Genomic DNA, 239,783 nt, shown 5'->3' with positions numbered 1-239,783 from the left:
GCATAGGGACAGCAAAGAAAAGACACAAAAACACAAAGTTAAAACCAATTATTGCCTCTTCCAGGAGATAACTCTGGATGAGAAGATTTTCCAAGCGTCAACAGTCATGGGTCGAGCTTTATTTAATTTTGCTGTGGTATGTTCAAAACCAATAACACGGATAAGACATCGCCTCCAGAATTATTCCAGACAAATGTCAGGACAGAACCATTGCTTTGTAATAGTCATTCAGGGTGTAATAGTAATAGTTGTTCGCTGTGAATCCAGCGAACAACATTTTGCATTGCATTTGTTTTAAGGAGATTTCAGAGGTATCATTAAGGAGACAAAGACCAGGATTGGGAACATAAAAAACTTCCAGTACCTCAGATAACACAGAGTTCACAAAGACCCAAAAAATGGATACCACAGGACAGTCCCAAAACATGTGCAAAAACGTGCCAGGTGATGAATCATTGCAGATGTGACAGTGATACGTAGCCTGTAGTTTCATCTGGAACCTCCTATAGGGTGTAATGTATGTTCTGTGTATGGTTTTGAAATGAATTAATTGATGCGCCAGGTTCTTAGAAGTCAAACTCAGATTAGACCAAACTGTATCCCAGTCTACATTAACCTGTAGTTCTCCCAGTTCCCTGACCCAAATAGATTCAATGGGCAGGGACTTCATACCATGTTCGGCTAATTTGTTGTAGATTTTGGAAACAGAGGGTCTGCCAGATTTAGGTAGGATCCAGTCCAACATGGGATGAGAGGGAAAGAGGAGAATCCCAGGGGACACCATATGCTTTTAAAGCTGATCTGAGCTGCAGATACACAAAGTAAGAAGATGCAGGAAGAGAAAAACGTGTCCTTAAGTCCTGAAATGAGCAGAGGCCTTGGGCGTTGAATAGATCATCAAAAAGGTTTATCCCGAGTGAGAACCAAGAGGGTTGAACAAATGGTCGGCTGCCACGTAGTAACTTTAAATTATGCCAGAGTGGTGAGCTTTTACAAAATTTAACTGGAGCACCCAGCCGCCTTTCTATTTTCCTCCATACCTGTATAGAGTTGGCAATAATAGGTCCAAATTTGATGTTGTTGTAGAGCGTATTGGCGGGAACATTAGCAAACAGAAGATCTTGCAGTCTATGCGGTGCTGCCTTGGCGGATTCGATCATTTTCCATGCAGTAGTAGCCTCTGGGTTGACCCACGTACTAAGCGCCCTGATTTGGAACGACCAGTAAAAAAACTCGAAGTTTGGCACTGCCAGGCCACCAAACAATTTGGGCCGCTGCAATATTGACAAACGTATCCTAGGCCTTTTGCCATTCCAAATAAATTTAGACACCGCAGAGTGTATGTCTTTAAAATAAGTTAGAGGAGGAGAGAGTGGCAACATAAAAAAAGGAAATTAAGCCGTGGCAGTATGCTCATCTTTACTGTGTTGATTCTACCCTGAAGCGAAGTTTTTAAATTGTCCCATCTTTGAAAGTTGGATTTGATCTTATTTAGCATAGTAGTGAAATTGTCCTTGATTATCTTTGGAATACTATTATGAATTGAAATGCCCAGATAAGTAAAAGTGCTTTTGATCTGAACTCAACCGGGTAAGGAAACTTTCGTAGCTTTAACGTTCAAAGGCATCAGAGCAGATTTCGACCAGTTTATTTTGTAGCCAGATAGAGAGCTGAAATGGTCAAAGTTTTTAATTAATGGATGGATGGACGTCTCATAGTTGTCCAAAAACAGAATAATATCATCCGCATATAGAGATATGATATGATTTTGACCACCAATTCTTATGGGAGAAATTGTGGACTGTCTGATGGCTTGTGCTAGGGGCTCTAGAGAGGGGCAGAATAGGAGAGGAGAGAGAGGGCAACCCTGCCTCGTTCCACGCTGCAGCGTGAAAGGGGGAGAGACCAGGTCCCCTGTTAAGACACTAGCAAGAGGTGAGTGATATAGTGTTTGAATCATAGCAACAAATTTCTGCTTAACACTTTCATCAAGATGAAACACAAAAGGAAGTTCACAGCTTTTAGCAGCTCCCCCACCCCCTCAATCACACACCCCCACTCCCCTCCCTCCAGAATTCCCATGTAACAACCCAATTTACATATGAATGACTAGCCAATTTAGCTTCCACTTGGCTGAAGCTAAAGCTTAGCTAAAAGCCTACCAGCCATTTGGCTGGTGGCGGGTTTTAAAGGTAGAAAGGTAGAAGCCTGGGACTGCCAGTGTTAAACCCAAAGTGTTTCAATACCATCCACATATAGTCCCACTCTAGCCTATCAAAGGCTTTTTCTGCATCAAGTGAAAATACTGCACATGGATTTTGATAGCTGTTAGCGGCATCTATGATGTGCAACAGCCGTCTTATGTTATCAGATGCAAGCCGCCCTCGGATAAATCCTGTCTGGTCTGCATTGACCAAAACATGGATAACTCTTTCCAAGCGCAATGCGAGAGCTTTTGCAAATACTTTGAGATCAGTTGTGAGCAGAGATATCGGCCTGAAACTAGAGCACTCAAGAGGGTCCTTTCCCTTCTTTAAGAGAAGGGTAATAATTGCTGTTTTCTGGTCTCTATGGAAAGACCCGTTCCGGATTGCATAATTAAATGAGCCGAGCATGAGCGGGCCTATTGTATCCCAAAGTTCTAGAAATAGTTCTGGCGGAATGCCATCCAGTCCAGGTGATTTACCTTTGTTAAGGTCTTTCAGCGCTCTATGCAGCTCATCTAGAGTTAATGGGGCCTCTAGCTCATCCTGATCTGCTTGTGGAATATGAGGTAGATCCAGATTTTCGAGGAAGCTATTACAGATAGTATCCTCAAAATTGATATCTGATTTATACAGATTTACAAAAAATGACGAGAAAGTGGTGTTAATGGACTGAGGATTTGTCGTAATTTTACCGTTTGTAGCTGTTATAGCTGGAATGTGTGCTCTTGTTTCACATTCTTTAAGCATAAGTGCCAACAAATGACTAGGACGCTCTGATTCAAAATAGTACTTCTGTCTAGTTCTATGCAAGATGAACTCTGCTTTGGACAAGGTTATTGCATCATATTCTTCTTTTAGTGAAGCTAGGAGTGTAGACTGATCGTCTGACCGACTAAGTTTTTGCAGATTCTGTAAAGAGTCCATCTGATTTTCTAGATTGGACACCTGAGCAAGTTTTGTTTTTGCCAACATGGAGGAGAATGAGATGGAAAAGCCACGAATGAAACATTTTGTAGTCTCTCATAAGACTTGTGGGTCGATATCCTCATTAGCGTTGGTATCTAAAAATTCCTTCAGCTGGAGCTTAAGCAGGCTGAGAAAGGCAGAGTTAGTTAACAGGGACGTATTAAAGCGCCACCTGGGGGCCCTATTCTTTAAATTGGGCAGATCGACAGAGCATAACAAAGCTGAATGATCCGATATCAAGATTGGCCGAATAGAAATAGACGTATCACCTGAAATTAAGGAAGGACTAACAAAAACGTAATCTATCCTAGAGAATGTCTTATGTCTATTAGAAAAGAATGTATAATCCCTAATGTCGAGATTCTGCATCCGCCAAAGGTTGATGAGATTAAGATCTTTTATAAGTGTATTCAACAGAGAAGATGAGAGATTAGCTACTGCATCTGGATGAGATTTATCTAAAACGGGGTTAACGACAGCATTGAAGTCCCCACCCAACACTATGGAATAATCATTGTATTCTAATAGTGTATTGGCAATATAAGTAAAAAAGTCCCTGTCTGGCTCATTTGGACAGTATACAGATACGAATACCAGTTTACGGTTTAAGATACTGCCAGTTACAAGTGCCAGCCGGCCGTTTTCATCACTCGTGCTATACCTGGTAGTAAGGTCGAATTTTCTCTTCAGCAAGATACAGACACCCTTCGTTTTATTTGGGGCAGAGGACGAAGCTATTAGTTTGTAGTGTTTGTTTTGAAAACGTGCCACATCACCTTGTTTCAGATGTGTTTCTTGGATTAAAGCAATGTCAGCCTTTTTACGGTATAGGTACTCAAGGACACGTGTCCGCTTAATAGCGGAGTTAAGACCATTAACGTTAAGTGACAGAATAATCAATGGTAGCATCGGTACGGCAAGTGTCCAAGAATGGTCCCAATGTGAAGATAGCAAGAGAGGAACGTCAATGTGTAGTAAAATATAAGCACTAGTGAAACATTCCAAGTACTGCAATGTTTCACTAGTGCTACTGGAATTTTAACTTTGCATAGAGATATGTCTGCCAGAGAGGGGACAGGGGAGGAAAGAACTATATACAAAAACTGGTGCAGACCGCACAGAGCTTCCTCCATAGGTCTGCTAGAACACAAACTTCTGATTGATTCGTAACCGGTCCTTCCACACCAACACAAAAAACTTGAGGGTCAGATGTGCACACATAGTCAACGAAAATTAAGTGGGTAAGTATATCCCACACTCTCCCGACTGAGTGAAATTATCTTATAAAGCGAAGAAAGAGAAAAAAAAAAAAAAAAGAATATAAAATATAAATATTTGCATAAAAAATAAAATAAAACAAATGTATCTTATATATGTACAGTAACAACAGCCAGGAAATTTTTGACCATGATAAGCTCAAAGAAAAGTAAAATAAATAATTAAAAAAAAAAATAATATACATGTATATGTACATATGCATACACACACATATATACGCACATGCATGCACGTGCATGCATGCACACATTCATCCACACACACATACATACACATACACAAAACAAAATAAGATACAATAAAAAGAAAATAAATAAATAAAAAGTAACCCCGGTAGGGGCGAAGCAAGTCGCTAAATTAAATGTAACCAACCTCAACCCATGAAAGTGATCCTGCCGTCAACCTAGTTGAGGCCTGCTGCAACTAAAACAGGACAACTAACCGGCGTTCAGTCATTCATGTCCACTAAGTTGCCTTCTCCCGCATGCTGATTGCCAGCGTTGTTGGTCGCGCTGTTTAGATCGGGAGGAAAAGCGGGGGCCCCATCAACACACTGCGGCGTTGCAGGATTCAGCTTTCGCGGCAGGGAGTTAATGAAATCTTCTGCCAGTTGAGGGGATTCGAAAGCCATCTTCTTACCACCGTGCTCTATCTTCATCACGGTGGGGTAAATGAGGAATGGTTCCAGGCCCATAGCCGTAGCCTTCTTCATGACAGGAGAGAAACTCTTCCTCTTTGCTGTTGTAGTCGGACTGAAGTCAGGGAAGAAAAGAAGAGTGGTGTTGGCGGCATGCTTCACTGGATATGCTTTGCGTGCCCCTTTGAGAATTGCCGATCTGTCCTGCCACCGTAGCAATCTGAAGATTAGGGTGCGAGGTTTCTTGGAATTAGTATCGCGGCCGTCGTACACCCGATGCGCTCGTTCGATGTCGCGCCCCTCCAACGACGGAATCCACTTGGGGAGATTAGCCTTAATCTAGCCAACTGTATCCGAGCCCTCCAGCATTTCAGGTAAGCCAACAAGCCTGATGTTATTCCTGCGACCCCTGTCCTCCAGATCTGTAAGCTTTGTCGTGAGTAGGTCGAGTTGTTTCTTCAGATCGATAACCAATCGTCTGTCCTCACGCGCGGCGGCTTGCACTGAGTCCACTTGGTCTTGAGTGCGTTTAGCCATTGCAGTTATCCTCTCGATTTCCCCGCTAACATTATTTACCACTTCATTGGTCTTTTGAAGGTCTGTGCGTAGGTCACGCAGAGCAGGAATCAAGATAGAGTCCATAGCTTCCCTGACTGCCGAGGCAACCACTGAATCGAGGGACTTTTGTTGTTCCTGAAGTGCTAGCTTCACACCGTTAGCAATAGCCTCATCGAGGTCTTCCTTAGTGACGGAGGAATCTTTAAACTTCTTCTTTAAGGGAGACTGAGCAATCTCCCTTTTCCGTGAGTCTCTGGTTGAAGCGGTGTCCATAGTGGGATCGGCGGTGAGATAACTAATTTATATGACAGGATAGTGATAAACAGTGACAATGTGTGCAGAGCTAAAAACTATGCTGGCATTCCTGCCGACGGGTCACGTGATCCAATAAACTCATTTCTGATCCATGGGGAGTTTCCCTCCTAGAGGAGGATGTAGACTGGGAAGAATTTTTCAGCTCTGCTCCCTCTGAGCTGGGATTTATTAAGGACAATATCCGCACTTCAACACCCTCGACGACCATTCAATTAAAGAATGTAAATAGTGGTGGCAGGAGGACTAGAATAATCCCAGAGAAACCTTCCAGTATCACACACCCAGTCACCGTTTCCACACCCATCATTCAGCCTTTTCCTACCAGCACAGCGCTCGAGATTCGGCCTTCCTCTTCAGCCGTTTCACCTCCTCAGAGGACTAGGGCCCAGCCTACACCCACACCAGTACCAGCTCCCAGGAGGAGGGCAGCTGCGACCCAGTCTACCTCCACACCCGCTCCTGTTTCACGGGTGGGGGTGACTGGTGTCCAGCCACCTTCCGTGCCTGTCCCAGCACCCAGGCTGAGGGCAGCCAGAACCCAGCTTGACCTCCCTGGAGGCTTGGAAGAGCTATCCGGTCCATCTGCTACTTCACCTCTTCATCCACCTCCTGATCCAGCTTTTCACGCCCTCGCACTATCCCTGGTTAGGCTAGCTGAGGTGTCCCCTGCTCAGGCACCAGCTCTCCTAGCCCAGGCTGTAGCTTTATCTCCCTGTCTAGCCCAGTCTGTAGCTCAGCCATCAGCCACACCAACCTCAGCTCCGTCGTCACCCTCACCTGCTGTTCAGCTTTCCCTCCAGTCAGTTCCCTCACCTGCTGTTCAGCTTTCCCTCCAGTCAGTTCCCTCACCTGCTGTCCAGTCTGCTGCCCTCCAGTCAGTTCACTCACCTGCAGTTCAGTCTCCTCCTGTCCCGTCACCTGTAGCTCAGTCCGCTTCTGTCCAGTCTGTCGCCCAGTGCCCTGTAGTCCAGTCGCCTCCCATTTCCCAGTCGCCTGTCCACCATCCCGTTCAGTTCCCGGACCTGCAGCCACAGCACCCAGAGCCAGGTGTGAGCTCTCCTGCTCCTCAGCCAGGGGTTTCCGCACCCGCTGGCCCGGCCGCTCCTCAGCCAGGGGTTTCCGCACCCGCTGGCCCGGCCGCTCCTCAGCCAGGGGTTTCCGCACCCGCTGGCCCGGCCGCTCCTCAGCCAGGGGCTTCCGCGCCTGCTGGCCCTGCCTGTCTCCAGCCAGAGGCTTCCGCGCCGCCTGGTCCAGCCTTAACCTCAGCTACAGCTTCGCCTGGTCCGGCCTCTGCTTCAGCTTTGCCTGGTCCGGCCTCTGCTTCAGCTTTGCCTGGTCCGGCCTCTGCTTCAGCTTTGCCTGGTCCAGACTTAACCTCAGCTTCAGCTTCGCCTGGTCCAGCCTCAGCTTCGCCTGGTCCAGCCTCAGCTTCGGCTTCGCCTGGTCCAGCTTCTGCTTCGGCTTCGCCTGGTCCAGCTTCTGCTTCGCCTGGTCCTACAGCTGCTCCTCAGTCTCCGCCGGCTCCCGTGCCGCCTCCTGCAGCTGCTCCTCGGCCGCCTTCTCCTCGTCGCTGGCGCGATCGACTACCGGACCGGCTCAGTGGCCGCCATTGCCTTCCACACGGCCGGCCCCCAGACCGCCTTCGCCTGAGTGGCCGCCGTTGCCTTCCGCATGGCCGGCCTCCCGAACTGTGTCCATGTCGTCGCCGTTGCCTTCCGCACGGTTGGCCTCCCGAACTGTGTCTCGTCTCGACCACCGCAGCCGCCCACCGGACCGGCTCAGTGGTCGCTGCTGCCTTCCACGTGGCCGCCCACCTGAACTGTCTCGTCTCGGCCTCGGGCCACGTGGCCACCCACCTGAACTGTCTCTGTGTGGACTCCGTCCCTCCGTCCTGGGCCCCCTCCGCCCGCCCTGTTCTGGTTCTTTTTCGTTTGGCCGTCGGGTGCCGGCCTTTGAAGGGGGGGTACTGTCAGGGTTCCTGGGTCGTTGACCCAGTGATTTCAGTTTGTTCATGTTCAGTTTAGTTCGCCACATTAATGTTCTCACTTCCTGTTTTTTCCCGTGTCAGCTTGTCTCCCATGTCATTAGTCAGATTATGTTCAGCCCTGTACTCACCTGTTTCCAATCATTGTCATCATTCAACCTGTGTATTTAAGTTCCTCGGTTTCACCAGTTCTCTGTCGTGTCATTGATGTTGATGTTCATGTGATGTCCTTCCCGTGTGTTTCCTCAGTTCAGTCAGCCATTCAGTTGTCCAGCCAGTCAGTGTCCATTCACCCTCTGTTCATCCACTCCTTATAATAAATCCTCACCAGTCTTCACCCACCTGTGAGTCCTGCGTTTGGGTTCCTTCTTCCTCGCCTCCACACAACGCCTGACAGATGGAAGCAAACAAACAGGATGTAACACTACATTAAAGCCACAAATGGGAAGAAAACAAAGTCAAAGGAAAATATATTTGATCTCACCAAGTTTAGGTGGAGTTTATTTTCCTTGTGCTGACATTTTACAGTCAGTTACAATAACTCGTACTGCGTACTAGCTAACATGACGGAGTTTCTATACAGCTGGGTGGTGCTATGATGTTACTGATAGTGAACTTTATTTTAGTAGAGTTTCCAACCGTCCTGTAAAAAAACAGAATCGTCTCGTATTCAGAGAAAATATTACGTGTTTCGTGTTGAGCTGAGAAGGAACACAGTTTGTCCCGGACTTCAGCTAGAATGGAAAAGACACAAAGCTGGATTTATTCTGTGTCTTTACACTGTCATTCTCTCCCCTCCCTCTCCTGTTGCTACTTCAATCATGAAACTGATCAATGATCAGCTGATCGGCTTTTCTCTCTTGTTTTTTTTATCATCCACTTTGCGCCGAAAGAGGAAACCAGCGGATGTCGCACTAAACAACAGCAGCACGTTTAAGCTTGATCACCTGTTGTTAGAATTTATTTAATATTAATTTATAGTATCAGCTGATGTTTGCTGGAGCCACAGCTGTAAAGCTGCTGGTCATGATGTCGGTTTGGATATGTGGTGAGAGGGAAACATGAAGATGAAACCAGGAGATGTCCTTACTGAATCATCAGTAACTGTCCTATTGTGTCTGTTGAGTGTTTGGTTTTGTGAACGGCCTCTTTAACCCTTTACAGCCAATCGGAGCGGGCACGCTCTGTTTTGCGTAACTATTTTTAAATCCCGGTAGCTCTGCAACCACGTAAGCTAGCGCAATAATTTTTTTTGCATATGAAACCGGAGGAGTTGTACTTACATCTGATGCCATCAGCTTGTCCTAGGTCACGGTTTCCTTCCACATAAAGCTTTGCAAAAACTGCATAAAAAGCGCTTGCAGGAACAAAAACATAATATTCCAGAAACACGCTGTGCCGATCCAATCAGCTGTTCATAACACTTCCTATGTTGGAATAGACGTCAGCGCGAACTTTTGCATTTCCGCCATTACCTGCCCGAAACCGGAAGTGACGTCATTTTCGCGGAAATGTAGTCTTTTTTATGATCAGGGCCTCAGTGCATATACTGGTCTTTTTAAAAGTTATCTTTGACTTTATGACTTTCTGTGTCGTTTCTGGGATGCTTAGGACTCATATTGCACTGCTGGAAATAGTTTATTTTGATGCATATGCTGCTTTTTTGCAAATTTGCGGTATAATATTTATTTTCGTTTTTCCTGCAGTGTATAAAAATTGGTGTATTTCAAAAATAAAACTATGAAGACACTAAAAATAAATTTCCTGTGGTGGGAAACTATTTTGTGCAACCTTTTTGTATTTACAGTTTTGAGGGATAAGCCTCTTAAATTTCTCTAACTACAAATATATGTTAAAAAAGCAAAAACGATTTTCAATTTTTTTGTAGTTTATTGACCTTTTTTGCAATTTATGTAATTACTATGCACTTAATGAATACATATTATTAAAATCTGGGCTATAATGGTTGTATTGATGTATAGCAACTTGAAATGCTCCCAAAAATGGCTCCACAGCAGGTAAAAATATAATATAAGCTCTGGCGGACTTGGTTCTATGGTAGGTCTTAAAGGGTTAATGCACGAGGGTGTGACCATCCACATCCTTGTATCTGTCCACTGTCAGCCATTCATTTTGTGCAAATCTGGCCAAGTCTTCCAAGTGTGCGTGTTTTTTTTCCTTCTGACCAGATGCGGCTTTCTGCAACATCACTTTAATGTCCTTATACTGATCACCACACTGTGTATGTGCGCTAAAACAGCAATCATTTCACTGCTCCTTTGTAGTGACAGGTTACAAAACGTCATTAGATGCTGCATGGCTGTACAAGATAGACTTTGGTTAGCAACAACTCTCTGAGGCCTTTACTGTGAAACAGAACGCTGTCTTATCCGGCTAACTTCAAGGTTTAATGTGGGATTTTTTTGTAATCCAAGACATAATGCCAGGTCAACTCATGCTTTGAACCTAATCTGCTCCAGAGCAAATCATGTTCCTACGGTGGCCCCTAGAGACAAAGCACGTACAAACTCCAAAACACTTGCAAACTCCGAAGCACATGCAAACTCCAAAGCACATGCAAACTAAAAAACACATGCAAATTCCAAAACGCATGCAAACTAAAAAACACATGCAAACTCCAAAACACATGCAAATTCCAAAACACTTGCAAACTCAAAAACACAACGGAAGTGCTCCTGGATGCTAGGGGCAGTGTTGAGCTTGATTTGCAAAATAAACGGCAAGTTTCTCTGTATGGGACGGTCTAGTCTCCGTCGCGCTTCCCAGGTTGCCTAGCAACCATGATACTAACCGCTGGAAACGTGTCATACAACTTGGTTTGACAGAAATGAGGGAGAATATATTTTGTTCATTTGTTTGTTTGTTTCTACAAGAGCTTTGTGTGATTTGATAAGTATCTGAGGCTGAGACCACAGGACAGTAAAACATGATTTTTGGGCTTCATTTCTGTACTGAACAGTTATTTCAAGATGAGTTAGTAAATAAGAATTAGCTGATGTTGTTCATGAGACTAAAGTCATATCACTTTGGTAATGTAAATATAATATGGCCAATATTATAGTTATTATATTAATCATTATTAGCTATTACAGCAGTGAACATGAACTCTGTGTCAAATACTGAGCTTCAGTACAGATTCAAGTTGCAGTTATTTATATGTCTTATCACCTTAAATCTTCACTCAAAGACAAGTATCTTTGACAGTGTATATGTAGGTGTATCATATATAAGAGACAAATGTTGTTACTTCAGTATGTTGGCATTACTAAATTTGGCTCAGTGCTTACATATATTTATAAAAAGAAAATGTACAAGCTGTGATAACTGTTTCTGATAAAATGAAGAGTAGACTGATATATGAAATATTCCTTTATTGGGTGAGAAAATCAGACCATGTCATAACTGCTTTAAGTGATACAGAATAGATATCAGAGCCTTAAACAGGCTGACTTCTGCTAAATGGGTCAAACTGGGCAGAAAGTATACAAACACATAGCATCCTTTTAGAATATGATGTAACACTATAGATCAACGTACTGTCAAGGTTCGAATTTGAGGAAGAGACAAACGACTGCATGGTCTCTCAGTAGATGTCAGAATAGTGACTTTATTATACATATGTACATATGGGGAAGATGAGCGTCACAAGTCTTCACGAGCAAAATCTCCCTAGAACAACCCTAACACAAGGCTTTTATTGCAATGATGACGTCAAATCACCTGATAAGTATTAGTCAGTTTACCCTTCTATGTCCTTCTATGGCTAAGAACAACATGTTCCAGATGTTTCCACTCCTCTGTATTCTGGGAACATAACCAATAGTGTGTAGAATGTGTAGTTGTGTGAGAGTGTCCGTTTCCGGCCAACAAAAGTTCACCGTGTCCTCATATGACTTTACTGCGGGCTGACTGGAGCCCCCAGCTAAACTGGTGCTCTACTAACTGATAGAGTATTGTATCTAGAATTCTGTTATAGCCGATTCACTAAATGATAAGTGATACATGATAATACTGATGATAAGCTGATGCGGACTAATGAAGTAATAATGAAATAATGACAGTGCTTTATGAATGATATACAGTGACAGTAAAATAAGATGTTTTCTACAATAGTACCTCAGAATATATAAAGCATATAAACAATTACAGTAATGTGATGCAACAAACACAGCAGTGCTACTGATCCAAAATACTCAAAGCTTCATAGAACTGAAACCAACATTTATTTTTAGCTCCATTCTGCTGCTGATACAGACTTTAGGTTTCTGAACATTAAACTTGTTGCTGCCTTTCATAGTGTGTAACTTGAAGGCCCTGAGTACTTTCTCCCACACTGAAAACACTGGGAGGATAAAATTATTTGAACATTATCTAATAAGACTGATTCAGGACAGACAGTTATGTTAAACTTTCCTAGCAGTCCTTCACAAACAGGGAACAGTCTGTCTATTCTCTCCATCTGTCAGCTGCTGCTGGCTCTTCCTCCTCCTCTTCCTCACACACTGCTGAGTTTGTCCTGGTGGATCATCAGGGCTGCAAAGCCTCACAGATGATGTGCAGCAGTTTGTCCCTCAGTCCAGTGCTTTAAGTGGCCCAAAAGAGGTGCCGGTACTCTATTTTTTTTCCGCCTCCCCTGAGGTAACAACAACTATATTGAATGGGTTTTATATACAACAGTCAACAGACAACCTTATACAAAATAATAAATCATTTTATTAGTTTGTGGATTTGCTTGAGCTAGAAAGAGCTACTGAACATAAATAAAATGTGCACAAGGTTATTGAAAAAATACCCTTAGAAAGAGCTACTGAACATAAATAAAATGTGCAAAAAGGTATTAATTTTTTTTAACAAAATGTACATAAAATAAATTATAAACTAATTTGTATTTTGCTCTCTCTTGAGTCACTGCTGCTATCAGCAGCAGCACATGTAAAGTTGTTTTTTTTTTTTTACACAAAATGTATATAAAATAAATTATAAAATAATTTGTATTTTGCTCTCTCTCTTGAGTCCCTGCTGGTATCATCAGCAGCACTTGTAAAGTGTACCTGCAGAGCTTGGTAGTTCTCCCATACTGCTTTCACTGTTCTCTCACTTGAAGCAACCCAACGCACTGATAAAACACGGCCTATCACAAGGAGACATTGTCCAACATTGTGAGCACTCTCAGTTAACTCCCTTTGGTTTTTTGGTGATGCATGGTAGAGGGAGTAAAGCTGATCTAAGAATATTTTAAAGTGGTTGATTCCTCCTACCTCCTTCAAAACATCACAAACTGCCAGTTCCAGTCTGTGATTGGAACAATGCCAGACAAACAGGTAAGGGAATTTGGAACAAAGCTGCGCAGCAACTCCTGCTTTCCTCCCAAGCATCACTGAGGCTCCATCACAAGCAAATGCCAACAAATGTTCCTGTAGGTAGTGAGGGTCAAAGCCATTATTATGAAGACATCCTAACAGTGCTTCAGTGATGTCCTTTGCTGTGGTCCCCTGCAGCTCAATCAGTTCAAAAAATATTGTGTCTGGATTTTCACTGGAAATAGCTGACCGCAGGCACACGACAAGCACAGACTTTCCACTTATTGTAGTGGATTCATCAATGAGCACACACAATTTTCTTTCATTCATCACTATGTCATTGACTACCTTCTTTTTCATTTCAGCTGCAATGTGATCCAGTATATTTGCACATGAGTTATTAGAGTGCAAAACTCTTGACACCATTTAACACTTGCAACTGGACATCTATTGGCATGTCTGTAAAGGGACGCCCATGCTTGCCAATCTTATAAGCTGTTCTAAACACATTGCAAGTTGAAGCGTAGTCAGCCTTTCTCATATCTTCAATGTGTTTTTGCATTGTATTTTATGTTGCCTTCTCTTTTATTTCAACTGCTTTCTTGTGATAAATTGAGTCTCTGTGCTCTTTTATTTTCTTTCATAGTGAGTATTGTTGTGCAGCCTTGTCCCTTCCAAAAGACGAGATTAAGCACCCACTCCACTCCTGCGACACTCTCTGCCCTTGCTGCATGTCCACGCGAGCACAAACTTCACTACACACACTACAACCCAACTTTTGATTTCTGCTGATCAGCCACTTGTAATTTGTGGAGAAATGCCGGACTTGTGCTTGGGACCAACATTCTGGCCACTCATGCTCGCTTACGCGGCTGTTGTCATCGGTAGAAATGGTGTCATTCTCGTCCTCGTCGTCGCCAAAAGTGCCGTCGTCCGTGGCTGCGGCACTAGTGCAGCTTTCATTAGCTTGCGTCTGACCTGCAGCGATATCATTCTGGCTTGGTGGGGTGTCAGCCAGCGAGTCTTCTGATTCTGACCTTGTTCTTTTACTACTCAGAGTCTGAAGCCAGGAGAGCATATTAAGTGTTCATTGTTTTTGTATTTTAACCGAGCAGCTGTTTGCGCGTTTTACACACCCTCTCCGGACCACGTTGAGTTGTTGACATGACAACGGCAAAAGCGATGCATGCGCTTTTCACTTGTAAAACACATTGGTGTATGGGTAATGTAGTCTCTGCTCTCGGTGGGACGAATTAGGAAGCGTGCTTGTGAAGGGCGCTCTGAAAAGCGGTAGCGCAGCCAAACGATTATAACAGATGTGCAAATGAGAGTACCGGTACGCTAAAAGCACGTTCTGGGCGCATGTAGAGGTGGTGGTACTCTCAAGAGCTATATTTAGAAGTGGCGGTACTGAGTACCGGCGCGTACCGGCCCACTTAAAGCACTGCCTCAGTCTGTCCTCACTCTGGACACTTGCAGTTGTCACACATGGAAATCAAATGTGTGATAAGCTGCAGGATTCAAACACAAGTGTAACTTATAAATACATGTTCATACTTTTATTCCACAATCAGAGAGAAAGAAACAGAGAGAGAGTGCAGGACAGACAGACAGGTGACAGTCTCAGGTGTATACACTGCTACAAAACAGCACAAAAGAAGGAGGATTTAGTGTTTGTGTTATTACGAAACAAGAAGAGTTCCAGATGGTGCAGTGGACACATGTGTGACTGCTGTGATTAAAGCATCTTTCTTCCAGCTTAACGAGTGAACCGTCAGCTCGTTCAAACACACGTTAAAGTCCGTTTGGCTCGACACCACCGAACAGAGGCAGCAATATAACACAGCTAACATTAACAGTGCAGTGGATCCTGCTTGTGCCGTGATATTCAGGACTGCAAACCAAGCAGCATCACTGACTTTCAGCTTGTTGTGTTTGTGGATATATGACTGACTTTAATTATCCACAAAATCATCACAATCTCTGTAAGATTAAGGTCGACTATATATATATTTATTAAAGTAAAGGCTTTAAAACCAAGTTAATTCTGAAAGTACAGACATCGCTAATGTCAACTTTCCCGACATGTGGCCAACAATAATGGTTTAATGTTTTTCATTAAAAAAATATTTGCGCATAAATAAGTGACATAATATTCAGTACTTACTTCTGAAAGTTTACTCTTCCTCCGCTCCGCTTCACAAATTTTTTTTCCGGCAAAATTATCCACACCACCACCGCACTATGAAGTCTGGGATATGTTGGGCCATGAAGGCTACACCGACCCATCCTTAAAATTCAGGGAAATTAAGGACGCATTTCAGGGCCGCATTTCGGGCAGCCTTTGAATTGGGAAAGCCTTCTCTTGTCGCTGTGACGTAATCGGCCTTAAAATGAGGCCTTTAAGGCTGAAAACCCCAAATCCGGTCATTGGTACTTCCTGGCTTGTGTAGTTACTAGGTAACAAAAGCTCAACACTGCCCCTAGCGTCCTGGAGCACTTCCGTTGTGTTTTGGAATTTGCAAGTGTTTTTGAGTTTGCAAGTGTTTTGGAGTTTGTACGTGTTTTTTAGTTTGCAAGTGTTTTGGATTTTGCATATATTTTGGAGTTTGCAAGTGTTTTGGATTTTGCAAGTGTTTTTGAGTTTGTACGTGTTTTTGAGTTTGCAAGTGTTTTGGATTTTGCAAGTGTTTTGGAGTTTGTACGTGTTTTTTAGTTTGCAAGTGTTTTGGATTTTGCAAGTGTTTTGGAGTTTGTACGTGCTTTGTCTCTAGGGGCCACCGTATGTTCCAAATGAGAGATCAACAGGTAGAAAATCACAACCTAGTAACCAGTAAGACCGAAAAAGAACAAAATAAATAAAATCCCTGATCCTGGAAGGTCCCTCAGACCGCTGTGTGCAGAGAGTAGGAGTGTAAAATTTTTCAGCAGAGTCTGATGTCTTTGTCTTTCAATGATGAGCAATAATAATGAACATAGATTCTCTACAACAACTTTATTGTTTTGGAAGTATTAATATATGATCCCAAAACTTCTACATCAGACCAGCAAAAATCTAGTATTGAATCTTAGCACAGTCATAAAAAACTATTTGCTAAAAGCATTTTTGCAGCTGAATATTTTAAATTACAGTTAGGATTACTGGTTGGCTGTTTCACCTGTAAGACATTAAAATAACATGCTAAGGTTTAATAGTCTATAAGGAATGCACTCTGAGGCCTGGGCAGTGTTGTGCTAATAAGAGAAGGTTTGTGTGTGCAGTGAAACAGTAATTTTTTTATTTCAAAATTTATTGATATGTTTGATCCTTTCTGAGCTTCGTTAATGAAGCAGTCATTAGAGCACCATGTCCGCTATAATAGTTCTGTAGTTTGATGCTTGAGTCGTTGCAGACTTGTTGAAACTCCCTCACCCGTCAAAGCAGCGTCTTTGTTATTCGAGTCCAGCAGATGGCAGTGTTTCACTGTCTGACGGCTGTCTGAAGCTTCAGCTGGATTATCCGTTTAAATGAGATCGTTTTATAAAACTTACAACAACAGGCCTGAACCTGCTTAGCTCCAAAGAGCTGGCTAAACGATGAAGTTTAACAATTTCCCAAAAAGCTACACAAAGTGAATTTTCATATAAGACAAGAAGGAAAGAACAGGGTGTGACGTGGAAGGGGCACTCTGGCAAACAAATTACTGCTTTTATGAAGTTACAAAACTCGCAGTCTTGTTCACGAGTGATCAGAGAAGGGAACAGGAGATCGACAGATGGATTGGGGCTGCGGCTGCAGACTCTTTACCAGTCCCTCTTTACCAGTCGATTTACGTCCTTACCCTCTGTCACAACGGGACTGAACGGACTCACGCGTAGGCTCTGAGTAGGGAACAATAAAGGTTTTTTATTTACAGAAGCACCAGGTGATCTATTTACACAGTGGGGAAAAGACGGGTTCCAGGAATCCACACACGAACAGGAGGGGGGAAAGACACTTGCAGTCCACACACGCTCCAAAGTCCTCACTCCATCCACGCTCCACGCTCCTCTTCACACTCCACAAGAAACACAAAAGCTCGCTCCAATCCTCACACACTTGATCACTCAGGTAACACAGGGGCAGGTCCAGGGAAATCTATTCACAGAGATGCAAAAGGTTACTGTAAGAAGATCGCTAGGGAAACACGAGAACGAACTGAGCTGGGGTTAACACTGACGAGAGTCGGCAACGGTCCAGCGACGAGAAATACAGGGCTGCCATCTTATAAGGGGACTGGAACACTGTTGGGTGATGAGCCACAGGTGTCACCAGGTGCGTGGGCCAAGGGCAGGAGCCCACAGATGAGCTCCGCCCAGGCAGTAAGAGAAGGAGGGAGGGAGAGAGCGGGGACAAAATCAAAACAATAAAACACATGTAGCCACACTGAGGCGACCGGGTAGACACAGGGACCCTGACACCCTCGCCTTTTTCAGAAATGTCATGTATGAAAATCTATAATAACTCCAGTTATATGGATATCAATATCCTCATAAGTGAGGATATTGATAAAACTGATTTTAACTTTTACTGATTTCTGTTTAGATATAAATTGATTCAAAGTGGTCAGATATGCAGATTCTGACCTTTCCTCTGGCAAATATATAAACTCACTGAAAACAGTTTGACTTTTCAGAGAGTTTCCTATCTATCTGTATTTTTACTTTAATAGTTAAGCACGATTAACATTTAGGAAACAAAAATAAACAAGTTAATAAATGAAATGAAATAATACTGATTTATATATTCACTCTGTTTACTTTTTCGATATAGAAATACAATGAAGACTTCCATTTTCCTGCTGGTGGCGCTCTCTGGCACTGTGCTCTGCATGACTAACGGACGTGTTCAGAAATTCGAAAACCAGCATATCATCAACATGATCCCACAAGGGGGATGTGATGATCTGATAGCAAACAGAGATAATAATGGTAACTGTAAGCGCAAGAATACCTTTATCATTGGTGACTTTAATCAAGTTAGAACAATTTGTGATCCAAGCAATTGTATCAATGCAAATACACAGCAAATTCAAAAGTGTTAAATATATTGGTGTTAGTAGACTTTGTGCAAAAGCAGAGTTAATTTTACTCTAAGTAGAGTCACTTTCTTTTAATGTAACTCTGAGGTGTAAAACATTAGTAGTTAAAATCGAGTGTTAAGAATGAGTGTTTCTATATTAAATCTGGAGGTGTCAAAATGGAAACATTAACTCTTGACCTCTTAACTCTGAACTCCTAAAGGGGCTATGACACTAATGGAGTAAATTCATAGACTCCGCCCCCAGCAACACAGGTTCCGAATGAAGCTGAAGGGAAGCCATTTCAGAACATTTAGCTCTCCATTTTTCTGAGTTGTTTGCCACGCCTGGTAATTCATTTTTTCTGAGATTCTTGTAATTATTATTACTACTACCTTTTACTTCTGTGGCTTTTTTGAGTCGAGACGAAGCTGTGTGAAAAGCATTAGCACGTTGCTCGGTGATAGCATAAAAATCTGTTTTAGCTAGCTGAAATGTATCGTTGGCGGGCAAAAGACTTGCATATGAGTCTTCAGTCATTTTTTTGCTAACTCAAATACACTTAAAACAATGTTTAGGTTGGTATAAAATTATGGTGGCACTTAAAGCCTGAAAACTATCTCCCACATAAACCGATATAGTAAACGGCAGTAGCAGATGTGCTGACTGGCTTCTATGTTAATATTTAGATCTTTTCAGAGTTTTGTGCACTCATTTTAGGTAAAAATTAAAAAGATCAAGGCTTATAATTTATTACGGAATTAACTATTGTCTGTCTTCTTCAGTTGTTATAGAGAGCATCATTTTAACAAATGTGATGTGGGTAGGGCTGCCACAAACAATGATTTTGATAGTAAACTAGTCACCGATTATTTTTGCAATTAGTCCACTAATCAGATCATGCATCAATTGGACGTAAAACGTACAGCTTATTGCACCAGCAGCATCTGCTCTTATATAACTCTCATTAGATTACAGCTTTAAGTGTATAAGGTATGTGCTAACTAAAGATAAAGACAAGATGATAGTTTATTAAATTTTAATTAAAGGTGCAGAGTGTTTCGGTGGAGTTTAATAAAGTCAGCCGTTTTACTCAGGAACAAATAAAATACTGAAAAAAGCCAAACAATAAAATTTTTAAGTTATCTAAGTGACTTATATATCATGTTTAACCTGAGTAAGGCGGTGGGTTTGAAAACGATCTGCCGGGAGTCCGGTGTTCTCACGGCTCTAGTGAGCCCAGCACCCGGCTCGCTATCAAGCTAGTGGGTAACAGACGTCTCCGAAAACGTCGGAGCGCTTTTGAAAATATGTGGTGTCTTGATAAACTGAGCAGATATTTGAGGTTTACACAGCTACATTCTAGCCTGAAAACACGTTAAACGTTTATTTTGTGACCCAGAAAGAATAATAAGAGTAATATTAAAACTAACTAGCTGCCGCCATTGTTGGAAACTGAGCTGGGCTGCGCTATGAATTCTGGGACAGAGCTACTTCTTCTTCTTCGGGGTTTAACGGCAGCTGGCATCCTTGTACATGCAAGTGCTGCCATCTTCTGTTTCAGTCCGTTATTACATCCTACTACTTATTCCTGCGTTTTTTGGGATTTTACAAAGCGACTTTGATAGTCGACGTAATCGTGACTATAATATTGACTTGAAAGATGGACAAATTGTTTAGTATCTAGAATTCTCTTTTGGGAAAATGCTTTGCTTAACACAAGTTATGGATCATGATTCTTTTTTTTTTCAATTGATTACCAGGTTATTTGTCCAATTAATTACTGTACAACTAATTTTTTTTATTGAATCTCCACACAGGATATGCTTGCAAAGGTGGAATATGGGGGAGTGCAGAAGTATGTCAAAGTTCCAGAAAGTGATGAATGCTTTCATTTTCACCAGTTTCTTAAAGATGGTTTGTACTCATGTGCAATTTAAATGAGTATAAAATTATCACCTATAAGTGATCAACAGTAAGACTTGGTGGTTTTAATAGTATAGTGACATTTCGGATTTCTTTGTTTTAGTTATGGACAAGTTCAGCTTGCAGCCTCAATTCTTCACAGAAGGTGTACTCATCCTCACTGATACCTCTGACACTGAAGTTGACGCAGACATTTTTGATGAGCTGGTAAAGTCTGGAGTTCGAGCTTTCAAAGTTGGATATAGAATGCAGACAGCAACAGGTACAGTAGATCCATAATAATTTAGAGGGGTACATTTCTTCATGATCTTCAAAGTTTACATGAATATTAGCCAGATTTAACAACCTTTCAGATTCCAATTTTCTTCTTTGAAAAACTGTAAAATGCTTTTACATGTTGAGAGCATATTACATGCTGTTATCAGATATAATTTATGTGGTTGAACATTATTGCAGTTGTTGTGACTTCTCATATGCATTTTGCACATTTTTTTCAATGCCTTTTATGTCCCTTTTTTTCCCTTTAAGACATTGAGATCAGTGTGGTTGACGATGAATCAGAGTCATCGGTACAGCCAATCCCTCTTGCCCTCCTGACATCGCCAGTTTCATTGTCAGACCATCCATCGTCCCCAGCTTCTACCAGTTCATCAGATTCAACTATGATCCTCAAAAGTACAAAGAACAGGAAGAAGGGCCTACAAGAGCTTGATCGCGATGAAGCGAAGCAGGTCAAAAGCAAAGCCTAAAGCAATTTCCAGTGCTTAACAGCATTTTACAAACACTAACTTTTTTGTATAATTTACTTCAGTTTAATCAGTATGACTTTTTTTTTTAAACAGAAGGTGTGTAGTGTCCTGAGCTCAAACCCAAAGGGTGAAGAAATTTTCAATGAATACGACAAAAGTAAAACACTGTCAGATCCAACTCGTCGACAAATGGTCAACATACTGGTTGCAGATATGATAGAATCACAATCACAAGTATTCTTTGATGATCATAAAAACAATTGTCGAGTGAACAGAAGAGCAATAGAGTTTTTGTTTTTGAAAGGAGGATTCCGCCCATAAGTGTTCGGACTAACTATGCACTGGGGATTGCAACGCTTTTTCCATATCTCCAAGATCCTTACTCAAAAAATGGCTATGTAAGTGTTATCTCTGAAACGCAACATCTCTGTAATTTATACATGTTGTTAAAGTGGTACCAAATATGCATACCTTTGTTGCATTTTTTTGTTGTGTATGTTTTTTGTTTGTTTTTGTGTGTGATTGATATGCATGCATGAGCAGGAACATTACTATGATCCGGAGGCTAATACTGGCTATCTTACTTGGAGACTCAAGACTGTCCAACGCAATACCTATGATGGTGCTAGTGGGTGTCCCAGGCCAAACTTCCAGCACAGTCCAACAACCCGAAGAGAATCTTTGTTTGTTAGTGGACAGCTTTTTGGTGAGGAGTGCAGAGAGGCTCTGTCTGTTATTAGACACTCAACAGATAGGTCTGTGGTTAAAGAGAAGATGAAAGCTACTTTTGAATATAGACAGAAGCTGGTACATGACCCGGATGCAACATCATCAATCTTGGATGTCTTCCCTCGTTTCCTTGATACACCGGGGTTGGTGAGTATATTTTTAGACATTTCATGATCTGAAACTAAAGATAACATTTTGCCAAGAACACTTAAGTAACCAGTATTTGGTTCCTGTTTTGTCTTATTAATAGATTGATCAGGATTTTGCAATGATGCTTGGAGATGAGGCCTCTGGAAGATTTCTTACAAAATGGTCTTCGTATTTCAAGCAAAAAATCATCGCAGAAAGCTAGAGCTGGGCGATATGAGATTTTTTCATATCACGATATGTTTTTTTCATTTCAGACGATAACGATATCTATCACGATATAAGCCAAATAACTATATTTGTGCCGTTGCTCACAAGTAAAATGTGAAATAATCAGCAGCTTGTTTTTATTTAAATATTTATTTCCTATAATAAGTTCAACAGGGTAGATGTACTTAAGGAACATGAGACTTTTTCAGATAAATAAAGGCAAATATTGCAAACTACACAAAAGGCAGCCGCTAAAGCGTTTAAGTTTTAAAATAGAACAAACGAAACAGACTAAATTGTCAATTCCACTTAGAAACAAAATATTAATTCTAAAAATAAATCTTAGTTTGTTTTACAGAAGAACAGACAAAACTGACTAACTTTTGTCAATATCAAATAAACTGAGAACTAAAAGGAAATTCTCAATCTCTCCTTGTTGTATAGCTGAGCTTTTCAAACAGTTTTAACAGTTACTTTAGTCTGACAAAAGCCGAATGACGAATTAGCGCTTCCAGTCAGAGACTGAGGCTACGTCCACACGTACACGGGTATTTTTGAAAACGGAGATTTTCCGTTTTCGTTTTAAAAAAATAATCCCGTCCACACATAAAGGCAGAAATGAAGGAAAACGCTGCTATGAACATGCCAAAGCAGCAGGTGGCGCTAGATTCCTAACCGTGCAGAAATGTTGGCCAATCAGAAGTCTAGAAGCCTCGGTGGGAAAAAGTAAACAAAGCTGCGGCATAGAAGCAGAACCGAGTCGTATGTGTGGACGGACAGTAACTGTGTGTATATGTAAGCATTTAAACACTGCAGAGAGTAGAATTAACAGTAACAGTATTGTAGAAATTCATTTCACCGAAACAATAACGTGGCGCACAGTGTGACGCATGCACCAGTTTATTGTATTTCCAGACTTGCTTTCGGCACAATTTACAGTGCACGCTACTCTGTTTTTGTCAGACTTGAAATAGCCGAAATACCTTCACACTACGGAACTTCTATGGCTCTTCCGTTCGACAATCTCTCCGGCATTGGAACCATCATCTGGTTTTTCTTCGGTCACGCTCGGTTGAATTTTCTAGTCGGCGCACTCATTTCCTCCATTACGCGCTGGCTCCATTACCAGCTGGCTGCTTCCCAAACAAATACACGTGCGGCTTGGCACTTGTGCTGTACGTAACAAGTCACGTGACGTGACGCTGTGGCTGTGATTGGTTCGGCTCTGCGCTACTTAATTTGGATTGGCTGACCTTTTTTTTTTTTTTAAGAGGGCAAGAGCGGCGAGGTCTATCGCGATAGCTTAATTTCTCTATCGAGTAAAAGTTATATCGCGATACATATCGTTATCGTTCTATCGCCCAGCTCTACAGAAAGCCAAAGTCTTCCATCAAGTCCTTGTGTTGAGGAGTTACGATCATCTTTTGATACGGAGGCTTCAAATGACTGGGGTAAATTTGGACAGTGTTTCAGTATATAAAATACTTACATTTCCATTTGTCTGTCCTAAAACAGTTAACTGAGTGTAAATTGACTAGTAAATTAGTAATTTATGCATCCTTGTGGCTGTAAGCATTTCCAGAAATCTCATCATTTAACTGCTTATTTTCCAACTGTTTTCTAGTTCATGTTTAACCTTTTGTCTCAAATGTGCCTTTTGTCTTTAAGGCTGGGATAGTGCCCCCAACATCAAAAGGCCACAAAAAAACAGCAAAAATTAGCTCTGCACAGGCAGCCAATCATCTTGTGAGATTCATCAAGGTATGCTCTATTACTCTACTCTAATTTTTTGTAAAAACTGTTTGTAATTAATGATTTTTGGTCCATGGTGAACCACAAGATAAAAACAGAAAAGACGCAGTAAATTAATTATCTTTTGTGTATTTGGTATGAAATCATGCTGTATCTATAGATATCAGAAGAGATAAAATCTGGTATGGCTTTCCTTTCCAAAAGAAGTTAATCCACAGATTTGGGTTCAGCACACACTCATTGCCCCTGCAAACAGAAGAATGTGAAGTTCAAAAATAAAGCATTACTCTGTTTTATTCTACTTGGATCCATTTGTGTTAAGACGGGTTACTTGCTTGGGCCCACAGACCTCATATGCAAGCCAAACAGTTGAAAAGAAAATTTTACTCATGATTGAAATGTGCTATTCAAATTCCAGGAAGGAGTCAGCCTCACTACTTTCCTGGAGAAAGCTAACACCAGGCAGCCCTTCCTTCTCTGCATTGGTGAACAAAAGAAGAACATTCAGAGGTTCTTCATCGTTGTAGACCAGAAAGCTATCCCATGTGAGGCTCCAACTTCAGTGGCTGCTTTTGATGGGCTTTTCAAAGCACACTTTGTCTTCAGCCTCTCATATGATGAAGCTCTTTCCAGTTTCTACACCTTCATTCAAACCACAATCTACAACATTGATGTTGGAAACACAAAAGAAAGCCCTCGAGTCAAGGAACTGAGAGCACGTCTGCTGCGAGACCGTTAAATGCCCGCAAGGTCCACACGCTTTTAGGAGGAAAAAAACTGTTTGACAATGTTCAAATGCTTTGTTTGTAAAATGCACCACAAAAATTGTTCAGCTCTTTGTCAACATTTAAAGTTTCATCATGGTTTATATCCAAACAAGAATCTGCGTTTAAAATGTGGAGAGCAGGGATGTCTTTCATCTTTTTGTACTTACAATGGCTTTAGAAAACATCTTCATAATGTACATAGTCATTATCACGATAAACATGTAGGGATGGAACAGGAAGTTGCCCAACAAACACATTCTCTAGGAGACTTTTAGTGATCAACCATCTACTTCTGCATCTGTATCACAGGTTCCCACTGTTATTTCACAGGACTCGCTTGTTGGAATGTGTGGATCTATTGTCGCTCACTTACAAGCTTCTGGTCTTACTGAGAGTGCTGTTCAAACAATAATTAGTTCTGTTGAGGAAGTTGTCAGTGATGTTCAGAGTCAAGCAAGAGAAGTAGTACTCCAAACATTTTCCCCTGATAGTAAGGAATCAGACATTTACAAAAAAGTTGAGCACAATTTAAACCAATTAGATAACCCCTTTTCAAAATTTAACACTGAGAAAAAAAAGACAGAAATATTACGATGAAAAATGGGAAATAGTTGAGCCTAAAGAATTTGTACTTGGTGTAAGATTGGATACACGTAGACATAGAACTACAGGGGTTTATAGCGAAACACCTGTCAGAGACAAATACATGTATGTGCCCATTTTAGGTACGATACATTCAATTTTCAAGAATAAAGACATTAGAGAATGCTTCTTGCATGAGAAACAAACACAAGCTGGGTTATACAAAGACATTAATGATGGATTATATTTCCAAAACCATCCTCTGTTTTCACAACAGAAATATGCTCTACAGATTTTACTGTATTACGATGATTTTGAAACTGCTAACCCATTAGGTTCGAAGAAAGGGATCCACAAACTGGGCTGTATTTATTTCACTATAAAAAACCTCCCACCAAAGGTTAACTCTGTGCTGATGAATGTACATCTAGCTGCTCTTTTCTACACAGAAGACTTAAAGAAATATGGTTTTGAAGAAATACTAAAGCCTTTGATTGATGACTTGAAAATTTTAGAAACTAAAGGAATCCTGCTTCCCTTTACTGAAGAGCCAGTGTTTGGTTCTGTTGTTCAAGTTACAGGAGACAATCTTGCTTTAAATGGCTTACTAGGTTTTGTTGAATCATTTAGTGCAACAAACTGGTGTAGGTTTTGTTTAGTAAACAAGGAAGAAATTCAGTCTGTGTTTAATGAAGACAGTTCGGACATTGTTCTGCGCTCCAGAGAACTTCATATTGAACACTGTAATGCATTAAGTGAAGACCCTGCTCTCACTTCCGTTTATGGAGTTAAAAGATCTTGTGTGCTCAATTCATTGGAATATTTTCACAGCACTGACAATTATGCAGTTGATATAATGCACGATTTATTGGAAGGAGTTGTGCAGTATGAGCTCAAACTTTTTTTTCAATACATGATCAAAAATGGCTACATCTCCATTAGCACATTACTTGACAGGATACAGACGTTTAATTATGGTTTTGTAGAGCGTAAAAATAAACCAAGTGGGTTAAAAATAGACGATAACAGCAAACACTTAGGTTTAAATGCCATTCAGTCATTATGTATCCTATGCAATACTCCACTCATTTTTGGAGACATAGTTGAGCGGGACAATAGTCACTGGAATTTTGTTCTCCTGTTGTTGCAAATTGTTGATATTGTGTTATCCCCAGTCCTTACTGATGGCATGATATGTTACTTGAAACATCTGATCTGTGATCACCACAACATGTTTAAAAACTTGTTCCCTGGTAGAAAATTAATTCCTAAACACCACCTAACGATTCACTATCCAAGGTGTATTAAGAAAATTGGCCCTCTTATCCACATATGGTGTATGCGTTTCGAAGCAAAACACATTTTTTTTAAAAGGGCTGTCAAAAATTTTAAAAACCTTACAAAATCTCTAGTAAAGCAGCATCAGCGTCAATTGGCCTTTTACTATGAAAACTATTGTTTTAAAAGATTTCAGTTCGGTCCTTTAAAATTAAAAAGAGTTGATAGCATGGAAGGTGGACATTTGTTGTGCGAGTCATTAAATGTAGATTCATGTGTAAATGTTTCAACTACAAATTGGGTTAGAAATTATGGCACTGAATACCAGGTTGGTTTGTTTTTATGCACTGGAATGTCCAGTGATCTACCAGTGTTTAAGAAAATTTGCTATATCATAATACATGAACAACATGCATTCATAATAGGCTGTACTGTCAACACCTTGTACTTTGATGAACACTTTCATGCATACTGCATTGAAGAAAAAAGTAATGAGCATGCTGTTATTTCAGTTGACCAGCTCACCTATGTTAGACCCTTTGACAAGCAATATTCAAATGAAAATGAGAAGATATACATTATTCCATATTGTTACATGTTTTAAAAAATGTTTTGAAAATGTGGTGCATATAAAAATAAATCTTTTTCAGAAGAACATTGGCTGTTTTTAATATTTTTAACCCTAAGGAATTTCTAAAAGATCAGAACAGTAAAATTTACACTTTTTAGAATTAAATAGACGATAACTCTTTTGTAGTCAAAATAAAATACTCTGTAAGAGTTAATATATAAACTCTTAACACCTAGTTAGTGTTAATGAGTGTTAAATTTTCAACTCCAGGCAGATTTGATATTTAACACTAAATCAGAGTTAATGTACCAACTCTCCAAAAAGAGTTAAATTAACACTCTCTGGTGTGGACCCATATAGACACTTTAATAGTGTTGAAATCAAATCTGATGGTGTTAATTTGGACATGCTGGATTTGCTGTGTAGAAATCTTTATAAAAGCCCCACAGACGTGCACACTCTGTATTGTAAAGTGCTGGGACAAACAACGATACCCATTGTACACACAGATACAGATGAAAAGGCGTATTGTAATTGCATGTGATAAAATCAATCATTTCCTTCAGCCTGTGCACTTTGAATGTTGCTCTTGAGTTGAGAGATGCTGTGAGCTTGCTGCCATCTTTAAACATCACTTCATGATGCTGGTTTAGATGCTTTATAAGACTTTGTTACGTTTCTTAAACAGTGATGAAAATAATAAAGAGGAAATATGAGAGAAGTGATTTTCAGTGAACGTTGAAAAAAATACCACAATAACAAAAATGATGGCAACATTGCTGCACTTTGCTTTCTTAGCTTGCATATTGTACATTTTCACAGTTGTTTCTAATTGGCTCCATCTTCTCTCGCTGTCACAGCTGTTGCTCAACTTTCAGCACTCATTAAATTAAAAAAACAACAAACAAAACAACCAAGCTGCTGCTGGTAAGGTTGGCATTCTTGCAAGACTCAGTAACACAAAACAAATAAAAAAATGCACATCCCATGTTTATCCCATGTTATTCCAGGCTGAGTTTATGCATTTATGCTTATTTGTTTATAAAATATTAGAAGCTGGTCTGAGGTCATTTGTTACTAAAGAAAAACAAACAAACACTGTGTCATTATTTAATCCACTAAAACTAAGACACAATGCAGAAGCAGTGTGTGAAAACTAAGTGCACCTTCACTGGTGTAGCATCTGCCTTAGAAATAATGAACTCAAATGAAACTGTTGAATCATCTCTATGTGCTAAAGGCTCATTTTAATGCAGCATTAATCACGTTGCTTTAACAGTGCTGCATTTTAATAATGTTCATCACGTTCTTTGTAGATTTTAATTATCACCATCGTCGCTGTGATAACATGTCTGGTTGGAGCAGGCGGCACTCAGGGATCATGTTGTGTGGAAGAAGAGTCATGTGATTGTTTTTTTAAAGATTTTTTTATATGAGTGCACAGAGTGTGAAACAGAAAGATAGGATCGACAGAGAAAGCTGATCATGTCTGTTGTGACACCTGCAATCTCTGACTAGAGTTTTAGGTTTTGTCAGGCAGCTAACACAAAGAAAGCCTGGCTTCATTGTACAAATACAACTTACATATACAATACATGACATATTACACAGAGTAATTATTTATTCAACAAAAACTAAGCCAGATGCAGTTTTTGGATTTTATTTCAAAATGTTCTTATTCTGATTGTTTACTTAATATATTTAGACACATTTGGTTTATTTCTATAAAAATGATATTTTACACAAAACTTCAAACAGCTGCCTGCAAACATGGCTCTTTATTGTAAAGCCAGGTATGAACAACAACCTGCAGCTGCATGCTGTTGTGCTCATTGGTGTCACATCAGGTTCTGAACCACAAACAGAGAAGTTTCTTAGAACTGCTGGGCTAGTGATGTAGGTGTTGATGCAAATGATGGCTTAGGGTGGTGCTACGACAGTGTATAAAAACTGAAGCTCCCAGAGCCAAGTGTTATTTGTTCTTCCGTAACTGAGGTGAACTATAACCTGCTCAGGTAGAATTTAATAACAGCGTGTCTGAACTGCTTATCTCCAGGCTTCACGTCTCATTCTGTAAGAACTTGTTGTTTGTTTATTAACTTTTTATAAACAACAGACTTTTGTATACTTCCAAGAAAGAGGGAGAACTTACTCTTCTGCCACACTCACGTTCATCTTTATCTGTCATCAGTTCAGATAAAAGCATCACTGATTATTCTGAACACTGTTTTAAAGCTTCTGCGTCACTCTGATTTCTTCTTAAAGTTGGCAGACAGGATTGTGAAGAAAGACATAGTGGATCCCCCCTTTTAATGAGCATATTATCTGTGAGCCCTCGTTTCCCCTCCTTGAGTTTTATTCCATGTTTTCCCAGCCCGTTATGTCCGTGCTCTCCCCGTGCTGTCTCTCCTCCTCTCTGAACCTCCGTGTATTTCCTGTTTTACTTTGACAGTCTCCCGTCAGTGTTGCGTTCACTCCTGCCGTGTCTTGTTATGATTATCAGTGTCACCTGTGTTCCCCGTGTGCTCCCACTTCCCTCGTTAACCCTCTGTGTATTTATGTCTGCGTCTCCCTCAGTTCTGTGTCGCGTTCTCCCTCATTCATGGCCGTGTGTTTCTCTGTGTATTACGTTATAGTTTCCTCGTTTAGGTTGTATGGTTTTTCTCTCCAGCAATAAAGCTGTGTTTTGAGTTCATTCCTGCCTCCGTGAGCTTGCGTTTGGGTCCTCATCCTGCCTGCGCACAGCCGCAACCATGACAGTCTGCTTTTAAATCAGATGTCACTCTGAACATAAACACAAGCCACAGCAGCCCAGCTGTCTTAGCTGAGTGCAAGGATACATTTACTCTCTTTGTGTAAAATATTGTGATGATTTTACATTATATTAGGCAGGCAGCTGCCCAAATTAAACCGTGACTATTAGCAGTTTGGTTATTTTGAACGCCTCGGCTGGAAAAAATTCAAAATGGTTTGTAAGGTTGGCCACAGCTTTGTATGTAAAGGGGAGTTAGAAGATTGCTTCATATTTTAAGATTGATTAAGATTAATTAATATTTTTAATTGTTTTATTTTACATCTCACCTTTTACACTGCATTGAGTTGCTGCCATGTGATTGGCTGAGTGTACATCGTTCTTTGTTTCAAAATGGACTTAATGCTTGGTTGAACAGTTGTGATGTTTATCTCCTTTAGTTTTATTTTTTATTTTCATAATGAAAAATGGTTTGTTGGTTCATACCTATGAAGTTACAGTGTTTCTGAAAAGCCTAAAAAGATGAATTGTTACCATAGTAAACTTCAAAACAGACTTTATTATATGATATAATTATAAAATTGGATAAAAACTGACTTCAGCATGATATAAAATAATGTGTTGTCACTATGTATGCATTGGTCAACTTTCAGATCTATGAAGTTCAGCTCCCCCAGCTGTGTCTCCCTTCTGTGGCCCATTCCCTCATTACTACCCTGTGTATTTAAGCCCTGTGTTTTCCCATGCTTGGTGTCGCGTCGTACCCTCAGACCCTGCCTGTGTGTTCCTGCTTGGTTTCATGGTTTGGTTTCTGTTTTTGTTTCATGCCAGCAATAAAAGCTGTGGTTTTAGTTACATTTCGTCTCGGAGTCCTGCATTTGGATCCACATTTCCACCTGCCCGCACTCAGAGCCCTGACATCAGCATAATATAAAATAATGTGTTTTCCCGATACCTGATTTTTAGCACTATGTATGCATTGGTCAACTTTCAGATCTATGAAGTTCAGCTCAGTTATCTGTGTTTTCATTTTTAGTTTCCATTTGCATTTAGAAGCACGGCCGATTCTCTGATGTGTGATCTGTTTCTACCTGTGCTGATGCTAGCAGGACTAAAGCTGATCAAGCAGCAGTAAATATGTGAAGCAAGGCTGAAGGATACACTCATAAAATGAACAGAATCATAAGAATATAACAGCACGAGCACTGCAAATGCAACTAAAACATGTTGACATCAAATGGTATGTCATTTGAAATCTATATGAAATAATGACACATCTATGTTTTCCAATTTTTTTTATTTATTAATTTTATTTTTTCCACAGTTGTGTAAATCAGTCTGTCTGTGGACTGCCAGCCAACACATCCACAACACCAACAACTCAGACAGCACAAAGCCTTTTAAGTTGGCGAGGCGTGATAGCAAATGCAGCGCAGGTACATCCATCTCACCTGCAGCAGCATCGCAGACCACGCCCCCCTCCACACCACTCTTTCCTCATAGTTGCTCGCCATCGTTGCGCTCAGAGGGTAGAAGGTCCCGATCGAAGTGCACAGGTAACTTCCCTTCACATTTCACGACAATGATCCTGTTAGTGAGAAGCCTGCCTTCATACTGGCAGCTGGGTTTCCTGGCTCCCTGATGCTTTAGCTTACATTTAATTATGCGAAACGTTGCGATACTATACGTCATGCCGCTATTTTCATCGTACCTCCCATCACCTCTACAAATGGATTTGACCTTTGCTGGAATGCTGAGGATGAATGTGTTGGTTTCCTTACAACTGTTGTCAATTTTGTAGATATTCCTATTTGATATTTCTGTGTTACACAGCTTTTCAGTCATCTTAGCATCTACATGCTGTCTTCTAAACTTTTCATAAGGTGTTTCTTCAGGTCGGTGCTCGCTTGGTTGAAAATTGTTCACTTTGGAAAATCCGGAAGCAAAGAGCAGCACGAGCATCATGCAGACAAACAGTGTCTTCATCGTCTCCTGGAGAAGAAAACACATGGACATTTTTCCACATTAAGAATTTGGCAGATACATCCTTTTGGATCCTGAAGCTCAGTAAGTCGTCTTTGTGAGCTGCAAACACACACGACAAGAGGACTGATAGACCTTTTTCTTTAAATGAAAGAAGTAGTTTTAATTATAGTTTTCTTTTTTATTTATTTATAATCATATATATTACTTTGTTCTCTGTTTATTTTTTATTTTTCAACTGTTAGGACGATTTCTAAATATCCTGAACAAGCCTGATCTGGACAGCTCCTGGAAGCAGATTCAGGCGTGATGATGTCATTTTCAACTGGAAAAAGAAGCTTTGAAAAGCTGAAGTAGTTGTCTTTAAATGTTTAGATATTTAACCTTGTTGTATTACTTTATATTTTATATTCATCGTATTAAGACATCAAGATATTTGTTTTTGCCTTAAAATTTTGTGTTTTCATTTATACTTTTTGTTATTATTTTTTTTAATTTTGTCATTTTGCCTTTTTTACTTGATGTGATTTGGATAAATATATATTTATATCTACAGATATATTGAGAGAGTTTTTCTCTGGGTTTCACAAGCCCATTTTATAGATAAAAGTCCAGGTCATAATAGATCCGGTTCATTAAGAACAAAGTTTAAATCCGATTTAATATAAATGCCTTTCTACACTCAGTTATTCTTTCCTGTCACATGTTTCAGTGTGCTCTGTAGTAACAATGACACACTGCAAAATAAAAATCAAACAGAACTCAAGACACTATGGATTTTCCTCCAATTCGTATCTGTTTGTGTAATTTATAGGATTTTTTATTTCAAGCTTTTCCAAATGAAGACACTCACCTTTTTTTTCCTTTACTAATGATGATGATTAACCTGCAGTGGTTCAGGTATAAGTTGGTTGTCTGGAACAGCAGGTGATGAAGATGTCGTGAAGGGTCTGTGGTTAATGTATATAGTGGGTTCATTACATAACTGGATAGGCAACATCTGACAGTCAGTTTAAATAAGATCTTGTTGTATTTGAACACAAATCAGCAAAAACAGGTCTCTCACCGTGCAAATATACAGCTTACGTAAGTTTAGTATGCTCACCGAATGCAGTGTTTAGTGTAGCAGCAGAATTATGACAGTTTATGGAGATGTTCAACGTGAGCCTGCTGCCCAGCTTTAAAAGGAAAATCATTTTAAATGATACATAATAAGTTCTTACCAAAAGAGGAATGCAGACGGAGATGAGCAGAGATCTCTTCTGCAGTTCAGATGCTGCTGTGAGTTCTAGTTCACTTCTGTCACAGAGGAACAAAGTGTGTTTGGATCTGGACACTTTGATTTTTATACTTCTGATCAGCACCACCTCAAATAATCCTTTGCATCCACACCTACATCACTGGCCCACCACTTCTAGGAAACTTTAACACTTCCCTGCTTGTGACTCAGAAAGATAATGCAAATATGATGACCACTGACCACAAGAACCTGCATGTAGATGCAGCCTGTTTTTCCACATCTGGCTTTAGAAAAAAAATTAATGCACAAACAAATAGATTTAAAATAAAAAGATGTGTTGGTATATTTTGACCTTTCAAATAAACTATTAACACTTCTTTTTTCCCCTTTTTAAGTATAATTTTTGGCAAATAAAGTGAGTGTTTTGACCATTTGCAGTTAAAATGTTGAACAATCTTTTTATTTTTGTTTTACTACCAGTTGGTTGTAATAATTTCATATGAGGATTTAAATGGATGTATAACAAAAGAAAGGATAAAAGTGTATATATAAAAGTATATTTAATGAAGCTGATCGAACAACAGTGCAATATGGCATGATGACAGTGTTTACAATTTTGGCAGGAGAACAAAAGATAAATATTATAAAATACAAGACATGAAAATCTCAGAGGTCAGGGGTCGGGGGCCCAGGAAGTCTGACCCGCAGATTCCAGGTCTGACTTCGAGTACATAAAATATCATCTTTCTTGTGGGGAAGGAGCCTGAGTTAGAGCAGGAAGTTACACCATATTGATATTGTTGGGGTAGCCTCAATGCCAGTGTTGGACTCTCCAGTTTCCTTGAAGGAGGTTTGACTTTGTGCCATCGTTGGCTGGACTCTGTGCTCATTGATATCCCCGTATCAGTGAGTTAAGACACCATGCATTTATTTTCTGTGTGGCACACAACAAGAAAACAAGCCAAGAGAGAACACATCAGCCTCCAATGACAGTTTATTAAAAGGTTTATTGGAGGTTATTTGTTGTGTTATTGAACCTGTGTGCTAATGAAAGAGTGTCCTTAATAAACGTACTCCATAAGGAAGTGTGTTCACAAGTGCACAGAACACATTAGGGCACAGGTCAATGATCGATTTTACAATTGTATTGTCAGATCGATGGACACTTTCGGATACTTGGATATTCAGGTGATTAGAGGAGCAGAGATGATCAGCTGATCAGGATTTGGTGGTGTGTTGGATCAGGTGGTGGAGAGATACAGGACAGGCCTGACATACACAAACGTATAGTGAAGGTGCAGAGGCTCAGATCTGTGACATCGTCCCAGCTCAGTGTCCATATTTAGATGTAACAGTGCTATAGACTTTACCTGACAACTTGTATGAGTAATGTTTTCATCTCAGGCATGTCAATTTCATTTGTGAATATATTTTTAATACTTGTACAACAGATTTTTTTGAGTGTTAAATAGAAATTATATGCTGAAACTGAAGTGATGGGTCGCACTCTTTAGTTCACCCCTGCTCTCGAAACAATGTAGGTGGTCCAGTTAACACATTTACATTTTTTCATTTGCTTTTGCTGTTTCACTTGCAAAATATTTCCAGTGTGACATTTGATCAGGTCTTGTAAACCTTGTCGTTAACCAAGCAGTCACTCCCAGGCTGCTGTGCTGATCACCGGATCTTAACTTAATTGTCACAGTGCACTCAGAACAAAACAGCCATGCAGAGATATGAGTCACAGTGACATTAAAACTGATGAAGACCGTCGTCGTTAGAACCAGCAAACTGAATGAACTAAAAAAGATCATCTAAATTCAACTGGTCTAAACTATCAGGATCTCAGTGTTAAGTCCATATTTTTGAAGTAGAAGCTAGAGCAGGGCGATATGGCCAAAAATATTTATCACGATATATATTTGAAAATTTGCGATAACGATATAACCGACGATATAATTGATGCGAGACAAAATACAACTCCACAACATTACTAGTTCAAAAAGACAACCTTCCATTTATTTTCACTTAAACAAGAAGCTGGTTTTTATGTACATTAAAGTTTTATAAAAATGTAACAGTGCAAATGCAAATTCCTTGCTGAAAGTTTAACCAAAAGGCATTTCCAGTAGAAATGGGCTGACATATCCTGAGCATAACCATGTATAATATCCACTGTAGTTAAAAAGAGGTGCTTTGAAACATTAAACTGCAGTGTGCAGTACGCATTTTTCGGACCATAAGGTGCACGGGATTATAAGGCACATTAAGCGAAACAAAGCAGTCAGATAAATCAAACTTTATTCAAGCTTCCTCCACTTCTGTACCATTGATTCATTAATGTTGAATTCTCTGGCAGCTGCTCTATTCCCATGTTGTTGCAGTATATTAATGACTAACCTCGTATTGTGGATGGATTATCTCAGTTGTTCTCCTGACTGAAGTTTGGTCCGTTTACAGCATCCTGCCATGCGATTGCATTTGTCTCTAACCATTAAGAACCTTTACGTTAACTTTTATAAGTGGAAAAGTGTTAGTGTTCGTCCTCCAGCTTCACTGTTTATGTTATGCTAACATAGCTGTGTCGCTAGCGATCACGTAGCACATCATTATATACCAGCTAGCCCAACTTCAGTAACCCTACAAACGTCACTGCTGTTTAGTTTCCTGTCTTCATTTATGTTGGAAGTGATAGCAGAGCTGTACGTTTGATTTTTTTCAGAAATCTCTCCGTCAGAACATGCTATATCATGCTTGGGTAACTAGCGAAACTAGCGAGCTAACTTCCGCTAGCTTCCTGCTAACTTCTAACTCCGTTAAATGTAATAACTTTTGTTTTCATGGATGCCTGGAAGTTAAACTTTATAGTTACACCTGGTAAAGCAGCAATGCTGATCGTTTTATTAAAGATGAAAGAATTTAGACAGTTTTTAACGCTCAGTGATGCTGCAGTGTTGTTTGACCTGAAGCATACGGAGTTTAGGACCCAGATTACTCCCAGATTTAAGAGCATCTTAGTCCGACAAATACGACAATAACGACGGCCGCTTGCATGTTCTGCAAAAAAATGTGCTTTGTTGTGTATCTGACGGACAAACACCAAACCAGTTCCACATCACTGAAGTTGCACCATTTTTACAAACCAATTCTGGTTCATTTGTTTCACTCAACAATCGGCCATGTGCGTATGAAAACAAAGGCACTGCGCATGCGCGTTTTACTCCCATTCTATCGCGATATTTCATTTTCCTATCGTTGCCTAACATTATACCGGTATTACCGTGAACGGTATAATATGGCCCAGCCCTAGTAGAAGCTTTTACTGGTTTTACTTAAGAAAAAGAAATAATAAGGAATTGTTTTGGAATTTGTCCAGGTTAACAGATGAAATCATGTTCAGTGCTTTGTCCTGTCAGTAAACACAGATTCTTTATTTGCACTGAATGGGACAGCATATAATTTCACTGCTTTTGGCGTAATGACAATAAAAGATAGTTTCAAAGTCTGACCTGCAAAGCCCGTCCACCCAGTGTCCTCCTCAGTCATGCTGGTTGCATGATTGCTGTAGAAGTGCTAAACTACTGTGACCTGATTAATTGAACTGAGCTCACACTGCAATAACTAATCAGTGAGGTGGTAGTTTAAGTACTTCATTACCAAAATGTATAAATGAAGTACATCAGAAGATGTTGGGGAAGAAGGACTTCACCGGGTGGGCCTGGACCCCCGAGGCCTGTCCCTGTGCCGACCTCGTCTGAGTCTAATAGATTTATAAGATAGAGCTCATCAAAAGACTAAGATATGAATATAAACATGATATTTGTCAGTTTAATTTAATGTTAAGTTGAACTGGAGTTAACCAGAATCCTTTACTCTTCCAACTCCTCTACTTTGTCTAACAGTTAGCTTAGCTTAGCCTAGCCAAGTTTTCTTTGCAAAATTGCTAATTGCATGGTTTCAAATTGCAGTTTTGATTTTAAGTGGACTAATTGTTCAGACCTGCTCTGGGGCCTGTCTGAAGGATTAAATTGACATATATTTGTCTCAACACCTACGCAGGAGAACTTTTTTGTAAGTGTGAAATGGAAAATAGAAGAAGAAGTAGAGATGTGGGTGTTCCTATTTACATATTTTTATTTTCTGTTTCTTTAGCCAAACATGTTATTTGATCAGAGCACCTGCCTGTACACCTGCTGTTAACCAAGCAGTTATTTTCAAGCTGCTACACTGATCACAAAGTCATGACATATGAATGACAGGAAGTGTCCAGTGTCACGTAGCGATATTAATGACAACAATGATGGGTCAAAGCAACATATGATGAACATTTATTACGATATCCTGATAAATGTAATGCAGCGGGATAACTTCTACAGTTATTATGTTAGTGATGATGCCTCTTTGCTTTTATTCACAGCTTTGTGGCGTACGATGGAGTGTCAGGGCCACATTAAGATGATAACCTGCCACGGCTGCAGTACCCTCTACAACACGGCTTGTGTCGATGATTTAGTGAAGCAAACTGATCAGCTGTCTCATTGTGTCTTTTGTGTGTTTGGTTTTGTGTTTTCAATGAACTGAAAGCCCTCTTTAATGCACGAGGGTGTGACCGTCCACATTCTCTCATCTGTCCAGTGTCAGCCATTCATTTTGTGCAAATGGTCAAGTCTTCCAAGTGTGCGTGCTTTTCCTTCTGACCAGATGCAGCTTTTTGCACCATAACTTTATTGTCCTGATACTGATCATCACACTGTGTATGTGCACTAAAACAGCAATCATTTCACTGCTCAGGTTACAAAATGTGATAAGATGCTGCATGGCCGTACAAGATAGACTTTGGTTAGCAACAACTCTCTGAGGCCTCAACTGTGAAGCAGAACGCTGTCTTATCCGGCTAACTTCAAGAGCCAAGTTATCCTTTGAACCTAATCTGCTCCAAAGCAATTTATGTTCCAAATGTGAGATCACCAGGTACAAAATCACCACCTACTAACCAGTAAGACCAAAAAAAGAACAAAATAAATAAAATCCCCGATCCTGGAAGGTCCCTCAGACCGCTGTGTGCAGAGAGTAGGAGGGTGTAAAATTTTTCAGCAGAGTCTGACGTCTTTGTCTTTCCATGATTAGCAACGATAATGAACATAGATTCTCTACAACTTTACTGTTTTGGAAGTATTAATTTATGATCCTAAAGCAGGACACCTGCACTGTAATTAATGACCTCACATCACATGTTTAAATTATGCTTTTACATTTAACCTTTTAATCAGACCAACAACAAGCTCATACTCAATTTTAGCAGCAGTCATTGTGACACTGATGATAAAACTTGTGTAAAATTGCAAAACTGTAAAAAGAAATTAAAAAAAAAAGCATTTTTGTAGCTCAATGTTGAAATTACAGTTAACTTCACTGGTTGGCTGTTTCACCTGTAACACTTCAAAATAACATGCTAAGGTTTAATAGGTTATAAGGAATATACTCTGAGCCCTGAGCAGTGTTGTGCTAATAAGAGACGTTTTGTGTGTGCAGTGAACCAGTAAGTTTTGTATTTCATAATTTATTGAGTTTCTATGATCCTTTCTGACCTGCGTTAATGAAGCAGTCATTAGAGCACCATGTCCGCTAGAATAGTTCTGTAGTTTGATGCTTGAGTCGTTGCAGACTTGTTGAAACTCCCTCACCCGTCAAAGCAGCGTCTTTGTTATTCGAGTCCAGCAGATGGCAGTGTTTCACTGTCTGACGGCTGTCTGAAGCTTCAGCTGGATTATCCGTTTGCTATGTTTGCCATGTTACAGTGGGGAGGAAAAACTCCCTTTTAACAGGAATATCTAGACATGAGTGATTACTGCAGTGGGGCACTATCTGTGCTATCTATAAGAAATGTTAGCAACAATAAAACTCTGAGGATCAGGGCTCCATTTCACTCCAGTGTTCAGTGGCATTTTAAAAGAGTGAATACTGACGCTGAATGTCTTTGTAAAGCAAAAGCACTTTGTTAGCCTTTACAGAGCAAAGCTATGGATCAATGTGCAGTGAAGAAAAATCGAGGTGGCCAGTCTGTCCTTTCCTAACCAATCACAGAGCTCCTTACATTGCACCATGTGGCTAATTTGCGTTTTACTGATATTGCTGGGCTGCTGTCAATCATTTTGTCTTTATATTACAACAGAGCATTGACCTTTAACCAGGGGTAACTGGAAATAAGGTGTTGTAGGTTGGCTTCCACAGTGTAAAGAGATGCTTCTCCCTCATGCTCTAACAGCTGGTAAATCAATTTAGAAGCAGAGTCGATAACGGCCTCCTGAAGCTCCCTAGGTGGGGTGACTGCCGCTGGATCCATGTCTGGCTGGTCCGTACTGTCACGGCGGGTGAGGAGAGCCGTGTGAAAATAATAAATGAGGATCCAATCGCAGGCAGTAGTGGAGAAGTGAAGGTGGTTTATTGAACACAAAAATAAATATGGACAAACAGCAAATGGAGCACGAACTAAACTAGACTGGAAACAACTAAACTACAGAGCACAAACCTGGACAAGAACGAGCAGAGGAGCTGGACAGCAGGGAGAACACACGGGTGAGACATGGTGGATACACAGACAGACCAGCAACTACAATGACAGAGGACACGACTTAAATACACAGAGAAACACAGGGGAATTACACACAGGTGGTGGACACAGCTGGGAATAATCACCAAGACGAGACAGAGGTAAAACTGAACACACTCACATGACACGCAGACCTTCACAATAAAACAGGAACAAGAAACCATCACACTAAGACGCAGACTCGACATAGAGAGAGAGACAGAAAATGACACATGGAACTAAACTAAACCTGCAAAAACATGACAACTCAAAATACTGGGTCAAACTGACCCAGAACCGTGACAGATTTTCTATAATGTTTTGCTTGAGCATGTCCTGCTTCGAGGGAAAGAGAAAGATGTAAAAATCTTATATATGTTAAATAACATGTGTAGTGCTCACATGTAATGCAGATGTTAGCTTTGATCGAACCAATAAATCCTGATTGGATGTTGTTAGCGTTAGCACTTGTGTTTGCTTCCCTGCTGTACAACAGCATTACCAAAATACAACTGAAGAAACAAACTCAGTTATGAAAAGTTTGTGTTCAGTTTGCAGTCGCTGAAAATAATTACACCTTTGGGAATGACATGGAAATGCTCCCACACTAAAGATTGGGTTTTGTTTTGGGGATTTTCCATCTTAATTTATCTGTCTTATTTGGCTACATCTACGACACTGCTATGCTCTCTCTTGCCTATGTTTTCGTGGCTGCTGCTATCTGTATTTTAATATATATATATATGCAGTCTGTATACTTTAAGCTGGGGTAGTTTTTACACAGGATACGGGAGGATTACTGAGAAGAACCTAAGCAAACACATGACAAGTTTTCAACAGGAATGAATGACAGTAAAAATGTTACCTCACAGATCGTTTTCATGCCATCAGTAATGAGCTGGTTTCAGCTGGACTGGACACACTCAAATGGCAAAGAAGGTTGTGTAGCCTTTGCAGAGAAGATGAAATGCATTCATGTAAATCAAAATGCATCTTTTAATTGAGGTAGCAGTTCGTCTCGAGGGAAAGAGAAAGAGTTGGAATGTTTCGTTGTATATAATGCTTAAGGACTTTAGTAAGAATATTCATTTAAGTTTGTATTTCCTTTTAGTTCTGACGGCATTGTATCGGCTGTGGTTGGACATCATTACATGTTAAGATGTGGAAGAATCCTCCTGTCCGAAATAAATGTCAGTTTAAACACAAAGAACAAGTTGAGCTTCATTAAGACTCGAGGGGAGTAACAATGATCATTGTTCTGACAGCATTTTGAGTGGGAACAGTTCAAAGTTATTTACTGATTGAAACAAGCTGAATGTTTCTGTGCACGATGAAGAAGATCAGCAGCAGCAGCTCAGCTGATCAATGAACTGACATCTATCAGTCGTTTCATGAGATGAAGTCATCAGCAGACATTTGTTCTAACTGTGTGATGAATGTCAGAACGTCAGGGCTCTGCTTTAGTCACTACTTGATGATCATTGGCTCATTGTTGAATCCAGTGGCCCAGTCTGACCTCTGACCCTTTGCTGCAGGTCTTCTGTGTTATCTCCACTTTCATGTCTGATCTTCTGCTGTATCGTCCAAAATAAACATCTGAATCATTTCCAACACTTCAGCAGATCTTTAGTTTGGGCAGTGCAGCACAGAATAACACATATTGTACTATACTGCCCACTTCCTGATCTTATTGGATCTGTGTGTGAGGTTGGTGAAGGAAACACATGTTTACTGAGTGAATCGCTGCCATTAGGAACTAGTTTTTCATATCACAGCCTAGAAATCACACAGGACCATTTCTGCAAGTGAAAAGTCGTGATTGGAGGAAAATAATTGTATAGTTTGTGCGACTGTTGTTTGTAAATGAAAACTTATCCCAACTACATGTGCTGCTGACCTTTGACCTTTTCTTTAGGTGCACAGAGGCCAGAGGAGTCTGTGAAAACATCCAGAACTGAGGCAGTGCTACAGATGTCTTCAAATAAAGTGGTGTATTATCCATGGATGCGTTCCATTCCTGTTTAGACCTGCTGGCTGTCAATGGGCTTCATTCCCAGTGTTGGGGAGTAACGGAATACATGTACCGCCGTTACGTATTTAAAATACAAGATATGAGTAACTGTATTCCGTTACAGTTACCGTCTAAAAAGGTGGTATTTAGAATACAGTTACTTTGTTGTAATAAATGGATTACACAGCGTTACTTCCCTCTTTCATATTGTGGCTGGTCAGGACTGTTTGGGTTTTGTTTGACAGCTCTGTTCTGTTGTTCCAGGCGGCAGCATTACAGTTGCCATGGTTACAGGGTGAGGCTCTCTCTCTGCGACTGTGTGTTCCCTGGGTGAGAGAGCGCCTTTTTGTTGTTGTTGTTGTGCTAAGCTAACAGGCAGGATGCTACAGGCATAGCCCTAACGAATGTAGCCTCATGGGCAGTGTAGTCCGTGCTGCAGGGAGAATGGACTGCCATATCCGTCTGTGAGCGCGAGGAGGGAGAAAAAGGAGAGTGGAAAACTACGAGTTGTCATCGAGCAGAAACGGGAGCTGGAAGCATGTAAATATAATAATAACCACTGCAGCCAAGAAGAGTGCCTGACGAGCCCAGTTGTAATAAGTTATTAAGACTCGACTGTACGCTGTGTTCGTGTTTTCCTCCGAAACAATAAGCTCCGTTGGAGCAGTCTTTCAACGCCTCTCTCTGTCTCTCGCTAGCAAACTTGACCCAGACAACAAAGTAATTTTTCGGCTATGAGCCCGACACGGAACCCGACGTATTAGCCTTTACTAAGGTTCGGAGCTGCGGACCTTCAGTAATAGTAATAAATCACATTCATGTAGTTGTAAACAGCATGATAATATATTAAGTAATCCAAAGTATTCAGAATACGTTACTGTCATTGAGTAACGGAACGGAATACGTTACAAAATACATTTTGGGGCATGTATTCTGTATTCTGTAATGGAATACATTTTAAAAGTAACCTTCCCAACACTGTTCATTCCATTTCAGACTGCCGGTGGTCGGCTGGAATCTAAACTCAACATGGCTCCTGTGTTAGAAGAGCCTCTGATTTTAAAATATGCACATTGAATAGTTTCTTTCCAGCACTATGGAGCTACCAGCCCAGTATATGTAGCCCACAGTAGATGGAGTTTTCAAGCTGGACTGACAAACATCATGACTCATGTGATCCCTACATGTGGACCTTTCACAGATGGATCCAAGTGCAGATTCAACTCTGCATTACATTTGACTTCAGCTGTTACACACTTTCATTTTCTAGCTGTGTCACTTCCTGCTTTTTGGATCAGATAGTTTATCCATGTCCACAAATGTTTGGCTGCATATTTTTATCATCTATATTTTCCAGTCTTCATGCAGCCGATATTTCATGTGAACTCCAATCTGCCACCTGCCATCACGTTTTCAGGGTTAGTTCAGTGTTGGACATGTAGGACAAACAGCAGCACATGTTCTCTAAATGTTTGCAGTCATTTTTAAATGACGCTGATACTACATGAGACATTTTTCACATTTATTGTCTTTGAACAGAGAATAATAAAGCCATCAAACATATACAGGCTTGTGCAAATACAAACTTCTGTGGTGCATTTGATGACCTGCAGAGGAGAACAAGTCGGGCTTTTCAGCCCTAACACAACCTCTTTGTTCTCAATACTACAAAACCTTAAAAGGCTGATATGCAAGTTTGCATGAATCACCGACACAGTTGTGTTTGTTTCTAGTGTAGTTATAAATAAGGTGATCAAATATCTGCTGACTGATTAGATCCAGTATCTATTACAGATGAACTGGACATCACAGCATGTTGTTAATCCGTCATATCAAACTAAACAGTGTTGCTGGTGTAAATATCCTCCAATAAAGTCAGATGGGCTGAGGGCTGCTGTTGCCAGGTAACGATGATGTCACACTGGATCTTCTGATCTTGAGCATCGTAGCGCTCGGAGTCTGATGTTGGCTCATGTGTTGTCATACACCAACATGACGTTCTACTAGTCAAGGCCTCACCTTCACCCACTGATGCTGATCACACAGACCCACTAATAGAACTGTTTTATCAGGTTTATGCAGCGTCACCATTAATGTCACATTTAATCAGACCACATTTACATTACAAGCCCACTACAACCATTATCAACATGTTAAATTACATTATACATCTGCAGTGGATTAAAGGACCACTATTTTAACCTTCATTTCTTCACCTTAACAGTTCATTCCTCAAATGAAGCAAAAAAATGTACCAACAAATAATTTAATATTTATTTTCCAACTTTTACACGTGAAATCAAACAAGTGTATTTAACAGTGAAACCAGAGTGGAAGCTGCTCATATAGAGTCCAACCCAGGCTAAAAGTAAGTTGAGTAGAGCAGCATCATCAAAGACTCGGCTCTCTGAACACGGTGCAAGATCGCCATCTGCAGGACAAAACTAGTTTTTCTCATCCTCCTCGTCAACGTCAAGATGATGTCATCGTACAACAAAACATGCAGATCAGGTGACATGACTGTCTGAGAGGCGGAGTTAAACTGTGGCAGGTAAGCATGTGGAGGAGGAGCAACAACTGCAGCATGACGCTGGGACATCATCATTGCATTATACAGTTTCCTCTCTAACTGGATGATGCTGTGAACAAGAACAGCTGTGGAACCATTGGCCATTTGCCATAGTGTAGCTGAGTCAAAACAGCCCAAGTGCTGAGAGGGAAAACATGATGATTTATGTAAAGTCATAACTGGGTGCAGCAGCTGAGCTTTGACCTGTGAGCTGCAGCTTAAGCTTCTTTTATGGTTCAGTGTTTAATGTTTAAACTGTTTATGGCTGCACACACGCCCGCAGTCAGGTTGTATACATATTGAAATATTATATACAGTGTGGCAGCTGACCTTTGACCTTTGACCTGCGAGCTTCAGACTCATTGCTGGTGTGAGGTGTTTAATACTATTGAAGCTTGCAGACACACCCACATCCTCTGATTTGTTCTCAGGGTTGTTCAGTGTGTTGGAGTTGGAGCAGAAACCTGCTGCAGGTTAATTATTGATCAAACAATATCACACAAGGTGCAGCAGCTGACCTTTGACCTTTGAGCTTCAGACTCTTTGCTGGTGTGAAGTGTTTAATGTGACTTCAGCCTGCAGACACAGAGGACTGATGAAGCAGAAGATTGTCTCTGTTTCTACACAGACCTGGTCCAGACAGCAGAGCTGCAGAGGGAAGACGTTCATGGGAAGAAGCTGAGTAAGTGCAACATCCTCTTTGAATCCTGGATCAGGAAGTGAAGCCGGTGAATATTTGGTGTTTAAATAAGGTTTCTGTCTTTGACTCAGTCTGCTGTCACTTTGTTTCAGAGAGAAAAAGAGATTTCAGATTAACTGCATTATATGCTGAGTAACTAAATGCTGCTAGTCTGTGGTGTCACTCCCAGCAGCATCACGTCATTTCTTTACTCTGACCTTTAACATCAGTTAACTTAGCTAGCAGAGCAGCTAGAGTTAGAGTATGAACTCTGTGTCAGCAGTCAGCTTGGTCCTGGTGGTCACCTGGTTTCATGTTTGCTGATGATCCAGATGTGTCCACATAATTATTTATTTCTGTAAATGGAAAGACTTTACAGATAAACAACAGCAGCCCTCTGGCTGGACTCTAACCTGTGAGTTTCCTGTGACTGAAACCACAAGCTGACATTTTCCTTCTGAAGCAGCTGAATGGATGTTTGAGTTTACCTGCATACATGGTGCAAATAACCCGCTTTGGATGGTTTGGAGGCGGAGCCCAAAGCAGGACAGGATTCTAATGTGATTGGTCACTTTGATGAGGTGGCTGTAACTCAGGTGGTCAAGCAGGTCACCTGCTAACCAGAAGGTTGGTGGTTTAATGCCAGACTGCATGATGTCCTTGGGCAAGATACTAACCCCATGTTGCTCTCTGATGCATCCATTAGAGTGTGAATGTTAGACAAGAAGCACTTAGAAACACGGAAAAAAGTGCTTGTGTGAATGTACAAGTTGTGTAAAGCTTGTGTTTGAAAAATAAAGTTTATTTCTTATTATTTATTTTATAATAAAGTTTTTTCCTGTGCATCAGTGGAAATACTGACAATATGACAATATAGCTGGATTATTTATTTGAACTATTTTAAACCAGAGGCTTCAGACGCAGGTTCTGCAGCCTCTGCACTGCTGTGCCAACAGTCTGTTGGACAGTATTTGATAGATTTCAGGGAAAAATGAAGGAACATGAACAACTGGTCAGAAACACTTATACTTTATACATAATGCTTTTCTTATGCAACATCCACATGTGAATCATGAAACTTTAACATTTAAAGTATCTGTTGGGTCTAAACTCAGACCCCGTTGCATGCAGGACTTATTCCCGTGAAAGAAAAACAAGGCAACAGCGATTGATCATTTACTTGCAAGGGAGGCCTCATCGGTATCTCAGCTCATTACAAATGACCCTGACGATGGCCTCCTCTCTCTGCCTTTTATTCAAAACATTCACACAATAGTTTACAAACACCTCCCCTCGTAACCCCCCTTGGTTACAAAGACAAGGCACTGTATGCATGTGTGTGTGTGTGTGTGTGTGTGTGTGTGTGTGTGTGTGTGTGTGTGTGTGTGTGTGTGTGTGTGTGTGTGTGATCTCCTGCTCACCAAAAAAGGTGATAAAAAGCAGGAGCAACATCCTTGGTCATAGAGAGGGTAGTTTCCCCCACACCCAATGTATGGTTTCCCATGCATAACAAAGTGAAGCTAAAACAAAGGGCATGAAGTTTTACTAAACATCAAAAAGACCTTCACAAGGATGTGTCTGTGATAAAAACACTACCGCCCCCCACCCAGAACCTCGAGAATCTGGGGGGGGGGGAGAGGACAGAAAAATCCTTTCATCACAGAGTTAAAACAATGTAGAGATGGTAAGCATAAAAAAAAGTTTTTTGTTCCTCTGTCATAATAGAACTTCTGCTTTTCTTTTTGTTGCTCCTTAACCCTTTAAAGCCGGTCGGAGCGGACACGCTCCATTTTGCGTAACTATTTTTAAATCCCAGTAGCACTGCAACCACGTAAGCTAGCACAATAATTTTTTTGCATATGAAACCAGAGGAGTTGTACTTACATCTTATGCCATCAGCTTGTACTTTGTCATAGTTTCCTTCCACATATAGCTTTACAAAAACTGCATAAAAAGCACTTGCAACAACAAAATCATAATATTCCAGAAACACGCTGTGGCGGAGGTGTGGTCCCGGGCGCGGCTGCAGGGGAGGAGTGGTGCGGTGAGCTCAACGGGGCGGTGCTGGAGACGCAGGTGAGAACAGCTGATGGCGTTTTGGACTGATGATGGTTTCCTTCCCTTTTATAGTGAGACGGGAGAGGAGCGGAGGACAGCAGGAAATCAGCTGAGACCGACAGGTGTCAGACTGTGGTCGGTCATAACACAGGAAACTATAAATAAATGTGGCATCTGGAGACAAAGACATGTGCGTGTGTGTACCTGTGTGTAGTGCATTTCACACACGCTTTGCCGATCCGATCAGCTGTTCATAACACTTCCTACGTCCATCAGCGTGAACTATCGCATGTCCGCCATGACCTGCCCGAAACCGGAAGTGACGTCATTTTGCAGAAATGTAGTTTTTTACCATCGTGGCCTTATGAGCCTATCCTTGTGTTTTTAAAAGTTATGTTTGATTTTATGATTTTCTGTGTCGTTTCTGGGATGCTTAGGACTCATATTGCACTGCTGGAAATAGTTTATTTTGATGCATATGCTGTTTGTTTTTTAAATTTTCATTATAATATTTATTTTCTGTGAAGGTTCTCAGTCATCCAGGTCATCTTAGTCAAAGTAGTTTGCAAAGAGCGTCTGGACTTCTTTAAGTTGCTTGAAGACGTTTCACCTCTCATCCGAGAAGCTTCTTCAGTTCTAAGGTCAAATGGCTGAGAGTCCCAGATTTAAACCCAGTGGGAGTAACCCCCCACAGAGGGACAAAGGACCCCCTGATGATCCTCTAATCACATGAGCCAAGGTGTGAAAGCGGGTGTGGGACCTAATCAGCCAGGGTTTCGGGTGAGCTCATTGTGAAACCTGGCCCCACCTTGTCATGTGAATTCCTGAGGTCAGATGGCCCAGGATGTGAGTGGGCGTTAAGGCGTCTGGGGAGGGACATCTTCAAGCAACTTAAAGAAGTCCAGACGCTTTTCTTTGCAAACTCCTTTGACAATATTTATTTTCGTTTTTCCTGCAGTATATGAAAATTGGTGTATTTCAAAAATAAAACTATGAAGACACTTAAAATAAATTTTCTGTGGTGGGAAACTAGTTTGTGCAACTTTTTTGTATTTACAGTTTTGAGAGATAAGCCTCTTAAATTTCTCTAAATAGAAATATATGTTAAAAAAACAAAAACGATTTTCAATTTCTTTGTAGTTTATTGCACTTTTTTGCAATTTATGTAATTACAATGCAATTAATGCATACATATTATTAAAATTTGGGCTATAATGGTTGTATTGATGTATATCAACTTGAAATGCTCCCAAAAATGGCACTACAGCATGTAAAAATATAATATAAGCTCTGGCGGACTTGGTTCTATGGTAGGTCTTAAAGGGTTAAACTTCTTCACGCCGTTTCCCTCTTTTGTTTTAAGCAGATTATCCTGAATGGGCAGGTTTGATCTCAGGCGTCGTCCCATAAGAAGCTGTGCTGGTGACATACCACACTCAAGTGGCATTGTGCGGTATACTAGCAGGCTTTGGTAGAAGTCAGCACCACCGTCTCTCGCCTTACTCATCAGCCTCTTCACTGTTTGGACGGACTTTTCCACTAGTCCATTAGATTGTGGGTAGTGCGGGCTTGATGCTGTGTGAACAAAGTCCCATTCTTTGGCAAACTGTCCAAACCTAATATTGGAGAATTGTGGTCCATTGTCTGTGAAAACTTCACTTGGCACACCATGTCGTGCAAATACGGCTTTCATAGAGGTGATTACAGCCTCTGCTGTTGTTGTTTGCAGTCTACATACTTCCAGATACAAAGATTAGTAGTCTGTAACCACAATATAGTCATTTCCTCCAGACACAAAGAGGTCAGCCCCCACTTTCTGATATGGTCGGTCTGGCACTGGGTGCGGCTTTAGTGGCTCGGCAGGATTGCTTGCTTGATATGTCAGACATGTTGAACAGTTCGACACTTCATTTGTCACATCCTGATTAATCCGTGGCCAGTACATCACCTCACGTGCTCTCCTTTTACATTTTTCCATGCCTAGATGCCCTGCGTGTATCTTTTTGAGCATCTCTCCTCGCAGGCTCTTTGGGATGACAATTTTACTTCCCTTGAACACCACATCATCCACTACAGACAGTTCTGCTCTGCAGTTCCAATACTCTTGAATAACATGTGAGCAGTTTTGCTTACAGCTGGGCCATCCATCTATGATGGTTTTACGCAGTGCTTGTAACGTTCCATCTTTGCTTGTCTCCATTCTGATGAGCTCCATCTTCCCTTCTGCAATAGGAAGTGCACTTGTGACCATGCTCACATATGCTCTTACATCATCATCCATCTTGGTGTTTGCTGGCTCATTCGGATCAACAGCTCTGGATAATGTGTCAGCTGTGTACATCAGCTTGCCAGGTGTGTACATCACGTTAAGCGTGTAACGTTGCAGCCGGATCATCATTTTTTGGATTCTCAGCGGACAGTCATTTAGTGGTTTTTGGAACAATGCTATCAGTGGCTTATGGTCAGTTTCAACACTGATGGCCTGCCCGGACACAAACTGGTGAAAACTCTCACAGGCGTATGTTATGCTGAGCAGTTCTTTTTCAATCTGTGCATATCTTGTCTCTGTGTCTGTCATGGATCGTGATGCATAAACAACAGGCTGCCACTCAGCATACTTCTGCAGAAGAACAGCTCCAAGCGCACTCTGTGATGCATCTGATGAGATCTTAATAGGTCTCATTGGATCATAAAACTTCAGAACTGGTGTAAGCAGATCTTTGAAGTCACGCCATGCTTTCTCATGTTCATGATTCCACTCCCATTCGATTCTCTTTTCAGTTAGCTGTCTCAGTGGCGCCATTTTTTTCTGAGAGATTGGGTATGAATTTTCCCATGTAGTTTATCATGCCATTAAATCTCTGCACATCTTTCTTGCATTGCGGCCTCGGCATGTTTTCAATTGCAGACACCTTTTTGAGGATCTGGTCTGATGCCTTCACTGCTCAGGATATCTCCAACGAATGTCAGTTCCTTCGCCCCAAGCTGACATTTCTCTTTGTTCAGATTCAGATTGGCTTTTCTGGTTGCTTCAAGAACATTTCTCAGTCTCATGTCATGTGCAGCTTTTGTGCTACCCCACACAATGATGTCATCCATTGACGTGTCGTCTCCTTCCAGGTGTTCATAGATCATGTGTATTGTCTTGTGATACACCTCAGGTGCTGAAGCAATGCCAAACGGCAGTCGCCGGAATCTGTACCTGCCAAATGGGCTGTTGAACGTGCACAGTTTTGAACTTGCTTCGTCCAGCTTCAGTTGCCAAAATCCTGATGAAGCATATAGTTTGGTAAAGTACTTCGCTTTTGCAAACTGTGACATTATCGCTTCTCTTGTAGGTAGTTTGAAATGTTCTCTCTTTATTGCTCTATTCAGATCTCTAGGATCCATGCAAACTCTGAGCTTTCCAGTCTTTTTCTCCACAATAACAAGAGAACTCACCCACTCCGTTGGTTCATCGATCTTTTCAATCACTTCCAGGTTTTCCATCCTGTCCAACTTGGCTTTCAGTGGCTTTTGGAGAGCAAAGGGTACTTTGCGGCATGGATGAATGACTGGTTTTACACTTTCATCGATTCTGATTGTGTGTTCTCCAGCAAGGCAAGGCAAGGCAAGGCAAATTTATTTGTATAGCACAATTCAACAACAAGGTGATTCAAAGTGCTTTACAGAGACATTAGAAACAAAAACAAATAAAAAGCATGATTTAAAATTGATTAAAACAAGCAAACAAACAAACTAACTAAACACACACATTTCACACCTGTTCGCGCGATCTGAACCCTTATCATAAGGGGAGCTACCAGTCCTTCTGTGGACGAGCTACTTTCTATTTTAAATTCCCTGAATTTAAAACACTCTCTAGACCCAGTCTAGACCCAGTTGGGGAGCTACCCAGAGCTCTAATCCCACACCTGTTCGCGCGATCTGAACCCTTATCGTAAGGGGAGCTACCAGTCCTTCTGTGGACGAGCTACTTTTTATTTTAAATTCCCTGAATTTAAAATACTCTCTAGACCCAGTCTAGACCCAGCTGGGGAGCTACCCAGAGCTCTAAACCCACTTAACAAACAAACAAACAAACAAAACAATATATAAAATCAAAACAGATAAAATCAGAACAAAACAGTATAGGCAACCAAGTCCCTGAAATAGGTCACCATATTCCTTCATCAACTCATTATAGTCCATGTCATCATCAGTTTCCACAACGAGCACTCTTTTCACTAGGTTCAGACTCTCACAGGCATGTAACCCTAGTATAGGCTGCACATTCTTCAGCATCACAATGAATGTTAGCGTGTGCTCCTTGTCTTTGTGTGTCACTTTAACCATGCATTTTCCTTTCACAGGTATTTCTGCACCTGAGTATCCACTCACTTTCACCTTCGTTGCATGCATTTTAGGTCTAGGTCTGATTTTCTTGAACTCTGCTTCTGATATGACATTCACTTGAGCTCCAGTATCCAGCTTGGCTTTCATTAGTGTGTCATTCACTTTGAGTGTCATTATCCAGTCCTTTTCACCTGTCTTATTGTCTGTCACTGCAGCTACATAGAGTTCCTCTGTGTCTTCTTCATCCACAGTATGGACTGTACTTTGTTTCAGGGTTTAAGCTTTGCAGCACCTAGCATAATGGTTATTTTTGTTACATGTATTGCATCTTTTCCCATATGCTGGACATTTTTTAGGAGGATGTTGCATTCTGCAGCGACCACAAGTCTTTTCTTTTCTGTCCCTGTTTGCTGGCGATTTCAATTGCAGTTTCATTTCAGCGGCAGCACTCTCCTTTTTGACTCTGTGTGTGTTCTTATTCACAGCATCCACTCTGCAGCTGTCACTAAGCAGTTCTTCAGCTTGTGCCCTCACTGTTTCAGCTGCTCTGCACAGTGTTAATGCTTTTTCCAGGTCAAGATTTTCCTCTCTCAGTAGCCTCTCTCTCAGACAGTTGTCTGGAATCCCGCACACAAGCCTGTCTTTTATCAAAGAGTCTGTCAGTCCTCCAAATTCACGTTTTACTCCTGTTCTGCAGCTCTGTGACATACTGATCTATTGTCTCCCCTGTCTTCTGTACACATGTGAAGAATCTGTTCCTCTCAAATGTCACATTTCTCTTAGGTATGCAGTAAGCCTCAAACTTCTCCATTATTTTATTCAGCTTCATTCCGTCACCATCAGTAAACGTGAAGTTATTATAGACTTCCAGTGCCTCATTACCCACTATATGCAAAAACACTGACGCTTGCTTTTTATCACTTGCCTCGTCAAGTCCAATTGCTGATAGGTACAACGTGAAACATTGCTTTAATCTTCTCCAATTTTCAGCCACATTTCCAGTCAACTGAAGAATCGGTGGTGGGTGTAAGCCGTCCATGCTTACATCGCTAGGTCTCTTTTCTTTCCCTCGGCGAGTTAGCTACATTATGTTCACTGCTAAGCTGATCCGTCGGTACCGCTATACTGTAGTCCGTTACCTTTCTTCAAGTCCATCTTCTGACACCACGTCTTATTTCTTTATGTTGTTGTGGGTTCTCAAGAATGACACCATTGCATGTCATGTGCCTGCCTGCTTCAAGTCCTCGACCATAATCCCTGTCCCCAAGAAACCAAGGATCACTGGACTAAATGACTACAGACCTGTGGCTCTGACATCTGTGGTCATGAAGTCATTTGAGCACCTGGTTCTCTCCTACCCTCACGGCGTCACAGGACAGTGTTTACCACAGAAACTCCATGAAATGATCAATGAGAACTTTAGAAACCCGTCAGTGTGATGCTTCCAGTACAACAGCACCTCTGAGTGTGTGTGTTTGCCTCTCAGACTAACTCCACCCTGACATCAAGAAGATGGAGGAAGAGGATGGAGCAGGATCTGCAGCATCCAGCTGTGTGTCTATGAGGAGTGACTGGTCCAAAGGAGAACCTCCAGAGTTCAGTAATGAACCTGCAGCAAGAATGTAAGAGAGCTGCTGACTCATTTATTCAGTGTAAATAATGATTTTTGATGCAATGGGAGAAGAAAAATGACAAAAACAGTTTAAAAAATAAGGATTTACAAAATAAGGATTAAAATATTACAAACTATGTTTTTGAGTTTCCTGATGTAGCACAAAAATATATGAACATAACTGTATATAGGACAGATATTTACGGTTCTTTTAGGCAGCACCAAAAAACAAAAAGACTATTTTTAAGCAGTCTGAGGTAGTGAGTCAACATGTCACACTGGGTCAAAGGTCAGGGAGTAAAAGTGTGTTTTAAAGGAGGTTTAAAAGCAGCGAGTGAAGGAGCCTGTCGAGGTAAATCGTTCCATAACTGATCAAATTCAGTTGGTGGACCTCTGTGTGAAATCAAGCATCTGGTTCACAGAGAGGATAACCCTCACATGGGCTGTACAACATTATATAGGGAGACAAAAACAGAGATTATCGTTGCCATCGCTCTCTCGCATGGACGTGGCAGTCTTGCTGTCTGCTGCGAATCCTCCCCGTACCTCCGTGACCTCGTCTGGTATCTGCTCCCTCCTCTGTAAGAGACAGTGAAGGAAAACACGTCTCTGCCTAGTCTTAAAAAATCTAATCTTATCATCCATTGTTCTTCTAGGGCCTCTTCTTCTTGTGGCCTCAGCTAACTGCTAATATTTAAATGGCTAACATTAACATGTGTGCCAGCCAGGTTAACATTTATGATGAACTATGATTAATTAACTGATGTTGAAACTGGAGCTTTACTGACCTCTGAAATTCCTCCTAAAGTGTTATTCAGTGTTGTGACAGTCAGCTGCTTCAGCTGCTGCTGGGATGGGCTGTGGCAAAGAGAACAGAGAAAATCAAAATCAGAGTTTTTCTCTGAATTAAAAGGAAACAACAATATATTCTACATGGTGAAACTGATGGTTTATGGTGTTTGGGTCTGTTTTTCTGTATTCATGCAGATAAAGTGTAAACTCAGATGAATTATACCATCAAATGTTAATGGAAAATATCAGGATGAGTGTCTGTGAGCTGAGAAGGATGTGAAGCGAGCAGTTTATCCCAGAGCTGAAGCTGCTCTGTGTGCAGAGATGAGCTCAGATTCCTGCTGTGATTGATCAACAGTCACAGAAATGTAGACTTGTAGTTATTACTGCAGTATGGTCACAGCAGATACTGATAAACATGTATTATGAGGATGGATGATCAAGTTTCTCACTCTCTCCTTTAAATCTCAGTTTTTTTCTTCTTCACAGTTTATCTGTTAATTTATTAATGAATAACACTGAAAGAGTTTCTGTTATATTTCCCCTTGAACATCAGCTTATTAGGGCGGCATTAGGAAATAGCCCCCCTCCAAAGAATGAATAAATGAATGATGATAATAATAAAATGATTAAAAAGCAGAGCTCAGAGTGGTAGAATGGTCAAACATGGATCCACGGGTGGTTCAACTGCATTTGGTGACGTGACTAAAGCAAATCTTTCAAATAATCCCACCATCAACGGGATGTTGTCTCCTTTACTACGGTTACTTTACTTGGTCACCGTGTGAATTTCTTTGAAATGAACCAAATTCTTTTATTTTTTGGTTGTTGCATATTTAACCTCTACAGTCAGGAAAGGAGGAGATGAGGCCTCAACAATGTTGGGTTGTAGCTGTGGTTCAGGTTAGAGTGAGTGTCCATGGAATAAATGTAAGTCAGTGAACTGGAAACGTGACTGTGTTCAAACTTTGTTTTCCTTTTTATAATGAGTCTAATCAAAGGTGGACAGAAGTATCTCCACTTTGACTTTTCTGTGTCACCATCAGAGCTTCTGCACAGTGTGGAGAAAGATCCAGAAGCAGAGCTGGACTGCAGACAGCCAGTCAGAGCAGCTGTGTACAAAGTAAGACTGAACATCTGTCTGCTGATGGACTCATTTCTGAAAACTGGACTTCTTGTGTTGTTCAGACATTGAAGAGTTTTCTTTCTCTTTAGTCTCATTGTTTTTCTTTCTTTCAGCAGATGTTGGTCTGCAGGAGGTTTTAGATGAACATAAGATCAGTCTGAGGAGGAGATGTGAACGTGTGACTGAAGGAAGTGATGAAACAGGAAGTAGAACCCTCCTCAACACCATCTACACTGAGCTCTACATCACAGAGGGACAGAGTGAAGAGGTTCATACCCAACATGAGGTGAGGCAGCTGGAGACAGCTTCCAAGATGGACGCCCTCCATGACGCTCCAATCAGGTGCCAGGACATCTTTAAAGCCTTACCTGACCAACAGAGACCCATCAGAGTGGTTCTGACCAACGGCGTGGCTGGTGTTGGAAAAACCTTCTCAGTGCAGAAGTTCACTCTGGACTGGGCAGAGGGCTTGGAGAACCAACATGTCAGTGTGGTGGTTCTGCTTTCATTCAGGGAGCTGAACCTGATCAGAGATGAGCAGTACAGTCTTCTGGAGCTGCTCCATGTTTTCCATCCAACATTACAGAAGGTCACAGCAGAGAAGCTGGCTGTCTCTCAGCTTTTGTTCATCTTTGACGGCCTGGATGAAAGCAGACTTTCATTGGATTTCACCAACAGGAAGCTGCTGTCTGATGTCACACAGAAGTCATCAGTCAGCCAGCTGCTGACAAACCTCATCCAGGGGAATCTGCTTCCCTCGGCTCTCGTCTGGATAACTTCCCGACCTGCAGCAGCCAATCAGATCCCTCCTACATGTGTTGACAGGCTAACAGAAGTACGAGGCTTCACTGACGCCCAGAAGGAGGAGTACTTCAGGAGGAGATTCAGTGATGAAGAGCTGTCCAGCAGAATCATCTCCCAGATGAAGACATCCAGGAGCCTCCACATCATGTGTAGTATCCCAGTCTTCTGCTGGATCACTGCTACAGTTCTGGAGCACATGTTGACTACAGAGCAGAGAGGAGAGCTGCCCAAGACCCTGACTGACATGTACTCACACTTCCTGCTGGTTCAGACAAAGAGGAAGAAGAACAAGTACCACGAGGGACATGAGACGAGTCCACAGGAGCTGACGAAGGCTGACAGAGAAGTTCTTCTGAAGCTGGGGAGGCTGGCGTTTGAACATCTGGAGAAAGGAAACATCATGTTCTACCAAGAAGACCTGGAGCAGTGTGGTCTGGATGTGACAGAGGCCTCGGTGTACTCAGGAGTTTGTACAGAGATCTTCAAAAGAGAGTGTGTGATCTTCCAGAAACCAGTCTAGTGCTTTGTTCATCTGAGCATTCAGGAGTTTCTGGCTGCAGTCTACATGTTCCACTGTTTCACCAACAGAAAGACAAAGGTGGTAGAAGGTTTTCTAGGGAATTTCCGAGAAGAATACAAAAACAGATATTTTTTTAACAACATGTTCGAGTCTTATAACTTCAAATTACTGGATGTCTTTTTAACTAAAGTCATGGAGAAATCCCTCCAGAGTAAAAATGGCCACCTGGACCTGTTTGTTCGCTTCCTTCATGGCCTCTGTCTGGAGTCCAACCAGAGACTCTTAGTAGGTCTGCTGGGTCAGACAGAGATCAGTCAAGGAACCATCCAGAGAGTCATCAACAACCTGAAGAAGATGAACAGTGATGAAATCTCTCATGACAGAAGCATCAACAGCTTCCACTGTCTGATGGAGATGAACCACCTCTCATTATTTCAGGAGATCCAAGAGTTCCTGAAGTCAGAGAACAGATCAGAGAAGAAACTCTTTGAGATCCAATGCTCAGCTCTGGCCTTCATGCTGCAGATGTCAGAGGAGGTTCTGGATGAGTTTGACCTGCAGAAGTACAAAACATCAGAGCGGGGACGACTGAGACTGATTCCAGCTGTGAGGAACTGCAGAAAGGCTGGGTGAGTCCAGATGTGATCATTAACATCATTGATCAGTGTAGGTTAGTAGTTTAATGTTGAAAATAAAATCAGATTGTAACCACAAAGTGTTTGTGTCCATACGCTGCAACCTTCCACACCATTCCTTTATTGTACAGACTCAGCAGCAGCTCCATGGATCCCAAATCCAAGAGTGGAGAACAGATTTGAAGTGTGTCACATCCATGCAGTCACAGCTGTTTCCACCATGTTTCCACTGATATTAATCCTGTTCAATGACACGTTTCATATTAGTGAATATGTTCTTTAGGACGTCCACTGACATGTTTAAGTGTCCTGCTGGAAATCACTCAAATCATCCATGAAATCCATGAAAAATCCTTTTAGTGTTTCTAACTTCACCCTCTGTCCTCTCTCTCTCTCCATCCTCCTCACTGCTTCTTTCACTGATAATCACACAAACATCGTATTCAGCTACAAAATAACACAATAATATCATCTGATGATCATTATTATAAGAGCAGGATCCATATTTGATATCAGAGTAACACACTGCTTGGTTATGTGCAGTCATCATCAGTGACTGTGGGTCAAACAGAAGCTCTCTGATTGGTTGCTGACCTTGGTCACCTGTCCACTCTCACCTGTTTGTGTTTGCTCTCTCTTTGCTGTCTCCATCCTCTCTCTCCTTTCTCTCCCTCTCTGTCTTTGTACGCCACTCAGGTCCAATGGAAACAGTGACATTTACAAACCAATCAAAGACAAACTGATCCATGTCAGGTTATAACAATATTCAAAGTGAATACAGGCTGCTGCTGTACACAGACAGGTAACATCATTTTGACTTGCTGTCACCTGGATCTGGACTCATAAACACTGAAGCCCTGAACAGGAATACAAATCATTTTCTGCCAACTAGCGACACACCAGCAGGTAATGGCTCAGAAAGCTCAAATGAGCCAATCATTTCTGTGTTTAGTTCCCCTGAAATCAGATCTGATATCAGCAGCTCTGAGTTCATTCATCATTATTGTCCAGTGATGAGATTTCTGCTCCGTTTGGTAACAGTCAGCAGGTTTTTCCTGCGTGTGGACGTGAACAATCGTACCTGACAGCAGGTAGCAAACAGAGATCATCTTTCCAGCTGGAACTCTTCACTGAGCTGAACTCATTCAAAATGTTCTGGAGTCAAAACAGGAAACAGTCCAAATGTGTGTCTTCAATCTGACTCTGGATCAGATCTCAGTGACAGACTGTGGACATTATGGAAGCCTAAATGTGACACCATCTTCCTCCTTCATCTGCAGATTAAAGCCAAACAAAGATTCTCATTAAAAGTCTGCAGGTCTGAGAGAGACTCAATCGTTGTGTCATGTCAAACACAGTAAGAGGAGCTGAAGCACAGATGTGAAGAGCAGATTCATCAGATTGTGACCTCACTCTGTTTTGTCTTCATATACATTCAGTCTGTGTTTATAATGCAGATTTTCTGCTTTTATAATAACACATTTATATTTTCTATCATCACAGACTGACTGGGTGTCAACTCTCAGAGTCTCACTGTGAAGTTGTGGCCTCAGCTCTGAAGTCCAACCCCTCCCATCTGACAGAGCTGGACATGAGTAGAAACTACAACCTGCAGGATTCAGGAGTGAAGCTTCTGTGTGCTGGACTGGAGAGTCCAAACTGTCGACTGGAGACTCTGAGGTGAGTTCACTGACTGCGGCTGTTGTTGTTTTTCTATATTTCAGGTCTTTGATTGATGTTTGAAACTTTCTTTAGTTCCTAAATGTTCAGGATGTGTCTGAAGACAAATGTGAAGAAGTTTGAGTGCTTTCAGAAATGTTGTCTTTCCAAACGACTGAACAAGAGTTTTTCCTTTTGGCTCCAAACAGAAGTGACAGACTTGAGCAGGGTTCATTTAAAGGCTGACAGAAGTGGAGTGGTGACGGGGAGATGTTTGACAGGACAGTGTTTCAGCCTCCACAGGTTCATGTTGTGCTCCATCAGTCAGTGAAGATGAAGTCAGTGCTGATGAGGCTGTAGAGTGTGTGAGGGATGTGAATGAGGATGATGAAGATCTGATGATAGCAGATAAAAACAGGCTGCAGAGACTTTGAGCCATACAGGGCACACAGTGTGTGTACAGAACAGCTGAAATCATTATGGAGGCCTCACTGGGATATGGAAGCATCACAGTACAGCTTCAGTGAAGCATTAAAGTCTCTGATATGAGATGAGAAATGAAGCAGCCAGAGCTTTTTCAAGAGTGGAAATCCACTGTGACTGTGAGCTGCTGCTACAGCCTCCAGATTTGCCAGCAGCTCATCCTGCTCAACATTTTCTCACCAACTTTAATGGAAGTGTGATGTTTTCAGCTGGAGTGATGGTCAGGGTGGCCTCCCTCTCCTCTTCTTCTCCTCTTCCTCTTTCATTTGTAAAGCCACTTCTGCTGCTTTCATTCATTTGGAAGTCCTGTAGCTGAGTTTGGGAGAGACTAACAGCCTCGGCAGCAGAGGGGAGAAAGGCTGTAACACCACCACTTTACTCTGTTCTACCTGTCACATCATTTTATCAGGAAACAAATATGCTCATGTTTTTACTATGTTTGTCTTGAAGATGTAAGAAGATCACATGGTGCTTTTTATTATTGTGTTGGTTTGTTTGCTGTCTCTTGGATGGAGCCCAGCTGTGCGTGGCCCCTGGGCCTGTGGTCAGAGTGTGTGCTGGATAATCCGGCCCAGGATGAGGCCAAACTGACATGGGATGAAATGTCTGTCACATAATTGAGCTTAGTGTAGTTTCATTTCTGCACAATTTAAAAACAACCAAAACTTTGTTCTGTCTTTTCTATGTTATACTGTAGACTTTCTTTGATACTGTGTCCAAAAGGAGCAGCTTTTACTTTGAAGGGGAGCCGTCTCTGTTTCCTCTTCAGGTTGGATGATGGAAGCAAATTAGTAGCTGTGTCCCAAAACGTCGGCTGCATCCTCCGGAGGCCGCATTTGAAGGCTGATTACGTCACAGCCAGGCGACGAAGGCTGTCCGTATTCGGCGACTCCTTCAAATGTGGCCGACAAATGCGTCCTTCATTTCCCCGAATTTGAAGGATGGGTCGGGTGTGTCCTTCGTGACCCACCATATCCCAGAATTCAAATTGCGGCCAAGCCAAATTTCAGCTGCCAACAATGGTGGCTGCTACTGAGTTTTAAAATTACTCTTATTAATCTTTCTGGGTCACAAAATAAACTTTTAACATATTTTCAGGCGAGAAAGTAGCTGTGTAAGCTTCAAATATCTGCTTGGTTTATCAAGACATCGCATATTTGCAAAAGTGTGCCGACGTTTTCGGAGACGTCTGTTTCCCGCTTGATAGCAAGCTGGAGGGTTCAATGGTCACTCCAGCCGGTGAGAGCAGCGGATGAACAGATGATGAAAGACTGAATGATTTCAAGCTCACACTTTGTCTAATAAACTTACATCTTTCATTCTTTATACAGATTGGAGCACTGTGGTTTGTCAGAGATCAGCTGTGATTATCTGGCAGCAGATGGATGGAGCCCAGCTGTGTGTGGCCCCTGGGCCTGTGGTCAGAGTGTGTGCTGGATAATCCGGCCCAGGATGAGGCCAAACTGACATGGGATGAAATGTCTGTCACATAATTGAGCTTAGTGTAGTTTCATTTCTGCACATTTTAAAAACAACAAAAACTTTGTTCTGTCTTTTCTATGTTATACTGTAGACTTTCTCTGATACTGTGTCCAAAAGGAGCAGCTTTTACTTTGAAGGGGAGGCGTCTCTGCTTCCTCTTCAGGTTGGATGATGGAAGCAAATGAGTGTGTGATGTTCTTTCAGTGTTGCACTTTGTAGACGCTCCCTGAGCACTGGTCTCACAGCCAGCTGCACATAGAGACCAGTGTTGTTAGTCCAGGTCAGAAGATGACTTGTTGGAATGAAAATGAGCTTGTAGTTTGTCTGCTTTAATAATGTGACTGGAAAAAGGTGTTAGACTTCAAATATGTCCATTTCTTTCACACTTCACCTTTAAAAGTGAAGCCTTGTGGTTCCTGGAAGGAAAAACATGACTTTTTCAAGTCTTTGTCCTGTTTTTATGATAAATGTACGACTTTAATGTGAAACATTCAGTTTTTTCTCTTGTTGTGTTTGTTTGAAGCTGCTTCCTGTTGGCTTCAGCTGTTTGGAGTTTCCATTTTCTAAACTTCTACATTCTGAACCTTCTTCAGCTCTGAACAGATGATGAAACACTGAATGATTTCAAGCTCACACTTTGTCTAATAAACTTACATCTTTCATTCTTTATACAGATTGGAGAGCTGTGGTTTGTCAGAGATCAGCTGTGATTATCTGGCAGCAGCGCTGAAGTCCAACCCCTCCCATCTGAGACAGCTGAACCTGAGCTACAACTACAAGCTGCAGGATTCAGGAGTGAAGCATCTGTGTGGTTTCCTGGAGAGTCCAGGATGTGGACTTGAAACTCTGAGGTCAGTCAGCATGTTTTAGTTGTGCTGAGATGAATATGATGTGAAAGTTGTGCTGACACTAAACTGCAGACATCAGGCTGATATTATACTGATCCACACTGAGGATCTTCATGGTAAAGTCTGTTTTCTTCTTCTCTGGTTTAGTCCATTGACTGCAGCAGAACAATGTTCACATTTCAAACAGTGAGACTCAACGTATGGCCCGCGGCCCACACGCGGCCTGCCCACCTTTCCTGATTCAGAGAGAGGGGACCCTGATTAACTGTGTAGTGTTCTTCCTCACAGTTCTAAGTATCAGACACAACAATGAATAATCCACAGCTGACTGTCTTTAGCAGGTCAAAGGTCACGGCACACAGCAGACAGTGGGAAATATTATAATTCTGATCATTTATCAGCACATATCCATATGTATAAAAACAAAGCTGACACTGTGAGACTTGATCAGAGGTGTGATCATCACAGCAGAGGCCTTTGTGTCAAAGTCACTGAGGATCAAACAGAAACACATGAAGCAGATTTTCCTGTTCTGGCTTTTTATAGCAGATAACCTTCAAAATATTCTGCAGTCCATCAAAAACTGAAGCAAACCATGAATCAACATGTGAACATGAGCTGATGCTGCTGAAGTGAAGCAAAGTTACAGAGGTTTGATTACAGACACAGCTGAGAGTTTGTAATCTGTCATCATTTTAAAAGGTTTAAATTTCTTCAGTATTGAACAGCAGAAATGAGGCTTTGTTTTCGGAGGCCGACAGCAGTGAACACAACAGCAGACTGGTGCGTAATAAGCAGTGAATAATGCAGGAAACAGATTTTTGAAGGTAAACTGTTCTTGAAGTACACTGAGAGAGAGAGAGCTGTGCAGGAAGTAAAGGTCAAAGTCAGAGAGAATTCATGACGATGTTCATCAAACGTAAAGCGTAGTTTGGATCTTCTTCTGCTGCTGGTTCACTCAGTTTTGGTTGGAGACAGATGAAACCTGCAGCTTCAGGATCTGTGAGCTGTCCACTTTCAGCCCCGACGGCGTGTCCGTGTACGTGCCGTCGAGTGAACGATCCACGCTCTGTGTTTCCATCTTTGTGTGTTTAGCTGCTCTCATTTACTGTTTTGTCTGTTTGCTTGTTGTTGAAATACTTTTGGGAGCTTTAACCTGAGATTCTGGCAAAATACATTTATATTAAAAATCGATTCAGGATTGAATGAATCAACATCGTTTTATTCAAATTAAAACCATTTAAATAGGAAAATCCATTTTTTTACACCCGCCTCTAATGCTGGGTAATGTCAGCTGGTCCATGTGCAGCTGGCTGTGAGGCTCAGGGAGCGTCTACAAAGTGCAACACTGAAAGAACATCATCCATAAATATTGAGTAATAACTGGACTCTCATACAGCGAGACTCAAATGCCTTTAAACATCAGCTTATCCTGCTGATCCAAGTCCAACACTGAGTTTGTAAAAACATGTTTGTCAATCATTTTGTTTGGTTTCTGAGGAAAATGATTCAATAACTTGCTGCTAATACACAACATTTCATCATATTTCCTCATAACCCTCTTTTGTCTGACCATTTGATCCCGTTTGAATTTGCACTAAAGGATCCACAGAGTTTGGTGACAATAATGACAGTAGATGTTTGTGTGAAAGTGCTGGAAGCAAATGAGTGTGTGATGTTCTTTCAGTGTTGCACTTTGTAGACGCTCCCTGAGCACTGGTCTCACAGCCAGCTGCACATAGAGACCAGTGTTGTTAGTCCAGGTCAGAAGATGACTTGTTGGAATGAAAATGAGCTTGTAGTTTGTCTGCTTTAATAATGTGACTGGAAAAAGGTGTTGGACTTCAAATATGTCCATTTCTTTCACACTTCACCTTTAAAAGTGAAGCCTTGTGGTTCCTGGAAGGAAAAACATGACTTTTTCAAGTCTTTGTCCTGTTTTTATGATAAATGTACGACTTTAATGTGAAACATTCAGTTTTTTCTCTTGTTGTGTTTGTTTGAAGCTGCTTCCTGTTGGCTTCAGCTGTTTGGAGTTTCCATTTTCTAAACTTCTACATTCTGAACCTTCTTCAGCTCTGAACAGATGATGAAACACTGAATGATTTCAAGCTCACACTTTGTCTAATAAACTTACATCTTTCACTCTTTATACAGATTGAGGGGCTGTGGTTTGTCAGAGATCAGCTGTGATTATCTGGCAGCAGCACTGAAGTCCAACCCCTCCCATCTGAGAGAGCTGGACCTGTGGAGAAACAAGCTGAAGGATCCAGATGTGAAGCAGCTGTCTGATCTTCAGCAGAGTCCAGACTACAGACTGGAGACTCTGCTGTAAGTTGAGTGATGGAGTGAGTGGGTGGTGCTGTCAGCAGTATTGTACTAAACACAGTCAGTATGAAACAAAGATCCAGTGTTTTCTGTAAAGCTGCAGCTTCTCATTGAAGCTGTGAGAGGAGAATGGTGACAGGCTTCAGGATTGGACACAAACACTTCCTGTTTCTGACCTTTATGGTCACCATAGTAACAGCTGACACGCTCTGATCAAACACTGTCAACAGCCAATCAGCTCTCTGAACAAAGCAGCACGCAGACCAATGACTGCATTCATTTCCAAGTTTAAAGCAGTGAAGAACACAGTCTGTAGGTGAGGAAGAATTTAGTGAGAGCAGATGTTTGGATGGAATTCCTCCACTTAACAGCTGGAACCGTCCATCTGGATTGTTGGGCTTGTTGTTGGGGTTCCTACAGAGCTCAGAGTGGACACACCAAGGTTCTTCTAATGAATGAAAGTCCAAACTCAAACTAGGAGGGAAAAACATTTTCATCAACTTCAATAAAAATCCAAAGATTAGAAAAAGTGAAGCAACAATGAGTCCTAGTACAGTCCCAGCACTGAAGTCCCTGCTGCTCTTTATACTGGATGTGCTGCATCACTGACTGACAGCTGATGAAGAGTCTCTGGAAACACTCGTTTATCTCCTCTGCTCTTCCTTCTTCTCTCTGCAGGTGGAGCTGGTGGTAAACAGGACGGTGTGTGTGCTGAGAGAGGAGGAGCTGTGTCCTGATGATCCAGAGAGGTTGAAGCAGCAGCAGCTTGTGTGTAGAGACGCTCTGACTGGGCCATGTTACTGGGAGGTGGAGAGGAGAGCTTCATCCAGCAGTGACTGACAGAGGAATGAGAAGAAGTGCAGATGACTGTCAGTGCTGCAGAGTGAACTGCTCTGAGAACAGCTCCACTGTCAGACACAATGTAGAGTCCAGCATCATCCCTGTGTGTCCCTTTGGATCTGACAGAGGATCATCAGTGTATCTGGACTGCTCTGCTGCTGCTCTGTCCTTCTACAGTCTCTGCACAGTCTCTGTCTGACTCTGGCTTCAGACCCTCCTGGATCAAACTCACCTGGAAAGACTTTCAAACATCACTCAATAGATTTGAATACAGAATATATTTGATATATACTGTAGATGTACTGTAGAGTTGCAGTTTGTCACTTGTAAATACAGTCTGTGAGCAGCTGTGAGCTGAAAGATCTTTCTAGAAACACGAAATGTTTTCACTCTTCTGTTGCTTTTTCATATATTTCCACAACATTAATATTGATCCCACCTGTCTCACGTGTTTCATGCTTTTATACATAATAACAGGACACGTGTGATCTGAGCGCTGCTGTGGTTGCTGTGCTGCACGTCTTCATTTAGATAACAGAGACATCTAGTGGTTCAGAGGGAGAACTGCAGGAGGTGGAGCTGTGTTTTAGCATGGAAAACTTTTTATCTTTTAGGCGCAGATACAAATATGACAAGTATCAGTGTAAGATACAAAAGGTCACATCAGTCAGCAGAGGGAGCAGTGATCACACAGCAATGTAAGAATAGAAACATAACAGTGAATCTGGACATGTATACAGATGGAAGCAAACAAACAGGATGTAACACTACATTAAAGCCACAAATGGGAAGAAAACAAAGCCAAAGGAAAATATATTTGATCTCAGGAATCCAAATCAGATGCTTTAGAGCAGGGGTCGGCAACCCTGGGCACGCGTGTCACAGCTGCCACGTGAAGGGTTAACTGATGGCACGACCATAGCTGGACTGGCCATCGGGCATACTGATGGTGATTTTTCGTTTTTATGGGCCGATGATGTTTTTTTTTGTTACGGTATAAACGATGAAAGGTGGCGGATTGGCCGGATGCTGGTCGATGTGTAAAAATAAGTCAGTTGTTTGGTGGTGGCTATGGCGGAGCTTCCACAGAGGCAGCAGGTGGATGAGGGAAAGGGGAGGCAAGAGGAGCAGAGACCCGAGGCGGCCGCCGGTCCGAGTGTCAGGTGAACTGAACTTCAGGTAAGAAGTTATGACCTGCAGTCTATCTGGGTCAGATATAAACCAAGTTTAGGTGGAGTTTATTTTCCTTGTGCTGACTTTTTACAGTCAGTTACAATAACTCGTACTGCTACTAGTTAGCATGATGGAGTTCCTATACAGCTGGGTGGTGCTATGATGTTACTGATAGTGAACTTTACAGTGGCTTACAAAAGTATTCGGCCCCCTTGAACTTTCCCACATTTTGTCACATTACAGCCACAAACATAATTCAATGTTATTGGAATTCCACGTGAAAGACCAACACAAAGTGGTGAACACGTGAGAAGTGGAACGAAAATCAGACATGATTCCAAACATTTTTTACAAATAAATAACTGCAAAGTGGGGTGTGCGTAATTATTCTGTCATGGAAAAACACACGGCTTTAGCTTCAGAAATCCTCATTTTTATGTCATCAGTTATAGTTGCATGTATTCATTATCTTTCTGTTTATTTTTTTTAATTTATTTTTTATATTTTTTACAAACAGAAACAAAAAACACAAAAAAAGAAAGAAAGAGAAAAAAAAAAAAAACAACCCAATGCTCCCCCCCCCCCCCCAAAACAAAAAACAAAAAGCAAAACAAACAAAAAACACCAATCCAAACAAACAAAAATACTACGCTCTAACAGTAACATAATGGCATAGTGAACCACACAGATCTACTCGGCCTGGGGGAGCTCCCCTCCACCTCTTTACAGGTCCCATGTCGTTAGGTTTTTACTACTGTCCGGTCAGCACTTTACAGTCCATCCCTGATCATATATGGTGGGGCAAACTACCTTTAAAAAAAAGAAAAACAAAAAAAACAAAAAACAAATAAAGAACATATCCTTAACGGACCTTCCTTCTTACAGTAGTTGCGTGAATACCTCATCCCACATTACCACCTTCAACAAATCTCTCCCATTTCCTCCAGTTTTTATGAAAATGGTCCATTTTAAGGTTCAGAAAAAAAGTAAGTTTTTCCATTCTATATATTTCCTCCATTATTCCTATCCAATCTTTCTTTGTTGGGGGCTCTTTCTCCAGCCATCTCCTGGTAAGCGCTTTTTTGCCAGCTCCCAACAGAATGTTTATCAAGTATTTGTCCTTTAAGGAGGCTGCTGATGGGATATCGCCCAAGTACACAGTACAAAAATCCAAATTTAGTTTGAGACCAGTCACCGAGTAAATTGAGTCGACCAATTCACTCCAGTAGGACAGGATTATTGGGCATTTCCAAAAAATATGGAAATGGTCTGCCATGTTTTCCCCACAGTTTCTCCAACATTGTCCATCTGTTAGTTGACCTTTTTGTTTGTATTTTATTTTGGGTGTTATAAAAAACCGAATAAAATTTTTCCATGTGAATTCCCTCCAATAACCCGAGCTAGTAGTTTCCATCTGTGTCCTGCATATATTTAACCAACTGTCCTCTGGTATGTTGATTTTAGCCTCCGTCTCCCATTTAATTTTGATATAATTGGTTGATTGATCCTTAAGTGATTGTAAGTTCTGATAAAGTTTAGCAATCAATTTGTTTTTAATCTGACCTTTATAGGCTTCTTTTATAACGGGGATTAGGCCTTCATTACATTCTTCCATAGTTTTTATATTACTATTGAAATAGGATCTAACTTGGAGATATCTGAAAAAATCTTGGTTTTCCAAACCATAGGTGTCTCTTAATTTTTCAAAGTTTTGTAATCCTTCTTTTCCTAACAATGAACAAAATGGTCCAATCCCCTTTGTTAACCCTTTACAGCCGATCGGAGCGGGCACGCTCTGTTTTGCGTAACTATTTTTAAATCCCAGTAGCACTGCAACCACGTAAGCTAGCGCAAAAAATTTTTTTGCATATGTAACCGGAGGAGTTGTACTTACATCTTATGCCATCAGCTTGTCCTAGGTCACGGTTTCCTTCCACATAAAGCTTTGCAAAAACTGCATAAAAAGCGCTTGCAGGAACAAAAACATAATATTCCAGAAACACGCTTTGCCGGTCCGATCAGCTGTTCATAACACTTCTTACGTTGGAATAGACGTCAGCGCGAACTTTTGCATTTCCGCCATTACCTGCCCGAAACCGGAAGTGACGTCATTTTCGCGGAAATTTTGTCTTTTTTACTATCAGGGCCTCAGGGCCTATACTCGTCTTTTTAAAAGTTATCTTTGACTTTATGACTTTCTGTGTCGTTTCTGGGATGCTTAGGACTCATATTGCACTGCTGGAAATAGTTTATTTTGATGCATATGCTGCTTTTTTGCAAATTTGCAGTATAATATTTATTTTCGTTTTTCCTGCAGTGTATAAAAATTGGTGTATTTCAAAAATAAAACTATGAAGACACTCAAAATAAATTTCCTGTGGTGGGAAACTATTTTGTGCAACTTTTTTGTGTTTACAGTTTTGAGGGATAAGCCTCTTAAATTTCTCTATCTACAAATATATGTTAAAAAAGCAAAAACGATTTTCAATTTTTTTGTAGTTTATTGCACTTTTTTGCAATTTATGTAATTACTATGCACTTAATGAATACATATTATTAAAATCTGGGCTATAATGGTTGTATTGATGTATAGCAACTTGAAATGCTCCCAAAAATGGCTCCACAGCAGGTAAAAATATAATATAAGCTCTGGCGGACTTGGTTCTATGGTAGGTCTTAAAGGGTTAACCAAGTTGTATAACGTCTATCTATCTGTGCAGGGATAAATTCCTTATCATGTGTGACCCATCTGAGTTGTTTAAGACCAGCTCCTAATTTAAAACTTTCACATTCATCAAACCATATCTTTAGAGGAGTTTTAGTCCATTCATTTAGATTATTTTTCTGTTCCAAATATAATTTTTTATCTCCTAATATTGTCTGTAGTGGTAATTTTAATTGTGTCACATCTAAATATTTCCATTTTGCTTCATACGTTGGATCACACCAATAAATTAGATATCTTAATTGTACTGCTTTAAAATAACTTTCTAAGTTTGGGAGGGAGAGTCCACCTCTTTCCTTAGGTAGTTGCAATGTTATATATCTAACTCTTGGTTTGCGGCCTTTCGATATAAATCCCGAAATCATTCTGTTCCATATCGCAAATTGTTTAGCTGGTACATGTATCGGTATAGATTGACAAAGAAAAAGCAGTGGTGGAAGTATATTCATTTTGATCAGGTCAATCCTATTATACAGATCAAGTGGCAGTAGGTTCCACCTTTGAATATTTTCTTTCAATTCCCTTGTAATTGGTAAATAGTTTATTTCATAAAGTTCTGTCAATGTTTTAGGAATCTTAATACCTAGATATTTAATTATTTTATTATTCCAATTAAATTTAGACATACTTTTGATCTTTATTGTGGGAGCGTAATTATAAGTGATCACCTGTGTTTTTTGTATGTTTATTTTATATCCAGAAAGTTCTCCAAACATTTCCATTTTTAACCATAACTTAGGTAAGCTTCTTTCTGGGTCTGTGAGGGTCAGCAAAACATCGTCTGCATATAATCCTATTTTGTATTCCATATTCTGTATCCATATCCCTTTAATTAGTTCATCCTCTCTAATAGCTTGCGCCAGTGGTTCAATAAATAAAGCAAACAGGGGTGGGCTAAGCGGACATCCCTGCCGACATCCCCTCTGCAAGTCCACTACTCCAGTTAAGCTCCCATTTATTTTTATTCTTGATGAAGGTAAATAATATACATTTTTAATCAGTTGAATAAAAGGGTCTCCGAAACCAAACCGCTCCATAACCAAAAATAAATAATCCCACTGGACGGAGTCAAACGCCTTTTCAGCATCAAGGCTTAATGCAATTGATTCCGTTGGGGATTTATTCATATAATCCATTAAATATAAGGCACGCCTTATACTGTCCTGTATCTGTCTGTTTTTGAGAAATCCTGTCTGATCTTCGTCAATAATTTCTGGTATAGTATTTTTAAGCCTTTCTGCTATTATTGAGGTGAATAATCTATAATCCATATTCAGGATTGAAATTGGTCGATATGAACTGCATTCCCTTTGCTCCTTGCCCACCTTTGGAATTACTGAAATTATTGCCTTAATTATTCTTACGTCATTAGTTATAGTTGCATGTATTCATTATCATAATTTAACCTTTAATATTGATGTCTTAAATTTATTTTGTGTAAATTAGCAATTTTATGGTATTTATATGGGCCAGGCCATAACATGAGCTATGCGCAGCATAGCTTTGAGGGTTTGATGGAATCTCTCCAGAGCACCTTGACTTTCTGGGTGGTATGGACTGGATTTTACATGTTATATGTGCAACTCCTCCACAACCTGTGCAAACACTTTTGAGGTGAAATTCGTTCCTTGGTCTGTTTGAACAACCTTTGGAAGCCCGAAAGTAGAGAAAAACTTGAGCTTTTAGCACCGGTTTTGCTTTCAGCGTGCGTAGTGGAATTGCCTCCGGGTACCTTGTGGCTGAACACATTATTGTAAGTATGTATTGGTGTCCGGATTTAGTTTTTGGCAGGGGACCCACACAATCCAATATCACTTTTTCAAACGGCTCACCAACTACTGGAATAGGATGTAACGGAGCAGGTGGAATGGGTCTGTTAGGTTTCCCCGCCATCTGACATGTGCTACAGGTACGGCAATATGCCACCACATCAGCTTTCAACCCTGGCCAAAAGAAGTTTCGCAACACCCGATGATAAGTTTTGTTCACCCCAAGATGTCCAGCCATGCTGGCATCATGCGCTAAGCTAAGCACCTGCCCTCGATGTGGCTTCGGCACCACCACCTGCGTAGCACCAGGCAAACCACACCGGTCAGGGGACCACCTCCTCATAAGAACTCCATCTTGCACAAAATAAGAAGTGGGAGATTCACTTCCTGCACTCTTAGCTGCAGATAGAAAACAGGGAGCCAGTGATGAGTCATTCTGCTGAGCAGTTATCAATGCATCCTTACTCAATTTTCCATCCAGCTCTGGCATCAGTTTTGTCACATCATTGCCGCTTCCTGTTCTGCCACTCTCATGGCTAGGAGACTTTCTTTCCTCTAGCGTCGCCATAAACGTGTCAGCAACATCCATAACATCGTCAAATTTGCGCGACTGCGCACGAGTAACAGCACAAACAGGAAACACACTTGATATAGGGGCGGCAACATCAGTGACAGAAGAAATAGGCGTTTCCATCACTTCAGGCGGTGGGAAAACTGTTCCCCCAGGCAAGTCATTTCCTAGAATAAATGAAACCCCTTTAATAGGCAACTGGGAACTTACGGCAACTTTAACATGCCCCGTTATCACGGGCGAATGCAAATGTACTTTGTGTAACGGCGCCCGAAGAACGCTCATCTTAATTCCCCAAACCAACACATCTGAATCACAGGCGGTTTTATCGGATAATGGCAGTACACTATCCAACATAAACGGCTGATGCGCACCTGTGTCCCGAAGAATAGTAACAGGCACTTTATCCCTATCTTCTCCCGTCACAGAAACAAAGCCTTTCGTGATAAATGGTTCAAAACGTGGCTCTATTTCCACATCCGCATGGTGCAAATCACGGGTGAGAGTGGAATGCGATTTAGGCAAAGGCACAACTTTGATAAGACCTATGCCCGCTGGATTTTTAGAGCCTTTGCACTGCTCTTTCCTCCGGAGCGCAGGACAGACAGCGATCAGGTGTCCGGGTTCGCGACCATAAAAACAGTCGCGATTAACACCATCCTCCTGTCTATCTTTCAGTCCTATCTTTGGTGACTTTATTTTCCTTTCCTGTCCCACCCTGATATTCTGTGAGACAGCGGCTGGAAATATAGTTTTGTGGGTGAGAGTAAACTCATCAGCCATCACCGCTGCTTTAGCAAGTGACGTCACCTTCTGCTCATTCAGATAAATAACTACTTGGTCTGGCAAACGTCTTTTGAATTCCTCCAACAAAAGAAGCTCTTTCAGCCCCCCGAGATCTTTTACTTTACTGGTCTGCAACCAGCGTTCAAACAAGCGACTCTTTTCACGGGCAAACTCCACAAACGTCTGATTGGCAGTTTTTTCACACTTCCTAAACTTTTGACGGTATGCTTCTGGGACGAGCTCATATGCCTGCAACACAGTCTTCTTCATGATGTCATAATCCAGGATATCTTCAATTGATAAACCGGTACACACCTCCTGGGCTTTGCCAACCAGGTTGCATTGCAACAGCAGCGGCCAAAATTCCTTCGGCCAGCTTAACGCGGCCGCTATACGCTCAAAAGTGTCAAAATAGGAGTCCACTTCGGCCTCACGAAACGGAGGAACCAGTTTAACGTGTTTGGTGATGTCAAAACCTGTTGGGACAGTGGTGGACGTACTGGGGTGACTAAAGGCAGATGTGGAGGGCTTTCGCTCCAGCTCCAAAGCTCTGACACGGAGGTGCATTGCTTGTACCTCAAGCTCTTTAGCACGGGCTTCCACCTCCCTTATGCGGAGGGTCAAACGGAGATCTTCCGTAGACCGCCCTGCCAGGGGTTCTCCGGCCGTACAAGACTCAGCTGCTTCAGACTCCGCCTCGGCAGCATCAGAGTCCACCTCAGCCGCATCAGACTCCACCGCAGCCGGTAGCACATCAACAGGCCCTTTGGCATCCGGCTCCGGCTCAGCCACCTCCACGCCCTCGCCGCCAGGCTGCTCTACAGCTGCCTTTGGGGCAGGAAGGACGCCACGCTCCACCAGCCCTACACACAAGGCGCCCTTAACCTCCGCTTTGCGGTCACCATAGGACACTTGAATATCATAACAACTAGCAATAATAAGCAAATCCGCTTTCCTGCAATTCACTATTTTATCCCATGAAGGCGAAGTAACAAAATCATCCAAAGAAAACTCCATAATTCCACACACCTACCACCGCCACACCCAAGAAACCTGCCAACAGACCAAACACACGCGAAAACCCACAGAAAAAGGCAGAGGACGAGCCCCCAATTCATGTTACGACCCGTCTAGGGCCAGGCCATAACATGAGCGAGGCACTCGCTTCCCCCCCAAGACCCAAGCAGTCACACGAAACAAATCCGTTAGATATGAGGTGATTTATTTACAATGTGAATAAAGAGAACCAAAACGGGAGTGTCAACACTTCAGGGTGAGCCAAGGCCAAAACAATAAACAAAACAAACCTACACAAATCCCGCACCCCTGACCTTACCAAAACAAAGTCAAAAATAAAGACACAGTCTGACCTCCTTAACTAACTCAAAACAGGAGAAAACGGGTGATCAAAAGAAACGGCAGCTCACCCCTACCCACTCCACTTCCACAACTTTCAAGCGTATACTGCAGCCAGCGGCTACCACAGGACTACTGCTGGGTGATGAGAAGAAACGCGAGGACCTCTCCCGCTGTAGCACTCCAGCCTCCTTTTAATTGGCGGGTCCTCCAGCTGGATCCAATCACGCCGGGGCAGTATATCCACGCACCAATCGGAACAGGGCCCTGGCACAGCTAAATTAACATAGAAAAAACACAACACCTGCACAAACAAACACATGGACATACAAGTTCGTAACAGTTGTATTAAATAAAGACATCACTAATGAATTAATTATTTCAGTAATTCATTTAAAAATGTACATAATCAATTAAAGAAATATATTAATAATGAATTATCCATTAATTTCATTTAAAATGTTTCATTATTTGTTTATGTACAATTCAAATTAGTTAATTACATATTTAATCAATTATTTGTTTGTTTTCTATTTTAATTATTTTACTGACACATTTAATTAATTATTTAATGATGTATTTATTTAATTCACGTTGCTACTCCTGGCCCTGCATCGCTGTTCATAAATACATTTTATTTGTCAGCTTCACCCATCAAAGTCAGGGGGCGGGGTTAATGCTGATCAAGTCAAAACCATTGCTTTGGTCTGGTGGGCGTTCTTTTAGTGGGCTTTTCTGTCACGGCCTGCGTGGCAGACTATGATGAGGGGAAGGAGGACCCCAATGCTGGACTCTTTGATGAGGTCAGTGCGTTTATTTACAGTGATGCAAAATAATCCAAACAACAATAAATCCCCAGTGCGTTCCCGACTCTGACATGTCCTCTTGCCAGTGTTAGTGTTCTTTGTCTCCACTCCTCAGTGTCTGAGCACCCCGTGCTCGCTGCCCTCTCGTCTCCACACTCCTCCTGGGGAATAACAAAGAGGCAGCCGTCAGCAACACCACAATGCAGCAGACTAACCTTAACTAACTCGCCAAGAAACTAACGTGAAGTTACGCAATGATCCAGCATCGGGGACAGCTCCACCACACTCCTAAGTAGCTCCTCTGACGAGGCTTGATCAGCTGCAGGTGTGAGTAATTCTCCTCCGCAGGTGTGGCCAGGCTCCTGGCTGACACACCCACACACACACCTAGATACACAAACATGGAAACAGGAGACAGCAGCACCAAAAACACACATGTCCATAACTTCTTACAGGCCCTGGGTCACCCAGACCCCGGTCCCATGACAATTCCTCAAAACTACACTCAACAAAAATATAAACGCAACACCTTTGTTACTGCTCCCATTCCCCATGGGATGGACGTAGAGACCTAAAATTCATTCCAGATACACAATATAACCATCCCTCCCAAACAGTGGTCACAAATCAGTCCAAATGTGTGGTAGTGGGCACATCTGCCATATTGAGATAATCCATCCCACCTCACAGGTGTGCCACATCAGGATGCTGATCTGACATCATGAGTAGTGCACAGGTGTACCTCAGACTGCCCACAACAAAAGGCCACCCTGGAATGTGCAGTTTTTTGCGCTATTGGGGGTCTGGGGACCCAGAACCGGTCAGTATCTGGTGTGACCACCATTTGCCTCATGCAGTGCAACACATCGTCGCATGGAGTCTATCAGATTGTCAATTGTGGCCTGTGGAATGTTGGTCCACTCCACTTCAATGGCTGTGCGAGGTTGTTGGATATTCGTGGGAACTGGTACACGCTGTCGTATACGCCGGTCAAGCACATCCCGAACATGCTCAATGGGTGACATGTCCGGTGAGTATGCTGGCCATGCAAGAACTGGGACATTCTCAGCTGCCATCTGCCCTGAACAATGTGAACCATGATTCATCCGTGAAGCGCACACCTCTCCAACGTGCCAGACGCCATCGAATGTGAGCATTTGCCCACACAAGTCTGTTACGGCGACGAGCTGGAGTCAGGTCAAGACCCCGATGAGGACGACGGGCATGCAGTTGAGCGTCCCTGAGACGGTTTCTGACAGTTTGTGCAGAAATTGTTTGGTTGTGCAAACCAATTGTTCCAGCAGCTGTCTGGGTGGCTGGTCTCAGACGATCTTGGAGGTGAACCTGCTGGATGTGGAGGTCCTGGGCTGGTGTGGTTACACGAGGTCTGCGGTTGTGAGGCCGGTTGGATGTGCTGCCATATTCTCTGAAACGCCTGTGGAGACGGCTTATGGTTGAGAAATGAACATTCAATGCACGGGCGACAGATCTGGTTGACATTCCTGCTGTCAGCATGCCAATTGCACGCTCCCTCATTGCTTGTGGCATCTGTGGCATTTTGCTGCGAGACAAAACTGCACATTCCAGGGTGGCCTTTTGTTGTGGGCAGTCTGAAGTACACCTGTGCACTACTCATGATGTCAGATCAGCATCCTGATGTGGCACACCTGTGAGGTGGGATGGATTATCTCAATATGGCAGATGTGCCCACTACCACACATTTGGACTGATTTGTGACCACTGTTTGGGAGGGATGGTTATATTGTGTATCTGGAATGAATTTTAGGTCTCTACGTCCATCCCATGGGGAATGGGAGCAGTAACAAAGGTGTTGCGTTTATATTTTTGTTGAGTGTAAGTAGGCCTACACACCAGGGTTTGGACATGTGTGGACCCAAACTATACTTAAACTTTACCATTTTTTGTGTGTCACCAAATACACTTTAATATCTTCTAGACAAGAATGTAGTGGCATAATCTTTAACCTCCTAAGACCCAAACTCCTCCGTGGCATTCATTTTTAGTTTCTCTTTGATATTTGGGCTGATTGGGACCTGATGAATGTAAAAACAAAGAATTACCAGATTTTTTTTTTTTTTTTTTTTTTTACCAAATTTTAGTTTCTGAGAAAAATGAGAGCCACATATGAGGATATTTGTCTAAAATTTCGATAGCACAGTGGCAGTATAACATCCTTGTGAGTGGATATCAGGCCCTTGTAGAGCAAAATTTTGTATTTTGGTCTAAACAACCCAAAATGCGATGTCCACATATGTGGACGCCAGGTCCTAGGAGGTTAAATATCTGTTCACTTTGTCAAAATGAACCTAATCATCTCTGATGAGTTCAGTGATGTCTGCCAGCTCACCTTGCAAGTGGTCGAGCTTATACCGCCGACAACGCGGCACACAACTTGTAAACCCCCTGCTGACTATCACCTCTTGAGTTATTTGTTTATGTTAGTTTCAACTGTTCCTGCAAAAAGTAAGCACGTGTTACTGATAAAAAGTCCAATAGAAGCAAAGTCTAAACTTTGAAAACAAAAAACAAAAACCTGTCTGATTAAGATCTGATGTTTGGGGAGTTTCAATAAGCAGTGTGACCCGTGTATATGCATCAGGGGTGGGTTTTGATTATCGATTTATCGATTAAAATCGATTCTAGCTTGGATAACGTGATATCGATTCATTAAAATCCTGAATCGATTTTTAATATAAATTTATTTTGGCCAAAACGCCAGAATCTCAGGTTAAACCTCCCAAAATTTCAACAACCACCAAACAGCTAAAACAGTAAATGAGAGCAGGAACACGGATTCTGCACAAAGACGTAAACACAAAGCGCGGAGCCGCCGACGCATCAGAATTAGTGAGATGTGACTTTCTCGCCTGACTGCACGGACACGAGCTGAAAGCCGACAGCTCGCTGATTCTGATGTTTTGGCGGCTCCGCGCTTTGTGTTTACGCCCTTTTTGCGCTGATTCTGAAGCTGCAGGTTTGATCTCTCTCCAAACAATATTGAGTAAACCAGCAGCAAAAGAAGCTCCAAACTACGCTTCACATAAACATCGTCATGAATTCCCTCTGATTGTTTTGCTGCCACCAGGATAAAATCACACTTCATGCACAGCTCTCTCTCTCTCTCTCTCTCTCTCTCTCTCTGTACTTCAAGAACAGCTTCCCGTCTAAAAATCTGTTTTCTGCATTATTCGCTTGTTTGTTACGCACAAGTCTACCGTTCTTACAGCCTGTCGGCCACTGTTTTTTTTTTTCTTTTACTTACTTCTGAAAACAAAGCCTCGTTTCTGCCGTTCAACACTGAACAAATTTAAACTTTTTAAAATGATGCAAAATTGCAAAACTCTCAGCTGTGTCTGTAATCAAACCTCTGTAACTTTGCTCTGCTTCACGTCAGCAGCATCAGGTAATGTTCATATGTTCATTAATGGTTTTCTTTTGTTTTTGATGTACTGCAGAATATTTGTATAAAATCCCAGGCCAGGAAAACCTTCATGTTTTTCTGTTTGATCCTCAGCTACTTTGACACAAAGGCCTCTGCTGTGACGCTCACACCTTTGATAAAGTCTCGCAAGTGTCAGATTTCTTTTTATAGATATAAAAATATAGAAATGTACTGATGCATGACCTGAATTATAATATTTCTGACTGTCTGAGGCAAAATTTCCCCGATTCACATTGAATCAAATTGAATCGAATTGATTCTAGACATGAGTGACGATGCCAGCGCTAATATGCTTTTTTTTTTTTTGTCCCGTTTGGATCTATAGCCATCAGAATTGTTGTCTTAAGGCCAAGAAAGATGCCAAGCGGATTTATTTTACCAAGTGGATCATCATGGCCTTGCCATATTGGTCCATTTGATTGACCTTTATTATAATAATGAATTTATTTTATTTTCAGTTGCTACAAATGGGACAGACATGACTGTGGGATAGGACAGGGAGAAAGAATGAAAGAAAGAGGGGGAGAGAAAGAAAACCAAAGGGGAGAAGAGACGGTGAGAAGGGGGGAAGAAAGAAAAAAAACAAACAAACAAAAAAAACAAAGCACCTGGGTCACCTGTATGGAGAGAAAAAAACAGAAGAGAAAGCAAACAACAAAGAGCAACATAAAAAGAAAAAAAAGCACCATCACAATAAACTAGCTAGCAGTAGATATCAATAGTTACTAAATAATAAACGATATTGTGCAGCACGCAAGATAGACAGCGCACAGTGTGCTTTGAGGCAGCAGCCAAGAAAGCTGTAGTTCGCGTCTGTGAATACCAATGTGTACACCTGTGTGCATACCTGTGTGGATCAGCATGCTTGCATTCCAAAGGTTTCTCCATGTAATGATCTGCTAGGGAGTGTGGGGAGCCACAGCCCCGTCCTCTATGGTATGAAGCAGGTATGGAGGAGATCAAAACTCCAGACATCCAGAGGCCCCCAGAACACAGGAGACCAAGGAAGACCCACAGAGGGGCAGCCGCGCCACTGTCCCAGTAACAGCTGAGGAGAGTCCCAGATGAGGGCTCATTCAGCAGCCGCGGAGCAGAAGCCAGGGGGGGTTGCAGTGACGCGCCCGTGAGCTCCGCCGGCAGCCAGCTGTGCCTGAGTGACCGAGCCCCAGGCCAAGAGGCCGGGGGCACCCCACCTCCGAAGTGGCCCGAGCGAGCCCCAGGCTCCAGGCCCCAATAAGCGGCTGCCAAGGAGTGAGCCGGTGTGTACCCGGACGCCCACCCCAGACACAAAGAACCACCAACGCACCGACACCTGAGGGAGTCCGCCACTGGCAGGGGAAGTGGTGGTGGGTGGAGATAGGCCTCCAAACCTTGGAGGGCCTGAGATGTCCCCAGAGAGGTGGCGTCTGATACCCAACCTGACATATAGACACAGACATACAGGCACACACAGATACAAACATCCATTCCCACCCTCATGCTCTCATATGCACTTACTCCACACTCAACCGACGTGGAGACAGACATAAAGAGACGCTGTACACACGATCACACTCCCCAAGCGTACTCTACGAACCGGGTCTAGGTACCCTTGCCCCTGGAGGGGGGAACTGCACCCAGACCCAGGTGGTGTTACCCTTTTCCCTGCGGTGGGGAGAGGCAGACCGCCCCGACTCCGCAGCAGCAGGGAGGCCCCACACCCCAGACCGCAGCCGGACGGCCAACTCCTCCTAGCCCCCCCGCTCCAGCAGGCCGCAGAGAACGGGGGTGAGAGAAGACTCCAAACCTCCCTCCACCCGCTCATTGTAGTGTTGATGCATGTGTGTTCTAAGGTGCAATTAAAACCCAGGAGGGCATGGAGCTACCTGCCAGAGAGCAGCAGGTAAGCGCATAGTCCCTCCTGCTAGCCCTCAATGTCTACGTGTATTTACAATTGAGAGGTGGGCAATGACGCCAGGGGTGAGGTGTACACCCTGATGGTAACTTGGACTCCGTGTATTGTGCCCACCCCCAAGATCCTATATGTATGTGTAATGAGGGTGTGAGTGATGTGAATGTCTAAGTTGTGGGATAAAATTGAGGCAGAGGCAGCCAGAAGGGGACAGAGGGGGGGGGGGGGGGGGTAGCCTCCTCTGCACCCTGGTGACATACCCCTACTCCAAGGCCCTGCATGTGTGGGTGGTTGTGGTGGAGCGGGAAGAGGGAGGCAGCTGGTGATGGGGAGGGAAGGAAGGGAGGGGCAGGTGACCCCTCCCTGGGGCCAGCTCCCCCGCTGACCCCAGTAGGCACTCCCATACTCCGCGACCCGCCAGGGAAAGGGGGCCCCGGTCTGGATGGGCCGGGGCCCAGCGCAGCAGCGCCTCCCGGCCCCACAGAGCCCGGGACAGTCCACCCAACCCCACCACAGAGAAAACTGCACACACATTATAACTGTGCTGTCATGTGCAGCTATTAAAAATAAAAGTAGAAACTAATCAATATCCTTCACTCTAAATTGTTTTTTAAATCCCAATAAATGGGTTACAGTATCTACATGAACCCCGTTGTCGAGGAAGCCTCTCACTTACGGCCATACCAGCCTGTTCTCATCTGATCTCTGAAGCTAAGCAGGGGCGGTCCTGCATAGTCGCGTCACCTTCACCTTGCTCCATGTTAGAAACTCCATGATATCGTGTTCCCTGCTCAGGGTAGCACACTGATGCGCATTTATTCAGTATTCTTCGGGGCCGCAGTCGGCAGCCAATAAGAGTTAAAACTCGTTGCACAAGAGTGTCAGGTTGACACTGTGCCCGCTGCACACTACAAGGTTAACAAGTTCCTCACTACTGAGCCCAGACAGACTAGCTGTAGACATTCTCTACATTTACAGAATAAATAAGTTCGTGTATTTCCTAAATATTTCGTTCCTGTTGTTCTTTTGTTTTGTTTTGCACAAAAGCGAAATGCAATCAGGAGCGTTGTCATGAAGCTTTTCCTCAAGCTGCCTCCACTGAGTGAGCAGCGGCGCCCTCTGCAGTTTGTGTGTGGAAGTGCAAAAGCTTACAGCACCTGGTATTCCCAGGCGGTCTCCCATCCAAGTACTGACCAGGCCCGACCTTGCTTAGCTTCCGAGATCAAACGAGATCGGGCGTGTTCAGGGTGGTATGGCCGTAAGCAAGTGAGGGCACCTCTGAAACGGCGTTTTTATACATGCTGTAATGACACATACACGCTTACGTTTTTGTTTTCTATATTTACGTTAAAATATCCAAACGACAAAAATGTTGGACTTCCAAATCAACCCAACACACTGTTTTCTCTCTGTCACTTTAACACTGTGCTGTAATCAACGAACATGTCTTCTTATCGTGATGTTACTGCGGGAAAAGCGTTTTTGGAGCTCAATTTGAAGCTGCAGTTAATAACGAAGGTTTGCATGTTGTCGCTGTAACATATGAAGTTTAGCACAATAATATATATCAAACTGTGTGACATTTGCCACCAATAAAAGGTCTTTTTCACAACTCTTCCATTGCTTACGGCCACACCACCCTGAACACGCCCGATCTCGTCTGATCTCGGAAGCTAAGCAGGGTCGGGCCTGGTCATTACTTGGATTGGAGACTGCCTGGGAATACCAGGTGCTGTAAGCTTTTGCACTTCCACACACAAACTGCAGAGGGCACTTCTGCTCCTGCTTGTGCTAGAGGCATGAGAAGTTAACATTTATGGGTGATAAAATCCTTTTTCTGTATTTTTAACATGAGAATATCAGTTTTCCATCTTGTGTTCCAGAGTAATCGGACAAAAGACAAACGTAGAACAAGGAAAAAAGAGGCCAAGTGTCTCACCTATAAAACAAAATTACTGTTTTCTGAATAGTCTCACACAGATAAACATTTGCAGGGAATACCTTTTCCTTCAAAACAAACGTCACAGACTGTGTTTTTCTTTACTGATTGTATTTGAGTAGAAACTCAGATTAAAATGGCATCAGTGCTCATAAAATGATTTAACTGTAAAAGTAGGTGTAGTGGATCACTTTGCATAGATCTAGATAAAAGTGCTGTAAGCAAAGACTACAGTGGTCATTGAGCAGCTGTTCCTATAATGTGAATCTGGGATAAAGGCACAGATTATTTGTTTGCCTTTGTTTCCTGGTTCTTTCTTTCTTATCCAAATGGAAAAAGAGAGCATAAAAGTACTGTTTACAAGCAGCTTATCTATCTCATTGTGCCCACTATCATAAAATCTTGGTTGACTGAGCACTGAGCCATCTACCACTCGAAATTGAACCTGTGTGGGACAACAACAAAGTCCAGTATACTAAGTTTCAGTAATGTGCAGTTTTTTCTGTGGAAGATGTAAATCTAAATAGATGTCCTATTGTATGCATAATATACCACTGAACTTTATAAAACAACTTCTAAAAGCAAATTTTGATTTATTTTAGATTTTCTCAAATCCAAACAGTGCTAAAAGCATACACACAGTCAAATATTTTTCATACGAGGTGCTGAAGGTTCTGCAATGTTCTGTCAGTGCGCCCCAGGGCAGCTGTGGCTACAATGTAGCTGCCATTACCAGTGTGTGAATGTGTGTGTGAATGTGTGAATGACTGAATGTAGTGTAAAGCTCTTTGGGGTCCTTGGGGACTAAGTAAGGCGCTGTACAAATACAGGCCATTTACTGTGCGTGTGTTTATGCTCAAGTGTATGAATAAATTAGTCAGTTTTAAACAGTTGCAATTTAAACAGTAGAAGAGTGGCACTATATTTATATATTTATAAAGAATTTCAAACAACAATTAATTGATGCTCAAAGCAGGTTTATTTAATTAATATCCAGATTTCCAATTAGTTCCCAATTCATTCAGCAGCAAATCACATCACCACTCACTTCAAGGCTGTATGTATTATTGTAAGGTAGACCCTACAATAATACATACAGAGAACCCAACAATCATATGACCCCCTATGAGCAAGCACTTTGGCGACAGTGCACAGCAAAATCTCCCGTGTTAAATTAACACTGGAGAGTGTCTATATGGGTCCACACCTCTGAGTGTTAAATACAACACTGTTGAGTGTTAAATTAACACCTTTGACAGTGTTATATGTTTAAAAGTAACCTAGTCAGTTTTGAAGATTAACAATGGCTAACACTGAGCAGTGCTGATTTTCTAACACTGGAAAATAACTCAAAATGTTAGAAATATTTTTATTTTTATTTTATTCCATGTTTTCCCAGCCCATTATGTCCGTGCTCTCCCCGTGCTGTCTCTCCTCCTCTCTGAACCTCCGTGTACTTCCTGTTTTACTTTGACAGTCTCCCGTCAGTGTTGCGTTTACTTCTGCCGTGTCTTGTTATGATTATCAGTGTCACCTGTGTTCCCCGTGTGCTCCCACTTCCCTCGTTAACCCTCTGTGTATTTATGTCTGCGTCTCCCTCAGTTCTGTGTCGCGTTCTCCCTCATTCATGGCCGTGTGTTTCTCTGTGTATTACGTTATAGTTTCCTCATTTAGGTTGTATGGTTTTTCTCTCCAGCAATAAAGCTGTGTTTTGAGTTCATTCCTGCCTCCGTGAGCTTGCGTTTGGGTCCTCATCCTGCCTGCACACAGCCGCAACCATGACAGTCTGCTTTTAAATCAGATGTCACTCTGAACATAAACACAAGCCACAGCAGCCCAGCTGTCTTAGCTGAGTACAAGGATACATTTACTCTCTTTGTGTAAAATATTGTGATGATTTTACATTATATTAGGCAGGCAGCTGCCCAAATTAAACCGTGACTATTAGCAGTTTGGTTATTTTGAACGCCTCGGCTGGAAAAAATTCAAAATGGTTTGTAAGGTTGGCCACAGCTTTGTATGTAAAGGGGAGTTAGAAGATTGCTTCATATTTTAAGATTGATTAAGATTAATTAATATTTTTAATTGTTTTATTTTACATCTCACCTTTTACACTGCATTGAGTTGCTGCCATGTGATTGGCTGAGTGTACATCGTTCTTTGTTTCAAAATGGACTTAATGCTTGGTTGAACAGTTGTGATGTTTATCTCCTTTAGATTTATTTTTTATTTTCATGATGAAAAATGGTTTGTTGGTTCATACCTATGAAGTTACAGTGTTTCTGAAAAGCCTAAAAAGATGAATTGTTACCATAGTAAACTTCAAAACAGACTTTATTATATGATATAATTATAAAATTGGATAAAAATTGACTTCAGCATAATATAAAATAATGTGTTGTCACTATGTATGCATTGGTCAACTTTCAGATCTATAAAGTTCAGCTCCCCCAGCTGTGTCTCCCTTCTGTGGCCCATTCCCTCATTACTACCCTGTGTATTTAAGCCCTGTGTTTTCCCACGCTTGGTGTCGCGTCGTACCCTCAGACCCTGCCTGTGTGTTCCTGCTTGGTTTCATGGTTTGGTTTCTGTTTTTGTTTCATGCCAGCAATAAAAGCTGTGGTTTTAGTTACATTTCGTCTCGGAGTCCTGCATTTGGATCCACATTTCCACCTGCCCGCACTCAGAGCCCTGACATCAGCATAATATAAAATAATGTGTTTTCCCGATACCTGATTTTTAGCACTATGTATGCATTGGTCAACTTTCAGATCTATGAAGTTCAGCTCAGTTATCTATGTTTTCATTTTTAGTTTCCATTTGCATTTAGATGCACGGCCGATTCTCTGATGTGTGATCTGTTTCTACCTGTGCTGATGCTAGCAGGACTAAAGCTGATCAAGCAGCAGTAAATATGTGAAGCAAGGCTGAAGGATACACTCATAAAATGAACAGAATCATAAGAATATAACAGCACGAGCACTGCAAATGCAACTAAAACATGTTGACATCAAATGGTATGCTATTTGAAATCTATATGAAATAATGACACATCTATGTTTTCCAATTTTTTTTTTTTTTGTATTTATTTAGTTTTTCCACAGTTGTGTAAATCAGTCTGTCTGTGGACTGGTACAGCTGGAAAGCCGACGCAGCCAGTTCCTCTTCTTCTTCTTGGGTTTTTTCTCTGGCACAGTCTTAGCTTCAGTTTCGAGTTCAGCTGGATTGGTAGTTATCGTTTTCTCTCTGTCTTCTGTTTGTTGTAGAGAGTCATGCAGAGACATCTCAGTTGATGTCAGGGAGTCTTCTTCTTCTTCCTTGTCCTGTTCTTTGGTGTCTTTTTCCACCAGAAGCTCAGATTTTCCATTTGCTGTGTTGGAATTTTGTTCATTTTGCTCCTGTGTGATTTTAATGTAGGACGCTTTGACTTCTTTCAACTCTTGATAAAGAGTCTTTACTTTCATGTCATGAAGCTCCTTGTTGGAGCAGAGCTGGGATTTAAGCTCACTGATTTCCATGTTCAGTGTCTCCTGGTCCTGCCTATGTTTGTCTTCCTGTTCCTTGAGTTGGTGTTGAGCTTCTAGGAGCTGTTGTTGGAGTGTTCCTATTTGCTCTTGTTGAGTCTTGTATTGGACTTCAAATTGAGCCTCCTTCAGACCTACACAGTCCGTGTGTGAAGCCTCTGTGGTTTGTGTAGAAGAATCCACACACTGCTCTGTGGTAGGGTCGCTGACGTCTTCGTGCAGGACACGGATCATGTCATCCAGCATGACAACTGCTTGGTTGTCCTTTGCTTGAACCTCTGTTTTGCTCTTATCAGGCTTATTATTATCATTAGCCTCCTCCAGTTGCTCTATGAGCTCTTTAATTGTTTCTTCATGCTGTTTTTTGTCGGCGATCATCTGTGCATGAAGTTTGGTCACCTTAGACTGGTAATAAGAAGCCTTCTTATTAGCAGCTACCAGTTTCCAGTAAAGCTCGTTCTGGTGGTTTTGGGAAGCTTGTAGTTGATGCCTGAGAGCAGCAATCTCACAACATGAATCATACTGGACTCTGCCATGATGGGGTATAAATCTGGGATTTGGCTGATGTTGCCACGTCCCTCCATTTGGCCCAGGGTTTTGTCCACTGGCGTTATTCATGTTTGCCTCTGTCTCCATATTCACGTCGTCCTTTGGTTCTGACATAGGGAGGGATTCAGGGTTTTCCCTTTCAGAGGTTCCTTCAGGGTTTCCTGACACTTCTTCATTTCTCAGGTTGCTTCCATCAGCCACGTTGTTTTGGGCTTCTAGAAGAGCCCGAGCATACGCCCGAGTAATCGGTCGTCTGGGTTCTTCAGCCACTCTTTTCTGTTTTTGCCCCCTTTTTTTCTTGCCTTTCACGACCACTTCTGTTTGAACTTGTGCCAGAGGACGTGTTTCAGGATTTGGTGTTTGGGGTTTTTTGAGGTCATTTTCCGATCTTTGCAAAACTGTTATATTTGGGCTCACGACCACTTCCATCTGTGCTTCTGCCATTTTATATGCGTCTGCTTCAGCGTCTGCTTCTGCGTCTCTGTGTCTTCCTTATCTTGGTTTTAACAAACAGGTTGTTTTGTAGTTCTGCCACCAAAGAGTTGCTACAGTTGACTGAATTTCTCCTTCCAATGACAGAATGTGATGACATCACAAGCTTTGTGCCTTTGATGACATCACAGGCTTTGTGCATTTGATTCTGTGATTGGATAATTTGAAAATAAAATGTCCACAAATGTACTTTAAAAAAAGTCATTTTATTTTGTAGTATATGTTGAATTAACACTATAAAAGCTACTCGACCAGAATTGCAGTTAAAAATAAAACAAAAGCAAAACACAAGTTTTTATAAATGGTTGTTACAAACAAACCAAAGGAGAAGACGACTGTTTAGTGGAAAAATATTAGACATGCTCTCTCATAATAACTGTGTAATAATGTAAACTAAGACATGTCGAAAATATTGATATTTAGTTAAAGGTGTTTATTCAAACGATCCAATGACCAGCATGTTTTAGTGAATGTCTGTAGGCACTGGGAGCTTGGTGGTTGCCTAGGCGACAATATGTCATCTATGTTTTGTTTTTAATTCAGTTTCACTGGTGAAACTAAGAAACAACAGGCTGTAGAGGGACACGTTAACAGAGCTTTACTAACTCTTACTGTCATATCCAGTGTGGACAAATCTGTATAGATTTATATTAATATATTAATCATTCATTTGAATAACCAAGGATGCAAAATAAAAATCACAGGAGAGTTTATGAGACGAGGTCAAGTTCAGAGACACACGTTTAGCAGAGGTGAAGCCTCGAGGACAGCTGGCAGCTACACCCATGTATGACAGCACCCACCTGTCACAAAGAGCAGCCTTTCCATGCCTGACTCTGCATAATTGTCAGCATCCAAGCATTTTAAATGAGTCATCATCCTCAGAAATCATCCTTTGCACAGTTGTTATGAAGAGAAAAATAAACTTTAGAGCTGAAAATCAGATATGAGCCGTGATCTGGGAGGGGAAGGGCACCTGCTGCCAGACAATGTTCACCTTGGAAAAAGTCAAAAGTGGTTTATAAATTTTGCCACAGGTCTGTTTGTCAGAGGGAGTTAGGCCATTGCTTCATAATTAAAGACTGATTAAGATGATTCATATTTTCTTAAAGGTTCTTTTTAGACCTCACCTTTTACACCTGCATTGAGTTGCTGCCATGTGATTGGCTGATCAGATATTTGCATTAATGAGTATTTGAACAGATCTACCTAATGAAGTTTTATATTTATGATGAAAATGCTTTGATGGTTCATACCTATGAAGTTACAGTATATCTGAAGAGCCTTAAAATATTTTTTTTTACCATAGTAAACTTCTAAACAGACTTTATTTTATGATATAGTTTTAAAAAAGGATAACAATTGACTTCAGCATAATATAAAATAATGTGTTTTCCCGATACCTGATTTTTAGCACTATGTATGCATTGGTCAACTTTCAGATCTATGAAGTTCAGCTCAGTTATCTATGTTTTCATTTTTAGTTTCCATTTGCATTTAGATGCACGGCCGATTCTCTGATGTGTGATCTGTTTCTACCTGTGCTGATGCTAGCAGGACTAAAGCTGATCAAGCAGCAGTAAATATGTGAAGCAAGGCTGAAGGATACACTCATAAAATGAACAGAATCATAAGAATATAACAGCACGAGCACTGCAAATGCAACTAAAACATGTTGACATCAAATGGTATGTTATTTGAAATCTATATGAAATAATGAAACATCTATGTTTTCCAATTTATTTTATTTATTAATTTTATTTTTTCCACAGTTGTGTAAATCAGTCTGTCTGTGGACTGCCAGCCAACACATCCACAACACCAACAACTCAGACAGCACAAAGCCTTTTAAGTTGGCGAGGCGTGATAGCAAATGCAGCGCAGTTACATCCATCTCACCTGCAGCAGCATCGCAGACCACGCCCCCCCTCCACACCACTCTTTCCTCATAGTTGCTCGCCATCGTTGCGCTCAGAGGGTAGAAGGTCCCGATCGAAGTGCACAGGTAACTTCCCTTCACATTTCACGACAATGATCCTGTTAGTGAGAAGCCTGCCTTCATACTGGCAGCTGGGTTTCCTGGCTCCCTGATGCTTTAGCTTACATTTAATTATGCGAAACGTTGCGGTACTATACGTCATGCCGCTATTTTCATCGTACCTCCCATCACCTCTACAAATGGATTTGACCTTTGCTGGAATGCTGAGGATGAATATGTTGGTTTCCTTACAACTGTTGTCAATTTTGTAGATATTCCTATTTGATATTTCTGTGTCACACAGCTTTTCAGTCATCTTAGCATCTACATGCTGTCTTCTAAACTTTTCATAAGGTGTTTCTTCAGGTCGGTGCTCGCTTGGTTGAAAATCGTTCACTTTGGAAAATCCGGAAGCAAAGAGCAGCACGAGCATCATGCAGACAAACAGTGTCTTCATCGTCTCCTGGAGAAGAAAACACATGGACATTTTTCCACATTAAGAATTTGGCAGATACATCCTTTTGGATCCTGAAGCTCAGTAAGTCGTCTTTGTGAGCTGCAAACACACACGACAAGAGGACTGATAGACCTTTTTCTTTAAATGAAAGAAGTAGTTTTATTTATAGTTTTCTTTTTTATTTATTTATAATCATATATATGACTTTGTTCTCTGTTTATTTTTTATTTTTCAACTGTTAGGACGATTTCTAAATATCCTGAACAAGCCTGATCTGGACGGCTCCTGGAAGCAGATTCAGGCGTGATGATGTCATTTTCAACTGGAAAAAGAAGCTTTGAAAAGCTGAAGTAGTTTAAATGTTTAGATATTTAACCTTGTTGTATTACTTTATATTTTATATTCATCGTATTAAGACATCAAGATATTTGTTTTTGCCTTAAAATTTTGTGTTTTAATTTATACTTTTTGTTATTATTTTTTTTAATTTTGTCATTTTGCCTTTTTTACTTGATGTGATTTGGATAAATATATATTTATATCTACAGATATATTGAGAGAGTTTTTCTCTGGGTTTCACAAGCCCATTTTATAGATAAAAGTCCAGGTCATAATAGATCCGGTTCATTAAGAACAAAGTTTAAATCCGATTTAATATAAATGCCTTTCTACACTCAGTTATTCTTTCCTGTCACATGTTTCAGTGTGCTCTGTAGTAACAATGACACACTGCAAAATAAAAATCAAACAGAACTCAAGACACTATGGATTTTCCTCCAATTCGTATCTGTTTGTGTAATTTATAGGATTTTTTATTTCAAGCTTTTCCAAATGAAGACACTCACCTTTTTTTTCCTTTACTAATGATGATGATTAACCTGCAGTGGTTCAGGTATAAGTTGGTTGTCTGGAACAGCAGGTGATGAAGATGTCGTGAAGGGTCTGTGGTTAATGTATATAGTGGGTTCATTACATAACTGGATAGGCAACATCTGACAGTCAGTTTAAATAAGATCTTGTTGTATTTGAACACAAATCAGCAAAAACAGGTCTCTCACCGTGCAAATATACAGCTTACGTAAGTTTAGTATGCTCACCGAATGCAGTGTTTAGTGTAGCAGCAGAATTATGACAGTTTATGGAGATGTTCAACGTGAGCCTGCTGCCCAGCTTTAAAAGGAAAATCATTTTAAATGATACATAATAAGTTCTTAGCAAAAGAGGAATGCAGACGGAGATGAGCAGAGATCTCTTCTGCAGTTCAGATGCTGCTGTGAGTTCTAGTTCACTTCTGTCACAGAGGAACAAAGTGTGTTTGGATCTGGACACTTTGATTTTTATACTTCTGATCAGCACCACCTCAAATAATCCTTTGCATCCACACCTACATCACTGGCCCACCACTTCTAGGAAACTTTAACACTTCCCTGCTTGTGACTCAGAAAGATAATGCAAATATGATGACCACTGACCACAAGAACCTGCATGTAGATGCAGCCTGTTTTTCCACATCTGGCTTTAGAAAAAAAATTAATGCACAAACAAATAGATTTAAAATAAAAAGATGTGTTGGTATATTTTGACCTTTCAAATAAACTATTAACACTTCTTTTTTCCCCTTTTTAAGTATAATTTTTGGCAAATAAAGTGAGTGTTTTGACCATTTGCAGTTAAAATGTTGAACAATCTTTTTATTTTTGATTTACTACCAGTTGGTTGTAATAATTTCATATGAGGATTTAAATGGATGTATAACAAAACAAAGGATAAAAGTATATATAAAAGTATATTTAATGAAGCTGATCGAACAACAGTGCAATATGGCATGATGACAGTGTTTACAATTTTGGCAGGAGAACAAAAGATAAATATTATAAAATACAAGACATGAAAATCTCAGAGGTCAGGGGTCGGGGGCCCAGGAAGTCTGACCCGCAGATTCCAGGTCTGACTTCGAGTACATAAAATATCATCTTTCTTGTGGGGAAGGAGCCTGAGTTAGAGCAGGAAGTTACACCATATTGATATTGTTGGGGTAGCCTCAATGCCAGTGTTGGACTCTCCAGTTTCCTTGAAGGAGGTTTGACTTTGTGCCATCGTTGGCTGGACTCTGTGCTCATTGATATCCCCGTATCAGTGAGTTAAGACACCATGCATTTATTTTCTGTGTGGCACACAACAAGAAAACAAGCCAAGAGAGAACACATCAGCCTCCAATGACAGTTTATTAAAAGGTTTATTGGAGGTTATTTGTTGTGTTATTGAACCTGTGTGCTAATGAAAGAGTGTCCTTAATAAACGTACTCCATAAGGAAGTGTGTTCACAAGTGCACAGAACACATTAGGGCACAGGTCAATGATCGATTTTACAATTGTATTGTCAGATCGATGGACACTTTCGGATACTTGGATATTCAGGTGATTAGAGGAGCAGAGATGATCAGCTGATCAGGATTTGGTGGTGTGTTGGATCAGGTGGTGGAGAGATACAGGACAGGCCTGACATACACAAACGTATAGTGAAGGTGCAGAGGCTCAGATCTGTGACATCGTCCCAGCTCAGTGTCCATATTTAGATGTAACAGTGCTATAGACTTTACCTGACAACTTGTATGAGTTATGTTTTCATCTCAGGCATGTACATTTCATTTGTGAATATATTTTTAATACTTGTACAACAGATTTTTTTGAGTGTTAAATAGAAATTATATGCTGAAACTGAAGTGATGGGTCGCACTCTTTAGTTCAGCCCTGCTCTCGAAACAATGTAGGTGGTCCAATTAACATATTTACATTTTTTCATTTGCTTTTGCTGTTTCACTTGCAAAATATTTCCAGTGTGACATTTGATCAGGTCTTGTAAACCTTGTCGTTAACCAAGCAGTCACTCCCAGGCTGCTGTGCTGATCACCGGATCTTAACTTAATTGTCACAGTGCACTCAGAACAAAACAGCCATGCAGAGATATGAGTCACAGTGACATTAAAACTGATGAAGACCGTCGTCGTTAGAACCAGCAAACTGAATGAACTAAAAAAGATCATCTAAATTCAACTGGTCTAAAATATCAGGATCTCAGTGGAAGCTTTTACTGGTTTTACTTAAGAAAAAGAAATAATAAGGAATTGTTTTGGAATTTGTCCAGGTTAACAGATGAAATCATGTTCAGTGCTTTGTCCTGTCAGTAAACACAGATTCTTTATTTGCACTGAATGGGACAGCATATAATTTCACTGCTTTTGGCGTAATGACAATAAAAGATAGTTTCAAAGTCTGACCTGCAAAGCCCATCCACCCAGTGTCCTCCTCAGTCATGCTGGTTGCATGATTGCTGTAGAAGTGCTAAACTACTGTGACCTGATTAATTGAACTGAGCTCACACTGCAATAACTAATCAGTGAGGTGGTAGTTTAAGTACTTCATTACCAAAATGTATAAATGAAGTACATCAGAAGATGTTGGGGAAGAAGGACTTCACCGGGTGGGCCTGGACCCCCGAGGCCTGTCCCTGTGCCGACCTCGTCTGAGTCTAATAGTTTAATAGATTCAGTTTCATTTAATGTTAAGTTGAACTGGAGTAAACCAGAATCCTTTACTCCTCCAACTCCTCTACTTTCTCTAACAGTTAGCTTAGCTTAGCCTAGCCAAGTTTTCTTTGCAAAATTGCTAATTGCATGGTTTCAAATTGCAGTTTTGATTTTAAGTCGACTAATTGTTCAGACCTGCTCTGGGGCCTGTCTGAAGTATTAAATTGACATATATTTGTCTCAACACCTACGCAGGAGAACTTTTTTGTAAGTGTGAAATGGAAAATAGAAGAAGAAGTAGAGATGTGGGTGTTCCTATTTACATATTTTTATTTTCTGTTTCTTTAGCCAAACATGTTATTTGATCAGAGCACCTGCCTGTACACCTGCTGTTAACCAAGCAGTTATTTTCAAGCTGCTACACTGATCACAAAGTCATGACATATGAATGACAGGAAGTGTCCAGTGTCACGTACCGATATTAATGACAACAATGATGGGGCAAAGCAACATATGATGAACATTTATTACGATATCCTGATAAATGTAATGCAGCGGGATAACTTCTACAGTTATTATGTTAGTGATGATGCCTCTTTGCTTTTCATTTATTCACAGCTTTGTGGCGTACGATGGAGTGTCAGGGCCACATTAAGATGATAACCTGCCACGGCTGCAGTACCCTCTACAACACGGCTTGTGTCGATGATTTAGTGAAGCAAACTGATCAGCTGTCTCATTGTGTCTTTTGTGTGTTTGGTTTTGTGTTTTCAATGAACTGAAAGCCCTCTTTAATGCACGAGGGTGTGACAATCCACATTCTCTCATCTGTCCAGTGTCAGCCATTCATTTTGTGCAAATGGTCAAGTCTTCCAAGTGTGCGTGCTTTTCCTTCTGACCAGATGCAGCTTTTTGCACCATAACTTTATTGTCCTGATACTGATCCCCACACTGTGTATGTGCACTAAAACAGCAATCATTTCACTGCTCAGGTTACAAAATGTCATAAGATGCTGCATGGCCGTACAACATAGACTTTGGTTAGCAACAACTCTCTGAGGCCTCAACTGTGAAGCAGAACGCTGTCTTATCCGGCTAACTTCAAGAGCCAAGTTATCCTTTGAACCTAATCTGCTCCAAAGCAATTTATGTTCCAAATGTGAGATCACCAGGTACAAAATCACCACCTACTAACCAGTAAGACCAAAAAAAGAACAAAATAAATAAAATCCCCGATCCTGGAAGGTCCCTCAGACCGCTGTGTGCAGAGAGTAGGAGGGTGTAAAATTTTTCAGCAGAGTCTGACGTCTTTGTCTTTCCATGATTAGCAACGATAATGAACATAGATTCTCTACAACTTTACTGTTTTGGAAGTATTAATTTATGATCCTAAAGCAGGACACCTGCACTGTAATTAATGACCTCACATCACATGTTTAAATTATGCTTTTACATTTAACCTTTTAATCAGACCAACAAAAAGCTCATACTCAATTTTAGCAGCAGTCATTGTGACACTGATGATAAAACTTGTGTAAAATTGCAAAACTGTAAAAAGAAATTTAAAATTAAAAAAAAAAAAAAAAGCATTTTTGTAGCTCAGTGTTGAAATTACAGGTAACTTCACTGGTTGGCTGTTTCACCTGTAACACTTCAAAATAACATGCTAAGGTTTAATAGGTTATAAGGAACATACTCTGAGCCCTGAGCAGTGTTGTGCTAATAAGAGACGTTTTGTGTGTGCAGTGAACCAGTAAGTTTTGTATTTCATAATTTATTGAGTTTCTATTATCCTTTCTGACCTGCGTTAATGAAGCAGTCATTAGAGCACCATGTCCGCTATAATAGTTCTGTAGTTTGATGCTTGAGTCGTTGCAGACTTGTTGAAACTCCCTCACCCGTCAAAGCAGCGTCTTTGTTATTCGAGTCCAGCAGATGGCAGTGTTTCACTGTCTGACGGCTGTCTGAAGCTTCAGCTGGATTATCCGTTTGCTATGTTTGCCATGTTACAGTGGGGAGGAAAAACTCCCTTTTAACAGGAATATCTAGACATGAGTGATTACTGCAGTGGGGCACTATCTGTGCTATCTATAAGAAATGTTAGCAACAATAAAACTCTGAGGATCAGGGCTCCATTTCACTCCAGTGTTCAGTGGCATTTTAAAAGAGTGAATACCGACGCTGAATGTATTTGTAAAGCAAAAGCACTTTGTTAGCCTTTACAGAGCAAAGCTATGGATCAATGTGCAGTGAAGAAAAATCGAGGTGGCCAGTCTGTCCTTTCCTAACCAATCACAGAGCTCCTTACATTGCACCATGTGGCTAATTTGCGTTTTACTGATATTGCTGGGCTGCTGTCAATCATTTTGTCTTTATATTACAACAGAGCATTGACCTTTAACCTGTTTAATTCATACTGAGTATTTAAAAAAAAAAAATGTATTGTCATAATAAATTGTGCCTCACTGAAACACCATTTTGCATTAGCCTCTATCACCTGACTTGTCACTGATGATATCACTGCATGAGCAGGCGAGCGGTAGTGGCGGGGGGGTGTAGGTGAAGCTCGTGAAGAACAAAATCCTGTACGAGCGGACGCAGTGAGTCCAATAACCAGGGGTAACTGGAAATAAGGTGTTGTAGGTTGGCTTCCACAGTGTAAAGAGACACTTCTCCCTCATGCTCTAACAGCTGGTAAATCAATTTAGAAGCAGAGTCGATAACGGCCTCCTGAAGCTCCCTAGGTGGGGTGACTGCCGCTGGATCCATATCTGGCTGGTCCGTACTGTCACGGCGGGTGAGGAGAGCCGTGTGAAAATAATAAATGAGGATCCAATCGCAGGCAGTAGTGGAGAAGTGAAGGTGGTTTATTGAACACAAAAATAAATATGGACAAACAGCAAATGGAGCACGAACTAAACTAGACTGGAAACAACTAAACTACAGAGCACAAACCTGGACAAGAACGAGCAGAGGAGATGGACAGCAGGGAGAACACATGGGTGAGACATGGTGGATACACAGACGGACCAGCAACTACAATGACAGAGGACACGACTTAAATACACAGAGAAACACAGGGGAATTACACACAGGTGGTGGACACAGCTGGGAATAATCACCAAGACGAGACAGAGGTAAAACTGAACACACTCACATGAGACGCAGACCTTCACAATAAAACAGGAACAAGAAACCATCACACTAAGACGCAGACTCGACATAGAGAGAGAGACAGAAAATGACACATGGAACTAAACTAAACCTGCAAAAACATGACAACTCAAAATACTGGGTCAAACTGACCCAGAACCGTGACAGACTTTCTATAATGTTTTGCTTGAGCATGTCCTGCTTTTCTGTAATGTTATTTCTACAGTTTTAGCAGTTCTTCTCGAGGGAAAGAGAAAGATGTAAAAATCTTATACGTTATATATGTTAAATAACATGTGTAGTGCTCACATGTAATGCAGATGTTAGCTTTGATCTAACCAATAAATCCTGATTGGATGTTGTTAGCGTTAGCACTTGTGTTTGCTTCCCTGCTGTACAACAGCATTACCAAAATACAACTGAAGAAACAAACTCAGTTATGAAACGTTTGTGTTCAGTTTGCAGTCGCTGAAAATAATTACACCTTTGGGAATGACATGGAAATGCTCCCACACTAAAGATTGGGTTTTGTTTTGGGGATTTTCCATCTTAATTTATCTGTCTTATTTGGCTACATCTACGACACTGCTATGCTCTCTCTTGCCTATGTTTTCGTGGCTGCTGCTATCTGTATTTTAATATATATATATATGCAATGAAAATTCCCGTCTCGCCCCTCCCGGCAGTCTGTATACTTTAAGCTCGGGTAGTTTTTACACAGGATACGGGAGGATTATTGAGAAGAACCTAAGCAAACACGTGACAAGTTTTCAACAGGAATGAATGACAGTAAAAATGTTACCTCACAGATCGTTTTCATGCCATCAGTAATGAGCTGGTTTCAGCTGAACTGGACACACTCAAATGGCAAAGAAGGTTGTGTAGCCTTTGCAGAGAAGATGAAATGCATTCATGTAAATCAAAATGCATGTTTTAATTGAGGTAGAGGTTTGTCAGAGATATTATTCTCATAATGTACCTTTGTCCCAGCTGATTACCTTCATTAAACAGCAGGTTGCAAAAACCTCTTGTGTACCTCTTTTCAACCACTGGGAGGCGCTACAGCTTCATTCCTTTCACACTAAGGCAGCGGTAGGGAACTCCAGGCCTCGAGGGCCGGTGTCCCTGCAGGTTTTAGACGTTCCCTACTCCTGCACTAAGGCCTTTGAAATCTTCATTAACACTGAGCTTGAAATTTCTATCAGTCGGATGCAAAGGAGTCCTGTGGTTGTAGGACAGAGGTAGGGAACGTTAATCTGCCATCATTTAGATTATATGACAACAACCTTCAAATCTGAAGTCTCAGAAATCTACTTCATGTACAAGTTCCTCCAATAATCAGGGCTAATATCACCAAATTGTACATAAACAGACTTTTACATGTTAAATATTTCTCAAATATGGGGAAAAAAACAATATAAAATACTATATTATTAACAAAATATCTTAAGATACAGCTACAAATTGCTTGAAACATTTGCAATGAAATATATAAAACAGCTTTATTGTCAGTGAGGACAAAGTTATAGTGATGCTGTGCTGGAGTGTTCAAAAGAAGACAGAGACATGAAGTATAAATATTGTATAATATTAAATATAAGAAAGAACAAAGTTATAAAAACATTAATAATTGAAATCTGCAACAATATTCACATAAAGTGTAAAATACAGAGTTAACTGTTTAATAGGTAAAGTTTAGGTCTTGCAGTCGAACAATGATCCCAAACACAGCAGCAAATCTACAGCAGAATAGCTGAAAAGCAAAGTCCAGTCAAAGTCCAGACCTCAACCTGGGACATTCAGAGAGCTGTGCTTAAATAAATGCCCACAAAGCTCAAAGAACTGAAGCAACGTTGTAATGAAGAGTGGGCCAACATTCCTCCACAACAATATGAGAGACTGATAAAGTCAAGCAGAAAACAATTACCTCACATTTGTGCTGCTAGAAGTGTTTCTAGTTATTCACAGGACTGTAGTTTGAATTTAAAGAAATGTGAAAGTGCACTGAAATTAACATAAAGTTATTGCGATTTTAAAAAAAAAATCAAGAAATCTAAGAGGAAGAAACAATGTAAACCACACAATTTTTTCCTTATATTCTCCACACGGCAATGCACATAACAGACATAAAATATTTGCATTTATCAATAGAAAATATACAATTTTTCCATAGTCATAGCCAGGCCCGATTACTGCCAAACCTGTGCTGAATCAATCACTTAAACAGGACCTGTCTGACAAAGTAGAGTAGACCAAAAGATCCTCAAAAACTACACATCATGGCGCAATCCAAGGAAATTCAGAAGCAAATAAGAAACAAAGTAATTGAGATCTCTCAGTCTGGAGATGCAACGTCAAGATGAACAGAATCCAGTTTCTGGGATCCTGAAGGAGAATGTCTGGCCATCTGTTCACGACCACAAGCTGAAGTGCACTTGATCCAAAGCACACCAACAAGTCCACCTCTAAGCAGCTTAAGTAAAACAAAATAAAGACTTTGGAATGGCTTAGCCAAAGTTCATACGTGAATCTGATTGAGGTGCTGTGACCTTGGAAAGGTGGTTCATACTCAAAAACCCTCCAGTGTGGCTGAATTACAACAATTTTGCAAAGATGAGTGGGCAGAAATTCTTCCAGCACCTCGTAAAGGACTCATTGCCAGTTATCCCAAACGCTTTATTGCAGATGTTTCTACTCAGGGTGGCCCAACCAGTTATTAGGTTTAGGGGGCAATCACTTTTTCCACACAGGGCCATAATAATGGCCGCCTTAATAATAAATGCCTTGATTTAGGAACTACTTTTAATGTTTACTTGTGCTATTTTGCAAAAAATAAAATCTCTGCAAAAACATTAAAACTGCTGACCATCTGACCTCAATATGAAATTATTAATCTTTTGACCAAAAACATTTAGATTTGTAAAAATAAAGAAACCATAGAGGAACAAACAATGTTGTTTGCTACGTTCTAACATGGCAATCTAAATAACAGTAATGCAAACATATATATTTATCAATAAAAACAGATCGCCTTTTCACTGTTACAAAAGTCAAGTACATCAATGTTTGTTCAGCTTTCATAAATGTAAGTTTATAAGTACATAGTACATTTTTTGGTCCAACTTCTTTTAATACATGCAACACATTTCAGAACATTTGGGACAGAGACAACAAAAGACTGGAAATACTTCGTAAAAATCTGGTGAAACACTTTAAAGCCAGTGGGATTAAATGGGAAACATAAAATTTAATACTAGACAAAGACCGATTGAATCATGAAGCAAAGAATTAATAACTAAATCACAAGTAGAAAATGTTATGCAGATATTATTGGATAGATTTTGGTGTAGAAAAAAATGACAAGAAATGAAAAATGAAAGTTATCTCGTCTTTTTCTTTAAAGAGTAGCCTACTGCAGAGCAGCAACACTGACAAAGACCATCATCACCAATGCTGCAGCTAATACAATGATCCAGGAGGAAACTTGAAAAAGCAGGAAAAATGTGACACTGATCAAAATGAATACATCAATTATTGATCAAAGAGAAAATGCATACTAGCACAATGCATTGTTATTGCATCTCAGTTTCTCACCATCACTGATAATCTGACGTCTGCTGGACCTCAGGAATCGTCTCCATCACCTCTCTGTGAGGAGCAGAGAGCACTCGTGCTGCACATCCCACCTGTGTGCTGTGTTTACGTGAACCTGAGAGCACAGCTGTAGTGGTGACAGTGAATGTAGCGTTGGTGTTGGACACACTGACAGTGTTGTACTGTGAGAAGCTGAGGTCTTGTTGTGAGAGTGTTACAGTGGGAGCAGGTCGACCAGTGGCTGAACAGGAAACAACCCACTCTTCAGTAGAGTTTGACTCTCTGACATCAACAACAGGTTCATGCAGCTCTGTGAAGGATCAGGAGATATAAAATAAGGAGTATATTGTTAAAGATACATTGACTTCTAACACATGTAACGCATTAAGGTAAAATTACTTACCATAAGGATGTGTTACACGATTTATAAACCCCAGTTTGTTAATTATTTGTTCATTATTCATAACTATATACTTAATTTTTTAAAAATTAAGTGTTTTTGGTCAAATGGAATTTCTTTTTGGGTCATTTTAGCCCCTTTTAGCCCTCTGCCAAAATGTTTTAACCTTTCTGTCTCTAACAGTAAAACATCGTTCCTTTATCTTCTGTGTCTGGTGTGTTGGTCAGGATTAGCTAGCTTGGCAAAAAGTTCACATTAAACAATTAAAGTGTGTTACTGTGAGGTGTGTGTTCGTACTATGAGTCACAGCTGGAGTTTTCTTGCGGGTGAAGGTTTTTCACCTCGCTGTCATTCTTGCATAAAAGTGTTTGACAGCTACAGAAAAAAAAACGAAATTTGGGATTATTTTTTGTTTTGTTCATTGTGTGTATTTGTTTCTACTTTTTACTTTTTCTTTTACTGTGTACAGCACTTTGGTCAACCTGTGTTGTTTTTAGACATGGTTATTGATTGATTGATATGTCTTTGATTAAAATACAGCCTACTCCACATCCTCCAAGTTACAGAGAAGAAGAACCATCTGGGGTGAACTTGTGCACTTGGTATTGGCTGTCATGGTCCCTGTGCCTCTCCGGCTCGCTCATGTTGGCCACAGGTTTGTTTTGTTTTCTCTCCTGCTTCCCTGGGTGGAGCTCATTGTGGGCTCTCACCCTTGGCCCACGTATCTGCGGTGATTTCTACACCTGTTGCTGATCAGGCGGCGTCCCCCTTGCCTATTTAATGCTGCGGCACGGAGTATTCGGCACTGAAATGTTGAACCTCCCATGTTCGTGCTCTCAGCTCTCCTAAGACAAACTCTCTCAGTGTTGTGTGGCGTATCGATCTAATTGGACTCTTTGTGTTTAGATCTCCCCGGAACTGGTGGCGGACCCTGACCTGTGATCCCTGTGTGTGTCAACATAAGTGGAAATTGGAGCGAGAGTGGCTGTGGAGAAGCAAGTGTGTGTAAGAAGAGGAGTGGCGGAGTTTGGGCCGAGTGGAGAGCGAGTGTGGATTCCTTCCCCTGGAGCCCTGAAGCCCTGCCCCATTCACTGTATATACACATCACTGTGGTTTCCCTTCTGTGTTAATAAATTGTCAACCCTTTGCTTGCCAGAACGCTGCCTGCGTCTGAATCCATCTGTTAGCCCTGACATTGGATACCTGGAAATCAGTGAAGGGACCATTAATGCTTAAACTTGTACACAGGTTTGAGAGCAACCACCCAAAAGCTTCTGCTAATAAATACTAGTCTGTGTTTGTGATGCAAATGTTTCTGGCTGTGTTCACAAACATTTAGTAAGGTGAGTGAGGAATATTAATACTTATTATTAGATCATTAGCAGACTGTAGAACTTGACTGCACGCCAAGGTGGCAGTTCAGCCATTTGATTCATGTTGCAGCAGCGCATGAGTGAATGAACATCGTGCAATAAAAGTACTTCTAGAAGTACATTTTTGCAAAAACGTACATTGTGGAGGAATGTAGGGAAGACACAAGGGAGCCCAATATTTTACTCAAACGTTAATCGCTGCATCACACAACTGAACATTCAAAGTGCCAAAACCTAACCCTCTCACTTCCCGTTACACTGGGTACGAGTGGAGCTACCTGGTGGTATGTACTTACATTTATTTAAATTTACTTGAGTAGGGTAGAGTCATGCTAATGACCTAATAATTTTATTCAGGTGTGTTGCAGCAGAGATACATTTAAAAGCTTCAGGACGCTGGCTCTCAAGGCCTGGAGTTTGACACCCCTGCTTTACACAAAGATGGGTTAAATCACAGTGCAAAGAATGAATGAATAAATGAAATATAAAAAATAAATAATTATTAAATAGTCTTACACATCAATGTCATTGGTTGACTTTTGAAGTATTTGAATCCTTATTGGGTTCCCTGAGTGACAGAAGGATTAAAACACTTTAAAATCAGTACTGAAAATATGTGCAGACATTACTAGATAGATTTAGGGTTAGAATCAATAAATCACTATCATGTTAAACACTCTTAGAGTTCAAACCTTCGTAGAAACATAAGTCCAGTATCATGGAATGAAACCTAAAGGTGCATTTGAGGGTGCAAAACGTTTCGTCGGCATTGTTGTGTTTGTTTGGGAGAAAACTTACAAACATACAGTGCAGCACTTCAGAGTTACACTGCTAGTGATCGAAGATTTATGTAAATTCGACAAGCTAAACGCATTCTGTACTGTACAGCAGGAGTCCCCAACCTTTTTGCACCACAGACCACTTTAATGTCAGACAATATTTTCAGGGAACGACCTTTAAGGTGTCGCGGATAAATACAACAAAAGAATAAAAAAAATAAACTGTGGTATTTTGTAAATATAATAATAAACGTGACTTGAGCTGTGCGCCAACAACAATGACAGTGACATCCTCCTCTCTGCTTTTTAATGCTCTCTGGTCGCTATGGTAACGCGTAAATAGTTCTTTCAAAATAAGACACACAACTACAACCATACATTTCACACCGGAGGATCAACTCTCGCGGAACGGTACCAAAAGACTCACGGACCGGTCCGTGGGCCTATTAGGGACCGCTCCTGTACAGGAGACACTGGATTAGATTGATTGACAATGGTCTACAGCAATCAGAACGCACAACACGATGTACTGTAAAAAAAAATAAATAAATCAGCGAAACAGCAAGTGTCACTTTTGGCCACGAACAATTTAGGGGAATTTTTATGAACAAACCCAGAGTGTTAAAAAACCCCACTTAAAACCATTTTTATTTCTCAGCAGCATCAATAGTAACAAAAACGCAATTTAGTTTTCGCTGTCAAAGTCGATTTAACTGAAGTTACGTGTTTCCGGTTACTGTGGAGGTCACGTGATTCCGGTTACTGTGGCGCTCCACATTCCACAGTGGCTGCAGCCAGTGTGGAATGTTGTGGCGCAGTTGATCGTCTCGAAGTTAAGGTAACGTTAGCAGTCTGTACTGTTTTCCTGGCTGACATCAGCTGTGTGCAGCTTAGTTTCAGCATAAATCTGCTTCGTTTTATGTGAGATCAGAGTCTGGGAACGAGACAGAAACAGTTGATGATCAGCAGCTGAACTCGATGTTACTGTGGATCCACTGACTGATGTCTGTAGGCAGCTTCTCCTGCCTCCATCAGTCTGTGGCTGTATGGGCTCAAATTGTCATAAATATTTTGTACTTGTAAATCAGGATTTGTAGGTGGAAAAAGAATTTGTGTGTGGACTTAGCCAAGCAATGCGTGTGAAACTCTGCACTCAAGTTTCAAGTTACAAGTACATCCCTATTTTTCTTCCTTTCATCTGATTGGCCAATGTCATGTCAATCACAAATTTAACAATCCAATCAGAGAACAGGTGGGTTTGGCTATTGGAGGGGTTCTTTATGAAGCTTCAGGTCCTTGAAGGGAATAAATGCCCCTTTGCATGCCAGCCCAGCGTTTTCCTTCATCACTAGGAAGGAAAACAGTCTGTGGTCGTCCGAGTTTGGTGATTTTTGTGTCACAGGTTTACGTGCTTAATACAGGGAACTCCAGAGGACACATAGGACACAGTGTCCCGCTGCACACACACTGCACACACACTGCACACAATGACAGCTGCAGAGTTTGTGTCTGATGTATTAAGTATGAAACACTGTTGGGCTAAAATCTGGTCAGAATGAATCCAGGTGCAGGTGTGTCAGTTTAGGACCACTGGACTAACATCCAAGTGCTCACAATATAAAGTGTATTCTGTAGTAACATCCTGGTGTTGCAGCAACAGTCCCACATGGAAACGTCAACACTCAAACTCAAAATCTCTTTTTGTCAACAATAAAATGACAGCAGACCAATTTGAACAAAGTTGGTAAAAAGCTTCAGAAATGAGTAAAATATTAAAAAGTGTCTTGATGCTCAATCATCCAGTAAATCCCCAAAAAGTTGATTCTGTTCATCTGGATGTTTTCAGCAGCATGGATCAGTGTGAGGACAGAGAGGAGGGAGTCCCTCCCTCTAAAAGCACTCTGTGTGGGGAACATGAGAGCCAGACCAAAGCTCAGAGGTGAGATGACCATCTCTAACTGTCCATGACTCTTCTCCATGTCACAGCTCAGCACTCACATCACTGCTCCATCATTATTCACACTCATACCTCTGTGTGTGTTGTTTTAAAGCCCAGAGCTGTGGGGCGTACCAGGCTCAGCTGGACATAACCCTGAAACTAATCCAGAGCCTGGACCTGAACCCAGCTGTGTTTCCTTAAAGAGCAACGAGTCAAAGGATATTCGTGTAAACTTTAAGAAAAGACTGTTATGTGACAAAGAGTAAGTACATTATTTTTATGAGATTGTTCATCATGTCTTTAATTTAATATTTCCAGTTTTTCCTTCCTGTCTCATGAAGCTGTTACATTTATTGTTTTTCTTTTAGGATCAATAAGAGGCCAGAATCTCCTGGACCTGAACCCAGCTGTGTTTCCATAAAGAGCAACATGTCGAAGGATGTTGGTGAACACTTTAAAGGCTGTTCTTCTGCTGCTGAGAGGTAATGTGTGTCTAGATGTTGTTCCTGACTCTGTATTTTTGAATAAATCCTCATGTTTAATATCAGCTCAGCTCTTTTTCACACATTTCTATGTTGGTATGTGAAGCGGTGTGTGTTGGAGTGTTTCCACAAACACAGCAGTCAGAGTGGAAAGAGTGGATGTTGTAGGAGGTGTTTGTGTAGTGAAGAGGCTGAGTGTCTGTAGGACTCCAGCTGCTCCAGCAGGTGTCTCCTTTGTGCTTTGCTTCAAACACAGTGTAGGGAGGAGCTTCCACTCAGGTGTTTCAGGTGTTGCTGGATGGAGGAGGACAAATAGTTTTTCCCTTCAGTGACACTTCAGCAGCTCAATGTTCTGGGAGATGTTTGTCTTTATGAAGGTTTATGGATTCTTGTTCTTACTTTGGTTAAACTGAGCAATACATTTTCCATCTAACATTTAAAGTAAATTTCCAGGTGAATAAAAGATCTGCAGCTGCAGCCTCTGTGATGTTTCACAGTCTGAAAGTAACAAATTCAACCAGAGTTCAAACAAAGGCTTAATATACGTGTGTGTTTGATATAATGCCAACAAGTACAAATAGGTGTTCTTACAGGTCTTAATCACAGAGGTCTGATAAGTCTGGTGACTTTCACACTCAGCAATTTTGCTGCCTTTTATTTTATATTGGCCTTTTTAAAGCCCTTCAAAGTCTCCCACATTCATACAGAGCTTTTAACACCAAACTCCTTTACAGTCCTTCTCCTCTCACACACAATCACACGACTAATTTGTCTGCAGCAGCTGTGTTACTGCTTGTATTTTATTATGTGTGTAATCTCCTCATATTGTTCCTGTGGTTTAGTTTGACTTCCTTCTGCAAACTCAGCTGCTCTGTTGCTGATACACGTCTCCATGAATATGATTGATCAGATGCTGCCAACACCATGTGTTTCATGTGAGCGCTCAGCTGAAACCCTGGGTTGACTTATCGAGTTAATAACAAGCTTCACGTGACTGTGAATGCTAAAGTGAATCCAGATAAAGGAAAGAGACCCTGCTAATGTTGGACTCACTTCTTAGTGTGGATCCCAGGAGGAAGTTCAACATAGCCATTCTTTGTGCTAGCTCGACCAAACCTGAGACCACAGTGCAGGATAATGATTATCATCTGTCTCTGTCAAGGACATTTAAAATCCACAAATAACAAAAATAATTATATTTGATCATTAAAAATATGTTTTCACTTAAAAAAGCATGAGCACACTGGTGGATTACAGAAACATGAAAACTCGTTAACAGTAAAGTTAATTTAGGCGTAAGATTTTATCATTGAGTTTAAAGTCTCTGCTGCAGAGAGGTGAGCTGTTAGTAACAAGAACTCTCTGATTTAAATGATTTTGATGTTTCCTGGTTTCTAAAATGCATCTCTGTAGCAGAGCAGTGTCTCCAAGGACACACAGGCTCAGCTGTAACTGTCAGTTTATCTGGTTTAAGACACATTTGGACTCAATTGGCTGTTTTTAACTATGTATTTTAATCAGAGGTGTAAATTTAGAGCTCACACATCTGGATCCTAAACTATGATAGAAACAGCTGCTAGCAGTGGGTAGTTTGACTTTGATACGCTGCTCTAGAAAGCAAACAAAGGTTTGTGCAGCTCCTCTTCAGAAAAGTGTTCAGAGAGCAGCTGCTGTATTAGACAAAGGCTCGTCGTGTGAGCCCAGATGTGTGTAACAGCTGGATGAAGGAGAACCATCACAGTCGCGTCTCCATCCCGCCTTTATTAATGAACTTCCTGTTGCTTGCAGATGACAGGAACACAAAGTGTTTGTGCCACGTGATGCTGCAGGATTTGTTAACGTGTCCATGATGGTAACATCTCCTCGTCTAACTGCAAACACATGAGCGCTCCTAACGGCAGCTATCACAGCCACACAGGCAGACTGTGTCTCACTGTTGCATTCAGGGACATTTGTTTTCCTGTAAAAAGCTGAACTCTAATCTAAGAGGACTGTTACTGACAGGAAACAGCTGCATTATCTGCAGTCTGTGTGATCACAGCTGCTTCAATCACTTTATCAGAGAATTGATCATTGAATAAAACATGTTTGTGTCTGCAGAGGTCAGAGGTCACAGTCTGCAGGATCCAGCTGTCTGTCTGTGAGGAGTGACTGGTCCAAACATTACCCTCCAGACTTCAGTGCTGAACCTGGACCAACGAGGTCAGAGACCTGTGATGACTCCTTTACATGTTTGTGTTTTCCTGGATAAATATGACCAAAGATTCATTAAAAAGGTAAAAAATATTAGACTTTGTCCTGTAGCGCTGTGTGGCAGGCAGGATTGGACCCAAACACAACAGGATGAAGTCAAAGAGGCAGCTTTATTTCAGCTGTGAACATGCAAACAGCAGAAATAAGAAAACATAACTGTAGGTTTGCAGTGAATGAAGCCTCAGCTCGACGCTCCACTTTGTCCCTCTTTTCCTTCTCCAAACAGCCACATCAGGAGTCTCTGATGGAGTTTTAAAATATTTAATTACACATGTCCAAAGATGGGTTCAGGATACCTGAATCCACAATTATTAAAGCTAAAATAGTTCACAGGGTTTGGACTTTGTTAGGTGACGAGAGAACATCAAAGTGTTTTTTATCTTCAAACAGTATTTTTATCACTTCAGTTGCTCTCACAGCCCTGTTTGTTATTTTAGTAAGTAAGTAAGTGAAGTTTATTTATTAAGCGCTTTTCATAGACAGGTAGTCTCAAAGTGCTGCACACAGAGATTAAAATAAACAGTACGATAAATAGCAAAATGCACAATATACACAATATAGAGTTTAAATGTAAATGAAAAATATAAAAATGTAAACAGCATTGGTCAACAGAAAGCTTGTTTAAACAGTAAAGTTTTTAACTGTTTTTTAAAGGATTCCACAGAGTCAACCAAACGTAGTTGTAGAGGTAGACTGTTCCACAGCCTTGGTGCCACAGACTGAAAGGCTCCGCCCCCTTTCGTCTTCAGACGTGTTCTGGGAGCAACCAACAAACTCTGAGTCTGTGAGCGGAGACAGCGAGCATCAGTGTATTTAGTGAGAAGCTTGGATAAATAATCTGGGGCCATTTAGTGCTCTGTACGTTAAAACAATCATTTAAAAAGAATTCTAAAATCTATTGGGAGCCAATGTAAAGAACATAAAATAGGAGTGATGTGAGCTCGCTGGGTAGAGCGAGTTAGTAGTCTGGCTGCTGCGTTTTGTACAGCTTGGAGGCGAGAAAGAGATGATTTATCCAAGCTGGTAAACAGGGAATTACAATAATCTAAACGCGATGACACAAATGCATGGACAGTTTTTTCCAGTTCAGCTAAGGAGACCATATGTCGCAGTTTAGAAATATTCCTTAAATGAAAGAAACAGGAACGAGACAGAGACTTTACATGTGAGTCAAGGCCCAAAGAAGAGTCAAATATTATTCCAAGATTTCGAATATTTGGCTTAGCAGAAGAACCGAAAGGGGCAACAACTTGACTGATTTTAGAATATAGATCAGGAGGAGCTATGATCATGGTCTCTGTCTTGTTCTAACAAGGTAATTGTTAGAAAGCCAATCAGAGATTTGAGTTAAAGCCTGGACTAGGGTGGACAGCCATGCAGCTGATGAGGCTTAACCAGAGCTCTTATGTTTCACTCAGTGCTCCCACCAAACACCTTGGAGGACACATTAGTGTGATTTAGATTTCATTGCTGTAAACACCAGTCACACAAGCTAACCCATGGAGGCAGCAGCAGGCTTTGTGTTTGGTAAAGTCTGCTGGCTTAAACTAAGAGAGTTTAGTTTGTTAGCACAAAGAGCTGTCAGCTAAAGCCCCGAATGCACTTTGAATACAGACGAACTGAGAAAAACACTTTAAATACAACAAACAGTCAAACTGACCACATGTTTTTCTGCTGATCATCCACAGCAGTACGTTTAGCATTCATGCTAGCAGCAGGCTATGACTGTTAGGGTTGCCAACCGTCCCTTAAAAAACGGAATCGTCCCGTATTTAGAAACAAAAGCACACGTCCCGTATTGAGCTAATAAGGGACGCACTTTGTCCCGTAATACAGTGAGAATCAAAAGTAGTCTATAAATGTTAATGGAATTAACGCTTTGTTGGAAAACATAATTCCCAGCCCCTCTCCTGCTTTGTGACCAATGAGCTGACAGCACACTTATGACAATTCGAGTATGACAATTCAGATTACCGCTCATCTCATTGGTCGAGGAAAGGTCGCTTGCGGAGAAAATACCGGAAGACAACAGATGACCACAACAAGAAGCATGGCCAACAGGGAAACAAACGCCGACACTGCAAGTCTCGGACGACAGTACACCTAAAGCTGGGCAGACACTGTGCGATTTTTTCAGTCACGTTATTCAGCTCCTGCTCAAATTGCACGATTGACTCGCAGGGGTTAGAAGTTGGTAGGTCACGATGCAGGTCTCACACTATACCGCCCGATGCTCTGATGCGACCTGAGTGCTCACACTGTGCCTCCATAACATGAAGGTTATAACAGAAAATCTGTCGCTCTCTCTGTCTTTCACTCACACAGACACACCACCACCATCAACTTTGCTAACTTGCTAATGAAAAACATTGATCAGGCAGCTGTGAATGAGCAGCAGTGTAAATTCAACTATTTTCACGGTTGTTGTGGTCGTGATAATTTTGTGATGCCACATCGAAAAGGCTCGGATGAGCTTTCCAAAGTTCTACAAGTTGTGCCTCCATCGCTTGTGTCCAGATCACACGCTGCACAGCCGTGCTGCTCCGTCTTTTTCACCGACGTTTACGTGTTTGCGCGTGAGCCGTGTGAGCGGCTCACGAGCGATTGATGATCGGGAGCTGCTCAGGTGTTAATCGCTTCTCGTTACCCCACGTATACTACACGATGCACGATGAAGGCCAAAATTAGGCCGATCACCAAATCGGTCGCACGACTCAAAAATCGTCTCAAAATGGGCCAAAAATCGCACAGTGTGAGCCCAGCATTAGAGCAGCAATGTTTGTTCGCTCAGAGAAAGAAAAAAGGCTGCAAAAGCACAGGGAGGAATGGGAAAAGGGAAACACCTGGCTGGAAAAGGTCACCATAACACCTATAAAGCGCACTGCACTGTGTGCCAGCGCACTTTTTCCATAGGCATGCTTCTAATGGTGGGCACATGAAGAAGGGGCGTGAAAGCTCGAGGAACCCTTAACCAATTTCTTGTCCACCAGGCCACGGCAGAAGCAGATATGGTATGTAAACACTGGGTTGTTTTTTAAACCCTCTGGTTAAGGTTAAAATGGGCATGTGCAGTGAATATCAGCGCTATGTGGCCAGAAGTGTGATAATATAATTTATTTTGTGTAATAAACAACTGCAAGGATAGATGATTACAACAAATAGATGACTAATACATAAAAGTAATACATAGATGAATAATGATGATGAGTTATGATGCGTAATCATGGGAACAAGCGGGTTTACAAACAGGAGCAGCTGATTGGCTTTAGAAAAGCTGAAATAATACCTCAACTGAAGCCAATTGTACTAAATGCACTAAATGTGCACAGTTACAAGAATATTTTTCTTTCTATTGTTTTCTATTAATTTAAGTTAAGCAGGACAGAGTTCTTTTAAAGAAAGATTTACTTATATTCTCAAAAGTTAAGCATGACAGGCTTCTGTTTAAGAAAGAGACCTGTTTTACTGTGTTAATGTTGTCATTTTGAGCTAAAAATAAATGGCTAAATGATCATTTGTTTCCTATATGGTCATATCACAAAGAATATGCATCTGCTTAAATCAAATTCAAGTCAAATGGTTAAAAAATAATTTCACACACACAAAAAAGAGCTACCACACTGGGAAGGGTGAAGACAACTAAGTTGCCCGGCCCTGGCCACGAGGTGTCCCTTATTTATTTTTCAGGGAGTTGGCAACCCTAATGACTGTCCACTGAGCACCAACACAGGTAGGAGTGAGCAGTGATGAAGCAGGACTGTGGGCAAGTTTGAGCTACAATCCTATTGGCTTCTCAGTTTCTCCAAAGAAAAGGGGAAAAATTCTTGGTGTTGTGAAGATGTGAGTTGGTCTTGTTGTCGTGGGGCTGGAAGGATGCTGGCAGTGAGAGGCTTTTCATACAGTGTTCAGTAACAGAATGAGAAGAAAGCCACTGCACATGAAACAAGGTGCTCGTAGTGTTTGTTTACTGTGTTTGTGCCACAATGTCAGATCAGTTGTAGATTCACATGCAGACTTGTCCAGTGAAACCAATGCAAGTACTGCAGTACAGAGCAAAGACTAAGCAAGCCAGGAGAGCTCTCCAACTTTCTGAAAGTATCAGGATATTTGAGTGATAAGAAAAAGTGGATCATGCAACAATGTCGCTCAGCACACAAAACAATCAAAGCAGAATAAATTTAATGTTTTAGATCAAACACTTACAGGGACCTGAAGAGAGAGAACCAACAAAATGTCATGGCTAACAGAGGAACTCAAGCACAGACTGAGTTCTGACAAACAAAAAGATGACAGTTTATTTACCAAAGAGGTGAACCACAGTGCTCTATATATGTACAGTGAGTTGGGGAGGGGGTCCAGGGCTCCAGGGAAAAGAGGGAAGGGAGTCCACACTCACACCTCTTCAGTCACTCTTGTCCTGCTCTGCACTCACACAGCCACACACGGGAGTCACAGGTACAGTGGGGCAAAAAAGTATTTAGTCAGCCACCGATTGTGCAAGTTCCCCCACTTAAAATGATGACAGAGGTCAGTAATTTGCACCAGAGGTACACTTCAACTGTGAGAGACAGAATGTGAAAAAAAAATCCATGAATTCACATGGTAGGATTTGTAAAGAATTTATTCGTAAATTAGGGTGGAAAATAAGTATTTGGTCACCTCAAACATGGAAAATCTCTGGCTCTCACAGACCTGTAACATCTTCTGTAAGACGCTTTTCTGTCCCCCACTCGTTACCTGTATGAATGGCACCTGTTTGAACTCATCATCTGTATAAAAGACACCTGTCCACAGCCTCAATCAGTCAGACTCCAAACTCCGCCATGGCCAAGACCAAAGAGCTCTCGAAGGACACCAGGAAAAGTATTGTAGACCTGCACCAGACTGGGAAGAGTGAATCTACAATAGGCAAGCAGCTTGGTGTGAAAAAATCAACTGTGGGAGCAATCATCAGAAAATGGAAGACATACAAGACCACTGATAATCTCCCACGATCTGTTGCTCCACGCAAGATCTCATCCCGTGGGGTCAAAATGACCATGAGAACGGTGAGCAAAGATCCCAGAACCACACGGGGGGACCTGGTGAATGACCTGCAGAGAGCTGGGACCAAAGTAACAAAGGTCACCATCAGTAACACACTACAACGGCAGGGAATCAAATCCCGCAGTGCCAGACGTGTTCCGCTGCTGAAGCCAGTGCATGTCCAGGCCCGTCTGAAGTCTGCCAGAGAGCACATGGATGATACAGCAGAGGATTGGGAGAATGTCATGTGGTCAGATGAAACCAAAGTAGAACTTTTTGGTATAAACTCAACTCGTCATGTTTGGAGGACGAAGAATACTGAGTTGCATCCCAAGAACACCATACCTACTGTGAAGCATGGGGGTGGAAACATCATGCTATGGGGCTGTTTTTCTGCCAAGGGGACAGGACGACTGATCCGTGTTAAGGACAGAATGAATGGGGCCATGTATTGTGAGATTTTGAGCCAAAACCTCCTTCCATCAGTGAGAACTTTGAAGATGAAACGAGGCTGGGTCTTCCAACATGACAATGATCCAAAACACACCGCCCGGGCAACAAAGGAGTGGCTCCGTAAGAAGCATTTGAAAGTCCTGGAGTGGCCTAGCCAGTCTCCAGACCTCAACCCCATAGAAAATCTGTGGCGGGAGTTGAAAGTCCGTGTTGCTCGGCGACAGCCCCAAAACATCACTGCTCTCGAGAAGATCTGCATGGAGGAATGGGCCAAAATACCAGCTACTGTGTGTGCAAACCTGGTAAAGACCTATAGTAAACGTTTGACCTCTGTTATTGCCAACAAAGGTTATGTTACAAAGTATTGAGTTGTATTTTTGTTATTGACCAAATACTTATTATCCACCCTGATTTACGAATAAATTCTTTACAAATCCTACCATGTGAATTCATGGATTTTTTTTTCACATTCTGTCTCTCACAGTTGAAGTGTACCTCTGGTGCAAATTACTGACCTCTGTCATCATTTTAAGTGGGGGAACTTGCACAATCGGTGGCTGACTAAATACTTTTTTGCCCCACTGTAAGCATCTGTAACCAGGTCCAGGGAAATATTTACTAAAAGTATACACAAAGTTAACCCAACTGGTGAATTTAGAGAGAGATTTCTTAGCAAGGAGCTGAGATCATGAACACAGGAGGGTCAATGTCCCAGCGACAAACTGCTTCATGCCGCAGCGTTAAATGGTTACCGGTAAGCCCAGGTGAGTCAGCAACAGGTGGTGTAATCATCATAGCTGTGTGGACCAAGAGCGAGAGGCCATTACAAGCTCCACCCAGGCAGGCAAAACCATAGCAGGAGAGAGCAAAACATAAAACCTGAAAAGCCATCATGAGCCAGCCAGAGAGACACAGAGTTTATACTAGAAGAGAAACCTGCTCATCTTCATCATGTTTGTTTAAATAGAGAAAATCAGAAGTCTCTGTGTGTCAGACCACGGCTCTACACAGACACTTCTAAGCTGCTTCAGAGTGAACTGACACAGATAAGCTGCACACAGCAGCTGTAAAACAGTGAAAGTCATAACTGTCTCTCTGATGGAAAGCTTTTATTGTGAAGTCAGGAAGTCTGCAGGAAGTGTTGAGTTTGTATTCATCACTCAGTGTTTAATGAGACAGGCAGACAGGAAGAGCAGCTCATTAGTGTTGATGAAATCAAAGGAACTGTGAGGAACTGCAGTTTGGTCAAATCTGGATGTTTTTCACTGACAGTAAATGTTTTTAGTGATAAAGAAATGTGTTCACAGAGAGAGGAGGAGGAAGAGGAGTGGTGTTTGTGAGGAGGAGCAGCTGTCCTCCTGTGCTTTGTGTCAGGACGTCCTGAAGGATCCAGTCTCTACCAGCTGTGGACACTGGTTCTGCAGACAGTGCATCTCCTCATACTGGGACCAGTCTGCTTCATCAGGAGACTCCTCCTGTCCCCAGTGTGGAGAAAGATCCAGAAGCAGAGCTGGACTGCAGACAGCCAGTCAGAGCAGCTGTGTACAAAGTAAGACTGAACATCTGTCTACTGATGGACTCATTTCTGAAAACTGGACTTCTTGTGTTGTTCAGACATTGAAGAGTTTTCTTTCTCTTTAGTCTCATTGTTTTTCTTTCTTTCAGCAGATGTTGGTCTGCAGGAGGTTTTAGATGAACACAAGATCAGTCTGAGGAGGAGATGTGAACGTGTGACTGAAGGAAGTGATGAAACAGGAAGTAGAACCCTCCTCAACACCATCTACACTGAGCTCTACATCACAGAGGGACAGAGTGAAGAGGTTCATACCCAACATGAGGTGAGGCAGCTGGAGACAGCTTCCAAGATGGACGCCCTCCATGACGCTCCAATCAGATGCCAGGACATCTTTAAAGCCTTACCTGACCAACAGAGACCCATCAGAGTGGTTCTGACCAACGGCGTGGCTGGTGTTGGAAAAACCTTCTCAGTGCAGAAGTTCACTCTGGACTGGGCAGAGGGCTTGGAGAACCAACATGTCAGTGTGGTGGTTCTGCTTTCATTCAGGGAGCTGAACCTGATCAGAGATGAGCAGTACAGTCTTCTGGAGCTGCTCCATGTTTTCCATCCAACATTACAGAAGGTCACAGCAGAGAAGCTGGCTGTCTCTCAGCTTTTGTTCATCTTTGACGGCCTGGATGAAAGCAGACTTTCATTGGATTTCACCAACAGGAAGCTGCTGTCTGATGTCACACAGAAGTCATCAGTCAGCCAGCTGCTGACAAACCTCATCCAGGGGAATCTGCTTCCCTCGGCTCTCGTCTGGATAACTTCCCGACCCGCAGCAGCCAATCAGATCCCTCCTACATGTGTTGACAGGCTAACAGAAGTACGAGGCTTCACTGACGCCCAGAAGGAGGAGTACTTCAGGAGGAGATTCAGTGATGAAGAGCTGTCCAGCAGAATCATCTCCCACATGAAGACATCCAGGAGCCTCCACATCATGTGTAGTATCCCAGTCTTCTGCTGGATCACTGCTACAGTTCTGGAGCACATGTTGACTACAGAGCAGAGAGGAGAGCTGCCCAAGACCCTGACTGACATGTACTCACACTTCCTGCTGGTTCAGACAAAGAGGAAGAAGAACAAGTACCATGAGGGACGTGAGACGAGTCCACAGGAGCTGACGGAGGCTGACAGGGAAGTTCTTCTGAAGCTGGGGAGGCTGGCGTTTGAACATCTGGAGAAAGGAAACATCATGTTCTACCAAGAAGACCTGGAGCAGTGTGGTCTGGATGTGACAGAGGCATCTGTGTACTCAGGAGTTTGTACAGAGATCTTCAAAAGAGAGTGTGTGATCTTCCAGAAACCAGTCTACTGCTTTGTTCATCTGAGTGTTCAGGAGTTTCTGGCTGCAGTCTACATGTTCCACTGTCACACCAGCAGGAAGACAAAGGTGCTGAAGAACTTTTTGGGAAAAAAAGTACAACGAGTCCTCTATGGATGATTTCCTTAAACGAGCCATGGAGAAATCCCTCCAGAGTAAAAATGGCCACCTGGACCTGTTTGTTCGCTTCCTTCATGGCCTCTGTCTGGAGTCCAACCAGAGACTCTTAGTAGGTCTGCTGGGTCAGACAGAGATCAGTCCAGGAACCATCCAGAGAGTCATCAACAACCTGAAGGAGATGAACAGTGATGAAGTCTCTCCTGACAGAAGCATCAACATCTTCCACTGTCTGATGGAGATGAACGACCTCTCATTATTTCAGGAGATCCAAGAGTTCCTGAAGTCAGAGAAGGAACTCTCTGAGATCCAGTGCTCAGCTCTGGCCTTCATGCTGCAGATGTCAGAGGAGGTTCTGGATGAGTTGGACCTGCAGAAGTACAAAACATCAGAGCGGGGACGACAGAGACTGATTCCAGCTGTGAGGAACTGCAGAAAGGCTGGGTGAGTCCAGATGTGATCATTAACATCATTGATCAGTGTAGGTTAATAGTTTAATGTTGAAAATAAAATCAGATTGTAAGCACAAAGTGTTTGTGTCCGTACGCTGCAACCTTCCACACCATTCCTTTATTGTACAGACTCAGCAGCAGCTCCATGGATCCCAAATCCAAGAGTGGAGAACAGATTTGAAGTGTGTCACATCCATGCAGTCACAGCTGTTTCCGCCATGTTTCCACTGATATTAATCCTGTTCAATGACATGTTTCATATCAGTGAATATGTTCTTTAGGACGTCCACTGACATGTTTAAGTGTCCTGCTGGAAATCATCAAATCATCCATGAAATCCATGAAAAATCCTTTTAGTGTTTCTAACTTCACCCTCTGTCCTCTCTCTCTCTCCATCCTCCTCACTGCTTCTTTCACTGATAATCACACAAACATCGTATTCAGCTACAAAATAACACAATAATATCATCTGATGATCATTATTATAAGAGCAGGATCCATATTTGATATCAGAGTAACACACTGCTTGGTTATGTGCAGTCATCATCAGTGACTGTGGGTCAAACAGAAGCTCTCTGATTGGTTGCTGACCTTGGTCACCTGTCCACTCTCACCTGTTTGTGTTTGCTCTCTCTTTGCTGTCTCCATCCTCTCTCTCCTTTCTCTCCCTCTCTGTCTTTGTACGTCACTCAGGTCCAATGGAAACAGTGACATTTACAAACCAATCAAAGCCAAACTGATCCATGTCAGGTTATAACAATATTCAAAGTGAATACAGGCTGCTGCTGGACACAGACAGGTAACATCATTTTGACTTGCTGTCACCTGGATCTGGACTCATAAACACTGAAGCCCTGAACAGGAATACAAATCATTTTCTGCCAACTAGCGACACACCAGCAGATAATGGCTCAGAAAGCTCAAATGAGCTAATCATTTCTGTGTTTAGTTCCCCTGAAATCAGATCTGATATCAGCAGCTCTGAGTTCATTCATCATTATTGTCCAGTGATGAGATTTCTGCTCCGTTTGGTAACAGTCAGCAGGTTTTTCCTGCGTGTGGACGTGAACAGTCGTACCTGACAGCAGGTAGCAAACAGAGATCATCTTTCCAGCTGGAACTCTTCACTGAGCTGAACTCATTCAAAATGTTCTGGAGTCAAAACAGGAAACAGTCCAAATGTGTGTCTTCACTCTGACTCTGGATCAGATCTCAGTGACAGACTGTGGACATTATGGAAGCCTAAATGTGACACCATCTTCCTCCTTCATCTGCAGATTAAAGCCAAACAAAGATTCTCATTAAAAGTCTGCAGGTCTGAGAGAGACTCAATCGTTGTGTCATGTCAAACACAGTAAGAGGAGCTGAAGCACAGATGTGAAGAGCAGATTCATCACATTATGACCTCACTCTGTTTTGTCTTCATATACATTCAGTCTGTGTTTATAATGCAGATTTTCTGCTTTTATAATAACACATTTTATATTTTCTATCATCACAGACTGACTCAGTGTGGACTCTCAGAGTCTCACTGTGAAGTTGTGGCCTCAGCTTTGAAGTCCAACCCCTCCCATCTGACGGAGCTGGTCATGAGTAGAAATAATGACCTCCAGGATTCAGCAGTGAAGCTTCTGTGTGCTGGACTGGAGAGTCCAAACTGTCGACTGGAGACTCTGAGGTGAGTTCACTGACTGCAGCTGTTGTAGTTTTTCTATATTTCAGGTCTTTGATTGATGTTTGAAACTTTCTTCAGTTCCTAAATGTTCAGGATGTGTCTGAAGACAAATGTGAAGAAGTTTGAGTGCTTTCAGAAATGTTGTCTTTCCAAACGACTGAACAACAGTTTTTCCTTTTGGCTCCAAACAGAAGTGACAGACTTGAGCAGGGTTCATTTAAAGGCTGACAGAAGTGGAGTGGTGACGGGGAGATGTTTGACAGGACAGTGTTTCAGCCTCCACAGGTTCATGTTGTGCTCCATCAGTCAGTGAAGATGAAGTCAGTGCTGATGAGGCTGTAGAGTGTGTGAGGGATGTGAATGAGGATGATGAAGATCTGATGATAGCAGATAAAAACAGGCTGCAGAGACTTTGAGCCATACAGGGCACACAGTGTGTGTACAGAACAGCTGAAATCATTATGGAGGCCTCACTGGGATATGGAAGCATCACAGTACAGCTTCAGTGAAGCATTAAAGTCTCTGATATGAGATGAGAAATGAAGCAGCCAGAGCTTTTTCATGAGTGGAAATCCACTGTGACTGTGAGCTGCTGCTACAGCCTCCAGATTAGCCAGCAGCTCATCCTGCTCAACATTTCCTCACCAACTTTAATGGAAGTGTGATGTTTTCAGCTGGAGTGATGGTCAGGGTGGCCTCCCTCTCCTCTTCTTCTCCTCTTCCTCTTTCATTTGTAAAGCCACTTCTGCTGCTTTCATTCATTTGGAAGTCCTGTAGCTGAGTTTGGGAGAGACTAACAGCCTCGGCAGCAGAGGGGAGAAAGGCTGTAACACCACCACTTTACTCTGTTCTACCTGTCACATCATTTTATCAGGAAACAAATATGCTCATGTTTTTACTGTTTGTCTTGAAGATGTAAGAAGATCACATGGTGCTTTTTATTATTGTGTTGGTTTGTTTCCTGTCTCTTGGATGGAGCCCAGCTGTGCGTGGCCCCTGGGCCTGTGGTCAGAGTGTGTGCTGGATAATCCGGCCCAGGATGAGGCCAAACTGACATGGGATGAAATGTCTGTCACATAATTGAGCTTAGTGTAGTTTCATTTCTGCACAATTTAAAAACAACCAAAACTTTGTTCTGTCTTTTCTATGTTATACTGTAGACTTTCTTTGATACTGTGTCCAAAAGGAGCAGCTTTTACTTTGAAGGGGAGGCATCTCTGTTTCCTCTTTAGGTTGGATGATGGAAGCAAATGAGTGTGTGATGTTCTTTCAGTGTTGCACTTTGTAGACGCTCCCTGAGCACTGGTCTCACAGCCAGCTGCACATAGAGACCAGTGTTGTTAGTCCAGGTCAGAAGATGACTTGTTGGAATGAAAATGAGCTTGTAGTTTGTCTGCTTTAATAATGTGACTGGAAAAAGGTGTTGGACTTCAAATATGTCCATTTCTTTCACACTTCACCTTTAAAAGTGAAGCCTTGTGGTTCCTGGAAGGAAAAAAAACGACTTTTTCAAGTCTTTGTCCTGTTTTTATGATAAATGTACGACTTTAATGTGAAACATTCAGTTTTTTCTCTTGTTGTGTTTGTTTGAAGCTGCTTCCTGTTGGCTTCAGCTGTTTGGAGTTTCCATTTTCTAAACTTCTACATTCTGAACCTTCTTCAGCTCTGAACAGATGATGAAACACTGAATGATTTCAAGCTCACACTTTGTCTAATAAACTTACATCTTTCATTCTTTATACAGATTGAGGGGCTGTGGTTTGTCAGAGATCAGCTGTGATTATCTGGCAGCAGCACTGAAGTCCAACCCCTCCCATCTGAGACAGCTGGACCTGAGCTACAACAACAAGCTGCAGGATTCAGGAGTGAAGCATCTGTGTGGTTTCCTGGAGAGTCCAGGATGTGGACTTGAAACTCTGAGGTCAGTCAGCATGTTTTAGTTGTGCTGAGATGAATATGATGTGAAAGTTGTGCTGACACTAAACTGCAGACATCAGGCTGATATTATACTGATCCACACTGAGGATCTTCATGGTAAAGTTTGTTTTCTTCTTCTCTGGTTTAGTCCATTGACTGCAGCAGAACAATGTTCACATTTCAAACAGTGAGACTCAGCCTATGGCCCGCGGCCCACACGCGGCCTGCCCACCTTTCCTGATTCAGAGAGAGGGGACCCTGATTAACTGTGTAGTGTTCTTCCTCACAGTCCTAAGTATCAGACACAACAATGAATAATCCACAGCTGACTGTCTTTAGCAGGTCAAAGGTCACGGCACACAGCAGACAGTGGGAAATATTATAATTCTGATCATTTATCAGCACATATCCATATGTATAAAAACAAAGCTGACACTGTGAGACTTGATCAGAGGTGTGATCATCACAGCAGAGGCCTTTGTGTCAAAGTCACTGAGGATCAAACAGAAACACATGAAGCAGATTTTCCTGTTCTGGCTTTTTATAACAGATAACCTTCAAAATATTCTGCAGTCCATCAAAAACTGAAGCAAACCATGAATCAACATGTGAACATGAGCTGATGCTGCTGAAGTGAAGCAAAGTTACAGAGGTTTGATTACAGACACAGCTGAGAGTTTGTAATCTGTCATCATTTTAAAAGGTTTAAATTTCTTCAGTATTGAACAGCAGAAATGAGGCTTTGTTTTCGGAGGCCGACAGCAGTGAACACAACAGCAGACTGGTGCGTAATAAGCAGTGAATAATGCAGGAAACAGATTTTTGAAGGTAAACTGTTCTTGAAGTACACTGAGAGAGAGGGAGCTGTGCAGGAAGTAAACGTCAAAGTCAGAGAGAATTCATGACGATGTTCATCAAACGTAAAGCGTAGTTTGGATCTTCTTCTGCTGCTGGTTCAGTCAGTTTTGGTTGGAGACAGATGAAACCTGCAGCTTCAGGATCTGTGAGCTGTCCACTTTCAGCCCCGACGGCGTGTCCGTGTACGTGCCGTCGAGTGAACGATCCACGCTCTGTGTTTCCATCTTTGTGTGTTTAGCTGCTCTCATTTACTGTTTTATCTGTTTGCTTGTTGTTGAAATACTTTTGGGAGCTTTAACCTGAGATTCTGGCAAAATACATTTATATTAAAAATCGATTCAGGATTGAATGAATCAACATCGCTTTATTCAAATTAAAACCATTTAAATAGGAAAATCCATTTTTTTACACCCGCCTCTAATGCTGGGTAATGTCAGCTGGTCCATGTGCAGCTGGCTGTGAGGCTCAGGGAGCGTCTACAAAGTGCAACACTGAAAGAACATCATCCATAAATACTGAGTAATAACTGGACTCTCATACAGCGAGACTCAAATGCCTTTAAACATCAGCTTATCCTGCTGATCCAAGTCCAACACTGAGTTTGTAAAAACATGTTTGTCAATCATTTTGTTTGGTTTCTGAGGAAAATGATTCAATAACTTGCTGCTAATACACAACATTTCATCATATTTCCTCATAACCCTCTTTTGTCTGACCATTTGATCCCATTTGAATTTGCAATAAAGGATCCACAGAGTTTGGTGACAATAATGACAGTAGATGTTTGTGTGAAAGTGCTGGAAGCAAATTAGTGTGTGATGTTCTTTCAGTGTTGCACTTTGTAGACGCTCCCTGAGCACTGGTCTCACAGCCAGCTGCACATAGAGACCAGTGTTGTTAGTCCAGGTCAGAAGATGACTTGTTGGAATGAAAATGAGCTTGTAGTTTGTCTGCTTTAATAATGTGACTGGAAAAAGGTGTTGGACTTCAAATATGTCCATTTCTTTCACACTTCACCTTTAAAAGTGAAGCCTTGTGGTTCCTGGAAGGAAAAACACGACTTTTTCAAGTCTTTGTCCTCTTTTTATGAGTAATGTACGACTTTAATTTGAAACATTCAGAGTTTTTTCTCTTGTTGTGTTTGTTTGAAGCTGCTTCCTGTTGGCTTCAGCTGTTTGGAGTTTCCATTTTCTAAACTTCTACATTCTGAACCTTCTTCAGCTCTGAACAGATGATGAAACACTGAATGATTTCAAGCTCACACTTTGTCTAATAAACTTACATCTTTCATTCTTTATACAGATTGTGGGGCTGTGGTTTGTCAGAGATCAGCTGTGATTATCTGGCAGCAGCACTGAAGTCCAACCCCTCCCATCTGAGAGAGCTAGACCTGGGCATCAACGACAAGCTGCAGGATTCAGGAGTGAAGCATCTGTGTGGTTTCCTGGAGAGTCCAGGATGTGGACTTGAAACTCTGAGGTCAGTCAGCATGTTTTAGTTGTGCTGAGATGAATATGATGTGAAAGTTGTGCTGACACTAAACTGCAGACATCAGGCTGATATTATACTGATCCACACTGAGGATCTTCATGGTAAAGTCTGTTTTCTTCTTCTCTGGTTTAGTCCATTGACTGCAGCAGAACAATGTTCACATTTCAAACCTTCAAAGAAGAAGAAAAATCCTCCACTGGATAATTCACTATGAAACTCTCAAACTCTTCATTCCACCTTAAAGTCTGTCTGACACTGAAATCCAAAGCAAAATGTGCGTTTGCTTTACAGACAGCAGTCCAACACAAACATACACACATCATCCAAAACACAGTCCAACATCCAAATCTCCTCCACTGCCAGCATGAATGATGGGAAAGAGAAGGAGGAACACTCTGACATTCAGGGTTAGAATGAGTTTCATGAAGCAGACTGTGAAGATCAAAGCTGCATTAGAAAGCTTACATGAATGAATGAGTGGACAGAAGTGGACAGAGATCATCTGAAGCACTTCAAAGGCTTTAAATCAGCACATTTCTCTTTATTCTTTATCAACTCTGTTAGTTTCTTTCAGTTTTCTGTGGAATGAAGCTAACAGCAGGCTAATAAGATGCTGACCAATAGGTTTCTATTAAAGGTTGTAATTTGTATATGAAAAAGTGCTTTGGCTCAGCAGGGATCAGCTTACAGGTAGAATACAGCTGCTGGATGGGATTAGCAGGTCATAGCTATCTACCAAACTGCTAACTGGGGAATTTCAGGCCATCTATGGATCATTTTTGCTAACTGTTTATTCAGCTTAGGCTCACAGGGCTGGAGCCTGTGCTCTAGCTGTCATAGGGCAAGAGGCGTGGTCCACCTGCACAGGTGAGCAGTCCATCACAGGGCCAGCAGAGAGAGACAGAGAAGCACTCTCTCACATCCACACCTACAGCCAATTTAGAAGCACCAATGAACCTAAGCAGCATTTCATTGGACTGTGGGAGAACATCCAACCTCCACAGAAAGGCCAACAAGCTTCAACCTACAACCTTCTTGCTTTAAGGCACTAGTGCGAACCACTTTTCCCCATTTCAGCCCAAATCCTGCATCTTCCTGTTTCTGACTCCAGGCCAGCTCCACTAACACTTTCTCATCAGACACTGCCACCTAGTGGAGGAAGTCTTAGTTCCACTTGAAGCTTCAGATTACAGTTAGTTCCTTTACAAAGAGGTGGAGGTGGTGGGGCCACAGCACCATCATCACTGAGTGCCATAGGACACTTAACCTTTGTTTCCATATGCTGGGAACTTCCTGTTGTTCCAAGGAGGACTGGAAAATGTGTGAAAATCTCCCAGTCAGTTCCTCACAGCACACTTCAATCATTCCCCTCCCACAGCATCAGGACCAGGGCTTTTTCTCTCTTTGGTCCCACTAAGAGATTTCCACACAAACACCTCATCAGTGGGACTCTCAGAGCTACCAGCCCTTTGCTACAATCACAAAGCTCTTCATTGAAATCAATGATATCAAAGCTGGAATCCAATGAGTCCAAGTCTTCTGCTGATTCAGCATCACATTCATCTTTGCTCCTTGTTCTGCATCCCCACCATGGACTTCATTCCTTTCCAAGCCAGCCTTGAGTGTCATTTATTCAGCTCATCCTCTGCTTTACTTTTACACCTGATTTTAGCTGCTTTATCTCTCTTTCAACAAGTTTCTGTGCCTCAATCTTTTTCTTCTCTCCCTCATAACAAGACAGCTTCTTCTGCCTGAGAACATGTTGGAGTGATTTACTAATCCAGGGCTGCTTATTGGGGAAAATACTTCCTGTTTCAAAAGTAATCCCCATTTTTCCCAGAAAGAAATGTAAGTAGAAATCGATGATCTAAGTGAGAACATGAGCCTTTTAAAAAGTCCCAGTGGGTGCAGTCAAAGCAGTCCCTCAGTCCCAGTATAGAGTCTTTGGTCCAGACTGGAACAACTGTGTGCCCAGTTTGAGCTCTCTTCAGTGCTGTGACCTGACGGACCCAGAGGGGCCATCACATCACATTTAGAAGCTCCCCTAATGGAGCCACAACACATGTCCAATACTTAGTCTGTCTTGTTGGACCAACTGGAAGAAATGATTCAAGGACTTAGTCACAGAACAGAGATTCAAATCTCCAAAATTCAACTGGCTGCATCAGGACATATAGTCTGAAACTCTGCACAGTTTCCTGTTTGAAGCTGCTTCCTGTTGGCTTCAGCTGTTCGGCGTTTCCATTTTCTAAACTTCTAAATTCTGAACTTTCTTCAACTCTGAACAGATGATGAAACACTGAATGATTTCAAGCTCACACTTTGTCTAATAAACTTACATCTTTCATTCTTTATACAGATTGATGAGCTGTGGTTTGTCAGAGATCAGCTGTGATTATCTGGCAGCAGCACTGAAGTCCAACCCCTCCCATCTGATAGAGCTGGAGCTGTGGGGAAACAACCTGAAGGATCCAGATGTGTAGCAACTGTCTGATCTTCAGCAGAGTCCAGACTACAGACTGGAGACTCTGGTGTAAGTAGAGTGATGGAGTGAGTGGGTGGTGCTGTCAGCAGTATTGTACTAAACACAGTCAGTATGAAACAAAGATCCAGTGTTTCCTGTAAAGCTGCAACTTCTCAGTGAAGCTGTGAGAGGAGAATGGTGACAGGCTTCAGGATTGGACACAAACACTTCCTGTTTCTGACCTTTATGGTCACCATAGTAACAGCTGACACGCTCTGATCAAACACTGTCAACAGCCAATCAGCTCTCTGAACAATGCAGCACGCAGACCAATGACTGCATTCATTTCCAAGTTTAAAGCAGTGAAGAACACAGTCTGTAGGTGAGGAAGAATTTAGTGAGAGCAGATGTTTGGATGGAGTTCCTCCAGTTAACAGCTGGAACCGTCCATCTGGATTGTTGGGCTTGTTGTTGGGGTTCCTACAGAGCTCAGAGTGGACACACCAAGGTTCTTCTAATGAATGAAAGTCCAAACTCAAACTAGGAGGGAAAAACATTTTCATCAACTTCAATAAAAATCCAAAGATTAGAAAAAGTGAAGCAACAATGAGTCCTAGTACAGTCCCAGCACTGAAGTCCCTGCAGCTCTTTATACTGGACCAAAAAAGTGGACCACATCAGTCCAGCTCTGAGGTCTTTACACTGGCTGCCTGTCCGTCAGAGGATAGACTTTAAAGTTCTAATGCTGGTCTATAAAGCTCTGAATGGTTTAGGACCAAAATACATCAGTGACCTCCTGACCCAGTATGAACCTTCCAGATCCCTCAGGTCATCTGGATCCGGTCTTTTATCAGTTCCCAGAGTCAGAACCAGACACGGAGAAGCTGCATTCAGCTTTAATGCTCCTTATATCTGGAACAAACTCCCAGAAAGCCTCAGATCAGCTGAAACACTCAGTTTATTTAAATCCAGGTTGAAGACTCACCTATTCTCAGCTGCATTTGAATAAAGCACCAAATCCACACTTTTAAGCTTAAATTTCAAAACTTACATTAACTGATTTTATCTGTTTTGATTTTATATACTGTTTTGTTTGTTTGTTTGTTTGTTTGTTAGTTAAGTGGGTTTAGAGCTCTGGGTAGCTCCCCAGCTGGGTCTAGAGAGTATTTTAAATTCAGGCAATTTAAAATAGAAAGTAACTCGTCCACAGAAGGACTGGTAGCTCCCCTTACGATAAGGGTTCAGATCGCGCGAACAGGTGTGAATGTGAATGTGTGTTTAGTTAGTTAGTTTGTTTGCTTGTTTTAATCAATTTTAAATCATGCTTTTTATTTGTTTTTGTTTCTAATGTCTCTGTAAAGCACTTTGAATCACCTTGTTGTTGAATTCTGCTATACAAAAAAATTTGCCTTGCCTTGCCTTGCCTTGGATGTGCTGCATCACTAACTGACAGCTGATGAAGAGTCTCTGGAAACACTCGTTTATCTCCTCTGCTCTTCCTTCTTCTCTCTGCAGGTGTTGGCGATGATGGTAAACAGGACAGTGTGTGTGCTGAGAGAGGAGGAGCTGTGTCCTGATGATCCAGAGAGGTTGAAGCAGCAGCAGCTTGTGTGTAGAGACGCTCTGACTGGGCCATGTTACTGGGAGGTGGAGAGGAGAGCTTCATCCAGCAGTGACTGACAGAGGAATGAGAAGAAGTGCAGATGACTGTCAGTGCTGCAGAGTGAACTGCTCTGAGAACAGCTCCACTGTCAGACACAATGTAGAGTCCAGCATCATCCCTGTGTGTCCCTCTGGATCTGACAGAGGATCATCAGTGTATCTGGACTGCTCTGCTGCTGCTCTGTCCTTCTACAGTCTCTGCACAGTCTCTGTCTGACTCTGGCTTCAGACCCTCCTGGATCAAACTCACCTGGAAAGACTTTCAAACATCACTCAATAGATTTGAATACAGAATATATTTGATATATACTGTAGATGTACTGTAGAGTTGCAGTTTGTCACTTGTAAATACAGTCTGTGAGCAGCTGTGAGCTGAAAGATCTTTCTAGAAACACGAAATGTTTTCACTCTTCTGTTGCTTTTTCATATATTTCCACAACATTAATATTGATCCCACCTGTCTCACCTGTTTCATGCTTTTATACATAATAACAGGACACGTGTGATCTGAGCGCTGCTGTGGTTGCTGTGCTGCACGTCTTCATTTAGATAACAGAGACATCTAGTGGTTCAGAGGGAGAACTGCAGGAGGTGGAGCTGTGTTTTAGCATGGAAAACTTTTTATCTTTTAGGCGCAGATACAAATATGACAAGTATCAGTGTAAGATACAAAAGGTCACATCAGTCAGCAGAGGGAACAGTGATCACACAGCAATGTAAGAATAGAAACATAACAGTGAATCTGGACATGTATACAGATGGAAGCAAACAAACAGGATGTAACACTACATTAAAGCCACAAATGGGAAGAAAACAAAGCCAAAGGAAAATATATTTGATCTCAGGAATCCAAATCAGATGCTTTAGAGCAGGGGTCGGCAACCCTGGGCACGCGTGTCACAGTTGCCACGTGAAGGGTTAACTGATGGCACGACCATAGCTGGACTGGCCATCGGGCATACTGATGGTGATTTTTCATTTTTATGAGCCGATGAGGTTTTTTTACTTTTGTTTTGGTATAAACAATGAAAGGTGGTGGATTGGCCGGATGCTGGTCGATGTGTAAAAATAAGTCAGTTGTTTGGTGGTGGCTATGGCGGAGCTTCCACAGAGGCAACAGGTGAGGCAGGAGGAGCAGAGACCTGAGGTGAACTTAACTTCAGGTAAGTTATGACCTGCAGTCTATCTGGGTCAGATAAACCAAGTTTAGGTGGAGTAATAGTACATTTTTTCCAAATATACTTCAAGGAAAATTTGTCTCCTGAATTTTTTAAATTAGACTTTGAGAAGGGTCTTATCTGAAAGTGTTTGAAGAGCACTATTTGCACTGTGCTGTTTGAAAAGCACTATTTAAAATGGAAGTACACACTCTAACGTGATAAGGACTTTACTGGACTTACCTCGATTTTCAAGTAGGGTGCAAGCTATCTGCATTCGCTCCAGCACAACTGCCTCTGTAGTGGTTGACACCTCACTGACCTCTCCAAAATCAAGGTAGTGTTCTGCAAACTGTGAGATTGATCATAATTAGAATGTAAAGTCTTAATTAGGTAAAGGATAGGATAATTATAATCCACAAAGCTTCAGCGTATTCCGTTTTCAGTTACTGTTACTGTACTTCTATGTAAAATGATAACTTGTGTTGTTGTTGTTGACCGAAATAAATTTCACTTCACTTAAATTCACTTAAAGTCTTAATTATAGCTAACAAGAAATGGAATCATTTGAATAAGGGTTACCTTTAACATTAAAACTCCACAACTGCTGGAATCCTGTTGCTTGTTGTGTTGCATAGTCTGTAACTGCCACTCCATGGTGTCTTCATGCCCTCTCATCCTCAGAAAATTCCTAGTTGAACAAAAATGTTTGTAATGAAACAAGAAATGTTTTATCTAAGAATAATACCTCAGTAATAATGCATACCTCCAGTTGCGCAGAATTTTCCTGTCATAAACACCTTCATTCCCCATGGGGTCTATGAGCAGTATTTTCTGTGCAGAAATGTTGACAATCTGAAGAAAAAGTTAATAAATTAAAAAATTACAATAGTTTGTGCCACTGAAAACGTATTAAAAAAAAAAACACTTTGTGCAAGAAACTGCTTCACAACAAATTACGCAAATTAATAACTATATGAACACATACCACAAGAATCCAGTGTGTACCAAAGTTCACAGGGCACAGCCATGTCTTCAACTGGGAACTTCATCTGTGGGATTGGAAGTGCAGAGTAATTTGGATTTACTTAGGTACCATGCGTCTTAGGGTGTTTTCAAATATAGTCTTCTTTAAAGGAACCGAACTCTTTCCTCAGCAACAGAAAGGAGTCAACTGTTTGGACCACTTTTGAACTTTCAACATACCTTGTTGAGGCATCTGAACTGCCCAGAAAACAACGAGCTTGCAACTACTGAACAGAGCAGGTGTGCAGCATTCTGCACAAGTATACAAAAATGTTAGAGAACAGTAAATAAGTTTTTTTTTATATCAAAATTAGTAGGCAAAGGACATTTCTTACTTTCCTTTCGTCTCTCAATGACAAGGTGCAGGTATGCATCAATGACCTGTTTTGAATAATCTGAGTTTATACAACAACAGCAACAATCTTTGAAGTAACTGCTTGAGTGCTGTACACAAAAACATCTAAAGGAATAGAATTGCTGATAAAGGTTCTTTCTGCATATACTGAAACTGGATATTATGATGTCACAGATGTCACAACATCTGTGTTGTGGTTGATAACATTTTTTCCTGTTGAAGTGAATGGGTGAAACCTTAGAGTTTTGCAATATAAACCCCCCGACCTACCCGCACATTTTAAACTATTAATGGTCTCTGCACTGCAAATGCTTCAGAAGGAGCAGAACCTCGAAATCAGAATCAATAATGATAAGTTCTCTTACCTCATCAGAAACCACCGTGACCCCTGCAGTGTTCGAAAAGAGGAATCAAATAACTTTTATCTTCCAACAACTGACTCCAGGCGCCCAGTATCCTTTGCACGCCATAGCCTCTTTACTAAAAGAAAAATATGATAAGTTAGCTCAGGCATGCATGAGATTTTTAGTGGATAAGCTGGGTAAAGGCCGACGGGCCACAACAGGAAAAAAGTCAATACAATAGGCATGCATTTACACGCAGAGAAATAGGAAAGGTACAGCGGGTGGGCAAAATAGAAAATTACTGACAGGCAGATCCATTTCTAGACTTCTACAAGCTCAGTGCACTTTGCATGTTTCTTTATATCCAATAAGAGTTGAAGACTGCAAAATGCAAACAAAGTCATGCAACAGTCAATCAAGTTGCAACATCAAACTGGCAGCAAATGACCAATGGGTCAAAAAGAGTTGTTCACTATGCCACCTTCCTTTTCTAAGCTTTGTTTCCGGGAGGGAAGTTCTTGTTCATGTGTTTCTGGTCCTGGAACACAATTAAACTCCTTGTGGGAGCAACAACTGTTGTCAGCCGTTTTGGGTGCATAATGAATAACAGAGGGTCTGGTATCCTCTGGACTTTGCTGGCACTGAGGGTTAGCAGTAGGATGGCAGGGGGGCATCTTCAGGTCTGTGCTGCTGTTCACTGTCTGACTGTGAGTTGGGTATTTTTCATTGTCACTGATATTTACATGGTGGCTTCTTCTGTACAGCTTGATATGGTCAATGCTTTAGTGATTTCTTAAAGTTGCTCCTTCCGTGTTTTTTTTTTTAATCTCACACATTTGCCAGCGATGTCTTGAATGGTGTAGGGTCCTGTAAAAATCTGGATCAAGTCTTCCTCCCTTCCTTCCACGTTTCCTCATGTTCAAAAGAAGAACTTCATCTCCAACGCTGTACACAAAGTTTCTGTACTTCTGGACTTGTCTAGCATAGGCTTCCTTTTGTAAGTCTTGGGACTTTGCCATATTTTCCTCTACAGTTTTTTTTTAACTTCTTGTAGAAGATACAAAGTCACCGTAACTCGACTCCTCAGGGAGAATGATGGAGGACAGCTAAAATTTTCACATTTTAAATCACAATTAAAATCATAATGGCAAATAATGCATTTGAAACATGAACTGAAAATCCGAACTATAATAACTCATGTTTAAAAGTAAAAATACTATTATAAAGCTTTGATCACAGAAAGCCACAAAGATAGACTCCTCTCATTTTGTGTATAGTCACTTTTTACTCTTGATACACTTCCATAGGTGAACACATACTGAAAGGTCTCCTCAACATTTATTACTTTACATAAAGATACAAACATAAAGTAGTAACTAGTCACTTACTTTATCTTTAAAATGTGTCTTGCGTATAGAAGTTAAGCAGAGAAGATTAAAGCTGCAGCTAATATCAGTATGCACACTTTCCAATTAAGATTACATTTAATTCATGCATTATCACAGTTTTTGCATAAATAGAATTCCTTAATAACACTTACTGGGACTTCAACAGGAAGAATACGTAGCTCAGGTGGCAGAGCAGGTCAGCCACTAATCAGAAGGTCGGTGGTTTGATCCCAGGCTGCCTCCTGGCTGCATGCCAAATGTCCTTGGGCAAGATACTAACCCCATGTCTGCCTACTGGTGGTGGTCAGAGGGCCCGGTGGCGCCACTGTCCGGCAGCCTCGCCTCTGTCAGTGCGCCCCAGGGTAGCTGTGGCTACAATGTAGCTGCCATCACCAGTGTGTGAATGTGTGTGTGAATGGGTGAATGACTGAATGTAGTGTGAAGCGCTTTGGGGTCCTTAGGGACTGAGTAAAGCACTATACAAATGCAGGCCATTTACCATTTACCAATTCTCTCCCATACATTAAACGGAATGGTGTGTATTTGGTTGTGGTGTGGACCTTGGACCTCAAAGAAAACAGTGTAGCATCCAGATACACATCCCAGTCATTCTGTTGACTGTTGACTAATTTTCTCAGGGCTCTACATGTGGACATTAAAAAAAAAAAAAAACACAATAGTGACAGTGTCTTAAAAGCATCCATCGTAGTGTGAATGTGAGTGAATGTTAGAAGCACTAAAAACCTTAAAGAAAGCACTTGTGTGAATGGGTTCGATTGGGTGAATGCACAAGTTGTACAAAGTGCTTTGAGTGCTCAATGAGAGTAGAAAAGCACCATATAAGAACCAGTCCATTTACCATCTGAGCCTTCGTAGAAAGTAAAGCTGGCTCAGACCCTTTTTGTAGGCAGCGTCCATGTTGGCAGACCACTCCAACTTGTGATCCAGATGAACTCCCAGATACTTAAAGGATGTGACTATTTCAACATCATTCCCACCAGTGCAGACAGAGGAGGGATCTGTTTCTGCCAAAGTCCACCACCAGCACCTTTGTTTTGGCCACATTCAGTTTCAGGTGATTCTCCTCACACCACCTCATGAACCGACCAATCACTCCTCTGTATTCCTCTTCACTTCCCATTCCCTCTTTAATCCAGGATCTCAACCAGTTTGTTATGTTCTCACATTTTTAGGTTCTGGTGCCTTCAGGACTGCTTCAACTTTGTCCTCGGTTTTGTGGAGCCCATGTCTGTCGATCTTGTGTCCACAATACTCAATGGCATCCTTGAAGAACTCACATTTGTTTTTGTTTGCTCTCAATCGATGTTTTTCTAGCCTGGCCAGGACTGCTGTTAGGTTAGCCAGATGAGTCTCCTCATCAACACCAGTGACAATTATGTCATCCAGAAAACACTGTGTTCCTGGAATGCCTTGTAGGACCTGATCCATGGCACGTTGCCATACTGCTGGGACACTGGCGATACCAAATACCAGTCTGTTGTACTGATATAGGCCTTTGTGAGTGTTTATCTCCAGATATTTCCTGGATGTCTCTTCTACTTCCAACTGGAGATAAGCCTGGGCAAGGTCAATTTTTGAAAAGTGTTTGCCACCTGCGACTGCTGTGAATATGACTTCTATCTGTGGAAGTGGGTACTGATCTATGCGGAGAACTGGGTTCACTGAAACCTTAAAATCACCACAGATCTGCACTCTGTCACTTGCTTTCTTGCTTACTGACACTATTGGTGTAGCCCAATCTGACCATTCCACCTTGGTGAGTATTCCTTCCTCTTCCAAGCGTTGGAGCTCTGCTTCGACTTTGGGGCGTAAAGCATAAGGTACAGGACATGACTTGTGTAATCTTGGTTTTGCATTGTCCTCCAGTATGATCTGTGCTTTAATATTTTTCAGGGTGCTGATTCCATCTTTGAACACCTGGGCATGGTTATTAAGTATCTGTTTCAGTCTTTCATCCACAGAATGTGCACTCAGGCCTCGTTCCAGTCTCATTGACTTTATTTCTTTCCAGTTGAGGTGGATGTGTTTCAACCAGTCACGCCCAAATAATGGCACACCTCCATTTTTTCAGAACATAAAGTTCCAGGTTGCGTTTCTTTTTCTCATATTCCACATTCACTTTTAGTTTTCCCAGAGGAGTTATTCTTTCACCTGTGTATGTTTTCAGTTTCACTGAGGTGTGTTTCAGTTTCAGATTGGGGAATTTGTCTCTGTAATCTTCATATAAGATCAGTGAGAGGGCAGACCCAGTGTCCAGTTCCATCTGTAACTCAACCTCTTTTATTTTTGGTGTGAGCCATATTGCATCATTGTCTTTCTCTTGCATTGTGTACAGCTCCAGGCATGCCAAATCCTCCTAAGAATCATTTGAGTCTTTCTCAGTTACTTCATGCAGCTTTCCTTCTCTTTTCCACATTTAGTTTTTCTTTTAGGCTGCGCAACAAGTTGTATGCTTTCACTCCCATCACACTCAGTAACACAGCAACTTTCCTCTCATCCTCTATTTTGTTAGCCAGAAAATATTGTTCAGCTCTCTCCACATATGTTGTTCAATCCTCTGTGCCATTATCAAAAACGTCCATTTGTCCAACGCCACCTGACATTTTCTCAGTATTTTCACAAGTATCCTTAACTTAATAGAACTGATGTTACTCACGTCCTCTCTGCAGCGCACTAGCCAGGCGAGTGAGTTAGTATCCACACGGATGAATAGTTGTTTTTGCCGTAACCTTTTCCGTGTCTTTTGGCCACTTTCACAAGGATTTCTCCCTCCTGTCGTCCAGTGCACATCGGAGATCCGTTTTAATCCTCGTCACCAGTTTGTTATGTTCTCTCTTATAACTTAACTGGTAAAGTAACAACACATGTTTGGTTGTTAGTAACTTACTTTATTAACCATGTTGTGGAAAGGCACAGGCATATCAATGCGCACAAACGCCACACTTTACACAGAAAGTAGTACCACAAAAATATAAACTGATTTTACTAAATACATAACAGTTTATTTTTAAGGAGGTCAAAGTCAACAGCTTTCAGGCCATTTTTAGTGTATTGGATCAAATGTTTCTTTTTCATGTAGTGAGGTTTATTTCTCCAGATAAAATTAAAGTTTATTTGATTAATAGCTCTTGTTCATTTATCTGGAATGACATTAGTGTGCGTTGGATTGATACATCTTGGTAAACTTTCCATTTCTGTTAGATAAATTCTCCCTAAATTGATAAATTGCTCTAAAGCTGTCATGTTGTGATGTGTGCAGGCAGGCAGAAGTGGTGAATCCAAAATGCAGGACTCTTGGAGACGGGATTTAAACTGAAAACGCAGCTTTATTGCTGGACAAACTCTTCATAAAATAAAACTCACAAAAAGCAATGCAAAAACAAGACGCTGAGGACCGGACATAACAAACACACAGCAAGTTGAGGGTACGACGCGACAGAGAGCACAGGAAAACACTGGGCCTATATACACAGGGAAGTAATCAGGGAAAGAAACAGGAGGGAGACACAGCTGGGAGGGTTTGGGCTAACGAGACATGGGGAGCAAAGCAAGACACACTGACATGACACAACCCTTCACAATAAAACAGGAAACAAGAAACAGACGCAGACTTGACACTGAACCTATACTAAACACGAGACACAACCTAAGAAGTAATCCCTCACTAAGAATAACAGAAACATAGAATACCAATAAACCAAGCATAACAAAAGCATCGGGATACAAACCATAATACAATGTGAGCAGGGCAGACGGAACAATTGACGGAAAAAGTGTGGACTTTATACCAGTTTTTAAATTGTGTTGATGGGCCACGTAAAACCACAGTTATGATAAAAATATCTGCAATGTTTGGTTTTCTTCCTGAATACTATCGTTGTTTATATTTACTGCGGGAAACGGCAAAAACGGCATTTTATAGGGAAACACTCGCTCGAAAACACTCTCCGCCTGTGAGCAAAAACAAAACCAAAAGTCTCCACCCTTTCCTATTGGTGGAAAAATGTACCATGTCGACCAATCAAAACATGGCATTAGTTGTTGAGGGAGGGGGTAAGTTTTAGGAGTAAAAAACAATGAGGTGCGTCAGAACAATGAGGCGACTGCTGAATGTTACAGGTGTTACAGCAGTGATACATCTCCTGTTGTCAGGCCTGCAGGTATCAGGCTGTTGTTCTCCTTTATCTCATAGTGGACAGAAATTCTTTTTTTGCAGTGGCACAAATAATTTGTGTGGCATCAAATTTGATACAGAACAGTTGATTGTTAAATTGAGTTAGGGCACTAGAAATCGGGCCACCATCTGGGACGGATACTGGTTAATTGATCGCAAAAAAGTTGGACTTTATCCGCTAGGCAGTTAATATTAAATTTGTCAAAATTGTGTAGGTGCTAAGCTGTCAGGCCTGAGTGTGCTTGTGGTTCCTGGTCCTAAATCTAGTCGTCCAAAAGTTCTAAACGACTTCAACAACAACAACAACAACAACAACAATCTTTATTTATAGAGCACATTTAAAAGCCTTGGGCATACCAAAGTGCTTTACATAAAACAATAAAAAATAAAACAGTTCACACATTAACATCAAATTCATAAAAGTAACGGATTATGTTCACAGATAAAAGCCACCAATAAGAGTAAACTGCAGCACATAGGTTATAGCAAGGTAAGACTGTACCACCATGATAAAAGACACCAATAATGGAAAGATAGCAGAGAATTTAATACAATAGGTCACTGCAAACAAGCCAGCATTTAACTGGTAGAAAAGGCAAGTTTAAAAAGATATGTTTTTAGCCGTGATTTAAAAGAATGAATAGAATCAGACGCCCGGATGCCAATCGGGAGATTGTTCCACAGCTCCGGTGCAACTAGAGCAAACGATCGATCACCTCTAGATTTCAGTCGAGATCTGGGCTGAACCAACAGTAACTGTGAGGATGACCTTAAAGCCCTAGCAGGAGCATATGGGTTTAAAAGTTTCTTAAGATAGCTTGGTGCAGTGTTATTGGTAATTTTAAAAGTAAACAACAAAATTTTAAATTGAATACGATATTTGACAGGCAACCAGTGCAGATCAGCAAGGACAGGAGTAATGTGGGCAAACTTCTTGGTTTTAGTTAGAATGCGTGCTGCAGCATTCTGAACTGTCTGTAATCTATGTAAAAGGGTAGAGTGGAGACCACAATAAAGTGAATTACAGTAATCTAGCCTTGACGTTACAAAGGCGTGGATGAGCTTTTCTAGGTCTTTATACGGGATATAGTGCCTGGCCTTAGAAATAAGGCGAAGCTGGTAAAAACTGGATCTGACAACAGCAGACACTTGTTTATCAAGTGTTTATCAGGCCTGCTGCCCTCACCTCAGTCTTTGAAAAAATCATCAGAAATGTGATTATGGAAGACACTGAACTTCAACTTGATTCAATGCAGATTGCACATAAGCCCAATAGAGGAGTGGAGGATGCGCTTTTGATTCTACTTAACCTGATTGTCAAACACGTAGAGAGTAAAGGACTTCAGTTCATCGATTTCTCTTCTGCTTTCAATAACACAGCCCCAGATTTGAATCAAAAGACTTTTAGAACAGTTTGAAATCCGGACAAACCTGAGCAAGTGCAGTCATATAAATATCTTGGGGTCATTGAGTCTGTTTTATCATGAGAATGATGCAGGACAAAGTCTTATAAAAGCAGCTTTGTCCCTGCTACCATCACTAAACTTAATAACTAATAACTGTTTTCCTGATTTGATTCATCTTGTGTAATTTCCAAATATGTGTCTGTCAGGTTTAAATCGATGTGTGTGTTTGTGAAGGGATGACAAATGCTATTATTTTTCTGTAAAGCAAAATTACCTAAAAGTAAAGTAACCTTGATATGTCAGGATGTAGATGTCCCACCCAAAAATGTCATCCAGCCCTGAAACATCGGTACTGTTCAAGGCACCATTGCTGTCCACACGTCCATCAGAGTGTTAGAGGTGGCTGCCACGGATGCTGCAGTCTGCTCTCTGTTTCCATGAAACAACCACACTTGAAATGATCATTAAAGCTACCTGTACTAAAGGAAGCTGAGAACATGGAAGACGTGGGACTGACTATGGCTGTGTCCCAATTCAGGGTCTGCACGCTTGAAGTACACGCACTACGCGTACTACGTACGGTGCGTACTATAAGTACGAGAAGTGCAGAAGTGAGAGGCTTGTGAAATGGGACGGTATACGCTTCGTCGCGCTGTTCAGGTTGCCTAGCAACCATGATACTAACTGCGAGACACGTTACATACAGCTTTATTTGACAGAAATGAAGGAGAAAAATGTTTTGTTGGTCATTCATTTTTGTCATGACATCACTTTGATTAGTTGAGTATCTGGGGCTGAGACCACGGGACTGTAAAACGTGATTGTTGGGCTTCATTTCTGTGCTGAACAGTCATTTAAGATTAGTTAGTAAATAACAATTAGTTAATGTTGTTCATGAGACTAAAGTCATCTCACTGTGGTAATGTAAATATAATATGGCCAATATTATAGTATTGTCAGATTATTATGATATATATATATATATATATATATATATATATATATATATATATATATATATATATATATCCAGTCCAGTCTGAACGACATTCCAATGTCGTTCGGACTGGAGAAGTGTAGTCGGATGGTAACAAAGAGAGGGAAGGTAGTCAGAACTGAGGGGATTGAACTACCAGAAGGCAACATTGCAGACATAGAGGACAGTTACAAGTACCTGGGGATCCTGCAGGCGAATGGGAACCATGAAGAGGCCGCTAGAAAGGCTGCAACCACCAAGTACCTGCAGAGGGTCAGGCAAGTCCTGAGGAGTCAGCTGAATGGTAAGAACAAGATCCGGGCCATCAACACATACGCCCTGCCCGTGATCAGGTACCCTGCTGGGGTAATAGGCTGGCCAAAGGAGGAGATAGAAGCCACTGACATAAAGACAAGAAAGCTCCTGACCATGCATGGAGGGTTTCACCCCAAGTCCAGCACCCTGAGGCTGTACGCTAAGCGGAAGGAAGGGGGCCGGGGACTGGTGAGTGTCAGCACCACAGTCCAGGATGAGACAAGGAACATCCAAGAATACATTGGGAAGATGGCCCCAACTGACCGAGTGCTCAGTGAATACCTCAGGCAGCAGAAACCCAAGAAAGAGGAGGGAGACGAGGAACCATCATGGAAGGACAGGCCCCTGCACGGTATGTACCACCGGCAGATAGAGGAGGTGGCTGATATCCAGAAATCCTACCAGTGGCTGGACAAAGCTGGACTGAAAGACAGCACAGAGGCACTAATCATGGCAGCACAAGAACAAGCTCTGAGTACAAGATCCATAGAGGCTGGGGTCTATCACACCAGGCAAGACCCCAGGTGCAGGCTGTGTAAAGATGCCCCAGAGACAATCCAGCACATAACAGCAGGGTGCAAGATGCTAGCAGGCAAGGCATACATGGAACGCCATAACCAAGTGGCCGGCATAGTGTACAGGAACATCTGTGCCGAGTATAACCTAGAAGTCCCGAGGTCAAAATGGGAGATGCCCCCAAGGGTGGTGGAGAATGACCGAGCTAAGATCCTGTGGGACTTCCAGATACAGACGGACAAAATGGTGGTGGCTAACCAACCGGACATAGTGGTGGTAGACAAACAGAAGAAGACGGCCGTAGTGATCGATGTAGCGGTTCCGAATGACAGCAATATCAGGAAGAAGGAACACGAGAAGCTGGAGAAATACCAAGGGCTCAGAGAAGAGCTCGAGAGGATGTGGAGGGTGAAGGTAACGGTGGTCCCCGTGGTAATCGGAGCACTAGGTGCGGTGACTCCCAAGCTAGGCGAGTGGCTCCAGCAGATCCCAGGAATAACATCGGAGATCTCTGTCCAGAAGAGCGCAGTCCTGGGAACAGCTAAGATACTGCGCAGGACCCTCAAGCTCCCAGGCCTCTGGTAGAGGACCCGAGCTTGAAGGATAAACCGCCCGCAGGGGCGTGCTGGGTGTTTTTTTTTTTTATAATTGACTTTAATTATTAAACATTTGCATATAAATAAGTGACGTCATATTCAGTACTTTTGACAGTTCACTCTACATTTAATTTGTTTTTGATTGAAATTGAATATTACTTAAACTCTCTTAAATTAACTTCCAATAAAAAAGGTTTATCATTGATTGAAATTCATTCAGAAATGTTTAACGAATGAGCTGTCACAACTTTCAAGTACAAAGTTGTTATGAAGTCTGTCACATTCCCCCCCTTTTTCTTTCTTTTTTCTTTTTTATCCTTTATTTATTTATCCTTCTTATTTCACTGTACTGTATATTGGTACTCTTATTTGCCTTATATGTCTACTGTACAAACTGAACTGGAATGACTGACTGTTCGCTTTATAATTTCAATAAAGTTTGGGAAGAAAAAACAAACCTCTTCGGCCGCTCCCTTCTCATCATGTTTCTAGGATGGAGCCGTTTGGAATAATGCCGCCCTCTGCTGGACAGATATCGTATTGTCCCTGAGTGCTTCTGATCCTCAGCACTTTCTATCAGGAGACAACGCACCCAGGTCCCATTTGACGTTGTTCACTTGGTGTTCTGAAGCCCAGTACGGACCTTAACACGGGCTCCATGTGGACATATTAACTGTTTTTTAAGACCAGTTTCTTGAATTACATGACGGTGTGATTTTTATTTTGTGCTTTTAGTGCAGAGAGAGTCTCTGTGGAGGTTGGATGTTCTCCCCGTGTTTGTGTGGGTCCTCTCAGGGGACTCTGGCTTCCTCCCACAGTTCACAGACATTCAGGTAGTGGGGTTAGGTTAACTGGTGAATAAGTGTGAGCGTGAACGGTCATCTGTCTCCTCACCCTGTGTTAGCTGGGATCCACTCCAGCTCGTACATGCCCGTCAGGCACCATCCTCATACCTGTTCTGGTAAATCCAGTCCTGGAAGACACAGCTCACCTGGAATCTGTGTTCATGTTATAAAATGTTACATTTCATTAGAAGTTGGTTGTATTCCAGTTTTATGTTGCAGTTTTCACTTTTGAAAGGGAAGGTTAGTCCAGCTCAGTCAGATGCTGAATGCTCTCTTTCAGTACGTTGTTGTATTAAACGATGACTCAGCAGACGACACATTGTAGCCATGTTAAAAATCATGCAACAGACCCTTGGTCACGATGTCATTGTGGGGATGTCTAAAGGCTGGGTTCCTTCTAATAACCGTAACAAGTGTTTATGGCGCTCCTTGAGATGCTGGGTAAAAGTTCAGCCTCTGAAGACCTCGACGTGTTTGAAGTTATCGACAGGCTGCAAGGTCCACTTCAAAGGTGTTCTATGTTAGATGTTGGTCAGGTTAATCAAAATGGAAACTGTTGAACGTTTCAGAAGTTTACACATTAACCAACATGGTCCAGCACTAAACATCGTAAAGCCTTTAGTTTATGGAGAGAGGATGCTGCCATCAAATTCAAAATGGGCTAATATTTTTCTTTAAATGTTTCATTTTCTCACTTTGTTTAAAATACTGGTTTATAGGATTTGCAAATGATTGCATTCTGTTCTTAATCATATTTAACACAGCGGATCAAATGTAGGGAAGTGGGTGTTATATTCAGATTGTGGGATACATTTAGGAAATGTAAAACTTTTGATGTTAATGTTGTTTATTTGCAGGGTTTAAAAATAAATGTGTTTATTGTTTGAAACTCATACTTGGCCTTCTACTCTTCATGGCTGCTTAACGAAGCTAACAGGGTGGACAGTCTGAGGAGCTGGGAAAGAAAAGCGTCTGAACTGCTTTAAGTTTCTTGAAGATGTTTTATTCAAGAAGTTTCTTCAGTTTTTGTTTTTTAATAAACACCATATACACATTTAAGTTCAGGTTTTAGCAGATATAACACGTTACAGTTAGCACGTAAGAGATTTGGGAGGAAATTCTTTACAAAAACATAATTCACAAGACACTTATTTGTGACATACGTATCTATTGACATATAAAAGACAATTGAACAAAGGCTAACTAACATCTGGGCAATAAAACAGAATGGAATAGAGAATATTAGTATTTATACATATATAAAACTCTCTGTGACGACCTTTACAATGTTTTTGCAGGTGGAATGAGAGATATGAATAAAGTGCAATATGCAGTAAATGGAACGATGTGCATTGATGTTACAGATCGTGAAAAGTAGTGAAGTGAATTTGTTCATAACAAGCAAAAATCAAATATGTTTGAAACTGACCACTAAATGCTAACCAGAGGTGTCAAAAGTGCACATTCTTACTAAAGTTTAGATACCTCGGGGGTCTGACCGTTGTTGTAGCGCTAACAAAGTGCCAACGTAATCAGTGTAAGCAAACTAGATGATTCCTACAATTATATAATTATTAACAGCAAATTTAGACATGAAAGACTCTGTACCAACCTTTACGATCCACTTGCAAGGTTTCCACAGTCGATGATCCATGCAGGAACGTATTTCCACCTATCATGGAGGTCACGTGTTTCCGGTTACTGTGGAGCTCCCCAGTGGCTGCAGCCAGACCCTTCTAGGTTAGTGTGGAGGTCGCAATATTAGCACCATTAGCAGGGCACTGTGTGTTGCAAATGTTGGTAAATCAGTTTGTGCACATAACTGAAATGTTCCCCTCTCGATGTTTAGCACTTTGACAAAGGAGCAAAGAGAAATTCCCACGTCTTCCACACAGTGTTCTCTGTGTGAACACAGACAGTGTTTCTTGTACCCAGTTTGTAGGAGCTGGGATTGGACTCCACCACAGCAGCCTCTGTGTGGGATAGATGCAGTGCTCTGTAGTATAAAGCACTCTGTCAGGAAGCTGGACTCTCCAAACCAGCAGTCATCGTCTAACATCTGCCTTCTTCAGCTGTAACCGTGTGTTTCTCTTGTAAACTTGGCTCTGATCATATGTGCTGTAATATTCCAGCTTTGCTTCCCGATCGTGCTGCACAGTCTGCACATGCTGGCCGGCTCCCCCAAGCTGAGAGCAGTGGGACTGCGCCTCATGACCGCTCTGTGGAAAAAACAGGTTTGCAATAATAACGCATTTCTATAAATGTCATATTCATGTGTTCAAAGCTTCTGTTTGTCTTTGATTGTGTGCTGCTTTGGTCATGTCTGTAAGGACCGGGTCTACCCAGAGCTGCAGCGTCTAATGAGCCAGCAGGACAGCAGGGTGGTGCTGGGGAGGGACGCCCAGTGGGAGCAGATCCTGGCCAGGGCCGCCTGTGTCAGGGACATCTGCAGAGAGAGGTGGGTCCTCCCATACTTACAGAAACAGTGGGCACTTCCTACATTCACTGGTTCATTCATTCAGTGGACTTTGCATGCACAGTGCAGACAGTGTGAGCTTCCAACACCAGGATTCTTCATCTTCCCTTCTAATGAGTAATAATCACTGACTGGACTCTTCATAGATGTTTCTGCTCAGCAAGCTGATGAAAGTTCAGAAACATAGAAATATTTGTTTTTTCAGTCACATCACATCAACTTTGCTTGTTAAGATAAATGAATGCACTTTGTAGCTTTGCAGTGAATGAAGCCTCAGCTCGACGCTCCACTGAGTCCCTGTTTCTCCAAAAATCAGCAGGAGTCCAGTTTTAAATATTTCCGTACAAATGTCCAGAGCAGCTACACGTGCCTGAATCCAGAAGGATCAAAGTCTTACAAAGTTCAGTTCAAACAGAGAGACTGAGAGGCAGCTAACTTCCTGTCTCTGCCAGACTATCAAAATAAAAGCATACATTTGAAGCAAAAGAAATCCAACTATGTCAGTCTGTAAGCATTGCTTCCCATATAATACAACTCTAAGCAAGTGAGCCATAACTTTATAGTTTTAACCTTTAACCCAAAAACTATGTTGATCATATAAACTCCACAAACTGCATCCAGGCTCCTGCACACGTCCTTTACATGTTAGCTGTTAGCTAATGCTTGTCAGTTTTTGTGAACTGGCCTTTATGTGTGTTGATGAAATAAAACGATGATTTTATTTGATTATTTCCTTTGTTCTAACCAGCTGGTGCACACTGTCCATCCTCCCGGGGCCTGTTACACCTGCTAACATGTACATGCAGCTTTTTTAGCAGCATTAGTGAAAACCTGGGAAACCCTCTGGATGGATGCTACAGTACAAATTTAGCAAATCATTGAGCTGTTTTGTTGTTTTCACAAATGCTTACGTTTGCTTTTATTGTAAAACATTTGCCTCCATAAGAGTTTGCAATGATAAGAAGCTGTGTTTGGCATTTACTTACTTACACGTGTCCTGGCACTTTTAATGCTTTTTTCTTAAATAAAAATGGTAACAAAATTAGAAGAAACACATTTCCCACTTTGTTCACGCTGATGTGTGTGTTAACCAGGCCTTACCAGCATGCAGGGGACATGGTGGCTGCCATTTCACTCACTTTAAAACAGTGCAACAGACCAGACCTGGCAACCCCGGCTGCTCTCGTCCTGCAGGGACTACAGGAGCTGTGTCGAGCAGAGGTACCTCGCCTGTCTCCATTTGTCTCTTTAAATTCAGGAATCATCATTTTTCTGGATCATAACTTTTGAATCTTTTCCAAAGTTCTGGTCTTAAAACAAATCTTTCTTTCTCAGGTGGTGGATATTATCTCAGCATGGAGAACTGTTTGGTCTGAGCTCAGCTGTCACTCACAGCCAGAGGTGGTTCAAGCCATCGCTGAGCTTTTGGCTCTGGTGCCTCAGCTCACAGTTAAATCAGAGCAGTACGAGGTGCGTCGTAACGTTCATGTTGCTCTGTGTTGAGGAGCTAACAGAGCGACACAGGAACTCCACCAGGTTGTGTTTTTCTCTGTGGTTCTGTCTGTAAACAGGACTCTCACCAGCTGTTTGTATATTCTAACCTCACTGTAGAGTCACATCTCTACATCACTGTGTTTGGTAGCTAAAGTTAGCACATCAATGTAAAGTTGGGTAGAAGCACAAAGTACAGACGTGTGAGGGTCCAGTCCTCAGAGTCCTGCTGTGGTCGGACTTCACAGTAACTAATAAATGGATCAGCGAGTGTGAGCATCTTTTTAAAAACAGAAGGTTTGGTCATTTGTTGCTCTGGAGGATTCAACACAGTGCAGCAGTGGCCGTCCCAGCAGATGAATCCGAGACCATGCAGTGCTGCTTGTTGGAAAGCTTTCCTCCTCTCTAACAATGATATGGCAGTACAGCTTAGGTTTGCAAAGTTGCATCTAAACAAACACAAGACCAAAGGCCAAAACCAAACATGGCGTATTAGCACAGGACGCCTGATAGGGATGCTTTTGGGTTGCAGCCACAGGACCTGCGCAGCACCTTGCAGTCACTGAGTCAGACACAAATTTCTCTGTTGTGTGAACTTAAGCTTAGTGAAAATCGGTGAATGTAAATTGAAACCAACGGCTAAACCTCCTTAGGAAACTCAACTTCTTTGGAGTCAGCACACCCATCATGATGACTTTTTACTACGCCTTCCTGGAAAGCATCATGACCTTCTCCATCACCTGCTGGTCCCACTCTCTCAGCCTTCATACAGGAACAGACTGCAGCATCAGTGTGCTCTAAAATCATTGGCCTGCCTGTCAGAACTCTGGCAGGTTTTCATCAACAGGCCCTTAGACAGGCAGCCAAAATCATCAACGACCCCTCTCACATTCTTCACCCTGCATTTCAATGGCTCCCCTCTGGGCGACGCCTCCGCTGCATTTCCTGCAGGACTGAGAGGAGGAGGAGCGCCACCTTTGTCCCCAAAGCAGCTCTGCTTTTTAACTCCAGCTGATAAGAACATTTCCCACACCAGAAACATAAACTACACTCTTATACTACCAACACTTTACTCACTTTTAGTCACTTACAGTTATTTATTCACCTTCAGTCACTTTAATTTTAAAACTGTGTAATTTTAAAACTGTATATTCTGTGTATTTATTATCTCACTTTTATTGTGCTTATCTTCAACGTCATGCTGCTCTGTTGTATGTTAATTGGCCCTTGGGGATAAATAAAGTCTCTCTGATTCTGATCTTGTTTTTTTTTTTATATTGGTAGTTTGATAGGTTTCGTATTTGTTTTCTTTTACATCATATTAAAATGTATAAATATATAGATTTAAATATATTTGTGTATTCATGTCTGGATTGTGTTTGGTTTTCTTTTATTTATTTCTGCAGTGGTTGTTGTGTATTACTATTTAGATTGTCTTTTTCCATTATTGTAATTGTGTAAAGTTTGATTTGAATGAAAGTTACACTCAAATGCTTTCAGTGTTGCTGTGTTGAGTGTTTTCATGTTTAATGTTTGTATGGAAGACACAGAAAGACATTCAGCTAAAGAAATCTGTGCTAGAGTGACTTTAAAAAATAAATAAACAGAATGTAAATAATGATGTTTAGTATTTGAGATGGAAACTGTTTCTACAGGATCCTGATGGACACTCAAAGGTTTATAAAATGTTCTCATTAGTTGTTTGCAGCAGAAAATCAACCGATGTGAACCAAAACAACAAAAGTGTGTGAGACTACAGATTCTAGAATCAGAACTGCTGATTTCATTACTCTGAACTTTTAAAGGCAGGTTTTGTATCTGAGAGCAGGGACACTTGCTGTGTTCAGTGTGACTCGTCTCTGCAGAAGGTCAGGGCTCTGATAGTTGCAGTTAGCGGGTGACTTACTGGGCAGGTGGATCCTGAGTGTCTGTTGGAGTCAGGGTTCATTATGGTCCTGGTTGCTACTGGAAATAAAGAAACAAAAGGAGGGTGTGATGTTCAGGAAGTACAGACTGTAGCTCAGCAGGTAGAATTACTAACTGGAAGGTTGGAGGTTTGATCCCTGGCTGCTCCAGTCTGCACGCCACGGTATCCTTGGGCAAGATGTGGAACCCCGACTTCCTCTCCGATGCATCCATCATAGTGTCATTGTTAGAAAAAGAAGTGCTTGTGTGAATGAAGCACGCTGTATAAAATGCTTTGACTGCTCATACAGAAAAGCAGCTCATAAGAACCGGTTCATTTTCCAGATAATTCCACTATTAAGACAACAGACATTTGGGAGGCTTTCTCTGAGAGTAACACTGAAAGTCTTGCTGCTCCTCCACAAAATGAACTTCAGATTAAAGACACAGCTCAGCTAAACACAACTCAAACTAATCTACACTATTTTTCTTTATTACGCAGCGTTTTTATAACTATTTCCAGATGTTTCTAAAGATGAAAACAGAATTAAACTCCAGCCTGATGCGTTTCTGAGGTTCCTGACTCTGACCGTCCCTCAAACGCCTCTCTGGGCGTTTCCTTCCGTCGCTTTTACTTTCGCTTTCGTGAATGTTGTGGCGCAGTTGATCGTCTCGAAGTTAAGGTAACGTTAGCAGTCTGTACTGTTTTCCTGGCTGACATCAGCTGTGTGCAGCTTAGTTTCAGCATAAATCTGCTTCGTTTTATGTGAGATCAGAGTCTGGGAACGAGACAGAAACAGTTGATGATCAGCAGCTGAACTCGATGTTACTGTGGATCCACTGACTGATGTCTGTAGGCAGCTTCTCCCGCCTCCATCAGTCTGTTGTGGAAGCCCATCATTATCATGGCATTTGATGGCTCACCTGGTCTTGCTCCACAATCGGTGTCCCCCTTATTCTCATGCAAAGCTCTGTAGTGCCTAAGCATGGATGAGGTGTTGTTGTTATATCCCAGCTCCCTGGCACATAGCAAACACTTCACCTTGTACAAAAGTAACGACAGCTCAACATAAATTGTATTGCACCATCAGTATCATGAAAATACATCTTCTGTAGAAATTTACATACCTTGTTGGGAGGAATAAGATCAAAATGTTCCCACACAGGGGAGGACATCCTCCTCTTCTTAGCTGGCTCCATTCTCTCCTGACTTTCTCTCTTCACTCTCATAAACCTCCAAACTGTCTCCAAACTCTCACTAACCGCAACTCTCCATCAAACACCTACATTTTTGAATGAAGTCTGAGGGGTTTATATCGCTGTCATATCTCGCGGCAAAGTTCGAACCACTTCATGAACCAGTCACGTGGTACAGCCGGGCTTCGGACGTCATCATTTTCAGCTCCTCCCATAAATGAAGCAAGCCTCGATACGCGCTTCGCAGAAACGCCCCCTCCATTACTCGACACACGCTCCGAAGCCTCGATACAGAACGTCCCATCACTAGCTGTAGCATTTGTAGCTGAGGGCTTCAGCTTCCGGGTAACAAGGAAATTACGTCATTCACGTAAATGACTGATTGACAGCACTAACTCTTAATTTTGAGTTAGTTTTTTCAAAATTCCAAGTTAATAAATCGAAATTACGAGAAAATAAGTCGAAATTTCGAGTTCTGGATCCTTCTTTTTTTAGTGACGCAAACGGGCTTCCAGTGTGTGGATGTTGTTTAACTGCTGACAGTGAGACAGGGCTGTCCTAAGAGTCGCTGCCAACACTTCATCTATAAAATGCATTTCTCTGCTCGTTCGCTATAGTCTGCTGTCGTATTTGTATGCAGGTTATTTTCAGTTTAACTGGTGATGTTCATTCGTGTATTGTAGGTGAATGCGTTGATGATTGATCATAAATTAATAAACTGGCCGTTTTTGTTCAATAATTCCTGTTTCATGTTCAAACCGTCAGACAGAAACTCTGCGTTTGTTTTTATGTTCTTCAGCCTGTTGTTCTTGAGGTAATCTGTGATGCGTTCAATGACCCTCCACATGCTCTGAGGCTCATTTGAAGAGAAACAGAACTTCATCTTTAGAGCATAAGTGGGTTTTTGCCCTCTTTATGCCCGCGGTCAGGCTCTGTTTATTGTAGTATAACACTCATAGGACACAGTGACCCGCTGCACACACACTGCACACACACTGCACACAATGACAGCTGCAGAGTTTGTGTCTGATGTATTAAGTATGAAACACTGTTGGGTTAAAATCTGGTCAGAATGAATCCAGGTGCAGGTGTGTCAGTTTAGGACCACTGGACTAACATCCAAGTGCTCACAATATAAAGTGTATTCTGTAGTAACATCCTGGTGTTGCAGCAACAGTCCCACATGGAAACGTCAACACTCAAACTCAAAATCTCTTTTTGTCAACAATAAAATGACAGCAGACCAATTTGATCAAAGTTGGTAAAAAGCTTCAGAAATTAGTAAAATATTAAAAAGTGTCTTGATGCTCAATCATCCAGTAAATCCCCAAAGAGTTGATTCTGTTCATCTGGACGTTTTCAGCAGCATGGATCAGTGTGAGGACAGAGAGGAGGGAGTCCCTCCCTCTAAAAGCACTCTGTGTGGGGAACATGAGAGCCAGACCAAAGCTCAGAGGTGAGATGACCATCTCTAACTGTCCATGACTCTTCTCCATGTCACAGCTCAGCACTCACATCACTGCTCCATCATTATTCACACTCATACCTCTGTGTGTGTTGTTTTAAAGCCCAGAGCTGTGGGGCGTACCAGGCTCAGCTGGACATAACCCTGAAACTAATCCAGAGCCTGGACCTGAACCCAGCTGTGTTTCCTTAAAGAGCAACGACTCGAAGTATATTGTTGTAAACTTTAACAAAACTCTTTTATGTGACAAAGAGTAAGTACATTATTTTTATGAGATTGTTCATCATGTCTTTAATTTAATATTTCCAGTTTTTCCTTCATGTCTCATGAAGCTGTTACATTTATTGTTTTTCTTTTAGGATCAATAAGAGGCCAGAATCTCCTGGACCTGAACCCAGCTGTGTTTCCTTAAAGAGCAACGACTCGAAGGGTGCTGTTATAAACTTTAAAGGCTGTTCTTCTGCTGCTGAGAGGTAATGTGTGTCTAGATGTTGTTCCTGACTCTGTATTTCTGAATAAATCCTCATGTTTAATATCAGCTCAGCTCTTTTTCACACATTTCTATGTTGGTATGTGAAGCGGTGTGTGTTGGAGTGTTTCCACAAACACAGCAGTCAGAGTGGAAAGAGTGGATGTTGTAGGAGGTGTTTGTGTAGTGAAGAGGCTGAGTGTCTGTAGGACTCCAGCTGCTCCAGCAGGTGTCTCCTTTGTGCTTTGCTTCAAACACAGTGTAGGGAGGAGCTTCCACTCAGGTGTTTCAGGTGTTGCTGGATGGAGGAGGACAAATAGTTTTTCCCTTCAGTGACACTTCAGCAGCTCAATGTTCTGGGGAGATGTTTGTCTTTATGAAGGTTTATGGATTCTTGTTCTTACTTTGGTTAAACTGAGCAATACATTTTCCATCTAACATTTAAAGTAAATTTCCAGGTGAATAAAAGATCTGCAGCTGCAGCCTCTGTGATGTTTCACAGTCTGAAAGTAACAAATTCAACCAGAGTTCAAACAAAGGCTTAATATACGTGTGTGTTTGATATAATGCCAACAAGTACAAATAGGTGTTCTTACAGGTCTTAATCACAGAGCTCTGATAAGTCTGGTGACTTTCACACTCAGCAATTTTGCTGCCTTTTATTTTATATTGGCCTTTTTAAAGCCCTTCAAAGTCTCCCACATTCATACAGAGCTTTTAACACCAAACTCCTTTACAGTCCTTCTCCTCTCACACACGATCACACGACTGATTTGTCTGCAGCAGCTGTGTTACTGCTAGTATTTTATTATGTGTGTAATCTCCTCATATTGTTCCTGTGGTTTAGTTTGACTTCCTTCTGCAAACTCAGCTGCTCTGTTGCTGATACACGTCTCCATGAATATGATTGATCAGATGCTGCCAACACCATGTGTTTCATGTGAGCGCTCAGCTGAAACCCTGGGTTGACTTATCGAGTTAATAACAAGCTTCACATGACTGTGAATGCTAAAGTGAATCCAGATAAAGGAAAGAGACCCTGCTAATGTTGGACTCACTTCTTAGTGTAGATCCCAGGAGGAAGTTCAACATAGCCATTCTTTGTGCTAGCTCGACCAAACCTGAGACCACAGTGCAGGGTAATGATTATCATCTGTCTCTGTCAAGGACATTTAAAATCCACAAATAACAAACATAATTATATTTGATCATTGAAAATATGTTTTCACTTAAAAAAGCATGAGCACACTGGTGGATTACAGAAACATGAAAACTCGTTAACAGTAAAGTTAATTTAGGCGTAAACAAAGAGGCAAACATACTTAAGTAGAAGGACTGATGTTTGTGTTAAAATACCCTCTTAAAGATGAAATACTGATTCAACTTTCTCCAAAAGTTGATTCTGTTCATCTGGACGTAGCGTTTTGTGGGAGAAACATTTCGTCTCTCATCCAGGTGACTTCTTCAGTCTCAGCTGACTGCAGGTTTCAATCTTATAAACAGGACATTTGCATAATGACTGAAACCAGCCCACTGAAGGAACAAAGGGCTGGGAGGTCAGTTCCTTAATCTTAATTATGCAATTCTCATGACCATTGACCAAAACCCACTGATCAATGGTCATGAGTACCATTCAAAGAGATTTGGGGAATGGCTGCAATCACAGCATTGTAAGATGGTGACAGATGTACCCTTAGGCCCCCTCCTCCATTCAGAGATGGTCTTTCCCTTTTCACCTAAATGGCGTCTGTTAGGTTTGTAGCTTGAACCCATCCGCTGGAACGTTGAAGACAATATAATTACACTGCTAAGCAAGACACAAATAGGCAAAGTTCTTCATGTTACTCGTGCACGGGAGAGACCGGACAGAGCGCCGTTCCTTCGCTTGACCCCAGTAGCTCTCGTCCGTTCTCCCATACACTATCCTTTTATTGAGGTTACATGAATATACATAGGTTCATTAACATACGACGTCTACATACAAACAAAGAGTACCTTGCCTGTGTGTGTGTGTGTGTGTGTGTGTGTGTGTGTGTGTGTGTGTGTGTGTGTGTGTGTGTGTGTGGGGACTGCTGATCAAAGGGTCAAACATTCTTGGTCAGGAAGAGGGTAGCCTCCCCCTCACCCCAGATGGTTCATCCTAGATAACACGGTGAGGAAGTCCTGCAGTTCATCTAAACAAAGAGCACTTAGACTAGAACAGACGCAACTACGTTAATCCTACCATAAAATAATAAGACACGGTATGACCTCTCATGCTCCCAACGTGCTGTCTAATACACACAAAGTTTGCAGACTATCAAGGATCAAAACCTCTACCAATCTACAACTAATTACAAAACTCTAAGCATATATAAGTAAATATTTCTAAGCATAAATGACAATCAACAATACAAATCTAACATTTCCCCCCTTTTTGACCTTTATGCCTGAAAAGTTCCCAGGTATGAATACGTCATGTCTGACAGTTTCAATGCAAACCTTTTTATACTCAGCATATGTCAAATCACCCTAAATTACTGAAAAGGTACACAGTTCAACAAATGTATTAGCAGTTATCCCATTCCTCATTGAGCTCATCTCATGGCAAACTGCATCTTACGAGCAACCAAAGAAATTGTTAATTTAATAGTGAAACTAAAAAAGTAACATTTTGAAAAACATCTCAACTTGGTGGTGCTTCCTCCGGGTGTGCACATCACATGTCTTTCTGCAGAGTGGTTTAAGCTCTGCAGGGCGTCATGAATGTCTCTTCCAGTTGTTTCCATCACTGTCCATAGGACCAGAGTCCAAATGTATGTAGAATAGACATTCAAACATACCAGTTGGTTTTGTGGTTCGTCAACATGGGTCTCAGCTATTTCCAAGCTGCAGACCTCTCAGCACTCTAGTTTTATGGCCTCTTACCAGCCCCCATCACCTGACTTCAGACCTTCGTCTTGTGAGGGGGATATTTATGACTCCTTAATTGTCCACGCTCTGCAGAAAAAGCTCTCTGTGGAAAGGGTGCTGGGTTCCGTCATCTTACTGCTGTTATGATCCCAGCAGCCTTCAGAGTGTCATCGTATGCACAGTATAGTGGCACAGCATTAGGTGATGTTCATAGGAAACTGCTGTCATCACCACCATAGCTTCTGGTTCCTGTGCTTTCACAGAATCATGATGTCATCCTCGAACTCCTTCTGCGCTGTCGATGGAGCTTGGCACGCTCCCCTCATCCCACGAGTTTTCATGTTCCAACGCTGCTGAAGGTTTAAGGCAGAGCACGTCGTACACCTTAGTCGTCTTCCTCAGCGTCAATATTGAATCTTTCATTGTATTTAAAATCTTGCTGTGGGAAGTCTCCTCTTGATTTCCTGGAAGCTTAGTAGCACAGCTCTCTGTGTGATGTCTGCTGTGCTGAAGATGATCTCTGATCCTCCTGAAGCCTCTCTCCCATCTTGTGGACGATCCTCTCCTCTATTTTGCAGGCAGTTTCATGGTCCTTGCTGTGGCTCCAAGGTCTGATTTCATGATGGGCCCCAATCAGCTTGATCTTTGACCTCAACCACTGCCTGGTCCTGTCAGCTATGCGCTTCTCACTGGGCCTCTGAAGATTTCTCAGGAGATTACTGCTGCACCTGTATTTCCTTGCTAGGAAGACAAACTATTTGGAGAGTATGTCAACAATCATCAAACCACATTCTTTAGTTCAGTGAACTTCACTTATAGGCCATCAAAGCCTCATCTGAACATGGGTGCACCACTTGCATAGGTTTAATATTTGTAAATAAAACGGCTAATCACACAAATCACTGCAACAATAATAAAAAACATTGTTTAATGTTAATCCTTGGACCCCTCCTCTTGACGCATGGACACACCCATGCGTCAACTCACCAAACCTGGATTCCAGTCTTAAAGAAAAAGATTAGCTAGATCATATCCCAGGCAACATCAGGGCATCTCCTCCCCTGGAGCAGCACCACCCTGGACCCATAATCCTGCAATGAAAATGTTAGTGTGCTGTGCATATTAAGTTTGCTTAACACCTGGCTCTCCCAGGAGCCTGCATACACACCATCATGGCCTGGAAAACAAAATCTGGAAGTAAAATCAAACTCCATACCTGTAAACAATTGTATCATAAGGACAAGAAGCATTCAACATCAGCAAGACAAGTGTCATGTGCGGGTTTTCTCAAATCAGCAAACTACAATTATTTTCATAAGTCACCTCAGACATGGATCATCCCATGTACTCAGGCAACATTAATGTAATCGGTGACTGCTCTTAAGCAAAGTCACTCCACTTATATATTACTATGGGCTCAAAAGTGGCCAGCTAATGAGCCCATATCAAACTATCCCAGAAACACTGTATCTCTTATTTGTTTTACTCATGTCACTTGTCCGTTTCAGCTGAATCTTCCACAGCATTCTCAAAGAAACTAACATTAGCAATACACATTGACTGTAGTCAGACAGAGGTCAGACACAGGTCAACAGGTTCCAGAGGTGCCATAAAAACACCATAAAGTCAACCCTAGCTGTGGAAGAAGTAACACCAGTTCTCAACACAGGAAATTTCACACATGTTATTCACATTATCAAAGTAACCTTCACATTTTCCCATCAACACAATGCAACAGCATCACCACTCATAACCTGTAAACACAGTTTTCCTCACACATAAACCCAGAAATCCTGTAGTAGGAAAAAACATCAACCAGTTGTCCTGGTATAAATCGCATCATCAATTCACATGAAGAACTGGCATGCTGTAAGAAAAGAAAATGCAAATATTAGCGCTTGCGCAGGCGTATGCATACTTTGTCACAGATATCTCTGTGAGCAACTCAAGCCTATGAATAACACACCTGATAAATGCACAAACACAGAAAATGGCATTTAAAAGGTTAAATCATCATGCAACCTCGAGTGTTGCTGTCATCTTTCTGCTCCTGTAAAAGGAAACACATGGGTTCATCTGCACCTTTGTCAGGTGGGGGTTAGCTTCACACAATCATGTTCAGTCAGTCAGTCAGATATTTTAAAATTCTTACTCATTCACTCAGTGGTTCCTTCTTTTGCTAATTGTGGAAATTATCATCGCATTCGTTTCCACGCTCAGCAAAACGACGTTATTTCAAAAAGAAAAATAATTTAGACTGGATTTCCTCGTTGAATCCTTTTTGGGGGGGACTCTCATTTCCTAATTGTCCCAAATAAGTGGCTTTCTCCTGAACCCATTTTAAATGTGGAGAAACTCACTTGCAACAATTTTCTTGACAACGTGTAACGCTTTTAATTCCCGACTTGCAGATCTGCTCAAAGAAAAGAAATTCACAAGCAAAAATCAGTGCTTGTTCAAAAATGAAAAATAAAAAATAACAGAGATTATCAAACCAAACTCTCAGTGCACTGTGAAAGTATCAAAATAAAAAGGCCTTGTTAAGTCATGACACAAGCTCCTCATCTCAGGAGGGTAAATCATACCATTAGCATGGTTTATCATACCATCATACTAATCGGCAGGCTCAACTTCACAACAAAAGAAAAATCATCAGCTAGATTCACTCCAAATCAACCATCAGCTGCACAACACACAACATAACCCTAATGTCATATTAGCTATGAGTTTAATCACCCGGTCTGTGCTCTTCACTCATTTAAGCCACAGATCTATTTTATTCAATTTTTCCTTTTTCCCTTCATCATAAAACATGTGACATGCTGTCATGCACTTCACAAAACAGTCTGTTCTGACGTATTCAGAGTTGTGTATCTAAATACAGGATTCACTCGCACATCAAAGCAGGAAACTCAGTGTTTTAGAGTCTCTACTCAACACACAACAAACTCCAACACATCTCATTCACTCGTGCTAGAATTCAATCACCTTTCATTAATCTAAAACCGATCAACTAATTTGCATATCAGCTATTAACCCACTAAGTTGACAGGACGACAGAAAAGCATGTTCAAAATAGTATCACAAAAGACAATTTCCCTCATACAGTAAATTACTTATGCTGCCTCAATCAAGCAGGAAGCTTCTCCCAATTTACCATTTTAACACTAAATTTATTGTCTGATCACTGATTTATCAAACCAGGATTTTTTTTTTTTTTCCCACAAAAGTTAAATTGTTGTCCTGCAACTTGTAGAGTCAATTTTTTTCTTTAGGATAAATTCAGTATTTGATAACAAGTGTCTGCTAAATTGACACTATTGTAACACTGATGAAAGATAACAAGCTAATTTTCATTACATGTGTTTGTGTTATTAGGCAGGTCTAATGCATGTCTGTGGAGCTGCATCTCCAGCAGAGCATGTTCTTAAAGCTGCCTTTCCTACACATTTCTCTGCTATTATTTAATCATTTCTTAACTAATGTGCTATGAGTCTTCATGAGTCATTTTGTGTTTGGAATTGTTAGTAGGGTTAATGCATGTTCTGCTTGTGTGTGTGTGATTTTGTATATGTTTCTATTTTCGCAATGTTTCAGACTCCGTCTCAATTTTCCAACTTAAGCAGTCAGTTTTCTTTTCCCCAGGTTTGCTAACCCAAATTTTGATTTCCCACATTAAATAATTCCTATGTGTTCTCACCTAGTCTTCTCACTCTGTTGTCCTCTCACTCTTTTGTCCTCTCCCTCTTCAACAGTCCCGGCAGTTCTCCTTCAGCTTTGTCCTGTCTAGTAGCTGAAGTGCTGCTGCTGCCTTCTTGGGCGACTTCTTAGCAGCTGCTGCCGGTTTCTTGGCTTTGGCTGCGGCGGGCTTCTTGGCTTTGCTCTCAGTAGCCTTGTTCATCTTGAAGGATCCGGAGGTCCTGGTGCCCTTGGTCTGCACCAGAGTGCCCTTCGCCACCAGGCTCTTGATGGCGGTCTTGACACGGGCCTTGTTCTTGTCCACATCGTAGCCTCCGGCAGCCAGAGCCTTCTTGAGAGCGGCCACAGACAGGCCGTTGCGCTCCTTGGAAGCGGCCACGGCTTTCACAATCAGCTCGCCCATGCTGAGGCCGACCTTCTTGGGCTTGGAAGTCATCGTCTTCTTCTTCTTGGCCTGAACCTCGGCGCAGGGCGTGTTTATGATGGAGCCTTTCCCACCACAGCGCTGGCACGTTGAACGCATCATGAAGGGTCCATTTCTTTCATGTCGCTAGCCGCATGTGGCTTGCCCGAGTCACTCAGTCCTTTTTGAGCATTTCAACATGCTGCCGCCGCAGACCCTGGCCTCAGATCCAGCAAGTTTAGCGCGCTGATCTCCAAAAAAAGTCCCGAAGGCCAGAAAGACGTCAAATAAGTGTCTCGTGCTGAGAACTCAAACAAAAACTCCTCTTCACGCTGCCATCTTGCTCGCCCCTCCGTGAAATTCAACCAATCAGACAGGAAGATGGGTTTGCTTTCTTCTTCTGCTGCTGTTTATCCACATTGCTGCTGCTTTGCTGGGACTTTTTGTGCTCAGGACTTGCTGCTGTCTCTTTATCATGGAGCTGCATTCCTTATCTTCAGGGAGGAGTGAGCTCGCTTGTGAGGTTGAGAAACACATGGCACTGTAAATAAGTCAGCCAGAAACTTGGCCTGCATGTTTCCAATGATGTTAAACTATAACTTTCTTCCGACCGCTGCATGTGGAAAATTGATTCAGGTCTGCTTTTCACCTGAAAGTGACAAACTAAGACATTTCATTATTATCATCACTGCTTAATCAACACACATCTCTCTCTGTGTGTGTTTTTGTGAACAGTCTTTTCTTAAAAGCAGAAAATGAAATTGTAGTTGTTTTTGGCTGATCAACACAAAACCTTTTTCCTATGATTTTTCTTTTTCACTCTTTTTTTTTTCGTTACAATAGCTGGTGACCTGCAGAATCACCGCTCTCACTCACAATCAAAGGCAATTACTTTTACACAGCGCACAAAAACACTGTGATGTCAGACACATTCACACTCACTTTTTCATCTGCATAAATAAACCATATGGCTGGAGATATGTGCCATGGTGATCCATAAGCATGATCACCAGTTTATTTAATTATTTTTAATCCAACAAAACAAATAAACAAAAACATGATGCTGATGCTACACACACACACGAGTCAAGGTGCAGAAAAACTGCTCATGGAAACGCTGCACACTCTCTGTTTCCCTCTCTTTGAGTAGTTCTCAGACAGCTCTTGATCTGATAATGTGTAGCTTGCTCATCAGCTCAAAAAACAAAAACAAAACTGCAACGCGACATCACACAGTAGTTGCTCTGCCCACAGTGGCAAAGTCTTACACTTTCATATTCAACACAGCTTCTCCATCATGTATTTTTAGATGTTTCATACAGGGTTCAGCATATTAGTTGTTTTCACAGGTGTGCTCTATATCTCAACAATGGCTCATAACAAGACGACAGTCTTTCACACAGGTCAAGTGCCTCTATGCACTTCATTAGTTTAAATATTTACCTATATCACTTCTCCTCACATGTCATTGTACTGAATTTAAGCAACCACAAGTTTAATGTAGGTTACTTTTAACAACTATCCACCTCAATGGTTTGGCACACAGGCTGTTAACATTTTGTGTCAGGAAGGGGTGGGGGGAAAGCCACCCACCAGAGCACAGCTGCTGATGTGGGCTGGCCTTTTCCACACACTCTTCAAGGCTGGTGTGTTTTCTGAAAACTTCTAACATTTGAATCTCTTCCATTTATAAGCCTGCGATTAACCGCACGGCTCAGGTCCGCGTGAAACCCGCGCGACCGCATTCGCGTGCACCCACGCAGCTGTGGAGCCTTCGCTCTCTCTCTTTTATACATAAATACTTTGTGCTGCCAGGAGCAAAGTCCAGCACAAACGTCTTTCTCCCTCTAACTCACTCTTGGTTGCTTAGAAACCCATGATAACAACAACAGTCGGTGTTACAGACCACGTGTTCTGCTCCGCACACACTCACACAACAACAACAACAACAAAAACGACGACGACGACAACAATGACAACAACACAAAATAGGCCTACTCCGGACTCACACCGGACCGCTCGGGACCCTGACCCAGTTGTGGGACGCTCACCCACTCGCGCGACAAAACCCAATGAAGGGACGCTCGGGACACACACCCAGGGCGATTTCAAAACCGGACACTCACCGGACGCTTGGGACCCTTGGGCGATTTAACCAAAACCTCTTTTTCGGGACACAAACCCAGTTATCGCTCCACAAAGCAGCGAACTTCTCAACGCCTCACACAGTGGCGGAGACTGCACAACGACACGGTTATAGAGTCGGCCTCTTTAAACTTACTTGGCGTTGCTTAGCGTGTAATATCAGCCTGAATCCCGCCGATCGCCATTCATCGAGGAGAAAGACAGACAGCGAATCCACAGGAACTTCCTGGCTGACGTCAGTCTTTCAGCGTGCCTCCCCCCCCTCGGTGAATGCGATCCCAGGGATCCGGCATCGAAGGACCAATTAATGTTAGGTTTGTAGCTTGAACCCATCCGCTGGAACGTTGAAGACAATATAATTACACTGCTAAGCAAGACACAAATAGGCAAAGTTCTTCATGTTACTCGTGCACGGGAGAGACCGGACAGAGCGCCGTTCCTTCGCTTGACCCCAGTAGCTCTCGTCCGTTCTCCCATACACTATCCTTTTATTGAGGTTACATGAATATACATAGGTTCATTAACATACGACGTCTACATACAAACAAAGAGTACAATGCCTGTGTGTGTGTGTGTGTGTGTGTGTGTGTGTGTGTGTGTGTGTGTGTGTGTGTGTGTGTGTGTGTGTGGGGACTGCTGATCAAAGGGTCAAACATTCTTGGTCAGGAAGAGGGTAGCCTCCCCCTCACCCCAGATGGTTCATCCTAGATAACACGGTGAGGAAGTCCTGCAGTTCATCTAAACAAAGAGCACTTAGACTAGAACAGACGCAACTACGTTAATCCTACCATAAAATAATAAGACACGGTATGACCTCTCATGCTCCCAACGTGCTGTCTAATACACACAAAGTTTGCAGACTATCAAGGATCAAAACCTCTACCAATCTACAACTAATTACAAAACTCTAAGCATATATAAGTAAATATTTCTAAGCATAAATGACAATCAACAATACAAATCTAACAGCGTCCTTGACTCCGCACTCAAACCAGCGTTCCTCCCTGTCCAGGATGTTACATCCTCATCATTGAAAGAGTGTCCACTGGCCTGTAGGTGTAAATAGACTGCAGAGTCCTGGCCTGACGAGGTGGCTCTTCTGTGTTGTAGCCAGAGGTTGTTTGTTTTCCTCGATGTATAAATCCTGGCAATCGTCCTGCACTTAACAGCGTACACTATGTTACTCTGTTTGTGTCGGGGGACCCGATCCTTGGGGTGGACCAGTTTTTGGTGCAGCGTGTTTTGGGGTTTAAAAGCCACAGAGACCCGGTGTTTAGAAAAAATGCGTCTCAACTGCTCCGACACTCCTGACACATACGGGATAGCTACAGGTTTTCTCTTAGGCAGCGGTTGTCCTTCTCACCTGGATCGGCTGGAGCTTTCTTTAGGTGCCTTTGCAGCTTTGACAAAAGTCCAGCTGGGATACATTTACGCTACGTTCAGATGAACAGAATCAACTTTTGGAGATTTACTTTCCTGGATGATTGAGAATGCATCAAGACGTTCCTCCTAAAGTGTTATTCAGTGTTGTGACAGTCAGCTGCTTCAGCTGCTGCTGGGATGGGCTGTGGCAAAGAGAACAGAGAAAATCCAAATCAGAGTTTTTCTCTGAATTAAAAGCAAGGAAACAACAATATATTCTACATGGTGAAACTGATGGTTTATGGTGTTTTGGTCTGTTTTTCTGTATTTATGCAGATAAAGTGTAAACTCAGATGAATTATACCATCAAATGTTAAAGGAAAATATCAGGATGAGTGTCTGTGAGCTGAGAAGGACGTGAAGCGAGCAGTTTATCCCAGAGCTGAAGCTGCTCTGTGTGCAGAGATGAGCTCAGATTCCTGCTGTGATTGATCAACAGTCACAGAAATGTAGACTTGTAGTTATTACTGCAGTATGGTCACAGCAGATACTGATAAACATGTATTATGAGGATGGATGATCAAGTTTCTCACTCTCTCCTTTAAATCTCAGTTTTTTCTTCTTCACAGTTTATCTGTTAATTTATTAATGAATAACACTGAAAGAGTTTCTGTTATATTTCCCCTTGAACATCAGCTTCTTAGGGCGGCATTAGGAAATAGCCCCCCTCCAAAGAATGAATAAATGAATGATGATAATAATAAAATGATTAAAAAGCAGAGCTCAGAGTGGTAGAATGGTCAAACATGGATCCACGGGTGGTTCAACTGCATTTGGTGACCTGACTAAAGCAAATCTTTCAAATAATCCCACCATCAACGGGATGTTGTCTCCTTTACTACGGTTACTTTACTTGGTCACAGTGTGAATTTCTTTGAAATGAACCAAATTCTTTCATTTGTTGGTTGTTGCATATTTAACCTCTACAGTCAGGAAAGGAGGAGATGAGGTCTCAACAATGTTGGGTTGTAGCTGTGGTTCAGGTTAGAGTGAGTGTCCATGGAATAAATGTAAGTCAGTGAACTGGAAACATGACTGTGTTCAAACTTTGTTTTCCTTTTTATAATGAGTCTAATCAAAGGTGGACAGAAGTATCTCCACTTTGACTTTTCTGTGTCACCATCAGAGCTTCTGCACAGTGTGGAGAAAGATCCAGAAGCAGAGCTGGACTGCAGACAGCCAGTCAGAGCAGCTGTGTACAAAGTAAGACTGAACATCTGTCTGCTGATGGACTCATTTCTGAAAACTGGACTTCTTGTGTTGTTCAGACATTGAAGAGTTTTCTTTCTCTTTAGTCTCATTGTTTTTCTTTCTTTCAGCAGATGTTGGTCTGCAGGAGGTTTTAGATGAACATAAGATCAGTCTGAGGAGGAGATGTGAACGTGTGACTGAAGGAAGTGATGAAACAGGAAGTAGAACCCTCCTCAACACTATCTACACTGAGCTCTACATCACAGAGGGACAGAGTGAAGAGGTTCATACCCAACATGAGGTGAGGCAGCTGGAGACAGCTTCCAAGATGGACGCCCTCCATGACGCTCCAATCAGGTGCCAGGACATCTTTAAAGCCTTACCTGACCAACAGAGACCCATCAGAGTGGTTCTGACCAACGGCGTGGCTGGTGTTGGAAAAACCTTCTCAGTGCAGAAGTTCACTCTGGACTGGGCAGAGGGCTTGGAGAACCAACATGTCAGTGTGGTGGTTCTGCTTTCATTCAGGGAGCTGAACCTGATCAGAGATGAGCAGTACAGTCTTCTGGAGCTGCTCCATGTTTTCCATCCAACATTACAGAAGGTCACAGCAGAGAAGCTGGCTGTCTCTCAGGTTTTGTTCATCTTTGACGGCCTGGATGAAAGCAGACTTTCATTGGATTTCACCAACAGGAAGCTGCTGTCTGATGTCACACAAAAGTCATCAGTCAGCCAGCTGCTGACAAACCTCATCCAGGGGAATCTGCTTCCCTCGGCTCTCGTCTGGATAACTTCCCGACCTGCAGCAGCCAATCAGATCCCTCCTACATGTGTTGACAGGCTAACAGAAGTACGAGGCTTCACTGACGCCCAGAAGGAGGAGTACTTCAGGAGGAGATTCAGTGATGAAGAGCTGTCCAGCAGAATCATCTCCCACATGAAGACATCCAGGAGCCTCCACATCATGTGTAGTATCCCAGTCTTCTGCTGGGTCACTGCTACAGTTCTGGAGCACATGTTGACTACAGAGCAGAGAGGAGAGCTGCCCAAGACCCTGACTGACATGTACTCACACTTCCTGCTGGTTCAGACAAAGAGGAAGAAGAACAAGTACCATGAGGGACGTGAGACGAGTCCACAGGAGCTGACGGAGGCTGACAGGGAAGTTCTTCTGAAGCTGGGGAGGCTGGCGTTTGAACATCTGGAGAAAGGAAACATCATGTTCTACCAAGAAGACCTGGAGCAGTGTGGTCTGGATGTGACAGAGGCCTCGGTGTACTCAGGAGTTTGTACAGAGATCTTCAAAAGAGAGTGTGAGATCTTCCAGAAACCAGTCTACTGCTTTGTTCATCTGAGCATTCAGGAGTTTCTGGCTGCTGTCTACATGTTCCACTGTCACACCAGCAGGAAGACAGAGGTGCTGAAGATGTTTCTAAAATCAGAATCTTTCACCAAGATGATTTTCAATCTTTTTGATAACAAAGATCTCCAATCACTTGATGTATTTCTGAGGAGAGTCATGGAGAAATCCCTCCAGAGTAAAAATGGCCACCTGGACCTCTTTGTTCGCTTCCTTCATGGCCTCTGTCTGGAGTCCAACCAGAGACTCTTAGTAGGTCTGCTGGGTCAGACAGAGATCAGTCATGGAACCATCCAGAGAGTCATCAACAACCTGAAGAAGATGAACAGTGATGAAATCTCTCCTGACAGAAGCATCAACATCTTCCACTGTCTGATGGAGATGAACGACCTCTCAGTACATCAGGAGATCCAAGAGTTCCTGAAGTCAGAGAACAGATCAAAGAAGGAACTCTCTGAGATCCAGTGCTCAGCTCTGGCCTTCATGCTGCAGATGTCAGAGGAGGTTCTGGATGAGTTGAACCTGCAGAAGTACAACACATCAGAGCAGGGACGACTGAGACTGATTCCAGCTGTGAGGAACTGCAGAAAGGCTGGGTGAGTCCAGATGTGATCATTAACATCATTGATCAGTGTAGGTTAGTAGTTTAATGTTGAAAATAAAATCAGATTGTAACCACAAAGTGTTTGTGTCCGTACGCTGCAACCTTCCACACCATTCCTTTATTGTACAGACTCAGCAGCAGCTCCATGGATCCCAAATCCAAGAGTGGAGAACAGATTTGAAGTGTGTCACATCCATGCAGTCACAGCTGTTTCCACCATGTTTCCACTGATATTAATCCTGTTCAATGACACGTTTCATATCAGTGAATATGTTCTTTAGGACGTCCACTGACATGTTTAAGTGTCCTGCTGGAAATCACTCAAATCATCCATGAAATCCATGAAAAATCATTTTAGTGTTTCTAACTTCACCCTCTGTCCTCTCTCTCTCTCCATCCTCCTCACTGCTTCTTTCACTGATAATCACACAAACATCGTATTCAGCTACAAAATAACACAATAACATCATCTGATGATCATTATTATAAGAGCAGGATCCATATTTGATATCAGAGTAACACACTGCTTGGTTATGTGCAGTCATCATCAGTGACTGTGGGTCAAACAGAAGCTCTCTGATTGGTTGCTGACCTTGGTCACCTGTCCACTCTCACCTGTTTGTGTTTGCTCTCTCTTTGCTGTCTCCATCCTCTCTCTCCTTTCTCTCCCTCTCTGTCTTTGTACGTCACTCAGGTCCAATGGAAACAGTGACATTTACAAACCATTCAAAGACAAACTGATCCATGTCAGGTTATAACAATATTCAAAGTGAATACAGGCTGCTGCTGTACACAGACAGGTAACATCATTTTGACTTGCTGTCACCTGGATCTGGACTCATAAACACTGAAGCCCTGAACAGGAATACAAATCATTTTCTGCCAACTAGCGACACACCAGCAGATAATGGCTCAGAAAGCTAAAATGAGCCAATCATTTCTGTGTTTAGTTCCCCTGAAATCAGATCTGATATCAGCAGCTCTGAGTTCATTCATCATTATTGTCCAGTGATGAGATTTCTGCTCCGTTTGGTAACAGTCAGCAGGTTTTTCCTGCGTGTGGACGTGAACAGTCGTACCTGACAGCAGGTAGCAAACAGCGATCATCTTTCCAGCTGGAACTCTTCACTGAGCTGAACTCATTCAAAATGTTCTGGAGTCAAAACAGGAAACAGTCCAAATGTGTGTCTTCACCCTGACTCTGGATCAGATCTCAGTGACAGACCGTGGACATTATGGAAGCCTAAATGTGACACCATCTTCCTCCGTCCATCTGCAGATTAAAGCCAAACAAAGATTCTCATTAAAAGTCTGCAGGTCTGAGAGAGACTCAATCGTTGTGTCATGTCAAACACAGTAAGAGGAGCTGAAGCACAGATGTGAAGAGCAGATTCATCAGATTATGACCTCACTCTGTTTTGTCTTCATATACATTCAGTCTGTGTTTATAATGCAGATTTTCTGCTTTTATAATAACACATTTTATATTTTCTATCATCACAGACTGACTCACTGTGGACTCTCAGAGTCTCACTGTGAAGTTGTGGCCTCAGCTCTGAAGTCCAACCCCTCCCATCTGACAGAGCTGGACATGAGTAACAACTACAAGCTGCAGGATTCAGCAGTGAAGCTTCTGTGTGCTGGACTGGAGAGTCCAAACTGTCGACTGGAGACTCTGAGGTGAGTTCACTGACTGCGGCTGTTGTTGTTTTTCTATATTTCAGGTCTTTGATTGATGTTTGAAACTTTCTTTAGTTCCTAAATGTTCAGGATGTGTCTGAAGACAAATGTGAAGAAGTTTGAGTGCTTTCAGAAATGTTGTCTTTCCAAACGACTGAACAACAGTTTTTCCTTTTGGCTCCAAACAGAAGTGACAGACTTGAGCAGGGTTCATTTAAAGGCTGACAGAAGTGGAGTGGTGACGGGGAGATGTTTGACAGGACAGTGTTTCAGCCTCCACAGGTTCATGTTGTGCTCCATCAGTCAGTGAAGATGAAGTCAGTTCTGATGAGGCTGTAGAGTGTGTGAGGGATGTGAATGAGGATGATGAAGATCTGATGATAGCAGATAAAAACAGGATGCAGAGACTTTGAGCCATACAGGGCACACAGTGTGTGTACAGAACAGCTGAAATCATTATGGAGGCCTCACTGGAATATGGAAGCATCACAGTACAGCTTCAGTGAAGCATTAAAGTCTCTGATATGAGATGAGAAATGAAGCAGGCAGAGCTTTTTCATGAGTGGAAATCCACGATGACTGTGAGCTGCTGCTACAGCCTTCAGATTAGCCAGCAGCTCATCCTGCTCAACATGGACCTGTGGTCAGAGTGTGTGCTGGATAATCCGGCCCAGGATTAGGCCAAACTGACATGGGATGAAATTTCTGTCACATAATTGAGCTCAGTGTAGTTTCATTTCTGCACAATTTAACAACAACCGAAACTTTGTTCTGTCTTTTCTATGTTATACTGTAGACTTTCTTTGGTACTTTGTCCAAAAGAAGCAGCTTTTACTTTGAAGGGGAGGCGTCTCAGTTTCCTCTTCAGGTTGGATGATGGAAGCAAATTAGTGTGTGATGTTCTTTCAGTGTTGCACTTTGTAGACGCTCCCTGAGCACTGGTCTCACAGCCAGCTGCACATAGAGACCAGTGTTGTTAGTCCAGGTCAGAAGATGACTTGTTGGAATGAAAATGAGCTTGTAGTTTGTCTGCTTTAATAATGTGACTGGAAAAAGGTGTTGGACTTCAAATATGTCCATTTCTTTCACACTTCACCTTTAAAAGTGAAGCCTTGTGGTTCCTGGAAGGAAAAACAGGACTTTTTCAAGTCTTTGTCCTGTTTTTATGAGAAATGTACGACTTTAATGTGAAACGTTCAGAGTTTTTTTCTCTTGTTGTGTTTGTTTGAAGATGCTTCCTGTTGGCTTCAGCTGTTTGGAGTTTCCATTTTCTAAACTTCTACATTCTGAACCTTCTTCAGCTCTGAACAGATGATGAAACACTGAATGATTTCAAGCTCACACTTTGTCTAATAAACTTACATCTTTCATTCTTTATACAGATTGTGGGGCTGTGATTTGTCAAAGATCAGCTGTGATTATCTGGCAGCAGCACTGAAGCCCAACCCCTCCCATCTGAGACGTCTGGACCTGAGTAACAACAACAAGCTGCAGGATTCAGGAGTGAAGCATCTGTGTGGTTTCCTGGAGAGTCCAGGATGTGGACTTGAAACTCTGAGGTCAGTCAGCATGTTTTAGTTGTGCTGAGATGAATATGATGTGAAAGTTGTGCTGACACTAAACTGCAGACATCAGGCTGATATTATACTGATCCACACTGAGGATCTTCATGGTAAAGTCTGTTTTCTTCTTCTCTGGTTTAGTCCATTGACTGCAGCAGAACAATGTTCACATTTCAAACAGTGAGACTCAACGTATGGCCCGCGGCCCACACGCGGCCTGCCCACCTTTCCTTATTCAGAGAGAGGGGACCCTGATTAACTGTGTAGTGTTCTTCCTCACAGTTCTAAGTATCAGACACAACAATGAATAATCCACAGCTGACTGTCTTTAGCAGGTCAAAGGTCACGGCACACAGCAGACAGTGGGAAATATTATAATTCTGATCATTTATCAGCACATATCCATATGTATAAAAACAAAGCTGACACTGTGAGACTTGATCAGAGGTGTGATCATCACAGCAGAGGCCTTTGTGTCAAAGTCACTGAGGATCAAACAGAAACACATGAAGCAGATTTTCCTGTTCTGGCTTTTTATAGCAGATAACCTTCAAAATATTCTGCAGTCCATCAAAAACTGAAGCAAACCATGAATCAACATGTGAACATGAGCTGATGCTGCTGAAGGGAAGCAAAGTTACAGAGGTTTGATTACAGACACAGCTGAGAGTTTGTAATCTGTCATCATTTTAAAAGGTTTACATTTCTTCAGTATTGAACAGCAGAAATGAGGCTTTGTTTTCGGAGGCCGACAGCAGTGAACACAACAGCAGACTGGTGCGTAATAAGCAGTGAATAATGCAGGAAACAGATCTTTGAAGGTAAACTGTTCTTGAAGTACACTGAGAGAGAGAGAGCTGTGCAGGAAGTAAAGGTCAAAGTCAGAGAGAATTCATGACGATGTTCATCAAACGTAAAGCGTAGTTTGGATCTTCTTCTGCTGCTGGTTCACTCAGTTTTGGTTGGAGACAGATGAAACCTGCAGCTTCAGGATCTGTGAGCTGTCCACTTTCAGCCCCGACGGCGTGTCCGTGTACGTGCCGTCGAGTGAACGATCCACGCTCTGTGTTTCCATCTTTGTGTGTTTAGCTGCTCTCATTTACTGTTTTAGCTGTTCGGTTGTTGTTGAAATAATTTTGGGAGCTTTAACCTGAGATTCTGGCAAAATACATTTATATTAAAAATCGATTCAGGATTGAATGAATCAACATCGCTTTATTCAAATTAAAACCATTTAAATAGGAAAATCCATTTTTTTACACCCGCCTCTAATGCTGGGTAATGTCAGCTGGTCCATGTGCAGCTGGCTGTGAGGCTCAGGGAGCGTCTACAAAGTGCAACACTGAAAGAACATCATCCATAAATATTGAGTAATAACTGGACTCTCATACAGCGAGACTCAAATGCCTTTAAACATCAGCTTATCCTGCTGATCCAAGTCCAACACTGAGTTTGTAAAAACATGTTTGTCAATCATTTTGTTTGGTTTCTGAGGAAAATGATTCAGTAACTTGCTGCTAACACACAATATTTCATCATATTTCCTCATAACCCTCTTTTGTCTGACCATTTGAATCCCATTTGAATTTGCAACAAAGTAGAGTTGGGCGAGAGAACGATAACGATATGTATTGCGAAATAACTTTTTCTCGATACAAAAGTTAAACTATTGCGATAGACCTCATCTCTCTTGTCCACTTAAAAAAAAAAAAGAACAGCCAATCCAAAATAAGTAGCACAGAGCCGAACCAATCACAGCCGCAGCGTCACTTCACGTGACTTGTTACGTACAGCACAAGTGCTAAGCCGTACATGTGTATTTGTTTGGGAAGCAGCCAGCTGCCGTGCCGCCCGGGTAATGGAAGAAATGAGTGTGCTGAGAGTGTGACCGAAGGTTACCGAAGAGAAAACAGATGATGGTTCGAATGCCGGAGAGATTGTCATACGGAAGAGCCATAGAAGTTCCGTAGTGTGAAGGTATTTCGGCTATTTCAAGTCTGACAAAAAACAGAGTAGCGCGCACTGTAAATTTGTTTCGAAAGCAAGTCTGGAAATACAATAAACCGGTGCATGCTCAATCTCCGACTGAGAGCGCTAATTCGTCATTCGGCTTTTGTCAGACTAAAGTAACTGTTAAAACTGTTTGAAAAGCTCAGCTATACAACAAGGAGAGATTGAAAATTTCCTTTTAGTTCTCAGTTTATATGATATTGACGAAAGTTAGTCAATTTTGTCTGTTCTTCTGTAAAACAAACTAAGATTTATTTTTAGAATTAATATTTTGTTTCTAAGTGGAATTGACAATTTAGTAGTCTGTTTTGTTTGTTCTATTTTGAAACTTAAACGCTTTAGCGGCTGCCTTTTGTGTAGTTTGCAATATTTGCCTTTATTTATCTGAAAAAGTCTCATGTTCCTTAAGTACATCTACCCCGTTGAACTTATTTTGGGAAATAAATATGCAAACCAAAACAAGCTGCTGATTATTTCACATTTTACTTGTGAGCAATGGCACATTTAAATCTTACAAATATAATTATTTGGCTTATATCGTGATATATATCGTTGTCGCCTGAAATGAAATAAAAAAACATATCGCGATACAAAAAAATCTTATATCGCCCAGCTCTACAATAAAGGATCCACAGAGTTTGGTGACAATAATGACAGTAGATGTTTGTGTGAAAGTGCTGGAAGCAAATTAGCGTGTGATGTTCTTTCAGTGTTGAACTTTGTAGACGCTCCCTGAGCACTGGTCTCACAGCCACCTGCACATAGAGACCAGTGGTGTTAGTCCAAGTCAGAAGATGACTTGTTGGAATGAAAATGAGCTTGTAGTTTGTCTGCTTTAATAATGTGACTGGAAAAAGGTGTTGGACTTCAAATATGTCCATTTCTTTCACACTTCACCTTTAAAAGTGAAGCCTTGTGGTTCCTGGAAGGAAAAACAGGACTTTTTCAAGTCTTTGTCCTGTTTTTATGAGAAATGTACGACTTTAATGTGAAACATTCAGAGTTTTTTCTCTTGTTGTGTTTGTTTGAAGCTGCTTCCTGTTGGCTTCAGCTGTTTGGAGTTTCCATTTTCTAAACTTCTACATTCTGAACCTTCTTCAGCTCTGAACAGATGATGAAACACTGAATGATTTCAAGCTCACACTTTGTCTAATAAACTTACATCTTTCATTCTTTATACAGATTGTGGGGCTGTGGTTTGTCAGAGATCAGCTGTGATTATCTGGCAGCAGCACTGAAGTCCAACCCCTCCCATCTGAGACAGCTGGACCTGACCTACAACAAGCTGCAGGATTCAGGAGTGAAGCATCTGTGTGGTTTCCTGGAGAGTCCAGGATGTGGACTTGAAACTCTGAGGTCAGTCAGCATGTTTTAGTTGTGCTGAGATGAATATGATGTGAAAGTTGTGCTGACACTAAACTGCAGACATCAGGCTGATATTATACTGATCCACACTGAGGATCTTCATGGTAAAGTCTGTTTTCTTCTTCTCTGGTTTAGTCCATTGACTGCAGCAGAACAATGTTCACATTTCAAACAGTGAGACTCAACGTATGGCCCGCGGCCCACACGCGGCCTGCCCACCTTTCCTGATTCAGAGAGAGGGGACCCTGATTAACTGTGTAGTGTTCTTCCTCACAGTTCTAAGTATCAGACACAACAATGAATAATCCACAGCTGACTGTCTTTAGCAGGTCAAAGGTCACGGCACACAGCAGACAGTGGGAAATATTATAACTCTGATCATTTATCAGCACATATCCATATGTATAAAAACAAAGCTGACACTGTGAGACTTGATCAGAGGTGTGATCATCACAGCAGAGGCCTTTGTGTCAAAGTCACTGAGGATCAAACAGAAACACATGAAGCAGATTTTCCTGTTCTGGCTTTTTATAGCAGATAACCTTCAAAATATTCTGCAGTCCATCAAAAACTGAAGCAAACCATGAATCAACATGTGAACATGAGCTGATGCTGCTGAAGTGAAGCAAAGTTACAGAGGTTTGATTACAGACACAGCTGAGAGTTTGTAATCTGTCATCATTTTAAAAGGTTTAAATTTCTTCAGTATTGAACAGCAGAAATGAGGCTTTGTTTTCGGAGGCCGACAGCAGTGAACACAACAGCAGACTGGTGCGTAATAAGCAGTGAATAATGCAGGAAACAGATTTTTGAAGGTAAACTGTTCTTGAAGTACACTGAGAGAGAGAGAGCTGTGCAGGAAGTAAAGGTCAAAGTCAGAGAGAATTCATGACGATGTTCATCAAACGTAAAGCGTAGTTTGGATCTTCTTCTGCTGCTGGTTCACTCAGTTTTGGTTGGAGACAGATGAAACCTGCAGCTTCAGGATCTGTGAGCTGTCCACTTTCAGCCCCGACGGCGTGTCCGTGTACGTGCCGTCGAGTGAACGATCCACACTCTGTGTTTCCATCTTTGTGTGTTTAGCTGCTCTCATTTACTGTTTTATCTGTTCGGTTGTTGTTGAAATACTTTTGGGAGCTTTAACCTGAGATTCTGGCAAAATACATTTATATTAAAAATCGATTCAGGATTGAATGAATCAACATCGCTTTATTCAAATTAAAACCATTTAAATAGGAAAATCCATTTTTTTACACCCGCCTCTAATGCTGGGTAATGTCAGCTGGTCCATGTGCAGCTGGCTGTGAGGCTCAGGGAGCGTCTACAAAGTGCAACACTGAAAGAACATCATCCATAAATATTGAGTAATAACCGGACTCTCATACAGCGAGACTCAAATGCCTTTAAACATCAGCTTATCCTGCTGATCCAAGTCCAACACTAAGTTTGTAAAAACATGTTTATCAATCATTTTGTTTGGTTTCTGAGGAAAATGATTCAGTAACTTGCTGCTAATACACAACATTTCATCATATTTCCTCATAACCCTCTTTTGTCTGACCATTTGATCCCATTTGAATTTGCAATAAAGGATCCACAGAGTTTGGTGACAATAATGACAGTAGATGTTTGTGTGAAAGTGCTGGAAGCAAATGAGTGTGTGATGTTGTTTCAGTGTTGCACTTTGTAGACGCTCCCTGAGCACTGGTCTCACAGCCAGCTGCACATAGAGACCAGTGTTGTTAGTCCAGGTCAGAAGATGACTTGTTGGAATGAAAATGAGCTTGTAGTTTGTCTGCTTTAATAATGTGACTGGAAAAAGGTGTTGGATGTCAAATATGTCCATTTCTTTCACACTTCACCTTTAAAAGTGAAGCCTTGTGGTTCCTGGAAGGAAAAACACGACTTTTTCAAGTCTTTGTCCTGTTTTTATGAGAAATGTACGACTTTAATGTGAAACATTCAGAGTTTTTTCTCTTGTTGTGTTTGTTTGAAGCTGCTTCCTGTTGGCTTCAGCTGTTTGGAGTTTCCATTTTCTAAACTTCTACATTCTGAACCTTCTTCAGCTCTGAACAGATGATGAAACACTGAATGATTTCAAGCTCACACTTTTTCTAATAAACTTACATCTTTCATTCTTTACACAGATTGGAGAGCTGTGGTTTGTCAAAGATCAGCTGTGATTATCTGGCAGCAGCACTGAAGTCCAACCCCTCCCATCTGAGACAGCTGGACCTGTACGGAAACAACCTGAAGGATCCAGATGTGAAGCAGCTGTCTGATCTTCAGCAGAGTCCAGACTACAGACTGGAGACTCTGAGGTCAGTACAGTGATGGAGTGAGTGGGTGGTGCTGTCAGCAGTATTGTACTAAACACAGTCAGTATGAAACAAAGATCCAGTGTTTCCTGTAAAGCTGCAGCTTCTCAGTGAAGCTGTGAGAGGAGAATGGTGACAGGCTTCAGGATTGGACACAAACACTTCCTGTTTCTGCCTTTTTGTCACCTATATGGTCACCATGGTAACGGCTGACACGCTCTGATCAAACACTGTCAACAGCCAATCAGCTCTCTGAACAAAGCAGCACGCGGACCAATGACTGCATTCATTTCCAAGTTTAAAGCAGTGAAGAACACAGTCTGTAGGTGAGGAAGAATTTAGTGAGAGCAGATGTTTGGATGGAATTCCTCCAGTTAACAGCTGGAACCGTCCATCTGGATTGTTGGGCTTGTTGTTGGGGTTCCTACAGAGCTCAGAGTGGACACACCAAGGTTCTTCTAATGAATGAAAGTCCAAACTCAAACTAGGAGGGAAAAACATTTTCATCAACTTCAATAAAAATCCAAAGGTTAGAAAAAGTGAAGCAACAATGAGTCCCAGTACAGTCCCAGCACTGAAGTCCCTGCTGCTCTTTATACTGGATGTGCTGCATCACTGACTGACAGCTGATGAAGAGTCTCTGGAAACACTCGTTTATCTCCTCTGCTCTTCCTTCTTCTCTCTGCAGGTGGAGCTGATGATGGTAAACAGGACGGTGTGTGTGCTGAGAGAGGAGGAGCTGTGTCCTGATGATCCAGAGAGGTTGAAGCAGCAGCAGCTTGTGTGTAGAGATGCTCTGACTGGGCCATGTTACTGGGAGGTGGAGAGGAGAGCTTCATCCAGCAGTGACTGACAGAGGAATGAGAAGAAGTGCAGATGACTGTCAGTGCTGCAGAGTGAACTGCTCTGAGAACAGCTCCACTGTCAGACACAATGTAGAGTCCAGCATCATCCCTGTGTGTCCCTCTGGATCTGACAGAGGATCATCAGTGTATCTGGACTGCTCTGCTGCTGCTCTGTCCTTCTACAGTCTCTGCACAGTCTCTGTCTGACTCTGGCTTCAGACCCTCCTGGATCAAACTCACCTGGAAAGACTTTCAAACATCACTCAATAGATTTGAATACAGAATATATTTGATATATACTGTAGATGTACTGTAGAGTTGCAGTTTGTCACTTGTAAATACAGTCTGTGAGCAGCTGTGAGCTGAAAGATCTTTCTAGAAACACGAAATGTTTTCACTCTTTTGTTTCTTTTTCATATATTTCCACAACATTAATATTGATCCCACCTGTCTCACCTGTTTCATGCTTTTATACATAATAACAGGACACATGTGATCTGAGCGCTGCTGTGGTTGCTGTGCTACACGTCTTAATTTAGATAACAGAGACATCTAGTGGTTCAGAGGGAGAACTGCAGGAGGTGGAGCTGTGTTTTAGCATGGAAAACTTTTTATCTTTTAGGCGCAGATACAAATATGACAAGTATCAGTGTAAGATACAAAAGGTCACATCAGTCAGCAGAGGGAACAGTGATCACACAGCAATGTAAGAATAGAAACATAACAGTGAATCTGGACATGTATACAGAGGGAAGCAAACAAACAGGATGTAACACTACATTAAAGCCACAAATGGGAAGAAAACAAAGCCAAAGGAAAATATATTTGATCTCACCAAGTTTAGGTGGAGTTTATTTTCCTTGTGCTGACTTTTTACAGTCAGTTATAATAACTCCCACTCAGAGGAGACCAGAGATTACATTAACATGTGTATCTCTGTAGTAACAAACATGACATATTGGCCCAGTTTATTTTTCTTATCATTGTTGTGAGGAGACCATAAATAGCATTTGTATTTTCTGTTGTACAGTTCATTTGCTGTTATGGATAAAAAGTCTTTCTTTGTTTCAAAATAGCTGATAACTATTCGCTGATAGCTGCAAACATCTGCAAACAAATATAATCCTATGAAGTGGTTCTATAAAGTGTGTAATTTATTGCTAATGCAATCATATGGCACATTGACTTCTGAGGAAATTTTAGATGCACTCATCATCAGAAAGGTTGCCGACCTAAACCAGGGGGTTTAGAGCATCATAGAGTTTTTGTGGTTTGTTTTCTTTAAGTCATTTCACAGATTTTGTCTATAATTTCAATTCCTTGAATAAAACAACAAATTTAGGGGATTATTTTGTAATCCGACTTTATGTATGAAAGATTTGACTAAACATAAAACAATCTTCCAACTCAGTCGTCATTCTTATCTTGTGAAATCAAACCAAATGTTCTGTTGTCTCTAAATCAGGGATTGATGAAATCTTTGGTTGCATCCATTTATGAACATGTTCTCATTCATATTAAATCGTAGTCTAAGTCCTTCTTTAGAGGGATAAATGTCATTCATTATCTTCAAATGTGTTTCTGTTGTTTTGGGGGGAAGTTTGAAGTCCATTGTTCAAAGTCTGTTAATGAAACTTTATGAAGTTTATGTAGGATGTTTTTCCTATTTTGTATTTGTTTGAATTATGATGTATTTCTGACTCTTGCTGCCATGATGCCAGGTCTCTCTTGAAAACAACATTTTTAATCTCAATTAAATTTTCACCTGGAGAAATAAAGATGATAATAATAATTTTGTCTTCAGGGAATCATTTCTCTGTAAAACAGCTTCTTCTGAAACTCTTGTTACATTTCTTGTTTATTGTTTGCTGGTTTTAGAAAAATGTCATCGTCTCTGTGTGAACTTAAACTCTACATGTGGTGTCAGCTATAAACGAGCTCTAGAGTCTAATAACGATGCTTTTATTATTGTCTGGTATCCAACCTAACCCTGGGCCTCTGGCTGAATGTGAAACACCAGCAGATGTTAAAAACTGTCTGGGTTACACGTGCATCACGTCGTGTGCTTCCTAACATGGATATGATTGGAATCTGGGCCTGTTCAAGCGGTGCTGGTATCATTGTTGTTTCTGAGACTTTCCACATCTTTACTGGATAAAAACGTAGCAACTGATGGATTTAACATTTAGCACTCAGACTGTCCCAGAAAAGGCGGAGGTCTGGAAGTTTATGTGAAGGTCTGTCTTGCTGCTCAAGTCTTGTTCTCTCCATCTGCACCTCAGCCATTTGAAATCTTGGCCTTAACTATTGATCTGTTTGGAAATCAGACTGTTGTTGGCTGCTATCAGCCTCCACCTGCTTCCCCCAGCACATCACCGTCTCTGGTTCAACTTTTATCTGAGCTGCATTTTAATGACGTCTTTCAGATGGATGATTTTCATTGGGACTGGCTTTCTTCTGTGTCTGATGAGTTTAAGGCACGCTGCTTGTTTTTAAAACTGACTCAAATTATTTAAAGCCTCACACGCCTTGATCCTAAACACCCAGATAAATCTGCTCTTATTGACCTTTTTTAACTAATATGCTGCGTAAGTTTTCCACATCTGCAGTTTTTGCCAACGACCTGAGTGATCACTGCATAGTTGGTGCTGTGAGAAACACTAAAATCTCACGCTCCGAGCCCGCATCAGTTTGAACTGGGGTCGTATTAAACAGGCTGACAATGTCAGTTTGGGAACATTTACAGGAGAGTTGTGTCTACTTTGTGGACAGACACGCCCCTTTTTGCCAGGTCAGGGTGAAAGGTCAAGATCCAATGTAACTATTTTTTACTTTAACGACTGACAGTCCAAACGACCGTAGGAGGTTTTGGCAAACTATAAAGTGTCTCTGCCAGCTGTGACTTCTCAGAGCTTCCTCCTCACTTAAATATCGACTCCACTCCTGTGTCACACAAAACTGAAATGTTGCTTTAACAAACACTTTGTTGCTTCTTGTTCTTTGTTCAGCACAGTATCTGATGGTAAACCTCTTGCACACAACTCTGCTCGTAGTTCCTGCTTACTGATAGCTTTTCCTTCACACCTGTCACAGTAGAAGAGGTTTGTAAGGCTTTGAACAGCCCCAACACCAGAAACTCGTCCTCACAATCGTTCTCCTTCCTTCTTGCACTTGGCTGCAAATATCATAGCTGAGCCAGTGTCTTATATTTTTAATCTTTCTCTACAACAGAAGGCTTTACCACAGATGTGGAAGTGAGCCTCTGTACTCCCCCACTGAAAGCTGGTGATTCTTCAACAGTTAGTAATTACAGGCCAATTTCCAAACTCTGTGTCTTATCTAAGGTTCTTCAAAGGCTGGTAAATAATCAACTTCAAAGTTATCTGGATGAAAATAGGATTTTATCTCCCTTCCAGTCTGGTTTTAGGAAACTGCACAGTACTGGTACTGCTTGGATAAAAGTTCTCAAAGACGTCTATGAAGCGCTGGATGCAAAGAACTACTGTGCAGCTCTTTTTATTGATCTATCAAAGTCTTTGACACTGTTGACCACAACAAAAAATCTTCTGGCACAACTTCACCTACTTCCAAGCTGCGTGGAGAGGATGAGGATCTAACAGCACAGGAACTCCAGCAACACTCAGCAGCAGCTGCTCCCAGTCCCTTGGTTTATGAGCTGAGCTGCTGACCACAGCATTTTATGTCATAGATTACTGGAAATAGGCCTTTCAGACCGAGCAGCTGGCTGCTTCTCTGATGTTCTTTTGGACATCAGCAGTGTGTTCAGCTCAATGGTCTCTCTTCCAGCTTTTTAAATGTGACTAAACGAGTGCACAGGGTTCTGTCCTGGGCTACTTATGTCAACGGTGTGGCACAAAATCTAGATGCATCTGTTCATTTTATACCATCAACATAGTTTTCAAACCATTACAGCAGCTGTTGATAGTATTCAGTCTCAGCTGGCTCAGACTGGCTTTAAATGTAGAAAAAACCAAAGTCATGTTGTTCACAAACAGAAAGAGGGTCCGGCTTTATTTCCTTCTCCTGTATCTGCTCAAAGTATTTCTATTGAAACTGTGGCCTCGTACACATACCTCGGTATTGTGGTTGATGACAGTCGTTCCTATAAGCCACACATTGAACATCTAATAAAGACACTGAGGCTGAAGTTGGGCTTCTCTTCCAGGAACAGATCATGTTTCACAGGAAAAAGCTTGTTGCTGCCACCTTTTTTTTTACCTGCCCTGGATTACAGTGACATGATTTATATGAATGACTCTGCTCGCTCTCTTCATCTGTTGGATTTTGTCCATCATGGGGCATTAAGATTTATAACTGTCTGTAAACCTTTAACACATCACTGTACTCTGTGTTCTCTGGTTAACTGGTCCTCATTGGTCTTACACAGGATGGTCCATTAGTATCATTTTATCTATAAATCTGTTTCTGGGTTACTGCCTCCTATTTATCAGAGTACATGTTAGGCAAACAGTTTAGTCACAGCCTGCAGTCTCAGGACATCATTACATCCACTGTTCCATCAGTTCATGCAGAGCTTGGGAAGAAGGCGTTCTCCTTTTCTGCTCCGTCTTCATGGAAAACATAACCGAAGGATTTAAGGCTCTCAGTTGATTTCACTTGCAGACTTCAAAAGACGTACACATGTTTTTGTGAAAGCATCTCTGGGAACTTGTTCTCGTTTTTAATGTGACTGAGTACATTACACAAACTTTTCTTTTATTGTTGTAATTTTAATATGTTTGTCTGGAACAGGTCTCTCTTGTAAATGAGACACTGAGTCTCAATGAGCCGACCTGTATAAATAAAGCTTCACTTACAAAGTCCTTTGTTTAAAAGTTCCTTCAGCTGCCAGTGGGACGTGCTGTGGCTCTATCGGTTGCTGAGCCTTTATATTGTTAGTTAGAAACTACAAATATAATGGCTCACTGTATTTCAGAATCAGAGAAACTTTATTAATCCAGGAGGGAAACTGAGTTGTCATAGCAGCAAATATACAAGAAACAACAAGCACTCATATAAAGTGAGTGTAGAAACAGTTATGATAGATAAATATTCAGATAAATAATATCAATATATAATATAAATAATCTATAATCCAGTTTTGAGTTCCCTCCCCAGACGCCTTAACGCCCACTCAGATCCTGGGCCATCTGACCTCAGGAAATCACATGATAGGGTGGGGCCAGGTTTCACAATGAGCTCACCCGAAACCCTGGCTGATTAGGACCCCCACCCGCTTTCACACCTTGGCTCATATGATTACATAGAGGATCATCAGGGGGTCCTTTGTCCCTCTTTGGGGGGAAACTCCCACTGGGTTTAAATCTGGGACTCCCCACCAACTGACCTTAGAACTGAAGAAGCTTCTCAGATGAGAGGTGAAACGTCTTCAAGCAACTCAAAGAAGTCCAGACGCTTTTCTTTGCAAGCTCCTTAGTCTACAATGACCTGGATGACTGAGAACCGTCACAGACAACTCAGTCCCATATTTTAGGTTATTCTGAATAAATCGTTCATGCCCTCTCTTTGGAAAGAAGCTGTTGTGGTTCCTGGTCCTAAATCTAGTCGTCCAAAAGTTCTAAACGACTTCAGGCCTGCTGCCCTCACCTCAGTCTTTGAAAAAATCATCAGAAATGTGATTATGGAAGACACTGAACTTCAGCTTGATTCAATGCCGATTGCACATAAGCCCAATAGAGGAGTGGAGGACGCGCTTTTGATTCTACTTCACCTGATTGTCAAACACGTAGAGAGTAAAGGACTTCAGTTCATCGATCTCTCTGCTGGTTTCAATAACACAGCCCCAGATTTGAATCAAAGACTTTTAGAACAGTTTGAAATCCGGACAAACCTGAGCAGTCATATAAATATCTTGATGACAAATGCTATTATTTTTCTGTAAAGCAAATTTACCTAAAAGTAAAGTAACCTTGATATGTCAGGATGTAGATGCCCCACCCAAAAACGTCATCCAGCCCTGAAACATCGGTACTGCTCAAAGCAGCATTGCTGTCCACACGTCCATCAGAGTGTTTCTTTGGACTTCATGGTGTTGCTGCTCCCAGTATTCTCTGAGACAACCTCTGAGGCCGTCACAGAGCAGCTGTATTTGTACTGACATTACATTACACACAGGTGCACTCTATTTAGTCATTAGCACTCATCAGGCAATGTCTATGGGCAACTGACTGCACTCAGACCAAAGGGGGCTGAATAATAATGCACATAACAATTCTCTTCACTCTGTTGACAAGAGATTCAACCCCCACTATGAGCACCTTCTAAAGAGCACCATTGAGAGTATCCTCACCAACTGCATCACTGTGTGGTATGACTCCTGCACTGGGTCCTGCAGGAAAAATATGACAACGGGTAGTCTACTGATCTACTGCGCCTGCCTCATTCGAAAGGTCCTCTTCATTACAGGTGACTCCACTCATCTCTTCAACAGCGTCTTCAGTTTGCTGCCATCAGGAAGGATACTGAAGAGACCTTTTGACCTTTACATTTTCGTTAATATCTTTAAAACAGAAGCAGCACAAACGACAATTTTAGCAGCACAAACAAGCACAAACGTAGCACAGTTGATTGACACCAGTTTTGTTTGATTTAATTAATGTGGGGGGGCTGGTTGACCTCTGGGGACCTATAGAAATTTTCTTGAATATCTTTAAAATGATAGCAGCACAAACAAAAATTTTTGCAGCACAAACGTAGCATAAACCTCAAGTCACTACTGCGCAGACTCTGGCTCCAAATTTGCAAGATGGCAGCCTCCACAAGCGGGATATTTTGGCTTCATTTTTGCACAATGGGAGGAGGCGGTGTCGCCTCGTCCATCTTTTCTATAGTCAATGATTTACTCCAATAATAACCCCGTCACGGCGAAACATGAAGCACAATCTAACTGGAGAACCGGGGACCCTCTCCCCCGACGTGTTTTTCTCCCTAATTCAAAGCTTTCTTTTAATGACATCGTTAACATTTCTCAACAAAAACACATGAACGTGTCACTGATAATTCAACAATAAAATCGCTTCATGTTGTGGCCATCACACAGTGTTTTCCAAGTTGATTCACGATCTGAAAGTGCGCAGATTTAACGTACATAAACCCTATTCTCGCAATTTACTCAATATTTACAACTGTAATCTCTTAATTGATTTTTTTTTCTAAATATGGTGTAATACTGCCTATTATTATATTATTTATTTCTTTGGTCACAAATTATTTTTGTAATCATTTCACCAAAACAGACCTGAAATAATCCCTACATGTTCCATTTTCATTTGCAGAAATGACAAAGCCAAAAACCAAACCATGCCCTTCCTGTCAGGCTGCAAACACCTGCAACAGGAAGACATGCAGTGGATGCCTGGGCAGCCTGAACGTAAAGGAGGGATTGGAAAAAACCCCAGAACAGTTTAAAAACAGCAACTGGGCTGCCTCTGTTAAAAACAACAGAAATGCGAGCAGGGTGGTTAATTCAGCCCAGTTGTCAGTAAGTTTAAAAGTTCTGATCTAATAAGTGGTTGGTCTGCTAGACAATTCTTTATTAATCACAGTTGTCAATGTTTTCTTGTATATCATGAAGTAAGAAACTAACAAGACATGTATATACACATAAAATATTAATTTATAAAAGAGCATAAATAAAAAAGTTATTCACATCAGAATAACATCATCACACTAAAGACATCAAACTAGAAAAAACTTCAACTATTTTAATTTAAGCTACTTCTGATTTTTAATTTAATCAGCTATTAATTGAGAGACAAAACATTTCAAGATGGATTTGATCATACATTTACAGGTTTGGTCACCATAAATACTTTTTAACTATCTACAACAATAAAACACCAAAGATGTGAAACTTAAAGGTTTGTTATACATCCGTTTGCTTAAATGAAAGACTGGCTGCATGTTTTTGTTTGTTGTTCTTGCAGGTTTCAAAACTACACGCCCTGGGCTAACAGCCAATTCTGTTTCTTGGACAGTTTGACCGTGATCACTCAGATCGAACCAGCGGAAGGTGCTGCACGTGACATCCTCATGAAGATGAGGAAGCTTTATGAACACCTTCTGAGAAGTAAGATATGCTTTGTCCATTATCTGTAACCAGGTGTCCTTATCAGGTAGCCTATCCTAGCTGTCTTTGGTGATACTCATGGTACACCCTAGATAAGTTCACCACGAGGTACATAGAGACAAACAAGATGGTGAAGACGAGGATAGTTCAGAGTCACCAGCTATTCTATTCAACTCTACTCTATTCTGTTCTATTCTATTACACTCTACTCTGTTCTGTTCTATTCTATTCTATTATTCAGCCAAGGTTCAGACCAGTAACCTTCTTGCTGTGAGGTGACAGCTGCCCTACATGTCCTGTGGCTAACATGAAAATAGTGTTATATCTGCCTTATTACCTCCCCATGTGGCGTTCACATCACAAAAGCTAGCCATCGTGAACCTCTGGTGTTACCTGACTTAACAATTTTGTATATGTGTGTGTGTGTGCGTGTGTGTGTGTGTGTGTGTGTGTGTGTGTGTGTGTGTGTGTGTATTATGGTGAATATTTAATGAATATATCATGAATATTTACTATTTAAAATTTTGAAGAATTACAAGTTTCACCTCCTGCTAAAAGTTCTCCACCAGCAGCTGGACCATCCTCTGCTGACAGTGTGGATGCTGGACCAGTCCCAGACCCAGAGGCTCTAAACCAGGAATTTATTCTTCATTTAGAGCCTGAACCAACATCTTCATCTGTCAGCCTCCTGCATCCTCCTCTTCATCTCTGCTTCCTCCTGCATCCTCCTCTTCATCTCTGCTTCCTCCTTCATCCTCCTCTTCATCTCTGCTTCCTCCTGCATCCTCCTCTTTGTCTCTGCTTCCTCCTGCATCCTCCTCTTCGTCTCTGCTTCCTCCTGCATCCTCCTCTTCGTCTCTGCTTCCTCCTGCATCCTCCTCTTCATCTCTGCTTCCTCCTGCATCCTCCTCTTCATCTCTATTTCCTCCTGCATCCTCCTCTTCATCTCTGCTTCCTCCTGCATCCTCCTCTTCATCTCTGCTTCCTCCTGCAGCCTCCTCTTCATCTCTATTTCCTCCTGCATCCTCCTCTTCATCTCTGCTTCCTCCTGCATCCTCCTCTTCATCTCTGCTTCCTCCTGCATCCTCCTCTTCGTCTCTGCTTCCTCCAGCATCCTCTTCGTCTGTTCTTCCTCCTGCATCCTCCTCTTCATCTCTGCTTCCTCCTGCATCCTCCTCTTCATCTCTGCTTCCTCCTGCATCCTCCTCTTCATCTCTGCTTCCTCCTGCATCCTCTTCGTCTGTTCTTCCTCCTGCATCCTCCTCTTCATCTCTGCTTCCTCCTGCATCCTCCTCTTCATCTCTGCTTCCTCCTGCATCATCCTCTTCGTCTGTTCTTCCTCCTGCATCCTCCTCTTCATCTCTGCTTCCTCCTGCATACTCCTCTTCATCTCTTCTTCCTCCTGCATCCTCCTCTTTGTCTCTGCTTCCTCCTGCATCCTCTTTGTCTGTTCTTCCTGCTGTATCCTCTTCTTCATCTCTGCTTCCTCCTGCATCCTCTTCATCTGTTCTTCCTCCTGCATCCTCCTTTTCATCTCTGCTTCCTCCTGTATCTTCCTCTTCATCTCTGCTTCCTCCTGCATCCTCCTCTTCCTCTCTGCTTCCTCCTGCATCCTCCTCATCTCTGCTTTCTCCTGCATCCTCCTCTTCATCTCTACTTCCTCCTGCATCCTCTTCATCTGTTCTTCCTCCTGCATCCTCCTCTTCATCTCTGCTTCCTCCTTCATCCTCCTCTTCATCTCTGCTTCCTCCTGCATCCTCCTCTTCATCTCTGCTTCCTCCTGCATCCTCCTCTTCATCTGTTCTTCCTCCTGCATCCTCCTCTTCATCTCTGCTTCCTCCTGCATCCTCCTCTTCATCTCTGCTTCCTCCTGCATCCTCTTTGTCTGTTCTTCCTCCTGTATCCTCCTCTTCGTCTGTTCTTCCTCCTGCATCCTCCTCTTCGTATGTTCTTCCTCCTGCATCCTCCTCTTCATCTCTGCTTCCTCCTGCATCCTCCTCTTCATCTCTGCTTCCTCCTGCATCCTCCTCTTCGTCTCTGCTTCCTCCTGCATCCTCCTCTTCATCTCTGCTTCCTCCTGCATCCTCCTCTTCATCTCTGCTTCCTCCTGCATCCTCTTTGTCTGTTCTTCCTCCTGCATCCTCCTCTTCGTCTGTTCTTCCTCCTGCATCCTCTTTGTCTGTTCTTCCTCCTGCATCCTCCTCTTCGTCTCTGCTTCCTCCTGCATCCTCTTTGTCTGTTCTTCCTCCTGTATCCTCCTCTTCGTCTGTTCTTCCTCCTGCATCCTCCTCTTCGTCTGTTCTTCCTCCTGCATCCTCCTCTTCGTCTCTGCTTCCTCCTGCATCCTCCTCTTCATCTCTGCTTCCTCCTGCATCCTCCTCTTCATCTCTGCTTCCTCCTGCATCCTCCTCTTCGTCTGTTCTTCCTCCTGCATCCTCCTCTTCATCTCTGCTTCCTCCTGCATCCTCCTCTTCATCTCTGCTTCCTCCTGTTTCTTCCTCTTCATCTCTGCTTCCTCCTGCATCCTCCTCTTCATCTCTGCTTCCTCCTGCATCATCCTCCTCATCTCTGCTTCCTCCTGCATCCTCCTCTTCGTCTCTGCTTCCTCCTGCATCCTCCTCTTCATCTCTGCTTCCTCCTGCATCCTCCTCTTCGTCTCTGCTTCCTCCTGCATCCTCCTCTTCGTCTCTGCTTCCTCCTGCATCCTCCTCTTCGTCTCTGCTTCCTCCTGCATCCTCCTCTTCGTCTCTGCTTCCTCCTGCATCCTCCTCTTCGTCTCTGCTTACACCTGCATCCTCCTCTTCATCTCTGCTTCCTCCTGCATCCTCCTCTTCATCTCTGCTTCCTCCTGCATCCTCTTTGTCTGTTCTTCCTCCTGTATCCTCCTCTTCGTCTGTTCTTCCTCCTGCATCCTCCTCTTCGTCTGTTCTTCCTCCTGCATCCTCCTCTTCATCTCTGCTTCCTCCTGCATCCTCCTCTTCATCTCTGCTTCCTCCTGCATCCTCTTTGTCTGTTCTTCCTCCTGTATCCTCCTCTTCGTCTGTTCTTCCTCCTGCATCCTCCTCTTCGTCTGTTCTTCCTCCTGCATCCTCCTCTTCATCTCTGCTTCCTCCTGCATCCTCCTCTTCATCTCTGCTTCCTCCTGCATCCTCCTCTTCGTCTCTGCTTCCTCCTGCATCCTCCTCTTCATCTCTGCTTCCTCCTGCATCCTCCTCTTCATCTCTGCTTCCTCCTGCATCCTCCTCTTCGTCTCTGCTTCCTCCTGCATCCTCCTCTTCGTCTCTGCTTCCTCCTGCATCCTCCTCTTCGTCTCTGCTTCCTCCTGCATCCTCCTCTTCGTCTGTTCTTCCTCCTGCATCCTCCTCTTCATCTCTGCTTCCTCCTGCATCCTCCTCTTCATCTCTGCTTCCTCCTGCATCCTCCTCTTCGTCTGTTCTTCCTCCTGCATCCTCCTCTTCATCTCTGCTTCCTCCTGTATCCTCCTCTTCGTCTGTTCTTCCTCCTGCATCCTCCTCTTCATCTCTGCTTCCTCCTGCATCCTCCTCTTCATCTCTGCTTCCTCCTGCATCCTCCTCTTCATCTCTGCTTCCTCCTGCATCCTCCTCTTCATCTCTGCTTCCTCCTGCATCCTCCTCTTCGTCTCTGCTTCCTCCTGCATCCTCCTCTTCATCTCTGCTTCCTCCTGCATCCTCTTTATCTGTTCTTCCTCCTGCATCCTCCTCTTCATCTCTGCTTCCTCCTGCATCCTCTTCTTCATCTCTGCTTCCTCCTGTATCTTCCTCTTCATCTCTGCTTCCTCCTGCATCCTCCTCTTCATCTCTGCTTCCTCCTGCATCCTCCTCTTCATCTCTGCTTCCTCCTGCATCTTCCTCTCCATCTCCACTTCCTGCATCTCCCTCAATTTCTACGGCGTACACCTCGGATGTCCCAACCAAAAAAAGGAAAAGGAAAGGTTAGTCGTTATGTTATTGCAAATGTACGAAACACATGACAGGTTCGTTAAGTTTGATAAGATTTCTTTTTTCATTTTGTTTCATTCTTTCATTTCCTCCAGTTTTACAGACCTCATGTAAATATTTCCTTTGTTATTTTTCAGAATGCTGAAAACACCGTACACAGAAGATTTTCAAATATGAAGAGATAGTAGACAGGAGAGTTGTAAATGTAAGTAATTTAGCCTGCTGCTGTGCAGATTTGTTTGCATCTTTGGACTTCCCGGATTTGAACTGTGCCTGACTGACTATCCATAAGCTTTTGTATTTGATGAATCTTCACTAATTCAGCCACTGAGTCTGGATTTCGCTCCAAATAGGACATTAAATAGGAACATACCACCTGATACGACCTGGTCGTGCTGCCTTCCTGATGTTTACGTTCTTTAAAGTCCTCCTGACATCATGCTCAGAAGGAGTGATTGATGTGGAGGTGCTCCTTCCCATTCAGTAACATCTGCTTCTGTTAGTTTTGCTTGTGAGCCACAATGTAAGCAGTGTTGCTTTGCTGACATGCACTCGATGCTGGCAGTACAAGCATTGTAGTGGTTCTTATGTTTTTGTAAACTAATTGTATAATATATTGAGCCATTCAATAGTACACAAATGTTTGTAGGCTCCTTTTTGTATGCAACGTGCATGTCTTTCTTAACTAAATGTTTGTTTATATCATGTTTTTCAGGAAAAAGAAGAAGTTAAAGTCAAGTGGAAGCCCTGCTCAACATGGTATGTAGTAACAACTTTGTTGGACGGGAACAGACATTCATACTGTTGATAAATAGTTATCACCTCAATTTGAATTCATGTATTTGGACTAAAGTAAATTGGGAGCTTTTAGCTGTCAAGCTGCTCTTCTGTGAGGAGCTTGATAGCTGTCCACCTCCAAAGTTTTGGAGGTGGACATGGTCAACACTTTTAAGAGTAGGCATAAGACTTTACTTCTTAATAGAGCTTATAGTTAGGGCTGGTTCAGGTCAGCCCTTAGTTATGCTGTCATAGGACCAGACTGCTGGGGGTTAGTGTCCCCCCCTCTGTCTGTCTCTTTCAGGTTATGCAGGCTCAGTATTGGTTGAAGATGCAGTCACGTCTCCTTTTACTAAAAACTCTCCCCCTCTCCCTCACCACCATCTGTAAACACACATGTCTCAGTAATGCAGTTCATGCATGTTACTAACTAAACTTCTTCCCTGGAGTTTCTGTGCTCTCTCATCCAGCAGGTTCTGAAGGATCGTGGCTGCTGCTGTGGTCCTGCTTGACGTCTGCTTCATATATTATTACTCTCTGACTTGATTTGATTCATTTATATTACAATGAAGGTGTATAAAGCATGGCATGAATATAGAACATATTTCGTCCTAAAAAATTGTCATATGTCACAACCTAAATGATCCTATTTTGTGTGTGTGGTAGTTGTTTGTTGTGTTTTTCTCCTGACAGTGGCAAAGTGTGGGATGACACATGGGAACCTGCGCAGTTTTACACACAGTAAACCAGGCACCACAGGTGGCAGAGATCGCACAGTTCACAGTTTGTAGTTCAGCATAAAAGTTCAAAATAAAATATTTACTGTACAATTCTAACCAGTGTCAGTCTCTGTTTCACTCTCTAACTGTGGCTTAAGTACATAAAACACTCATGAATCTGATCAATCAATAATATCTTCCCAGCACTCGATATCTCATAGTTTTACATATCAGCCAACATTATTGTCTACATGCTCATAAATATAGAAGTGACTTGGCTATTGTAACATATTGCAAGTTAAAGCAATACTGCACTGCACGTAAAGTAAGTAACATCTCGTATGAGGTGATTAGGGTCAGCAGTGCTGTGTATGGGAGCCTAAAGCAAAGCTAACTGCACCAGTACCAGCTTCAGAACATGTTGTATATTATACGTTTCTACCTGTTTGTAATATGTCATCTGTCATGTTTAGATGCAGTGTGTCAGGGTTCCTGGGTCGTTGACCCAGTGATTTCAGTTTGTTCATGTTCAGTTTAGTTCGCCACATTAATGTTCTCACTTCCTGTTTTTTCCCGTGTCAGCTTGTCTCCCGTGTCATTAGTCAGATTATGTTCAGCCCTGTACTCACCTGTTTCCAATCATTGTCATCATTCAACCTGTGTATTTAAGTTCCTCGGTTTCACCAGTTCTCTGTCGTGTCATTGATGTTGATGTTCATGTCGTCCCTCCGTCTGTATGTTCAGTTAATCAGCCAGCCATTCTTCCAGTCTTTCAGCCAGTCACTCCATCGTTCCTGCTTTGTTCATTCACCCTCCAATAAATCCTCTTCATTTCTGCACCGTGAGTCCAGCGTTTGGGTCATATCTTCCACGCCTCCACACACAACCTCTGACACAGTGACAATTGCACATTTGGAGTCGTGGTCATATGTGGTTTTTATATACAGGGTATTATTTTTTTCTTTTAATTGTCATTTTTTTCTATTATTCTTGTTTGTTTGCACATCATTATTGTGTGCATATTGCATATGTAACATTACTTTTATTGTTAATATTATTAATAGATACCAAAGATACAATTTGATTAAGGGTTTTCCTGTCAAAATGTCAATAAAAATGCAATTACACGCGTAAACAATAGGATCAAAATACACTTTTAAAAAGTCTGTTGATCAAATACTGATTTTCAAAACATTCTAGAGGAAAATAGAGATAAAATAATCTGAATACTCACAGTGATCTTGGATGATGATGGAGGCTTGAATGGATTATTCTGTTTCAGTCAATAGTGATAGGTTTTGTATTGTTGATTGTCATTTATGCTTAGAAACATTTACTCATATATGCTTAGAAGTGTATAATCATTTGTAGATTGAAAGAATGTTTCATCTTAAAGGAGGTCTGTATTAACTCTGTGTAGAAGGAAGTGAATTCATTCCTCTAGAGTGTCCTTGGTATAAATCACATACTCCCTAGGAGAGTTTATCTTTGATTTATGGTATAGCAAGCATACGTATATCTGTTTAAGTATAAGAGCCTTTTGTTTAGATAAATCTGCTAGACTTCTAGGCACCAGCTTTAGGGAGTCTTCACAGGGTCACATCTTGACCTCACACAGATCTCTCTCACACACACACACACGCATCCACCACACACACACAGGCAAGGTACTCTATGTGTGAATGTAGACGTCATATGTTAATGAACTTATGCATATTCATGTAACCTCAATAAAAGAACAGTGGTACGGGAGAATGGACAAGAGCAACTGGGGCCAGACGAGAGAACGGCGTCTGTCCGGTTTCCTCCCGTGCACGAGAAACATGAAGAACGTTGCCTACTTCGTGTCTTGCTTTGCGGTGTAATTATATTGTCTTCAACGTTCCAGCGGATAGGTACAAGCTACAAACCTATCAAATAGGTTCATATCTATGACAATAATTTGATACGTTTAACAGGTTGGTTCAGGCCTGGCAATACAGCAAATATTCACAAACTTTTGTTTTTGAGGAATGTTGATCTTTTTTGGGATGAAGCTATCTCAACATGACACAGCCCTTTAACCTCATCTGTATGTCTATCATGTGGCTGTGGTACTGGGTTTTGGTTTGATGCATATGCAGGTTACAGCTGGGGAATGGCAGTATGTTGTGGATTGATTTGACATGTTCAACCACTGTTACACCAAACTCTCTCACTTATAACATGATCAAGGCCTCTTACCCAGTGTCATGGATTGTCTGTAGTTTTGGGGACACAGGGCCAAAGTCTGAGGCAGTAAGTCAGATCGAAGAAGGCCACGATTCTAAAATGGGAGTTTACTCGTGTCATTGTGTATATCCAGGAATATGTGCCTGAGGATAGTTGTCATGAAGTCAATATTAAATCAAAGTATTCCTTAATGACCACAGCTGGCATGAGTTCTCCAAAGCTGCCTGCTGTCTCAGGATCTGTCTCCAAAAAGAACCAGGGAGCGCTAACATGTTATGTTCTAAACTGATGAAGAAAATGCACATTAAACATAGTATAAACTTACTATGTTAAGTAATGTGAAGAGGATGCCTTTAGCTCCTATTGGGTTGGTTCCTTGATCAGTGCAATACAGAATCATTCATCTGGTTTGATGTAATGTCCTTCAAACACGTCAAAATGAGGCTCTGTAGTCTGTGTGGCCTCCACATGCCTGTATGACCTCACTGCAACACCTGGGCATGCTCCTGATGAAGTGGCAGATGGTCTCCTGATGGATCTCCTCCCAGACTCCAGGACTAAAGCATCTGCCAACTCCTGGACAGTCTGTGGTGCAGTTGGCGGATGTAGTGAGACATGATGTCCCAGATGTCCTCAAATGGATTCAGGTCTGGGGAATGGGTGGGCCAGTCCACAGCATCAATGCCTTCGTCTTGCAGGTGTCACGGCGGGGTGCGCCGATGTGTGAGGAAGCAGGACCCAAAAGCAGATGATGGACGAGGAGTTGTAAGTTGTAACAGAAAAGTGATCCTTTATTAATGACGGCACAGGAAACCAAAGCAAACTGACAAAAACAGTAAGAAACAAAAACACTAAGAGGGACTGAGACCAAAAAACTATAACTATAACTGTGGTGGAAAATAACAGGCAAAGACTATGACTACCGTAGACTAACAGACGAAAACCATGACTGTGACTGAGGTCAAATAAACAGACGAACCGACAATGACAAGCAGAAAACAGAAGGCTTAAATACCCACATGAGGTGATCAGTGGAAGTGGAGACACATGGGGGAACAGCTGACAGACATAACCCTAATGACAGGACCAAGAAAGGAAAGCTAACTATAATGAACAAGGAACACAAGACACTGTCAAAATAAAACAGGAACACTAAAACTAAGCATGGCAACACAAACTTAACAGACCTAAATACATAATGATAAATACCAAAACCCCAAAACATAGAAAACCAAGGAACAATAAACAATAACAACCCAAACTAAAGACAGATAGGAACTGACACAAAAACTAATAACATATCAAAAATGAAACAAATACAAAAGAGAGGCTCAGAGCGCTGGGTCAGAGACCCAGCCTGTGACAGCAGGTACTGCTGACACACTCCAGCCACATGAGGTCTAGCGCTGTCTTGCATTAGGAGGAACCCGGGGCCACCCGCACCAGCATATAGTCTCACAAGGGGTCTGAGGATCTAATTTCAGCACCTAATGGCAGTCAGGCTACCTCTGCCGAGCACATGAGGGCTGTGCGGTCCCCCAAAGAAATGCCACCCACACCATTAGTCACCCACTGCCCAACCATCATGCTGGTGGATGTTTCAGGCAGCAGAAGGTTCTCCAATATGTCTCCAGACTCTGTCACAAGTACTTAGTGTGAACTTGCTTTCATCTGTGAGGAGCACAGGGCGCCAGTGGCAAAGTTGCCAATCTTGGTGTTCTCTGGCAAATGCCAAACATCCTGCACGGTGTTGGGCTGTAAGCACAACCCCCACCTGTGGACCTCGGGCCCTCATACCACCCTCATGGAGTCAGTATCTGACCGTTTCAACAGACGTGCATATTTGTGGCCTGCTGGAGGTCATTTTGCATGGCTCTGGCCTGTCTTTCCTACCCCACAGTACCTTTCCTTATCTTTTGTTTCCTACTCTTTTACTTAGTCTTTGATCACGGTTGTCTTTCTAGATAATTAATGTCATTTGTTCTGGGGCGAGTCACTGGCTCGGGTGCATTCTGGGACTGTCAGTTCACCAGTGTGCTGGCATGCTTCTTAACAAACACACCACTACAGCAAACATCTCAGTTGTACTTGTTGATTTCTTCAACAAAACACTGAACAAAAAATGTCCTTGTGAGTGTGCTGCCTGGTGCTTTTACATTTTGTGGTAATTTGAGCAGCCCAGAAAGCATCCCATGAATTAAATTATGTTATTGTATCTGAACATGTGCACTAGTCATTAAATTAGATGGGAAAGAATGATTCAGGGTAAACAACTGCACCAAGGGAATTACATTTTTCTTCTCAACATGTAAAATGTCTGTTGATAAGCAATTTCTGAAACAGACATTATAAAAATCACATTAAACAGATGTGATTAACTTTTTATTCTAGCAAACATAACATCAATGATGACACAATCAGTCTTCATCAGAAGTGCTCAAATCACTCTCAGCGGCATCGTCTGGAACGTCCTCCTCCTCCTCCGAGTCCATTTCCAGGAGTGGTTGGTGGCTGAGGATTCTCTTGTACACGTCCTTTACTTTGAGCGTTTCAGCTTTCAGTTCACTTTGTTTTTAAACCAGGCTATGGAGTCCTTTCTGTGCATCCTCCGACATGCCAACAAGGGAGGCTGTAAAAACAACAAAACTATTAAATATAAGTAAACAAACAAACAAACAAACCTCATAAACACAAGGAGTTAGGATCATGTGATTAAACTTTTTTTTAAGGGAGAAGGCAGTGTTAGCTAGCAACCCAAATATAGGTAAAAGATCCAGTAAGACTTTAGCATCTGCTATTATTTTCAATCAATTCATCACCAAATGTATAAATAAATAAAAGATGTGCTTGCAGTCTGAGGAGATTGTCCCCAAAACCACAGATCGCATTCGCAACACTGTCCAGTGATGCTGCATCTCCCTGCAAAGGATCATCTCCTCCTCTCTCAGGCGCCTCACAGCCATCACCTTCTCAAAGACCTTTCTCTTTGTCCGGAGGTCAGCAGCAGCTACAGTTTAACAGCATCAGATGGGAAAACATAGCAGCATATTATGATTCAAGAACAAAACATTCAACTGCTGCTCAGATACTGGGAGTTTGTTTAAAAAGGATATTTAGAAATCAAGAGCTTACGTTCACTTGTGCTCTGCCAGGGCCAAACGTCGCTCTGCATGAGGGCATCACTGGATACGATTTGCTTTGTTGGTTCAGCGAGCTTGTTGTAGTCGTCAACAGCAGCCGCCAAGCGTTTCTTCTCATTTAAGATGACCTTGTGAATTCTGTGTCGCCTCTTGTTGCTATCTGTAAATAATCATAAAAAAGGAACGCCTTCACATAATACATATTCATTTTAATCTACACTCATCAATTTGTTTGCTAGAACAAACCACATCCAGCTTAAACAAACCTGGATCTGATTTTATTCTGTTTATAAAGTAGCTGCACAAGCTGTACAAACTGAGCATCAAACGGTCCATTTCAAAGAAACTGTGACACCATTTTGTCTGTAAAGACTTTGTGTTCGCACTCTGATGATGACGACAAGCTCCTCTACTCGTGCCTGCAACGCTCCAAGGCTGCCATCAGTTTGATCCGTTTCTAAGTGAGAGGAATATTAATCAGAACACAGGATGAGTAACAGTCACCAAACTACAGTGGACTCTGTAATCACTGACTTGATGATATTCATTATAAGACAAGGAGTGGCCTTCATGTGCTGCATTATCATGAGATAACAAGTATGTTGGTGTTCAGCTTTATAAAACCAACTAGTACGACATCACTTCAACCCAGGTCCAATCCAATTTGATCAAACGCAACAACTCTGCCATCAATTCTGCTTTTACAAGGCTTATTTTTCATTGTTTGTTGACACTGGCAGAAAGATCTTAACTCTAAGTTCTTTAATGAGGCCATGGTGGGTCCTGTTGTTATACACGAGTGCATTATATTGAGACTCACCTTCAGCCCATTGCTGCAGCGTGTCGTCATCCACACCCAGCTCATTTCTGCTCGCATTCAGGCTCCACTTGTTCTCTAAAGATCCTTATGATCTAAGAATACATTAATAAATGTCATTCATATGGACATTTTTAGAGTACTGGTGTTTTCCCCCATTACCACACACATTAAAATGGGTGTTGAAAAAAATGACCTTTAGATCTCTCTGGCTCAAAGTGCGGCCCAGTTGTTCCACTTTCCTTTTGTTCCAGCCCAAAGCCAGGAGGCTCAGCATGTCTGTTCGCCCTGCATGCACAAGAGAAAAACAAAATAAATATCCACCCATCCAAATATGTATCCACACACACACACGTATGAGTATATGGTTATGGCGTTAACATCATTTTAACAAGATTAACGCTGACAGCACTGATATATATGTGTATCTTACATCATTTGTGTGTCTCTGGATGTATTTCACAAACTCAGCAACTCCTCATCTTCTTCAATGAAGACACCTTCAAAGTTCCCCTGCTCTGAAGTGCTGAACGAACACAGTGACAGTTGTTTGAAAAGAAACATCAAAATTCAATTTTTGTACAAATCCATATTTGATTTATGTCCACAATGCATAACGTACCTTGCATTTTATTGAAAGCGATAAAGCTTGTGGTTTCCATCAACTGACACGGCGAGCATGTCTGGAGTGCAGGCAGGGCAGCTAAAGCATGGCTCCTTGCACATCCTGTCCACCTCACACTTTACAGCACTCCACTCCAAGAAACTTTTACTGAAGGCATCAGCTGATATTCGGCCAGTCTTTTAAGTAGAGGACAAACAACGGAATATTCAAGGACAGTCATCATAAACATTGATTTGCACAATTTCCTTAAACTTGACAAATTTAGAAACTCACCCTTCCAAAATGGGCTGTTCGTTCATCCAGCACTTTGACAAAGGCCTTAAGTGACATCCCTGCTGCAGCTTCTTAATGTCATAGAAAGACTGAAAGACATCCATTGAAAACAGGGTGCAGAAATTTAAGGTGCCAGGCCAATATCCACCACCCAGGATGTCCTTAACTGAGGGGGACCACATTAGGTCAAAGCTGGTGCAGCTCACCACTGGCAGTGCAAGGTTATAACGGCCTTTAGGAAGGATAAGGAGAAATCCAGTAATGGCTCAACAAACACATTCATTTTTTTCATGTTGTGAAGATTTCATGTTGTTTTCAAAGCGGTCTGGTAAATCCAAATGACCTTTGACAGGTGCCCACATATACTGCGGGCCGAGGGTAATTCAAAACAATGTAGCAATGTACAATTTGCACTAAAACCTGCAAACACATCTATTGTGTATGTACTGTGTGACAAAAGAGCAACTTACCATTTATGGTTACAAGAGCCACAATTGCACTGGGTGAAACCTCAACGTTACCTGCTGGGCAGTCACACACAGTCTGGCCTTTGCACAGGCAACAGCCGAACTAACAGTAAAACACACAATATATATAAAAAGAATTGGAAATTAAATGATACACAATAAATATACAATAACAGCACACACTCATAGTACATAGCAAGAAATGCATAGGACTTAAAAACCGTACCTATTGGCCTGTGAAACTCTGATGAAGGCTGCAAAAACCCTCCTGTTACTGCCTCTCTGCTGTGCAGGATAAAGCGTGTGTGAACTGCAATATCACAGTCAGCACAAAGGAATGGAAGAGACAGTCAGTCCAGACACCTCACAACTACTTGTTTGCCACACTGACACACACGGTGTGACTGTGGATCCAGAGTAGCTAACATATTTGTAGGAGCCATATGAGTTGTTTCCGTCTGTCTAAGTGAGTTGGTTTAAATGGACTCACTGTATTGGTGCATGGGTGTGGGGCGTGTCTCATGGGTGTGGTATAAGGTAAATGTGGTTGCACTCACTTGTTCACAGCACCTGATGTGATGAGCAGAAGGTAGGGTGAGCACGAGGGAAAACTTTCTGTTGACCGCAACTTGAGCGCAACTTGAGCACAATTTGAATGATTTGATATATTTGACTATAACTTGATGGTGTTTGTATATTTATGCACTAATTGCTGCCATAGACCAGTTTGGAATTTTGATATAGTAGCTGGTGCATTTATTTGTAAGTTGCAGTTATTTGCTTGTGCAGTCTGTGCGTTTGTTTGACAGTTGATGTGCTGATTTATAGTTTGGACAGTTGCATGTGGAAATAAAGAAGCAAATGATACAGAAGTGTTCTGTGCGTTAGTTGTTGCACGTCATCGGTGTCCTCATGTTTAGCCTGCCGCGGCCATTGGTTGGAGTAGCCGCAACAATATTGTCTATAAGACAAGGCCTGGCCTCTTTCCACTTTTGCAAGGACACCATGTTTCTGATCTCCCAGTGAGTAGCAGCTGCCTCAGACGATGTCTCACAAGTCATGGCTGCGTCCTCTTCTCCATCCTCCAACCACTGAAGGAGCTCCTGACGAAGCACCTCAGTTCCACACACTAACAGAAAAAAAAGAAAGAAACTCTTCCACAAAGTGAAAAACACTCTAGGCAGTATGTTTCTTAGGACTGCACAAAAGCCCTGCCTAACTCAACTATAACAACAAATATAAAAGCAAACTTTAAAAAAGGAATCACAAGATATAAAAGAAGGTAAAGTACCTTTTGTTGGGTTGACACTGGCAACATAACTAGGTTCTTCACGTGGCCATTGATGCTGATCTGCAGACACTGGGGGGGAAAAAGAGATCGAAGAATATTTACTTACTGAAATTCTTTGGTGAAAACAAGTTGTGAGATAAAATCAATGGTTGTGAGAATACTGACCACATGGCAACTAGTACTTCGACTGGATGATGGTCTTTGAGGAATAAAATCTCCGTGTCTGTCACGTTTTTTCCAGCGCACTGGTCTTGGTTGAGGTTCACTCTGTGCATCATTCTACGCAATTAACAAGAAAAAATGCAACACCTAAAATACAGTCCATGATTAAAGCAAAGATTATCAAACATCTTAAGTTAACCAACTTAATTTCACATAAACTTACATACACATATATAAAATGTAAAAAAATATATATATATATATCAAATAATATAACGTTTACTACGTACAATAAATTAGACAAGTGTGTTCCTTCTTTAACAATTGTTTCCACTACATCACATTAAAAAAATGTTACCTGCATGTCTTGAAGGAGTTTGTCAGCAGCTTGACGCTCTTCCTCCAGCTCGGGATCCTCTGAATCACTCATTTTCAAACTAAAGAAGAAAGAGATTTTTGCAGAACTCAGTGACATAAACACATAACTAACGCAATTCAAATGATTTTCAGTCTTGACACTCTGGTTAATGTTAGCAATTAACGCTAGCATCATCAGTTTGTAAAGAGCTAGCAGAACTCTTAGCGCAAAAACTGCTTTACACACCATGTGAGGCCATTTTGCAACACACAAGTGCTTTAATGTTTGTAATAGATTTAATCCATCGTTGGATGAAATGGCTAATGCTGCAGTAGCCACGTGTAGTCGTTACCGTGCTCTACCCAGCAAGCATGCTGACGGTAGCTGTAGCCATTTTTAAATGACTTAAATCGTTTCCGAGATGAGTCATCTCTGTTTGTTTGAAGCTTTTATGAAAAACAAACTTTGAAACACACATCAAGCTATTATTCTAAATATATGACTACTTTGTAGTCATGTATTTTTTACATACCTGCATTAGAATTAATCAATTCCGCCTCCTTTTTCTTATTCTTATAAACGGGTCTCTCCGTTCTCTCCTTTGCTTACACATGTTGCGTCTGATTGGTTGGAGCCGAGGGCATCCAAAACTAACAGGAATGGTGAATAAAACTATAAATGTGTCTTACGTGTGAAATAAAAATAATAAACCCAACCAAGGATTATGTACATTAAATCTACGCACTCTCAGATCGTGAATCAATTTGGAAAACACTGTGTGATGGCCACAACATGAAGCGATTTTATTGTTGACTTATCAGTGACACTTTCATGTGTTTTTGTTGAGAAATGTTAACGATGTCATTCAAAGAAAGCTTTGGATTAGGGAGAAAAACACGTCGGGGGAGAGGGTCCCCGGTTCTCCAGTTAGATCGTGCTTCACGGCGTCATGTTTCGTCATGTTATTATTGGAGTAAATGGATGGCTGGAGCCTCTGCTCGAAGCGTGTCTTATCGCCGCGAGCGGGTTCATATTGGAATGAATTGACAACCCACAGCGTCTCATAAAAACGTGGAAGGGTACCTTTAGCGTCAGCATGAGAAGTTAAGGGACGTGAAAAATCGTCAGTATTTTACTCGTCGGGAGTGAGAACGGGTTGTTTATATACTTTCCTCAGACAGACACAAACATTTTCACACTTTTTTCTTTTGTTTAAACACTCTTAAAGTTCAAACCTTCGTAGAAACATAAGTCCAGTATTATACAATGAAACCGTGCAAAACGTTTCGTCGGCATTGTTGTGTTTGTCGGGGAGAAAACGTACAAACATACAGTACAGCACTTCAGAGTTACACTGCTAGCGATCGAAGATTTATATAAATTCGACAAACTAAACTCCTTCTGTACTGTACAGCAGCGGTCTCCAAGCTTTTTTGCACCACGGTCCAGTTTGATTTGTCAGACAATATTTTCACGGAGCGGCCTTTAAGGTGTCGCAGATAAATACAACAAAATAAAATGATAGAGACAAAGACAAAAACGGTGGTATTTTGTAAATCACTGTGTGATTGTATAACTTTATTAGCAGCGTCCTCCTGAAATGCACCAACAACATTGAGAGTAACATCCTCCTCTCTGCTTCTTAATGCTCTCTGGTCGCTATGGTAACGGTAAAATAGTTCTTTCAAAATAAGACACATGACCACAACACGGGAAAAGACCCAGGGAACCCGACTTAACGATTAAAAACCCTGAAAACCATACACTTCACACCCGAGCCTCAACTCTCGCGGCGCGGTACCAAACGGGCCCGGGTGTTGGTGACCGCTGCCGTGCAGAAGACAAAGCATTAGATTGATTGACAATGGTCTACAGCAATCAGAACGCACAACACAATGTGCTGTTAAAGAGAAAAAAATCAGCGAAACAGCAAGTCTGCGAAAGGTGAACCGCGTTACAGTGAGGGACCACTGTACAATAATTTCCAGTAGCACTGCTGATATATGAAATGGTGAGTTTTGAGGTTGTCTTCAAACAAGTGCATTGTACTAGAAAAGGGTGTTTGAAGGATTAAAAATGTAAAAAGTAATGACTATTTTATATTTCAGAAAAAAACTTTATGCAGAAAAAGTAGCAAAGAAACAAAAACATAACACATGGACACTTTTGGCCACAAACAAGCTGAAGGGATGGTGATTTTTTTCAATGAACCCAAATTGTTTAAAAAACACTTAGAATCAAATTTATTTATCAGCAGCATCAATAGTAACAAAAATACAATTTAGTTTTCGCTGTCAAAGTCGATTTAACTGAAGTGACGTGTTTCTGGTTACTGTCGAGGTCACGTGTTTCCGGTTAGTGTGGAGGTCGCAATATGGCGCTCCCCTGTGGCTGCAGCCAGATGCTCTTGTGCCATCAATGTTTTTTTATTAGTAAGATTAACATACAAACAAAATGCACCATATATTACACATTCAGAGAATAAACATTCCTTACATATTTGCAACTTTCATACATAGGAAAAAGAAAATATAAAGATGGGGTCACATAATTTAACAGATTATTAACTCACTAAATCAAAATCTTCCACAAAGGAAACAAAAAAGTAGCCTTTTTCTTTTTAACTAAAGTCAAAGATTTAACCAACAGGTTTAAGTCATTTTTCCAGTAAGCTAGTGTTGGTTTGGTCTTAAAAAAAAACGACATTTATGTATAAATTGCTTGCACAAGATTAATAACACATTAACACCATAATTAGCTTTCTTTTCTTTCAAAAACACTCCAAACATTATCATATTTAAGGTAAATGGGGTAATTTGAATCCCACTGGAATAAAGCCAGGTATGAAAATCCAACCAAAATATTTGTATAAAATTGCACAAAAAGAATAGATGGTCCAAATCCTCCTCTTCTGTTTCACAAAATACACAATTACCAGTTTCTATTTTGAATCTATCACCAAGGAGTCTATTTGTTGGGTAAATTTTATTCAAGATTTTAAATTGGACTTCTTTCCCTTTAGGAGGGATAGGGAAGGTGATATAATCAGTTCTTATTTTTTCAATTTCTTCCCTTTGGAAATCTTTTAAATATCTAAGTAAATTTGGAGAATAAAGACTCCTTAATGAAGATCTTAGAAACTTATTATTGCATTTAACATCACAAAATCGAATACCATCTATATATAATTGCCTTAACTTGGGGGAGATGTCAGAATATATTATATCATTTACAACTATGTTTTTAAGTGACAATGGAATGGATTTTATGACCCGATTAAATTTACTTTTAGAACATTGGATATTAAACTCTTGGCAAAAATCTTGATGTCCTAGAACATGTCCTTCCTCATCTACAAAATGGGCAATTGCCCAAACACCTTTTGATAACCAATCTTGAATAAAAATAGATTTTCTGTTCATCAGTATATATCTATTGTTCCAAATTGGGCTTTTATGTGGAGTGAAATTATGTTTAAATAACATTTTCCAATAAAGAAGGACCTGTTTATGGAATTCAGAGAGTTTAACAGGTAGCTTAGTAATTTCAAAGTCACACTTTAGGAGAAAATCGATACCCCCCAATGTGTCAAAGACCTTACTTGGTATAAAAAACCAAATGGAGTGTGGATTATTTAGGAAGGATTTTAACCATTTAAGTTTCAAAACACCATTCATTATATCAAAGTCAATTGCGTTTCCACCACCTTCATTGTATGGTTTAACCAAATCATCTTTAGATATATAATGGCACTTATTGCTCCAAATAAAATTAAAATTCAAGCTATTAATTGTTTTAATAACTTTATTTGATATTGATAAAGAGTAAGGTGGATATATAAATCTAGATAAACTATCTATTTTGGTTAATAATATTCTTCCAAAAATGGTGATGTCTCTTTGTAACCACTTATTTAAGATTGTCTTACATTTGTCAACATTATCTGAAATATTTACTTTTTCTAAGACTTTGTGATCTTTTGAAATTATGATGCCCAAATATTCTACCTCCTTCTTCACCTTTATACCGTACAGTAATTGTGAATGACACTCCTTTAATGCCAATAGTTCACATTTATTTAAATTTAACTTTAAGCCTGAAGCCTTGTGCCATCAATGTGGATTGTCCAGACTGAGAGACCTCTTCCCTCTGACCCCTCCCCAAACCCTCAAACTCTCCTACCCACCTCGACATACAAACTCTGTGTGGCTTCACGTGTCCTGTTGATGTTTACATGATCGAAATAACTTGAACACAAACACAAACAAACAAAGAGGAAGACCGCACCAGAAGGAAAAACACTACAAGTCCCAGCATCCTCTGTGTTTAGGGAGCAGTAGTGAAAGTGAAAGCCTCCGTTGAGAGGAGGAGGAAGGTGGAGCTGAGGTAGGTGAGTGTTAACATGAATATGTTTCTTCTTATGACATAAAATAATTCCACACTGTTCGTGTCTGTGGGTGAAATGTGAGGCCGGTCGGCTCCTCTGAGCGCTGGTTTCCTGTAAGTAGAGAGGAAGTGAGTTTAGCTGAGCCTCCGTTTAGTGTGAGAGAGCAGGAGGAGAGTGAGAGCTGTGCTGAGGCAGGGTGAGTGTTAACACCGCTCTGACATTACTGTGTCTCTGTGGCGGGAACGACAGGCTCCGTCAGTGGAGGCAAAAATAATCAGACTTTGGTTTTTCAAAGGAAACAACTTTATGTCGGAAGTTCCCGCACGCTCATTGGATAACGATGTGTCAATCCCGAGCTATTAGCCAATGAGCGTGCGGATTCACAGCAAGCCCCGCCTTTATCACGGGTTTTAAAACTACAATGGCGTCAGAAACTCCGTGAGTGGAGTTCAGGGTGACGTTATGAAACTGTGACGTTTGAGCCACTTCCTGTTCTCAGTCCCAGCGTCCTGATCACCGAGGTTTCTGTTGCTCTGATATCTGATATTGATTATATTGGTAAACAGGCTGTAGCATAAGGCAAGGCAAGGCAAATTTATTTGTATAGCACAATTCAACAACAAGGTGATTCAAAGTGCTTTACAGAGACATTAGAAACAAAAACAGATAAAAAGCATGATTTAAAATTGATTAAAACAAGCAAACAAACAAACTAACTAAACACACACATTCACACCTGTTCGCGCGATCTGAACCCTTATCGTAAGGGGAGCTACCAGTCCTTCTGTGGACGAGCTACTTTCTATTTTAAATTCCCTGAATTTAAAATACTCTCTAGACCCAGTCTAGACCCAGCTGGGGAGCTACCCAGAGCTCTAAACCCACACCTGTTCGCGCGATCTGAACCCTTATCGTAAGGGGAGCTACCAGTCCTTCTGTGGACGAGCTACTTTCTATTTTAAATTCCCTGAATTTAAAATACTCTCTAGACCCAGTCTAGACCCAGCTGGGGAGCTACCCAGAGCTCTAAACCCACTTAACAAACAAACAAACAAACAAACAAACAAACAAACAAACAAAACAGTATATAAAATCAAAACAGATAAAATCAGAACAGTAGATAAAATCAGTAGTTAATGTAAGTTTTGAAATTTAAGCTTAAAAGTGTGGATTTGGTGCTTTATTCAAATGCAGGTGAGAATAGGTGAGTCTTCAACCTGGATTTAAATAAACTGAGTGTTTCAGCTGATCTGAGGCTTTCTGGGAGTTTGTTCCAGATATAAGGAGCATAAAAGCTGAATGCAGCTTCTCCGTGTCTGGTTCTGACTCTGGGAACTGATAAAAGACCGGATCCAGATGACCTGAGGGATCTGGAAGGTTCATACTGGGTCAGGAGGTCACTGATGTATTTTGGTCCTAAACCATTCAGAGCTTTATAGACCAACATTAGAACTTTAAAGTCTATCCTTTGACGGACAGGCAGCCAGTGTAAAGACCTCAGAGCTGGACTGATGTGGTCCACTTTTTTGGTCTTAGTGAGGACTCGAGCAGCAGAGTTCTGAATGAGCTGTAGTTGTCTGACTGATTTTTTAGGTAGACCTGTAAAGATGCTGTTACAGTAATCAAGCCTACTAAAGATGAATGCATGGACTAGTTTTTCCAGGTCCTGTTGAGACATCAGATCTTTTATCCTTGAAATATTCTTGAGGTGATAGTAAGCTGACTTTGTTATTGTCTTAATGTGTTTTTCTAAGTTTAGGTCTGCATCCATCACTACACCCAAATTTCTCGCCTGGTTTGTGGTTTTTAGATGTATAGATTGAAGTTCTCTGGTGACCTGTAATCGTTTTTCTTTGGCGCCAAAGACTATTACCTCAGTTTTGTAAACATCAGGTCTGTTCTGAAAACTGGCTTTATTTTTTCAAAGTAAGGGAATATCTGTGGTCTGATACCGCGGGCTCATGGGCTAAGGACTTGGATTGACAAGTCAAGCGCAGATGATTGTGTTGTTTCTTATAAAGGCTTGTGTGTGTGTGCCTTCCTGTGTGTGTCCTTGTGTCAGTGGAACTGAATCAGTGTGTTAGAGAAAGTGCTCCTCTGCTGTGCCGTCATCGTGTGGATGCTTCTTTTAAAGTTGGAACTCATGTTTTGATGATATGCTTCATTTCATTGAACCTTTATTTCTAACCATGAAGTCCCTTTGAGGTTACAGCCTCTTGGTTAGGTTTAGGCTGTTATTGTGCTTCAGGCTGAAATATGAGGAGTAAGGAGGGTTAGCCCTCATGACCCTCACCATAACACATACGTCACAGGACAGTGTTTACCACAGAAACTCCATGAAATGATCAATGAGAACTTTAGAAACCCGTCAGTGTGATGCTTCCAGTACAACAGCACCTCTGAGTGTATGTGTTTGCCTCTCAGACTAACTCCACCCTGACATCAAGAAGATGGAGGAAGAGGATGCAGCAGGATCTGCAGCATCCAGCTGTGTGTCTGTGAGGAGTGACCGGTCCAAAGAAATACCTCCAGAGTTCAGTAATGAACCTGCAGCAGCAATGTAAGAGAGCTGCTGACTCATTTATTCAGTGTAAATAATGATTTTTGATGCAATGGGAGAAGAAAAATGACAAAAACAGTTTTAAAAATAAGGATTAAAATATTACAAACTATGTTTTTGAGTTTCCTGATGTAGTACAAAAATATATGAACATAACTGTATATAGGACAGATATTTTACGGTTCTTTTAGGCAGCACCAAAAAACAAAAAGACTATTTTTAAGCTGTCTGAGGTAGTGAGTCAACATGTCACACTGGGTCAAAGGTCAGGGAGTAAAAGTGTGTTTTAAAGGAGGTTTAAAAGCAGCGAGTGAAGGAGCCTGTCGAGGTAAATCGTTCCATAACTGATCAAATTCAGTTGGTGGACCTCTGTGTGAAATCAAGCATCTGGTTCACAGAGAGGATAACCCTCACATGGGCTGTACAACATTATATAGGGAGACAAAAACAGAGATTATCGTAGCCATCGCTCTCTCGCATGGACGTGGCAGTCTTGCTGTCTGCTGCGAATCCTCCCCGTACCTCCGTGACCTCGTCTGGTATCTGCTCCCTCCTCTGTAAGAGACAGTAAAGGAAAACACGTCTCTGCCTAGTCTTGAAAATCTAATCTTATCATCCATTGTTCTTCTAGGGCCTCTTCTTCTTGTGGCCTCAGCTAACTGCTAATATTTAAATGGCTAACATTAACATGTGTGCCATTAATGTCACGGTTTGGCATGGCAAACCGTGGGGGGTGTGGGGAAGGAGGACCCAGGCACGGTGCTCTAAGTACAAGCAGTGCGTTTATTTACAGTGTGTGGTACAAAACAACAATAAATCCCCGTGTTTTCCCCAGACTCCCGTGTCGTGTCCTCCTAGTGCTCTCTGCTCCCATGTCTGCACTCCCGGTGCTCGCTGCTCTTCAGGCCTTCCACGCTCCTCCCGCGGGAAACAATAGCGGCAGCTGTCAGGACACTAAACAATGGCAGGCATACACTTCACGACAAAACCTAAGCTGGGTAACTAACGTGGAGTCCCAAGCAATGATCCCGCGCCAGTGGGAGCTCCAAGACTCTATTAAGTAGCTCCCCCGACGAGGCCTGATCAGCAACAGGTGTGTGGCTTCGGGTGTGGCCAGTCCCCTAGCAGGGCCACACCCCCCAGGCCTGACGGCACCTATAAACAAGTGCTCAGACACACAGCCACCCACACACACACATATATGTACAAGCATAGAGAAGGGGAAGCAACACCAAAAATACATAATAATATAACAGGTCCATGACTACCCAGGGGTCCTGGGTCGCCCAGTCCTACGACCCTGACAATTAAAGTACCAAAAGGTACTTTTAAAGTACCTTTTGGTACTTTAAAAGTACATTTTTTTTTCAAAAACTTACTCAAGTAAACATAACAGAGTAAATGTAACTCGTTACTACCCACCTCTGGACTTGACTGCAGTAGTTTGTAACCAAAGATCATCACACTGCCCCTCTGATAGTCTCCCCCCAACTACTCTTTCAAGGATTGTCAGGTTGGAGATCGGCCTATAATTAGCTAAGACAGCTGGGTCTAGGGATGCTTTTTAAGTAAAGGTTTAACTACAGCCAGCTAGGGATGGGTACCGTTTAGATTTGAAAACCTGCTAAATCAGAATCAGTTGCTGATGATGGCTTTTTTCTTTTACATTAATCACGTATAGTCTTAACTCAAAGTGAACATAGACTTGATTGAAGTAACTCAGATCAGCCAATTCAAAATGCTAATTCAATCAACTCTGAGTTCATGGCTAGACTCAGTTTGTTGGCCCTGCACCTTAAAACTATTCCCTGTTTGTCCCTCATGTTTTTTGGATATTGTTTTCACATCTTATGTCACGGCTAGCGGGGCGAGCCATGTTGAATTTAATAAAGGACCCAAGATGCCGACACTGCTGTGAAGTGAGTGAGCTTTATTGAAACGGTGAAGTGCAGTGGAGATGGCCTGTGCAGAAGCTAAGATAACCTCTACTGAAAAAACTAAAAAACTAACCTGAAACCTTAAACGGAGACACGGGGAGACAACACAGACGAACCAGCAACAAGCAGGAGAAAACAAAGGGCTCATATACACAAAAGAGCCATCAGGGAATGAGAAAAGGGAGACACAGCAGGATTAATTGGACATAACCAGACAAGGGGAAGCAAAAGTAGACACACTAACATAGGACATGACAAAATAAAACAGGAAGTGAACACAGAGACACAATACTAACACAGTACAGAGGGAACACAGAAACCAAAACCTCAGAACTAGAAAATCTTAATCAGAATGAAACTGTAACAAAAGACAATAACAATCAAAACAAAACTACTGAGTCCACAGACGCGGGACATACATCCGCTCAAACTGTGGTCATAAATATTTTGTACTTGTAAATCAGAGTGTGTAGTTGTGAACTGAGTTTTGTAACATTGTAAAACAAAATATCTGAAAAGTTTATGTTTTTGTGTTCATTGGTTTGTGTGTGTAAAAATGTAAAAATATTGTAATAAATGTAAGAAACATTAGAACTACTTTTGCTGACACAAAGTTTGGCGAGCACTGCAAGTTGGCACTTTAAACCAGTCACTGATATAAAGAGAGCACCTTGTTCCAGGGCATCTGAGCATGGAGGGAAAGCTTTATGCAGGAGATGGTAAGAGCTGTTGGGACTAAAGAAACTGAGCAGAAAACTACAGACATCTGGAAACTGAGTTGTTAATTCTCAGTGGGATCAGCAGGACTAGCAAAGCTTCACCATGACAGTCATCTGATTGACTGAACCCATCCAAACATCACTTCATGGACCTTTAGCTTGTGTCTGTGTGTGGACAGACATAACATGAGCTAATTATTCATTACTCCTCCACAGAGTGGACCAGCAGAGAGCAGAGGTTTCCACTGGTCAGTCTGCACAGCAACATCAAACACACCTGGGCCCTATTTCAGGAAGCCGGTTTAGTGGAAAAACTGAGTAAGTATACCCTGAGTTAACGAAAACTCTGGGTTTTCGGTTTCACAAAGCGAGTTCAGATGAAGCCTCAGTGAGTCACTATGACGACACACTCCGTGAAGCTAACCTGCCCCCTAGCAGGTTTACTACAACTAACCCTGACTGTCTCCGCCCCTTTGTCGGAAACCTGACAGTAGGAAGTGTCGGACATGGCGTGCCACTTCCTTGAAGAGCCAGTAGATCGTGAAGCCCAAATTCTCCGCAGAGCTCACCGCCGGGAGAGAGTGATCAGAGCGCGTTTGGACATTTTATCATTTCCTGATGATTTTCTGTGCGAACGTTACCGTTTCTCAGCACAATCTCTAAGTTATTTGGATAACATCCTCAGGCCATATATTACGCATGTGACACATCGCGGACATGCTCTCAGTTCATTACATATTATTTGTATTGCACTTCGGTTTTTTGCAAACGGGAGCTTTCTGTATAATATTGGTGACGCTGAGCACGTTTCCAAGGCTACCATCTGTCGGGCAGTCAGGAATGTTACAGTTGCACTGAAACGTCTCCTGTACTCGTTTGTGGTGTTCCCCGGTCATAGACCCACAAGATTTATCAAAGAGGGATGCCACAAAATTGCAGGTATCAGGATGACCAAAACTTAATTTATGATGTGGTGATACTTGGACTACTACTTAAATTGTACATTTATTTATTTATTTATTTTTTTTGTTATTCTCTTTTTATTAAACAACCTATATAAACACAAATAATCCAAAATAAACATATAATCAAGAACAGACGTAAAAAAAAAAAAAACAGACGGGTGTACCCTCTAGTGTGTATGTACTCGCACACACATATTCACTCACACACCCATATTCTTAAGCATGCATACACATACCTACTTACTAGGGGTGCAACGATACTCGTATCGATATTGAACCGTTCGATACAGTGCTTTCGGTTCGGTAGGCATATGTATCGAACAATACAAAATAAATTTTTAATTTGTTTTATCAACTTTCCTTCTGACGATGCTGTCTGTGTTGAGCGCTCAGTGGATCTGCGCTCGACAGTGCAGCCTAGGCGGAGTAGTCGAACGCAGATTCACTGAGCGCAGGGCAAGCTAGCAGACAGAAGTTAAGCTCTCCTTGCAACATGGCAAATTGAACCTCCCCCACCCTCATTCAGATCTGGCGTTTGGAACTATTTTGGTTTTCATGTGACGTATGACCCTGAAGGTAAGCGCGTCATGGACTAAAGTAAAACAGTATGTTGGATGTGCCACGCAATGCTCAATTACATGGGTGGGAGCTAGTGTGTTAGCGCAGTTAGCTCGTTAAGGTGTTGGCCGTCTAGCCCCATGCACGGGGGATCCGCGGTAGCTCGTTAACGGAGATTTGCCATGTTGTGGCGTTAACGTCATTTCAACGAGATTTACGCTGACAGCACTAGTGGGAACACAACAAATATGACTGTACATTTAAACCGACATCATCCTAGTGCAAAGACAAGTGGAAGCAGACAAAAACAACAAGCACGCATGCTACAAACTTTACCCGAGTCATTTAGACAGCCGTTAGCACATGATTCTTTTTATGGGGACCTGATATGTTTAATATGCTGCTGAGAATATAGCCCAGAAGAAGCGTATAGTATAGCTTTTATTTTGGAAAGAGCCATTTCTCTGTAATAAACTCTCTTTTCCAAAGATGAGTGATTCCTCAATCAGATACAGGGCTCGCAAAATCGCCTGCCCGGGGCTAGCGATTTTTCCAGTCGGGCTACCAAAATCTATCTCTGCCCTGCCCGTCAGGCTATCGTAGGAAGGAAAAATCTATGTCAATGCTTTTGCATTCTTTCGGAAATGTAGCTGGGTAATTATGTCATTGGCATCGGTGAGCCACTGCCAATATGTGACATATTGAAATCGCGTTTGAATTTGCGCTTGTTTTTTGCGCTTGTTTTTTGCTTTCACTTTGCAATTGCGCGAACTGTGTATAGAGAGCGACAGCACTGATTGGTGAGTGATGATAATTTGCGCACCAATTCCTCTGACGTTGTCTTATCAATCGTTAGCTTACTATGCAAACATGACAAGTGAAATCTCCCGCAGCAAGCTTAAACATGTGAGAGGTTGATCGCGCAGAGAATCGCTGAGCGTTATGTGAGTGCGTGTGTAAAAGCTGCAGGATATATATTGTAGCGGGTCAGGGCTGTTCGGGGTTCTGTTTGTACAGTTATGTTTTGTTTATGTTGCCATAGTGACGGGTGACGCCCTCTCGCTGCGACGGTGTGTCCTTCCGGGGTCAGAGGGCGCCCTATGTGTTGTTGTTGTTGTTGCTGTGCTGTTGCCGCGCTGAGCAGTTAGCTAGTGGCAGTGTTCTTCTGCAGATGTCAATAAACTGCTGTGCTCCCTGGCTAGCTCACGGGAAGCAAGACCAAACGATACCTCCGTCTCCTCCTTGTCTGAGCTCGCCACAATATTTTAGTTCTGCTGAGCCAAATAAGACAGGTCATGGTGAAGAAGTGACAGCCAAAGAAAAGCTTACCACAAAACGGAAAAGTTATGACAAATCAGACTATAAGGCAAAAAGAAAGTGCAGCTTTATGGTTTCATGGACAAAAGAATTTCTGTGGCTGCAATATGACAAGCGAAATAACCAGGGCTGCACATAAGTGGTCCGCAGGTGCGCATTCGCTGTCAAAATAAAAAACGGGCACAAGATAAGAAGTTGCAACGCGTGTTTGCATACATAAGATTTTCAGGAGGAGGACAGACATTTGTTTAGAACTCTTAAAGATGTCAAAGAAGCAAGCTCCTTTAAGCAATTACTGTGATGTTCCTCCACCTCCAAAGAAATGTCAGAAGGAGTCCGAACCACAAAAGAAGCATGTATTCTCGGAAAAGTAGTTGCAGGAGGTGAGCTGGCTTCAAACAAATGATGAACGCACAGAGATGTGGTGCGGAATGTGCCGTGAAAATTTAATAAATGACAAATTAAAAAGGCATGAACATTTTTTTTGTATCGAAAAAATATCGAACCGTGACACCAAAGTATCGAACCGAACCGAACCGTGAATTTTGTGTATTGTTGCACCCCTACTACTTACATATGTGTTCACTTGTAGTCTCATACATACTAACATATACATATAAACACATAACGATTCAAAAATGTGGCATATATAGTTACAGAGATTCAAACAAGATCGGGTCTCCTTAACCGGATGTAGTGTTTCCATTTACCCCAAATTTCACTAATTATATCAAACTGGAGTCTTTTAATTAAGGTAATTCTTTCCATTTTAAACATCCCATGTACAGTCTCATGCCAATCACCCAGTGATGGAATTTTCGCACTAAGCCATTTCTTTGTACATTTATTTTCAGGGTTCCCAGGCGTGATTGGCTGTACAGATGGCACTCACATTCCAATCATTGCTCCTTCAGTAAATGAAGGAGACTATGTGAACAGGAAGTCTTTCCACAGCATTAATGTACAGGTACATAGTTCCCTATAGCATTTCAAACTAACAAATTATTTCATTATAGTAATGGATGCTAATTTGTGTTCTCTGCACTGTGAAGATCATATATGATGCTGCCAACATTATCACAAATGTGGAAGCCAAGTGGCCAGGCTCTGTCCATGACTCACAAATATTCCGTGAATGTACACTGAGCACAAAATTTGGACATGGTGAGTTGAGAATACTTTAAAATATATAAAGACCAATTGCTTCAGGGACATTTGAACTGAAGTGTATCCTTCTGTCTTAGGAGAGTTCACTGGCTACTTGCTTGGTGATAGGGGGTATCCATGTTTACCCTATTTGCTTACCCCTTACCCTGACCCTGAACCGGGCCCATAGCAGCGATATAATCTGGCTAATTGCAGGACAAGAGTCAGAATTGAAATGACTATCGGAATGCTTAAGGCCCGGTTCCAGTGCTTGCAAAGACTCAGGGTCACCCCAGAAAGGGCATGTGACATTATTGTGGCATGTGTGATTCTTCACAACATTGCCACAATTAGAGGAGAACACTGTCCTTCTGAACCAAACATCAGCAGTGATCCAAACCATGAACATCCTGACCCTCCCACAGACATACAAGATGGAAGCGCAGTCAGAGACACCATATGTCACAATCATTTCTTTTGACCCATCACCTCAACATGTTGAAAGAAGAATAAACAGATTTTTTGTTCAACTGGCTTTATTGGTCGCCTGTATTTCCTGTACACAAAGTATTAAAAGATGTAAACCTCATAAAGTGTCTCTGTTGCTTCCTCCTCTGTAACAGCTGTTAATGTTTCTTCATTATTTTCCTGTAGTAAAGAAACTGTAAACTCATATAATCTGTGGAGTATTACTCACAACTGCATGTTGGTCTGGCTCAACAGGAGGCTGCACCAGATGCAGTACACCACCACCATCAACTGATAGAATATGAGGTTTATACAGGTCACTCATAACTTACAAGGGACCAAATGGCAATTAACAAACATACCAATCACCTTACACTTCATTGTCATTATGCTCTCAAAGACAACCAAGACTGAGGGAAGGCAAAATCAGTCGGAAAATAACTTCACTACAAAATAATTCATTATGGTAAAGAGTTTATCAAATGAATGAGTAGCACTGCAAAGGTGACTGTGAAGAAAGGATGTATGCACATCATGTATTATTTTGAATTTACCCCTTATGTCGGCACTTGTGTCTTGCGGGGTTATTGACTCAGAGGATGTCCCCGCAGAGATGCCTTCAGCCACAGGGCGCCCACTGTTTTGGCTGAGGGCCAACTGCTCAGCCTCTGTGAGTGGTGGTGGTGGAGGACCCCCACCTGTTTTTCGGGCCTCCGCTTTTTTTCTGTTGGCTATAACGGGCCACATTTGAGCATACAGAGTAAGCAAATATGTACTTGTAATGTGCTCAGATAATTTCAATAAGTGCTTACAGAAAGAAAATTAATGTAGCCTCTAACTGCAATTGATTTACATGGGACAAACAGACCAAGCACTATGGCTCATAATACAATTACACCTTACCTGTTTGGACTATATTTTTATATTTCATTTTTACTTGCTGCCAGGAACGTTTGGGGCCTGTTGGGTTGCACCTGCGCTCACATCACATCACAAAATAAAATGTATAAAATAACAAATAAAATAACATATGATAAAATAACGTGTTAAATGGGTGGAAATCCCTAGATCAATGTTTATATTAACACTCACGCATTGACTCTGTCGGCTATGTTTTGCCATGCATGCTCCCTTTCTTTTGCAGCTGTGGCTGTGTTACTTTTTTCCGCGGAATTTGCATGTTATCAGCATATGCTGCCATCAGAATTTCGGCCTCAAGCGCTGTAAAATACATTGACCGCGCCTTCTTTCCCTCCGTCTCCATGGTGACTCGCTTGATCTGTGCTCCGCTTATCAGGGCTTTATGTATCCTCGTCCACGCGCTTCACTTGGGGTTAAAGCAACTCCGCGTTGACTGAACTAATTGTTATCAGCCTTTCTGAAACCGAATATTCCGAGTTGGACAGTTCGGGGTTACTCAACCCTGCGTATCGTTTTTCACTCTGAGTTTTCTAAACCGGCTTCCTGAAATAGGGCCCTGGACTCTGTGGTTATGGTTTGTAGTACTACGTTTACATTTGTTCTTTTCAGTCACCTCTATGCTGCACTTTGTAGACCAGAGGATTGCCAGTGTGTCCAACATAAATCAGAGTTTGGGCTCCATGATTTCAGTCAGATTGGTGTGACTGTAGCTCAGGAGGTGAGCAGGTCAGCTACTAGTCAGAAGGTTTGTGAATCAAACCCTGGCTGGCAAATGTACTGGGTAACGTACTAAACCCAAGCTGCCCTCTGATGCATCCATCAGAGTGTGAAAGAAAGTATTAAAGCATAGAACAATGTTCTTGGTTGAATGAGGCATGTTGTATAAAATGCTTTGTGTGCACAGAGTATCAAAGAGAGCTATATAAGAACCAGCCCATTTACCACTGGGTTTTTCATATAGTCTTCTTGTCCAGCGGCTGGAGGACAACATCACCATGTTTGTGAAGAACGAGCTGAAGAAGATCCAGAAGGTTCTGAGTCCAGATCACCCAGAAACTTTAAAGAGCCAGATGGAGGATGAGGAGATATTTGAAGGTGAGGATGAAGATGAAAGAAAGAGCTGCAGAGAAGCATTTCTGAAGATCACACTCCACTTCTTGAGGAGACTTAAGCAGCATGAGATGGCTGACCATCTGCAGAGCAGTAAGAGAATTTCTCTAAAGACTAAATATTGATCTTTCCTAATAGCTCAAGAAATGGACCAATAGACATTCATCCTTTCAGGGTACTGAAAGGCTATGATATTTATTATATAACAGTTTTTTCTGAATTTCTTACCTTCAGAAATATTTGCTCCACTCTGTAAACGTGAACTTAAAGCCCAACTGAAGAAGAAGTTCCAGTTTGTGTTTGAGGGCATCGCTAAAGCAGGAAGCCCAACCCTTCTGAATCAGATCTACACAGAGCTCTACATCACAGAGGGAGGGACTGCAGAGGTCAATGATGAACATGAGGTCAGACAGATTGAAACAGCATCCAGGAAACCAGACAGACCAGAAACAACAATCAGACAAGAAGACATTTTTAAAGCCTCACCTGGAAGAGACGAACCAATCAGAACAGTGCTGACAAAGGGAGTGGCTGGCATTGGGAAAACAGTCTTAACACAGAAATACAGCCTGGACTGGGCTGAAGACAAAGCCAACCAGCACATCCAGTTCATATTTCCATTCACTTTCAGAGAGCTGAATGTGCTGAAAGAGGAAAAGTTCAGCTTGGTGGAACTTGTTCATCACTTCTTTAATCAAACTAACGAATCAGGAATCTTCAGGCTTGAAGACTTCCAGGTTGTGTTCATACTTGATGGTCTGGATGAGTGTCGACTTAATTTGGACTTCAACAAAACTAAAATCCTGACTGAAACCAGAAAGTCCACCTCATTGGATGAGCTGCTGACAAACCTCATCAGAGGGAACCTGCTCCCTTCTGCTCGCCTTTGGATAACAACACGACCTGCAGCAGCCAATCAGATCCCTCCTCAGTGTGTCGACATGGTGACAGAGGTCAGAGGGTTCACTGACCCACAGAAGGAGGAGTACTTCAGGAAGAGATTCAGAGATGAGAAGCAGGCCAGCAGGATCATCTCCCACATCAAGAAAGCTCGAAGCCTCCACATCATGTGTCACATCCCAGTCTTCTGCTGGATCACTGCTACAGTTCTGGAGGATGTGCTGGAAACCAGAGAGGGAGGAGAGCTGCCCAACACCCTGACTGAAATGTACATCCACTTCCTGGTGGTTCAGGCCAAAGTCAAGAGGATCAAATATGATGGAGGAGCTGAGACAGATCCACTCTGGAGTCCAGAGAGCAGGAAGATGATTGAGTCACTGGGAAAACTGGCTTTTGATCAGCTGCAGAAAGGAAACCTGATCTTCTATGAACCAGACCTGACAGAGTGTGGCATCGATATCAGAGCAGCCTCAGTGTACTCAGGAGTGTTCACACAGATCTTTAAAGAGGAGAAACAACTGTACCAGGACAAGGTGTTCTGCTTTGTTCATCTCAGTGTTCAGGAGTTTCTGGCTGCTCTTCATGTCCACCTGACCTTCATCAACTCTGGACTCAATCTGCTGGAAGTGCAACAAACAACTTGGAAGGTGTTTCAAACAAGAAAATCTTCAAAGAAATACTTCTACCATTGTGCTGTGGACAAGGCCTTACAGAGCCCCAATGGACACCTGGACTTGTTCCTTCGTTTTCTCTTGGGTCTGAAGACTAATCAAACTCGTTTGCAAGGCCTGATGACACAGACAGGAAGTAGCTCACAGACCAATCAAGAAGCAGTTCAGTACATCAAAGAGAAGCTCAGTGAGAATCTGTCTGCAGAGAAAAGCATCAATCTGTTTCACTGTCTGAATGAACTGAATGATCGTTCTCTAGTGGAGGAGATCCAACAGTCCCTGAGATCAGGACGTCTCTCCACAGATAAACTGTCTCCTGCTCAGTGGTCAGCTCTGGTCTTCATCTTACTGTCATCAGAAAAAGATCTGGATGTGTTTGACCTGCAGAAATACTCTGCTTCAGAGGAGGCTCTTCTGAGGCTGCTGCCAGTGGTCAAAGCCTCTAAAAAAGTTCTGTAAGTTATGAAGTTTTTATTGTTTAATTTGGTTGGTATGTTATGGAAAAACACACTGCCATCAACTTCTGTTTTGTTTTTGTCAAAATCACTGTAATATAATCACTGTACCTTTATATACATGCGACTTGTATTAATGCTGCTGCCCTCTTGTGGCTAAAGTGTAATTATGTTATTGTTATTAGGGAGGATTTGAGAGTAACATGCCAAGTGAGTCAGCACCTTCGCTTTAACTTAAAAAAATCCAAATTCTTACGTCATCAGTTATAGTTGCATGTATTCATTATCATAATTTAACCTTTAATATTGATGTCTTAAAATTATTTTGAGTAAAGTAGCAATATATTGCTAATGAATTATCCATTAATTTCCATCCATCCATCCATCCATCTTCATCTGCTTTATCCGAGGCCGGGTCGCGGGGGCAGCAGCCTAAGCAAAGAGGCCCAGACCTCCCTCTCCCCAGCCACCTCCTCCAGCTTATCCGGGGGAACACCAAGGCGTTCCCAGGCCAGCCGAGAGATATAATCTCTCCAGCGTGTCCTGGGTCTGCCCCGGGGCCTCCTCCCGGTGGGACATGCCTGGAACACCTCACCCAGGAGGTGCCCAGGGGGCATCCTTGTCAGATGCCCCCTGGAACACCTCACCCAGGAGGTGCCCAGGGGTCATCCTTGTCAGATGCCCGAAACACCTCAGCTGGCTCCTTTCGATGTGGAGCAGCAGCTGCTCTACTCTGAGCCCCTCCCGGATGGCCGAACTTCTCACCCCATCTCTAAGGGAGAGGCCAGCCACCCTTCGGAGGAAACTCTTTTCTGCCGCTTGTATCCGCGATCTCGTTCTTTCGGTCACTACCCACAGCTCGTGGCCATAGGTGAGGGTAGTATGGTGGCCCCTAGAGACAAAGCACGTACAAACTCCAAAACACTTGCAAACTCCAAAACACGTGCAAACTCCAAAACACATGCAAACTCCAAAACACTTGCAAAATCCAAAACACTTGCAAATTCCAAAACACAACGGAAGTGTTCCAGGACGCTAGGGGCAGTGTTGAGCTCGATTTGCAAAATAAACGGCAAGTTTGTCTGTATGGGACGGTCTAGTTCAAATTCAATTCAATTTTATTTATATAGCGCCAAATCACAACAAAAGTCGCCTCAAGGCGCTTCATAGATACAGAGAAAAACCCAACAATCATATGACCCCCTATGAGCAAGCACTTTGGCAACAGTGGGAAGGAAAAACTCCCTTTTAACAGGAAGAAACCTCCGGCAGAACCAGGCTCAGGGAGGGGCGGCCATCTGCTGCGACCGGTTGGGGTGAGAGAAGGAAGACAGGGTAAAAGACATGCTGTGGAAGAGAGACAGAGGTTAATAACAGATATGATTCAATGCAGAGAGGTCTATTAATACATAGTGAGTGAGACAGGTGACTGGAAAGGAAAAACTCAATGCATCATGGGAATCCCCTGGCAGCCTATGTCTATTGCAGCATAACTAAGGGAGGATTCAGGGTCACCTGGTCCAGCCCTAACTATATGCTTTAGCAAAAAGGAAAGTTTTAAGCCTAATCTTAAAAGTAGAGATAGTGTCTGTCTCCTGAATCCAAACTGGAAGCTGGTTCCACAGAACTGAAGGCTCTCCCTCCCATTCTACTTTTAAATACTCTAGGAACAACAAGTAGGCCTGCATGGTACTACAAGGTCATTAAGATAAGATGGGGCCTGATTATTTAAGACCTTGTATGTGAGGAGCAGGATTTTGAATTCAATTCTGGATTTAACAGGAAGCCAAAGAAGGGAAGCCAAAACAGGAGAAATATGCTCTCTCTTTCTAGTTTTCTAGTCCCTGTCAGTACTCTTGCTCCAGCATTTTGGATTAGCTGAAGGCTTTTCAGTGAGTTTTTTGGACATCCTGATAATAATGAATTACAGTAGTCCAGCCTGGAAGTAATAAATGCATGAAATAGTTTTTCAGCATCACTCTGAGACAGGATATTTCTAATTTTAGAGATGCTGCGCAGATGGAAGAAAGCAGTCTTACATATTTGTTTAATATGTGTGTTGAAGGACATATCCTGGTCAAAAATGACTCCAAGGTTCCTCACAGCGTTACTGGAGGCCAAGGTAATGCCATCCAGAGTAAGAATCTGGTTAGATACCATATTTCTAAGGTTTTCAGGGCCGAGTACAATAACCTCAGTTTGATCTGAATTAAGAAACAGAAAGTTAGCGGCCATCCAGGTCTGTATGTCTTTAAGACATTCCTGCAGTTTAACTAATTGGTGTGTGTTATCTGGCTTCATGGACAGATAGAGCTGGCTGTCATCTGCATAGCAGTGAAAATGTATGCTATGTCTTCTAATGATGCTGCCTAAGGGAAGCATCATTAGTCTCCGTCTCGCTTCCCAGCTTGCCTAGCAACCATGATACTAACCGCTGGAAACGTGTCATACAACTTTGTTTGACAGAAATGAGGGAGAACATATTTTGTTAATTTGTTTGTTTGTTTCTACAAGAGCTTTGTGTGATTTGATAAGTATCTGAGGCTGAGACCACAGGACAGTAAAACATGATTTTTGGGCTTCATTTCTGTACTGAACAGTCATTTAAGATTAGTTAGTAAATAAGAATTAGCTAATGTTGTTCATGAGACTAAAGTCATATCACTTTGGTAATGTAAATATAATATGGCCAATATTATAGTTATTATATTAATCATTATTAGCTATTACAGCAGTGAACATGAACTCTGTGCCAAATACTGAGCCTCAGTACAGATTCAAGTTGCAGTTATTTATATGTCCTATCACCTTAAATCTTCACTCAAAGACAATTATCTTTGACAGTGCATATATAGGTGTATCATATATAAGAGACAAATGTTGTTACTTCAGTATGTTGGCATTACTAAATTTGGCTCATTGCTTACATATATTTATAAAAAGAAAATGTACAAGCTGTGATAACTGTTTCTGATAAAATGAAGAGTAGACTGATATATTAAATATTCCTTTATTGGGTGAGAAAATCAGACCATGTCATAACTGCTTTAAGTCATACATAAACAGGCTGACTTCTGCTAAATGGGTCAAACTGGGCAGAAAGTATACAAACACATAACATCCTTATAAAATATGATGTAACACTATAGATCAACGTAGCTCAGAATATATAAAGCATATAAACAATTACAGCAATATGATGCAACAAACACAGCAGTGCTACTGATCCAAAATACTCAAAGCTTCATAGAACTGAAACAAACATTAATTTTTAGCTCCATTCTTGTCACGGCTGGCAGAGTGAGCCGTGTGGTGTGGAGGAAAAGGATGACCCAAAATGCAGCAGTGACTGATGATACGAGTGACGTTTAATTACAAAGGTGGCAGTGGCAAAAAACAGGCAACGAAGCGTGAGTAATGACAAACCTAAACTGGGAGAAACTAAAGAGCAAACCTGAAATCTTACAAAACGGAGAGCGGAGCAGAGAGACGCAGACTAAGGAACAGGATACCAAGAAACACAGACGAGCCGACAATGAACACAGACCGACACCCACTAAATATACACACACAAGGTAATCGGGTAATCACACACAGGAGGGAAGAACAGCTGAACCCAATACACATGAGGACCGGAGGAGACAAGCTGAAAACAATGACAACAGACACAGACTTTCAGAACAAAACAGGAAATCTAGAACCCGAACCGGACACAAGGGGGGAGGACACAGAACAACCAGAACAGAGGAAAATAATCACAAAACGCTGGGTCAACGACCCAGGACCATGACAATTCTGCTGCTGACACATACTTTAGGTTTCTGAACATTAAACTTGTTGCTGCCTTTCATAGTGTGTAACTTGAAGGCCCTGAGTACTTTCTCCCACACTGAAAACACTGGGAGGATAAAATTATTTGAACATTACCTAATAAGACTGATTCAGGACAGACAGTTATGTTAAACTTTTCTAGCAGTCCTTCACAAACAGGGAACAGTCTGTCTATTCTCTCCATCTGTCAGCTGCTGCTGGCTCTTCCTCCTCCTCTTCCTCACACGCTGCTGAGTTTGTCCTGGTGGATAATCAGCCTCACAGATGATGTGCAGCAGTGGGTCCCTCAGTCTGTCCTCACTCTGGACACTTGCAGTTGTCACACATGGAAATCAAATGTGTGATAGCTGCAGGATTCAAACACAAGTGTAACTTATAAACACATGTTCATACTTTTATTCCACAATCAGAGAGAAAGAAACAGAGAGAGAGTGCAGGACAGACAGACAGGTGACAGTCTCAGGTGTACACACTGCTACACAACAGCACCAGAGAAGGAGGATTTAGTTTGTGTTATTACGAAACAAGAAGAGTTCCAGATGGTACAGTGGACACATGTGTGACTCCTGTGACTAAAGCATCTTTCTTTCAGCTTAACGAGTGAACCGTCAGCTCGTTCAAACACACGTTAAAGTCCGTTTGGCTCGACACCACCGAACAGAGGCAGCAATATAACATAGCTAACATTAACAGTGCAGTGAATCCTGCTTGTGCTGTGATATTCAGGACTGCAAACCGAGCAGCATCACTGACTTTCAGCTTGTTGTGTTTGTGGATATATGACTGACTTTAATTATCCACAAAATCATCACATTCTCTGTAAGATTCAAGTCAACTATTGAACGGCGTATATTTTGAAGTAAAGGCTTTCAAACCAAGTTAGTACAAACATCGCTAATGTCACATAACTTTCCTGCCATGTGGCCAACAGTAATGTTTTAATGTTCTTCATTATAAAAACATTTGCGCATAAATAAGTGACATAATATTCAGTACTTACTTCTGAAAGTTTACTCTTCGGCAGCTCCGCTTCCGCCGTTTTTTTCGGCAAAATTATCCACACCACCACCGCGCTATGAAATCTGGGATATGTTGGGCCCATCCTTAAAATTCAGGGAAATTAAGGACGCATTTGAGGGCCGCATTTCAAGCAGCCTTTGAATTGGGACAGCCTTTGTCGTGTCACTGTGCCGTAATCGGCCTTAAAATGCGGCCTTTAAGGCTGCAGACCCTGAATTGGGATACAGCCCAAATCCGGTCATTGGTACTTCCTGGCTTGTGTAGTTACTAGGTAACTACTAGGTAGGTTTGCATGTGTTTTGGAGTTTGCATGTGTTTTGGAGTTTGCATGTGTTTTGGAGTTTGCATGTGTTTTGGAGTTTGCAAGTGTTTTGGAGTTTGCAAGTGTTTTGGAGATTGTACGTGCTTTGTCTCTAGGGGCCACCGTAGGGTAGGGACGTAGATCGACCAGTAAATTGAGAGCTTCGCTTTTACACTCAGCTCCCTCTTCACCACGACGGACCGGTGCAGCGTCTGCATTACTGCAGCTGCAGCCCCAATCAGATAATTTCATTTAAAATAATTCATTATTTATTTATGTACAATTCTAATTAGTTAATTACATATTTAATCAATTATTGGTTTGTTTTCTATTTTAATTATTTTACTGACACATTTAATGAATTATTTAATGATGTATTTATTTAATTCACGTTGCTACTCCTGGCCCTGCATCGCTGTTCATAAATACATTTTATTTGTCAGCTTCACCCATCAAAGTCAGGGGGCGGGGTTAATGTTGATCAAGTCAAAACCATTGCTTTGGTCTGGTGGGCGTTCTTTTAGTGGGCTTTTCTCAATACTAAGTAGGCCTACACACCAGGGTTTGGACATGTGTGGACCCAAACTATACTTAAACTTTACCCTTTTTTGTGTGTCACCAAATACACTTTTAATATTTTCTAGACAAGAATGTAGTGGCATAATCTTTAACCTCTTTTGGCTCCAAACAGAAGTGACAGACTTGAGCAGGGTTCATTTAAAGGCTGACAGAAGTGGAGTGGTGACGGGGAGATGTTTGACAGGACAGTGTTTCAGCCTCCACAGGTTCATGTTGTGCTCCATCAGTCAGTGAAGATGAAGTCAGTGCTGATGAGGCTGTAGAGTGTGTGAGGGATGTGAATGAGGATGATGAAGATCTGATGATAGCAGATAAAAACAGGCTGCAGAGACTTTGAGCCATACAGGGCACACAGTGTGTGTACAGAACAGCTGAAATCATTATGGAGGCCTCACTGGGATATGGAAGCATCACTGTACAGCTTCAGTGAAGCTTTAAAGTCTCTGATATGAGATGAGAAATGAAGCAGCCAGAGCTTTTTCATGAGTGGAAATCCACTGTGACTGTGAGCTGCTGCTACAGCCTCCAGATTAGCCAGCAGCTCATCCTGCTCAACATTTCCTCACCAACGTTAATGGAAGTGTGATGTTTTCAGCTGGAGTGATGGTCAGGGTGGCCTCCCTCTCCTCTTCTTCTCCTCTTCCTCTTTCATTTGTAAAGCCACTTCTGCTGCTTTCATTCATTTGGAAGTCCTGTAGCTGAGTTTGGGAGAGACTAACAGCCTCGGCAGCAGAGGGGAGAAAGGCTGTAACACCACCACTTTACTCTGTTCTACCTGTCACATCATTTTATCAGGAAACAAATATGCTCATGTTTTTACTATGTTTGTCTTGAAGATGTAAGAAGATCACATGGTGCTTTTATTATTGTGTTGGTTTGTTTGCTGTCTCTTGGATGGAGCCCAGCTGTGCGTGGCCCCTGGGCCTGTGGTCAGAGTGTGTGCTGGATAATCCGGCCCAGGATGAGGCCAAACTGACATGGGATGAAATGTCTGTCACATAATTGAGCTTAGTGTAGTTTCATTTCTGCACAATTTAAAAACAACCAAAACTTTGTTCTGTCTTTTCTATGTTATACTGTAGACTTTCTTTGATACTGTGTCCAAAAGGAGCAGCTTTTACTTTGAAGGGGAGGCGTCTCTGTTTCCACTTCAGGTTGGATGATGGAAGCAAATGAGTGTGTGATGTTCTTTCAGTGTTGCACTTTGTAGACGCTCCCTGAGCACTGGTCTCACAGCCAGCTGCACATAGAGACCAGTGTTGTTAGTCCAGGTCAGAAGATGACTTGTTGGAATGAAAATGAGCTTGTAGTTTGTCTGCTTTAATCATGTGACTGGAAAAAGGTGTTGGACTTCAAATATGTCCATTTCTTTCACACTTCACCTTTAAAAGTGAAGCCTTGTGGTTCCTGGAAGGAAAAACAGGACTTTTTCAAGTCTTTGTCCTGTTTTTATGATAAATGTACGACTTTAATGTGAAACATTCAGAGTTTTTTCTCTTGTTGTGTTTGTTTGAAGCTGCTTCCTGTTGGCTTCAGCTGTTTGGAGTTTCCATTTTCTAAACTTCTACATTCTGAACCTTCTTCAGCTCTGAACAGATGATGAAACACTGAATGATTTCAAGCTCACACTTTGTCTAATAAACTTACATCTTTCATTCTTTATACAGATTGATGGACTGTGGTTTGTCAGAGATCAGCTGTGATTATCTGGCAGCAGCGCTGAAGTCCAACCCCTCCCATCTGAGACAGCTGGACCTGAGCTACAACAACAAGCTGCAGGATTCAGGAGTGAAGCATCTGTGTGGTTTCCTGGAGAGTCCAGGATGTGGACTTGAAACTCTGAGGTCAGTCAGCATGTTTTAGTTGTGCTGAGATGAATATGATGTGAAAGTTGTGCTGACACTAAACTGCAGACATCAGGCTGATATTATACTGATCCACACTGAGGATCTTCATGGTAAAGTCTGTTTTCTTCTTCTCTGGTTTAGTCCATTGACTGCAGCAGAACAATGTTCACATTTCAAACAGTGAGACTCAACGTATGGCCCGCGGCCCACACGCGGCCTGCCCACCTTTCCTGATTCAGAGAGAGGGGACCCTGATTAACTGTGTAGTGTTCTTCCTCACAGTTCTAAGTATCAGACACAACAATGAATAATCCACAGCTGACTGTCTTTAGCAGGTCAAAGGTCACAGCACACAGCAGACAGTGGGAAATATTATAATTTTTATCATTTATCAGCACATATCCATATGTATAAAAACAAAGCTGACACTGTGAGACTTGATCAGAGGTCTGATCATCACAGCAGAGGCCTTTGTGTCAAAGTCACTGAGGATCAAACAGAAACACATGAAGCAGATTTTCCTGTTCTGGCTTTTTATAGCAGATAACCTTCAAAATATTCTGCAGTCCATCAAAAACTGAAGCAAACCATGAATCAACATGTGAACATGAGCTGATGCTGCTGAAGGGAAGCAAAGTTACAGAGGTTTGATTACAGACACAGCTGAGAGTTTGTAATCTGTCATCATTTTAAAAGGTTTACATTTCTTCAGTATTGAACAGCAGAAATGAGGCTTTGTTTTGGGAGGCCGACAGCAGTGAACACAACAGCAGACTGGTGCGTAATAAGCAGTGAATAATGCAGGAAACAGATTTTTGAAGGTAAACTGTTCTTGAAGTACACTGAGAGAGAGAGAGCTGTGCAGGAAGTAAACGTCAAAGTCAGAGAGAATTCATGACGATGTTCATCAAACGTAAAGCGTAGTTTGGATCTTCTTCTGCTGCTGGTTCACTCAGTTTTGGTTGGAGGCAGATGAAACCTGCAGCTTCAGGATCTGTGAGCTGTCCACTTTCAGCCCCGACGGCGTGTCCGTGTACGTGCCGTCGAGTGAACGATCCACGCTCTGTGTTTCCATCTTTGTGTGTTTAGCTGCTCTCATTTACTGTTTTATCTGTTTGCTTGTTGTTGAAATACTTTTGGGAGCTTTAACCTGATATTCTGGCAAAATACATTTATAGTAAAAATCGATTCAGGATTGAATGAATCAACATCGCTTTATTCAAATTAAAACCATTTAAATAGGTGTAGCACCCCACCCGTGATACTGAGTCTAAGTGCACTTACCTCAGTTTGGACCCCCTAGGCGGGGTGTTAGGTTCGTTACAGCCTAGATACCACAAAAGGTTCTGGTATAGACAGGAATCAGGGAAACTATCAGTAAACATTTGCCTGCAAGTTAGACTTAACCAGTAGTAAAAGAATCAACCCCAGACAACTCTTTAACTCTTTAACACAAACCAAACGTTTACTGAATGTAAGGGCAGGAAAAAAAAAGTAATGTACAACACACCCTTTTCTTAACTCAACTCAAATGATATCCAGCTTCATAAACAAACGAAACATGCTGTGTAAATGAAATAATTCCCTTTGAAATTATGTTAAACAACACAAATTATGTTATCACCTCTTGGTAAGTGACTCACTAATATACACTCAAAATATGCTATATAAATCCACTAGATACACAATATTCACACATGGGCCCCACACACACTCACATTCACACTTGTTGCAGGCCTGTTTGCTGCTCACGTAGACGATGGAGAAAAATCCTCTTCTCCCCAGTAAGAGCAGGAAAGTCCAACTTACAGTTCAGTTGCTCGGTAGGATTCCGTTCACCAGTCCCAAACTAAATCCACTCTCCGCTCTCCCTGCGGACCGGATGCTGTCTCTGCTACAACGCATTAGCCAGTCACTGTCCAGCTCTCCGACAGTCCATAGCGGCTGCCTCCGTGGCGCAGCCAAACAGTACGGGCTAGCCTTTAGCCTCGGCGGTCGTAGCTGGAAACACAGTTTTTTCACGGTGGTGCGACCGTTGAAACACAAAGTCACTTCACCCACACTCTGTTGCGAAGCTCTCGCACGGTTAGCTTTCTAGTCATACACTCTTTTGTGCTAGTTATCCTCAGTAAAACCAGCTAAGTCTCTCACTTTGGTTCAGCTAACCTCGTGCATCTCTCCATGCCGTTTTTTTTTTCTCCTCCCTTCCAACAGATACACAGGTCCCGTTTCATGCTACCTTCAGGGGCCTACAGAAAATTAGAACTCTGAACAATACTTTAACTCTCTTCAGAGTTACACACCATAAAATAATACTTTATGATTAACATAACAGTTTCATTGCTCTAATTACCTGTATTTACCTTGTGACATATTACAGGGCAAATTACATTCAGGGTACAGTTACATCACATAATATTAACTGTGAACACCTTATTTTACTGTGGCGTTTAAGTCCATGGGAATTATGAGTATCTACTCCCAAATTCCCATCCGGGCTACATAGGAAAATCCATTTTTTTACACCCGCCTCTAATGCTGGGTAATGTCAGCTGGTCCATGTGCAGCTGGCTGTGAGGCTCAGGGAGCGTCTACAAAGTGCAACACTGAAAGAACATCATCCATAAATATTGAGTAATAACTGGACTCTCATACAGCGAGACTCAAATGCCTTTAAACATCAGCTTATCCTGCTGATCCAAGTCCAACACTGAGTTTGTAAAAACATGTTTGTCAATCATTTTGTTTGGTTTCTGAGGAAAATGATTCAATAACTTGCTGCTAATACACAACATTTCATCGTATTTCCTCATAACCCTCTTTTGTCTGACCATTTGATCCCATTTGAATTTGCAATAAAGGATCCACAGAGTTTGGTGACAATAATGACAGTAGATGTTTGTGTGAAAGTGCTGGAAGCAAATGAGTGTGTGATGTTCTTTCAGTGTTGCACTTTGTAGACGCTCCCTGAGCACTGGTCTCACAGCCAGCTGCACATAGAGACCAGTGTTGTTAGTCCAGGTCAGAAGATGACTTGTTGGAATGAAAATGAGCTTGTAGTTTGTCTGCTTTAATAATGTGACTGGAAAAAGGTGTTGGACTTCAAATATGTCCATTTCTTTCACACTTCACCTTTAAAAGTGAAGCCTTGTGGTTCCTGGAAGGAAAAACACGACTTTTTCAAGTCTTTGTCCTGTTTTTATGATAAATGTATGACTTTAATGTGAAACATTCAGAGTTTTTTCTCTTGTTGTGTTTGTTTGAAGCTGCTTCCTGTTGGCTTCAGCTGTTTGGAGTTTCCATTTTCTAAACTTCTACATTCTGAACCTTCTTCAGCTCTGAACAGATGATGAAACACTGAATGATTTAAGGCTGACACTTTGTCTAATAAACTTACATCTTTCATTCTTTATACAGATTGATCGACTGTGGTTTGTCAAAGATCAGCTGTGATTATCTGGCAGCAGCACTGAAGTCCAACCCCTCCCATCTGAGACAGCTGGACCTGAGCTGCAACAACAACCTGCAGGATTCAGGAGTGAAGCATCTGTGTGGTTTCCTGGAGAGTCCAGGATGTGGACTTGAAACTCTGAGGTCAGTCAGCATGTTTTAGTTGTGCTGAGATGAATATGATGTGAAAGTTGTGCTGACACTAAACTGCAGACATCAGGCTGATATTATACTGATCCACACTGAGGATCTTCATGGTAAAGTCTGTTTTCTTCTTCTCTGGTTTAGTCCATTGACTGCAGCAGAACAATGTTCACATTTCAAACCTTCAAAGAAGAAGAAAAATCCTCCACTGGATAATTCACTGTGAAACTCTCAAACTCTTCATTCCACCTTAAAGTCTGTCTGACACTGAAATCCAAAGCAAAATGTGCGTTTGCTTTACAGACAGCAGTCCAACACAAACATACACACATCATCCAAAACACAGTCCAACATCCAAATCTCCTCCACTGCCAGCATGAATGATGGGAAAGAGAAGGAGGAACACTCTGACATTCAGGGTTAGAATGAGTTTCATGAAGCAGACTGTGAAGATCAAAGCTGCATTAGAAAGCTTACATGAATGAATGAGTGGACAGAAGTGGACAGAGATCATCTGAAGCACTTCAAAGGCTTTAAATCAGCACATTTCTCTTTATTCTTTATCAACTCTGTTAGTTTCTCTCAGTTTTCTGTGGAATGAAGCTAACAGCAGGCTAATAAGATGCTGACCAATAGGTTTCTATTAACCCTTTAAGACCTACCATAGAACCAAGTCCGCCAGAGCTTATAGTATATTTTTACATGCCGTGGAGCCATTTTTGGGAGCATTTCAAGTTGCTATACATCAATACAACCATTATAGCCCAAACTTTAATAATATGTCTGCATTAGGTGCATAGTAATTACATAAATTGCAAAAAAGTGCAATAAACTACAAAAAAATTGAAAATCGTTTTTGTTTTTTTAACATATATTTCTAGTTAGAGAAATTTAAGAGGCTTATCCCTCAAAACTGTAAATACAAAAAAGTTGCACAAACTAGTTTCCCACCACAGGAAATTTATTTTAAGTGTCTTCATAGTTTTATTTCTGAAATACACCAATTTTCATACACTGCAGGAAAAACGAAAATAAATATTATACTGCAAATTTGCAAAATAACAGCATATGCATCAAAATAAACTATTTCTAGCAGTGCAATATGAGTCCTAAGCATCCCAGAAACGACACAGAAAGTCATCAACTCAAACATAACTTTTAAAAACACAAGTACAGGTTCATAAGGCCCCGATCGTAAAAAACTACATTTCCGCAAAATGACGTCACTTCTGGTTTCGGGCAGGTCATGGCGGACATGCGAAAGTTCATGCTGATGGACGTAGGAAGTGTTACAAACAGCTGATGGGATCGGCAAAGTGTGTTTCTGGAATATTATGTTTTTGTTGCTGCAAGTGCTTTTTATGCAGTTTTTGCAAAGCTATATGTGGAAGGAAACTGTGACCTAGGACAAGCTGATGGCATAAGATGTAAGTGCATCTCCTCCGGTTTCCTATGCAAAAAAAATTATTGCGCTAGCTTACGTGGTTGCAGAGCTACCGGGATTTAAAAATAGTTACGCAAAATGGAGCGTGTCCGCTCTGACCGGCTTTAATGGTTAAAGGTTGTAATTTGTATATGAAAAAGTGCTTTGGCTCAGCAGGGATCGTCTTAAAGGTAGAATACAGCTGCTGGATGGGATTAGCATGTCATAGCTATCTACCAAACTGCTAACTGGGGAATTTCAGGCCAACTATGGATCATTTTTGCTAACTGTTTATTCAGCTTAGGCTCACAGGGCTGCAGCCTGTGCCCTAGCTGTCATAGGGCAAGAGGCGTGGTCCACCTGTACAGGTGAGCAGTCCATCACAGGGCCAACAGAGAGAGACAGAGAAGCACTCTCTCACATCCACACCTACAGCCAATTTAGAAGCACCAATGAACCTAAGCAGCATTTCATTGGACTGTGGGAGAACATCCAACCTCCACAGAAAGGCCAACAAGCTTCAACCTACAACCTTCTTGCTTTAAGGCACTAGTGCTAACCACTTTTCCCCATTTCAGCCCAAATCCTGCATCTTCCTGTTTCTGACTCCAGGCCAGCTCCACTAACACTTTCTCATCAGACACTGCCACCTAGTGGAGGAAGTCTTAGTTCCATTTGAAGCTTCAGATGACAGTTAGTTCCTTTACAAAGAGGTGGAGGTGGTGGGGCCACAGCACCATCATCACCGAGTGCCATAGGACACTTAACCTTTGTTTCCATATGCTGGGAACTTCCTGTTGTTCCAAGGAGGACTGGAAAATGTGTGAAAATCTCCCAGTCAGTTCCTCACAGCACACTTCAATCATTTCCCTCCCACAGCATCAGGACCAGGGCTTTTTCTCTCTTTGGTCCCACTAAGAGATTTCCACACAAACACCTCATCAGTGGGACTCTCAGAGCTACCAGCCCTTTGCTACAATCACAAAGCTCTTCATTGAAATCAATGATATCAAAGCTGGAATCAAATGAGTCCAAGTCTTCTGCTGATTCAGCATCACATTCATCTTTGCTCCTTGTTCTGCATCCCCACCATGGACTTCATTCCTTTCCAAGCCAGCCTTGAGTGTCCTTTATTCAGCTCATCCTCTGCTTTACTTTTACACCTGATTTTAGCTGCTTTATCTCTCTTTCAACAAGTTTCTGTGCCTCAATCTTTTTCTTCTCTCCCTCATAACAAGACAGCTTCTTCTGCCTGAGAACATGTTGGAGTGATTTACTAATCCAGGGCTGCTTATTGGGGAAAATACTTCCTGTTTTCAAAGTAATCCCCATTTTTCCCAGAAAGAAATGTAAGTAGAAATCGATGATCTAAGTGGGAACATGATCCTTTAAAAAGTCCCAGTGGGTGCAGTCAAAGCAGTCCCTCAGTCCCAGTATAGAGTCTTTGGTCCAGACTGGAACAACTGTGTGCCCAGTTTGAGCTCTCTTCAGTACTGTGACCTGACAGACCCAGAGGGGCCATCACATCACATTTAGAAGCTCCCCTAATGGAGCCATAACACATGTCCAATACTTAGTCTGTCTTGTTGGACCAACTGGAAGAAATGATTCAAGGACTTAGTCACAGAACAGAGATTCAAATCTCCAAAATCCAACAGGCTGCATCAGGACATATAGTCTGAAACTCTGCACAGTTTCCTGTTTGAAGCTGCTTCCTGTTGGCTTCAGCTGTTTGGAGTTTCCATTTTCTAAACTTCTACATTCTGAACCTTCTTCAGCTCTGAACAGATGATGAAACACTGAATGATTTCAAGCTCACACTTTGTCTAATAAACTTACATCTTTCATTCTTTATGCAGATTGATCAACTGTGGTTTGTCAAAGATCAGCTGTGATTATCTGGCAGCAGCACTGAAGTCCAACCCCTCCCATCTGAGAGAGCTGGACCTGAGCTGGAACAACCTGAAGTATCCAGATGTGAAGCAGCTGTCTGATCTTCAGCAGAGTCCAGACTACAGACTGGAGTCTCTGAGGTCAGTAGAGTGATGGAGTGAGTGGGTGGTGCTGTCAGCAGTATTGTACTAAACACAGTCAGTATAAAACAAAGATCCAGTGTTTCCTGTAAAGCTGCAGCTTCTCAGTGAAGCTGTGAGAGGAGAATGGTGACAGGCTTCAGGATTGGACACAAACACTTCCTGTTTCTGACCTTTATGGTGACCATAGTAACAGCTGACACGCTCTGATCAAACGCTGTCAACAGCCAATCAGCTCTCTGAACAAAGCAGCATGCAGACCAATGACTGCATTCATTTCCAAGTTTAAAGCAGTGAAGAACACAGTCTGTAGGTGAGGAAGAATTTAGTGAGAGCAGATGTTTGGATGGAATTCCTCCAGTTAACAGCTGGAACCGTCCATCTGGATTGTTGGGCTTGTTGTTGGGGTTCCTACAGAGCTCAGAGTGGACACACCAAGGTTCTTCTAATGAATGAAAGTCCAAAATCAAACTAGGAGGGAAAAACATCTTCATCAACTTCAATAAAAATCCAAAGATTAGAAAAAGTGAAGCAACAATGAGTCCTAGTACAGTCCCAGCACTGAAGTCCCTGCTGCTCTTTATACTGGATGTGCTGCATCACTGACTGACAGCTGATGAAGAGTCTCTGGAAACACTCGTTTATCTCCTCTGCTCTTCCTTCTTCTCTCTGCAGGTGGAGCTGATGATGGTAAACAGGACGGTGTGTGTGCTGACAGAGGAGGAGCTGTGTCCTGATGATCCAGAGAGGTTGAAGCAGCAGCAGCTTGTGTGTAGAGACGCTCTGACTGGGCCATGTTACTGGGAGGTGGAGAGGAGAGCTTCATCCAGCAGTGACTGACAGAGGAATGAGAAGAAGTGCAGATGACTGTCAGTGCTGCAGAGTGAACTGCTCTGAGAACAGCTCCACTGTCAGACACAATGTAGAGTCCAGCATCATCCCTGTGTGTCCCTCTGGATCTGACAGAGGATCATCAGTGTATCTGGACTGCTCTGCTGCTGCTCTGTCCTTCTACAGTCTCTGCACAGTCTCTGTCTGACTCTGGCTTCAGACCCTCCTGGATCAAACTCACCTGGAAAGACTTTCAAACATCACTCAATAGATTTGAATACAGAATATATTTGATATGTACTGTAGATGTACTGTAGAGTTGCAGTTTGTCACTTGTAAATACAGTCTGTGAGCAGCTGGAAAAAATGAAAAAAGAGGCCAAGTGTCTCACCTATAAAACAAAATTACTGTTTTCTGAATAGTCTCACAAAGATAAACATTTGCAGGGAATACCCTTTCCTTCAAAACAAACGTCACAGACTGTGTTTTTCTTTACTGATTGTATTTGAGTAGAAACTCAGATTAAAATGGCATCAGTGCTCATAAAATGATTTAACTGTAAAAGTAGGTGTAGTGGATCACTTTGCATACATCTAGATAAAAGTGCTGTAAGCAAAGACTACAGTGGTCATTGAGCAGCTGTTCTTATAATGTGAATCTGGGATAAAGGCACAGATTATTTGTTTGCCTTTGTTTCCTGGTTCTTTCTTTCTTATCCAAATGGAAAAAGAGAGCATAAAAGTACTGTTTACAAGCAGCTTATCTATCTCATTGTGCCCACTATCATAAAATCTTGGTTGACTGAACACTGAGCCATCTACCACTCGAAATTGAACCTGTGTGGGACAACAACAAAGTCCAGTATACTAAGTTTCAGTAATGTGCAGTTTTTTCTGTGGAAGATGTAAATCTAAATAGATGTCCTATTGTATGCATAATATACCACTGAACTTTATAAAACAACTTCTAAAAGCAAATTTTGATTTATTTTAGATTTTCTCAAATCCAAACAGTGCTAAAAGCATACACACAGTCAAATATTTTTCATACGAGGTGCTGAAGGTTCTGCAATGTTCTGTCAGTGCGCCCCAGTGCAGCTGTGGCTACAATGTAGCTTGCCATTACCAGTGTGTGAATGTGTGTGTGAATGTGTGAATGACTGAATGTAGTGTAAAGCTCTTTGGGGTCCTTGGGGACTAAGTAAAGCGCTGTACAAATACAGGCCATTTACTGTGCGTGTGTTTATGCTCAAGTGTATGAATAAATTAGTCAGTTTTAAACAGTTGCAATTTAAACAGTAGAAGAGTGGCACTATATTTATATATTTATAAAGAATTTCAAACAACAATTAATTGATGCTCAAAGCAGGTTTATTTAATTAATATCCAGATTTCCAATTAGTTCCCAATTCATTCAGCAGCAAATCACATCACCAGTCACTTCAAGGCTGTATGTATTATTGTAAGGTAGACCCTACAATAATACATACAGAGAACCCAACAATCATATGACCCCCTATGAGCAAGCACTTTGGCGACAGTGGGAAGGAAAAACTCCCTTTTTACAGGAAGAAATCTCCGGCAGAACCAGGCTCAGGTCGGGGCGGCCATCTGCTGCGACCGGTTGGGGTGAGAGACGGAAGACGTTTGTTGTAGGTCTGATTGAAGGACTGATGTGATGGTAAGTTGTCTGCTGCTCCGCTTTGAATATTGAGAGATTAGTTGATGGATTTCAAGCCAAATTGTGCCCAAGTTTAAGACCACATTCATTGGTTGTTTTTGTTGATGTTATTGTTTTGGGCTTTTTTTCCACAAGAATTTCTAGCTCCCCTAGAATTCTGGCCACCCAAACGATGATTGCTGCTGAGAGAGCACAAGGAGTTCTCCCCCTGTACTATACATGTCAGTGCAGGGGGTTCTCCTTGAGAGGCCAGGGTCGAAAAAGGGATGCTTCAGGACCTCCGAGGGTGTTATGCGCTGATTTGCATCCAAGGCCAACATTTCTTTGATTAGCCTTACAAATAATGTTTGGCCATTTTCCGGTCCTCGCCTAACTTTCAGCAGTTGTTCGAGGTCATCGAGACGCTTAAGTTTTATATATCGAGTTTCCTTGGATCGATAATCTGTCTCGTATTGAAATTGTTCTTGGGTCTTAAATGTCCAGCGCTGTTCGTTGTGGTTATCCTCAATGAAATAGCAGTCAGTGTACAAGCCAGACTCTAGAAGATGATCTGGTAGCTGACCCTGGGTTTCAATTATGAATTTCAAAACATCATAATCGTCTTCCCCAGGATAGAGAGGCGCCCCTGTAGCAAGCTCCACAGCTACCAGCCCTAGAGACCACATGTCGATTGCTTCATCATATGGAGTGCCAAGCATAATCTCAGGTGCACAATAACCAATTGTCCCCACACAGTCACCAGGAATCACTGCAGAGGTGTTACATGCGATGCCAAAGTCTATAAGTTTGACTCTGACTTGAGACTCACTGCGGTTCACAACCATGATGTTGACAGGTTTGAGGTCAGCATGCACTATTCCCACAGAACCCAGGTGGAATAGGGCATTTGCGAGCTGATGCAAAATTGGCCTGATTTCTCTCATTGGGAGACCTTGGTTATTCCGGTCCCCAATGTAGTCTGACAGGCTTTGGTCGAGGAGTTCGAAATTCAAGCAAATGCGCTCTCCATCGAGGAAATAGCCGTTCCATTCGACAATGTTGCACCTGTCTGGATCCAAGCGTCGTAGCTGCTCCAGGATGAAAATTTCCAGTTTTGCCTGGAGCAGAATTTCAGGGTCGCTCTTGTTGACTTTATTAGCAACAGTTTTGTTGTTTTTTTGTATCGCGACATTTCGTTACAACACCAAAGCTTCCTTCTCCAAGGAAAGCCTCCACTATGTGGTGATCTCCCAAAATGGTCCCTTTAGATATTCCAAGCTCATCTGAGCCGAAGGATGGGTTGGCTGACATGGTGTAATGTGTCTGTTTGCGCTGTGGATTGCTGAGAAACAAAACTGAACTTGTTTTGATTTCTCTCGTAAATTGCTCTCAAAACTTCTCGAAAGGGTTTTAGTTGCTGCAGGTCAACGTCCGTTAAGCATAAAGTAACAGGTGAGCGCTCCTATTTATGGGTTTTGGGATCAAAGCAAAGTTATGACGTCAGAAAGGATCAAAGCTGCTCATCCCAGAAATGTGTTTTCCTTACAAATAAGGCTCAATTTAAGGGGAAATAAACAGAATAAATAAATGAATAAAAAAAAGGGGTATTGCCAAAAAGCTTTGTTACAATAATAAAATAATTTAGCAAAAAAAAAAAAAAAAAAAAAGAAAGGATCAAAGCAAAGTTTCTAATTCTAATATGTGCGCATGCGCACATATGAGAAGCGATCGAAGGGATTCTAATATGTGCGCATGCGCACACGTGCTTGTTTGTGTAATATTGTTCACACTAAACTTGACCCTAATCAATTTAATATCAGTCAATCAAAGAAAATGTTAGTTTTGGAAAATGTTGAAAATGACATAACCGCCTTCACTGTTGTGATTGGTGAGGGGGTAGGGACAGGCTTAGGGCGTCGGGGGGTTCCCCGGAGGCATCTTCCTTGGGGGGCTCAACCCGGGGTAGCGGTCACGTCCGGTTGAGGGCTCTGTTGGCTCTCAGGTGACTGTTTCCTCGCGGCTGCGTGCAGCGGGGCTAGGGGAGGGTCTGTGCTGACGGACGTGGGTTACTGACCTGGCAACCTGGCTGCCCCTGGGTGGGTCCGGGATGGGCGTGAGGTTCTGGGGGTGCTCCGTCTCTGGGCGGGGGCCCGGGCCGGGCCTCGGGGGCTCGGGTCCTGGTTGGTGTGTTGCCGGGGTTGTGGGCGGGTGGGTGCATGGGGGCCCGGCCCTGGAGCAGGGTGCCGCCGGTGCATCGAGCCGCCTGGGGGGCTCTTCAACTGGTGGGGGGGATGGTCACATCTGGCAGGAGCTTTCTTCTCTCAGGAACTCTCTGCAGGAGGGGGAGATACAGGAGAGGTGGAGGAAGATCTCAGCCTGGGCGTTTACCGTCTTATGTAGTCTGGAAGATGTGTGGTTGGTGGGGTGGGTGCAGTTTTCTCTGTGGTGGGGTTGGGTGGACTGTCCAGGGCTCTGTGGAGCCGGGGGGCGCTACTGCACTGGGCCCCGGTCTGATGGGCCTGGGCCCCCCTTCCCTGGCGGGTCGCGGAGGGTGGGAGTGCCTACTGGGGTCAGCGGGGGAGCTGGCCCCAGGGAGGGGTTACCTGCCCCTCCCTTCCTTCCCTCCCCATCTCCAGCTGCCTCCCTCTTCCCGCTCCTCCACAACCACCCACACATGCAGGGCCTTGGAGTGGGGGTATGTCACCAGGGTGCAGAGGAGGCTACCCCCCCCCCTGTCCCCTTCTGGCTGCCTCTGCCTCAATTTTATCCCACAACTTAGACATTCACATTATTCACACTCTCATTACACATACATATAGGATCTTGGGGGTGGGCACAATCACGGAGTCCAAATCACCATCAGGGTGTATACCTCACCCCTGACGTCGTTGCCCACCTCTCAATTTTAAATACACTTAGTCATTGAGGGCTAGCAGGAGGGACCATGCGCTTACCTGCTGCTCCTTGGCAGGTAGCTCCATGCCCTCCTGGGTTTTAATTGCACCTTAGAACACATATGCATCAACACTACAATGAGCGGGTGGAGGGAGGTTTGGAGTCTTCTCCCACCCCCATTCTCTGCGGCCTGCTGGAGCGGGGGGGCTAGTAGGAGGAGTTGGCCGTCCGACTGCGGTCTGGGGTGTGGGGCCTCCCTGCTGCTGCGGAGTCGGGGTGGTCTGCCTCTCCCCACCGCAGGGAAAAGGGTAACACCACCTGGGTCTGGGTGCAATTCCCCCCTCCAGGGGCAAGGGTACCTAGACCCGGTTTGTAGAGTACGCTTGGGGAGTGTGATTGTGTGTACAGCGTCTCTTTATGTCTGTCTCCACGTTGGTTGAGTGTGGAGTGAGTGCATATGAGAGCATGAGGGTGGGAATGGATGTTTGTGTCTGTGTGTGCCTGTATGTCTGTGTCTATATGTCAGGTTGGGTATCAGACGCCACCTCTCTGGGGACACCTCAGGCCCTCCAAGGTTTGGAGGCCTATCTCCACCCACCACCACTTCCCCTGCCGGTGGCGGACTCCCTCAGGTGTCGGTGTGTTGGTGGTTCTTTGTGTCTGGGGGTGGGCGTCCGGGTACACACCGGCTCACTCCTTGGCGGCCGCTTGTCGGGGCCTGGGGCCTGGGGCTCGCTCGGGCCCCTTTGGAGGTGGGGTGCCCCCGGCCTCTCGGCCTAGGGCTCGGTCACTCAGGCGCAGCTGGGGGCCGGCGGAGCTCACGGGCGCGTCACTGCAACCCCCCCTGGCTTCTGCTCCGCGGCTGCTGAGTGAGCCCTCATCTGGGACTCTCCTCAGCTCTTACTGGAACAGTGGCGCGGCTGCCCCTCTGTTGGTCTTCCATGGTCTCTTGTGTTCTGGGGGCCTCTGGATGTCTGGAGTTTTGATCTCCTCCATACCCGCTTCACACCCTGGAGGATGGGGCTGTGGCCCCCCCACACTCCCTAGCAGATCATTACATGGAGAAACCTTTGGAATGCAAGCATGCTGATCCACACAGGTATGCACACATGGGTATTCACAGACGCGGACTAAAGCTTTCTTGGCTGCTGCCTCAAAGCACACTGTGCGCTGTCTATCTTGCGTGCTGCACAATATCGTTTATTACTTAGTAAATACTGATATCTATGACTAGCTAGTTTATTGTGATGGTGCTTTGTTTTCTCTATTATTATGTTGCTCTTTGTTGTTTGCTGTCTCCTCTGTTTGTTTGTTTGTTTGTTTGTTTGTTTTTTCTCCATACAGGTGACCCAGGAGTTTTTTTTTTTTTTTTGTCTCTCTTCCCCCCCCTTCTCACCGTCTCTTCTCCCCTTGGGTTTTCTTTCTTTCTCTCCCCCTCTCTCTCTCATTCATTCCCCCTGTCCTATTTATTAAAAAAAAAAAAAAAAAAAAAAAAAAAAAAAAATAAAAATGACAAAGGATGAACTGAAGCTCTGCCATCACGTAATGTCGCATACTGCTGTTTCTGATGTCATTTAAAAAAAAAAAAAAAAAAAAAAAAAAAAAAAAAAAAAAAAAAAAAAAAAAAAAAAAAAGAAAATGACATAACTGACAGTTAAAACATTTTTTGTTTATGTATTTGTATTTGTATTGTCTTCGGGGTTTTTTTTGCATACCATGTCAAGCTTTTCTGTATATAGTCATGTCGTAGATTTCGGAGCAAACAAGAAATAGAATTGGATTTTAATATTGCAGTGCTTGGATTTCGGATTTGGTGCTTAAAACTTCTTGAAACTGTAACCGTATTTCATTCACCACAAATAACTATCTGATTGAATAGTTTTCTTATCAGATAGAGAAATAAAACGAGTCGCAAAGTCTAAAAGCAACATTTCTCTGCCTGGGCTGTACCTCTGCACGTTAGTCTGTTTCAATGTGTGACCCCCCACCAGAGGTGGAGCCAGACATTTGAAACACCCGGGGCTTAGCCCTAAAGGGTAGTATGCATGTGGGATTTTTTTTTTTTTTTTTTTTTGGGGGGGGGGGGGGTAGAAATGACTGAAAGATTAATAGGCTCTGTTTTGAGTTTTGTTCAAAAAAGAATGACTTCATATAGGGAAAAATATATATCACATATGCAGGACACCTTAAACTAGTTTTTTAATTAAGCAGCAAGGCAGAACAAAGTCGGGGTTGTATCAAGACACGAGGACTAAACCCCAATTCAACCAGACCCAGAACTGATCCGGAATTAAAACAGGACTACAACAGTTCAAAATCAGGGCTACTGAGGACTTAACCAAGACAGAATCAGAACTAGATGATAGCACTAAAAATCATCATAGACCTGCACTACACTTGTTTTTTTAATTCTACCAAAGTCCACTATTTAGATTGAGAAAAGTTTATATAATTATTTAGCCTTGTTGTGCAAACAAGCCTGCATAACTTAATAAATGTAGAATTTGAAAAATAGCAAACCTAAAAAGAAACACTAGGTACGAGATACACGAGGACCTATGATACGGTGATGCTTTTGGTAAACAACCATTTGACTAACATGTGTGTCTCACCTGCTCTTGTTCCACCTCTGTTCTGTCCTCATTCTGCATCTCCCTCTCTGCTCCTCTCTCTCCCTCTCTGCTCCTCTCTCTCTCCCTCTTTGTGCTGACAATCATCAAATATACAGTTGAAACCAGATATTTATGTACTCTTCAAATCAAAACACAAACACTTTTTTAATTGTAACATCAAATCAGACTAAATGTTTATTTTTTTAGATTGATAAATATAAAAAACATATTTGTTAACTTTAAGAGGAAAGAGAGAAATTGTCTGTATTTCTTAATTGCAAATGGAACCAAATTGTATTCAAACTGAGCCACACTTATGGAGCTCCACAGTTCTTTTCCTGGTGTTTTGGTTGACATCTCTTGATTTTTCCCATGTCACAGAAACAGGCTCTGTGTTTTGCCTTATATGCATCCACAGCTGTGCCACCAACTTACTCACATGGACTCTACCAACCTATCAGAAGCTTCTTAAGCTCAGAATGGAATCGTCTGGAGTTTTCTTATTAATTAACAATAAACTTAGTGTACATGTACTCCTAAATTTGATCAAAGTGTTAAAAAATAGACAGCTCTGTCTCTCTTTATTCTGACATTTAACTAATTCAAAAGATATTTCAATATTTATCTAAAACAAAAGTTTACTCTAAATTGATGTACAGTAAAAATGTTTTATGTTTTCTCCCTAAAGTGTAAATATCTGGTTACAAATGTGAATATCCTGCTGTGTACTGAAATCCCTCTTGTTTTGCATAGAAATATACTGAACAACATACAAAGCATAATATATAAAATAACATTTACCTGAGTTTTTTCTTTGAAAGAAGCCTCTAATGTCCATTCTTATATTTCAGTACATAACTGAAACCGATTTAGTCGAGGAGGGTAAGAACTGAAAATATGAAATAAACACACGTAAGCTAAGACTCTCTAAAATAGCATTTGTTCGGCTTTTCATTTCGCCATTTGTTGATTCACTTGAAGAGCAAGTAACGTAATTGTTAGGTATTTTAGTACCATGGGAGCATTTACTGGATATTGTTTTATAGTGACATAATAATAATAATAATAATAATACATTTTATTTAAATAGCGCCTTTCAAAGCACCCAAGGACATTGTACAACAGATAAAAACTGGAAATATACACAATGATAAGAATAGAAGATAAAAGTTAAAACATACAGAAATTTAAGAATAGGCAATTTTAAACAAATGAGTTTTAAGGGTGGACTTAAAAAGAGAGAATGAGCTAATATTTCTGAGGTCCGGGGGTAGGGAATTCCAAAGTCGAGGGGCAGAGCAACTAAAGGCCCTCCCTCCCATTGTGATCAGACGAGCAGAGGGAACAGAGAGAGAAAGAGAAGATGAAGATCTGAGGCAGCGGGATGGGAGCTTCATCTGTAATAAGTCAGAGAGGTACGGTGGAGAGAGAGAGTGAATAGCCTTGAATGTATACAGAATTATTTTAAAATGGATGCGAAATTTGACCGGGAGCCAGTGAAGTTGCTTCAGGATTGGGGAGATGTGGTGGGTAGAAGAAGTCCTAGTAATAATACGGGCAGCAGGGTTCTGGACACGTTGGAGCTTGTTGATAGATTTTTGTGTGAGGCCAAATAATAATGAGTTGCAGTAGTCAATTCTAGAGATAACAAGATTATGGATGAGAATGGCAGTGGCGTAAGGTGTGAGGAAGGGGCGGAGGCGATTAATGTTACGGAGTTGGAAATATGCTGCACGTGTAATATTATTGATATGCGAGTTAAAGGATAACTGGACGCAGGAAAACTCTGTCATTCAATAAGGCCCCTTTGTTTTAGTTATTTTTCTCTTTGACCCAAGAATTGATGTGTGAGAATCACAGGCTGGTACAAGGTTGAAATACCACAGAGATCACTCCCTCAGCTACATTAGTTTCTTAATCTTTTAGGAGACGCCTGTTGAAGGCCAAATGGTTTGTTTCAGATTTCACTAATGAAAGAACTCTTTGTTTTGTGCCTTGAAAATATGTCGCTGAGATAATCACAATTGTAGCTGAACTGATAAACTACACAAAGGATGCTTCTTCACCCAAGGGCAGGAAGACGCTGCCTTATCTTGGTCTGTACTGGTTTAAACTGATAAATCTGCTGTCTCATGAATTTTACCCTCTATATAAACTGTTGTACTTGTGAATAAAGTTGAGTCAATTTGGGAAGACAACCTGAAGCAGTCTCTGTTTTCTTGTTCTCCCAAGCTGCTCCCGAGCTCGTACTAACACGCTGAATGGCATGCTTGAATCTTACCTGAGAATATATTTGACTGTGTTACAGACTAAGGGACATTCTCTGCTGATAGGTGAAGGATCCCTGGAAGCAAATGAGGGATGGCTCAAGACTTTTGCACAGTGCTGTACATGTCATGTTCCCTGTTTTATAGCTCAGCTCAAACTGACACGTTCTCACTAACTGCTTCTCATTTTCTCCACAGTAAACTTTGACCACTTCCAGATACTGCGGGCCATCGGGAAAGGAAGCTTTGGAAAGGTAATGCAGCCTCCATTTTTCACGCCACTTGTATATTGTTTGCCCTTAATTACCCACCACGGTCGTCATCTCTAAAGAATCAGTGCAAGCGAAGCGAAATGTGCTGGGATTACACTTTAGTTCTCGTGTGCTGCTGTTATTTAATAACAGTTATAAATGCAGCTTATGTAATTATTTCTATAAAGTCAGTTAGAGGAGAGCCGATTTCTATTTCATCTCACTCAATCTAGGTGGGAATTTTGACCCCACGTCTCAATTTAATTACAGAGCACATTGAACGTCTGGATGAGACTTCAGTAATGAATTCAGGACTGTGTGTGTGTGTGAGATACACAATTGGGGCTGCAGAGATTGGAATAGTTTACCTTCATTTTAAATATCACTGCCCTGTGCACATTGTCGGCTTTAAAATTCAAACTTAAAGAGTTTGTAAGTAAACTGGCTGAGATGAGACAGATGATGCACCGGGTCCTCGTCTGAGTGCTGGCTTTCAGTTGTGCTGTCTCTCTTGCCCAGCCATGCACACACAGACACTGTGCTACACTTACACAGTGAGACAGATGCTCACAGAGACGTCCAGATACATTTTGTCCTCGCTGGAGGTCATCTTGTGTTTTTTGGCCCACTGTGGCCTCACACCGAGCTCCTGCTGTTTTTTGAACACTTTAACAGCACCAGTCTTTAGCTTCCTGTTGAACACACAGTGGGGGGGTGCAGGAGGTAATCAATCAAGTTTGATTATCCTAATTTATAGCTGTCTTTATGTTAAGGATTAAGAAACCTCCGGCAGAACCAGGCTCAGGTCGGGGCAGCCATCTGCTGCGACCGGTTGGGGTGAGAGACGGAAGACGTTTGTTGTAGGTCTGATTGAAGGACTGATGTGATGGTAAGTTGTCTGCTGCTCCGCTTTGAATATTGAGAGATTAGTTGATGGATTTCAAGCCAAATTGTGCCCAAGTTTAAGACCACATTCATTGGTTGTTTTTGTTGATGTTATTGTTTTGGGCTTTTTTTCGACAAGAATTTCTAGCTCCCCTAGAATTCTGGCCACCCAAACGATGATTGCTGCTGAGAGAGCACAAGGTTTTGTCTCCCTGTACTATTTATGTCAGTGCAGGGGGTTCTCCTTGAGAGGCCAGGGTCGAAAAAGGGATGCTTCAGAACCTCCGAGGGTGTTATGCGCTGATTTGCATCCAAGGCCAACATTTCTTTGATTAGCCTTACAAATAATGATTGGCCATTTTCCGGTCCTCGCCTAACCTTCAGCAGTTGTTCGAGGTCATCGAGACGCTTAAGTTTTATATATCGAGTTTCCTTGGATCGATAATCTGTCTCGTATTGAAATTGTTCTTGGGTCTTAAATGTCCAGCGCTGTTTGTTGTAGTTATCCTCGATGAAATAGCAGTCAGTGTACAAGCCAGACTCTAGGAGATGATCTGGTAGCTGACCCTGGGTTTCAATTATGAATTTCAAAACATCATAATCGTCTTCCCCAGGATAGAGAGGCACCCCTGTAGCAAGCTCCACAGCTACCAGCCCCAGAGACCACATGTCGATTGCTTTGTCGTATGGAATGCCAAGCATAACCTCAGGTGCACAATAACCAATTGTCCCCACACAGTCACCAGGAATCACTGCAGAGGTGTTACATGCGATGCCAAAGTCTATGAGTTTGACTTTGACGGGAGACTCACTGCGGTTCACAACCATGATGTTTCCAGGTTTGAGGTCAGCATGCACTATTCCCACAGAACCCAGGTGGAACAGAGCATTTGCGAGCTGATGCAAAATTGGCCTGAGTTCTCTCATTGGGAGACCTCGGTTATTCCGGTCCCCAATGTAGTCCCACAGGCTTTGGTCGAGGAGTTCGAAATTCAAGCAAATGCGCTCTCCATCGAGGAAATAGCCGTTCCATTCGACAATGTTGCACCTGTCTGGATCCAAGCGTCGTAGCTGCTCCAGGATGAAAATTTCCAGTTTTGCCTGGAGCAGAATTTCAGGGTCGCTCTTGTTGACTTTAATAGCAACCGTTTTGTTGTTTTTTGTTTCGCGACATCTGGTTACCAAACCAAAGCCTCCTTCTCCAAGGAAGGCCTCTACCACGTGGTGATCTCCTAAAATGGTCCCTTCCGTTATTTGAAGATCATCTTCAGAGGCAGATGGGTTGGCTGAGGTGTTGATGTCTCTTTTTTGAGGAAATTCAACTGAGTTTTGGAAACTGCAGCTGAATTTTTGCGATCCATGACTTTTCCAGCTTGAAGGCTGCTGAGAGAGCACAAGGAGTTCTCCCCCTGTACTATTCATGTCAGTGCAGGGGGTTCTCCTTGAGAGGCCAGGGTCGAAAAAGGGATGCTTCAGAACCTCCGAGGGTGTTATGCGCTGATTTGCATCCAAGGCCAACATTTCTTTGATTAGCCTTACAAATAATGTTTGGCCATTTTCCGGTCCTCGCCTAACTTTCAGCAGTTGTTCGAGGTCATCGAGACACTTAAGTTTTATATATCGAGTTTCCTTGGATCGATAATCTGTCTCGTATTGAAATTGTTCTGGGGTCTTAAATGTCCAGCGCTGTTCGTTGTGGTTATCCTCGATGAAATAGCTGTCAGTGTACAAGCCAGACTCTAGAAGATGATCTGGTAGCTGACCCTGAGTTTCAATTATGAATTACAAAACTTCATAATCGTCTTCCCCAGGATAGAGAGGCACCCCTGTAGCAAGCTCCACAGCTACCAGCCCCAGAGACCACATGTCAATTGCTTCATCATATGGAGTGCCAAGCATAATCTCAGGTGCACAATAACCAATTGTCCCCACACAGTCACCAGGAATCACTGCAGAGGTGTTACATGCGATGCCAAAGTCTATAAGTTTGACTCTGACTTGAGACTCACTGCGGTTCACAACCATGATGTTGACAGGTTTGAGGTCAGCATGCACTATTCCCACAGAACCCAGGTGAAATAGAGCATTTGCAAGCTGATGCAAAATTGGCCTGATTTCTCTCATTGGGAGACCTTGGTTATTCCGGTCCCCTATGTAGTCCCACAGGCTTTGGTCGAGGAGTTCGAAATTCAAGCAAATGCGCTCTCCATCGAGGAAATAGCCGTTCCATTCGACAATGTTGCACCTGTCTGGATCCAAGCGTCGTAGCTGCTCCAGGATGAAAATTTCCAGTTTTGCCTGGAGCAGAATTTCAGGGTCGCTCTTGTTGACTTTAATAGCAACAGTTTGGTTCTTTTTTGTATCGCGACATTTCGTTACAACACCAAAGCTTCCTTCTCCAAGGAAAGCCTCCACCATGTGGTGATCTCCCAAAATGGTCCCTTTAGATATTCCAAGCTCATCTGAGCCGAAGGATGGGTTGGCTGACATGGCGTAATGTGTCTGTTTGCGCTGTGGATTGGTGAGAAACAAAACTGAACTTGTTTTGATTTCTCTCGTAAATTGCTCTCAAAACTTCTCGAAAGGGTTTTAGTTGCTGCAGGTCAACGTCCGTTAAGCATAAAGTAACAGGTGAGCGCTCCTATTTATGGGTTTTGGGATCAAAGCAAAGTTATGACGTCAGAAAGGATCAAAGCAAAGCTACCACGTCACAAGCGATCGAAGCGATTCTAATATGTGCGCATGCGCACATATGAGAAGCGATCGAAGGGATTC

The 239,783-nt window shown here is 41.9% G+C and overlaps 7 protein-coding genes, 2 long non-coding RNA genes, 2 other non-coding genes and 2 pseudogenes across 14 annotated transcripts; 10 read left to right on the top strand and 3 right to left on the bottom strand.

Annotated features, from left to right (window-relative positions):
* The first annotated feature begins 20,128 nt into the window (after positions 1–20,128).
* On the top strand, positions 20,129–24,557 carry LOC147336737 (uncharacterized). Its single transcript, XM_086286226.1, has 9 exons — positions 20,129–20,222; positions 20,335–20,493; positions 20,760–20,962; positions 21,074–21,210; positions 21,285–21,378; positions 21,524–21,856; positions 21,960–22,049; positions 23,735–23,827; positions 24,237–24,557. Exons 1-9 carry the CDS (start codon positions 20,129–20,131, stop codon positions 24,555–24,557), a joined length of 1,524 nt encoding a protein of 507 aa, XP_086142352.1.
* Positions 24,558–54,679: 30,122 nt separating this feature from the next.
* On the top strand, positions 54,680–56,096 carry LOC147336736 (protein NLRC3-like). The gene is made up of 2 exons (XM_086285593.1): positions 54,680–54,759; positions 54,876–56,096. The coding sequence occupies exon 2, from the start codon at positions 55,076–55,078 to the stop codon at positions 56,084–56,086; it is 1,011 nt and encodes a 336-aa protein (XP_086141719.1). The 5' UTR covers positions 54,680–54,759; positions 54,876–55,075; the 3' UTR covers positions 56,087–56,096.
* Positions 56,097–80,046: 23,950 nt separating this feature from the next.
* Positions 80,047–80,165, bottom strand: LOC147336735 (5S ribosomal RNA). Its single transcript, XR_015128689.1, has one exon. It is a non-coding gene; the product is annotated as a 5S ribosomal RNA (ribosomal RNA).
* A 358-nt stretch (positions 80,166–80,523) lies between these two features.
* On the top strand, positions 80,524–80,642 carry LOC147336734 (5S ribosomal RNA). Its single transcript, XR_015128700.1, has one exon. It is a non-coding gene; the product is annotated as a 5S ribosomal RNA (ribosomal RNA).
* A 22,392-nt stretch (positions 80,643–103,034) lies between these two features.
* Positions 103,035–117,940, top strand: LOC147336733 (protein NLRC3-like; annotated as a pseudogene). The gene is made up of 6 exons (XR_015128369.1): positions 103,035–103,087; positions 105,188–105,289; positions 112,126–112,367; positions 112,484–114,256; positions 115,832–115,950; positions 117,692–117,940. The product of XR_015128369.1 is annotated as a protein NLRC3-like (transcript).
* A 1,868-nt stretch (positions 117,941–119,808) lies between these two features.
* Positions 119,809–126,236, top strand: LOC147336732 (ribonuclease inhibitor-like). Its single transcript, XM_086286225.1, has 5 exons — positions 119,809–119,812; positions 119,954–119,978; positions 120,025–120,201; positions 122,573–122,746; positions 124,193–126,236. Exons 1-4 carry the CDS (start codon positions 119,809–119,811, stop codon positions 122,694–122,696), a joined length of 330 nt encoding a protein of 109 aa, XP_086142351.1. The 3' UTR covers positions 122,697–122,746; positions 124,193–126,236.
* A 12,908-nt stretch (positions 126,237–139,144) lies between these two features.
* On the top strand, positions 139,145–141,437 carry LOC147336731 (focadhesin-like). Its single transcript, XM_086285609.1, has 4 exons — positions 139,145–139,692; positions 139,789–139,916; positions 141,029–141,155; positions 141,270–141,437. Exons 1-4 carry the CDS (start codon positions 139,624–139,626, stop codon positions 141,435–141,437), a joined length of 492 nt encoding a protein of 163 aa, XP_086141735.1. The 5' UTR covers positions 139,145–139,623.
* Positions 141,328–167,426, top strand: LOC147336730 (protein NLRC3-like). 2 transcript variants are annotated; one of them, XM_086285585.1, is made up of 7 exons: positions 145,832–145,983; positions 146,096–146,245; positions 146,352–146,465; positions 158,149–158,225; positions 158,342–160,169; positions 161,681–161,857; positions 166,612–167,426. In XM_086285585.1, the coding sequence occupies exons 1-7, from the start codon at positions 145,832–145,834 to the stop codon at positions 166,802–166,804; spliced, it is 2,691 nt and encodes an 896-aa protein (XP_086141711.1). In that variant the 3' UTR covers positions 166,805–167,426. The 2 variants fall into 2 exon arrangements, with proteins under 2 accessions (XP_086141710.1, XP_086141711.1); XM_086285584.1 differs by lacking the exons at positions 145,832–145,983; positions 146,096–146,245; positions 146,352–146,465; positions 166,612–167,426 and adding an exon at positions 141,328–141,404 and having other exon boundaries at positions 161,681–161,861.
* Positions 167,427–181,951: 14,525 nt separating this feature from the next.
* Positions 181,952–182,806, top strand: LOC147336729 (uncharacterized). The gene is made up of 3 exons (XR_015128325.1): positions 181,952–182,019; positions 182,164–182,231; positions 182,742–182,806. It is a non-coding gene; the product is annotated as an uncharacterized LOC147336729 (long non-coding RNA).
* Positions 182,807–188,150: 5,344 nt separating this feature from the next.
* On the bottom strand, positions 188,151–192,938 carry LOC147336728 (uncharacterized). The gene is made up of 11 exons (XM_086265516.1): positions 192,867–192,938; positions 192,508–192,625; positions 192,347–192,415; positions 192,015–192,184; positions 191,413–191,486; positions 191,282–191,341; positions 191,110–191,158; positions 190,589–190,677; positions 190,158–190,216; positions 188,866–189,033; positions 188,151–188,272 (listed from the first exon to the last, which is right to left on the bottom strand). Exons 1-11 carry the CDS (start codon positions 192,936–192,938, stop codon positions 188,151–188,153), a joined length of 1,050 nt encoding a protein of 349 aa, XP_086121642.1.
* Positions 192,939–202,692: 9,754 nt separating this feature from the next.
* Positions 202,693–206,608, top strand: LOC147336727 (uncharacterized). Of its 2 annotated transcripts, XR_015128321.1 has the most exons (4): positions 202,693–202,787; positions 206,164–206,276; positions 206,362–206,473; positions 206,554–206,608. It is a non-coding gene; the product is annotated as an uncharacterized LOC147336727 (long non-coding RNA). The 2 variants fall into 2 exon arrangements; XR_015128320.1 differs by lacking the exon at positions 206,554–206,608 and having other exon boundaries at positions 206,362–206,527.
* A 2,306-nt stretch (positions 206,609–208,914) lies between these two features.
* LOC147336726 (protein NLRC3-like) lies at positions 208,915–210,984 on the top strand. The gene is made up of 2 exons (XM_086285572.1): positions 208,915–209,047; positions 209,189–210,984. Exons 1-2 carry the CDS (start codon positions 208,915–208,917, stop codon positions 210,982–210,984), a joined length of 1,929 nt encoding a protein of 642 aa, XP_086141698.1.
* A 17,097-nt stretch (positions 210,985–228,081) lies between these two features.
* LOC147336725 (uncharacterized) lies at positions 228,082–239,498 on the bottom strand (annotated as a pseudogene).
* Positions 239,499–239,783: the final 285 nt, after the last annotated feature.

Source organism: Aulonocara sp. 'chitande type north' Nkhata Bay, linkage group LG3 (assembly GCF_057382095.1).
Source record: "Aulonocara sp. 'chitande type north' Nkhata Bay isolate Kocher_YH1m ecotype deep benthic linkage group LG3, A_spYH_male_GT1.1, whole genome shotgun sequence".
Classification (NCBI taxonomy): domain Eukaryota; kingdom Metazoa; phylum Chordata; class Actinopteri; order Cichliformes; family Cichlidae; genus Aulonocara; species Aulonocara sp. 'chitande type north' Nkhata Bay.
This window is presented reverse-complemented; position numbering and strand designations above follow the sequence as displayed.

What these genes read in the sequence shown, in the direction of transcription:
- LOC147336732 (XM_086286225.1), top strand. An exon ending in GAAACACTGAATGATTTCAA is followed by an intron (nt 119,979 to 120,024) that starts GCTCACACTTTG and finishes TTCTTTATACAG; the next exon opens with ATTGTGGGGCTGTGGTTTGT. An exon ending in TGTGGACTTGAAACTCTGAG is followed by an intron (nt 120,202 to 122,572) that starts GTCAGTCAGCAT and finishes TTCTTTATACAG; the next exon opens with ATTGATGAGCTGTGGTTTGT.
- LOC147336737 (XM_086286226.1), top strand. Translation starts at nt 20,129, where the DNA reads ATGCTTGCAAAGGTGGAATATGGGGGAGTGCAGAAGTATGTCAAAGTT. An exon ending in GATATGATAGAATCACAATC is followed by an intron (nt 21,211 to 21,284) that starts ACAAGTATTCTT and finishes TGTTTTTGAAAG; the next exon opens with GAGGATTCCGCCCATAAGTG. An exon ending in ATCTTGTGAGATTCATCAAG is followed by an intron (nt 23,828 to 24,236) that starts GTATGCTCTATT and finishes TTCAAATTCCAG; the next exon opens with GAAGGAGTCAGCCTCACTAC.
- LOC147336736 (XM_086285593.1), top strand. Translation starts at nt 55,076, where the DNA reads ATGGACGCCCTCCATGACGCTCCAATCAGGTGCCAGGACATCTTTAAA.
- LOC147336726 (XM_086285572.1), top strand. Translation starts at nt 208,915, where the DNA reads ATGGAGGATGAGGAGATATTTGAAGGTGAGGATGAAGATGAAAGAAAG. An exon ending in GGCTGACCATCTGCAGAGCA is followed by an intron (nt 209,048 to 209,188) that starts GTAAGAGAATTT and finishes TCTTACCTTCAG; the next exon opens with AAATATTTGCTCCACTCTGT.
- LOC147336731 (XM_086285609.1), top strand. Translation starts at nt 139,624, where the DNA reads ATGCTGGCCGGCTCCCCCAAGCTGAGAGCAGTGGGACTGCGCCTCATG. An exon ending in CCGCTCTGTGGAAAAAACAG is followed by an intron (nt 139,693 to 139,788) that starts GTTTGCAATAAT and finishes CATGTCTGTAAG; the next exon opens with GACCGGGTCTACCCAGAGCT. An exon ending in AGGGACATCTGCAGAGAGAG is followed by an intron (nt 139,917 to 141,028) that starts GTGGGTCCTCCC and finishes TGTGTTAACCAG; the next exon opens with GCCTTACCAGCATGCAGGGG.
- LOC147336730 (XM_086285585.1), top strand. Translation starts at nt 145,832, where the DNA reads ATGCTCAATCATCCAGTAAATCCCCAAAGAGTTGATTCTGTTCATCTG. An exon ending in AGCCAGACCAAAGCTCAGAG is followed by an intron (nt 145,984 to 146,095) that starts GTGAGATGACCA and finishes GTTGTTTTAAAG; the next exon opens with CCCAGAGCTGTGGGGCGTAC. An exon ending in TGTTCTTCTGCTGCTGAGAG is followed by an intron (nt 146,466 to 158,148) that starts GTAATGTGTGTC and finishes TGTCACCATCAG; the next exon opens with AGCTTCTGCACAGTGTGGAG.
- LOC147336728 (XM_086265516.1), bottom strand. Translation starts at nt 192,938, where the DNA reads ATGAGTGATTCAGAGGATCCCGAGCTGGAGGAAGAGCGTCAAGCTGCT. An exon ending in TACTAGTTGCCATGTGGTCA is followed by an intron (nt 192,416 to 192,507) that starts GTATTCTCACAA and finishes TTTCCCCCCCAG; the next exon opens with TGTCTGCAGATCAGCATCAA. An exon ending in CAGTGTCAACCCAACAAAAG is followed by an intron (nt 192,185 to 192,346) that starts GTACTTTACCTT and finishes TTTTTCTGTTAG; the next exon opens with TGTGTGGAACTGAGGTGCTT.